Here is a 211,968-nt window from a genome sequence, read left to right on the forward strand (position 1 = left end):
ATTATATATATAGTTAGTCCTAATTGTATATATTTAGGAACATTTGCATTACATTACAGGAGTAGTTGCGTGAAGGGGTATCCGTTGTTTAACAGGTATGATCTCAAAGATGCAGTGCATGAACATTTACACATTACATGAATTTAAGAGATCATGGGTGCAATAAATCCAGACAAGGTGAAGAGCATTTAGTTTTGTAACACTCTATACCCTCCTGGTGGAAGCTTGTCAACAGGGAGCGAGCTGCGTGTTTGTGGAGCAGAGGCTGCCACATGGCCAGGATAGGGGTACAGCACAGCTGGGCTTCAGACAACTAAGCAAGATAGGACACAGAGAGGGGATAAAGCTCCCATGAGCACAAACAAAAACATCTGGAAAAAAAAATGACAACAGCCCAACAATCCACATGAGCAGCCAATGGAGATGGAATAAAAGGGCAAACTGAAAACAAGCCTTTTGGTGTCTTGCTCTGCTGAAGTTCTCAAAAAGAATGTTACTATCGAGTCTTCCATAAAGCCCTGTTTATGAGTGTCACATCCATGCTACTGTGCATTGTTTCACCAAAGAAACAGCAGCTCTTGGGTTATCTACTGCTGTGTGTGCCTTGTTACATTCATCAAAGCCTTCCAGGGATAAGACTCATGAAGATTCATTATAGTCTTCAGCTTAGCTGCCATCACACATTTACATTTATTCATTTATCTGACACTTTTCTCCAAAGCATCTTACAATGTTAAGCTACTTACAAACATTTACCCTTTTTGCACAGGTGGGTAATTTTATTGGAGCAATTTAGGGTAAGTACCTTGCTCAAGGGTACTACAGCTGGAGGTGTGAATCGGACGTGCAACTTTTGGGTCCAAAGGCAGTAGCTCTAACCACCATGTTACCAGCTGTTGCGAACATACACATCTTAATAATACTCTTGATCAAAAACAACTGCTCCTCAACCACTGCAGTGCACTCAGCTTTTCTTACTTGCATCTTGATGGAAACTATGCAAGTACTCAAGAACTCACTACTATGCTATTATTATCCATGCTGATCACAACACAAACGGTCCATCTATCCATCTTCTGAACCCAGAGGATAACAAGACCAGAACATTTGCAAGCAGTAGCAACGAACCTCATTTATCCCACATGTCGATACCCGTCTGACCCAAGTTTGATCTCACACCAAACAGGGGGTCATTCAATCCTGCCCCTACTGTATCATACCTCATCAAGGTTCTTATTGCAAATTCCTCCAGTAAAAATAACCACACTCTATAAATAATTGCAGGTAGCTTACATTTCAGGTTGCTTTGGACCAGAGTGTTATATTTTTATTTCAACTTCTTGTCACATTACTGTGAACCCTTGGTGTTGTAAGGGTTACAAAAAAAACAATGACATTTTAAGGTATTAAAAACAAAAGATCAGCTCATCTTGTCTTCATCTTTAGACTTTATACTCTTTAGATTATATTTAAAACTCGTCTGTATGATTCTCCTTAAAACACCACACTTTTTTTCTACTGCTTTCCACATTTCAGTTAATCTTCCCAGGACAGGAACAGAAATTCACAGCTGTTCAGCTGAATTGCGCTCAGATTCACATGTGAGTCGTTCAGGAATGTTTATACAATATACTGTTAACAAGAAGCATGACCCAGGTGAAGTAACTCGGGAGTGCAATATAAACAAAAATCCGTGACAAAAATGTAAACACGCAATTTGTTGCCCATTTCCACTACAAGTTTTATCTGGTTTTGAAAACGTTAGTTCTGATTACATCTAAAACTAGTCTCACTGTGGATGTTTAACAAAATGGAGGTTGAGAGTTCTTGATGACGGCAAGGCGTGATGGTCGAAGATGGTTCATGCGTATTTAACACATTTCTGAGCTTAACAGTAGTACCAATAAACTTGAACCATATTCATTTCCTCTGCACTGTTGCTGCAGGTCTGTGCTGTTATTCAAATTTGTCTAAGTTCTCAACCAACCTTTAGTATTATGATACTTTAAAAATACTGTAACACTCTAGAGAGAGCTGGGGGAAGTGTGACAAATACCACACGAAGAAATTTTGACACTATCATTACAAAACACAGAGTGAATACAAAGCCAAATAGCTGTGTATGCCTTCTCTCTGGTGGGTCTGGGGTTCGAGTCCCACTTGGGGTGCCTTGCGATTGACTGGCGTCCCGTCCTGGGTGTGTGTGTCCCCTCCCCCTCTGGCCTTGCACCCTGTGTTGCCGGGTTAGGCTCCGGCTCACCGCAACCCCGCTTGGGACAAGAGTTTCAGTCAATGTGTGTGTGTGTGTGTGTCTGTTATCTGTGTATAGCTATAAAAGATGAATTGTCAGAACTGCATTTGTCACAAAAACTGCAAAATTATTTTAGAAAAGGGGAAAACATTGAAAATTAAGATGGTACATTCCAAATAACCCAACCCAAAGGTCGCCCATCGGGGTAGAAGGACACAACAGGACAATTGGCAAGAACCAAAAGACAGTGTCCTTGACTGAATCAATACCTCAGTGACCCAATAAAGCAAAAACTGCATGGGGAAAAAGAAAACGTAAACTGCAATGATGAGTTAACACTGATGATGAATTATGGTCATCATCAAATACAAATCATACATATAGAAAATTCATATTTATATAGGACATGACAAATAGGACAATTGTATAGGAACTGGTCCAGACAGGCCAGAGTAGAAGTCCAGTCTGGGTAGGAGGTGCTTGACTACTGCATCTAAGGCACCACTAAGGTCATCAAGCAAAAGTTCACCAGAATTTACTCTATCAGAGGTTGAGCGAAAAACTATTAAAAACTCTGGTTGTGTGCCATGGCGAGGAGGGAAAGAACACTAAAATATGTCGTGGATCTCTGCAGTTCTGAGGCTCCTACTTCTTCAAGAAGGTTGACCAGAACTTTAAGGGCTGAGGCAGTTTCAGAGTTGGCGTGTAATGTACGTATTCACAGAGTCTCCCAGAGACACAACCTGAGGACATTCCTTCCACTGGCAGGCAGTGTGTGACTTGTACCACAGTCAACAGGGTAAGTCTGTGTTTACACTGCCGAGTGTATATTACATTACAGACAGAATAAAGCACAATTCCTACGAGACAGTTGTGTGAAAGAGTGAGTGAGCAGCTGTTTGAAAGAACAACCAAGCCCTGGAGCCCTGGACTGACTGAGTGAGTAAGTACACTCCTTACTATTTAATAAGATGAGAAATAAGAATCATGGCAGAGGAAGCTATTGGCTTATATTTCGCAATACATTTTTAATTAAAATCCTACAACAAGCATAGAAAAGAGTTGGGCTATTTTGATTTGGTGCCCTAGTTTGTGATCGTACTACAATGAAAAAAGTTTTAATTGGTCAAAGAGTATAGACGCCACCTCTAAAATTCAGTGCTGAACAGTACATGATATACTGTACATAACGATTTTTACGCAAGGTACTCTTACATTTAACACACCAACATGAGTGTGCACTGGCATCACAGCGATCTGTTCGGCTTTTCTGTTGTGCGGACTTTGTATGGTCTCATTATTTTGTCCCAAGTTTGTTCTCGGTGCTCCACTTCACAATTCGGATCTAAATTGTCATTTCGTGTGTGAATCAATGAATGTACATTTACTTATGTAACCTACTATTGTTTATCCATTTATACAGTTGGGTAATTTTTGTATAAATTTAGGATGAGTAGCTCAATCAAGGGTAATAGAGCAAGAGGTGGGATTCGAACCTGTCTTTCAAGTACAGAGTGGCAGCCCTAATTGCTATGCCGCCTGCTGCCCATGTCTCTGCATTTACTGTATGTCTAAAGTTTTATATGTTTTGTATATGTATATGTATTATATATACATATGTCTTATGTATTAATTTCATTTAATCATTAATATTTAACATAATTGTACTGATGCAATGATATTATATGCTTGTAATTGTAAATATTTCTTTATATGGTCATACATATATTTATTTGTATACACCTGGGTGCACACAATTTTGTATATTCTACATGTTGCAAATTCCCCAGTCCCAGTTACACTCAGAGGTGGAGTTGCACCAACGCTCCACTTCTCCTGCATCGGGGGTCAAGCAGTCTCCAGCCTGGGGTTTCCTCGGTAAGTGGCAAGGTAGGTCCCTGGGGCGGCTCTCTCTGAGCAGAATTGCTGACTAGGAGGTGCCGACTCCCCCCACTGAGAATCCCTGGAGCTCCAAGCCCATCGTCTGGTCGGCGTGTGGCACGGCCAGGGTATCAAACCGCAGTCGTAGGACTCACCGTGTGCCACATGCTTTTACCCTGAGAGTCAAGCCTAGCGAGGAGGGAGACAAAAACACAGGTTAAATCCAATACCCTCACGGTGCTCAGAGCCTCTCTGTTGTTATTTAAAGTACAACCAGTGAAGGTGACTGGAAAAGAGCATCGATTCTTCTGTCAGTTGAAAATTGGTGCCCTTACACTTCTCAGAGTATTTGTCAAAATTAATTTTACATTTAAGATTTCTTGAGATATTAGTCACTGTATTGTAAAGTTACAGTAAATAAAACGATGAATGAAATTAAAATAAAACACTCCACTAATTACAGTAAGCATTGAAACACCTGAGAACAGGAGCCTTTGCACAATGTATGTGTTGTAGGTCAAATAATGTGAATATAGTTGCCAGATCAAGTGCTCAGAACAGTAAAATCTTATCACAGCACAACAAGCTCAAATGTGATTTTTTTCATTACATCAAAGGGTGCAAACCCATTTACTGAATATCATAAAAGCTCACTGAAGACGTCAAAAAGAACAGACCAGCTGACTATTACTAATCCATCTTTATATACCTGGAAATGAGCACATACCTTTATAATGTAGAAAAACCCATGGATCATCAGATAACTCACCATAACCACAATTATTAGTCCTGACTAACACTCAGTTGGGAGACACATTATATACTGTTTTTGCTTTGTAATGAAACGTGGGGCTCACTGAACACCAATGGCAGTGTCCAAGCTGGAAAGGGACCCACCAGCTGGATTATGTTGTGTACTATTTCCCTGTATGTTTGTCATGCTCATCATGGCACATATTGCTTCTCCTCCAAGGGTTACAAGCGCAAATGAATTTGAAAGAGCCACTAGCCTCTTTTGTGTAATCCGAATGTAAATGTTTTGGTTAATAAGTCTGCAACTGTCAGTTCCAATCCCAGGGTACACCATTTATTGACACTACTTTTGGAAAGAATGACATACTTTCGTGGTATTCCTTTGGAGATTTACTTCAGTTAGACAAGAACTCCGTCTTGACACATCTTGAATGTTGAGAGGGATTCAGCAGCTGTGAGAAACAGAGGGAGCTCATTTAACCACAACAGAGGTAGAACCAAAGAGCTGGTGGAAAGCACAATCTTAAACGTACCTGAAGTAGTTTGAAGAAGTTGGCCTTGAGTTCAACAGAAATGGAAACGCCTTCATTGGCATCTGAAGATCCACCTTATGCATGATTTTCAGGAAGGCCACACTGTAGGTTTGGATCACAAGCATGTCTTTACTTTTCAGCCAGGTAGGCTCATCAGAGAATCTCTGACTGTATTCTCCAAAATCTTTTATCCCTGACACGTTTCTTTCTTTTACAGAGTTGAGGAAGGCTGAATCCACTCAAAAATGGGGCTCCTTGTGAGGCTCTTTTGTCTTTTATGTTTAGCATGCCTGTCTGCCCACTCCCAAGAATCAGGTAATGTATTTAATGTATGTAAGGTGTGAAAAACATCCTTTAAGTTCATCTTTAACGTTATCATCGTACAGTGCAATTGCTCAAGTGAAAACTGCAGGATTGGACATGGTACAGTGTAAATCCTACAGTTTTCACCTGAGCAATTCCACATTTGGCACAAGGTCATTCATGTGCTAAAGCGTGTTTATTTCACATGAATGACTCAGTGGTACAAAAATGTTTCATACTGTTATTTGTATTCCTCTGTTAAAAATACGGTCGATGGATTCTCTGCCTTTCCCTTGTTATACAATATGAGTTGAAATAATAATCTGAGACAACCAGAAAAGGCCTTCAAAGGTGGAGACAATGGTCAAAAAACTCTATCAGAGTGATGTTACATTTTTTATTGGTTTTATGAACAGCACAGGGACACAGCAACATACTGTTAAAGACAGTACACTGAGAAACTGCAAATCTGTCCACATATAGTATATATAGCGAGGACTCAGGGTCAAAATCTTACAATATATTACAGGTATGATGATGTTGCACTTTCTAATAACTCCCAGAAGGGTAAGCAGACATTCCAGAATTCCTCAGAATTGTCATGCAGGTCAAAAGTCAGGTTTTCAAGTAGAAGAAATTTAACCATTATTTTTAATATTCTAAAGAACATTGTGTTTGTATAAACAGTACTGTGCAAAAGTTTCAGGCACTTGGGTAAAAAAGCTATAAAGTGACAATGCTTCCAAAAATAACACTCTTAATGAATAAACTTCTTACAAAGCTTAGTAACCATCCATCGTCAACAACCACTTGGCACGGCAGACTTGGCTGGGTCCCACCCTCTGGCGGGTCTGGGGTTTGAGCCCTGCTTGGGGTGCCTTGCAATGGACTGGTGTCCCATCCTGGGTGTGTCCCCTTCCTCTCCAGCCTTGCACCCTGTGTTGCCGGGCTAAGCTCTGGTTCGCGGCGACCCCGCTTGCGATAAGTGGTTTCAGACTCTGTGTGTGTGTGTGTGTGTGTGTGTGTGTGTGTGTGTGTGTGTGTGTGTGTGTGTGTGTGTATTTTCCTTCTTTAATGACATACAAAACCCTTACTATAATACTGTAACTTTTTGCAAAAGGAATGCTTGGAAATCTAAAATATGTTCTTTGCCATTGACACTAATGTAGAAGACATTAAGTAACCGTCTAAAACAAATATTTTTGTGACACATCTAAGTGCTTAAGGCTTCTGCACAGTACCGTATGTATATAAATGGAACATTTTATATATACCCCATACAAAAGTACAAATCTAATACGGCATTTTTCCCCACAGGTTGTGGCAAAAAGGCAAAATTTGATCTCATGTTCTTCGTCCATTATTCAAAAGGAAAATTACAACATTTTAAAGATTTCATTAAAAATGTTGTCAGCGATTTTAATTTTGAGGAATTCAACATGAAAATTGGGCTTGCATTCATACCCCCACAGAAAGGTGGTTTCAACCTCGACAATATCAGCAGGGAAGAGATTCTGAGGAAAATAGAGTCAGTGGAGCCCAGAGCAACTGACGCACCCAGCGAGACCCCTTTGCCGGTCTTCCTTCGGAGAGCAGATCAGTACTTTAGAAACAGCAGTGGAGGAAGGCCAGGCGAGAGCGTGCCCCAGATTGCGGTCTTCCTTACTGATTATATTGGAAATCAAACGTATAAGAACTCTGCCATAAACCTTCATCTTGCTGGCATCACGGTGTACACGGTGTATGTCGGAACAGAAGACTCATCACAACTGTTTTACGTAGCCTCTTACCCAAGTGAAGAGACGTCTCTGCAAGTCCGCTCCTACCAGGATCTCAGTTCACTCCCACAAACCCTAAAGGGCAGAATATGCTACAATCTCACTCACAAAGACGAGGACTACTGGAAGCTGAGAAAACTGGTAGAAAAAAGTAAGATTTATTCATGCTTTTTTAGGTGAATAAAAATAATCCCTTGTCAACTTGGTTAGGAAGTAAGAAAGAGGTCAGGCATTTTTTGTTATTTATGTTTTTATCATAAAGGACTGGTTTTCTGCAATGAATCTAAATGCAGCAGACCTTTGATAATATAATGCGGTAAGATGTCATCCTGCTGCATTAGACTACAGAAAACGGAGGGTGAATACATTGTATAGTGTATATAGTTACTACAGAATGATGCAGACTATATCCTAAGCAGCATTAAAGTGAGTGAGTTGTCAGACCACTAAAGCCATGTGTTCATTTGCCACATTTATGAAATTCTTAATCATTCATATCATGGAACGATAGTGATGATGTGGTGCAACGAGTACTGGCACCATTTGGCCCTTCAAACCATTGAAATATGGAATGGACATATGGATATATGAATAATTGGTGGGAGGGTATGAGGATTTGTCTATCCTGTGTTTTATGCACCTACTCGATCAATGAACCTTGGTGCAGCAAGTGGTAGGTAACAAACTGGGTTTGCTTGAGACATTCATGTCTGCAGCTATGTCTCCTTCTCTTAATGTAATGCATAAATTGTACTTTTGCTGAGATGTACGTCGCTTTGGACAAAAGCATCTGCTACATGAATAAATGTAAATGTAAATGGATATATGGATGTAAGCAGAGGGCATCTGATAGCGGTTAGAGCTGTTATTTTTGGGTCTGAAATTTACTACTTTGAATCCCACCTCCAGCTGTCAGACTCCTGAGTAAGGTAGTTACCCTACATCTGTTAATCTGTGTTTACTTTCTCTTTCAGGCTGTTCTAAGCACATGAAAGCAGACATCTACTTCCTGATTGATGGCTCTGAGAGTGTTTCAGATGAAGAATTTAATAAAATAAAAGTATTTGTGAATGACACAGTACAGTTTTTCCCAGTGAGACCCCAGGGTGTCCGCTTTGGAGTTGTGCAGTATGCAAATGAAACTAAATCTGAAATCGTTTTAGGAGAGTACAGCAATAGACGTGACTTAAGATGTCATATTCACTACACTACAAGGATGACAGGTAACACCGATATTGGCAAAGGTCTCAGAGACACTTATACTAGACTTAAATCCATGAAGAGGCCAAACACACCCCAATATCTTGTGGTATTGATGGATTACACAAAGGATGGCAACCACGATGAGAAACAGGGTGTGCCGACAGCGGTCATGGCCGACCTGCAGGAACAGAATGTCATTGTATACGCCATCTCGGATGACATGGACTTCTTGGATGAAATGACAGCTGACCCTGAAGCACAGAAACATTTGAGCAGCTTTGCATTTCTAAAGAATATTGAGCTTCAACTGGCTCAAAACATTTGCAAATCAGCAGGTACGTGCTCAATTAAGGAAGGTTGTTCACTTTTCAGGGGGTGCGGTGGCGCAGTGGGCTTGGCCGGGTCCTGCTCTCTGGTGGGTCTGAGGTTGGAGTCCTTGCTTGGGATGCCTTGCGATGGACTGGCGTCCCGTCCTGAGTGTGTCCCATCCTCCTCCAGCATTTAGGCTCTGGCTTGCTGTGACCCCGCTTGGGATGAGTGGTTTCAGACTCTGTGTGTGCGTGTGTGTGTGTGTGTGTTCAATTTTCTCATTGAGATTTATTGAAAAGCATTGTCTGTAATTTTCAAATGTTATTGATAGGATAGGGTAATACTTTATTGATTGCTGGGAGGAAATTCACACAGCTCAAAGTAGAATAAATAACAGCAAACCACAATAAAAATGGAAAAACTACATTGTAGTATACTTACCATATGACATGTAAAACAGACTCGCAGGATATATAGATTGAAAAAAATTGTAGTCAAGAGCTGTTAATATTGTTGACGTTAGTCAGGAAATGCTGTGTAATGATGAGTGTGATCTGTATCACAGCTGGATTTTTTACCGTTATGCTGTTTTCTCTTTTAGCTTTACAAAGCACTGAAGCTGATGTCATCCTCTTACTGGCCAGCTCGGGCATCTCCTCTTACACATATGACCAGATGAAGAGATTTTTGAAGGCCTTCGTTGACAGCATTGATCCAGAGAAAAGCCGCGTTCGCGTTGGTGTGGTGCAGTATAGCAACACAGTGCGTGAGGAGTTCAGTTTGGCGACAAAGCTAGACAGAAAGGCCTATCACCAGGCGATCGATAACATGAGGGAGATGCAAGGCAGTACTCTTACAGGAAAGGCTTTGCGCTCTGTTCTCAAGCTTTTTCGCACTGCAGCGGGCAACCAAGAGAAGGTCCTTGTGGTGATCGCGGACGAGCCATCCCAGGACTCCTTGTCTCAGCCCATTGTAGACCTGCGTGGTTCCGGGATTGACATTTATGCTGTTAGGACATCAGACACGGACCACAGCCAGCTGAAAGACATAACTGGAACGGATAAAAAAATCTTTTACGTGCACAATAATTTTTCCGATGTAGCGAATGCTTTGAAGGACAAAATTCAGCTGGGTAAGCCAAATATTTATTGAGGTTATTATATCAATTTTACCAATAATCAATCAATACTCTTTCAATGTGTCATTTATGACAAGGCTGGCCTGATCCATTTTCAAATTTCAGTTGACTGAAATCTCTTTTTTTTCCCAGAGTGCTTGAACCAAGATATCGCTGACATCGTATTTGTGGTGGATGTGTCAAGCGGCATTGGGAGTGAGGAGTTCAAGACAATGAAAAACTTTATGATTTCGGTGGTGAACAACTTTGACATCGGGGATGACAATGTGCGCGTCGGGGTCACCTTGTTCGGGGAGAATGTGCTAGAAGCTTTTGGTTTGTCTTCATACGGAGATATTCGTTCACTGGAGGCAGCTATAAGAAACCTGAACCCAAGCGGAATTCGTCGTAATTCAAGGAGCACAAGTAAAGCAATCGAGTTTTCCAAAGGCCTGCTTTCAGACTCCCGAGGGGGTCGCCAGCGAAGCAGTATCCCCCAGTTCCTCATCACAATCGTCCACAAAGACACCTCCGACCGAAACAGGCTGCCAGCTGTGTGCGACAACGTCCGCGCTTCCGGAATCCACACCCTGGCCGTTGGAATAGTTTACCAAAACGTGGAGGACCTCGGAATCATCGGAGGGTCGGACAGCAGATATTTCTCTGTAAATGCATTTCAAAACCTCAAACATGTGTCGAGGAGAGTCACTCAAGCAATCTGCAGCGTGCCATGTAAGATATTCTTCAGAAGGTCCCATCTTCAAAACGCTAATACTCTGACCAGAAAACTGTGCCTCTTACCTAATGTACAAGCGTGGATATTTCTGAAATCGGAAACAATAATTCTACTTACTTCAGGCCAATGTGACATAATTGATTCTTAAACTTGCACACCTGATCAGTTTTACCTCTTTTCTCTATTTACACCTTAGATTCTGTATGGCCGACTTGTACAAAATACAGGTTTGCCTCGTTTTCTTTGATGAGAACAGACATTTCATACAAAGGAGACTTTTCGCTTCAGAATAAAGTTTATTTCAGAAAGGACTGCAGCTCCTCGGAAGTGAATTACACTAGTTAAACGAAGGGAACCTGTATTTGGAATGAATAAACATGAAAAATATAATAAGTAGGGTCAGTGCACACAACACGTCGGCAACAGAAGACGTTCCGTGAAGGCAGACAAAATGGCGCGTGTGTGTGAAGCGCGGGAAAACGCTCTCCTCCGTTTATTGCTTCTCTTTCATTTATTGTATGAGTAGTGTATTTGATGACTTCATATCTTTATTCCTGAATGTTGTAGTGATAAAATAATACACGAATGACTGTATTTCGGGATATGTTTTAAGATGCTGTACGAACATTAGCTAAACACGTCAAAATGCCGTAATAATGGCGGAAACCAACAGTACTGAGGCAGCGTTTTCTTGAACGCCATTTATAATTATAAAAGTTGCCAATTTTTAATGGAAAAAAAAGGTTCCGTTTAAATCGGATTTTTTTAAAAAAAAAAACTTTACGTGTCAAGTTAACACGTTGGACTGCAGATTTAGCGATGTATCTGGAAGGCAATAAGGTCGCAGCGAAAAAAAGCGAAGTACAGCATAACAACATGATGAACCCTGTGTTAGTTATAATGAGTGAATATCATGAGGGAACATTTTTTTTATCTTAGTTCTTTATGGGTATTGAGGGGTGTAATTATTGTGTTTTTGCGCTTTACTGTCTTATGTTTCTTCTTTTTTTTTTTTTTTTTTTTTTCGTTGCAGACTGCAACACGACTCTCGTGGACGTCGTCTTCCTCATCGACGGCTCCGAAAGCATATCTGAGGAAAATTTCGAGCGGGAGAAAAATTTTGTTAAAAGCGTCGTGCAGCACTTAAGCGCTTACGAGAGCGTGCGGGTCGGGTTAGCTCAGTTCAGCTCCGACTGCGTCGTCTATTTCAAACTGCGCTCCTTTTACCCCCGGTCAGAGTTCTACGACGCGATCGGCGGAATCGAGCAGGAATACGCTGGTACGAAGCTACTGAACGCGCTCGTGGTTTCGAGGAGCTTCTTTACTCCAGATCAGAAACGAGACTCGGTCGTTCCGCGCCTCATCGTGATGACCGACGGCATCGACAAACGGGACCCCCAGGCCGCGATCGCACAGGCAGCGAAGGACCTGCGCGATGAGGACGGAGTGGACGTTTTGGTCGTGGCAGTGGGCGACGAAATCAACGCGCTCACTTTGAATCGCATTGCCGGAGATCCGTCCAACGTGATCAGAGTGGCATCGCATGCGGACCTCGGAGAAATTGTGCCGAGGGTGGTGCGAGCGGTGTGCGACAGCCCCCAGTGCAGTGAGTGTCCTGCATCGTGACCTCCTTCGTAAACATCCTGATCCGCACTAAAGTGGTACCTGTGCAAGTACATTTATTTATTTAGCAGATGCTTTTCTCCAAAGCAACTTCCGATGAACTGTATGTAGTGTTGCCAGCCCACACACGCTTATTCACGGTGGTGACTTACACTGCTAGATACACTACTTACACTGGGTCACTCATCCATACATCAGTGGAACACACTCTCTCACTCACACTATGGGGGAACCTGAACAGCATGTCTTTGGACTGTGGGAGGAAACCAGAGCACCCAGAGGAAACCTCCACAGGCACGGGGAGAGCATGCAAACTTCACACAGACTGAGCAGAGATCGAACCCACGTTCTCTTACACCACCCAGGCGCCGTGAGACAGCAGCGCTACTCGCTGTGCCACCATGTGCAATAAGTCTATTTCATTTTTCCTCATGGGCACGGCTAGCTGACTTGTACTAAGTGGTTCCATCGCATACAGAACCTTGCTGCTTCAGTGTTGTATGATGTATGAGTGATTAATATGGATTTATTGTATGTGTTCATTGCTCATCTACACCTTATGTTCACTTCTAAAGATGTAACACCATCGCCCCCTCCTCCATTGCTCCATGAGTGCCTGCTGGACATCGCTGTGGGTGTAGATGTTGGAGGGATGCCAGGCGAGCTTTTGATGCTCTACCACCACCAGCTGAGTGAAAACTTCCTGCCAGCTCTTCGGGAGATTGCCGCTCTCAGGATGACCGGCTGCGGGTCAAACATTTCCGTGCGCTTCGGTTTCCACGTGGCCAATACAGAGCCTCCTTATGAGACTCCGTTCGAGGCCTTGAGCGACGATGTTGTGCAAAGACTGCAGAGGAGCGTGATAGGGCACTCTGCACCTCTAGATGGACAATACCTGCTGTCGTTTCTGGAGATGTTTAGGAAGTACTCTAACAGCACTCACGTGCAGGTAAAAATCTTTCACTCACTGCTTGTCCTGGATAGGGTGACAGAAGTTCAGAGCCTATCCTGGAATGAGAGGGCACAAGGCTCAGGGGTACAACTTGGATGGAACACTAGTCCATGTCAGGGTAGCCACACAGACATGCACACACTCGCTCTCAATAATCAATTTAGATTGATTAAAAACTTCTAAAACTGCTAAAAACTTTTTTTTTTTTTTTTTGTGGTTGATAAACTATATCTTTCCCTTGTTTAATGGGATCCTGTACAAGGAAAGGTGAGAGAGAGGGCTACATATGATGATCAACAGTTGCTATCTGTAAAGAGTGTCAGCTGCATTAACAGTGAAAACCTGATTTTACAAGACAGTTATTAGATTTAGTGCTTGAAATGCTTTTAATTATTTGGCACATGGTAACATGACAAAAACGTTTGATAGATTGTTATTCAATCAAGAATTCATAATTTGTGTAAATAATGATCTTTTTATAATTCTCATAAGGCAAATAGAATATCTGAGGCTCATTGTTCTTCTAATGTGATAAATTAAGGTTCCTGGGTATAACAGTGCTATGTGCTTTGTATAGGCCATACTGATCTTCACAGATGGGCTCGATGCCAGCATGACTGAACTGAAGGCTGCATCTGATTCTCTTAGACAGAACGGTAAAGAGAAATGTTGTCATTTCAGTTAAATTTTTAAGTTCACCTACCGCTGTCTTTTTTACACTAACAGTAAGGGTACTGTGCAAAAGTATTTTGTGTCTTCAGTGAAAAGGAGTTTTTCATGTTTGCTGTTTTACAACACACAGTAGATTAAATTGGGCTTTTTTGACACTGATCAGCAGAAAAATACCTTTATACCAAAAAGAATTGATATTTTTACAAATTAAAGTAATTTTTTACAAAGTAATGGAACATCATGTTGTTTGCACTCTAGTTTCTGACTTAAAGTAGTGAATTCTTACTGCCTTAACACCTTAGACCCAAGGCTGCAAACGTGGTACATTGACAGTGAAAATTTAGCAAATTTTTTTTTAAGTAATATTTTGAGGCAACAATATGAACAAAGTGCTGTTTTATGTTGCTCCACTGTAATTGGCTATATAAAGATATTTACTTTTCAGCCTAAATTTGAGGCAGACTTGAGATGTGGACTGAGTTCAGAAAACGCTGCTAAAATATCATTTGTTGGTAGAGTGGGGAAAAAAAATTGCAAATATTTCATTGCAGAAATATCTACACCTTTTAGATTCCTCAAGAGAATCTGTGATTTGTAGCCTTGCCACCCAGTAATCATGACTGTTTGAACTGTCCTTCAAGAGAACAACCTTAGCTACTGAATCTAGAAATTACACCAACTGTCCATCGATGGCATCATGGTGAAAGATTCTGTGCTTTCAACTAAAATTGCATTGCAGCTCTCAGATATTTTGCAGTGAATTCTATACATTTACCTTTGATGCATTTTGATAAAAAGTGTTTCTGGTTATCATTCTAAAACTGCAACAAATAGACCTATTTCATATTTTTATATTTATATAAATTGTATCCCAGCTCTCAGATATTCTGCAATTAATTCTATACATTTACCTTTTAAACATTTCAATAAATGTATTTCTGGTTATCATTGTAAAACTGCCATAAGTTGACCTAGTATTTCATATTTTCATATTTATATATTTAATTTTGCTTGGATTTTACAAGGAAGGGAAGGAGGTCCTCAAATTCAATTAAGTGAATCTGTGTCTTCTCTACGTAGGAGTGCAGGGTCTCATCACTGTGGCTCTGGAGGGGACGTCCCAGGAAGCCATACAGCAGCTGCACACCATTGAATTTGGTCCGTTTGGGACGGAGGCATGTTGCAAGGCCCAGCTGCTTATCGGGAATACAGCTGCTGGTGAATTACATTCTGCGTTTGTAAGTAATTCTGTAACCGTAACTCAGCTGTTCCATTATATTTTTTCATTACATTGCAATTAATTATTCATCATCTACCTGCGGAACCCACATTTGCAATAATATATAATGTGTTTAACATTATCCAGCACCTTCTCAAAAAAAAAAACAACAGGTATGTTGTTTAGGCAAGAGACACTACGTGACTGCATGGTGAGAGCAGCTGCTCTCAAAATACAGGACAAATGCCTGCACAAAGTTCTGGGAAATGCTGTGTAATGGCCTCAGTTCCACATAATCCTGACTGTTTCCTTCTTAAGTTGAACTTCCTCGGTGTTCCTCTCTGTAAAAGATGAAGCAGGAACAAGGAGAACATTGGTAATTAGTGGCCATCTGTCCATTCAGATCACCTTCTCAGAAGAACTGTGCTGCAGGTGTTGCGTATGTGTCGGCCCACCTGGACCCAAAGGGAGACCTGGAACACGTGGCATGGCGGTACATTTTGAGCCTTATATTTTGTTTGTTTATTTCAGTTTCTTTTATGCCTGTCAGAAGCTTTTTTTGTAGTTGCCAACAAGGTTTTATTGTTTGCCCCCACTTTGGTCCTTCCAGCTGATGTTAACCTTGTCTTTTAAACTCTTATGTGGTTATAATTGAATCACATTTTCAAAATATCTCTGTGTGGGGGAGAGAGAAATTCTGGCCTGCTTGCCCATAAAAACCCCAGCACCCCCTTCCCCCGATCAGAGCATATTTCACTATTGAGAAGAAGCAGTCACACTACATCTGTGTCCTAAGCCGTGCTCACATTGCCACCATCTGTGTCTCACCACAGGGAGACAAAGGACAGAAAGGAGCCCTTGGACACACAGGAGATGATGGCCCAGTGGTATGTCAGTTAGCTTGTTCTTTGGGAAAAATGATTAACATTGTCATATCCTTTACAGTGGCAGATTGCTTTTAATGGAAATTTTCCAGTAAGGCAAATAAGTGGAAGTGGCTAAAAATAGACTTAAGGCACATACTTTTTGCCTTTTATGGCATATATAAACCAGTGTTGTCACTTGTCAGATATGTGTAAGTGAAAATGAGCACTGTTTTCTGGTTCCATGTAGCAGCAATATTGTGATTTGAGGTGGATAAGCAGAGGGAAGTCCAGTGACACTTGTCTCTGCTTCTGTCTCAGGGCAGCCCAGGACATCCTGGAGAGGATGGCATACCAGGCTATAAGGGATGTGATGGACCCAGAGGTCAAAAGGTAAAAAAAAAAAAAAAAAAAATTTTTTTTTTTTCTTTGTGTATTAGTGTGAATTGAGATGTTCCTCTACGACTCAGTAACTTGGGAATTACATAGTTAGTACAGCGGTTGCTACTGCAGGACCTGAGTTTGAATCCCTCCTCCTTGTGTAGTATCCTTCATCAAGGCCCTTACTCTAAATTTATGCAGTAAAAATTACCCAGTTTTGTCAATGGATAAATAGCTGTAAGTAGCTGAATGCTGTAAGTTGCTCTGGTAAAGGCTTCCAGTAAAATAATATACAAGTAAAAGTTATAATGAACTCTGATCATATCGCAGTACTGAACTGCTTGGGGTAAGAATAATTCTTAAGGCCCTCCATCTGTGTAACTTAACTCTGAACCAGCAAATTAAGAAATTGTTTCTGGTAATTAATAACAGAAATAGACAGGTGTGGAAGAGGGTAACAGTAAACCACTTCCTTCTTTACTGGGCTGCTCTGTATTAGACACACACTGCCAAATGTGGCTAATGTCAACTAGGTGTGTGGGAGATATTCAGGACACCTTTAATACCATAGCATCCTCAGGAAGACAAGCTCTTCTGAGCTCGTACAACAGAAAAGTGTCATTGAGGGTCATGTGCTACAGTGGTAAGTTTCAACACAGTACAGTATGGTTCTTATGTAGAGCACATTTATAACCAGAACTCCTGCTGTGTGTACTTGGGTATCTGTAAACAGAGTGGAATGATGCATCATTTATATACAAAGGAATGCCGTTTTGTGTAAAATGCACAAACTGACATGTTAAATATTTGTGTGCTCCACCCTACTGTACAGGGAAGATTTTGTTTTAATGTAAAAGTTCTGTTTTGTGCTCTTTTACAGGGTAACAGAGGTTTCTTGGGAGATAAGGTAAATACTTCAGTGCTCAACATGTACTTTTTGCAAGAATATTTATTGTTTTTATGGTATCTGCAAGTATGAATACAATATGTGGGCTCACGTCAGTATTTTTATTTAAAATAATTCACATTTATACTGTAGATATTCATGTTGGCATCTATTTGTATTCATGCAAAAGAGGTGGTTAAAACATAATCAAAAAGTTTTTATGTAAATATTTTTACTATAAATAGTTTTAAAGGATTTGTTAGACCCTAATTTAAACTTATGGTTTATGATACAGTAGGACTGAATTTTATTCTGTGATTTCTCTGAAATTTGTTTTCCATCATAGCAGCGCTGTCCACAAAAACAATATTTTCTTACATGTCAAGGGCCAAAGTGCGCATAATCAAGCAAATATATTTCAAATATACATGTAGAACATCTGTTCTTGAAATCAGAATGATGACTGGCACATTGATTCTTGAATGGGACATATTAATACTTGCAGAACAACTGTTAGTTGTTTCAGTCCAACAAAAAACTTTTCTCTTAAAATTTGGTGTTTCCTTTGTGATATAAATGGACCACAAAATCATGCCTTTTTTTTTTTTTTTTTAAATTCGCATCCTTCTTTCAGCAACTTAGCAGTAACCCTGTCTGCCATCAGTGTTCTTCAAGGTTGTACACAGAGTAGTAGTATTCCAACAAATGTTTCCCAGAAACTTTGTTTTCCAGTAAGATGTTGGAAAAACAGACTTTTGATGTCTCTCTCTCTTGATCTGGAGCTGGCTTTTGTCTCATTTTTACATTTACATGGAAAATCTGCTAAAACATTTGTTGAATACAAATTCAAAAAGATAACTACATTCTGTGTGTTGGGCTTTTTTTAAGCAACTATTCTTTTGGTTGTTGTGTTGTTGTTTCCTGGAACAACAAAGCCTGATCACCTCTGTATCATCATATGCTGAAAAAGTAAAGGGTTATGCTTTTCCAGGGTGAGAATGGAGCTGATGGATGGGATGGTGTACAAGGTTGGCAGGTATTGGACTCCTCTGTTTGCAACACTAAAACACAAAATGTATCAGAGATATTAATTTTGAATACAGGGATTGATGCTACATTGACATCTCCTTAGGGAGATGATGGAACCCATGGCCCGAAGGGACTGAAAGGTGATCCTGGCAATCAGGTAAATTTCTGTTACATGTAATGGAAAGTTGCTTGGAGGGGAACTAAAATTCCATTTCAGTCTAAAGCACCCAGAATGTCCATACACTCTTGATATTTTGGCTTGAAATTACCTCTCAGTTCACTAGTGAAACTGTGCTTTCCCTGTGTTTTAGGGAGAAAGAGGACCTCAAGGCCCACAGGGGGAGATTGGAAAAAAGGGATTTCCAGGAGACCCAGTAAGTGCAAATACTTATCTTTAAAAGTCTTTTCTTATCCTAAAGGCACTCTTGACCATTCCCAAAAACAAAACTGGCACAGTTTTCTTGGCTTTTGGCGTTAAGTTTAGGAAAGTCTGAAATCTGTGTAGCAAGTGTAATTATTATAGCATAGTTAAGAATATGGTCCCAGAATTGTTTGCGCATTTGTGCATATGTGAGACTCTTGGCTCCAGTGAGGAACTCTGAGTAAAGTGTCACCACCCTCCAGGGCCCACCTGGGTTGGACAACATTAATGAGGGAGAAAAGGGGGACAGAGGCTTCCCTGGACCTGAGGTTAGTAATACTGTTAACACTACAGCTTGCACTGAGCTGTTTGGAAGCTTCTTACATCACATAATATTTATACATTTGGTAGATGCCTTTCTTCAAAACGCACAACTCGGTTTACACAAGTACATCATTGACAGACAGATTTAGATGCAGATGCACAATGATCAAAGCTTGCTTGTTTGATGAAATTATTATACTGATACACATCACTCAATTAGCTGCATATAAAAATGAGAAATATCTACAACAGCTTCCTCAACTGGCTCGAGGGCAAAACCAAGTATTGCACTACGCCATTCATAGTCTAAAATCTAATTCATGCATGATTTTAAAAGGTAGGTAATTTTTTGAGTTTTTTTTTTTTTAAATCTCTCCCAAGGGTGATCCTGGACCAATTGGGTCAGATGGAGAAAATGGTGACCCAGGAAGTAAAGTAAGTCACGCATCTTCCTTGCGGTGTTGCTCTTTAAAATGCAACAGTGATTCTCACCCATTTGTTCACTTAATTTCCTTTTAGGGAAGGAGTGGCCGAAGAGGACACCCTGGATTTCAGGCATGTTGTAATCAAGTGTCCTTTGAGTTAAACAAATCTCGGCAATCAACAAGCTGCTATATAACACTATTACTTCGGTATTACGTCACTCTGTCAGTTCTTCTCCTCAAGCTAAGGAAAAGAAAGTAAATAAAATCAATATGTGTTTCTTGGCCTTCCTTTAGGGTTCTAAAGGAAATGATGGTGCAGGTGGTTTGCCAGGCGAGATTGGACCGAGAGGCATACAGGTTTGTTTAGCTTCCCAGTCATGTCTGGTTCCACCTTTACGGTATGAGACAGCATGAGAATCCAGTGGCACAGTGTTATTCTTTGTTCTTCAGGGCCCTCGTGGATTAGCTGGTGAAAAGGGGAACCCCGGAGAGCCTGGTCACAAAGGTCCACAGGTTCGTGTAAGCTAATGATGCCTGCAGTTTGCCTGTTCACTGTTGCTGTATTTGGAGCAGTTGGTTTAGCCATTTGTCATTACATTTCCATTTTTTTTTTTTTTTTTATTTAGCATATGCTTTTCTCCAAAGCAACTTCCAGTTAACTATGTAGTGTTATCAGCTCACACACCTTATTCACCAAGGTGACTTACACTGCTGGATACACTACTTACAATGAGTCACTCATCCATACATCAGTGGAACATACTGCCTCTATCACTCACACACTATGGGGGAACCTGAACAGCATGTCTTTGCACTGTGGGAGGAAACCCACACAAACATGGGGAGAACATGCAAACTCCACACAGACTGAGCAGGGATCAAACCCACATCCTCTTGTACTACCCGGGAGCTGTGAGACAGCAGCGCTACTCGCTGTGCTACCGTGCCACCCATTAGAAGTATATCTTTCGTATTAAATGATGATATGTGAAAAATAATGTAATGGTTTAATTATTTGTCACTGAACAATCTAAGATTAACAAATGTTTGACCCCTTAAGCTTTGTTTTGTGGCATAAATAAAGGGCTCTCACGGAGATCCAGGCATCCAGGGAATCGGGGGCAGTCCAGGAAGACGAGGTGTAAAGGTGAGGTGGGCATAGCAGTGATAATCTTGTGTACTAATGATGAAATTGTGATATGTGGGATTTAAAATAATGGACAGATACTTTATTCATCGTAAAAGAAGCTGCCATAAGTAACACTCTGTAGCCTGCCAACTGGTCAGAATGATAATGAAAATAATCTACAATACCACTGTGAGCAGTAATTGTATGTACTGATATTTGTCTGCTTAGCAGACATTTTTACCTGAAGAAACCTGTAAAGAAATATCTTACGGCTGCACATATGCTCGCATGTTTAAGTTCAACCATTCTTTTCCTGGATCAGCAACCATCTGGTTGCAAGTGAAGTTCCGTAAACACTACGCCATCTGCTGTTTTTTGTCGCAGTTTTTGCTGTATTTCCCTTAAAATTGTAAAAAATGGAGTTTAAAAAAACTTGACATCTCTTCTGCATTCTTAAGGGTCAGCCTGGAAATACAGGTGACAAAGGACAAAATGGAGAACAAGGATTTAGGGGACCCCCAGTGAGTATGATCTGTCTGTTAACTCTAAATTTACTCATCTGTAGCCATTTTTCATCTTTTGACATCTGTTTGACTTGGACTCTGCACGTCTTTAAAGTCTTAAGTGTTAATGATACACAGAATAGTTATGTAATGGCGTGGGTGTGTGCGAGCAAGTTCACATTGATTAATGCCCGTAGGGTAGCGACGGTTATGAAGCTTATGGACTCCCAGGGCCAAAAGGAATAAAAGTAAGTATTTGGAGACAGCGCATCAGCCTTTCTACAGTCTTCTGTATGCCTCCATTTTCATGTTTTGAAATGGTTTGTACATGTCCTGAAAAGCCTGGAAAGTCGGGAGAAATAAATATAGCAAAATCCAGTACTGAAATACCCTTGAATTAAATTGAAAAAGTTACTTAAAAGCAGTGCTGTGGAGTCGGAAGCAGTTATTGGGTTACTGGAGTCGGTAAAAATGTACCGACTCCAACTAAATGTACCGTATATGCCAGCGTCCAAGTCGATTCAGCGTAACAGTCAACCCCCAAAAATTAGAGGTGAAATATAGATTTAGGCTTATATTTGCTGCATAAGTCGACCCCTAAAATAATGTACTAATTTTGGACAGTACTATGGAGTCGGAGTCAGAAACAATTATTGGGTTCCTGGAGTTGGAGTCAAAGGTTTTGTGTACTGACTCCACAGCTCTGCTTAAGTCATTGAAAATATTATTGTGAGTTTGTATAATCTTTTTATTCCATGATGTAATACACTCTTATAGCAGATTCTGTTTTTTCCCAGTATTGTATTTACATGCCCTCATGTTCTCTGTATAAACATGTAGCGTCACTGACTGAGCATGCGCACAACATAATTCAGATAGCCAGCACTAACAAGTCGTTAGTGTAATAGTCTACTAGACTAACTGTACAATGGTAAGTATCTGCAATGTATTTCTAGAAATGAATACAATGAATTGTGAATATTTTTTTAACTTGGAATTTGAAAACAAGTACCGTGAACAATCTCTGGTTTTCAGCTGTTGTGCATTTTTCTCAGTACAGTTAATGCCCTGACTAACGACAATGTTTCGCCTTGAAAATAGGGTGCCGTGGGCAACAGTGGTCCAGCGGGAATTCAGGTACTTACAACTGTGTGACTGAGTACACTGGTCAGCAGCACTGACTTACAACCCTATATCCTAAACTAGAGCTGTTCCTTGTTCAGGGTGAGCCTGGGGAAAAAGGACCTGACGGAGACAGGGGACCCAAGGGCATTCGTGGGGCACTGGTACTGTTGCATCGGGCATTTGTTTTATAGTTTGATTTTATTTATCTAAGTGCACATGAACACTTCCGCTGAGGGAAAGGCTACAAGGACCTGTATTAACTACTATCCTGTCTGCTGCTGTATTTCTGTAATATCATGTCTCTGAGGGTTCTTTTCACAGGGTCTAATGGGACCAAAGGGTGCAGATGGAGAGCCTGGTGACCCGGGTTATAAAGGGCGCAGGGTAAGAGTTCATTCTAACATGGTATGCTAATACGGAAAGCATAGGAAGTCCATGCAGTGAGACTCCGGAGATGTTGAACTGCTGAAGATACAGCTGGTCAGAGCTGTAGGGTCTACCTTACTGAGGAAAAACTAAGTGAAATTTTTATCTTTGTTTTTCAGGGTCCAAAAGGTGCACGGGGAAGCCAGGAGCACAGCGTATGTATTAGCACCAATGTTCAATATCACAGCTGAGTCTTATCAGGCTCCATCACTCGATTCTCTGTTTTATTTACGTGTAGGACTGTGATCTTTTGGATTTAGTACGCAAGAACTGCGGTAGGTATTTTTTTTTATTACAAATTAACAAAAGTTTGTTTTGTAAGTATTCAGTGATTCTCATGAATAATATTTGCTTTTTTGGTGCTCTTTTGCAGCATGCCAGGGTAAGGCTTCTGTCTGATCTTGTGTCCTAAGGAGCTGATCTACATATATCCTCTGTCATCATAAATGATAGAGTGTTTGACGGGACGTGTTGTTCTACTCTTGTGCTGATCATTCTTGGTTCAGGCTGCCGTGAGTGTCCGCTATATCCACTGGACTTAGTGATCGCCTATGACATGTCAGACGAAGTGCTGAATTTCCAGCTCAACATCATGAAGGACCTTATTGTGAAAATCGTGAATGAAACGCACATCAGCGAGAGCACTTGTCCGACGGGGGCTCGCGTGGCAGTTGTGTCCTTCTCCGGCAGCGCAAAGAGGATCATAGGCTTCACTGACTATCACACAAAGAAGAAGCTGCTGCAGCTAGTGGAGCACAAAGTTGTGTACGAGAGGGGTGGCGGCCCTCGCAACTTGGGCGAAGCCATGAGGTATACCACAAGGCACGTGTTCAAAAGGACCAGAGGCGGAAAGAACATGAAAAAGATGGCCATCTTCCTGACAAGTACGAGAACACGTCGCAGAAGTGACAAGGGGTGACAAAACATACTATATTTAGACCAAATCAGGGGTCATGAAATGTCTGAAGAGTGGTTTGGGAATTTTTGATCTCAAACATTATCCATAGCATATATTCTTTTTTTTTAAATTCTTCTTACGGGGGAGGTTAGACGGTGAAGGGATGACAAAGTTAATGAGAGGTTAAAGTATATAAACAGATAAAGCCAGTGGGTGTATGAGTGAATGAAAGTATGTTATGGTGAAACTGCTTGGAGCCTATAATAAACAGGACTCAATACTGGTGATTCTAATATTACTTGGTCTAAGGATGAATGAAATTCCATTATGTGCTACTGAACTTTTGTTTTCTTGGAAATGCTGTTTTGTTCAAGGAATGTCTATGGGAAGAGGAGACTTTGCAACAATCTCTGCTCTGGAAGAAAATGACGTGTTGTTGACAGCAGCAATGGAGATGCATGCCAATCTCATTACTCCTGTCATCGTTACCACAATCCCACCTGATCCCGAGCTCTTGAATGCTTTCTCAGTAAGCTGAACCCCTCGTGTTTCTGAGCAGAAACATCCTTAATTATTGCTTTGTCTATGGGATGATCTGTATGTAGACAATGAAAACTGAGTGAAAACTTTGAGCAATATGAAACACATCTAAACATGACTGACAAGCACACACTCTGAAATAGTGTTCCACCTCCATCTCCCGAAGAGCCTAATGCTTTCCTTCTCACAGTGAGGGAATGCATGAACATATTCCACAAAGGACTGAAGCTGATGGAAAGTTTGATCCTGCTCTACGAGTTATCCAATGTTTATATGTTGTTTGTTTCTTTAACAATACTTTGTCCCCTTCATATCTACTGAATGCCTAAACATAGGTAAAAAGCAGAGATTACTGTCATGACTGTTGGCTTTGGATATTTTAACTACCAATTTTTTTAATTATATATATTTTTTTTTTTTGGAATTCAAAAAGCACTTTCCCGGGCCACATGAAATCATAAGTGACTTCACCAATGTAGACCAGATATTGGCAAGACTGACAACATGTTTCTTGTGTTATGGTAAGTGTGCAGCAGGAATATTTTTGGGAACAGGAGAATCAAAGTATTAAATTGATAATTTTCACATAGAATTGATTGAAATTATACTCAACAAACTGAGTACAAGAACAAAATTAAAGATACCAAAAACAGATTTACATTTCACTGATGCTTTTTCTCCAAAATGACTTGCAGTATAACTGTCAGCAAATGTTTACCCATTTATACAACTGAGTAATTTCTGTGATAATTTATCGGATGGATCTTAATCAAGGGTACATGAGAGGGATTGAAACCTGCAGCCTCTGAGTAAAAAGGTGGCAGTTCCAAACAACACTACACCATCTAGCCACCCCGAAAGAAAAAAAACATTCCATTATTGTGCTGTTTTTATTTCCATCTGTAGAATACAGGTTTCATTACTGAACTCACTGATTCCCATCTTCTTTTCCAACAGATCCCTGCCATCCAGACCAAAGGTGTGCCTCAACACTGCCTTCCCCTGTGCACCTGGACGCTGATGTCCTCTTCCTCCTGGACAGCTCTCGGGATGTCAGCAAGGCCGAGTACGAACAAGCGCGCCTCTTCCTCTATGGCATGGTGGATCGGTTTGGAACCCGCGGCAGCTCTTCAGCGCCCATAACTGGAGCGAGACTCGCCCTTGTCCAGCAAGGGGCCCACATAGGCAGGGGAGGGGATCCTGTGCACGTGGAGTTTGACTTCCAGTACAGAGGCACAAAGGAGGACATGAAAGAGTACATCAAGCGGTCTATGCACCAGCTCCGAGGAACCTCCGCCTGGGGCCCAGCTCTGGAGTATGTCATGGGAAGCCTGTTTGCTAAGCAGTCCAGGCCTGGAAGCAAAAAGGTCATTTTCAACCTCCTGGCTGGTGCCAGTGACCCCCAGGAGCAGGGATTGCTGAAAAAGGTGGCACTGAAGGCCAAATGCAGTGGATACATCCTCTTCACTTTGGCCTTAGGACCAGAGGTGTCGGACAGCGAGATTGATGCCCTTTCATGCCCCCCAGTCAGCACTCACTCCTGTCAGCTTGACAAGCCAGGTGCTTCTGATGCAGAGTACGCCATACGCTTCGCAGAGACCTTCTTCAGGCTACTGATAAGTAAGTAGTAGTAATTGAGAGAAACCAGCTATCATAAAGGTGATAATCCTGGTTATTTTTGACAGATTTACCAGCCGAACACAGAAATTGAAACATTCAATTTTTCCAAAACACATTACATTTGTTCACGTAGCTGACGCTATTCTCCAAAGTGCCTTACAGTGTTAATCTGCTTACAATTACTTACCCATTTATACACCTGGATATTTTTTCTGCTGAAGCAATGTAGGGTATGTTAAGCCATTAAACATGCACAAGGCTGAGTACATTATGAAGTTATAAGCTTCATCTCCTTCGTGTCATCGTCAGAGACGCCTCTTGGCAATCAATGTGCGAGTCCTCCTGGTGGCTGCGAATGGGTTCAAGCTGAGGAATCAAGGTAACCTTGCAGTACAAGTACAGTATGAGATGTTTGGCTGTTTATTGATCTATTTCTTTTTGATAGTACAATGTTAACATGTTTTCCAAGGATCAGCATCCAGTTGGACAGTCTTCGTGTGCAGGGCGCAGCAGATCTGAAACATCTCAGAGATGAAGCAGTCATCCCTGTCCGAACAAAGCTCGAGTCTCCTGTGGAGAAAATTCAGCTGTCCTTGCTGGACACTTATCAGTCGGACAGCCCTCTCAGAGCGAGCTCAGTTAAGGCTCAGTTAGCTCATCCTCAAGACTATGCTCATCGATCTGGCTTTGATGGTGTAGAGAACATTACCCTAAAAAGAACTGCTGCCGAAACGCTCGACAGTGTCCAGGAGAAACCAGAAAAATATGAGAAGCCGAGAGCTGGTGGGCATTTCTCACAGAGTATTTCAGCTGACGTCAAGGGTAAACTGCTCTCAGGAACTTTAGGTGAGCCTCTCGTTCCTGTCCAGCTCATGCTCCACTTTTTTTATGAGCAAATGAACATCATTCATCATACAACTGTGTTCTTGCCGTTGTTTGGCTCCAGTGCGCTGCCTGCAGAGCAAGGACTACGGTAGAGTATGCAGCGAGTCCCAGGGTGTTCGCTGGTACTTCAACAAGCAGACAAAGCACTGTGCCGTATTCTGGTACCGTGGATGTGGTGGCAACGGGAACCGGTTTGGAAGCCAGGCAGCCTGCCGGCAACACTGCGCAACTCAGGGTGAGTCTAGTGCCTTTTCATCACCCAAGCTCTTTTGTGACAAGTGCACATCTCGAGACGAGACAGCATAATAATGGTAGATTTTAAGCATTAATCAAAACTGCTGCTTACATTGTACACTTGGAAGCATATCTGTCAAATTTTGTCAGTTTTTAAACAGAACCATAATGTTCTCCCGAGGCCAAAAATTATCTTCAAATTTCATTAAATTGGGCATTTACTTCAATAGTTAAGGTTAGTTATGAATATTATAAGGGATATAAAATGGCCCTTCATTAATTACTTTATAATACTGTCTACCTTTTATTCACCTATTAAGTATCATACACTCAAGCAAACACATTTGTATTCATTCAACCTTTAATGCAAAAAGCAAGAGTAAAGACAATAGAAATAAACAGTCCCAACAGGGCCATGATCACTGATATGTGAAAGTAGAAAGCAAGGACTAATGGCTGAGAATGCAGGGGAAGACAAGTGTAGAGTGGTTGTGCTGCTTGGCTGGCACCAGGAGCTTGAAGTCCAAATTCATAAATGAAAAATGTCTCATGAGACAAAGTGGGAGTGTTAAGAAGGTCCTTGCAAAGTCTATTTTAACTGTTCAAGCAAGACTGCACTATGTTGCTAACACTGTGTAATGCTGATTACCTTTTTCCATCTGTGTGATTTGCGTTCCAAGGGGCCCCCTGAATGCTTCCACAACCACTTGTGTTAATTGGACCCCATCGCAGATGATCAGCACAAACAGATCCCATCAGCGTCGGACAGAGTGCTCAACAGGGGGTCAAAAGTCCCCATGGTGTAGAACATATAGCGTGTGTTACAGCTTTGCTGGCCTTCCCGTTTCCATTAAACTGAAGTCGTTTGATTCACATAGTCCCTCTTCTTAGGTATTATTCGTGTAGGAGTTTAGTCAGCAATATTATTTACCCATCCTTGTCCATCACGTTGTTTCCATTTTGATTTAGTCCTGTCTTTTTCAGAATACAGTACCAAGAGACATGTAACATTTTCATTCAACATTAACATTTGTTTAGTGTATAAGTTTTAGCCTTTTGCAACAGTATAACTGGGAAAAGGACTCTACAACAGGTCTACACCTGTGAGATTCATTTGTGGTATTTATTCCACCTTAATTTTCATCCTCGTTACAGGATTTACCCTAAGACATTATGTTCACTGGTTACTAGGTTGGGGTGGTGCATGAGACTATTTCCAAACTTTGACAATACCATCCCTGGAGGCTGTGACGATGAAGCCCTGCGTGGTCTGGAAGGTGGCGATGTCAGTGATGATGTCATGGTGGCCGACGGGCAACGATTCTGGTCCTCGTCGAGGGACATCCTCAGTAGAGCCACTCTTCTGCTTGCTGTGGATCTCCTGCACATAATATTCAGCGTGGATGAAAAGCAGTTTAAGTAGGGGGCTGCCTTTGTTCTTGTGGCTTAGAGAAAAAGAATAGAAATTTAAAAAAAAAAAAAAGATGCCCTAACAGCAGCCCCTGCATCCTTACCTTCCAAAAACCTTAGGCCCCCTCCCTTTTTTTTTTTTACTCAGGTTCAGTAATGGGTAGGTCTGAGGTTTACAGCTTGTGAAGTGATACCAAAAGTCTTTGTCACTATAAGAATGAATCGTGTCCTTCCATATAGTAGGAAAGGCAAAGGGTTACAAGCTGAGTGCCTTTACAACACACAACCTAAAATAGGTATACTGTGGTGCAGGTGCTGTATGATTCAGAAGAGGACAGGTTCAAACCCTACTTCCTGCTCTCATACCCTTGAGCAAGGCTAATTAACATTGTCACTTCGGAGCAAAATATCAAATAAATGCCAGTGAAAGAAAAGCGATGCTATGGCCCCACAGAACCCAACTCACCTGCACGACCTCTGTTCCTTCGATAATCTTGCGATTGTAGAAGACGGATGGGCAGTGAAGGGAGTCGCTAGCACCTCCTGCAACGATGTAGGACCTCTCGGGGTAGGCCAGGTCCCAGAACCTGTGCGATGCCACAGGGAAGCATTCTCAGTACTCTGTACTCACACAAAGGAGCTGAAAATACGGAATACATATTTTCATGATGTGTGTGTGTGTGTGTGTATATATATGTATATGATGGCTTTTTCATTATGATAGTAAACAGTGGACACTTACTGGCAGGTGAGAACCATTCTACTGAAGTCCATTTCACTTTGGCAGTGTTAGCAACATTAACCACACTAAGTGGTTATATGACTTAAAACTTTGCTTGCCTAATTACAATTCAGCTACATATAGAATACAGCTTCTTTTAATGAGAAGAAAGGATTTGAAAAAGTATGAACAAAACCTTAAGACACAATGAGTGCCTGGGTGCTGCCGCTACCTGATTCTCATGTCTGATCCAGCGGTGAGGAGCAGAGGGTTTCCATCTGCGGGGCTGCAGTATATCCCATGGACGCTGTGAGGTGAGGGCTGAGAGGCAGGGAGAGCAACATAACATCAACCACACAAAACAATCCCTGACACACGGTCCTACGTGTACCTTTATTCTCATGGCAGATGCTTTTCTCCCACGCAAGATTAATCCAAGTATAGCACATGCTGCTGCAAGAGCAGCAAAAGACACTTCCTGTTTTGCGGAAATTAGCAAAGGTAGTTAACCCAACTCCATGTAACAGGGTAAACACAGGCTGCCATTCCTGGCCATCCCCCAGCTGTACTCGACCCCCAGTGCCTTTAATGCATGACATGAATATAGATCCACGCAGGACTGAGTGTGAGCATTAAAATGTGTCGATGTACCTGCATTTCCGACAGGGGGGGAGCAGTGCTGGCCCACAGTGTGAACTTCCGGTCTCCGGTCTCCATGTCCCACATTGACACTTCGTTGTTGCCCTGGACAGCTTAATATACCGACAATGATTAAAAAGAAATCATAAACTATGGAAGAGCATGGTAATCCTTTAGCCATGACTATCTGCATTTCATATCCATTCCCTTGCTGCTGTAGGATTCACGCAAGCTGCATCTGTTGTGGTTTCCTGGCTCACAATTCAACTTTTAATCAGTACACATAATGTCTGGAGATTGACTTGGACTTTCGACTTCCTACCAGCGATGACAGACGACTGGTACAGTGGATGCATAAGCAAGCGGCGGATTCGGGCCCGGGCTGGATGGGAGTGGTTGGAGATGGGCAGCTGGAAGCGCATGTCCCAGCATGCCATAGTGCCATTACACGTGCCTGTGGAGGGCAGTGGTGAGGGAAATGATCAGGGTGTCACATATAAGCATTTCCAGAATAGAGGAGTTACACACAATATAAACAAGTGTGAGGAACTGAATTACTTCAGCTGGGAAATTTGAAAGTTTTCCTTCTGCATCTGATAATGTTTATACATGTACCTTGTCAAAATGTCAATTAGTACAGGTGGTCCTTGACTTATGATGGGATTCCGTCCACAATAAGAGGAAGGGCACTCACCCACGCATAGCCAACACTGGTGCATGTCCACAGCGAAGGAGGTAATGAGACCAAGGCGTAGGTCGTGCCGCAGCGTCCAGGCATCGCTGTTGCTGCGCAGGTCCCATCCCACCAGTGAGCCGTTGACGGTGGCATAGGCCAGCACTGACTGTGCCCCCGAGTTGAAGTGGTGCATGTCCACCACACAGCCGTCCTCCTTCAGGTCCAAGAACCTGAGTGGGGACACGACAATCCACCCAAATAAACTTTGCAAAGAAGCTTGTGGTGTGAACTTCTAACCAAACAGATTAGGAGATACAGATGCACACATGCAATTCTCAAGGTATAGTTGATTTGTCCAACACCACCATTTTTGGCAGCGCACATTCAACTAAGAAACCTATTCAAGTCTCGGCTTCAATAAAGTCGGTAAGTAGGGGACACTGTAGTGTATATTCAGGAGAACTCCAGCTGAGCATCAGTATTACAACCTCTAGGACATCTGTGGAGAGAATATCAATGGAAGGAGCTCTGAAGATACATGGTTCCACACCTGGTCTGGGAAGTGTGGACTTTGGGTGATTTGGGTGGTTTGTTGGCCTCCACTGCGAGCAGCTGGATGGATCCATTGTCAGAGGCCACTGCCAAGTAATGCGAGCCCTGGCAGAAGCTCAAGGTCTTCACATGTCCTCCGATGCGTGAATAAGTCAGCACCGATCTGAGAGGAACACAGCACAACACAAACTGTTAAAACTGCTGTCTCTTTACCCCAACTGGCACCACAAAGACACGTGGAGCAGGGAGCTCTGTGAGATCCCCATCTGAAGATCTACTGAAACAAAGTGATTCTAAGAGCCCTGGGAGGTGGCACACCTGGTGGTTGTGGTCTTTCCCTCCATCTTCTGACAGTCCCAGATTTTGATGGTGCCGTCGTTGGAGCACGTGGCAAAAATGGAGTGCTCCTCAGACACACGGATGCGGTTCACAGCAGACTTGTGCTCATGTAGGTGGGCCACAAGCAAGCCCTTCGGATGCCATCCTGCAACAGAGATTTTTTTAAAAATATATGTAGCACGCCTGGGCTGATGGAGAGGGGGGGAGGAGAGTACTCGCCGCACTGGGGACTAATAAGCTCTATTTCAACCCCTGCACCCAACAGCGATTGAAAGAGAAGGAGGCGGAGCAAGAGACGGACGCCCGACTCCTACGCCGTGAGAGCAAAGCACAGACTACCTTACGCAGCCCTGCAAGCCCAACAACACCGGCCCTCTCTGTACCACTTCCCGGTCCCCCCATTCCTCCATTCCCTCCCCCGTAACCCAATCCACTATCTGTGACGACCGTAAATAAAAAGAAACAGGAGCACACACACCAGCGGTCTCCTGCATCCTGTCACACCATCATCACTAACGACCACCCAAATCAGGTTCAAGGACACACCTATTTCACACCTTGACTCCGAGAGGCCAGGCTGTCCTAGTACAGTTAAAACTAAGCTCTACGGTGTGAGGTGGAGTCTCGTGCGTTTCTGAGTGACGCTGTAGTGCTCGCACCTGGTGGCGGCGGGCGGCTCTCCCACTCGGTGCTTTCCATCATCTGCTTGGCCATGCGCTCGGCGGTGCACTGCTCCCGCTTCTGCTGCACGAGCTGCTGCAGCTCCGTCTTGCATGTGGTGAGGCGTCGCTGGTAGGTGGAAGCTCCACCCACAGACTGCACCACGGGCAAGGCTGCCTTCCTGGGCTGCAACGCCGGACCCTCTGTCACCTGCAGAGGGTCAATATGTGGACCATGATTGCTAAGGGGACGGGACAGGACAAGACGGGATGTGAAAACCTATTTAGCCCCAAATTTTGACTTATAAGGCATGAATTTAGAGCTTGCCACTAAAACAAATGCCTACTGATATAAATATAATACAAACCCGCAAGATATTATTATTTCTATATTATGAAATATGGGGCAAACAAGTTAGTAACAGTAATAGTACTAGAAACTAGTGGAACTACGGCATTAGTGTGCTGCGATAAGTTTGGGTACCGTGGGTGGTGGGGGGGCTGCTGTGACATTAGATGGCTCCAGGGACCCAAACATGCTTTTCCACTCCTCATTCATGTTGGAGTCCTGCTTTGTGTGCTTCCTTGCTGAAAATGACCAAAAAAAAAAAAAAAAAGAAAAAAAATCTGAAATGAAAATACTGAAAAGGTTTGTTAGAAAAGAGCAACGCTTCTTTTCCAAAACTGTACTTTAACAGCTAACATACAATGCAAGAAAAAGGCAATGACTTGCTCTGTGTTGTCTAACCACAACCTCAGAATAATGTAGCTCAATACAAACACAGAAAAACAACTGTGCCATCAACTTATATTAGCTCTGAGTCCTAGCCTTTGGTTATAAAGTTTTATTTAAGTAGATAATTTATCTCCAAAGTTCCATTTGTGTGTGTGTAAAGTCATTTATCTGACAGCTGATGGGGAAAAAAGATTTGGAAGCATGAAGAGCCTGGCTTTGGTATTAATACAAATTTCATTTGGACAGAATCATGCCAAAAATAATATGGCGAGTCTCTGATGAAGGGAAGTAAAATTAATTTTCTCAGACGTTATCAGGATGTTTGTGAGCTTCCTATTTCACCTAAAAAGTATTATGTTCTTTCTTCTGACATTCCCATAATCGTAAGTCATGAGAAACACTTGTGAGTCTGAGTCAAGAAGGCACTTTTGGGGTGAATGTGGGGATCACAGCCTACAAAGGACACAAATAACAGTGAGTCGGTCTAATTGCTCTCAGTCCAACAGCTTCCAGCCAACAGATTATAGCACAACTACAGTAAAAGTGTGCCGTTACAGAACCAGTCATGGGAAACCTGTGACCGTGGGAAAACAGCGCTTGGTTAGTTAATTCTCACATAACCCGAGCTCCAAAAACCACTGTAACCTTCCTCTGATCATACTTCCAAAGAAAATATGAAATATTAACCCTATCATCACTGTCTTGCTACAGTGGCTTTTAGGGTTTTTAAGGTTAGTAGCTAGATCCTAAATAATTAATGCTGCATGCACTGACATAAGTTGGGTAAACAAAACATTAAGAGTTGAAGTTTGAGGTCCCTGTAGTCACTGTGAGGTTCTGTAGAGACAGTCTAAGATTTCGTAGAAAGTCAACATAAAGTGCTCTCTGCACTCCACACCTGAGCACTGCGAAAAAAAAAACACAGGTGTTACATTCCGTCCACAGGACATGCGGTCCCTCAGAGCGCAAATGGGACACGCGAGTCGCCTCCCTACACCGTGACTGTACCGCACAGCCAGGTACGAGCCAAGCAAACGCAGCAGACGCATCCCGTACGAGCAGCCAGTCACAGGTGTCAGCACCGAAGGACGCTTTGTTAAAAACACATGCGATAAAACGCTAAAACGGGGTGGGCAGTATACCAGGCACTGAAGTGTCCATGTCTGAAAATAAGCAAAACAAAGAAATTCATGTAACGCCAATGTCGCAGCCCAATTCTTGATCCGCTCTATTAACTGGCCTCGTTGCAGCACCAACGTTTATAGTTATCACACATTTCTTTTTAAACTAGCTGAGAAAAACAATATTGGCAAGTATATTTTTCCAGTTTTGAAATCAAACATAAAATATCTATACTTATTCTTCATTCACTTCATTGTAACAAAGACCACTATTTATTCTAGGTAGAATAAAATCTTCAACATTAAAAATTAAAATAATAAGCAGAGACAAAGCATGATCCATCCGTGCACATCCTCTCTAGTGAAAGCCGCGTGTCCTGCGCCCACCTCTCTTGTCCTCGGACTCGTGCTTGGGCTTGACAAGGTCCACGTGGCGTCCCATGATGCCCAGCGCTGCCAGATCAATGACCCCACTCTGCATGGTGTCACCGAGGTGGCTCTGGTCCACGACGTTGGCCTTGGCCTTGCTGGATTTCAACATGAAGTCCTTCAAGGCCAGAAGCTTGTCTTCCTCAGCCTCTGTCATTCCCTTCCAAGCGCACGAATGTTCGGTTAACACACACTTATCTGCAGAGACACAGCTACAACATTATAAGTTCTTCAGAGAGCCTGTGGACTTCATCTACCATATTTCACCTGTGAGAGCAGCTTCTTCAGCAGCTGAGCGATGGCAGGATCCTCAGGAATGGGGCACTCGGGGATGAGGCCGTTTCGCTTCTTCTGCCGAAGCAGCAGATGCCTGAACAAGCTGCCGATGTCCTTGGAACGCAGGGAGTAGTCAAAGATGGAGCGACTCACCGGCTCCTTCAGCACACTCAGGAGAACGATTTCTTTATCAATCTGCCACAGGAAGGATCTTGTCAGTCACACTACTCTACAAGATGGAATATTTACCTATAATTACTAGTTCAGTTAAGAACAGACATGGAGCATGAGTATTTGATTCATTTTTGAATTACAATGCAAGCGATTGACTTAACGTATTACATAAATTACAGGTATTAAAGCTATGTTGTATAATCAGGTTTTGGTTTATTTTTTCACTAATTTCAAGCATCGCTCGTAGTTAAATAATACATTGAGCTTGGGGTGCCTGGTCTTACCTGTATAATGGGCTGCGTGATGAAGGGCGTGAGGTGAGGCATGAGCTTACAGTAGACATCAGCGATGTTGAGGTGCTCTGCCACCACAGTGATGAAGCCCACGGCACCGTAGCAGATCCACAAGTTTGGGTGGCATAGGAATGGAGCTGGAGATGAAGAGACATAATGCACAGGCTCGTGCTTCATTTTCGTTGACCTCACGCTCCTGTATGTTCTAGAAAACACGTTAATGTCGCACAAACAAGGACCATCCCTCGTGTCCTACTGCCATAACACTAAAGACCGCAGACACATTAAGGGTTGCGCGGGCCCCCACGCCACGGCCACCTCACCGATGTCGCTGACAAACTCGTAGATGTGTGGCTTCTGCAGCAGCCCAAGCTGGCACATGCACGTGAGGGCATTGAGGGCCTTGCAGATGACAAACTCCTCTGCGTCACTCAGGCCCTGCTGCAGCAGGGGCTTCAGGATGGACGAGCTCTGCCAACCCACATAGGCTGCCACCCCTGTAGGGAAACAAGTGGCTCAAGATAGACTTGGGCACGGCAAAAAGAATGAGCATTTCAGGACTCGGGAGGTTATGTTGGATCCAGAGCCGGATTTTGGCGTTTGCGGGTCCAAACCATTTCACATACAAAAACGGGGGTAAATACAAACCGAATTACATCGACTGACAAGACACACTTTAACCTATTCTAACACTACACATTGACACTATACTCGTAGTTTCCCGAACAGCCGCTAGACAGCGTACTATTGTTGATCTGGAGCAACTAGAGCTCTAATATGGATTTTGGGGACATTGTTGCAACTGTACGTTGCTCTGTGAAGGTGAACTGGGTCTGCTTACCCACAATGCTGTCAAAGAAGGCGCCACGGAGGTGCCAGTCATTCTTGTCATTGAGGAAGGTGATCATATGGGAGAGAAGCACGTCGTTGGCCTTCTGCCGGCCAAAGAACACACAGAGGCGGGTGATGCCATTCTCCATTAGCGTCTGTTTGACGATGTTCTCGGGATCACTGAGCAGGGTCACCACTTTCTGTTGCACCATCTCATGCAGCGCCTGCAGCTCTGTGTCAGAGAGCAGAGCAAACACACAATAAACGACAGACATTCGGCGATCAATGCACATTGCTTATTGACGCTGATGCATGGAATTTCGAAGAGCTGTGGAATGCAGTGAGTAGCAATTACCAGAATCATAGTTTTCATTGGGATGCAGGGCTTCCTCAGCATCCTCCCCATTCAGGTCATGTTCCATATTCAGATTGTTCTCCTGGACCAGCTCAAGGAAGCGAAGGGCTGTTTCAGCCAGAAGTGCAATATTCTCTGGCAAAGGCCACAGACATACAAAATGGAGTAGGACATGAAATTCTGCTCATTACATAAATCCATAAAGAAGTGCAGAAATTACAAAAGACCTGTAGTTCACAAGGCACAGCAGATGCTACGAACCTATGCATTACAAATACAGGTAGTGCTCGACTTACAACGACCGTCCCGTCAAGCTTATTACATTATTTTGGTTTATTATTATTAAATGGGTACCGATGCATAATGAATCCATAACAAAGAATTTGCTCTTTCTTTCCATCTCCGTTTCTCTGCCAGGGTGTTTCATTTTCCCCACTCTGACGCTCCCTGTTTCAGGCCAGGGTACCTGCATAAGCCAGTCTGACGATGGTCGCCTCATCCTGGGCCAGATGAGCAATTCCAGGCAGGATGTACTCAGGGTAGATGTTGATGTCGTTGCGGGGCACCTCCTTGACCAGCGCCAGCACTTTAGTGAGTGTGCGCAGGGCCTCAGCTCGCACGCGGGGCACAGAGTCACTGCAGAAATGCAGCAAGTAGGGCGTGATGCGGTCCAACAGCACTTCGACACTAAGCCGCTCTGCCAGATGCAGCACCAGCTCCAGAGCCGCCAACTTGGAGTCGCAGGTGCACAGGGTCTGCAGACACGATGTAATGACAGACACAAGCACGGCCAGCGCGTGCTCCTTGGTAGTGTCTGACTCTGTGGCTCGCGCCGCTTTCTCAGCTTGCTCACCCCCGCACAGATTGTGGAGGATGTTCTCCAGGTCCTTACGCACCACTAGGACTCGTTCGTCGGCTGACTGGAACGTCTCCTTGGCAAACTGGGCCATGTAGGGTTGCAAGAAAGTATAGAAGATGTCTGGGAAGGCCTTTCCCCTCTGCTGCTTCAGATACTCCTCTGCAGTCAGACGCTTCTCTGGCTCACGCTGCACCATCTGGGCCACCTGGGTAGGTTCCCCCCCCGCCCCGACAAATCAGCACAATTATGACACGGAAACAAGAAGATATTTTACTCATTGTTTCTAATTTCTTAAATGTTTAAAGAACCAAAACCTTTGGTCCTGTTTTGCAAATAGAGAAACAACCAAAAGGGACACATGAACTTCTTTTGAAAACAGTTTCCTGGGAATCTGTCTAATTTACATAATCAGCCTTATAAACTGGATAGAATGTAATATCTCGTTAAATAAAATCCATCAGCTAAGAAACAGAATAAATATAAGATCAGAAGTCCTTATTAAAACATTACCAGCTCTCTGACGCTCCTGTCCTCGATTTTCATGAGCACTTGCTCGGTCTGGAAGTGCCCTTTGCGGTAGGCCAGAAGCTGCGAGAGGTCAAAAAGAGGAATCCCCTCTGTGAAGAGCTCTGCTATAACACAACCTGGAAAACAGAAGAACAACACAACACCACAGTAAGACTGCCAACAAAAAGAAGCTGAGGTTCTAGGACTTCCTGCCCTGAGCTGAACCATAACCCAGTGATGAAACTAGACATTTACCTCCTGAAAGAACTGTACATTTTAATGTCCCATTAAGCTCCATTATCCGGTTTGCAGAGTGTCACTAAATCCATGCTGACGAGTAATCTACTGCTGCATGCCTAGGCCTGTTACCCTATGTATATGTATACGTATTAATTTAGTTGATGCTTTTCTCCAAAATGACTTAAAATGTCAAGCAACTTACTATGATTCATCCATTTATACAGCTAAGAAATTTTTACGGTAACAATTGAGGGTAAGTACCTTGACCAAGAGGACTACAGCAGTGGGTGGGATTCAAACCTGGGACCCCTGAGTCCAGAGGCGGTGGCTCTCGTGCATAGAAATGGAACGACAGTGAAAACGGAAGTGGAAAGAAAGCGGAGTACCTGCAGAGAATATGTCCATGGCCTGTTTGAGTTCCCCGCGGGTCCTCTGGCTACTGGAGCTGAGGTCCATGAGAGGTGTGGTCTGGTCACTTTCTGTGGCGAACATGCTCCCGTCCACGAAGCGCTCGGGAGCGATGTAGCACGTCCGTCTCCGCGACGTGTCAAAAAAGTAGTTGAAGTCTGCCGGGTTGTCCTCCGGCAAGTAGGTGGGCTTGAAGCTGGCAAAGTCCGTAAGGAGCACCCAGTTCCAGCTGGTCACCATGATGTTCTCAGTCTTGATGTCGCCGTGTCTCACGCCCGACTTGTGCGCCTGGTCCACGGCGTTCAGGATCTGGAAGGCGATCCACTTCTTTTCGATGTTGTTGAGGAAAGGCCGCGTGCTGATGCGGTCGTACAGGTTGTCCCGCACGAACTGGCGGAAGAGCATGGCAGCCTTCTCCGTGAGCGTGGCCTTCTGGAAGGGCAGACAGTTCTGGCACGAGTGCAGCCTGATCTTGAGCTCCTCCAGCTCTTGCTTGTAGCTGGTCAGAGGCAGAGAGGGGTCCTGGATGGCAAACACTTTGACCACCACGAGTCCCTCTCTGTGCTTCGCCCGAGCCACCTTGAAGAACCTGGTGCTGCCCAGGCTCCTGTCATACTCGTAGTCGTGGATGTCGGAGAAGTAGCTGTCCACGGACAGAATCTGGGACGGAGCGATGCCCGCGAGCTGATTCCCCATCACGGCGCAGCTTCCGTCCAGCTGACTGTCAAATCCAGTGGCAATTTTGAATTTAAAAGGAAAAAAACAGAACCAGAAAATGAGAAACGGCACACGCTGCTCATGACGCACAAGAGCACATCAAAGACAATAGCATCTGACACTGATCTGCATGGGGCAAGCACAAGATGACGTCATTACACCTCAACATTTTTAGTGATGTACAGGACACGACGCGCGCGCACAGTCAGCACTTTGAGGAGAAATCAAAGAGGCCGCACTCTTTTGGAATTATATGCGCAGCACCTGCTACACGAAGTCAGTGTCCGTCGTCGCTGTCGCGCTTCTAGAACTGGCACTGCCACTGACGAGACAGTTCTGACTTCGGCACAGCGAAGGTGCGAAACAACGGGCACAACAAACAGTGAACAGAAAGCACGTGCGTCACGTGACGCCGCCCTGCTGCCGTACCTGCACTGACTGAGGAGCACGACGTTACGCGGCAGCGCTACGCAATGGAAATCTCTGCGCCGCTCTGCGTTTCTTCAGCATTTCGAACACAGACCCCTGAACGCGACTGTGCATTTAAAGCGCCCGAAAAGGACCGCTGTTTTCAAAACAAACGACACCCTCTGGACACTTGGCTAGCTGAACATTCTGCATCATTCAACGCCAAGCTCCTACACTTCCGCCGACCGCAGAATGAGCTGCATTTACTTCCCGAAACTACTGTTGTACTTCCGGGTTAAAAAGAATACACTTCCTGTATCCGGGAGCGCTCGTGTGTTCAGATGTTTTGGAAAGACCAGTTTAGCTTCCTCAGTTATTATAGTTTATTATTTAAAAACGTACTGCTTGGTTTTTTCTGATAAAGAGAATACGGTCTGATCGATCTTGTTATCTTGCACAATTCCATACTCAATACAGTAAATTTTGTAACGAAAGTCTCTATATATTATATATCGCTCATCATGATCATGTTGACACCAAGTTAAGCAGTGGTTGGTCTCCAGTAACTATAGGTGTAAGAACTATTATGTTATGTACGTATATCAAACATTTTGCGTAACATACATTGATATTCACGTTATTCATATGACTCCTTGTTGGGTTTGCATTGTATATATTAATATTTACATACCAAGAGTCTGCACTGTTAATATGGTCACTGATACAGCACTTCTGATGCTCAGAATATCAGTAAAATTTTGCTGGCCAGTCACTGGCAGGCTGCACAGTTCTTTTCCGCTTTGAGTATTTGCTAGAGCACCACGTTTCGCACTGAATCGCAGACCAATGGGCCTGACCCATTTACGTAATTCAGTTCAAATTTCGATACATGCGTGTAAATCCAAAAGTATATATAAAGCTTCTAAACATGATTGCAGATACCTTCTGACTTATAGTCAAATGTAAGTAATATGTGTTTGTAGAAAATCCATGTATCAAATGTGAAGTTATACACAGCAAAACGCTGGAACGACCTCTACTGTTCCTGGTCTGAGTGTGTTTTTAGAAAACAGAAAGGTGAATAAAATACTGTTTTAAAAAATAGATAAACAAACAACCTTGTCTGATCTACTGATTTGTCTGAACTACTGTTACTACACTGACACTGCATATGACAATAAAACCCTCCCCATTTTGGCCACCAGGTGTCACACCCACTGAATGAAAGAGTTCGCAGTATTTTAGCCTTGCCTTGAACCGATGTTAGCACTACGAAAATAATCTCTTGGCGAATAATTATATTTTCAACATCCTGCACAACTTAGCTCCTGTTAAATCACCCTTGGATCAGGTTAGTGATCTGGCCGAAAGTGAGCTCTGACAACAACGAACGAGAAGTCAAAACTGTACTGTCAACCTGTGGCATGCATCTCTGATTGCGTTGCCATTGAAGCGCAATCTGAAAGCTCTCTTAATTTCATGAATAACTAAAATTAAAATGACTCTTCAGCTAATTTTGTGGAAATGTATTGTGCATATTTGCTTTTTCCTATACAGAATGTGAGCTCTAAGTTCTTTCCAGCCAAGTTTTAGCATAAACAACTTCCGATCTGAGGAACGTGTGAAGGCTGAAAGTCGCCACTAATTGGTGTTTTGGGCGTTGCGTCACGACGTAGCTCCTCCTCTTCCGGCGCACGCGGCGTGGTGACCTCACCGGCGAGCGTCCGGCCGAGCAGCTCGTTTGACGGAAGATGCTGAAAAAAAGAGAGCAGCTGGTGAGTTCGTATTAATAGAAGCTTCCTCGTTTTACATGCGGTTTTTCCCCTTCGTTTTAACACGCAGCTTTGTCTTTCTGCGGGTCGCAGTGTTCGGCGAGCCAGTTATTGACAGCAGCCGAAGCCGTTTGCAGGTGCGAGCGGTGCTGTGGACAGAAAGAATACTGAGGGGAAGAGAGAGAGAAGGAGCGCGGCCGCAGCGCGCGCGGCGCTCTTTCCTTTCAGCCCGAGCGCGGAGTCCGTTTTGTGCGCGTCCCGCCGGCACTGTGACTGTGTGTCACACACCGCGAAGCCACCCTCCTCGAAACCCCCACAGCAGAGGTTCGGAGGGGACCTTTGCTTTGCCAACATGCTAAGTGTCCAGCGGCCGTTAGTGTTTACACTTTTTTTTATCCGCCGAGCACACTCACTGCGCCTAGGCTAATGCCGGTCTTTGTTTCATTCAGGGCGCGTGTCATCACGTGTTGTTAGAGCTGCGGGCTTTGAGCTGTCACCGTGCGCGCGCGCGGATGTGGAACGTCGTCACGTGCCTGCTTCTTTGGGCAGGGCAGTGTAAAGCCCCGCTGCGCTGGTGTGCGCAACGTTGTTAGGCCACTCGGTCGCTGCCACACCTCCACATGTCAAGACTGAAACCCCTCAGAGTTCAGTAATCGTTAACTTCTTCCCCAATACAATAGTTTCAGGTGTGGCTTCTAAAGTGGCCAACAGGTGGCGTAGCAGCTAGAGGTCCTCCGACTAAAGACAGGGACTATCTTCGAATCTGACCTCCTGCTGTAGTATCCTTGATGGGGGTTTTATCTTGAACCGAAACAGTAAAAATCACCCTGGTGTGTAAATGGGTAAATCGGTGTATGTAGCTTATCTGGTGAGATGCTTTGGAGGGAAGTATTAGATACATCCGAGAGAGACGTCGTTTTTCAGGTCAGACTGTGACATCCAGTGCTTCATAAGTGTGTGCAGGTTGCTTGAGCTCAGGGGTGTAATAACTGGACAGGTATTAGGGGAAAGAAATATTAGCAAGAACACTAGCAGTGGGAGAAAAAACATCAGATAAATTAATTAAACTAAATTGAACATACCGTCTTCTCAACTGGCGGTCTGTTTAACAGCAGTGTTACTTTTGACATCACGGTCGAAAAAACCTCCGCGTACATATGTGATTCCGCTTCATCACAGCTTGGGATGTATAGAAGTCTAAAATAAAGCTGTCACAGATATGATAGTCTTTAGCACTTACATATACCCATCCATATATCATCAATAACTGTAATGTAATCAAAAATTGTAATTGTAATCAATAACTGTCAGGTGCAGGGAACAGGTGATCTGCTGTGCACTGGGTTTGGGCCACGTTATGCCAGACAGGGTAGCATCATTCAGTAACGCTTACCAGTTATAAACTTCAAGCTACAGTAAAACTAAATCTCACTGAAAATAAAAATGGACAACTCCTATTTGAGGCATTTGACTGGTTCATTACAGTATATAAGCATGTCTGATGTTCGTCTCCTCCTGGCCACTTTCACCTTTTTTTTTTTATTTATTATTAATGCAATGAATAAAAGCTTATACAGACTTCTCTTGATTTATGGGTGGGTAAGTTATTTGAATTTAAAAGAGAATGTTGATGAAAATGAACCAAAAGTGCATCTTTCAACATTCATAACACAGGGTGGCAGCGTGTAATCTTACACTTATGACTCTTGCGCTACAGTATATAACATGGTGGTTAAATTCATAAGTTTTGAAGGTGTAGTAAAAATGTTCCTAAAAGACTACCTGTAAGTCAGTGTTACTCCACATTGGTTTCATGTTTAGGAATGTGAAAGCGAATTTGTGAAAACGTATTTTGTACACCACATTCTTCTAAAGGGGATTTTGTATAATGTGTTGCAGTTTCTGTGGTGTTAAAGGTGTATTGTAAAATCACCGGTGCAGTCGTTCTGCCTGCATGTATTGTTCAAATAGACATATTCGTGATATGGCCACCTTCAACAAACTTGAGCTGCTGCATTAGATTTAAATATAGATATAATTCAGTCTTTACAGTCTGTGCACTGAAAGTGTCAGATCAAACAGCGATAAAGACTCAATAACAAACCAAGTCATTAGATGGTATTTTATGCAGTTCTATAAGTAATAGTATTTCTGAGCTTTAATTAGAAACTTTTGATCCTGTTATTAGAATTAAACTGCCTAATACTGTGCCTTGCTTTTAAGTTCCTTCTGCTTTTAGCAGCAACATCATTGACACCAAGAAATGCTTGTCCAGAAATGTACAGTGCTTAACCTTGTGCCTCTGACTTAGTCCTGGTATTTTTAGTCATTCGCTTGGGAGCAGGTAGTTTTTCTTGATGATTTTTTTTTTTGTTCTGCCCTTAAGCTACGGACGACCTTACAAAAGCAGGATTTTGAAGCAGAATTTCAAACAGCTGATTTCTCATAAGAGCTCAGAAAGTGGCGGTTGGTCTCCCCATTCCTGTAGAACGACTCTGATCATTTCTGCCTTCTGGGGACTGCAATAATAGAACTGAAATCATCTGGAATGTGATTGCATTTTTAATAATAAATATAGATTGCTTTGCAGTATCTATGGCAACCGTAGCAGCCTAGCATCTCCTGTTGCCTTTGTTGGCTGGTTATGAGTGCAACATTCTCTGTCCCAGTGGTAAATCTGATCTAGGAGTGACTTCAGTTTGACATCATAATGCCTCTTCTGCTGTACTGGCAGGCGTGTTCCTTAAATGTATCTCCCCCCCCCGATCCTTTCCCAACCCTTCCGTAATTGGAGCCGTCGGCGGTTAGAAATATTTGTGCTGGTGTCTCTCTTTGTCTCCAAAGGCGTCACCAGTTTCGGGTCTGCTGGGAGTTTTGCTAGATAAATCACAGTGTCGTAGCAGGCGTGTCATTTTCTCGACTGACAAGGAGAATGGCAGGAATTAACGCTGAACATGAGGAAGTTCCGGTGCGTACCATGCTCTGTAAATTTTCTCCATGTCGCAGATTGTCTCATTTCTTTGTCGTTACGGTTCCCCGCTGTCTGGATTCGCCACGTACATGCAGGGTTCTGGTGCCAGAGGCTCAGCTTGGCTCGCTCCTTTTGCCTTGTTCTGCTTTGATAGTGAGCGCTCATCATTCAGACACCTGCAACTTAGTACTGTAGATAAAAGTTCACTCGTAATCATAGTGTCAGTACTTGTGTGCACTTCTGGGACAAATAGCAACCACTTTCAAACCTGTCACTTTGGCGTCTGAAAATTGAAGTGCCTGTTTTAAACTGTTGTTGCTGTTATGAGTACTATGATTTTTTTTTTTTTTTTTTGTTCTGCCTTATGTAAATTTACTTTAGCCCATCCACTCTGCACTAGGAACACAAATATGACCACATATGCACAGGCAAATGAACTGTACAAATTTTACACACACTTCAACCGCTGTATCGACTAGACATCAAAGTCCAGCTTGTTCTCGCATCATTCTGTGCATAATAAGTAGCTCTCAAATTTAATTAGCAGCTGTAGGCTTTTCCCTTTAATGGATTTTCGAAAATGAATGTTACAAACTGGAATTTGGCCAAGGCTTTGATCCCTGATCCTTTGCTTTAACCTTCTTGTATGAGGCGATGAGAACTTCTATTTTTGGTATACTGAAATATTTTGTTTTGGAAAATAAAGGCTCCTAAATATAAACAAACATGCAGTTAATCAATATTGTGTAGAAATAAAATGATCACCGACGTATTTTTCCACGAAGAGTGTGAAAACGGCGGGAGGGGTCCGGGCTGGAACGCAAGAATGGTTCATGATTGAAATAATGCATTGTGTGTAATTATGATAATATGCAGTTTGAGAGATTTTAGTTGGAAATGCTCCGTCAAATAGTGCTTCCATTTCCTTCCTTCTCATTCAGGCCAACAAAAGTGTTGAAAGGCACCTTTTACTGCATTTGAGTTTTTGAACAAGTTGATTTATTGCCCAGATGATGAATTTCATTCTTTGATGTGATTTGTATGAAGAGTTTACCAATAATTGAAGACTAAGTGGTTTTACAGAAATGGTTATTTTAAGCAATTCATACGGGAGCTTTGCTTCATCACTTTGACATGTTCTAGTGTTATTTCTTTGCAGTGGTTCATAAAGCTGTATGCTTGCTCTGAAAGCAAGACCTTGAGAATTCAAATGCATTACTGGATAATGGAAACTTCCGGTAACATAGTAAGGCTAGAGGGATCAGCTTAGCTGCCTCTTGTTCAGCCGTCATGGCTTTTATAATTAAACTTAGATTTTATCAGTGATAAATTGTTTAAATTTACTGTTCAGGTTGTGTGTGTGTGTGTGTGTGTGTGTGTGTGTGTGTGTGTGTGTGTGTACACCGCTTGTTTGGATGGCTGATTGAGCCTTGCAGTGAACAGTAAGGAAAAATCTTGCTTTCATAATGAATATTGTGGTCGTCGACTTACAACAGAGTTCCGTTCTGATGGCGTCATCAAGTCGGTTGTCATAGGTCACCAATCCCCTTGTACTGTATTACATAAATCGCAACAATATATAGGGGCACCTGGTAGCACAGCAGTTAGAGCTGCTGCCTTTGGACAGAAGGTTGCAGCATTGAATCCCACCTCCAGCTGTGGTACCCTTGAGCAAGGTACTTACTCTAAATTGCTCCAGTAAAATTACCCAGCTGTATAAATGATAAAATAATTGTAAGTGCCATTTTGGACAGAAGTGTCAGCTAAATGAATAAATGTAAATAGTTCATATCTATGAATTCTGTATGATAAGGTTTATTTTTTTGCTTATTTCACCCATTATTCATGTTAAAACAATACCAGTATAGACTAATATACAGTACACTTAGATCTTCATTGCAATTGCACTTTTCCTTTCTAAATCTGTTTCATTTCGCTTTTTTCTGCACCGCCGGAACTTATGTGTCGTCATTTAAAAAAAAATGAATGGAAGCATAAAGTGAACATTCTGTAAATAGAACAATGTTTTTATAAAAATAGTAGACTACTATACGGTGTTTCTGTAAAATAGGCAGTCACTGATACACTGACTGGTTGAGGTAGTATGGTACCTTCAGTGTTGTTGTAGATACCGGACAGAGCGGCCAGCGTTGGACGTTATAACCAAATGTCTGAATTTGGAAATAATATAATGAGGTCTGTGGGATGGCCGTCGTAAGTTGCATGTGTCCTAAGTGGGACGCTACCTGTACAGCTTTACAGTAGGCAACTGCACATACAGATGGCAGTGTGAGGTTCTTACTGGCGACACTAGACCTGCACCCTTGTCAGATCTTGTATATTGCACCCTAAGGAGTTCAACTCACCGTTGTACCTTCTGGAAGTCTGCAGGTGTGAAAATGCTGACTGATTTCACACCAGCTCGAAAGATGTGGGCTGGAGCACACAGGGTTGCGTGGGTGCAGTAAGCAGGGAGTGGAGGTGTTTGCCCTTGGCGTAAACCTGTTAAAGGTAGACGGGCGGAGCGTAGTGAGGTGTGACTCTCGTCCTCCCGTGTCTTAGTTTCCATGTGGCGCACGGGAGTGTTTGCTAGGGCTGCTCTAGAGGACCCTTCGTTACGGGTCCTCCGGCAAACTCAGGAACGGAAGTTTTGTTACTCTTTTTTGCTCGTGTTCAGTTGGGATATTATGTGCTGGGTTAAGTGGCAAAATTGGGCAGAGTGATTAAGAAAAAAGTTTGCTGTGTTTAATTAGGAACATTCAGTTCATTGTCTTTAACCTGTCCTCAAAGAACTCTTAATTTTGCAGTTTGTTTCACGCATCTCTCCTCATCGGTCACGTACTGCTGAATCCATTGGCTTTGCATTGTTTTTTGGTACCTTGGCAGTAAACGTGTGCATCTTATGTTGTTGGGTGATTGAAGGAGGAGCAAACAGCACCTGGGGTTGGGGGGTGTCAATTTATTCTTTTCACTTAAACGGATTTGTAAGAGTACTTTACGTACAGCTTTCAGAAGCTGAAAAAAATCAGTACAGGATATTATTTTCCCAACATTGGGAAAAGAAGTCCAAAAATTTCTTTAGCATGGGAGTGACTGTGCTATGCAGAATCCTGCAGTGTTTTGAATGAACACAGTGTTCCACTGAACATTGTCAGTATGATGGGCAGCAAGAACAGAAATTTGGAGAGCTTTTGTTTTTATGAGGTGGCAATATATTCCCTGTACTGAGGTCTTAGGGCTCCTGGATGTATGCGGTCCGCAGCGAAACACGATTATAGCCTGTGCCATTCCCACGAATGTACCGTCAAATCGGAAACTACTGATGTGTTCGGTGCATAAAAGTAGTGTGTGATGGGGCAAAAGTACTCTTACCATTGCCCGCTCAATTCAACCTTTGCCATCCATTTACATTTATTCGTACAGCAGATGTTTTTCTCCAAAGCAACGTACATCTCGGCGAACATCCACGGCTGTTTGTTGCCGCACTCGTTTACGTTAATTTTCCCTGGGTTATGCAGCTAACGTTGGGGGATTTTGGGGTGACGGTTGCACTGCGCAGGTGTATGGGTTTAGGTGTTCGGGTTTCGGGTCTTACGAGAGCAGTGACAGTCATCCTGGATTGCTGTCTGGGCTGTTAGGTGCACACCTGCTGAGCTCTGGATAGGCGTGTGCAGAGGCGGGGAACAAACTACAATGTGGACTGACCTGACCCAGACTGAACTGGTTTGTAGGGGTTCCAGTGTTGTTCAACACCCATGGGTTCATGTCCTGGAACAACAGGACTTGTTTTAAATGTCACTTAAGCTTATTTTCACAGTACTCTTTGATAGTCAGAGCTTCATTTGATAATGCTGTGTTTTTACTGCAGCAGTATTCTACAATTATAGGACCCTATTGTGTAAACAGCAGAACTTGTTCCCGAAAATTGACCCAAAAGGTGAATCTCAACGTAAAGCACAAGTTGTACTTTCTGAGATGTACGTCACTTTGGAGAAAAACATCTGATAAATAAATACATGTAAATTATTAAATGACCATTAATTAGTAGTAATTGAAAAAAAATACACTCTTTATCCCCAAAATGGTCACCCATTTCTTTTTCCAACAAACATGCAAATTTTTGCCTTCAAGTTTCCCCATATTTAAAAGACAATTGAAAACCAAGTCCAGAATATCAGAACTGCTCAGAGCTTCTCTGAATCCAGGCTTTGGAACTACATGTTCAAAATTACTTTTGCGTGGCATATGTCTCCTCCCTTTTTTTTTTTATCCCCTTTCCCTGTTTGCCTTATCATATAACTTTGTTTACAAAGCAGTTTTTATAATTTCTTAGTGTTTCCTTGTTCTGGGCTGCATGGTGGCACGGCAGGTTGTCCAGCTGCCCCACTTCTCCTGGCTCAGGCTATGCAGAGTTGGCATGTTCTCTCTATGCTTTCTTCCCACAGTCAAAAGATCTGTGTTTTAGGTAAACTTTTTACTCTGAATTGCCCAAAATGTGTATATCTCTCTGAATGTGCATGTGATTTCTTTGTGATGGACTGACATGCTGTCAGGGTGTACGCTGCCTCATGCCCTACACTTCTAGGAGGGGCTTCAGACTTGTTAAACTGTACAGTTTCTGTTCTACTTGTAATTCTTAAACTCCAGGGTCCCCATAGTTACCAGCAAAGTGCTCACTTGATATTTACATACATCAGCTCTGAAGTAGGCTTATTGAACCCCCCTCCCAACATTTCCAACCCATCATCAATGATGTATTCTGTAAATTTCACAGATTTATACATTTTTAATTGAAAGGTACTTCAATTTGTGTTATAATTTTAATGTGACCTGCCTTGGTAGTTGTTGTAATGACTGTGATCACTTATAAGCCCTTTTCTCTGTTTGCCAATTCATAAAGTGTCATTAGAGAGAAAGGAAGAGTAAATGAAATTGCTGTCAATCCCACCAATGGACTCCCCATGGTGGGGTTCTCTGTGAGTGACCTGCCGTACTCCGGGTGCCTCAAGTCACGAAAGATCTTATTGCTTCATTCATGATTTTGTTATCTAAACCATCCTTTTACGAAATGTCTCAGTTGTCATATAAATGAAGTCAGGGAGACACAAAAGGTTTTTTTTTCCCCCCTTCTTTTATTTCTGTAATAAAAGTCATTATTTTCCAGGAGGATATTTTACACTGTCTTCCGCCAAGTGGTAACAAGCACCAGCGAGAGAGCAGATGTGTTACCTCACAACGTGTATATGGTGCCTGGCTTTGTGTGATGAACTCTAGGAAAATGGCTATGACAATTTCCTCTATATTCACATGATGTAAATTGTTTAAAAAAAAAAAACATCGAAAAATGACACTTGGAGCAATGCACAATAGCATTATGGATGCTGTGTACAGTTACTCTGGACAGTTGAAGTCTGTGAAGAGTTTTGTTGTCCTTTCGTATATATGGAGAACTGCAGGATTTTCTATGCTGTCCTTCACTTGACCTGGAAAGGCGGTGGGCGGTGAAATCAAAAGAATGGAACATGAACCACTTAAGCACTGGGAAACGGACCCTTCGCAACTGAAGTGCTGTCAATGCAATCGCTCAACCACTAGCTCTTCTCACAAACCAAAGATCTCTTCATTCAATCATAATCAAGACCCTCGAAGATGATGGACATACATATTACGTTGACACTTATTCATTGAGCAGACACCATGTCAACATGGCCATCCTGTACCTTGAGCTGAGTTAGTGTCCTGCATGAATCCCTGATCCACATCATGTTTGGTTTTGTGCAATGAGAGAACTAGGTGATGGGGACATGTGACGGCAGCAGATGTGTGACAGCGGGAGAAGGGAACAGGTGACTTGAGGGATGGAGAGATTATAGCACAGGAAGAAAGTAGGCAGACAGTATGGTGAGTGTCATACAGTAACTCAGATTTAAATGAACTTTAAAGCCCCTGTATACCTGTGTTTATACTGACAAGAGCTTTAGTAGATGTTTGTTTGAAACGTTCAGAAGCGGCAGGGCATACAAGTAATTTTTCCAAGACATCCGTGAAGAAGCAGCTTCTGAAGAGCACCCAGGAAGAAGTGTTCTTCAGTGTGAACAAAACCTTTCAGGTTTAGTGCCCTCAGTTACATTGGCTGTAACTATTCATATCTCTTCTTAGTTATGTTCTTTCACTTTATTCTGGCTGTTTGGGGGAAATATTTGGGCGGCACAGCGAGTAGCGCTGCTGTCTCACAGCACCTGGGTGGTGTAAGAGGATGTGGGTTCAATCCCCACTCAGTCTCTGTGTAGTTTGCATGTTCTCCCCGTGTCTGCGTGGGCTTCCTCCGGGTGCTCTGGTTTCCTCCCACAGTCCAAAGACGTGCTGGTCAGGTTCACCCATAGCGTGTGAGTGAGAGAGAGAGAGAGAGTGTGTTCCACTGGTGTATGGATGAGTGAGTCAGTGTAAGTAGTGTATCAAGCAGTGTAAGTGACCTTTTGGTGAATAAGGCATGTGGCTGATAATACTACATAGAGTTTACTAGAAGTTGCTTTGGAGAAAAGCATCTGCTAAATAAATAAATGTACTTGCACAGGTACCGCTTTAGTGCGGATCAGGATGTTTACGAAGGAAGGTGTGAGGAGAAGCGTCTGCTAAATAATGTAAATAGTATTAATTTGTTTTTCCATTTAACGTTAAATCCTGAAAATTTTAAACTTGATGCAGCACAAGTCTCACAATCCAATATAATTCATGATTGGATTCACAAAGTAGATGTTTCATAAATAAGGTGTTAATGGGTTAATATAAGTTGATAGGAACTACAGGTACTGCTCTTGAACAAGGTACTTGCCCTTAATGACTCCAATTTAAAAAAGTAACCTAGCTGTGTAAATGGGTAACTTATTGTATCATAGTGTGCAAACTTGATGTTTTTTTTTGTTACTTAGGAGAAAAGCATCAGCCGAATGAATAATGATGATGATGAGTGGCTATTTCCAAGTACAAAGCCATGAATGCAGTGCTTTTTTCCTCACTTTTACCTGATATGTAAGTGAATATCTGTGAGAGTAGGTTGTTCCCCATTGCGTAATCTGTCCTTTGATATGCATGTTCCTTCATGTAAACCTTTTGAGATACAAGTTCACACAAAGGATTGTTTTTTTTTTTTTTTTTTGTGCTTACATTAGTGTAGATATTTGCAGGTTCTGCTTGCAGAACTGTCACAGTGCCACTTTAGAAAGGGTATGCTTTGGCTGCGAATGGATGCAAAAAATAAAACCCAGGGACCATCTCTGTGGGGCTGGGGTTCTTGGAGCAGCTTTTTCATAGCCAGCCAGAGGTCAGGAGGGAACAGGTCATTATGATCTAGCAATGAGGGTGTAATCCTACTATTGTTGGGTTAGATCAGCAGAGGAGCAAATAAAATGTACTTAAAATACAGTATGAAATATACTAGAATAAATAGGTATGGCACACAAAGTACTGTCTTGGGTAAGACACGTTATCAACTCGTGCCTTCCTCCCAAACATGTTAACTCATATTTTTTAAAAATATTTTCAAACAAAGCTGGAAATTAAAACAGTTAATTTTCATTCAATTTAGAAGTTGTTTGTTTTCAACTATGTTGTAAATCACTTTGCACCAAATGAATAAATGTTAAAAATCTGATCAGACATGTTTGAGCAAAAGCACCTTTAGGAGTGTTTTTATAACACATGGGCTTTGGTCTAAAGTATATAGTATGTTTAATGTTCTCATGAATTTTATTTTAGTCATTAAAATATTGTGAAGTAGGCTTTTTTATGCACACACATAGACACATTTTCTGAACCGCTTGTCCCATACGGGGTCGCGGGGAACCGGAGCCTACCCGGCAACACAGGGCGTAAGGCCGGAGGGGACACCCAGGACGGGACGCCAGTCCGTCGCAAGGTACCCCAAGCGGGACTCGAACCCCAGACCCCCCGGAGAGCAGGACCCGGTCCAACCCACTGCGCCACCGAGCCCTCTATTTTTTATTAATTATGCAAATAGTGTCCATACAGTTCAAGATTATTTTATATTGTCCTGCATAGCTGTATCAAGTAATAAAATAATGATAGTAAACAGTTGTGCAGCACTTACTGATGTCTATAATTGCCTATAATTCTCTGAGGGAGCACAGGTCAAACTGGCTTCTGTCCCTTTGGCCATGATTGTTTGACTTTTAAAGGGCAATTGTTTGCCCAGCCTGTTAAATTGTGAAACCAAGTGTTTACTCCTGACCTGTGAAGGCTTCCTGAGGCTTTGTTCATGCTCCACCTCGCTGCCCAGGAAGCCCTCAGGTGCTACAAGCTTTTTGGATCTATGTGTAAATATGTGTCTCAGCTGTATAAATGGGTAAATAATTGTAACCTCAACTCAAGCCTTCCTTTCCCCTTTCTTTTTTGTTTTGGCTCAGGGTTCCTCTTCACTAACAAGGCCACCACAGCCCTCACCTCTGTCCCATCTTGTAGTACAACCTGAAACTTACTTATCAGTAAATTTTTTTCCAAACAAAATCTAGTCAAGGCGTTTCAGCCTCAAGTCGCTTGTTCCTTGGAAACGGTCAAAGTCTGTATCCTAGAATTCTCGATAACAACCTGTATCACAGACACACAAGAAACACAATAGTGTTTCGTTTGACACTGTTTGTAATTAGTTTTTCCCCTTTCTTATCGTTTTGCCAAGTTTTTGGTTTCCTTATTCCAGGTGTTCCTCACATTTCTTTATTTCTATACGTTACATTTTTTTCTGCACATCACTGACTCAGTTTTGTGCCAAAATGTGAAGCAACAAGTGTTGTATAGAAATGTTAACATCCTTTTCCAGAAACTAGTTGTTCAGTGCAGGGTCCCAGTAGGTAACCACTCACCAAAAATATGAAGTACTGCTTTACTAGGGTGCAAACAGAATAGGAGCAGAACACACAAACTTTACACTGACAGATGGATTTGACCCCAAGATCCGCACTTGCTGCCCAGGGAATGTAAAACACCACTCCTATCTGCTCCACCAGTTTGCAGCCGAAATGTTACATTTAATTTTTGTCTGTTAAGGCTTACACGTACAGCTCCGACTGCTCTTAAATCAAACCAACATAAACAGTTAACTGATCTCGGCTGTAGATCAGGAACATTGGTACTCAGTGCCTGCAGCTGTTACTCTGCTCTTGGGTGCGAAACGGGAATCCTTTTGAGGGCGCTTGGGCCACGTTTCCTCGTGCTTTGGAGTGGTTTCCAGCGTTCAGGCAACCGTAGCAAAGTCTTGAGGACTCTTCCCAAAGGTGTTTCTGGATTTGTTGCACTTGTGTATGTGGTCCATATAGTCCCAATTTGATTATTGCTCACCCCCACCGTTAAAACACGGGATTTCGTTTTGTTCTCTTTGCATCCTTCACGCAGACCCTCAGTGCCCTTTAGTGAATTTGACCTTCCAGAGTACAGTGTGGCTCATGTATCATGCATATAGGGATGCAGACACAGAGAGAGAGAGAGAGAGAGAGAGAGGTACTTATTCTGATCCATGTCTAAGCTCTTGTCGGTATTCATTAGGGAGAATCCCCTTTGGTCACAAGCCCTCTGCTTGCATATATGAGTTTTTCTTTTGGTTTTTTTTTTTTTTTTTTTAACCAGCTGAGACAGAGCCTAGTCCCATAGAGCCTAGTCCTTGATGCCAATGCAGACAGCGTAGAAGGCTGAAATGCGGGGGCCCGAGTCCCAGTACGGATCAGCTCTGAGGACTGACGGCGAGGGAAGGAACGCATCCACTCGCCGCGCTGATACTACTTCATTTAATGACTCCACATGTCCATATGTGGGCATTAACACATGTAATGTCCCACTGCTGCAGGAGTGCCACTGAAGGTACTTTTCTACAATCATTTTTGTCTATAAATTGATTCCTTGCAACTTCCAGACATAGATAAATCCTTACTTATGTCTGACGTGAATATACTTGTCTAAATCTGTGTACCAAATTACAGGAGTGGGTATTAGCGGTTCTGAATACCAAGGTGCTGTCATGTTGGGTTTTGGCCAGCAGTCCCCCCCCCAATTAAAGAAAGGTACAAAGAAAAGTTGAACTAGGTGAGAATATCGCAAATGTTGCTTGTGCTTTGGACGTTAATTCTTGTCTGTAATACTGTGCTTTTTCGCATTGTTTACAAATGGTTAGAATATATTGTCTTAAGTCTAGATGGTCCCTGTGACTGAAAACATGTAGTTTGCTTTTTTTAATGACTAGACTCTTAAAACCACTGTGGACATGTTGACCACATTTGTCCCTCAGGTTGACATCCAGTTTTGTTCAGAGGTGAACAGTGAAAATGAGCTGGATTAGTGACGCAACACAGCAAGCGAGGAGTCGCTTTACACACGCACACACGCACACGTTGACTGAAACCGCGTGTCCCAAGCGGGGTTGCGGCGAATCGGAGCCTAACCCAGCAACAGAGGGCGCAAGGCTGGCAGGGGACGGGACGCACCCAGGACGGGACGCCAGTCCGTCACAGGGCACCCCAAGCGGGACTCGAACCCCAGGCCCACCAGAGAGCAGGCACAGGCCGAACCCGCTGTGCCACCGCACCCCCTCAGAGTCACTTTAGGAGACCTCAAACAGAAGCATAATCTGTCAAAACGGGAGCTAACATCGTCTTATATGGTTATGTCTTGGGACTTTATGGCATTGTACTTGTGGAGTGGTGTTATATTTCTTGGTGTGGTGTTGATATTCCTTCAGCCACAAGTAACTGCTAACAACTGAGTTCTCAAATTTAGCTTTCTGACGTCAGCTTGCATAGAAACAAACACTGAGTTCTTTGTCTGGAAAATGAGATTATACTGTGTAATCAGAGAATGTCATGTATATCAGTCAGTGAACATAATAAGTATTTAGTACAGCTGTCCCTGTTTGGAAAATGTCAGAATTCAGTGGTACATTTAATAGACTTTGACATGGTGTGATGCCCATGTTCATCTGCCAGTTTTTAAGGTGAATTCAGTCACTGCAGAGCAAACATTTCTTTGCAGAATGAATATTTTAAAGCCTCATTGTGGCCAGTCATTTCATGAAGTTTCTCTCTTTTCTTCTCTTCTCATCTACATGGAAAGAGTGGCCTTTAGTAGGTCTCAGTGTTAGGGACCAGGACTTCACTTCCTTTCTCAAACATGAAGTTCCGTGTCTAATATTGCTTGTGATAAATTGCGGTAAATCAGAAATAACGGTAGCATGTGGACGGTGTTCTTTAACTTTTTTTACGTAATGGGAAGAGGAATTCGGTGAGATTTGCTCTTGTCACTCTCCTCTCGTTGAGGTTAATAATGGGGTTAATTTGAAGCTGTTTTGGCAGGAAAAAAATTGTGTTGTCAGCTGAGAGGAGAGGAAATGGCAACAAATATTGTTTTTCATTTTGCAGGTTTACGACGCTACAGTTTTAATGACTACTGGTGTATTTTTTAACAGAAAATCAATTCAGAATAGATGTATATAAATATATATCATTTGTTAGAAAAACTGACAAGTTCAGCACTTTAGTTTTCCCAAGTTTCCATTTACTGTACCTTTTACCGTTATTGTATATATGTTTTGGCTTCTAATAACATCAATGTGAGTATGACTGTTGCATATGTAAACATGGTGACTGTATTACCAGCTAACTAACCTCTTTCTTGTTATGCATCAGGTGAGTTTACATTCATTTTACTGCTTTTCCTCATTACTTGTATCATTAACTGCTGGCAGAATTGGAAAAACAGAAATACGTTGAAATCTGCTTGGCCTTTCTAAATGACTAAAATCACAGCATTTCATTGTTTTTAAAGTGCCTTTAATTTTATATCACAGGAAATCTAGTGTCTTGTCTTTGGTTCAGAAATTGCACATTTTGGCCCTTTTAACCACTGCACATTCATTGTTATTAAACGTATTTCCAATTCTTTTAAGCTACTTTTGTGCCAGTATCCAGGATTGGCGAACCGTTTTTGTCTGGATTCCTTCTGTGAGTTCGATTCTGAAGGTCCGTATAGTTCTACTTGAGACTTCCATCATCCTCATCATCTTCATTCTTTTCAGTCATTTCATGGCTTGGCCTTCTTCTGGCTGTTCATTATTTTTATGCATCATTCTTTAGAATTACGGTCAGTTTGTTCTGTTGCATTACTTTGAAAACAGTTGCCCTAGTAAATGTGGAAACTTTGAGACATAGCTTTTCAAATACATTGTTGTATTTCAAAAGCAGTCTTTTTAAAGTAGCAGCACTACATTTGTTCACTTCTGCATAATTTCTAGATGAGTTTAAAATGGTGGTGGCTAGTTGCAAATGTTTATTTCATCATTTCTTCACCATTGTGTATTTGGACATGATCAGTTTGAGTATAAGTTGCAGGTGTAATGAAATAGGAGTTAATGAGCTGTGTGTGTGTGTGTCCATTGAATAAATTAAACGTTATTAATCCCAGAGGGGAATTCACTTTGGTTGCAACAGCATACAATGTATAATGTAAATAATACGCATATACAACATACGAATGTACGTAAACACGTAAAGCAGCAAGACAAATAAAAAAGAAAAAAATGAATAAGCTAGCAGGTGAAACCAAGTAGGTCTGACTGAGCATACTTTGGACCATGCTGTGCCATCGCACGTGGACTCATGCTCGCCTTTCTATAGTTTACAAGCGCTGAGTCTGTTTCAGTATAGGAGATGGACAGTCTAACCTGTTAGCTAGTAGTATAAAAACACTCTGTGCCGTGTGTCAAAAAGAGGAACGTATTATGCTTGCATTGTGTGGTACGTTTCAAGTCTAGGTTTTACTGAGAGTGTTATTCTAATGGCGTCACTAAATTTCTACAGAGAGGAGTTCTAAAAAAGTATATACACAGTTTCATGGGTTTCTTCTGTGTTTCTGTGTGCATGTTGTGTTTATCCAGCTTGCCGAGGATCACCCCACCAGTGAAGATGAGACAATGGTTCCAGTGCTAGCATCGAAAAAAGCCAGCGAGCTGCCAGTGAATGAAGTAGCGTATATACTTCAGGTACGTGACGGGGAGCCCATAGACCACCCTGAGGTGAAATAGTGTACACGGTGCTGCTTGGAGTCTGGCTGGTTACCACAACACTGGGCAGATTATCGGGAGTCATTTCCTGTACTTTGAGATGTGGAGCGCATGCATATTTCTATGAAATCAGAAAAGTACGTGAATAGAAAAGACGTTTTACAAACCAGAAGAAGGTTTAATGAAAGCTGAAGCCGGATTTGTGTGGTAAGGTAAGTCTACAATATGTGCAGCCAAAGATTATTTACATACTTAAGTATAGTACATATTTGCAGAATTTTAGTGTGTGTCATCTTAAGCGTTATGCTCTGTTGACGCTTGTGTGTTCCTGTCCAACAGGCAGACCTACAGTATGGCCTGTCCCACAGCGAGGTGACCCGTCGACGTGCCTACCACGGTTGGAACGAGTTTGACATCAGCGAAGATGAGCCGCTCTGGAAGAAGTACATTTCCCAGGTGAGCACAGGTAGCGGAGGTCAGTCTCGTGAACTTGAAACCAAACCAGTTGAGAACTTGTCTGTTACAGTGATGAGTAACCTTTGTATTTTTTCTCACAGTGGTGGCAGATATGATTATCTAACAAAAAATTTAGCTTACGTCATCTTATGCCCTTCAATGTCTTTCGTTTTATTTTTAGCTTAAGATTTTCAGCAGGATCCTGTTACATTCCTGAGAATCCATGGATTTCTAGGGGTTATACAGAAAAGTGATATTTTTGAAGTATGAAAACAAAAGATCAGCTCATCTTGTCTTCATCTTTAATTTTGTTGATGAGGCGTCACAGAATAATCCATGTCTGTACACCAGAGTTTCACTCATTAGTTCTATTTTACTTTTATTTTTCCTGTTTATAGTGAATTGAGATTTTCAACAATATTTGTGCGTTTATTTCACAATTTTAACAGTTTTAATTTTTTTACTTTGTCTCCTTTGATTAGACATCTGAAATCCAGACATATTATGATGATGTGATGTTGAGTTAAAAATGTGATGATATACTGTAAATTGTAAAATGAATTTTTCTCTCTAAAAATCAGGATGTAATAGACTGGCTTTGAAATTCTGTTGAAGACTGGTAGCTTGCTTAATGCTAAGTGACTGAAATAGTTGCAGACGTCACGCATCCCTGGTTTGTGAGAGTGACCCAGTGGTTGGACGCCAGCTGGATGCTACATCCATCCTTCCGAAGTCCCCTTTGTGGAGAGTCACTGCGGCGTGAGATTATAGCTGTGCTGTTTTGAAGTAAAGGCAGTTTGTACTTTTCCGCATCCCGCAACTTGCGGAACACGAGTCTCCGCTGCACAAACAGCATGTGGCTCACAAGTGAAATAACCTGGTAGCAGTAGTGAAAGGACGCCTGGTGGAATAAGTGAAGATGCTGGTTTTGAGCCTCCAGCTGCTCACACACCCCAATGCTGAGCAATAGCTGAAAGGATGCCTGTTTCTCTTCTGGTGTTGCACCACATGCTGTGACAGCGCAGGGTAAGGAGGCTGGAGGGCAGCGTATTCTCTGCATTAGAGCACGTTAAAACTGAACGGCCGGCGGAACTGCAGCGGCCACTTCAGGGCTGCAGTGCTGGAGGATGAAGCTGTCCTCATCCCTCCTGCGGTGCACTGAATGTAGCGCGTTTCACCACATGGGGTGTAATCTGTCTCCTTTTTCAGCCTCTCCTTTCCTCCCCCATCTCCACAGCTGTGCGCAGAGTTGTGGCCGTGTCCCCTTTCATTTTTTCCATTCCTTTCGGGCTTTACGTCACGCATTGCTCAATTTATTTGTGGCATGGGAGGTCCTTTAAGATATAGTCATATAAGACTTATTTTTTACATTCAGAATGGCATAAAGTAACCATTAAGAGTAATTAAATACATTAATTTAGCAGGCAGTTTTTTGCAAGGTACTAAGTTAAATAGAATTTAGCTGATGCCTTGATCCAAGGTAACTTGCAGCGTTAGACACGTTGCACTGAGCTACATAGTCATTCACACCTCTGTACAGCAGACCAGTGAAACACACACTCATTCACTTACCCATAGACTCACTACATGTAATTTGGCGTGTCCAGTCCATGTGAAACATGTGTCTTTGGATTGTGAGAGGTTACCAGAGCCCCAGGACAAAACCCATTGAACGCAGGGAGCATATGCAAACTCCATGCAAATTGAGCAGAGATTGAACCGCACCATTACCACGCATCATCCAGGCTCTCTGAGGCAGCAGCACTGTCTGCTGTTCCGTCAGTGTTTGACTGTTCAGGCTTTCAGAATTTCAATGTGATGAAAATAAGGAAATTTTGGTACACAATTCTGGGCAATTACAGCTCATTGTCACTTGACAGTGCCAGTAAGAAATACGGTGCCTTGTGGCAGAGAGTTCAGGCAATGTTATTGTACAGTAGATGGAGCTGTCTGTTAGAATGACCAAACATCGGGACTCAAACATAATACAATATACTAAGGTCCATGGGACGACCGTCAAGTCAAGATCCACCTGTAATCTGATTGCTTTTTTTTTTCTTTCGTGCATATTTAATGTTTTTTGTTTAACTCGTTGAGATGGTACTGTGCTGCAAGTAATTTTAATATTTATTATTTCACAGTTTGGTTTTTAAAGGGCTGCAGGGAAGAGACGGGTGCAACTGTAACAGAGCTTTAAGCAGGCGGGGAGCCAGCGGTCAGCCAGGTTAATGCTCCTTGTGTCACGTTCCAATGAACTGATCAATATTTGGTACACTTGCAGTTGTCTTTGACAGTCACTTTGTCAGTTAGTCACACTGCAGTTTTTCCCAATTGTAAATGTGTCTGAGAGGTGCTGCTCAGAGGTCACCTTTTAAAAATGCCACACTTAGATATAATATACATTGTGTTCACCACTTTGTTTTTTGACATCATAGTCTTGGAGTATCATGCATAATGATGTAGAGACATGTTTGAGATTTTCCAGAATTTTCTGCATTCAGACTGCTCTGCTATAGCATGTTGGTATTATTTCAGTTGTTCTTTCTGGCATATTTTAAGTTCCTTAACATTTGTTTCCCATTTCTTTAATGCTGTTTTGGTCATTGATCCATGCAAAATTAGTATTTTAGCTTTTACTTCTGAAAGGTGCAGGGACCTTTTCTCCCCTCTGCAGTAAACCATCTTCTGGAGCTGTATGCTGTCTGTGCTACCTCAGCCTCTTCTGTGTTGGTCTTGCTCAAAACCTCACCACAGAAAATTCAACATCTTACATTAATACTTAAGTTTATATTAGAAAGCTCCAGCAATTAAGTTGGCAAGAGGACATAGAAGAAATGGTACTTCTGCCCATTTATTCAGCACAATGAGGACTATTTCTTGGCATAGTCCATTCTATATATATAATCCCTTTATAGGGTATGGCTTTACTTTGTGTTGTGTTTTTTGGAAAAAAGTGAAAAGATGGTGTTCAAAATGTTCCCTCAAGTCTACCTTCACTTGACTTTTCTCAGTAGAGTGTTTTATGATAGATGACAGCTAGAAGTCGAGTTGTCGTTTTTAGCGGTTTGTCACACACCACAGTGGCATGTTTAATCTTTCGGTGAACTCATGAACTGCAGAGCCAGTTTGGTTTTCTTTACATGCTAGAGGGCTTGCTGGCTCTTCCTCACCGATGACAGCACACCTCAGATGTTTCCTTGTTCGCATGGTGGTGGATGCCCTGACTCCTGTTTCCTCGCATCCACAGTTCAAGGACCCCCTCATCATGCTCTTACTGGCCTCTGCTGTCATTAGTGTACTGATGCGCCAGTTTGATGATGCTGTTAGCATCACTGTGGTAAGGACTGCTTTGAGAGCCCATCTTTACATGATTTTATATTGTTCATATTAAAATGTGAATATAATCTCGTAAATGTCTATTGCTTTCCTTTTGTCCCCTGAACAGGCCATTATCATCGTTGTTACAGTTGCCTTTGTTCAGGTAAGTTACATCTTGTTTGGATAGACACTTTAGAAAAAATAGAAACCATAGATATCATTGCAGGATGTAAAGCTCATCTGTGTGAAGAACATTCTCTGACAGGCTCTGTCCAGAGCCAGATAGAGTGCTTTTGTGAAAGTGTTTGCGTAATTATTTATTCGTTAAGCTGTCACTTTTCTCCAAAGTGGCTCACATTGTTCGAACAGTTATGCCGTCACACAGAAGGTCCCCCCCCCCAAACTCTAGAGCAAGTCATGTGCCTGTCATTCAGACCAGGGTCCTTTGAGTACACTAACTACTACATGTTAGACCTCATCTGGATGCTTTGTGTTGACCGTTTCCTCTGCCTAATTCCTCCATTGCCAGGAGTACCGCTCAGAGAAGTCACTGGAGGAATTGGGGAAGCTGGTACCACCTGAATGTCATTGGTGAGTGAAACACTGTAGAGGGAAGGTCATTGGGGCCGATTTGGCACTTGCAAACCTGTTGCTATGGATTTTTGCCAGGGCAGTGTGAGGTCTTTGCTTTTACAGAGTCGGGACACATTGCAGTCTGAGTTTATAACATGTAATTTTCACTTGAAAACTGGACCATGGCTTCTGATGTCTACCTTAAATATGGCCAGAAACCACCTGCTCTTTGAGGTCTTGGATGGGCGTCATTCTGTGGACTTTGGAACGTAGGACTTGTATTGATCAAGGAACAGGTATCATTGTCCACACAACTTCTGTCGCTGTCATCGCATGACTTCTTAAACCAAACAGCATACGAGAGGGACGCCTGGAGCACCTGCTGGCTCGGGAGCTGGTCCCAGGGGACACGGTCTGCCTTTCAGTAGGGGAGCGAGTCCCAGCTGACTTGCGCCTCTTTGAGGTAGGACAGCACCAGTCAACCCGGGAACCTTATTATGGGGAAACTCAAACTGTCTCAGTTACTTCATTGGGTTCTTTAGGGTTTGTATCTGAAATATGAATTGCACCTAAGATATCACTTATAAATTCACAACTGTGATTTTTTTTTTTTTTTGTGCTTCATGAAGAATACTTATCCTCATTACTTTTTAATCCAGCAGCAGTGTTCTATATGGTCCCAGAGTGCTCTCATTTTCCTCATTCTTAAAGATGTCTTTGCAGATCATTGATCTAAATCAAGCTTGCATCCCCCTCTAGAGAGGCTCTCTGTCCCAAAGCTGCACTGCAGTTCCATCCTTTGCAGAACATAACCCAGTACAAATCAGGACCGTACTTTGTGTCGACCTTTTGCCTTTGTCCTTGATAACAGGCGAGTGACCTGTCCGTGGATGAGTCCAGCCTGACAGGAGAGACCACCCCCTGCTCCAAGTCCATAGCCCCCCAGCCTGCAGCTACTAATGGTGACATCACCTCCCGGAGTAATGTGGCTTTCATGGGGACCCTGGTGCGCTGTGGAAAGGCCAAGGTACTTTAGAAAGAAAACAACATAGCACTAATAGTTAAAACTGGTGGACCAGGGTAGTAAGGATATAAACCAAAAATTCAGACAGTCCTTTAAGCTGCGTTGTGCTTTGTTTCATCAAAAAAAATGTAGTGTTATATCAAACATCTCCTTGACAGGGTATTGTGATCGGAACTGGAGAGAATTCTGAATTTGGTGAAGTCTTTAAGATGATGCAAGCTGAGGAGGTGAGTTGGTAGTTATTTCATTTTAAAATCGTCTTTTGTTTCTGTTCATGCTGTTTGCACCTATATCTAAAATTGTTACTGCCTTAGGTTTAGGACAGTGTAACATGTGTTTGAATTATTTCTCTCTCTGTTACTAGGCTCCCAAAACCCCTTTACAGAAAAGCATGGACCTGTTGGGGAAACAGCTTTCTCTTTACTCCTTTGGCATTATAGGTAACTACTTATCTTTATCGGATCCAACAGTTAAGGAACTGTAAGCTGGGCACTGTTCCTCTATGCATTGTGCAATTGAACAAACCTGGATTAATATGTTGTAAAAATGACTTGTTGATGGGTCTTTCAAAATGTGGTGTCTTTTAGGGGTCATCATGCTGGTAGGCTGGCTGCAGGGCAAACACATCCTGGACATGTTCACCATTGGTGTCAGGTATGTGGTGACAGGTTGGCTCTACTGAAATTGAGGTCTTGAAAAGTTCAATTATACGATAATAGTTCAAAGATTTCACGTAGACATTGATATGGAGATATGACTGGGAGCTCCTCAGGTTATTTTAATGACCATGTATGTGTTAACGTACTGCACTAAATTAGCATGCTGCATAGCACCGTACGTTTGAGGCATGAACTTAACCTGAACTAGCTACTTCAGTAAAGGATGCTGTCACTGACTCAAACTACAAGACAAATGTTTATTTACAATAGGGTATTATGATTTTTTTCATGTGATGTGAATATTATCTATTTACATGTCTATATGGTTTAGTTGTAAAAGTTAGTATTGAACATTTTGAACCTGCCCTTTCGGTTGTTAGCTTGGTTTACCGTAATCAAAGGTCTGATTAGTTGACATTGTCGTTGTGACAGGAAGTAGGACCTTTATACAGTAGTTGGTTTTGTTATGGAAGAAACATACTGTCTGCAAGCTTTGCATAGTGAAACACATAGTAGGCAGTGATTAAAATGACTCCTGTGGACCTCAAACAACTGTGTTACCAAGAAATATGTTGAACAGAAAAATAAACCTGTTACATGAAAAAAGGGTGTATGTTTTCAAAAGTCATTATAGAGGTTTTTCATTCTATAGACATTCCTCTTTGATTAAAGCTATAAAAAAAATAAATACGATTCACTTCGGTTAAAAGTATCACTTCAGTTAAGTAATTTGCTGAAGAGGAGATCAGCAAATCCAGCTGACCTCAGTTGGGTTATTTTGCTTAAATAAGGGCAACACTGTTTTATCACTTCGAGTCCTCTGAATACTGTCTTATCTGGGCCCACCCCCAGCCTGGCGGTCGCCGCTATCCCAGAGGGCCTTCCTATCGTGGTGACAGTCACCCTGGCGCTCGGCGTGATGCGGATGGTTAAGAAACGTGCCATCGTGAAGAAGCTGCCAATAGTGGAGACATTGGGTGAGGCTCTTGACGGTTTGATCACTCACTCTGCACGTTGAGCTCTCAGAAACCACCGGTCACTGTATTTGGATGGAAGCAAAAGCTGTTAATGATGCACGTGGAATGCGTTTGGGGTGATTTATTCATGCAAGTACCTTTTTCTTAAATTGAATGACAGAGAAGGTCTATAGACCTTACCTCTAATATTCAAACAACCACATTACATCGCACCTGTGATAAACCCTCTATTTCCACCTATTCCTCTATTACTAATGACAAGCAGCTAATGGATTTTTATTTTTTCATCTTTAAATGCAATCTGCAGATATTCAATGACACAAAATCAATAATACGTAATCATTTGGACACTTTAATGCATTTAGCTGATAAAGGGCTGCAACACATTTACGTTATCTAAGAGCAAGGAAGTGGGAAAGGCTTTTTTTCCCCCCCCCTTTTTTTTTTTTTGAACGCAAAGCGATGCTCCCCCTTTGCTGAGCCACAAAGGGCCATCAAGTCCTCGAGGCCTCATGTACTTTTGTTATGTAGAAAACACGCTTCCTCTCCAAGTTGTTTTAAATGTTTGTGACATAACTTTGTGTCCATTTGTTGTCCTCCACCAGCTGTGTGGCAGGCTGACAACACTTGTGGATCACATCGAGTGCCGCTGGATGGGTCTTTTCACTGTTTTGTCTGCAACTGTCACAGAGTTGTTCAGCCTACGATGAATCTTTCACTGTTTTATCATGAGATAATTTGCAGTTCAGAGATGTAAAGAATCCAAACAGCCAGTGCATGTGGTGTATCATCTCAGGTTTATGCAGTTCTATGTGTTAAATCAGTAACAGGTCACCGATATGCAGTACTTTCTCACCATCTCCTCGAGAAGGTTTCCAACACACTCAGCTGTGGAGTGTGTGCTGTTCTCCTACAGGAGTTCAGCCCAGGTGCCAAAACACCACTTGCAGTCTTCTACAGAGTTGGCTCTAGACGCAAGCTCAATGGTTATTAATTGAAAAAAAATATATTGATTAGTGAAAGTAACATGAGAATTATTTGATTGGAATTGTTTCCACTTGATAGAATACTCTTCTTCCATAAAATATGTACATCATACAATGGGTCATATTATGCAGATTTACTTGGAAAGTATGTTTGTGTATTTAAAAAAAAAAAAAAAGCTGGATCCGTTGCTTCATCAGTATGTTCCTGTTCACACAGGCTGCTGCAATGTTATTTGCTCCGACAAGACGGGAACCTTGACCAAAAATGAGATGACGGTCACTCATCTGTTCACGTCTGATGGGCTCCATGCTGAGGTAAGAGACCAGCTGCTCTGCCTGAACTGGACAAGTGTCCAGTCACTCATGTGAGACAAGAACAGGGTGGTACATCACTTCAACATGGGGAGATGGTACCCATAATGCATTCAGATTGTCTGTTGTCTTAAAAAATAGCCAAAGTACTTTTTATGCATGTAGGAAAAGCAGTCCCAAGTAACTGTTTTCATATTTTAAATAATTTTTTTTTTTTTTTTTGGCCGCAAAAAGGTAAAACCAGTTACTTCTTTCATTGGAAATCCTAAGCAGGGTTTTGGACTGCCCTTGCAGTTTTTCTGTCGATCACACCTGTCTAAAGACCTTGTTTTTAAAAAAAAAAAAAAAAAAATACATCTACATTGAGCATCCTTGCTCCAGCTCAGTTGCATACTTCCTGTAATTGTGTGTGGGACACGTGTGTTTGCTGCAGGTCACAGGTGTTGGCTACAATGGTGCCGGTGAGGTCCTGCTAGATGGGGAGGTGGTCCATGGATATTCCAACTTATCCATTTGTAAAGTGGTTGAGGTGAGGAAGTGTGCATCTGTGTGTGAGACAGACACTGTGTCCATGTGTGCCTTGTTGCATGTCTCTCCTAATGACCCCTCTTCTTTTTTTTTTGTCACTTTAGGCGGGCTGTATCTGCAATGATGCCGTCATCAGGAACAATACCCTTATGGGCCGGCCTACAGAGGGTGCTCTCATTGCTCTAACGATGAAGGTACTGCCTTGGGGTCCTCCCGGGCATGGGCTCTCTTCCTGCTGTAGTGCACAGAGTCCCGCTGTAGTGCACAGAGTCCCACTGTAATGGACCTGGTATCGCCAGTCTTTCTGGAATTCCACCCCGAAGCTAACTTTGGAAGCTGTGTTTCTGTATTGCAGATGGGCCTAGAAGGGGTGCAACAGGAACATGTGCGGAAGGAGGAGCACCCATTCTCCTCGGAGCAGAAGTGGATGGCGGTGCGCTGTGTGCACCACGCTCAGCAGGTGCCTCTAGGATTCCTCATTCCTTTGACTGGCAGCAACAACACCTTTTTGGGACTGGGAGGGGAGGGGGTTGAACTCGTTTGGGTTTTCGTATCTGTTTCACCATTAGCTGCTACTCCTCATCATATTGGAGACAGCGAGATCCTTGTGTTTTCCGTGTTGCCTGTCAGTGATGAGAATATTTACATTGGAGTGACCTTTTTGCCCGTTTGCCCTTTCTTGGGGTAGGACAAGCCTGGGCTCTACTACATGAAAGGGGCCTACGAACAGGTCATCCGCTACTGCAGCACATACAACAGCAAGGGCCTCATGCTGCCTCTGACCAGCCAGCAGAGGGAGCTGTACCAGCAGCAGAAGAGCTACATGGGCACTGCCGGCTTGAGAGGTACTCAGCCCGGCCCGCTAGCTGACCTGTAATATCCAGTATCCGCACTAAAAGCTGTTCAGTCTGAGTTTGACAGTTAACAGTATTTCAGCTCTAAGTGAGCCCGCTCTCATCTGTGGCTTCTGTTGTGTTCACCATCCTATAGTTTTGCAGAAAATAACTGAGGCCAAGTTAAATTGTATAAGATAAGGCCTTGTTTATTTGGTTCTCACTCATTCATGGGAGGAATAATACTTGTCCCCCTAGTTCTGGCCTTTGCATCCGGTGCCGAGATGGGTCATCTCACCTTCCTCGGCATGGTGGGCATCATTGATCCACCCAGGGAGGGGGTGAAGGAGGCTGTAGGCACACTCATCAGCTCTGGTGTAGCTGTCAAGATGATTACAGGCGACTCCCAGGAAACTGCAGTGTCCATCGGTATGTGTTTCTATTCCCTCTTCCCCAATTCACCCTTTAGGCTTCACCTTTTTCACAGTTGAAGCCTGCTTTTGTTTTGGCGTTGTCATGGCAATGTGAGTGCAGTTCCCTAGCTGTATAAGGGTCAATGAGGGCAGGCGGAGCACTCTGTGCCAGCTGTGGAGTGAGTGTATTGGTGCTTCTTTTTGCAGCCAGCCGACTGGGTCTGTACACCAAAGGTTCCCAGGCGCTCTCTGGGGAAGAAGTAGACCAGATGGACATCCAGCAGCTGTCTCTCATTGTGCCAAGGGTACGGAGCAACCTCCTGCTTGAACATCCTCTCACTGCTCTCAGTGTTGTTAATGAGCACTGTCATACTGGCCTAATGCTCCTCTAATCTGCAGTAAATTGGCCCAAAGAGCTCATGCTTACTCCCCTTGGGTCTGTGAAACGGGCAAGAACCACAGACTTGGATGCCCTTTTTTCCCCCCACCTGCTTAAGGGGACATTGGGTCACCTGCTTGTTTGTCTCCTCAGATCGTGGTGTTCTACCGAGCCAGCCCCAGACACAAACTCAAGATCGTCAAGGTGAGCAGTACTCGCCCACTCGCTCCTTCGACGTCCTTCCTCAGCTCCGCATCAGTGTAGCACTAGGAGCTTAATGAGTCCCAGGTCCAGCATAGTTGGACAGGATGGATTTTCAGTGAAATTGGTAAAAAAAAAAAAAAAAAAAACTTGTAACGTAATGTGGCGATTTCTTCCGTTTAGTGGCCTTGAGAAAAAGCGAAACATACTTAAAATGCACTTATCCCTGTTTTCCAGTCCTAATATGTTCCTCCGACTGAATATCAAAAACCTGGGTAATGCTTTTTATGGGGATTCCAATTTGTTTGAATCTCATCCCAGTTTTTCTTTAAAATCACCCTAAGTGATTCCTGATGTCATAAGGAAAAAGCAGTGTAATGCATTAAAATTTTTTTTTTTTTTTTTAACAACCTTGAACATAAATTTTTAAAAATTATTTCAAAAAGTAAGTTTAGTGGTCTGAGGAAGATGAGAGGTGAAAGCAGTGACTTGAGGCAGAAGAGAGGGAGGAGGATGATGATGGAGGGTAACGTTATACAAAGACTATTTTAATATGTGGACAGTTTACTATGCTGGACAGCATGTGGCAGGCTGAATAAACCAAACTCAAGACCAGTTAACAATAAGCGGTATTAATAATCATGGATGGGGTGAATGAAAACCCCGAGATGAGGTGATGTGTCCTAACTTCTGGCAGGCTTTGGGCCCTGTACATCCTACCAGGCAGATAGCAGTTTGCAGTTCAGCAGCTCTAGTTCTCCACAGTGGAATTACTGTGTGGCACGAACCTCTGATACATTCGTTCTATCTCCTGTTGGGGGATAGTCTCTACAGAACACTGGCGCCGTGGTGGCCATGACAGGTGACGGGGTGAACGATGCAGTGGCCCTCAAGGCCGCCGACATCGGCGTGGCCATGGGTCAAACGGGCACCGACGTCTGCAAGGAGGCGGCCGACATGATCTTGGTGGATGATGACTTCAGAACCATCATGTGAGCAGAGCTTGGTGTTGGGTCCAGCGGGATGTATAAATTTCAGGCTGTGTGACAAAAATTCTGCAAGCTTTGTCGTGAGATTGAAAAACCATTGCTAATTTCCCACAGGTGTGCCATAGAAGAAGGAAAAGGAATTTACAATAACATCAAGAATTTTGTCCGATTTCAGCTCAGCACGTAAGTGTTTGTGCTTTTGTGTACGATTCGGGCAGTCCTATGTAGCCTCTGGACTTGAGCACTTATCCACCTCTTTTGCAGGAGTATTGCTGCTTTGACACTGATCTCCTTGGCAACCCTCATGAACTTCCCTAATCCCTTGAATGCCATGCAGATATTGTGGATTAATATCATAATGGATGGACCCCCTGCACAAAGGTGAAGCGCATTCAATAGAATACAAATGGCTTGAAGTGAAACTCCTTTTTTTCTGCTCTAATTTTCCTTGTGCTGTTTGGTCTCTTTAAGCTGTTATAACTTTAACCATTTGTCATCGCCTTAAATCCTGACACCCACCTCTTCTGCAGTCTGGGTGTGGAACCTGTGGACAAGGACGTGATCCGAAAACCTCCGAGGAACGTGAAGGACAGCATCATTACTCGGAGCCTCATCGTAAAGATCCTGGTGCCATCAGTCATCATCGTATGCGGCACACTCTTTGTCTTCTGGAGAGAGGTGTGTGGAATTTGATTGCCATTCTCTTCTTTTCTTTCTGGGAAATCCTGATAAAATATGTGACTCAGTAAATCAAAGCTGTCTCAACTGTTGAGCAACAAGGAGTTTTGAAAAACCCCATAAAGAAAAATATGCCAAGTACCAGAAACACTGTGGGATGTTCTGTATTTTGTATCAATTTATAACTAACTTAATAGCTTTGCTTATTTATTTTTTTATTTATTTATTTTTTTTAAATCTATTGAGACAGTTGCACATAATTGTGTGTATATATGTTTATGTTTCTGGGGGGCTCAGTTTATATGGAGGACAAGGGTCAAGCCAAAATATAAATGACTGTAGACTGCCAAAAGTATTTGGGCCCACTTGACATTAGGTTTTGAAAGATTGTATTTGCAATAAATTTATTTTGAACTTTCCTCCAGCTACGAGACAACGTGATCACCCCTCGAGACACAACCATGACTTTCACCTGCTTCGTTTTCTTCGACATGTTCAACGCCCTCAGCTCCAGGTCACAGGTACTGCTCTTCATGTAAAGAAGCTGCATTTTGTAAGGGCTGCGTGCATGCCTGTATGTGTGAGAAGGCTAACAGCAGTGTTGCTGGGGAGAGGTGGTACATCAAAGAAATCATTATTAAATTGTGAAAGAACATTCCTTCCAACACACCCCCGTTCCCCCTGCAGACCCGCATGGTACACGAAATGGGCCTCTGCAGCAATCGGATGTTCTGCTATGCGGTGCTGGCTTCTATCATGGGTCAGATGCTGGTCATCTACTTCCCCCCACTGCAGATGGTCTTCCAGACAGAGAGTCTTAGCATCTTTGGTGAGTCCTGGTTCCACAGCAACCAGCTTAGGAGGTCCTCATCTCAAAGGGATACTAGTTACGCTTAATTGTATTTATTTATATATACTCTGTCCTGCAGACAAACTCAAAGCGCTTTCACTAAGTTACAGGGAAAAACTGTTGCATATAATGCTGAATTATAGAGGACAAATTGAAGTCAAGTACTACTAAAATAAATGGGATCTAAGCAAGCAAACATGTAAATTAGCATACAATAATAGTCATTAACAATGCGCTTATGATGAAAGTTTCAGCCAGAAACGGAGGAGTGGAAAGCAAAAAAGGTATCTGTCCTCATTCATGTAGCAGTGATATCAGATGTACAGTCACCAAAGTCATCTCAGCTTACTTCTCTGTTCATTGTCAGTGTCTTTGGTGTAATCTGAAGAGAAGGGTTTTGAACTATGTCTAGTTGCCTTTTGTCATCTAAGGTGTGACATTTCATTATAGTATGTGCTTTTTCTTTCAGATCTGCTCTTCTTAATCGCGCTGACATCTTCTGTGTGCGTCGTTTCGGAGGTCATCAAGAAGATCGAGAGGTGGAGGGGCAAAGGGTCAGAGTTAATAGACACCACTGACTCTTTCAACGAAGTATGACGCATGTTGTGTCGGGTTCGAAGGAGTCGGCAGAAGCTGGGCACCTACGGAGTATGGACTGGAACGACGGCGTCACATTTTCTTTCCATTTGTCATTTTACATTTTGGATTTCTTGGACTCAAGGCAGTCGGAGATGAATGGAACCAGTCGCTCTGAGGACCAGTGTGTTGGGAATCGAGACCCCTCTGCAAGTCATTGGTTCACTACTCAAGTCTATGACCCCTTCAGGAGGTCCAGAGGAACACTTTTCTGAAAAGTGCTTGGTTTCTGCCTTTTTTTCTTTGAGTGGCTGATGCAGCTTTTGTGGAACAACGTGGATGTTATCTTGATGCATTCCAGCTCAACTAGCTAGAATAAGTCCCTTATAGTCTAAATATGTCATTTAACTGTATAGGACAACATGTGTGGGGTTCATTTCATGTAATGGTTTTAGGGTGGAGGTGACCACTATCAATATGCTTTGTGGTTAAATCAAATGATTGAGTTTTTTTCCTTTTTTTTCTTTCCTTCCAACCCTCGTTGGGATTTCCACATTAAGCATGAATACAAAATTGAGTTTTTTTTTTTTTTTTTTTTTTTTGCACCACTACTGCTTGCTGCTCCACAGCACTGCGCTATGATGTTCCCAGACCTCAGTATTTTACTATTTACACTCATTAACACGAGTGGGGAAACATTAAGGTAGAAGACAAACTTATCCCAATCTGGTTCCCAGTTGGATTATTTGGTCCGGCCTGTTGTACTGTAACGCCACACTTTGATGTCCTCAGTTACAGTCCTAACCAGTCCTTGACCCAGTCCCACTTGCTCTGGAGTATTGTAGGTCAGGGTCACTCATCCATGCAGAAAGAATAACCACAAGCAGTTTGTGAAGTATATATTAATTTGTACAGCACATGTTTTAGAGTAAATCATTATTTATTTGTCCCAATGTTAGTTTGCACTATTAAGAATAATATCCTACTGTACTACTTGTGTTACTGAGAGCGTTCATTTTGGAAGTTTCCGGAAGCATTTCCTCATTTACCTCATTAATTAACATGATTTCAAGGCCTTACGTCAACAAGCAAAGCAAACTCGGTTTTTCCCTCCAAGAGCAACAGAGGAGCTTCTGCTGGCCTTAAGACTGCAGTTGTAAACAGGCTTTTTTTGTATCTGACAGCTTAGCCTCCACTCGTCTCTTTGCCGTGGCTTTCAAGCCACATGTTCTGCTCCGCTCTCTTCTCCTCCACTCCGCTCTGCTCTGTCCAGGTCTGAGCCGAGGCTGCGCTCAATAGTGCCACGTGGCTTTCCCAGAAAGTAAAAACCGATGATGAGTGACAACAGTGCTTCTCGTTTTGTGTTGGCACAGCTGAAAACGATACTCTGTTGTGACAGTTTGAGAATAACCCTGTACATTAAAGTTTTTGTAAACCTTTTAAACCAAGTGCCTGATTTGTGGAGGGTTGTGGCCTTTATCATTGCTTTGGGTCACGGGTCATGTTGGGGATGAGAAAGGCATGCGTTTCCTGCGAACACACTCAGCAGCAGGAAGCAGCTTGTGTCAGCGGCAGGCTTTCAGAACCCATCCCAGTAGCTGAGAAGGCTGGACTGGTGCAAGCAAATGACCACTTTTGTGAGTGTAAGAGGATGTGATAAAAGCGGTTAAAGCTACTGCCTTTGGATTCAGAGTTTGTACATTTGAGTCCCACCTCTTGTTGTAGAACAATGTACTTACCTTGGATTGGAACTGTGAAAGTTACCCAGTTGTATAAGTAATTGTAAGTTATTTTGGAGAAAACCTGCACATTTACCTGATGCTTAATTAAAAGCCAGGGGACTTTGATTTGCAGCATATCAGATTTAATATTCCATCTTTTTTTCATATGGAAAAATGCCTAATTAAGACAAACCTACGGTGTCATTTTGCATAAATGTGATGCCAAGTTTTAATTTCTGGAGATGCATGGTGTACTGGAATGTCTACAAAAGTTATTCACTGCAGCCTGTAATAACCATATGGGAACTTAGATTAGATACTTTATGTAACTTTACATTATGACTCTGCAATAAGTACCTGGAATCACAGTGACCGTTTATAATCTAAACTTGCAGTTTATCTATATAGGACAACACGTGAGCCAATTTGCTACACAAAAATGAGTTTAACACTGATGATTTGGAACAAACCGAAGAATGTGGAGATGCGGAGATTGAAGTGATAATGTAGGTTATGTGAACAATTTGCACAGATGCTGACAGTTCCCAAACAGTACAATATCAATGATCCGTAGACATACAGAGGGACGTGTCATCTTGGCAGGTAGCCGATGGAGCAAAAAATGGAAATAATGACATGTAATTAGCATTTCCCATCCTGGTTAGACACTGTGATCCTTGGCTCAAGACAAAATGAATTATGAAGAATCGACATTCTATCAATGCGATCGTTCTATCGCCATGAAACAGGATATGTCACAAGGGGACGTGTCATCTGGACCCAACGCGTGCCCACTGTTAACTGGGAAGATGCAAAACTAAAGATATAGCTAAGTCGACACCACTAAAACGAAAACAGCCGTTTGCAGAAGCTGTGGGTCAAAAATGAGCACCAACCGCGACATAAAGTTTCATTGGCCTTTTAAAGACGGCTATGCACACTGAGTAACTCTGAACATATAGTCCAAGTGTGAAGAGCAGAAGCAGTTCTCACTTTTTCTCTAACTTGCTGTAACTTGAGACAAAGTGTAATTCCACATAGCATAAAATCTGTTTTTAACAGGTCAGTATTAGTGTTTTCATTTACCCATTTGAACCACAGTGTCTTGCCATTTGGTGCTGAATGGCACCTGTGTGAAATGTTTAAGCCATAAATGAGACAAATGTGAAATGTCACAGCTGTAGGGAGATGATGGATGAACGGTAGAGACCAGGACATTCCCGTTCAGGGCGAGTTGATGCTAATGTGCCGAGGAAGTGATATTCTGCACAAATCAAGGGTTAGGGTTCTCCAGCTGCGCAGACATGGAAAGTCTTTTGAATGTGCAGGGACAATATGTGTATCCATCCAAATGCCATAACCGCTTTGTCCTGAGCAGGGTTGTGGTGATCCGGACCCTATCCCTGAAGCACTGGATGAAAGGCTGAGGTGAGTACACCCTGGATGGGAGGCCAGTCCACTGCATGGGTGCCATACACACACAGTCATTCACCTGTTTGCACACTAAGGGCAATTTGGAATCACCAGTTCACCTGAACTGCATATCTTTGATTGGTGGGAGGAAACCAGAGCACCTGGAGATAACCCACACAGATAAAGGGAGAACATGAAGGCTCTGCACAGACTGAACAGGGTTCGAATCCACGTCACCTCGTGCCAACAAGGCGCTGTGAGGTCAGTCATATGTGCACAGATAATACATGTAATATGTATATGTTTTTCCAGTTTAACATCTTCAGATTTGTACTTTTCATGTGAAAATTGTATATATGCAAAGATGCAATTCCCCAAATGAGCAATTTATTCATAGCAATATTCACGATACTTTTACTTATGATTGACTAATGAGTCAGGTCAGGATCACTGGGTTACAATCAGGCGTGAGTCATGTCAAGGTGTAAAACCCTTCCCCCAGTCCTGGTTACACTCGGGGATCGAGTTCCATCAGCACCAGTTCTCCTGCGACCTCGGGGGGGGCAAGCAGTCTCAGACTTAACTCGTAACTTAACGGAGAGACCCCGAGGCTGCAAGCGCACCCCTCCTCCCTGCAAATCCGAGCTGGTCTGCATCCCAGCGCAACGTGGGTATCGAACCCGAGTCGTAGGGCTCACCATGCACTAGGCGCTTTTACTGGGTGAGCTGCCCAAGAGGCCCGATAGTCACGTGCACCAGGGAGAAAAAAAAAAAAGACAAAAACATGGGTGTGATCCAATTTTCTCACGGTGCTCAGAGCATCGCAGTGCGTGCTTGTGTGTTTTCTGGATATAGTTGCAAAATATTGTGTCAGTGCCCATTGTGTAGACAGCGAGTGGTACAGCCTTTAGAGTCACCCCTTTTGGGTCTGACGGTTGGAGGTTTGAATCCTATCTGCTCCGGTAGCGCTGAAGACCACAATAAGACTTCCTTCTCAAGTACGTAAGAGTAATATTGTGCGTCGTGGCCATTTTTGTTTTTTACAGAGGTATTGCTTCGTGTTATAATCTTTGTTTTTTTGTCTTCTGCAAAGTGCACAGAAAAGCAAATGTGTTGTGAATGAGGATGGGCCCACTGAAGGTTCTGGGTTTGAATCTCACTGTTGTAGTTGTAGCTTTGATCGTGGAGTTTGCCCTGGTTGGTTGTTTTCCTTCTGTCCCTGCTCAGGAAATACAAACACAAACATGTCAATATGGAAAATACTTTATATTGTGTGTGATGTATGAAATTTATTTTAGCAAAGAAGACTCATTCAACTCATTGTCACAGAACAGTGTTATGTTTTGCATTTTGGTAATAACATTTCAGCAATATTTGATAACACTCATTTGTTGCAGTGGGATTTAGGTCCTGGGCTGTAATCATACTGTGTCTGATGTGTAAAGCAGTTGGAGGAGCCTGTGAACACAGTGAAATACTGCTCTGAAGGAGAGGAACCCCTCCTCTCTGGGACTGGTTCCTTAACCATGTTTCCCAGAGTGACCAACAGTTACTTCAACCACTGACATTTCCCATCATTATTTTATTATAGGTATTTACACCCCCTACCCTCTTCAGTACCATGGGGTTCTAGTTGGGCTTCAAACTTTTTGCGGTGGACTGAACTCCACTTGGACTTGCGAGAGATGACTTGAGAAGAGCACAAAATCCATTCAATGATTTACTTGACACTTTGCTCCAAGGCCACTTACAATGTTACAGTTATTTACCCATTTATACAGCTGGGTAATTTTACTGGAGCCATTCAGGATAAGTACCTTGCTTAAGGGTATTACAGCTAGAGGTAGGGCTCAAACCCATAACCTTGGGGTTCAAAGGCACTAGCTCTCACCACTATACTACCTTCTGCTCTGGTGCAGAGAAGGTGATATTTTACATAAATCAGGAGTTTGTGCACACAGACATGAAAAGTGTGTAATGTGCAACATGTACAGAGCTACTATTTCCTTATGGATAGAGTGTAACCTTTTCCCCATTTGTAGCTGTATTTTGATGTGGAAAGTATATATGGACAGTTGTATACATACATAGAATATATATTTATATATATATATATCTATTTGTCATATGATGTATTACATCTAAATACATTTGTTTGTAGCTGCATGGTACACAATAATAATGTGTTAGCTTATGTGTTTATATATAAATATGTTGTGTGGTTTTATTTGCTTTTAACATGTTATAATTGTATATAAATAATTTGTTCTATGTGTATAGATATACTTAATATATTTAATATTTTTGTCATATTTCAATATGAAAAGTAGATCTCGATATCATGCATTACAGTTAGAGGTGGGGTCACATTCACAGTGTCCGGTAGAGGTGCAAAACCCCCCGAACCTACTATATAATGCAGACCTCGTGCATGAGTTACATTCCGTTTGCTGTTACCTCACAGGAGCCCCACGATTGTTGGGAGGAGGTTTCAGTCTTACATTAGCTATTTAACATTGTGCGAAACCTCCCTCCCAGTCCAGGAGACACTCAGAGATTGAGTTCCGAGCCAATAGCGGAATGATCGCGTTTCGCTCCTTTACCTGTTGAGTCGCCCAAGGGTCACGTGGAGTGGGGAAGGAGGAAAAGACACGGGTCCGATCAGATATCTTCACGGTATTCTAAGCCTCTCCGTTTTTTGTCGAAATTACAAGCAGTGAACATGACTGGAAAAGAGCATCGATTGTTCTGTCTGTTGAAAATTGGTGCCCACGTGCAAAGTGTTTTGTAAATACAGTGTCAAAGTACATTTTGAAAATGGTTGATTTCCTGAGAGGCGCCCGTCTTTGATCCAGAGCACGTGGCCCTCCCACCCTAGTGCCGCACATCTTCTAAGCAAGTTCTGATTTGGTGCTGTACTGTAGGATGCTCAATTTTGACTCTTCTAAGTAGAACCCTGGGAAAAGTGCACATTTGGCTTTGATATGGAAAGCGTGCAACAGTTTCCCTGCCTCCATACTTGGCGCGGACTCCGAGTCAACGGCGAAGAACGAAAGGGTGCCTTCTTCACGGTCCAAGCACACCCTGATCCTGCCGGGGGCCTGCTGGATGGAGCTCAGCTGAGGGTTGTTGTGGCGTCTGTGGCCTTCAAATGCTTGGAGCTTGCGACTGTCCCAGCGCAGCGCCCAGGCAATGCACGAGTCCACCCAGGAAAGGCCCGGACCCTTACAGGTGACCCCTACCTCCCAGCGCCGTGTGCCTGTCAGAGCCACGTCCCAGAAGTGACACCCAGAGACGAAGCCTTGGGAGCAGAGCACCTGCGGGTGCAGCCTGAAGCGCTCGGGGTGGCTGGGACACGGCACTCTCTGCTGTACCCACTCTGCAGACAAGAGATCGCTGGATAAGCTGAGGTTGCAGTGAGCAGTGTTGGGATCCAGGGTCAGCCTGGACCTCTGGAGACTTGAAGGAGCTCGGGCAGTTTGGGTCTTCGATTTCTGAGTCTGCGCCCGACCTTGGCTGTGGCGGTTCAGCAGCAACTCCCGGCTTTGGCTGATACTGTCCCGGATCACCTTGCTCAGCTTTTTCACGAGAACCTGGCTCTCTTTAGCTACCTGGCTGACGAGAGCTCTGTCCAGTTCTCGCTTCTGTACACTGAAGCTCTGAATATGGACATCAGCTTTAAGCAGCTTTTCTAAAGTTATCTGATATGTTCTGATGAACTCCCAGTCTGGTATGCTTCTACTAGCCAGCTCTTGTGCCTCCACAAGGAGACGGTTAGAGGCCTTCTTTTTACTCAGAATCTCTCCAATGCGTGCCTCTAGTCGGGAAAGCTGAAGGTCCTCCTCAGCCGTTATGAAGTCCAGAATGTCACGTTCCTCAGTTATGATTGCTTCCTGGATACTGGCGAAAAGCTCAGATACTTGCTTCTTTAGCCTGGCACGGTCTGCTCTGAGCTGGTCCTGTGCATCCTGGAGCCAACTTTCAGCATCATCCAGCATATTTTGAGACTGCTCCAGCCGTGCAACCTCATCTGCCAGGACAGCCCTTCCACTGACTGCTGCCTTTTCCAGCTGCTGCCAGTTGTGGCTTTGGTGGCTTTCCAAGCACAACCTGCATAAACAAGCTTTATGCTGTCGGCAGAAATACTCCCAGGGCATCTTGTGCTCTGGGCAGCTGGCAACCATGGAAGAAATCTCCTCAAAGTAGTTCTGATTCCCATCAGCTCCTAGTGACAGTTCTTTCTGTTCGCAGTCTGGGCCAAGGGAGGTCTTCCTGGTAGCACGAAAGCAGTCAACGATGTTGGCCAGTTTGAGGTTCTTCTTCAAAGCCGGGCTCCTGGCAAACGTGGCTCGGCACTCGGGACAGCTGCAGTGGTCCTGGCTCTCGCAGAGACGATTCAGACAACAGCGGCAGAGGTTGTGTCCACAAGGCAGCTGCATGGGCTCCCTGTAGATACCAAGGCACACAGGGCACTTGAGCTCAGCTTCCAGGTCAGCAGCAGACATCCTCCAGTAGGGAAGGGACTGACCCAACATACAAGAGCGTGACTGTTATAGTGCTGCTCATCGGGAGTTGCCTTCTGTCTGTCCGAACACTATCAGCTCCTTTTTGTGCTGGTCCCTGCTCGCAAACATATGTAAGCATGCGGTTTAGCAACTACATTGGGCAAGAAGGGTGGTGTCATTTCCTTACATTGTGCGGCTGCTTTTGAGCAAGCCCTTCCTTCTAGAGATAAGCTGCTCTCATTGCTCAATTTTGCAAGCTTTGTGCACTAGGCTTTCTGACAGTTTTTTCTAGGATTCTTCAAATGTGACACGCTACTTGCGCACATTAACAAGCAAAGACAATAGATAGCGTGAGTATTACCGCTTGGTGTAAAGTGTCTGAAGGTTCACAATGGGCACGCAATGGCTCTGAGTTGAGGAAGCTGACAGCTCAATATGACTCATCTCTGCAACACAAATATAGAGACTTACACCCCCTGCTGTAGGCCTGTGCCTGTAGAACAAAGGTGTAGCACATTGAATTGGGAATAAATGCAGCTGTCAAAAAATTGGGAGAGATGTAGCTCTCCATGGGATGGGACAGTTATTGAATGCAGACAGCAGATACCATAGGGCCTTGGTTTGAATTCCCTTTCCTGCTGTAGTCCCCTCGATCGAGGTACTTAAGATGATTTGAAAAATTAGCTAACTGTATAAATGAGTAAATCATTGTAAAGAAAATAGTACAGAAATGTGGCATTTGTCTTAAACATGGAGACTCATTGACGATGGTTAATAATGAAGTTCTAACCAGACTTCTAAACCACAAAGGGTGGAGCGCTCTTATCTTACGTGGGGTCCGTGCAAGTTCTCTTTTTTAGAGAAGAGCTCCTGTGCGCACTGACCTGTGTTCTGCAGTGCCATTCAAACTTTAGCTAATATATAATTACTCGCCTAAAGCGGGTGATATTGAGAAATAGCACAAGGATCAAAATGTTCAGTATTGTGTTTTGCTCTTTATCTGGAAGTTTGGTTTTAGTGTAAATATTTCATATTGCCTTTGAACTGTCAAAACTACAAAAGTATTGAGGAAAGTACAGTATACAATACACAGGCTTTTTAAGGTACCTTATATTTTATTTAAGAAGGTAGTTTATAAACCACCATTTTGTGCTGTTTGATTAAAATGGTTTCACCTTAGGCATAGAGCAAATGTTATGCCCTAAGAAACCGAACAATAAAAAAGTCACAGGATTAGTTGAGAATATAAACAGAAGATAATCTTTTATTAATAATTTTAATGATGGAAAAAAAAAATTGGGGGGCGGGGAGGGTACATTTATTTTACGACACTTACTGGTTTCCAAGGTGCCGAAATTTCCGCCACTTGAACTGAACATGTAAAAACTACAACTCCCAGAAACACCACATTGGCTTTGCAGCACTTCGCGACATTATTTTACGGCTGACGACACTTTAAACTTTTCCTCATGTTATGGTAAGTGGAGGTTCACTGACTGAGGTGCTTTATTTCATTCTAAAATTACTGGCCAGAAATGTCGCCGCATTTATTTACTGAAAGATGCTGGTTAAATAATAACGCAAAATTTTTCTTTACAGCTGATTTCTGCATCGTTTCAGTTGAAATTTAGCGAAAACCTGCTGTGTGTGTCGACGTGTCGCGTCACGCGTAATTCCTAATCCTAACTCTTACGCATAGAAAAATTTAATTACCGTGAAATTTTTTTTTTTTAACTTTACGAGTTTATCCGTCCAGGTTGTTCCTCCAGGTAACAATTTTGTTCAACAGAATGTGTCCTGAAAATATAGAACTTTGGTTGTTTGTAGATTAACTGAAGGCTCCACTGTGTTTGCCTGTGACCCCTGTCTGCACAGGTGAAGGGCCCCATGGAAAACTACCTGAAGGCCCGTACTGTGGAGCAGCCTTGCCCCTGTCCCTTCCCTGATCTGCCCGGCGACACACCCCAGGTCCAGGTCAAGGACGGCAGCAAGATCCGGAACCTCATGGGCTTCGCCGTGGGCCGCATGGAGCCGGATGCGGCTCGACTCATCGTGTTCACGGGGGCCGGGAAGAGCGTGGCCAAAGCGGTGACGTGTGTGGAGATCCTGAAACGGCGTGTACGTGGTCTCCACCAGCACACGCGGCTCCTGTACCGCACGCAGCAGGAGGTATGGGAACCCCGCGAGCCCTCCGCTGGTCTGGACACCCTTACGGTCAACAGGAACGTGCCAGCAATTTGGGTGCTTCTCTCCAAGGACCCTCTGGACTCTAGCCTCCCTGGGTACCAGGCACCTGGCTGCTTTAATGCACTCTGGGCACAGGCTGCCAAAGAGGAGGGTGTGGTGCACAAGCAGGGGCAAAGGAGGAAGAGAGGAGGTGGAGGCGGAGGCAGGGGCAAACCTGGATCCGGCAGACAAACCGAGCCCCAACAAAGTGGTAAAATGCAGAAGCTGAGAGGGGCCGTTCCGAAGTGAGCGGGACATCACCGGGACCGCTGTGATGCTGACCAGGCACCTGTGAACTGGGGAATGTGGCTGAGCAGTGCTCAGGAATTCCGACCTGCCTGCCTATTCTCGTAGTAAATTTTCAAGAAAATGAGATGGAAAACAATGGGGGAAAAAAACGTGAATGTGATCTAACAGTGAAACCGAGGTTTTCGTTACCGGTTTGCTTTGGGACGGCGCTCCAGGGTTATGCTCTGTAAAGGTTTATTTTGAAATCATTTTTTCTCCACAGTTTGGAAAATAAAGATGTCTAAAGTTTAGCCACATTTTGTATTCCTTGGTAGTCTTTAATGTAAAAAGGCTTATTTGTAGTTATGGTAGAAAAGACGTAATTCATCAACTTGGATTTGCCTCCCTTGAACAAACAAACGGCATAAGACTAGTGCAATTAAATAAGATGCAAAGAGCTGCAATGTTCTATGTAGCCTTTGAAAAAGCCACTTTCTAAGAAATTGTGTTGAACTAGTGCCATGTGTTACTGACAACACACTCCAAATGTGCTAAGATGAAAGTGGAATCAGTATCAGCTTTTTGAAGAATGAAAAGGTACATGTCAAAAATTGGATTTAAGGCCATGTATAAGTCTAAAGTAATTTACATTTCTACCCTGACTCCCAACTCCTCATTTTCCTAATAATGCAAAGTTCAGATGGATTTTAGGTTACCTTTGAATTTCAAATGTTTTAGATCACAGAGAAAGGATTTAAACAATCATTTGAAACTGTAGTCTCCAAGCCTTCAGGTAAGTAACATTGTCCAGCATTATCTCTGCATTATACTCGTTTGGTGCTTTGATAAATAATTTAAGGTGTGTTGTGTTCTGAAATATGTCATTGTAGTAGCTGGCACAATTAAATGCTGTCAGTTCCAACACTTTTCTAGTTCAGGACTTATTGCCCTTATTCCTAATAGGTTTATTATGCAATTATATTGTAGGTCTGATTGCTGTATGTTTATATTATTAAAGGTTTGCGGTGGTGTGGGTTTGTAATAACTTGCTAATATTTTTGGTTCCCCCAATACTGCTTCATAACAAGGAGTGCCACCACCATTTGTTACACCTATGCAACAAGTACATTTTACATACATTAAGTGATGCCTTTCTCCAGAGTGACTTATTGTTAAGCAATGTTACAATGGTCCACCCCTTCATACAGAAGGGTAATTTTTACTGTTTCAATTCTGGGTAAGAACTTTCATCAGTGTTGCTATAGTAGGAGGAGAGATTTTAACCTTTTAACACCAGGTGTTCACAGCTATTATTTTTCCATAAATGTATAATAGTTTAAGTACTCTTTACCAGAAATTAAAAGGTTATCCTGTATTTTGGATACTTATGAAAACATAGTGTCACCTACTCAACAGCTATGAAATGAGGAGCAGAAAGGCAATATGAGGATGTAACTTGCAGGTGTGTGAGGCACCTGCAGTCACCGTGGAAATGAGCACACATACCAGCCTGGCGCTTTTAGTGGCGCTCTGCTTCTGCAGCCCTTGCCCAGGTGAGACCCGCTTCCCAGGTGCTGCTTTTTTGTACATGGCTTATGTGTGAATGATCTTGCAAATGACTGCACAAGCTTTTAATCTGAGCATTTTGGACTACAGGGCAACTCTAGAGCCGCTTTTAGGAATCCAGCACATAATGAACCATTTATTGGTCTATGCTGTATCTTATTTTAATAACTTCATATGGTAGAGAACATCCTGGTACACAGTACAGTCTCTCTCTCTGTCACACACACAAATGCTACAGGTAGAATCCAAGTTCAACTGAAACATGCCTTTGGACCATGGCTGGTCACAAGAACACCTGGAGGAAACTTATAGAAACACTTGAGGAACATGTAAATTAGAGAGAGTCAACTAGACTTGAACCCATGTTTCCATCTACATCCTAAGAGCAGTCAGGCATCCACTTTGTTATTCAAGAACAACAGAATAAAGATTAATCCAGACTGTGGAGCACACAGATGTATTAAGCTTGAGATTTTGAACATAAGGGACTTAAGTCTGGATTTAAAGGTGTCCGGAGCATTTCTAATGTTTTGGATCTTATTTTCAGTCTGATGCCTGTGTGAAATGCAGGAATTTTGCATAAGTAGTAGGGGGAAAAAAATGGGCGACCCCTCAGTGGCTCGGGAATGCATCATCTACATTTTCCATTTAAATTGATGGTGAGGACTTCCTTTTACAACAATTTATATAACGAACAGATATTCAACAGTTCTGTGTGAGGAAAGCCTGTCTTTGCATTTTCTCTATATACAGTTTCCGTGAGCCACTTCTGTTTTTCTGCTGTGACAAAATCGTTGATAATTTGGGGTAGACAAAAATTCCAAATTTACTAAATTTATATATAGAATTAGCATGAGGTTAATTTAGTTTGCCTTTACAGTAGTAAGAAATGTCCATTTGGTGGAACTAGACATCTCTCTTTGAACGTTCGCAGAACTGGTCTCAAGCAAGAACACCGGAACAGAGTTTGTGACAGCCTTTCTGGAGAATTTGGCCTACTATTATCCATCTCAACCGAATAATCAGCTCATAATAACTGCTATTCGAAACAACACCCAGGTGACCGTGACCACTCCCGTTAAGAACTTTTCGCTCAGTCTGCAGGAGTGGGATACGCAGTACGTGGCACTGCCACCCTCTCTGGAGCTCCAGCGGTCCAACACATCCTTCAAAACTGTGCACGTGTCCAGCAACCTGCCCATCACGGTGTTATCGGTCAGCACCAAGGCCTGCAGCACCGAGACAAGCGTGGTGTACCCTGTTACGGACCTGGACACGGGGTACTATGTCGCCTGCCCTCCAAACCCAAACGTGGTCCTACCTTTCCATTTTGTCATCGTCAACATAGGACAAAATAACAATGTGATCGTGACCCAGGGTTCAAGCGTGACCACGTGGTCTCTGGAGCCTTTTCAGAACGTTCAGCTGTATTGCACACCCTCTGTGGCAGCAGAAGTGAAAGCTAACAGCCCCGTAGCTGTGCTATTTGGATACAGCTGCGCAGCCATCAGCCAGTGCAACTGCGACCTTGCATTCGAGCAGCTGCCTTCCTCCGGTGACTGGGGCACTAACTTTGTTGTGCCCCAGCTACCTAAAATAAATGTGGTGGACAACTTGTTCCTTCTAGTAAGTTCTAAGGAGCAGCAAAATGTCCTAGCTACTTCTCCAGCATCCTACGGCAACACCGAAACGACGTTGCCCACCGCTGTCACCCTTCTGGGACCCGACTTTCTCATGAACCTCCTTCCAGAGCAGAGGTGGTCCTCCAACTTCCTGCTGCATCCTCTTGAGGGTTTCACCAACTATGCCCTGCTGGTCGCCAAGACAACTGAAGCCGACATGGTGCAGCTTGGCGGGGGGCCTCTGCCGGCATCGGCCGAGTGGGCTCAAGTGGAAGGGACCGAGTTCTCCCAAACAGCATTCCAGCTGGACCCACAGTCTGGGCAGCAGATCATCTGGCATCCCACCTGCAGGATAGCGGTCTATTACTTTGGGATAAGCAACATGCTGAATGCATCTTACGGGACCCCCGCTCTGAGCCTCAGTGACATTCCAGGTATTCTGTGCTCGTTTGTCGTAGCGTTTTTTTACACAGCTGCGTTTGTAACGTTCACAGACTGTTATTTACAGGAAGATGTTACAGCATTAGAGTTTGCAGGTCCACCCAGTGAGGTCAGTATGAACCAGGACAGAAGGCGGCAGCTGCTGTAAGATGCTGGATCTGAACACCCGTTTCTGTCATGCAGAGTCTGTGAAATTTCGCTGTTAGGGGCCAGAAATTGGTGGCTAGCAGTGATATAATAATGATAATTTCAGTGATAATGATAATAGTGGGTTGGACCGGGTCCTGCTCTCCGGTGGGTCTGGGGTTCGAGTCCCGCTTGGGGTGCCTTGCGACGGACTGGCGTCCCGTCCCGGGTGTGTCCCCTCCCCCTCCGGCCTCACGCCCTGATTTGCTGGGTTAGGCTCCGGTTCCCCGCGACCCTGTATGGGACAAGCTGTTCTGAAAATGTGTGTGTGTGATAATAATGCAAATTTGATTGGTCACTGAAATCTTATCCTTTCATTTGTATTCATTTGGTGAGAAGTTTCCTCCGAATGTGTCATCTTGGTGTGAATCTACTTTGTCTACTTACCACTTTATACAAATTTTTTTTTTTTTTTCTTTCAGTTGAGTAATTTAGTATCTTAGGGTAGTTTTTGGTGTGTTTCCATGGATTTGTTTGTGCGCTTACGCGGGTGCGCGCACTCTGTCTGTGTGTTTGTGTCTTGCAGGCTACTTAGTCCCGGTGTGGGACCAGAAGAAGTGGACGGACGCGCTGCAGCACTGCGAGTCCGCCGGCGGTCAGCTGGTGAGCATCAGCTCCCCGGACGTGCAGGCGACGGTGTCGCAAGCGCTCGGCGGCTCCGCGAGGAGCGGCAACGCGTGGATCGGCCTACGTCAGAGCGTGTGCACGGGACGGTGGTACTGGCTCAGCGAAGAGTCCCTGGCCTTCACGCGCTGGGCCGCCGGTGAGCCGAGCCTCCGCTACGAGAACAAGTGCGCCGGAGTGTCTCTGGAGCCGCAGAGGAACTTCACGTGGAGCGCCGAGAACTGTTGCGCTGCCCGGCCTTTCGTCTGCTACGTGTGGGGAACGCAGTACTCCGCCTCGTAGAGGCGTCCGCCGTCGTCCCGGAGGTACACTGTTTCCCACGTGCTCCGTTTACAGGTTGGGCGTGACATTACCGTAAAGTCTCGATATAGCGCACACCCGAAATATCAAGCCTCGCCGTAATAACATATATGCTGTATGATAGCGGGTAGAGCTGCTGGTCGCGGGTTTGAATCTCACCTGAGGCTGTAGAACTCGTGAGCAAAGTACTTAAGTTGCTCCACTAAAATTACCTAGCTGTATAAATGGGTAAATAATTGTAAGTAGCTTAACACTGTGAGAAAAGCGTCCGCTGAATACAGTAAATTATGACGATGTAAACGGAACACAAATGAGCGGGTTTTTACGGTTAGTTTAAAAAACGGTTTTCGTATCTATAACAATTTTTGGACGTTCTTTCGTTTACGCAGATATTTTTCCTTTCTTGTATATTTTTGTCCTCATTTCTGTTACAATAAACGAAAGAAGGCTCACTGTGGTTCTTTGTTTATGAGTCATCATGCTCTAAATATAAACATGTAAGCTGCGTTATTTCTGCCTTTGTCGTCATGTTCACGCGACCAACCGACAGCCCGAAAATAACTTAGAAAAATTTTATCCTGTGTGTGTATAGTGCGCAGACTTTACTGGATTTTTTTTTTCTTTCTTTCTTAAATGTGCATGTTTATGTTAGAAATTTTAGGTTTCTTTCCCTTTGAAACTAGTTTATACTTAGTTTCCAACAATATCACTCTGCTTGCTTTTTAAGTTTTATACACAGTACTGAGCAAAAGTCTTAGGCGCTTGGATGTTTCCCAAAGTATTTGTTTTAGAGGTTATTTAATGTCTTCTACATTAGTGTCAGTGGGAAAGAGCATATTTTAGATTTCCAAGCATTCCTTCTGCAAAAAGTTACAGTATTACAGTAAGGGTTTCGTTAAAGAAAGAAAATACACACACACAGAATCTGAAACCACTTATCGCAAGCGTGGTCGCGGCGAACCGGAGCCTAACCCGGCAACACAGGGCACAAGTTTTGAGGGGGAGGGGACGCACCCAGGACGGGACGCCAGTCCATCGCAAGGCACCCCAAGCGGGACTCGAACCCCAGACCCACCGGAGGGCGGGACCCGGCCCAGCCTGCCACGCCAAGCGGTTGTTGATGATGGATGGTTACTAAAGTTTGTAGGAAGTTTATTAATTAAAAGCATTATTTTTGGAAGCATTCTCGCTTTACAGCTTTTTTCCCCAACCAAGTGCCTAAAACTTTTGTACAGTACTGTACATTTAAATCTTTTTTTAAAGCAACAAAAAGCTGTCCCTTTTTCCCTCTTCCCCAACCTGTCAGTAGTTGACTTCAGCCCCTTCCATGAATCTGTACTTTTTGAATGAAAACCACTGGTTTATTGCATCTGGCACCATACACCATGTATCATCCATATCCTATACAATGTATTTTTTTTTCTCTTTTGCATTGTGTTAGCAAACCCAGAAGTTGTGGGTGACCTGCTGGCCTCAGATTCCCATATACTTTACTTATTTAGTTGATGCTTTTCTGGAGAGCACCTTACAACGCTGAACTACTTCCGCTGATTTGCCAATTTATTCAGCTGGATATTTTTTACTGTATCAGTTCTGGATGAGTTTCTTAATTAGGGATGCTGCAGCAGGAGCAGGGATTCTCACCTTGGTCCTTTGGGTGCAAAGGTGAGGGGGGCTCTAACCACCAGGTATTCTGCTGCTTTAAGAATTGTGTTTAACCGCCTGGTACTTTTCTGGCTGTTCACATATGTGTGTGTCATTTTTTGTTATTTAATTATCCTGTTACTGTTCTCATTATGTACTTCATGCCACTTACTAGCTGTCTCTGTGATTTATGACGTTTTCTTTATGTTATCTGGGGTAACCTGGTGATAAGGGTGTTATACCAAACAAAATACTGTACATTTCAACTATTAGTGTCTATTCTGTATAGTACTACTTGTGTATCTCTGACCAAGGGTGACTGGTGAACCAAAGCCAATGTTTATCTGCAGGTTTTTAGGGAACTGTTGTCTGTTTATTCTTGTAACATGTAATATTTTATTAACTTTTTATTTAAAGCAAACAGTTTTAGATTAAATGCTAAAAATGCCTTATGTAGGTGCTGTGTGCAGTATATTATATAATAGCCAAAATACAGCTATAATTGAAACAAGTGCAAGGTATAGTTGCCTAGTAAAGATATGGTGTTTTATAGCAGTGGAAGTTCCAAACCCCTGTTCAAACAAGGACCGAAAGACTGAATATAGCAGAAACCATGTAGGTGATTCTATATTTAACACCTACGACATGGCAACACAGATGTGTGAGGGAGAGGATTGCGCAAAGAAGATCAGTTGTCATTGGTGCTGGTATGGAGTCATATTTGTTACTGAGTCTTGCAGTTTAGCCAGGAGAGCCCTCCTTCAAACAGCAGCCAGGTGGCCCAGCATAGACAGAGGATCACCTTGGCCCCCAGGGACAGAGAGAGCAGCACCAGCACCCGCTGAGGGCCCAGGTAGAGCTGAGCAGGACTGGGATGCAGTAGATAAAGGGTCGCCTGGTCTTCACCAAGTGGGTTAGAAGCAGTGCACGTGTAGTGCTGCTCAGGTAGGACGTCTTCCAGCAGGCTGCTGGTGTGATGCTGCGCCTCCTGGGGGAGCGGAGAGAGGCGAGAGCTTTCTAGCCGCTCCTCGGTTCTGCTCCACTGCACGTCTGGAAGCGGGGAGCCCCGGACACGGCACACCGCTCTGTATCCAGACTCCCCAGAACTCTCTACCCACACCCCCAGAATTTGTGGAGGAGCTGAAATGGACGGGAAGAACATTCAAACCTGCATGACCTGTCTCTGTGTAGGAGGTGCTGCTTGCGTTTTCACTAAAACCCAGAAAACCATACCTTCCACTCGCAGGCGCAAGCCTCTCTTGTTTTCAAAGCCGCTATGCGCACGGCCTTGCGGCTCCACTCGACAGTAGTAGAGTCCGCTGTCCTGCAGGGCGGTGCTGCTGATTCTCAGTGACAGGTCGTGCTGCCGAGGGTCACCCTCCAGCCGGTAGCGCTGGTCTTGGTGCTGATGAGACTGGCAGTGGTGGCTCTCGTTGTGCACGGTGCACTGGAAGAGCATGGTGGCCCCAGGGCCATGGCCCAGCCTCCACTGCACCAGCATGGAGGAGTGATGACTGTGCTGAGGGTGCGTGAAGGAGCAGGGTAACACGACTGGGTAGTTCTCTATGGCCCGCACCTCCGGGGGCACCTTCACTTGCCACCCCTCATCATGTCCGCCTGGGGGCCATGAAGACAAGCCATAGAGGAACCATGTAGTCCCAAAAGTCAATCATCGCTTTTATTTGCTTTGGCTCGAATAGGAAAAATAGCGTGTAACATCACATGTCCAATTTCCCTCTGCCATCAATACAGTATGGATTAGCAATGATACATAAATGTGATAAAATTGCTTGTCGAAGTAACAGACTTAACCATGTATTCATCCAAAAAAAGCTAAAATTTGGAACCAAAATATTTATTGTTTTTTTTTTTTTTCTCAATTTATATTGTCATTTGAATTAACCTTTGGATTATGTTTGAGACCGAACTTTCTATTCTTGGTTCCTGTCCAAAACTGGGCAGCTCATTGTAATTGTTTATAAAGCGGTTAAAGAACATAGGTGATCACCTCATTGTGTGTTGCAGCCTTTAACCAGATTGATTCCTAGTCATCACAAGCCCTATACAGCAAATGATTCTGTGTGTGTGTGTGTGTGTGTGTGCGTGTGAGAGAAAGAGAGAGCGAGAGAACCCCCGGAACTAGTATTTCGACAGTTTTATATTCTCACTGATTAATTTCCAACAGCCAGATGTGACCGCACACACCATACATGTAAAAACATTAATAAAACACACAAATTCACCGAAACCTGTGATTATTAATTTTGCGTGCAATGCCTCTTACCTGCTGTGTGCAGCAGCAGGAGCAGCAGCGTGTACAGGTGTGTTGAGTCCATGGCGTGCTTCCCGAGCGGAGGGACTCTCGGAATTTACCGTTTCTCCCGTTCCCAAAAGCCACCCCCAGCGGTGCCGTCTGGACGGGCCCCCTGACTCACGAGGACTCAGCGAGCGCGTGACCAGCAGGTTTGTCATGCTTCCCTCTGAAAGTACAAACAGATGCAAACGGGCGAACGCACGTACATTTGTTTACTTATCATTTGGAGCACTTTGCATTCGCTGTCAAAATAATATGGCGATTCCCTGACTCCATCCAGAAAAAGCGAAACGCTCAAAGTCTGCGACAAACAGCGAATTAAAATGTTTTGCCACTTTTAGTCTTTTATTATGAAACGCAGCAGAACTGGATCATAGGATATATTCAATATAATATTCAATATTTTACGTTACTTCTCAAAAATAATGAAAGTAAAGGAAGGAGGCCCACGCCCAGAGTTTGCCGGCGGGAAGGAGAATCGCAGTTCGGTATAAGCAGGAGTATTCAGCTGCACGGCCAGAGATGTACGCAGATTAGTATTAACCGCAGAGTTTACTTTGACGGGACAGCACCTCACAAAGTGCTGGAACTGATGTTTTGTGGGTCCTCAGGTATGAGAGACGAGCGGCATGCTGGCACACACAGAAATACAAGTCTTCTTCTTGTACCCTTTGACTGGATATGATTTTATTGATCCTTATAGCATCTGCCAGAGGTTCAATCATAAGTGTAAATAGTGAAGGAGAAATGGCACAAACTTGCTGAAGGCCTTTTCCTGCAGGAAGAAAATGACACTGTTTACATCATGTTGTGTGTACAACGATTAAGGTGTAAAATTTTAGTTGGGCTAATAAAGGTATTACCCACCTTATATTTTTCCAAGGCAGCCAATAAGAAGCTCAGTTCTGTGCATCTGAGAGCTTTTTCTGCAGGAAGGAAAAGAACTGGGGCTTCGTCTGGATCTCCTCAAGGAGAGGTATGGAGTCACTGTCTGGTGTGCAAAAATGCCAAGGGCTGCTGCTTGAACAAAGGGTTTATTTTCACACAAGCTGCTGTAGTGATTTTTCAGGGACCCCGCTGGTGTGCTGGAACCGGAGGGGGGAGGGGGAAGTGGAAGAACTGAGCCGCCTGGTGGTTTCAGTATACATATAGTGGGGGCTTTGAAGCAGGTGGTTGTTTTTCATTTGGGACCAAATGTTTTCTGTCACAGCGGAGGCACGTGCTGGCATGGGCTGGCTCTTATCGGGACACTTCAGTGCTCAGGGGGACAGGCAGCACCGAGGGCATATCTGCAGGCAGGGCATATCTCTGCAGCTCCGGTCCTGGTCCATAGGAGATAACCTGGCGGGTTGGTGGGGGGTGGGGGGTGCCCCAGGGATCCCCGGCCTGTTGGGTCACCGCATCACTCCTAACTGGGTCTCCACATGGAAATCAGGTACTGGCCAGGATACGGTGAGAGATAGGGTATGCTGTAGTGACAAAATAGCGTTGAGTCATGGATGCGGATATCTCATATTAGTTGGTATTTCACTGCTCTTAGCTGAACCACGCTGAAGGGTATATGAATGTCATAAATACAGAAATCCAGTAACCAAGTGATGTTTTTACATTTTTTTCTGACAGTGTAGGATCCCATAATCTCCCCATAATGCTGGTATTTCACATCACTGCCTTTTACTTGGGAAAAAAAAATGTGTAAAAGGATTTAAAAGTGTAACTTGGGTGGGAGTGAGGGCGTGGTGAAAATGCTTATTATTATTGTTGTTGTTGTTATTAACTTGCATGTAGTTATTCTTACTGTATCTGTACTGTAATCTTGCTGTAGCAGTTCGGGGGATTCGAACCAGAAACCTTCACCCTTGAAAATAGTAGCACCCACCTGCTGCTGATGTCCTCTCGAAACCATATTATATTGGTTCGCTCTAAACATGAAATAAATAACTGTCAAAGTGTATATTGCTGCTTTTTAAAAACTATAATTCCTAAGAGTAATATATATATATGGACCATTCATTCATTCGCTTTTTCCTCGGTGTCAGGAGAGGCACAGAAACGCAACAAGGCGAGGGCGCGGCTGCCCGCAACACACGCGCTCCCGAGCGAAGAGGCACGCGCTGTACGCACGTCAGCGGGAAACGAACCCGCGCGGCGGCGACACCCCCCCTCCCCGACTAGCGTTCTTATAGGGCTCTCGCTCGCAGCCCTCAGTTGTCGCGTTACGTCACGCACGTCACGTCACGGGTCCGCGCTCCGGTTATCTCTGACCGAAGGCGGGGGCGGGTCCGTCTCGCGAAGAGTCACAGATTAATGCGCAGAGTCCCTTCTGAGGAGAAGTCTCGCACAGCCGGTGAAGAGGTAAAATGTTGCTTTTTGTTATTTAAATTTATTTTGAACGCGGTTTGCTGTTTTAATTACAGGCTGAGTATGATTTTAGTGGCTTTGCAGGTGTCGTGTTGTTGTACTGGACACTACCTGCCCGACTTAAATTAATGTAAATGAGTTGCGGTGTGTCGAACACCGTTCGTCACGTGTCCGTCAGCAGAACAACTTGTGGCGTTATGTGAAGACGCTCTTTCAGCCGAATTCATGTGGTTATGAATGGTTTATATTTTCCGCAACACATGTGCTGTGTGTACTATATGTTCAGCGTGCGTTTCACAGGTAAATATAAAAAAATGTTCGTCAGCGACTCGACTGCCGCTGTGACGGAAGGAAGCCCTCGTGCCTCGATGTGCTGACGTTAGACTCATTTACATAGTGTTTTATGGCACACTTTGTAGCAGTTCCATTTTACTGTAGTGTTATGTAAACGGTTCATTGCGGTGCTGCTTTCTGTTTCTCTGTGTGCGCGTGTGTGTGTGCGCGCGCGCGCTGCGTTGAAACAGTGGCCGACATCAGTGCTGCCGCTACCAGTCAACACTGACAGTACATTCACACACGCTGGAGCACCAGCTGCAGGATTCCACCTCTCAGCATCTGTAGGGTTCATCTGCTTCTTGACTGTCTTCGCCAGAGGTGCCTGCAGTGCGAAGTGTCACTCAGCGTTTCCCCCTTTACGGCCGTGGAAACTTCACTGTTTACTGCAGGACTCTGTTTATGAACTCAACACAGGAAAGGTGATGACGGGAGAACTAACTTCAGTCATCAGACTGGTTGTGTACTGTGCACCTAAAGGTCTTTTAGCTCATAAGTCTTTTGTTTTTTGTTTACTGTATATAGTGTACAGGGCACCTGTGCATCAGCTATTTAACTCTGATCACTTGTTTCTGATTGCATCCACTGGCATCCTGTAACCTGTCCCACTCTGCACTGTTCCTGTCGGCCTGGGACACTGTCTCTTTCTGCTGCCTGGTGAGTATGGACGGCAGTATCAGTCTTCTTCCTTGTCGTCTCTCTGCGTCATTTTTTCCTCATAATGCAACTGGTTCATATTCTAACAGGAACAAGGACTGCAGAATGACTTTTTAAGCACACACATTTTTAGTATGGGTACAAGCACAGCCTGGGTAACACTTGCTTCTCGGCTGAAGCTTCAGAAAGTAGTTACACACTGTGTGTGTGTGTGTGTGTGTGTGTGTGTGTGTTAAACAGGACAATTTTATTATAAAGCAAATGCTTGAATACCAGAAAAAAAAAATCTTGCCCATCCTGCGAATAAACACCTTACTGTAGCCTCTAGGCCAAAGGTTCCCAAACCAAGGGTTGCAATTAATTGACTGTCACAGTATGAAGGATTATTGAAATAGCAATTAAAGTAGAACTGTTGTGACTAATATAGCATCCATATGAACTTAATGTAATAATGTCCGAGTCTGTTCGCATCCAATGCTCGTGGGTAAAGCAGTCCAGTGAGGCTATTGTTAAACTGCACTCTTATCTGAATGAAATATTATGGACAGTGCTGTAATTTTAACTTTATCTTGACCTCAATTATCAAATACATTTTTTTAATTTAAATAACATTTAACAAAAATGTTTAACTTTTATGCATTCATAACCATTTCAGATGGGTTTTATCTTTAGAATATGTCAAAAATTTCTGTTGTGTTTTGAATTATTGAAAGGTGTTCTGGAAAACTGATTTTCCATGTATAAGAAATTACTGTAGATTTTTGCATGTGTCCACAGTTCAGTGTGACAGCTATGCTTTCACCTAATCACTGAGGCTAAGATTAAGTTACTACAAACAGTGCATTGCCTGTGTCTTACTTGTCTTTTTGTATATCGTTTGTGACGAATGTTCCTGTAAAGTTGAATAATGATTATTATGTTGGTTTAATTCAGCAAAACTATATGATTAAACCCAGCATCTTAAAATGATTGTTTACTAATGCTGCAAGAAGCAGTTTTCAGGAATCACCAGGGCAGGACAAACTTGTATTTAGGGTCACTGCCAAAACAGTCTGGGCCCACTGATCTATGTGTTAATGCAGAATGTTCATGGGCGTAATGGTCCTCCATGTGGTAGACTGATGCAGCTCTTTGCTTTAGCCATAGTTTCTCCTGACTCTGGAACCCTTGTAGCCCAGTGGTCCCACCCAGCCTCAGACTGGTGCAAATCGGTGCTGGTGGGCTCTTCGGCTGTCCCTGCAGCAGGGCAATAGCTGAAACAGCTGAAAGGCTATTGATTTTCAGTCAGCTGGTGCTCCCAAGGGCCTCTGTAGCTGTTTTATTACGACTCTCATGCTGATTATGAACATAAGCATGAACAACAGAACTGTCTTATACATTTACAGCCTCACTATTTCGCTTCCTTGGCTGTGTTCCAGCGAATACATTGAATCTGTGTAGCATTGTAGAGGGGTTGTAGGAACGCCTTACTGCTTAGAACATCTTGGAATCAGTCACTGTTGTGCAGAGTTTGTGGAAGCAGTCATGTACTGTATTGGTCGATTAGTGCGAGAGATGGGCCAGTGTTTTAAAACCCTCATATTTTTACTTACAGCATAGTAGTTTATTGGGATTGTTTTCTGTTGTATTTGTCAGTTTAAAAAAAAAAAAAAGCAGAATAATAAGAACTCATTATCTTTACATGCCCTAACAGTATGTTTCCAACACTAGGTAAGTAATAACAAAAAGTAATTAGAAGTTTCATGTGAAAAAGTTAATGTGAAAATGAGACTTCTCTACACAGTCACTCACCAACATATTTCTGCTTCGTTTTGTGGATGAGCTCCTGTATGTAAAACTTGAGCACCATCAATAATATTTCATTCAGGTAAGAGTGATACAGGCTCTTCACTGTTCTGACTTACACAAAAGTATTGTACATGAACACATTATCATATGACGCATTTATGGATGCTGCTATTATCCACAAGTATCAACTTGAATATTTCCATGGTCCTTCATATTGTGCCTGTGAAATAATACCCCATGGGTAATCTCTGTATTACAGTAATATTTCCTGAGACCATCTCATGAATCTCAGGCATACCCTCACTTGCGATCATTTGGGCCATGATCATAACTTTGGGAAGTGCCGGCTTTGACATAATCTCTTGGGAAAAACGGCTTGCATATAGCAGCTCATTTAACATTACTGATACTTAGAGTGAAATACTGATGTATGACAGGCATTGTCACAAGGTCACCAAAGTGATGCTGTCCTTACACTGTGATAATTGTATGTGTTGGTCCACCAAGAGTGAATGGAATGGTTCTGCGTGTGGTGCGGTAAAAACAAGAGAAGAGTACATCACTGGCCTAGAATCCCAGTGGGACATCCGTTGCAGCTGTAGTGTTACGCAGGTAAGCACAGAGGCACATGTTGTGTACACCGAGGTGCATGAGGTATGGTTTGAGGCCATGAGGGTGGAGTCTGTGCTGCAGGCCACTGGGGTAAAGAGGTGGAAGATGGTCGGCTTTACGGTGTTATCTGCTCTAAACACCTGCCACCACCACGCCGATCACTTTGACACAACGGGGTGGGGCACGCTGAGAGAGTCTGCCTCCCTTCATTTTCTTTTTTCATGCAGCTGCTCTTTCTCCGACTAAAAACTACCATTAACTCTGTTACACCATTTATGATGTAATCTGTGTATTTTTTTCATATTAATTTACAAACCCACTTAAAGTTCAAATGGTATATTTTCAAGGTACTTTCAGTGCAAATTTCTCATCAGACTACTCCTGGCTGGGCCTAAATTCTTGTTTTCAGGTTTTCTTAACTAGTGTAGATGTACAGACTATACAGTTTGACCACCAGGTGGCGGAAATAACTACCAAAATTGAAATTGCTGACTGTGTACTGTAGTTCATTAGTGTGGCCTGAACCCACCAAAATACACACACACACACACATTTTCTGAACCGTTTGTCCCATACAGGGTCGCGGGGAACCGGAGCCTACTCGGCAACACAGGGCGTAAGGCCAGAGGGGAAGGGGGACACGTAGGACGGGACGCCAGCAAATAAAGGACATCAAATAAATACGTAACACAAGAACTCAGTGGCCAGTGAGAATATGTGTATGAAACAATGGTGAGCTAAAAATCTTATAAAGACAGGGATTAGTATGGTACTTCAGATTCCAAAACAAAGCATGGCTTCAGCAACCACCTGTTTCAGTTGAACACAGTTTGGTGTAAAGAAATTTGCTAGATGCAGATTTTTGCACTGCAACTTGAAGAAGTGCATTGTGGACTAGAGTTTAAATGAAATTAGTAAGAATTTCAGCAGGCAGAAGTATGTCACTGGTATCTGCAGTGATACCAGTTCAGAATTGGAACTGTGTTTGAGTAGGGAGCCAGCATCATGAATAGTTTATTTAGTAATGGTGCATATAAATATTTATACCCCATTCCTTCTGGTCTGTGCACTTGAGATAGAGAGGAAGCTGCAGTGAGTGTACGTACCCGTGTGACCGCGCAGCTTTATGTGGATGTGCTTAGTTTCGGCTATACTTGTCTGGCTTTCGTTGATCCCTGCATTATATACAGTCTGTTCCCTCTCAATGACAGAGTGGTTGATGTGACTTTGTGGGGCTTTACCCCAAAGCTTCACACAGCCTAGATGTAATGCATGATACTGCATTCATACATCTCTTTTGCAGACAGAGCAGCAGCAGCAGCAGCACCACCACCCAAGCTCAGTTCACAACGAGTCTCTATGAGTGCTGTACTGTCTAAGGGATGAACACGGCTGGTTTCACACATGCTCACACATGGGAGTCCTTGTCAGGGCCGAATACACTTTCACTATCGTACATGGAGTGTTTCTTTTCTGGTTTACAAGTTGGAGTCTGACTGTGACATTGAAGTCTCCTGCACAATTCATTGTGCTACTTTTTATAAATTGGATAACAAGTGATGGGCTTCGATATTTTTTTACTAGAAAATATCTTGTTATCATTGTCATGCATAAAAATTTCCTTTTAGTTTTCTTTTAACTTAAGTTGACATATTTTTCTCCCAGGAGCTGAATATATTATTTTTCCCATGGTAATAATAGTAACATGACCCCCAGCAAACAGGAATTCACTTAGCGAGGTGATTTCATGAAGAAATTAGCCTCGTTAGGTGATGGTTGTACGCACTCTCCAGGGATTGACAGGTGTGTACCAGGGTGCGCATTAAATTCACTGCAGTGTTTTGTGGGCACACACTAGGGTCCAGAGAAGTGTACACACACACTGAGCTTCTGGACAGGTTTACACCTTGGCATTCGCAACACATAGAAATACTTGAGACATGTGCGGGTGTTACGATACACTGGCATTGCATCCCCTGTGCACTTGTGCTGTTGCTGAGGGCAAGCTGCAATAATTAGCACACATAGAAAGCAGTGGAGCAAAAGCAGCATTGAAGTTGCAGAGACCTACTAATTAATGACCCGAGAGTCTTAGACAGACCCACCGGCTATGGGGCCCGTTGTCCAGCCCCCTGCTCTTCATTAGCGACAAAATGAGCACACAATGAGCCTTTTTTTCTTTCTAGTTTACCCATCATCAAGAATATACAGCATTAATATACTGTATACAGCTATATATCGACAGTAAGTTTATATATATACATGTAAATGTTTTACTGTAAACTTCCAAATTAAATGTGTATCTCTATATCACGGTAAGCATCTGAATACTCCTTATAATTCTGAGTCCTCTTCAACTGTCACAGACCAGCTTTATGTATCTGGGAATTTTTGTCACCACTGGTCTTAATCACCTGCTAAAGGCCAACTGCTCAAAGAGGTCCTCATAGACGGGTCCTCTTTCAGCTATCTGTTTATTTCAGTATTTTGACAAATTAATGCTGTTAGAATTAATTTTTTTAATCCATAATTTACCCTGTTATTTGTCAACTACATTTTCTAAAATTTACTTGATTTCAAGATTCTTTTGGAATGATAAAAGGCCCAGAGAGAAATTCTGCAGTTTATTTCCAGGCCGAAAGAGGTGCATGGGGTTTCTGTGCTGAATATGAGATTTTACTGTTGGGTGGCCCAAAATAAAGAAATTATTAGTTAGTTCCGGGGTAGCCTGGATTCTCTGTGGGTTAGTATGGCGTTAGCTTTGTGCTGTTAAGATCTCTGCTTTTCATTCAGAATATCTGGGGATCTACACTGGACCTTCATTATTGTCTCCTATTGTCCTTAACTCAGACCTGTCCCGTCTCTTAGACATACTGGGCTACAGAATGTGAGGAAATGGTTCTTTAAGGGGGTGTTGGCTATGTTGTACTTATACAGATCAAACTGTGATAATTTTTAATCAAATACAGTAAGTAATTTTGATTTACCTAAACATACTTATGCAAATACTTTCCATTGCAAGATGTTAGTTAATATGGCAATTTTGGCAGAAAAATCTGAATGGGCGGGACAAAAACAGCTGTGAGTTGATCAATAGCTGGTGAAGCTGAGACAAAGGGAGTAGCGTTGGTGGGGAGGTGCTGGATAGCTCATTGTGTCCTGTTTGAGGGAGCTGGGGACCAGCGGGGGCAAGACACACATAAAGGCCATGTGCTCAGCTGCTACAAAACCCCGCCCACAGTCACAGATGGGGGTCAGGAGGAAGGAGGGGGAAGCCTGCCAGCAGAGAGAGAGTGTGTGTGTGTGTGTGTGTGTGTGTGTGAGAGAGAGAGAAATTGTGTCTCCTGGGACTCTGTGTCTGTTTGGTCTGGTCTTCCTGTTCCACTGAGGATCTGCCTGAACACCTGCTCCCTGGGTTTGAGGGGAAGGGTGGGGTGGAGGCTGGGCCCAGCTAACCCATATGTCCTCGTCACATCCATAGACAAGGTGGAGCTGCTTGTTTTTGTGTTTGCGATTACTGTGAGCCACCAAACTCCCACTGTTTTGAACACGATGATGATGGTGACTTTTCATCCGAGAGGTCTCACCTGCCCTGCCCTGGTTGTCTATTTTTCACATGCTTCTTCACCAAGGTTCAAGAAATACATAGGTTTTTTTTTTTTTTTTTTTTTCTCTTTTCCTCCCCTGCAGCTGAAGAATTTGTCACAGCTGTCTGTTTCTTCCATAATTCACTTGTAAATTTGTAATTTTGCATGCCATTGAGCATTTATTTTATGTATGCTGTATATAATTTTATTCCCCAATATAATAGAGTATATGTGCCATCTCATCATGCACCGCAAGCCAGTCTCATCTTGATGATTATGGAAAATGTGTGATGACACATTAAGTCTTTAGTAACACTGTGTAAATAAACTGTGAAAAGATATAATATTGAGGGTGGGGAAAAAAAATAGAAATACAATTCAAATATGGAATTGTACATAACATTTGTATGCTTTTATTGTCTTATGTAAGCTCATATTTAAGGATGCAGTAGTGATGTCACACTTACTGTATGTTTTTTGCAGTTAAACATGTATGAGGGTGTGAATGAGCGAAACCCTCAGGGCTAGTTGCTGCTCCTACTTGAGGATGATGCAGCAGCACACGGAGGGCGTGTCGGACCGTGTGGCATGTACAGAGGGGGCACCGTGACATGGTGGGGTCTGCTATTGTATTACACTGAACCGTGTCGCCATTAGACTTTCAAATGGCTGCTCTCCGGGGAGCAAGCAAAAAAATAACTCCATTGTGGAAATGAGGGCTACGACATGGCTCGGGAGAGCCCTGTCCAGGCAGGTGGATGAGGTGAGCAAGGTGCAGGTGGTGCTGGAGGTGGGGATGGCAAGAGATTGGTGGATGCCTTCCTCCGGCTTGGGCCGAACGCCTAGAAACAGGGCTGCTGTGCTTAAACTTCCACTCCTCCTGCAGAGCATCTCACGCACTTTGGCTGGAAACTGGTTTCGTGCTTGTTGTGAGGACATTGCATGCTGTTTTTGTGTATTTTTCCCCTATGTATTTTGCCACGCAGGATCTTAATGTGAGAACATGGGAGTGAATCAGGAATATCGGTTAGGATATTTTCAGAAAATTAATATTTTCTTTATTGATGGACCGGCGTATAAATAACTGTGGGAGGTCTTGGTGCCTCATGCATTTTTTTTTTTTTTTTTTTTTTTTTTTTTAAAAAATATATTTTAAGTGACAGTGAGGAAAGTAGTCATAATGCTGGTACACTCATTAAGGCGTTTGAATTAGTCCTACGTAAAAGGTTGTACTGGCCTTTAACGTTCGAACGGTCAAGTTCCAGGCTATTAAATGTTAAGCCAAAGCGAGCTGGTTCATCTTTACCTGCCGCTTTGGCGCTGTTAGTGGGACACCATCCCTCTTTGTTTTGATTGGTCAATGCCCAGCCAGTGCCGCTTTCCCATTGGACCCTTCTTTAAACAAAGTTGTCTCATTGCTTCGCTCACCCCGCCCTTTACGAGAATCTTTAAACACCACTTTAGAAGGCGAAAAAAAAGACACGTGAATGTAACTCTCACTGTTCGGTGTATGAATGGAATATTTGTAGGAAATACCTTTCAAGTGCGGATTTATTTTCTCCCGTTGGGTTTTTTTTTTTTTTTAAGGAAAAGGTAAGATTGACCCGACATTATTTTATGGTAGTCTGTGTTTTGACGCGTGGTCCATAAAGAAGGGTTTTGATTTTTTTTTTTTTCTTTTTTTTTTTTTTATAGATTCGGCGCCATTTTCATACGCGGATCTTTAAAGCGCGACTGTTCACTGACGCACTTGGCTAAGCAAAGCTTGAAAACAAGCGCACATTGTGCTGAAAGAGTTACGAATAATGGTGCGGAAAGGTGATTTATGACGTTTCAGTTGAGTAGCGTTAATTTGCTATTTACTCTCAAGTTACAATTTAAACAAACACCCAGTTGCCATTACGATTAGTATTATTTATTAAAACTAGTTTAAAAATAATTTTATCTCCTAGGCTTTGCAATGCAAATACATAAGTTTTCTGCTTTTTCCTAATCGGACAGATTTAAAAACTAAATGTATGTAGATTTAATTCGAGTCTTAGATTACAAACACCTGCAAACTTGGTAATTTCGTATGTGTTGTGGATCAGAAACAAAACATTGCCAATCAATTGCAGTTTCCTTGCCCAGTCAGTGTCATTCAATTGCGGTAACGGCTCGTTGCGCTAAACATCGGCTTTGTTTACTCCGCCGGCGAGCTCCTCTCTTTTCCCGCACACAGAGTGAGAGTTTTGCGCTGCTCTGCTTCACATTCCCCCCCGTTATTTCCCCGGCGATGATGTATTATGCTCTAGTAACTTTGCTCGGGACGCTCGCTCCGCATATTTCTCCTTGTGTATATATATATATATAAAGCCGACGGACAATCATATGGAGAATGTACTATCATGTTTCTTTTATTTTTATACTAGCGGATCCACTAATTTTATTTTTACATATACATGAGATACAGAGCTTATTAATATAAGCAGCAGAGCGGAACTGATTAATAAAATTATAGGGAATGATTTTACAAATTAACGCTGTAGTTTTAAATATGCTGTTAATAAATGTGCAGTTGAACAGTGTTGATTTTATTCGTAACTTAGTTGTTGTTTACTTATTTAACGTTCGTAAATACCTCCCTACACATAGCATTATATTTTTGCCCTCTTGTAACTTCTTCTTTTGTTGTTGTGCTTAGTGGACCCTGAAAGCCACCTCTTCTGAAACCGTGTTGTGTACATACACACACTAATATTTTGTAGTAGAAGTACAGTCTGCGGCTTTGTGAAATCCAGCAACTTTCAGGTGTTTATTGGTATAGAGAGGGGTGCGAAGATATGTTTAGAAATAGAAGCATAAGTGCATTTCTTCTCTCACTCTCTTCTTCTGTTGTGTCCCCTGCCTTTGGGGACCGCCATGCATCCACCCATCTGTCTCCCCTAGGGAGGCAAGGGTGTGCCCCGGAATGGCACCGGGTCTGATGCACGTCTTCTCTGCTTCGCTTCACTGTGACCTGCAGCACATCTTCCGATTACTTTAAGCATGACACATTTTAATAAATCGCTTGGAGTGTAAGTAGCTTTGGAGAAAAGCTTCAGCTGAATGACTAAATGTGAGACAGTTTTACAGGTATGTACTGTCGCATGTCTTGCATTTCTCATATGAGGTGATGGTTTATCCAGTCTCTGTGATGGGTGATAATGAGGGAGTTCCCTTGGAAAGAGAAAGATGCACACATTCTGAGGTCCTGCTGCGGTTGCTTTGGTTCTCTTGTAGCTCCTCTGAGAGATTAAGTGACCCTTTTGAATGATGTCAAGGGTTCTTGAACCTAGCAGTTTGAGCATACACATAACTCGGGGTGAGTCAAGGTCCTGTATATAATTTTTGCAAAGCTGATAATTGCATATCTCCACCAAAGGTCTTAATGTTTAATTGTAGCAAAAGCTGGCCAAGTATCTACCAAGTGTTAATGTGTGCTATTTGAATGGTTCTGAAAATGGCACATTTCAGTTTTTTCATTTTTCTTGATATGGTCACCATTAAATTCCATGTCCTGTATATATTTTGTTATCCTATATGTGTAACTGACATATAGGGAGAAGAACAATGAAGTTAACTTTGATCATTTCGAACACAAAAACACTGCCAATTTAATTTTGTGTTTTAAAATGAAATATCACAGAAAACAAAATTTCAGTGTCTCATGTATGTTTCAGTCAAATGAGAGCCTTGGTCAGCAATCTGAACACTTTGGCAAGGCAGAAGTGTTATGTGGGAGCATCTCCATACAACATTCAGAGTGCTGTGGTCTGTAGTGGTCTTCAAGCCATTATTATTTTCATTATTGTTTGTACTGTTGATGACTTTGTCCTAGCAAATTAAAGAGATTGGTTTATAAAATTAGTGATTGCAAGGTTGCTTGATGACAATTTGTGTTGTTAATGTACCTCTGAATCAGGTGACATCCATAATTCTTTTAAGATGTCCAAGCAAAACTGCGATCACTGCTTCCAGCAGCAGCAGAAAACCTACAACTACAGACTTCACCAATGTATAACATATTCATTAGAAAGCAGTTTTATTGTGCTATATTAGTTACATGCACAAGTTCTTTAAAAATGTAAGGATGGGACAGTATGAAATGCTGTCATATGGAAAGGTCATTTTAAGTAGGATTTTCTGTTTTTTTTTCTCCTCTTCCCCCCATTATTAATTTTTGTAATTGATTAATTTTTGTATGACCTTTAAGCATCGGCTTGTGGATGAAGCTTCACAGGCAGGTGGGTGTAGCTTGGGAGAGAAGCCAAGATAAGTGGCATAACTGTCCTGCTGTTATGGTGTCTTGTACACACTCCTGCTATGGCCTCAGTGATACAGAGTGAACCTTAATCCTATACGGGGGCGATGAATTTAAAGCCCTGATAATTCTCTAAAATCACTTTTAGCTCTTAGTGATAAGGTGACTTTTGGTGTTCATTCTGATATCGATGCTGTTGTTTTTGTTTTCCTTTGGTGTCTCGTTAGGGGGGGCGCGGTGGTGCAGTGGATTGGACCGGGTCCTGCTCTCCGGGGGGTCTGGGGTTCGAGTCCCGCTTGGGGTGCCTTGCGGCGGACTGGCGTCCCGTCCTGGGTGTGTCCCCCTCCCCCTCTGGCCTTACGCCCTGTGTTACTGGGTAGGCTCTGGTTCCCTACGACCTCGTATGGGACAAGCGGTTCGAAAGTGTGTGTGTGTGTGTGTGTGTGTGGTGTCTCGTTTTGTGGCTGTTCTAATGTGAATTAGCACCTTGTGGTTGTGTAATTGGGATTGCCGGTTCCATCTCCGCCTCCAGCTGTAGTGCCCTTGAGCAAGGTGCTTGCCCTGCAATTGCTCTAGCACCTTCGCCCGGCTGTGTGCCTGGGTACCTGGTTGTGGCCCTGCAAGGGACTGGCGTCCCGTCCAGGATGTGCCCACCCCTTCAGCCTGGCACCCAATGTCTCCAGGATGGGCTCTAGCTCACTGTGACTCTGCTCTGAACAAGCGGTTTTTTAAGTTGGTTGATCGGATATTAAGCGAAGTAAAGAAGTTGGCACCCAAAGATGTTAAAATAAAGGTACACTGTTTTGTATAAGGGGGATGCGGTGGTGCAGTGGGTTGGACCACAGTCCTGCTCTCCGGTGGGTCTGGGGTTCGAGTCTCGCTTGGGGTGCCTTGCGATGGACTGGCGTCCCATCCTGGGTGTGTCCCCTCCCCCTCTGGCCTTACGCCCTGTGTTGCCGGGTAGGCTCCGGTTCCCCGTGACCCCATATGGGATGAGCGGATCTGAAAATGTGTGTGTGTGTGTGTGTGTGTGGTTGGTTGGTTTTGTAATGTAGTTGTGTAATGTTACAGTTGTTCAATAACTCGTGTTCCACAAATATTGGAAAGCACTGAGATACTGGCCATGCGTGCAGTCAGGTTGTGGGTTAACTGTGCAGAGCGCATGACCATCGTGGTATACTGGACTTTGCCAGCAATCGTGACTGGCTCTTGGTTCTGCGGAAATGTTATGGTGAGAATTTGTCTTATTCCTCCCATCCCCGTGACCCTCACAGGAAGGTCCATTTTATATTTTACCTGTCCCATCAATTTTATCTTTTTTTTTTTTTTTTTTTTTTCTCTTTCTAATTTTGGAACATATCAGGAAGGCAGAAATATCTAAATGTCTAAACATCATGTAAATTGGAATCAAAGCGAGGCAATCAGGCCATCATGTCAAAGGGAGCATCAGTGTGTACACATATGCATGCGGGTGTGACTATAATAGTGTGTATATCGCCAAAACTCTTCCCCAGATACACACCTGGCTGTTCAGCAGTAGGTCTCCATCTTGCTGCTCCTGCTATGAATCTGGCTGAAGATGGTGCAGCACAAGGTAAAACCCCAGCGGGCTGCTTTTGTTTCTTGTCGCGACCCAGCAGTCCAACTCTGTGGGGGCCCACCTGAGCTTAAGTTTCATGGATACCAAAGTAATGGACATGTAGAAGAAGGAGAATGCCCTGTACTGAAGGCTGTTGTCCAGTGTGCACCATGTGCTCAGTTTCTGATGGAGGACACAGGGAACAGGACTAGTGATGTTTTATGTCAGGTGTACATAGCTTTTTCTCTGCCGTTCAGAGATCTGCTTTTGGCTGATTCAAAGGATAATGCTGGATTAATTGAAGCTGGGTCATAGTGTGTGTGTGTGTGTGTGTGTGTGTGTGTGTGTGTGTTGCGAGGGCAGTCAGTCGTGAGCCTAGATGTTAGTCACGAATGCTGGTCATTTGACCTGGACCTCCTTCCTTTCTGAACGCCCCATAAACTACCAGATTGTTTTGCTCTAAAGTCTAGGCTGTGGAGTACATTGCTGTTTACTGTTTACTCTCTGCACCAGTGTAATCTCACAACATGACCCATGGCATATGGCATCTGCTGTCCTTCAGAGGCCATGTGGCTGACCACTAATTTCCCCTGCTGTTGTACACTTATCTTTGCCAAGGTAATGTGATGTCTGTGTCGTTAACCTGTGCCAATGCCCAGCTGACCTGATTCTGCTGTAATTAGCAGTTACTGCTATGGTTAATTTAAATTTCATTACAGGGCACATTTATAAGATGATTCAGGTTGAACAGAAACAACTTCACGCAAAACACAGTGTATGTCCATCTCAAAATGTGTCGTCTTAGTATAAAAACAAATATAAGTAGTAGAGGTAATATGCAGTGTTTTGTGTTTTACTGTAAATGCTATTGTTATTTATAATGCCCGCCCTAAAGTATTTACATATTTCAGTTCTATGTTGATCTTGTGATAACTACTGCAGTAGGTTGTCCTGGACTGTCGTCATGCATTTGGTATCCTTTAAACATGTGCTTTTATGCAAACATAAAATTATAACTTACCTGGGATAAAGTCATCAGCATAATAATAATAATAATAATAATAATTAATGTGTTGGTATTGAAAAGAACCAACTTGGCAGAACTAGAGGATTATTTGTGCAAGAACACATATATTTAAAAGGTTATGAAATGAAAAGATCAGGAATGCATTCAATCTCATCTGAATGTCAACATAGCTGAAATTTGTATACAGGAATTAATCCACTTTACACTGACTGTACAAATGCAGATGAACACCCTGCTTGACTGTAATATAATTTTCTGCCTTTTAGGATATATTTCAAAATCTGAACGTCTCATGCTGTGACGTCCACACTTGAAGTAGAAGGTGGTTACCTAAAACCTTTATAGTTTCAGGGTACTGTGGTATGTACTCACTACCTGTGTGTGAGTGACCACATATGTCAATGGGTGCGGTTCACTGGAGAGTCTTTAAAGACAGACTGTTACTGCAATACCTTCCTGTTTCTGTGCCCTCTCCATTCTTACATCTCAGAGTAGATAGGGTATATTAATAGCTTTTTCCACATCTGTGGGCTGTCAGGAAGGCATGCGGTAACAATTGCTGAGTTTCTTTTCCCCAAGCGGATCCCAGGTGCTACTGTATGGTTTAGCAGTGGATTTTACACGTAGTGACTCACACAGCTTGCACTTACAGGTTTGAGCATTTTGTAACTCTATTTTAGGTTAAGTTTTCTACTCGAGAAGTACAGTGGTCATAAATCTATTCGGTTTAGGTCCCATGCCCTGGTCTTTAACCATTCTGTAGTTTACCTATGATGAATTACTGAGTTCCGCTCTCATTTTATCGACCTTGTGCTCTTGATCTTTGAAGTTCCAGGATTTTAGCTGGAGGACCTGTACAACCTGTGAATCTGCCTGTCCCCTTCAATGTGGCCATGAATTAGTTATGGCCGATGCATTTAGATAGTGAGTTTAGTGTGGCAGCTTTCCAGAGACTGCTGGGAAAGAGCACATGTGCAAAGATATAAACTGGAATCGAGCATGTTTTGCAATTAATTAGGTATGTTGCTTTTTTGGTGGGTGAAATGTATGTTGGTAGCTGTACAGACATGGGAGGATGCTTCTGACTGGACTGGTCCCTATCATGGGGAGGACCTGTCATTGGAACAGCTGGCTTATTGGCTCCCAGACTGTCAGAGGTTATGATGATGTGTTAAAGGGCTCTACAGAGAGCTTGTGCATTGCCATGGAGCAACGAAGAGATGGAGAGTTTATTAATCTCTCGTTGTAGAGAGTAGCGGCTGAAATGTGGTCTCTTGTTCATATGCTTCCTCTTGCATCTCTTCCAGCAGATACATGCAGGAGATGTTTGGATGTGTAGCTGGTCCTTATGACTCCACTGAGCTGGAGGTTGAAAGAATCTCTTTACCATTAGTTGACCAGGTCATCATGGTATGATTAGAGGAAAAGACTTGAGTGGTGCTGTTAGTGGAGAGAAGGGTGAACTGAAATGATAGCTGTACCATTCTCCCTTATAGAGCAGGTAGGAAAGAAAAACTAGTCCTGAATACACACAGATCTGCACAGTGCACTTAACTCAAGTGGGTAGACATATATTAATTGTGTATAACATCATGAAATATTGATTTGCCTGAAGCCCTTTTACTTACCCATCCAGCCAGTATATCTCATGTGCTAATGGAAAACCATGTAGAAATGGCTTCCAGAGTGGTACTTGTTTATGAGTCCACCAAGCAATGCTAGGGATAAACAGTGTAGGAAGGTGAGCACTGCTCATACTTCTCCTGAAGCCCTTTTATCCAGCTGCTGGTCTGAAGTGGTGCAGTGGTACGGTGAGTACTCTGTCATTTTCAAATTGTACTGTCATACATTATAGTTGTACTTCAGTGTAGTCAGTGCTGTAGAATGGCACTGGCATGAGTAGAGCTGGAGGGGTAGGCACACTTATATACAGCATGTGCTTTATGCTTATTTTGTGCAAATGTATGGTTGGTGTGAGAAGATGCTAGCCTGTAACTGGTGGAACATACCTACTGTTGTACAGTTTTTGGCAGTACTCCTTTCTAGTTCAGTGTCATTCAGGTACATGTGGACCTAGTCACTTAAATTTGTGGATGTGACAGTATGAAGAGAAGGACTGAGATGTTAATGGTAAATTCCATCAGCCATAAAACACCTAACCAGATAATCTATTGTAAACATATACATGGTGAGCTTTAATGAGATACGGTTCATGGGCACATGAGTGGACGTTGGGCGGCCAGATAAATCAATGACCTGACAGTGCAGTGCATCACAATATTATTTTTTAAATGTATTTTACAGAATTAAAAAAAAAAAAAGCTAAGAAAGTGGAGAAACATTTTTTTAATAAATCACTGTATTTCAGTATTTGAAAGTATTTAAGCGGACAAAACTTGTTAATAAGCCCATATATATTAAAAAAAAAAAAAGGTAAGGAAGTATCATAAATGCTGAACCATCTTTCAAAGTGGCCACATAATCATTTGTAATTTTTCTCTTCAGTGCCTTTTTAAACAATTTCTTAAAATCATTTAATTGACTGTTGATAGTGATTTTCAAGCACTCAAAACATTTTCTTTTTGTAAATGCAGAATTCTTTGCCCCCACCTTTTTTGCTGTACAATATTTAGGATTTCAAGTGGTTTGAGGATGAATTACAGTAGTAAGTACTGGCCAGAGAACACCCTGAATTGTTCTTGTCTCAGATACACTGACTGGGGTTGACTGTGTGCACGCACATCTGAGACACATTATTTTTTTAAGCCTGGATGGTGGAAAGCATGTCATTGAGTTTCTCTTTATCTGATGGCAAGCTTCTGGAATTCCTCTGCTGAAAATGTTTGTTAATCTCTGCCCTACTGTATGATCATTTAATGGAGTAATATAGTAATGAAGGGCTCAGTATGGTGATCCAGTCACCAAACTTAGATAGGCGTTTGGAAAAGGCTCTGAGTTACTTGCAGCTGTACCAGTGGGCAGACTGCAGCTCTGCGCTAAAAATCTGACTTTTAATGTCTTTTCAGAGACGAGGTCAGAGTTTCCTAGGAGAGGATGCAGTGTTTGTATTTGTATGTGACCAGTGGAATCCATCAAGTCATGTCATTGTAATGAAGTGTCTGTAGTTAACATTGTACATTTCAGGTGAGACTTTGCAATGCTGTGCTACTGTAACAGACTGCAGATGCTATATGTAACTACCTCTTATGCTTGCAGTTGTTGCCATGACAACCGAAGTCAGTGTAGCAGGTGAGGCGGACAACCAGCAGAAGGCCAGCCAGCCTGAGCCTGAGCCGGAGCAGCTGGAACGGCCGCCACCTTCAGCCCAGGAGCCTGGGGCCCCCTTGGAGGAGCCAGCCCCGAAGCCCCGCTCTTCCAGTTCGGCAGGCCGTGGCTTCTCACGGCTCTTCTCTTCCTTTCTGAAGCGTCAGTCACAGTGCTCTGAGGGCGAGGCCACTGAGACAGAGAAGGCTGAAAGAAAGGAAGACCAGGTGCAAGAGGACAGACAGAACCTAGAGGAGCCCATCAAGGCCCCCATTGCTGACCCTGAGCCTGAGCTGCGCACGGAGGGAGACACTGCTCACGATCTGCAGTCACTTAGCAGTGCAGATACCCAGGTATGTGTGTAAGTGAGAGAGCAGCTTATGCCTGTGAAACTGCATTCAGCTGGCTGTTACATGTGGAGCACCAATGCGCAGCAGCCCTGGTTTGCACAGGTTTGAATTCAACATTAAATCATCCTGGCACCACACCACATAGTAAATATAAGCTGCACATATGAACAGGGACACATCTTACAAGCATACAATACACATACAGACGACAGAATAATACAGATAAGAAAAGAAAAACAGCAGCCCTTGACCTTTGATGTAGAGATGAATGCAGGGTGTCAACACAGCATAACTGCAGGTGCAGGTTCCATTCCCGGGACTGTCCAGGTGCGCTCACATAAATTAGTTTTATTATCTTTCCTGTGGTTTTTTTTTAAATAATGGCAGTCTCACCAAGCCTATTTTTAGTGTGCTGTTGTGGAATGCATTGAATTATTCATTCAGTAGACTTTTCTTGAAGTCTGCAGTATAAAGCTGAAAATCTCCTGCAGGAAAGCTGTTTAGCCAAGCTTAAGCAATAATAGACCTAGAACATGAATTTTTAGTGTCAAAAATTAGAAAGCAGCTTAAGGTACTGTACTTCAGTGAGGCTCACCAAGATTGCATTGTTCTGGCTTACTGTTACTCACCCACGGTGTGTGTGATCATCCCTGTGCCGCTAGAATTGAGAGCACAGATGCGGAGGTGACAACCTCAGACATGTCTATCCCACTTGCAGCCTGCTCAAGAGGACAGAGTGGGTGCTGACACGGAGAAGGACTTGGAAGAGGAGGGAGATAAAGGAGAGGACAGAAACAAGCAAGAGGAGGACCAGGGCAAGAGGGAGGAAGACAGGGCAAACAAGTTGAAGCCAGAGACAAAAGCCCCAGAGAAGCCCAGGGCGCCCAAAGCCCCACGCCGGTCCCGCATCATGTGGTGCCAAGTCACGCTGCTGGATGACACACTATATGAATGCGAGCTAGACGTAAGAAACGCCTCCGTCGCACCTGGACCTCACCTAGGCATACTGCTCTCAACAGGTTCAGCTTTGCAGTTTATTCCCTAAGATCTGAATCTGTATACCACTTTTGTGTTCTTTAATGTTTATGGGGAATGTTTAGGGCCTGTTGCATGATGGCACAGTGGGTAATGCTGTCTGCGCTGCTTGGGTGTAGGCTCAAATCCAGCTCAGTCTGTAGCTTGCATGTTCTTCCCTTGTTCACGAGGGTTTCCTCCGAGCGCTTCTGTTTCCTCCCGTAGTCCAAAGACGTGTTTCAGGGTCACGGGGTGACTAAATTGCCCATAGTGTATGAATGCGTGAGTGTGTGTGGCTGTGGTTACCCTGTGATGGACTGGCACCCCATCCAGGGTGTACTCTGAGCAGCCTTGTGCCCTGTGCTTGAGGGATAGACTATAGACCACCTGAGTACTGTCTCTGGCTGTTCTTACTGCCTCTGGAGCTGTTTGTTTAAAGGGTCTAATGTTTTTCTTTCTCCCCAATGTTGCAAGGTCCATCACAGCATTATGTGGTACAGTAGCTTCTGCTGCTCCAGCTTTGAATGAGAATTTGTGCTCTCCACTTTGCAGAAACATGCCAAGGGCCAGGAGCTCTTCACCAAGGTCTGTGACCATCTCAACCTACTGGAGAGGGACTACTATGGCCTGGCCATCTGGGAGACACCCAACACAAAGGTAGAATATAGCACCAAGTTGTCATTTTGTCTGGCATGTTTTGGGTGTGTAATTTACAGCTTGGAGTAACCCTAGATAGATTTATTGGAATTTTACATTTTGCCAAGGTGTGTCCAGCTGAAAGTGACTCACCGGAAGCTGCTGTTTTGCAGAATCAGGGATAGACGGAGCTGAATATAAGAACTGGATGTGAGAGCTGTGAATATGAGAGCTCTGTGTACACAGTTATTCACACCTCACAGGGCTTTTGATGGAAGGGTTAAAAACTGCTGAGTCATGAGTTTGTTCATATGGATGAAATGACTGAAACTGGATTGCCTGAGGTGGTAGTTTTGGCGTACTAGTGTGAAACAATGGGCAGAGTAAGGAAGTTGTTGAAGCTTTCTACTTGCCAAGTATTTGTGGAAAGACGTTGTTGTACTTTATCGGTCTGCTGTTGACCACAATATGTATTGTGATCACATATTGAGCTGCAGTTCGGTTGTGCAACAGGCTGGTATTCTCAGCTCTGCAGATTTCTTCTCACCGCAGTGGGGTGTTCAGTGACACATTCTTATTTTACATAGTGGGATTTCTGTCTCCTTTCCTGTTACCCTGCCCAATACTCTCCTCTGCCATTTTCCAGACTTGGCTAGACTTTACCAAGGAGATTCGCAGACAGGTGCAAGGTAAGATCTTCTATTATTTGGGTCTGAATTATCTTTAATTTGTTCTGTAAATAATAACGTGCATTCTTCGAGGCATTTTACCATAAGCCTGCACATTGATATTTCACTACAAACTGTATAAAACTGAATGTTTCATCTCCCCAGGTTCAAAATATGACTTCACCTTCAATGTGAAGTTCTACCCACCTGATCCAGCTCAGCTGACAGAAGACATCACAAGGTAAATCTTCTCTTTGTATTTATGCTCCATGTGTGTACCACATATAAACCAGGCTAAGACCATAGAATTTTAGCAGTCAGTATTTTTGAGAATCTGATGTCAGCTGTTCACTCTACACATGTGCTGTGAAGTCATTTTTTATGCATTTGCTTGTTAATGTACTGAACAATTACTGCTTACTCAGACTCTTCAGGAACATGATACTCAGATTGATCACTCTTCTTAGTTTGTGAGCAGCATAGTCTGACCTGTGGACTGTATTTGTGTGACCAACAGGTACTACCTGTGTCTACAGCTGCGCAAGGACATCCTAAGCGGTAGCCTTCCTTGCTCTTTCGTCACACTGGCCCTGCTGGGCTCCTACGCTGTACAGTCAGAGCTGGGTGACTATGATCAGGACATCCATGGTTCCAGCTATGTGAAGGAGTTGCACTTTGCTCCAAGCCAGACCAAGGAGCTGGAGGAAAAGGTGATGGAGTTACACCACACTTACAGGTAACCACTGGCATGCAGACTGGTCTTACTGACATGCACAAACCAGCAGTGAGCATTTGAGTGGAACTGTTCAAGTTGTTGGTTGTAGTGATGTATTTATGGAAAGTCCATGTCTTCCAATTTGTGTCCTTCCAGATTCATGACTCCAGCCCAGGCAGATATGATGTTCTTGGAGAATGCAAAGAAACTCTCTATGTATGGAGTTGATCTTCACCAAGCCAAAGTAATCAGTCATTTTGAGAAATTAATTCCATATTATTTTACTTTGCAGTGCATTTCTTATTTGAAAAGTTGGAAATGAACTGTATTTAAACAGATTTAGCGAATAGTATCAATCTGCTACAGTCAACAGCAATTGAAACATCAGTGGAATGTAGTACCTTCAAAGGTAGGGTGTGTGCGCCTCCTAGTGGTGGTTTTTTTGTGTGTGAAGAAATTATGTTCAGTCAGTAGCAGATTTCCTGGGGACAATTTGCATTCCAATAAGTTGTGAGAACCTGTATATTGCTGTTGGTCTCCTGGCAACACTGACATGAGTATACATCCACACATAGCTGCTTTATCTCTCCTTGGCTTTTGCATCGCTGGAGTGTAGTGGAATGTTAAGAGAATGAATTGCTTGCCTGTCCCTGCACCAGGATCTAGAGGGTGTGGATATCATGTTGGGAGTTTGCTCCAGTGGGCTGATGGTGTATAAGGACAAGCTGCGGATCAATCGCTTCCCATGGCCCAAGGTGCTCAAGATCTCGTACAAGCGCAGCAGCTTCTTCATCAAAATCCGCCCATCAGAGGTACACCACCTCATTTTGATAGATTGATTGGCTAAGCTGGAATCCTTACCCCCCCCCCCCCCCCATTTACTCCTAATTTGATTTAAAAAAAAATCTGTTTTTAAAAGTATGACATTGAATGTTTTTGACCACCCATTGCAACATACGGCTGAGTTCAGCTTTGTCTCCCTTCTCTGTTCTTCTACAGCAAGAACAATACGAAAGCACCATTGGCTTCAAGCTGCCCAATTACAGAGCTTCCAAGAAGCTGTGGAAAGTGTGTGTGGAGCACCACACCTTCTTCAGGTGGGGGGTCATGAGCCTGCTTGTCTGCACTGTCTGTCCTGCAAGCCTCTCACAGTGTGATCTCCAGGCCAGTTCATTACACCCCCCAACTAGTTATCTGACTAGTTAGAGAAGGAAGGAAGTGAAAAGTATCCTACAGTAAACCTGGTAACTTAAGACTACAACTTCCCCTGTCTAATGATAACAGCAGTTCTTTTCCTAATAATTTTATGTCCACATTACGCATTTTATTCACCATTTATGTCTGTCAGCAAAGTAAACATGCTATACTTCTAACTTAACAAAACCAACCAATGTTAAATGTATTTCTTACTGCTTTTTGCATTTGCAGTCTGAACCAATCACATCTATTATAATTAGCCCAACTAAAATAGCAGATTCAATACAAACTTTTAAAAATAAGCTGTATAAACAGACAACTATTAACTAAATTATTTAAATTATATAAACAGCTTGTGATTTAGAGATCAGAAATTTAAAGGTGACACTGATATATCAAAATATTTGAAAGACTCAATAGCTGTGAGCAATTTTAAAGTTTAATTATGTCACATCACTACACAGTGTTTTCAGTTATTGCTTTTGGAAAGAACACTTATGCTACACATTGTTTTACTTTCTGACAGTATTTCTGTCCATATCTCTGTTTGTAGAGCAGGGATCATCTGTAGTAATAGGATCACGGTTGTAGCCAAAGCAAAACTTTGTGTAAGCACTGTAGTTTAGGCCAAGGGGAGTTTCTGTTGTTGATCAGGTGGGGTCAAAGATGCTGGTGTACTTTGCTGATTCTGCAGTGTAATCATGTCTCTTGCATAGTGCTGTCTGGATAAATTTACCTCTGATTGTCTTTTTCCCACAGGCTGACCTCAGTGGAAGCCACTACTCCCAGGAAATTCCTGGCCTTGGGCTCGAAGTTTCGCTACAGTGGTCGCACTCAGGCACAGACCCGCCAGGCCAGCTCCATGATCGACAGGCCTGCCCCTCATTTCCAGCGTTCGGCCAGCAAGAGGGCATCTCGGAGCCTAGATGGAGGTGGGTGTGTGTCTGTGTGCATGTGAGGGTTTTTTTTCTTTTGGGTCCCCTTCTATGTAGGAAGCCTCGGTGGGGGTGGAGGAGACAGGAACCTACTGTGCATGTTTTTAGTCTTTCTCGAGTTTTTCAATATTCTGTGTTCTTCCTTTAATATGTCCCTGCCCTTTAGCTGGAGGTAAGTCTCACCAGGCCACGTCATTGCATCCTATCCAAGAGAGGACGGAAGAAGATGATTGGTTCTCTTTGGACTCCATCCATTTGCCGCTCACTCCTTTTTTGTCAGGTATCCAGGTGTTCTGCTTTGCAGTGGCCTTTCACTGTGTGCAAAACCAGTCTACTAAATTCTGAAGGAGAAAATGCAAAAAATTCACAACTAACCTCCTTGCGCAGAGCTGCCTACCAAGATTTTTTTCCTCTTACATCTTTTCTTTTGCAGTTACTTCTCAAACCTGTAGCATCTACCTACCACAGCTTGGTTCCTCTATGATTAATCCTTGGCTAATCTATTGGGTTACTATAGCTCAAACTTATACAGCCTGCTCAGGCTGTTGCTTACAAGCGGGTTTTTTTTATTGTATTTTCTACCAACACCAATGCAGTCTTGTCACGTTGCATTCGACATTGTTTTAGCTGGAGATGAGGATAGGCCATTCAGAGACTGTCTTCACAAGTTCACTATTTCACTAGTGGTTTCATTCAGCACTGGTTCATATTGTCTTGAGTTCATGATCTGTGCAAAAAATGTTTTGCCAGCCCACATGTCACAAAACATTCTGTTCTCCATTTTTCTCTACACAGTGTAGTATAAAATTCCATTTTTACTTCTGCTTATGTGATGCTTTAGCAGTATTATTTTTCCTCAATTTGTCGTTTCTAGTTCTGCTTTTGGTTGTTGTCAGATTTCTCTCTTTTGGTGCAGTCATAGCCCATTCCCTCCAAGTGTATGTTTTCTACTACTCATAACAAAAGGCTTTTACCTTATTTTCCTCTTTAAAGCCTGAAATGAAATGGGTTTTTTTCATGGCGTCTTGTTTACGCTGCTTTCTCTAAACAAGGGTACTGAAGGTATAGAAGACTTCAGCCAGTGTATAGAGACTGTAAGACAGTTGAGCTGTTGGATGCCTCTCTATACTATGGAAAGTGCGACAGACACGGGGCTCAGTTAAACAAATTACCCCAACAGAGCTCTCAACACATTTTCCTGGCTATACTTAGCCTGACAGAGACATTTTGTAAATACGGGTGAGACATTTACACTGATTGACAGGTTCACATTTACATGCTTTTTTCCAAAGTGTCTTGGTGTTAATGTTACAGTTATTTACCCATTTATACAGCTGGGTAATTTTACTGGAGCAATTTAGGGCAAGTACCTTGCTCAAGGGTACTACAGTTAGAGGTGGGGATCAAACCTGTGACCTTTGGAGCCAAAGGCAGCAGCTCTAATCACTATGCCACCGACTGTTCCTGTCCCTATAGCCGTTACTGCTGTTATGCCACAGCTTTTTAGAGCCAATTCTCAAGCCCTATGCTGTCTGTCAAATAACCTTAACTTGAGGTATTGAATGGGGAGAATTGCAGGTAAACTAACTTAGTAAGCTGCTTTGGAGAAAAGCATCAGCTAAATGAATAAATGTGTTCCAGAACACACAGATATGTGCATTCCCTCGACAAGTGTTGCAGAGACAGTTGAACAGAGGACTCAGAAATCTCAGAAGACAATGGAGAAAATGACACAACAGGAGGAGGCAATGCTGAAACACAAAATACAGCAGGTTGACACACTGCAGGAGAGGCTGCAACTGAGAAAAAGAGAGGAGGAAGACGATTGGTCTGGTCTGTTGAAATATATCTGTTTGGGACCTGCTACTGTAATTCCAGGTATCAAAATTTGTCCCTATGCTGTGCCTCCCAGATGCAGAAGAAATGGGACTATGTGTGAAACTTACAGCTTCGCTTGCTTCTTAAGCTGACTCACCCAATGAAAATAGACACCTGGATTCTACTTTTAAGATCCATACACATTTCTATCTGAGCTACTAGCTTGTTATAAAAAGTTGTCTGACTTTTTTTTTTTTGTAATGTATGACTGATTCAACATGGTTGACTCTTGCAGGGCTGTACTGCACAGAAACAGTAGTTCCTGCTTCTTTGTTAAGGTTCCTATTCTTTTTGTAAATCATACAATTCCACCGTGTTCCAGAACATTCAGATGAAAGCATTACCTTAACAAGCATAGCAGAGACAGTTCAACAGAAGACTCTGGAATGGGAGACAGTAGAGCAGGAGACATCACAACAACAGAAGGAAGAGTTGTTAGAAGACAAAGTGCAGCAAGTTGAAACACTGCAGGAGAGGTTACAGCTGACAAAAAGAGTGGAGGAGGACGATTGGTTTGTTCTACCGCAATATATCCATCCAGGACCTCCTGTTGTAACTCCAGGTATATGCAGTTTTCCCCACGCTGTGCTCTCCAGACACTGTTGAAATGTGACTGAATGAAAAAACTAACTCCCCTTGCTTCAGGCTGACTCACCCAACACAAGTAGAAGCCCAGATTCCACTTTTAAGAACCGGAGATATGATTTGTATCAGAACTACTGACTTGTTATAAAAATTTGTCTTCAACTTATTTTCCTTCTGCATGCCGCAGCAACATGGCTGGCTCTCGCAATGCTATAGTGGACACAGTAGTGCTTTCTTTTTTTGTCAGAATTTCTGTTTTTTTTGTGTCAGTCGCACCATTCCAGCATATTCCACAAAATCCACATCTAACCATTACCTTGCTACATGTAGTGGAGACAGATGAACAGCAGATTCAGGAATGGGGGATGAAGATGGAGGACATGACACAACAACAGAAGGAAGAGATGTTAGATGACAAGGAGGGGCTGCAACAGCCAAAAAGGGTTGAAGAAGACGATTGGTTTCCTTTGCTGGAATATAACCATTTGGGACCTCCTACTATAGCTCCAGGTATCCTAAAATTTTTCCCCGTGCTCTGCTTTTTTGACGGCATTGAAATGTGACTGCATATGAATCTAACTACCCTTGCTTTTCAAGCTGACTTGCCTAATACAAGCAAAAGTTCAGTGCCCACAAGAGCAACTAATCCAATTTGTTTATATAAACTTGCTGTGTCCTTTCTACTAGAACTGCTACCATACTGTAAAAAGCTGACTACAGTGTGTTTTTTAGACATGGCTGCTGCAAAATGGTGGACACACTCAGCGTACTTTTGGACATTTTTTTTTTTTTTTTCTTTCCCCCCCTTTTTGGTGAAGGTTATTTTTCTTTCTGTTAGTCACGCTATTCCAGCGTGCTTCAGAATATTCATACGTCAGTATTACGACAAGTGTAGTAGAGGCAGGAAGGGGAGATGTTAGAGGACATGACACAACAGCAGAAGGAAGCGATATTAGATGACAAACTGCTGCAGGCTGAAACACTACAGGAGATGCTGGAACTGGCAAAAAAGAGGAGAGATTTGATTGGTTTGTTCTTATGAATTATATTCCTTCAGGACCTCGTATTGTAACTCTACGTATCCAAACTTTTCCCTGCACACCTTTTAATCATGCTTGCCTATAAAATGACATCTTCCTTTACTTCCAAACATCACGTAACCAATATAAGCCAAGAATTCATGGGACCATCTAAACCAGGGGCAGATGTATTCATTCTATCTGGACTACTGTCTTATTACAAGATGCTGTCTCCGGATTTTTTTTAGACATGGCGAGAACCATGCAACATGCTTGACATTTCTTGTGCTTCAATGGAGATGTTAGGTGCCTTCTCTTTTGTCAATTTTTGGTTTGTTTCAGTCATGGCATTCCAGCACCCTCCAGAATATCCAGAAATAAGCATTACCTCAAGAAGTGTAGCACAAACAGCTGAAGATGAGTTTCAAGAATGGGAGATGAAGATAGAGGAGCTGGCACAACAACAAAAGGAAGAGATGTTGGAGGACACTGTGCAGCAGGTTGAAACTGTGCTGGAGAGGCTGCAGCTGACGGAAAGGGTGGAGGAGGATGATTGGTTTGTTCAACTGGAATATATTAGTTCAGGACCGTCTGTTGTAACTCCAGGTATATGCAGGTTTCCTCACACTGTGCTCTCCAGACTCCACTGAAATGTGATGGAATGAAACTAACAACTCCCCTTGCTTTTCAAGCTGACTCACCCAACGCATAGAAAAGTCCAATGTTGACAACTAAACCAGTGCACTTTTATGAATTTGGTGTATCTTCTCAACTAGGACTGCTAACATTTTTTTCTTAGACATGGATGCATCATGGTTGATACAGGTGACACTGTACTGGACAAGTTATTGCCTTCCTTGTTGTCAAGGTATTTTTTTTTTTTTTTTTTTTTTTTTTATTATTATTTCTCAGTCACAGCATTCCAGCATGTTCTAGAGTATCCCGAGGCAGACATTAGCTCTACAAGTTTAGCACAGACATTGGAACAGAAGACCCATGAAAGGGAGGCAATAGTGGAGGAGGTGACACACCAACAAAAGGAAGAGATGTTAGATGACAAACTGCAGTTGGTTGAAATGCTGCAGGAGAGACTGCGACTGGCAAAACGAGAGGAGAAAGATGACTGGTTTATTCTCCTGAAATATATCCATCCTCCACCTGTAACTCCAGGTATACTGTTATCCCCATGCTCTGCTCCACAAATGCCATTTTGACTAGGAAACTAACAGCGCCCCTTGCTTTTCAAGCTGACTTACCCAATACAAAGAAAAGTTGTCCCTCAACAGCAACTAAACCAGTGTGCTTCTGTGAATGGATATAATTTCTACCTGTTTCTTATAAAAAGCTGTCTACAACCTATTCCTGATTAGATGTGATTTCTGCAACATGGTTTGACTTGTAGTGCTGTATTTGGACAGGTTAGTGCCTTCCTCTTTATCAAGGTTCTTTTTGCTCGTCAGCCATGCCATTTCAGCATGTTCCTGAACATCCAGATGTAAGTATTACCTCGAGCAGTGTGACAGAGACAGCCGAACAGAAGACTGAGGAATTGATTACGGTAGAGGAGGCGACATCACAACAACAGATGGAAGAACTGTTAGAGGACAAAGTGCAGCAAGGAGAAACACTCCCGAAGGGGCTGTGGCTGGCAAAAAGAAAGGAGAAAGATGATTGGTTTTTTCTATTCAAATGCACTCGTTCAGAACGCCATTTTGTAATTCCAGGTATTCAAATTTTTCCCCTACACCCTGCTCCTCAGAGACTTGTGAAATGTCTGCACATGAAACTCACCAGATTCACTTGCTTCTCAAGCTCACCTACCCAGTGCAAATTCGGTATCGACAAGTACAACTAAACTAGTGCGCATCTGTGGGTGCGCAACTGGGTGCATACTTTATACCAGGTCCACTATCATATTAAGAGATCCCATCTACCACTGATTTTTCTCCAAGATTGCTACTGCAACCCAAGCTGATATCTGCAGTGCTATACTAGACACATTTTAGTGGCTTTCTCTTTGTCAAGGGTGTCTTTGTTTGTGTCAGTCACACCATTCCACCATGTTCCAGAACATCCAGACGTAAGCATTACGTTGACAAGCATAGCAGAGACAGTTGAACAGAAGACTCCGGAATGGGTGACAATAGAGCAGGAGATATCACAACAACGGAAGGAAGAGCTTTTGGAGGACAAAGTGCAGCAGGTTGAAACCCTGCCGGAAAGGTTGCAACTGGTAAAAAGAGTGGAGGAGGACGATTGGTTTGTTCTACTGGAATATATCTTCCTAGGACCTCCTGTTGTAATTCCAGGTATCCAAACTTTTCCCTACACTCTGCTCCCCCGATGCTGTTGAAATGTGACTATGTGAAAGTCACAGCTTACCTTGCTTCAAGCTGGCTCACCCAATGCAAGCAGAAGCCCAGATTCCACTTTTAAGAACCAAACATATCATTTCTATCAGAACTACTGGCTTATTGTAAGAAGTTGTCTACAACTTATTTTTCTTCTGTATGCTTCAGCCACATGGCTGACACTTAAAATGCTGTATTGGACACGTTAGTGCTTTCTTTTTTGCCAGAGTTTCTTTTTTTAGTGTCAGTCACATCATTCCAGCATGTTCCACAAAATCCAGATGTAATTTCCCTACGTCTGCTCTCTGAACGTTGTTGAAATGTGACTGTGAAACTCACAGCTTCCCTTGCTTCAAGCTGACTCACCTAATGCAAGTAGAAGCCCAGATTCTGCAACAGCAACTAAACCAGTTTGCTTTTAAGATTTGGATTTATTGTTTCTACCTGGAATACTGGTGTGTCTACAACTTATTTTTCTTATACAAGACTGATGCAACATGGTTGACCGTTGCAGGACTGTATTGGATGTTACTGTACTCTTCTCTACTGTTGTTGCCTTCTTCTTTGTTAAAGTGTCATTCTCTGGGTCAGTTACACAATTCCACCATGTTCCAGAATATTCAGGTGTGGATATTATCACATCAAGTGTAGTAGACACAGTTGAACAGAAGACTCAGGAAGAGGTGTCAGCAGTGGAGGAGACAACAAAACAACAGAAGGAAGAGATACTGGAGGAGAAAGTGCAGCAGGCTGAAACGGTGCCAGAGAGGTTGCAACTTGTAAAAAGGGTGGAGGAAGATGATTGGTTTGTTCTACTCGAATATATCCGTTCAGGACCTCCTATTGTAACTCCAGGTATCCAGTTTTCCCCATATAGTGCTCCCCAGATGCCATTGAAATATGACCACATATGAAACTAAAAATTCCCCTTGTTTTTTGTAGCTGAATTACCAAATGCAAAGAAAAGTTCAATATCCTCAACAGCAACTAAATCAACATGCTTTCATGAATTTCATGCATCCTTGTTCTCGTGCTATAAAAGCTGTTGACAGCATATTTTTCTTAGATATGGATGCTGCTTCATCGTTGGCACTTGCAACACTATTGGACATGTTGGTGCCTTCTTTTTTGTCAAGGTTTTTTTTTTTTTTTTGTGTATCAGCAATGCCATACCAGCGTGTTCCAGAATATCCAGCGGTAGAAGTGACCGCTACAGTTGTAGAAGACAAAAAACAGAAGACTCTGGAAGATCTTACAATAGTGGAGACGACACAACAGCAGGAAGAGATATTAGAGGACAAATTACTGCAGGTTGAAACACTCCAGGAGAGGCTGCCACTGGCAAAAAGAGAGGAGGAAGATGATTGGTTTGTTATGCTGGAATATATTACTTCAGGACGTCCTGTTTTAACTCCAGGTACCTCCTATCCATGATGTGCTCCCCATGCTCCCTTGTCTAAATGTGTGCAAAACTCACTTCAACCCAACTCAACTCAAGCAGATTGACCTCAGTGCAACCAAAAGCCATGTTTCTGCAACATCAAATAAACCCATGTGCTTTTCTGAATAGCATTAGTTTTTTTTTCTCAGGTCTTCTAAAATATTACATGTTCTATACATTTTTTTTTTTCTTCTTCTCTCTCATCAAGATGGGAGACACAATGTGGTTGACAGTTGCAGTGCTGTAATGGATACATGTTGGTGCTTTCCTGTTTGTCAGGATTGTTTTTGTTTGTTTGTATCAGTCAAGCCATTCCTGCATGTTCCAGAACATCCAGATGTTAGTGTTCCTCCGGTGAGTGTATTGGAGACGGTCGGAAAGAGGATTCAAAAATCGGTGACAGTCCTGGAGGAGGCAGTACAACCACAGAAGGAAATGTTAGAGGAAGTGTTGCCGCTTTATAAAACACGTTGGGAGAAGCTGCAACCAAAACAGAGGGAAGAAGAAGATGATTGGTTTGTCTTACTGCATCGAATGCCCCCTGTGTTTGCAGTAAAACCTTCAGGTATCCATTCAGCAGTTAATGTCCTCAGACTTCTTCTAAAACAAACTGTAAATCCATTAAAGCTATAAAATCGGTAGGTTCAAGTCCATGATGTTATTCTGGGTTGTCTGTAGGTTTTTCAAGGAACCAGAAGGCCTCTCTAGACGGAGTAGCCATCACTCAGTGGCTATGTTTCCAGGGGCTTATTTGATGTAAAAAAAAAAAAAAAAAAAGCCTTTTCTGTTCTTTGTCCCCACAGCTGTTGTGACCCCGGGGAAGACCTCCCGGCCTGTCAGCGCTCCAGTAATCTCACCTGTAGCCCTGATAGAAGCTGGTCTGCCCACTATGGTTGTCCCATCCCCTGCTGCCATTGCTGTTGCCCCTGATGAAGGCTTCACTCCCATCAGTCTCAAAGCCCGAAAAGAAACCAGGAAAGTGGAGGTGAAGACAGAGGAACAAGTGGCAGAACCTGTTGTGGAGGTTAAGGTATTGTGAAAGTCTGCTGCATGCAACAAGGGGTCTCAAATGTGGTACTGAAATGTCAACAAAGGATAGCTTTGTTAGAGATCACTAGCCATACATGGAAACACATGGCTCTGCACCATAGTGCAAAACAAGCACGTTATAGTGATGCCCAGTGGAGAAGACTAATACAGGCAGTCCTTGTGCTGCAGCACCTGATGCTTAACAGATTCCTGACAAGTGAGGCACATCCAGATTGTCTGAGGTGTATTACTGTCTGTTTCCAGTAATGATCTTTTTTTTAAAGAAAGGAGGAAAATCCCACTAACAGGGACCAGATAATTTATCTTCCATCAGTGCCTTTGTGTGGTTTGGCTGTTGTTTAAAAGTGTGTGTCTGTGTGTACCCATGTCTTCACATATTATCGAAAAGTCCGGTACTTGTGACAGTAGAGTGTATGTAAACAGTCACATCCTTGCCCACTAAGTAGTGAATGGAACCAATAGTTTTTGTTATTAGTACTGTTAAAAAACTGACCCCATTGTTCAAGGCAGTTGACATTATTAGGTTTGTACAATACAAAAGTGCTCATAAGCATACAAGGCAACAATCCATATACGATGAAAATGCTGTTCTGTAGCTACTACAAGATAATCCTAAGACTAGTCACAACTGCCAGGATGAATGCAGCAAAGATGGTACAGAAAAAATGCAGGAAAGCTAATGTCTGTAGCTCTGCAAGGTGTAGTGTGTCTTCATGCAGCAAGGTTTTCGTGCTGCTGTAGATGGCAGCGCAGAGAGAGTGGACGGAAACCCTGGCGGTGATGGCCACCAATGGGGAAAGATGGCCTCAGGTTTGTGAGGCACCCGTACCCCATAGCTGCATGCTTTCCAAGTTAAATTAACAGGAGCTCATATAGCAGAGGCTGTAGTGAGGGGAAACTAACATGTGTACCTTTCTCTCCCCTTCCTGGGGGAATTGGCAGTCGCCTAGGGTGGACATGGAGCAGGTGCAAATGCGCAAGGTTAGAAGTCAGCCCTTACGTACTATAGTTTGCAGCTCTCATACTCCCCTCCCTGTGGTATCTACATGTTCTATTCTCATACCCTTCATATTCATTTAAAAGAGACAGTGAGAAGTTATTTTATTGGTTTTCTTCTGTCTTTTACTTTTGCTGAGTCAATGGGTAGCATCCATGGCAGGGCAGGAAGTGCTTTGCAAGGTCTGCATGTCATGACCGCTGTGGCTTCTTTTTATATGTTGGTGGTACATGGGTTGATTGAAAATTTTTGAGACTAGACCTGCCATTCTGCATCTGAAGGTTCCTTGGGGATGGAGACCTTTTCCTTTACAAAGTACCTTCCCTCATTCGCTGTACATTTTTTACAGCTGCTAAAAACTTCTCTAAAACATGCAGCAGCAAAATTTTTGGTGTCATTTTCAAGGTGGTGACTGTAGCTTTCTTTCAGCAATCAGATGAAAATTTCATCTCACTTGCCACCGCCATCATAAGATTGGGCATGATTACTGAAGAACTAAAGAGAAATCTATTCTTACCGCTGGTGTAGGGTCACGGGGCTTTTCAGTCAACCCTCATGGATTCTTGTCCTGGACATAGGTCTGAATAATACCTATATTCCACCAACTTATTGGGCAGTAGGTGGAATACAGGTACCACAGTAGCTCACAACAGGCTTTAGCGTTTGGGGTCATGAAATCATATTGCAGCCACCAGTCTAAAGGGTAGCAAAATTTTAACTGCAGTGTAGTAATTTTCATGAAAGTAGAGTGCTGTCTCTTTTCACCTCACCAATACCTCCTTCTACCCAACCCACCTGTTCACATTTGCTTGTTTGTTTATTTTTTTTTTTCCTTTTCATATGAGGTTCAACTGTGATCTGAGTTTGTGGTCATGCTGCACGTTGACTGTATTTTTTTGCATTTTTCCTGTAGCATATTTAAATTCCTTTTTTCATTCCACTATCAGTTAGTATTCACTTCAGGTTTGAGTAGTAGCACATTGCAATGCAATATTCAAACCAACTGATTTTCCCCTTTCTGTTTTTTTTTTTCCCCATTTTTCACAGAAAAGAGCTAAGAGAATTGAGGGTGAAACTATCTATATCAGGCATAGCAATTTAATGTTGGAGGTTTGTATCCGTTCTGGTACTGCGATTCACCGGCACTTTCCTTTTGCTCTTTGCCTGTATACTGCTGCATGTTTTGCATGGTATGAATCCTGCCCATTTGTTTTTCTTCTGCAAGCATTGCAAAATTGTTCTGTTTCTTAGACTTGTTGGTAGTGTGGATTTTTCTACTGCTTTGCCTCCATCTGCAGAAAACTTAACAAAGCACAAAACTGGCCCCTATGGCAGTATTACGTTCCAGAAGGTGAATAGTCATATAGTTTATTAGGAAATTTCTGAATTGACATTTCCATAAAATTGCTAAATGTCTGATTTTTGTCTGCCACCACCTCTCCATTCTGCTGTCAATTGTTTGGACAGGCTAATAAATCAAAATAAACAGATTTTGCCAGAGCGAGGGCAGCCTGCACTGACACACAGTCTCCTTTTATCAACTTACTGGAGCTGCCCTTGAGACAAAAGAGCATCCATGGTCCACCTAACCACATGTCCACTGTATTACAATATGAATTCTCCAGAACAGGAGCCATTTCCAGTACCACTTCTGCTAGCAGCATACTGGCAGTCACAGAGTGTGGCTGAATATTGAATTTACTCTCAATTTCTGCCTATCAGAAATGGTAAATGAATATTAAATGCAGCTCATTAAGTAGTGTGGGATGACAAACCGGCATCATTCAGGCATCCTTCTGTCCGTTTAGTTTAATTCTTTCTTTCTGCTAGATTATCTCGTTTATTATAAGGCTCCTGTACAATGCATCTTTTTTTTTTTTGTTTTTGTTTTTGTGTAGTACTGAAAGCCTAAATACATATAAAGAATAGATTTGCAAGCAAAGTCATCTTTGCTTTTTGGGCCAATTTGGGGTACATTGCTGAATTCCTTTTGTTATGTGTGTAATCCTGTTGGAGAACCAGCCTGAGATTGACTCTTTAGGCTGTTGAGAGAGCTCATTCTCAGATGTATCCCAATAGTGACTTTCAGGGAGCAACCGGTATATGTCCCAGGCTCCTGGAGCTAGCCATAAATTGCACTTCATCCCTGCACCGGGATCATATGTAAATGATCTCCCACTTAACCCATACCTGTCACAAGCTACTTACCAACCACGGCAATACTGCTGTTACGTATTTTATGAATGTTGTATTTTCGCACATTACGGTATTGCCATTCTATAAATAACTCTGACATCGTAATGAGAGGGCTTGCTGGAGCTGCAAGGAGCATCTCTTTTTTTCTTACCAAAAAAGCCTGTACCGTAACAACGCTTATCAGTATCTCAGTAAGAATGGAAAAACCAAAGAGGTGTTTTGCTCTGCTCTTCCAACTTTATCATGTTAATGCAGTGCAAAGGAAGAAAATGTGATCTTTTTATTCTTTAGTTTCCTTTCCTGCTTGTTTTTCTGACATAATGTTCACAAAACTAACATGCTTCACTACTTAATGAACTCTCCATCTGTGTTCATCCTGCGTTGCTTTCTTTTCCTCCCTCTTATATACCCTCTTACATCCTCCTGTCCCTCTTGACTCTCCCTCTTTGCTTTCCATCTTTGCCAGGACTTGGACAAGACCCAAGAAGGGATCTTGCGGCACCACGCCAGCATCAGCGAGCTCAAGCGTACCTTCATGGAGGCGGTGCCTGAACCACGGCCCAGCGAATGGGACAAGCGACTGTCCACGCACTCGCCCTTTCGCTCCATCAGCATCAACGGCCAGTTACAGCCTAGTGATGAGGTAAGTCACCTGTCCTGCTGCTCCCGCATGATGCTTCTCACATGTTGGATGGATCCTTAATGTTTAATCCTGTGTAAAAATATTAGCACGTGGCTGCTGGAACTCAGATGTTTCGTGATACATCAGGTGGAAATGTACAATATGGCTTCCTAAGTGTCACGTTGTATGTGTGTGCACTGTGCCAATCACTTTCACTTGGTTTGAAATAAGATTTAGCAGTGATTGCATGATCTTAAGTGTCCCTTCTTTAGACTGAGTTCATGAGCAAGTTCACCCATTACCTCCCTAAAACTCATCTGCACTTGAAGAACATACAACATGTGATTTGTGATGTCCTATGCAAGTCATTGCCACGTGACTGCAAGGTTACAGTGAAGTGAAAATCTTTCGAAAAAGGATCAAGATGCAACATTTTGCTGAAGTGCCCCATCTGTCTTAGAGGAAATTTCTTGATTTCCATTTGTATAAAGACCTTCAGTGTTTTTAACTTAAGTAATGTTTCAGTGTTTTTTTCATATCAAAGTAATGCAGTATGGCAGTACAGCAAATTAGACAGCTGCCTGACACTGTAATGGAAACTTCTTCTAAACAGCTGGAATATTCACTATAAATGGCTTTGGAGAAAAGTGTCTGCCAAATAAGTGAGTGACATGGATGAGTTTGATGTTCATCTGATCACTTGATTTGGTAGTTGGGCATGAAGATTGTGTTACCAGTTGAAGTATCGTAACTCATGTCGAAGGTCAAAATTTGGGGAAGGTGGTGTTTTATATCAAGTGTCAGGTAACCCAAGTAGATGGACTGCTGTAATTAGCTGATCATTTCTCAGCTGGGCTTGAACGTTAGCCGTTTCGGGGTTCTTGGAGTGTTGCACCTATCTGCAACATTTGAAAACTGTCTGAATGCCTGAATTCTTTTACAGTGCTGTGTGTGTGAGAGAGAGAGAGAATATATATATATATGTGTATATATTTATACACACACACACAGTGCATGATATTAGGTTTAGGAGGCAATTACTTTTTCACATAGGGCCAGGTAGGTTTGGACAGCTTTTTTCCCTTAATAAATGAAACAATCATTTAAAAACTGCATTTTGTATTTACTCGGGTTATCTTTGTGTAATATTAAAATTTGTTTGATCTCAATCATTTAAGTGGGACATACGCAAAAAAAAAAAAAAAACGGGAGGGGGCAAGTACTTTTTCGTGTGTGTGTGTGTGTGTGTGATCTCAATCACTTTGGCTATTTTCTGCTGTGTTCATCACAGTTTGTTAGCTTTGTCAATATGCCCAACCATCTGAATCAGAGGGCACAATGGAGTGTAACTTTCTCACCCCCTATGCCACCAGTCAGTGATCACGGTTTACATCCAGTTTGGTGCATCCACATGTGTGCAGATGCCGATTTGCCTTGTGCCTGACAGGTTGCAGAGCAGTGTTATAGGTGTAAATTGAGCAGGGAGAATAAGAAAAAAAAAATGGCTGTAGAAGCAAAGAACACCAAAGCATTTGTAGTCTTGAAATAATTTAAAGAGAGAACTTGACCCATGAGCCTCTGCAATCTTCCACACTTTCTCATCAGCACTGTGAATGACTGGTCTTGCCTTCAGCTCTGTTTCTTGTGGCATGGTTGGCTTGCCATAGGACTGAGGTTGCATGACTTTACTGAAGATGAGCATGATTTTTGTTTACGCCAAGAAAGTTAAAGCAGAACAATGACAAATGACAAGCAGCTGCCACACGAGGATGTACTGACCCCCTCACTCCATGTTGCTTCTTTCTATCTCTGCCTCCTTCTTTTGTCATCTTCATTGTGTTTTTCCTTCTTCTTTTTTTCATTTCTCTTGTAAAAGTTGTGTCCTATAGTTCAATGCCCAAAAACTCCTCCCCCTGCACCTCCATCATCCCCAGCTTCCCCCAGTTTGGGCATGTTGAAAGACTCGTCTCGAGCACCGCAAGCTGACCCTAACCACTTTATTCGCCTCAGCCAGTTACGAGCCCAGTTCTTCCTCTCGTAAAAAGGAAGGAGCCAGCAAAGCATTCAACTGACTGTTAGTGGAAGATTTAGGGACAGCTGCCACCATTGTCCCCTCCTTAAGCTAATGACATCTTTTGTATAAATTATCTTGTAGACAGAATGTAGTTGGTTGTAGTCATTGCTACCCTGAATCTATACTTATGGGTGGGTTCAGTCGAAGGTTATGTGAATATAGAGAAGATTCACTTATATTCCCTGTGAAGGTGGTAATAGGAATATGGTTGATACAAGTATGAATGAAATTGGGTCCGTTTGTTTTTGAAGCAGAGAGTTGCCCCTGCGTAAGTGATAATCATCCTTACATAACCTTTTAGCATGACTTGCAAACAAAAATGTGTACAAAACAAAAAAAAGTGACAAGGGACATGTGTAGTCATTTATGGTCACATGTGTCCAAACTCTGTACTGGGTTGGTAGGCCATGTAATCTGTAAAATGTATAAATGTTAAATGCATTTTTTTTCCCCCCATCTGAACTGATGTTCATATCTAGCATAGTTTGTTCACAGAGTGAGAGACAAAATTCTAGTGGTGAGCAATCAGAAAGCCTACTGCCATACCAGGGACTGCTGGCACTGTCTTACCGGGAGCTGGCATGCTTCTCAGGTGCTATCAAAGATGAGCAGGACAAGTTAGGGTGGTCACAGATCTCACAGCTAAGCAGCTTACAAAATTAGTTTTCAAAAAAGTGCCTTTTTACTTGTGCCAATTTGAATAATTCCATAAAAACTGGAAAGTGACAGCTGCAGCCTGTTAGCAATGTAAAGACGGCAACCCCCAGCCCACCTGGCTATCCGTGAGAGGTGATGGAGCTCCGCAAATCATTAATTCCTAGAGCAATGAAGTTGATGATATTTTTGCATGTGTGGCTCTCTGGTTTATCCAGCAGCAGAGAGCTTAGAGAAGTTTCATTTTTTAGATTGGTCTTAGAAAGACAGAGAAAAGCAACACATGATTCAACCCTCTTACATGACACTCAAACAATTCAGTATTTAAAGAGCAAAATAAGGGATGACTCCCCCCCCCCCCCCCCCCCCCCCTTCTGCATCTTTCCCTTCACCTCTGATCCATGCTGTGTGTCCATTTCCCTCACATCGCTCTGTCTTCCTCAGTCTCCTGTCACAACACACAGCCCAAGGAGCGCCCTGTCTTAGTGCGGGAAGAAGAGCTCATAGGCTCCAAGGTGACCTCATCAAGCAGATGAGAAACTGGGCTCTTGGAGGCACCATCTGCTGTAGCCGATGCGGACCTTTCCTTCAGTCCTACTTCTCCTTGCTGTTCATCCTGCTGTTGCTGCCCAGGCTTTTCCTGTTCTCATCCATACCCAGGTTTTCCAACTGGGTTAAACTTCTGAAGATCCCTTCATAACTTTTGGACTTTGAGAGGGAGCTGAAATTTTGTCTTACTTATAATGTGTCTGCTCCCACTCCTTTTTCTCTCATCGCTTTTCTTTGATTATATGTATCTTCCAGCATACTACACAGTCTTGCCCCATATCCCATACACTCTACTTTCCCCTGAACATAACCCACCAAGAGAGATGATTGACTAGACTGGAACTTATCCAAGTGAAGTGTTTGTTTCGACATACAAAAACAGCTTCACAGCAGGTATTTAGCGGTGAATGATTACCCAACTCTTCTGAACTAAAAGGCAGCTGCTCACAAAATGGATTAACTCGAACAGTCCAAAGGTTGGAAAACCATGTTATTTCTTGATGACCTAATTTTTCTTTTGCATTTTGCACACCCTTAGACAGCACTCAAAGTTCATGTGTGTGTCCCTCAGTCCAGAGGTTCTAGGGTGGTTGTCCAGAGGGAATGGCTGTTCATTAGTGGCAGAACCCTGTGCTTAAACAATTCAGTAAAGGCAGCCCATGTCTTGCATACAGATATAAATGTACGTTATGGGTGCTCCCAAAGTTACATGTTCCGTGTCCTCTTAGAAGCACTTTTCTACAAGGTGTTCACAAAGGACACCATGAATTTACTGCCAAAGAGGCAAGATTGCTCTCAGTGGTTATATGGGTGTTGGCAGAGCAGCAATTTAGTTTGTGCTTTTTCTAGTCAATTTTCCCCTGGGTTATATTGGTATTTCCCAATTTTGTAGCTGTCTTTGGCCTTAAATTTATAATGATTGTGCATAAAGGAATAATAACTTTTCCTAGTTTTGAGAAGAGTTTTTGAAGATGTAATCATATCGATAATTGAAATTTAAGTTTTCCCTGTAGATGGTTATAAATATTTGTTTCTAGGGCCATTTTAGCGTTGCCCAAAATGGATTGTGTAACAGTACCATAGTGGATTGAGGTACGCATCCGAAGATCACGTGCAACCTTGAGAAAGGTGACTGTGACATAGGTATAGTATTAACGTCAGCTTTTCCATTGTTGCTGCTGGGTAAACCCATGTGTAGAAGGAGAGTCCCTGTGTTTATTAGTGATGTTGGGCACATGCACGCTCCTGCACTCAAAACTGCCTGTTAGTGCTGGAATATAGGGACACAAAGAGTGTCATTCACAGATCATGTCCTCCTTTGCCCCTTTCTTTTTGTTTTACTTTCTTTAGTTGTGGTTTTTTGGTTCTTTTTTGTAAAGTGAACTGTTGATACTTTCCTGTCTGATTTGCATATGGCCAGATACACACATTGTCTGAAACCGCTTATCCCAAGCGGGGTTACGGCAAACCGGAGCCTAACCCAGCAACACAGGGCGGAAGGCTGGAGGGAGAGGGGACACACCCAGCACGGGACGCCAGTCCATTGCAAGGCACCCCAAGCGGGACTCGAACCCCAGACCCACCAGAGAGCAGGCACCTGCAAAACCTGCTGCACCACCATGCCCCCCTATGGGCAAATATGTAGTGTTCATTTTTTTTTGTACTTTAACATTTATTATATTGTACTTTAAGTGTCTGTTTTAACTACAGTGTAGGAATATCATTCACAGTATGATACAGAAAAGTTTGTATGTATGTATGTATGTTTGTTTGTTCCCCAGGAATTTGGAATTTTTAACTTGAGCATGTGTGTCTTTCAGTCTTTTGAAGTTCTGCACTTTAGTTGAGAAATACAAGAGTAGAGATGATGGGGTCCAAATCACATCACGCCACATAAAGGCTTCTTCTTGTCATATTTTGTCTCCAGGTTGCTTTCCTCCTTCTCAGCCAATTAAAGCAGTCTTGTCTATCTAATACAGTGCTTGTCATCAAAATGTCTTATTTCAGGTGGTTTCTGTTCTTCTTTTTCTTTGTGCTGTTTCTTCCTTAACTTCCTAAAAGCTGGAAAAGATTGTTTTCAGTTTGAAAGAAGAGGATTCTAACTTGTATGAAAGAGTATTTTAACACTAACTTTAAGGTTCGTTTGGATATTTACCTTTTTCTGCCTAAAAGTTTTCTGGATCTTTTGTACTCAGAATATTATTTAAAATAATTATAATTCTTATTTGAATATCTACCTGGATATCTGGATTGAAATGCAAATTGTCATGATTTGCATAATGCGCATGTAGATGTTGTGGAGCATTGCTGATTGTTGCTCCTGGGTCTTCTCATTATGTTCTGCTTTGCTTGGTCTTTTTTTTTTTTTTTTTTAAACCCTCTGGGGAAAGATTCACCACAGCCCCTACTTTACATCTATCAGCATGGTTATTAAGATAGCACTAACACACTATGTGTACTGTACTAGCATCCCAAAAAATGTAATTTATTCTATGGTAGCGTGTTCTGTCACTGTCTGGGTTTTGTTTAACAAATCTGCTACATGTTTACATTTATTCATTTAGCTGGCACTTTCCTCCAAAGCGATTTGCAATGTTAAGGTTACAATTTTTACAAACTTACAATTATTTACCCATTTATCCAACTGGGTAATTTTACTGGAACAATTTTAGGGTAAGTACCTTGCTTAAGGGTACAGCCGGAGGTGATGACTAAAATTGCAACCTTTGCATCCGAAGGCAGTAGCTCTAACCACTACCAGCTGGCCCAGATGTTAGCGATGTTCAGTGATGTTAACTCACTAAACCTTGGAGGGGCTGTGGCAAGGCAAATTGTAGACTTATTTCCAGTACCCTCTTTGTCAAGTTATCCTCAAAGCTAGTGGTGTACTTCTTTCACACATTGTTATTGATTAAAATTTCCTTTGCCACTTAAACTTGGACCATTTTTGTACTCGCACATAAGTATGTCGTGTTTCTGTTCCCATAGAGTTTCTGCTGTCCCCATACAAGGGATAGTTCACATTGTAGTACACCGAGGACTGATCCTAACCTCAGTAATACCCAGGGGGGGATGATGGACACTTCAGGTCCTAAACAGAAAGTCGTGGGGTCAGGGCACGCGTCAAAAGAAGAGGACAGTCAAGGCAGAGTGGATTGCAGGCCATGTACTCAAGGGGAGCAGACTCCAATGTCCACACACCGGGCTCATGTTCAGAGGTTGCTTTCTGCCGCTGAAGAGGATGGACCTCTGGAAGCAGAACCCACATGTGGTGCTGCTACAGCAGCACCTCCTACCTCCTATTTCAAGAATGAGGGTCTGTACCTCATTCGCTGCTTCCAGGTAGTATTGGCACTCTTCCTGTCAGTAAAAGATCTTGCCTGAGCTCCCCTTAGTAATTCTGGTGGGGGCACCTGCTCATTTGGGCTTTGTGTGATTGGGCCTGCTTTGCATGTCACCTGGGGGCAGGCCTATGCGATTGCGGTGGTGCTGGGGCAGTCTCTTTTAAGCACTGGTTTTTCCGCATCTCCCTCGTGATCCTCTTATGCCAAGAAGGACCTACTTGGTGGGAAGAGCAGATTTTCACAAGGTCACCGGGTTTAAAAGCAATGGGAACAGGTGGGGCCTTCCTGCACCATTTCCATACTGATTTGTTGCATTTGTGGAAATGAACAGGAAATGTATGGTGCCTGTAAAAAGTATTCACCTGCCCTGACTTTTTCATGGTACTTAAACTTACCACATACTAAAACATCTAGTTGCATCATAGCTGATTTAGGTGTGCCATAGTAAACAGGGTGAATACATATATTACTTAGTTTGTGCTTTATATCTGTAATTAATCAAAAATGATTTGTTGAAATTGAATTTCACTTTGACGTTAAAGATCAAAAGGCCTACTTAAACCTCTTGTGATTTAATGTTGTAAAAGAAAACAACGTGAAAAAGTCCAAAAAGGTCTGAGTACTTTTTATAGGGACCGTAGTTAAGGTGATTGGGTTTCTATGACCTGCTGTGACTTGTAAGTGCTGTATGATCAGATTGTGTGTCTCCCTGACAGCCTCCTCTGGTGAAGACACACACAGTCACCATCCCTGATGCCTTCAGCCCTCTTCATGCTGACATCTCCACCAAGGATGTCCCTGTGATCCAGACGGAGACCAAGACCATTACATATGAGTCGCCGCAGGTAAAGATCCTTTGTTCTGGTTTTATGGTGTCGGGCACCATATGTTGTGCTCTCCAGGATAACAGTTCTATGGGTCTCATTTAAAGAAGCTGATGGAGAGTGAGGAGAACAAGGATCCGGAAGTACTGCTCAGTGCTCAGACTATTACCTCGGAGACAGTGAGCACCACTACCACCACCCAGATCACTAAGGTGAGAGCTGTGGAGTGCGCTGTTCTGGTTGGCACATTCCCATCAATGTAGGATTTTAATTTAATGTTTTAAATAACTGTGGTAACTCTCTTTAGTACCCCCTTATGCTCTCACCTTCTCAGATGATGAAAGGAGGAATCTCTGAGACTCGCATTGAGAAAAGGATCATCATCACTGGGGATGCTGAAATTGACCACAACCAGGTATGGTACCCTGCATACATCACCTTGATTGGCCATCATTTTCAGAGTCGTCATGATGAACGAATGAACAAGACTTTATTAATCTCAGAGGTAAAATTTGATTTGCACACAATGTACATCATACACACACACACATTTTCAGAACCGCTTGTCCCATACGGGGTCGCGGGGAACCGGAGCCTACCCGGTAACACAGGGCGTAAGGCCGGAGGGGGAAGGGGACACACCCAGGACTGGACGCCGGTCCGCCGCAAGGCACCCCAAGCGGGACTCGAATCCCAGACCCACCGGAGAGCAGGACCGTGGTCCAACCCACTGCGCCACCGTACCTCCTGTACATCATACATATATACACATAAATTATATATAGTACATACATACTCATACAAAGTAACCAAAATGTAGTATATGATTTTTTTTATTATTTTTAAATTTTTTTTTTTTATATAAAAAAAAAAAAGGGCGGTGGGGCATTCAAACAGATGGTATAATCACAGTAATGTAGGATCTTGGTCACAAAAATGTAGTAATGCAGACAGCAGTTTTGTGAAGCTCAAAAAGTACAGTTTTTTTCTTGGAAGCATTTTTTTCTTAATTTCTGGCAAAGAAAGTATTCGAGGCTGTTTTCACGTTTGTAGCCACAATCCTGTTAACTATTTTTTTTTTTTTTTTGAGAGTTTATAGTACTACAATAAATCATTTTCAGTTTTTCTTCTGCACCAAGTTGTATACTTATCATATTTTAGAAAATGATAAAATATAACAGTTGACTCATGCTGGTAACTAGTGTTCACCCCTTCTGGAAACATTACTGCAGCAGCACAGGGATTGGTGAGAGTAACCACAAAACACAAGGGTGTGAGAGCGGTGGTGTCATGACTGTGACTGTGTTGACCACACACTGTGGCACTGGCCATGCCCCCCATCCCTCTTCCTGCTCCCCAGGCTCTTGCCCAGGCCATAAAGGAGGCAAAGGAGCAACACCCTGACATGTCGGTCACCAAGGTTGTGGTCCACCAGGAGACAGAAATCACCCCAGAGTAAGGCATAGGCGTCAGGGTGAGTGTCCCAATGGGGCCCTGTAGAGCACTGTCCCCTCTATTTAAAAACACTCCACTCATCAGCTTCACTCCCACTTCGTATACACTACCTTGCGCCCTGTGTTGCCGGGTTAGGCTTCAGCTCGCTGTGACCCCGCTCGGAATAAGCGGTTTCAGTCAACGTGTGTGTGTGTTGTTCATTATGGTTATATCTGAGGTTTTTAGAGAACATAACTCACAAATAATTGCAGGATATCTGTATTATATAGCTTTTTTGATTGCAACTTACTGGTAAAAATGACTTTAGTCACACAGCAGCTGGTAGCGTAGTGGTTAGAGCTGCTGCTTTTGGCCCTAAAGGTCACAGGTTCACATCTCACCTCCGGTTGTAGTACCCTTGAGCAAGATGCTTACCCTTATATTGCTCCAGTAAAATTACCGAGCTGTACAAATAGGTAAAAACCTGTACGTAGATAAACATTATAATTCACTTTGGAGAAAAGCTTCAGCTAAATGAATAAACGTAATCACGAACTAACTTTCTGGTCCCACTTTTGTTTGTAAATTGAGGAGCCAGTGCGTGGAGGGGGGGAAAAAAAAAAAAAAAGTACAGTGTTTGTGAGCCATTCTTTCAGGGTAGGCACATGATGTCATGAATGTTTTTGTGCACTCAGTGCTCCTTAAGGCACATTTGCTGTTCTGTATTACCACCACAGACTGTTCTCTTTCAGTGGAAGCCAGAAACCATGGTGGGCTCTACTTCCACCCCATGCTAGCAGACCTGCAGCACTAATAGTTTAATAACTGCCCTCCTGGGAAGTATGTGTAGAGTGAAGGATGGGTTCTGTGTGTCTGTGCTTCTGGGGAAGGGAAAGAGAATTGCCTGGCCAGTGGATCTTTGAACCATGCTCCTCTTCTCTTTTCTGTGCATTCACAGTAACATGCAAATGTGTCATTTACAGCATATTTCAGTGACTGCAGTGATTATAATATTTAAGATTTTGGATCTTTCCTTTTTCACTCGCTGTTGCCTGACAAACATAGGCACATGTAAACAAAATGCGGAGTACTCTCACAGTAATGGCATGATGGCCCACATGTGGCAGTAATTGCAGCTTTGTTTATGCTTGCTGCGGAGGGGGGAGTTGAAAATACAACACCCCGACCAAAACTCGATCTTCCTCCGCTGAGTCTCAGCCACATCTCGACTCTCTCCGTCTCCATTGTTTACACAACGGGAGCCAGGGAGCCTGGCCTGATGTGGCTCCACGCTGCTTCGTGTTAATTCAGCCTGTTCTGCTCTCCTGATTTATCCCCTTTCCTCACAGTGGTTTCTTCTCCTGCAGGGAGGTGGTGCCGGAGCAGCAGGAACGTGAGCAGATGGCTCCCCAGTGCTGCCCTCCACACTTCGTGACCTACCCTAACCCCAGTCTCCAGTCCACATCTCTGCATAGCCCTTAGCGGGGATCATCAGCAGGCACGTTAACTGCTGCCAGCAGCTCTCTGACACAAGTAGAGCCCTAGTACCTCCATGTCTGCCATCTCCCATAATACCCTGCTCGTCCTTTACCTTGGCATGTGGACCAGGTCTCTACGTGTGGAATTGACACGAACTGATCATCACTTTTTGCAGCAAGCAATATATTTTATTTACTGGACATTCAGAAAGTTTGTCAGTAGTTTTAGAGGTAAAAGTCGTCGTCGTCCCCCCCCCCCCCCCCCCCCCCCCCTAAAAATTGGGTCCGGAATGTTGGTATATAACTCAGGTGTTGATTTCATTACTTTGTTGTCTTCTCTTTCAACAGTACAATAATGCTTTTCATCCAGGGATCATGTCCAAACATGTTTTTTTTCTTCCTTTTTAAATTGTTTTAATAATTAATTTTTATATTTATTTTGTTTTATATTTGAAAATTTTATGCTACACAGTTGGTTGGTTTGGTTGATGTTTTAAATACTTAGACTTTATGTTTTGTTGTACCTCTGCATTGTTGTACAGGATTCAGACTATGAACCTTTTAAATAACCATCAGTTTTAGTGAATTAGGTAAATAGTGCAGCTTGTTATCAGGAGTTGCATTCTGAAGTAGCTTCAGGCACTTCCTGAGTTTCACAGGTTCTGCAGCCTTTCTGCCAGAAGAGCACTGCACTTCCAGGGACATTTCTCAGGTTCCCTGAGCTGTACACCTGACACTTACCTTTTGTAAATTCATCTGAATCAACAAAGAGCAGCAGAAGTGTGGAAAGCCTTTTTATATATAATAAAGTACTCAGTTTCAGTTAAAATTGTGGAAATTAAGAACTGTAAGGTAAAAGTGAACTTTTAAAATACTATACTGGAAGCTGAAGATAAATATGGCAGACAAACAGGAAGGATTTTATGTCATGTGTGAATTAAAGCAAAACTTATTATGGTTAAAGATGTTTTCCTAAATTGTACTTTAACAAGTTAGATTAAGAATATTTTTTAAAAATCCTGTACTGTAGATCCTCAGATACTTAGGTAAGCACATACAGTCATTTTACTGTTCCACACCTCTCAGGAATGGATGCCTTAGCTTAAGTCAGATTAATATTTTATATAAGAAAAATATTGTGAGTTTTAAGGACTCATTTCTATAATGAATAAGTGATTTTATATAAATGACAAAAAACAAATGCAATGTATACTCTGTCATTTTGCTTTACTTTGACAGGAATCATTTTCCAGCAAGCAGCACGTACATTTTTTAGTACTTTTTAAAAAAACAGGAAGTGATGTTTCTTATCAGATACTTTGTTGGAATTGCCAGAACAATGGAAATCAGGTTTTCTATATATCTAAAATGCCAGATTATGCACTGAATACTTGAGTAATATGTCTTTATTTTCTTGCACCTACTGGATGATTTTGCCTCCATGTGACCTTATATGTAAATTAGTGGACAAGTCTGTTCTTGAGCTTCATTTTTGTTCATATTTTTTTTAAAAAACAATTGGAGAAATTTTGCTGTATCTAAGGCTGGGTAACTGAACCAAAGCCAAGCATGTGAAATGCCCAGCAGGGTATTAGCTAGCATGGTTTTTGGGAGCAAGCAAATCTGCTGTGACCAGAATGAGCCTCTGTCTCTCGATGTCTTCTTTCTCTCAGGTTCGTTTTTGTCTAAACGACAAAAAACAGAAACATCAGAAACGGGGGAATGTTTTGTTGTGTGTTCATTTGTGCTGCAAAAACTGCGAAAGACTTGTCTGGGGGGGGGACAGCTAGGCCACCTTATTTACTTGTTTACTGGGAAGAATTCTGGAATTTCCTATTTGTTTTATGGCTCCACTCTGGCATATGCTGCCAGCTGTGTTTCATCATTTCTTGTGTTTTTGTCTAAGAGAGAATAACCTTGTTTGATTCTTAGCCAACAGTAAAAGTCTCAAGCGGGAAACAAGACAGAAACTTGGGATCTCATGGGATTCCACTAGAGCCACAATTTACTGCAGGACTGTATTTTCATTGCAGGTTAAAAGGCTAATATGCAAATACCTTTTTGGCAGCTCTGACCAAGTTGATGTGACTGTGAAATTAAGTGTAGGGATATTCAGCAAATAGTCATGTGTTGTGGGTTTTCAGGCCCAACACACATCCATTACACACTGCAGGTCCTTTGTGTTGTAGCTGTAGGAGTTTATACCACGTTTGTCTGATGCTTTTCTTCGGAGCAACTTACAGTGTCAAGGTACTTACCCTGATTTACCCATTCACACAACTGGATATTTTTTACTGGAATAATTCTGGGTAAGTACCACATTTAAAGGTACTGCAGTTGGAGGTGGGATTCAAACCTACAACATCTGAGTCCAAAGGTAGAAGCTCTAACCACTGTGGCACCTTCATAGCAATAATCAATATTCAGTTTGCTAAAATTCTTGTGAATTATACCCACCATGTATGCTCTTTCAGGGAATGTGATTCTTGGAGATGTCCAGAGTTTATGTCACTGAAACAAACCAGTAGGACTATAGTCAGTTGAGGGAAATTGGCTTGTTTGGAACTGGAGATGATATGGGGAGTAACTTCCCCCCCCCAGGGTGACTCTGTGCATGTCCTTCTTTACTATCAAAGTGTCAGCATGTTTCACACTGCATCCTTTCAGATTTTGTAATTTCTTTGTATCTGTAGTACCTGTACCACCATAATTTTATTTTACTTGTTTGACAAACAACTATCATCACATGTCTATTGCTCTTTTTAATGAAACCCTTTTTCTTCCTATTGTCTAAGCTCTGGTAAAAGCAATTTCAGTGCTTTTCGATTTCTTGTAACTTTTATAGTGACCTGTATTCTAAAGCATTCTGACTACACTGCCTTTTATATATTTTTCAACCATCAAACTGAAAAAAATACAATTTGTTTCCCCACCTTCCAGTACTGAAAATGTGTATAGTGTAGATGTATGTTTCTCTTTACTGTTTCCTGTTAAGAAGTAAACTTAGAGGCAAGTTCTGAAGTAGTGGAAATAGTTTGTGAGGAAAAACCTCAGAATGGCTTCTGGTTCCATTCTTTAGCATAAAACTGCAGTGACTCTAGAATAGTAATGAAATGTTATGCGTAGCTGTGGTTCTTGAAATTTAGAATACATTTACTTTGCTTCTTTCTAACGATCTCTTTTTTTAGAAAAAAGGAAAATAAAATTTAAAAGAAGTGTTAATCTTGAGCAATTTTCTTTCCTATCCTTTCCTTTCCTTTCCTGCAAAAGTCAAAAGTGTGTACAGTTGCACTGATTGATAAAAAATAAGGTTTTTTTTTTTTTTTTTTGGCTGAATGGATGCCCTGAATTCAAAAAAGAAATTCAAAATATTGTATCGCCTATTGTTTTTTGTGGAATGAACATGTAAACATTTGACGAAAGAATATACACCGATCAGCCAAAACATTAAAACCATTGAGAAGTAAAGTGAATAACTGATTATCTCATTACAGTGGCACCTTAGGCAGCAAGTGAACTGTCAGTTCTTGAATTTGATGTGTTGGAAGCAGGAAAAATGGGCAAACAAAAAGATCTGATCGACTTTGACCTAAGGCCTAATTGTGAAGGCTAGATGAGTGGGTCAGAGCATCTCCAAAATGACAGGTCTCGTGGGGTGTTCCCAGTATGCAGCGATTAGTACCTACCAAAAGTGGTCCAAGGAAGGACAACCGGTGAACCGGCAACAAGGTCATGGGCACCCAAGGCTCACTGATGTCATCACTGCCATGATGGAAAGGTGTCAGAACATACAGCTTGCTGGGGAGAGGGCTGCATAGCCGCAGACTGGTCAGAGTGCCCATGCTGACCCCCGTCCACCTCCGAAAGCACCTACAATGGGCACGTGAGCTTCAGAACTGGACCATGGAGCAAAGGAAGAAGGTGGCCTGGTCTGATGAATCACTTTTTTAGATCATGTGGATGGCTGTGTGTATCATTTATCTGGGGAAGAGATGGCAACAGGATGCACTATGGCAGGGTGGCAAGCCAGCGGAGGCAGTGTGATACTCTGGGCAATATTCTGCTGGGAAACCTTGGGTCCTGGCATTCATGTGTTTGCTACTTTGACACATACCACCTACCTAAAGATTGTTGCAGACCACATACACCCCTTTATGGCAATGGTATTCCCCGATGGTAGTGGCCCTGCCACACTGCAAAAATTGTTCAGGAATGGTTTGAGGAACATGACAAAGAGCTCAACGTGTTGACTTGGCCTCCAAATTCCTCAGATCTCAATCTGATCGAGCATCTGTGGGATGTGCTGGAAAAACAAATCTGATACATGGAGGGCCCACCTCGCAACTTACACGACTTAAAGGATCTGCTGCTAACGTCTTGGTACCAGATACCACAGGAGAGCTTCAGAGGTTTTGTGGAATCAATGCCTCAACAGGGTTAGAGCTGTTTTGGTGGGACGAGGAGACCTGCACAATATTAGGCAGGTGCTTTTAATGTTTTGGCTGATCGGTGTATTTAATATATTTAATTTAGCAGATGTTTTTCTCCAAAGCAGTAGTGACAGTTCACTAACATCTTTTCAACATGCAGGCTCCGCACAAACTGATCGGGGATCGAACCCACGTCTTCTCACATTGCCCAGGCACTGAGACAAGGCTCCTACTGTAAAACACTGAATCTGTATAACTGGGAAAAGATGGTGCAGTGTTTTATACATTTTTTTTTTTTTTAAGGTGCGACCCTAATTAGTTGCGTTTACTGTCTGAAGTTTTTTGTTGTTTCTGTTATACAGCTGACAGGCTGTCTAATATAACTAGTAAAATACTTTTATTTGCATTAGCTAATCAGTTGTCTCACTGTTCACTCAGTCTATTTATTTGAATAGTCACAAGTGGTATGTGCATTATATGCATTTGTACCTCGTGTTGCAAACTTTTGGAGATTCAACGTTTCCCAATTTGTTTTTCATTGCATTTTATTCAGTGTTCTATTTTCCCCAAAAAAATATGTTCTTGACCAACGTGTCTTTTTGATTTCTGCCATCAGATGGCAGCAAAATGCACTCAACAAAAACTGAAGTGATGCTGGTCTCAAATGGTCAGTGGGCAATTTTCAGTCAGTGCATACAGTGTACATACATGTTTAGTCTGCATATAATACTCCCTGAATGGGTGTTTGGTTCAAGAGTGTAGCTGGGGTTTTGGTGGGTGAACTCTGTCTCAACTGGAAGAGAACTGGCCAGAAATCCCACCCAGGAATATATTCTGTCCTCAGAAATCGTTTGTGTGGAATATTTCCATCACGTTCTCAGGTAAAGCCCCGGTTTCACATCGTTGCAGCAGTTTTTATTTCCCACTTTATCCAGTTTTAACTGGCACATTTTAACTTTTTGCTCCAGTGGCTATTAATTCAGCCTGGGACTCCTAGAATCCTGAAAAAGAGTGTTTTGTGGCAAAAATTACCATACATATTTAATTGTTCTCCTTAGAATGACACCTGCTGGATTTTTATCAATTTTGATTTCTTAAAATCAATATGGCAAAGTGAAAGATCAAGTTAGTGTGCTCCTAGAGTGCACACAAAATTTAAGCAGCTGTCTTTGAACAAGACCACATGGCAAACCCTTAACTGAACAATTTAAATTCTATTTCTGAGGTCTTATTGGTGTAAGAACAGCTGGAGGATCTGCCCACCAGAACCAAGAGTCATCTTCCACCTCTACTAAAGGTAAAATTCCATCTACCCACACCCTTTTTGCAGGAGTCCAGTTTATGAGAGTTCATTTTTATGAGCAATTCTGTAGCCTGCCTTAGATTTATGCGCCTCTTACCTTGTTATATGAAACTCAGGCATTTATTGGACTCAAAAGATGAAAAACTCTAATGAAATGAAGGGCCACTACAGTCCTTTTTAGAACTCTCAACTGTGAAATTCTTCACTGCATCCATACCTGTTGGTATAAGACAAGTTTTGGAGATTGAAGCTCATATATTCTGAACTACTTAAATCATACATGCATAATCGTAAGAAGGAACTGTTTCTGTAATGTTTCCATTTGTAAATTTAACTTGACAAATTCAATTCCAAATTTGGCTTCGTAATTATAAAGTTGAGGCTTGTGATACAGCGTCATGAAAACAAGATAACCAGGTGTTTTATGCTGCTAAATTATGCAACGCTGGTAAGTGCTCCATTAAATAGTATCTTAGTGAACTACTTTCTTAGAATATCCAAAGTAAGCAAATGAAATAAACTGAAAATAACCAGTATTATTTAGCACTGTCATGAAAATACTGGCATAGCCTTTTTTGTGTGTATTTTGCTAAGCTGCATTCCATGCTTCAATTTTCAGTAATCGAGTTATAGGCAGATAAGAGCATCCATTATCATTCCAAGCTTTTGGCAAATGTGTGCAGACAAAGCAATGTGAAATATGTCAGGCTCTGGCAGGGCTAGCTAGGCTCTATAACCACTGAGCATCTGCTAGTTCAGAGAGAAAGATATGACACTGGCTTTTATAATAAACCAATTATGGAATTCTCTGCACCCTGTATTTTCACCAGTTCTTCCACTCATAGAACAGATCTCTCTTGACTTCATGTCAGCCCTTTTCTCACAGTGCTGTAATAGATTTTTTTTTAATACTCATAATGTAATTGATTTAATAGTAATCATTTTATTAATCCTAATTGGAATTCACTCAGGCTGCCACAATGCCACATGTCTCTTTGGGAGGAAACCCACGCAAACATGGGGAGAACATGTAAATTGAAATGCAACACAAGCACCATTTATTCATGAGAATAATACATTGCCCAGCTGAAGCCAACAGCCGTGGTGCCTCTCTCTCTCTAAAAGACTGTACCATAGTACATTTACATTATATTTACATTTTACATTTATTTGCTTAGCAGACGCTTTTCTCCAAAGTGACTTACAATGTATGGATACTGTGTAGTGTCACTAGGTCACACACCTTATTCACCAAGATGCCTTACACTGCTAGATACACTACTGACACTGGGTCACTCACATAGTACCTATAGAATTAATGCACTTCCCTCTTTATTATAAGGTTTCACTGCCATATCCTCCAAAACCCTTTTTTTCAACATTGCAGATGGAATAAAGTATGCAGTACTCTGCTAAACCCCACAAAATTACCTTCCCTGACAGATTACTGCCACTGTATTAAGTAGCTCTTCACTTGATGCACTAACATCCTTCACTGCAGCAGTTGGTGGACTGCCGTGGAAGCAGGAATAGTTCAGAAGTTCCAAGAGGTTCCTATCAAGGGAATAAGTTCCATACTGATAATCAAAGGGAGATAACTGAAGCTGTTTGATCTGCCTATTGGACCATGTGGGGTTGTTGCATTCATTTGCATCATGGATTTCAGAGGCATCATTTATATAACTTAGCTATCATACCATACATTTCTTTAGATCTATGTCACATGTCTGACAAGTCCTTTACAGATTTGTGTGAAATAGACTCCTTGCCAGTATGAAATGGATCAACTTTGAGTGAAAGAACCTAGAGTGACTGACTAGAGTCAAGACACCCTAAAAAAAAGTCTGCTATATATCATTATGGCCATACTGCATTATACAAGAGGTATATAGCTCCCCCAATCTTCCCCAGTCTTATTTTAATAGAAACTAGTCAATCATAAGGTGATGGTGTAGTTCTGATTGATTTGTATATATTCATTTATATTTCAAAAGAGGAGGGGAAGAAAGAAAGACACCTGGACATTAGTCAATAGTCACTAGAAGTTGCTCATTATGGTTTGCTCATCTCCACCCCTTCATTTTTCTTTATTCGTTCTGCGCATTTCATTGTTGTGCGTTTTTTTTTTTTTTTTTTAAAGAACAAGTCTTGTTAAGATGAAAGATAAGGCTGAGAGCTTTTAGAGGTGCCTGCCATGGCTTCACCCACGTTCTCAATGCTTCCTGCAGCAGCTCAAGTCAAACGTGTCTGACGTCATAAACTGACAGCTTGCAGCTCGAAGGACTATGTCCAGCGCTCTTCCAGCTGCTGAGTCGGGGTGGTCTCTGCCGCTCATCATTTCCCAGTGGAAAGTTTAGGGACCACATCTAAAAACAGCTCGATGAACCTTCAGGAACAACAAACAAGAGAGCTGGGACTGAGCAGAACTTTTGCTGACCCTCTAACTCTTGCGTGATAAAAATAATTCCAGTTGGCATTGGCAGCAAGGTCGGATTTAGAAGGCTGCAGAAGTCTCCGTGGGTGGAACAGTGAGCGCTGACAGCAGCAGGGGAACATCTTATCTCACCCCACATTGTGAGCACATCCCAGGCATCGATGCATGCCAAGGAGGAGAAGATTGAGGCTTGTTGGCTTACTATTCTTCCCTTTGTCGGCCATAGCTTGCCTTTGTGTAAAGTGTCATTAGGGATAATGGTGGTGTGCAGAGCGCTGATGCTTGGCCAGATGCCGCCATGCCAGAGCTGCACCATGGGCTGAGTTGAGAAGATGGCTACTGGGCGCCAGGGAATTTCCAGTGCTGTGATAAACATAGTGCAACAACATCATCAAGTTTTTCATGTGCTCTTCACCAGAAGCACCACCTCTAGCTTCCATATCCGTGATGCTCTGGTAAGCCTGGGACAGCCTTGATGACATTTCATGCTCCCGTTGTAGTGACACATCATTCTCAGGATATTGCTCTGGAGCTACCAGTGGACGACAGGGACGCTGTCACATCTAGCACCTTTACCAGCCACGTTGAGCAAACCAAGGAACCTTTAGTCATAAAGACCGGTTATATTCTCCCGCTGAAGACATTGAAATGCCGGAAATGTACTTCCGCTGTGCGAAAGCAGAGTGAAAAGGATTTCCCATTTCTGAATATAAAGCTAATGCCTGGGATTAATTTGTTTCCTAATTCTGATTGAGTGCTTCAGCTAAACACTGCTAAATCTCTCCTGAGCAGTAAATCTGCCCTGTGCGCAAATATAAGCAAAATATGAAATATTTCTCCCTTCAAGTATTCTTGTGCGCTGCAGTAATCGTGTCATTTTAAAGAGACTTTCAGAGTCCTGTCAGGGCAGATCATGTTTTGCTTTTTCTCTGAGAAAGGTCATTGTGGCGAGTTGTTCAATGCTATGAGTTTTCTGTTTTGCAGGTCAATATATAGGAGCTTCATATTCGGTTATTTTCAGGGCTATGGGTTTTTCCTGTTTTATAGGCCAGTTTAAGCCCCCCCCACACCATCTAGTGACCCCATAAATTGGATGACTCTTGATGTTAAAAGCTTTGCCAAGTTTTAGTAGCTCACCCATTAATGGTGGGTGGTTTCACCTACCAGCCTTCATCGGCTGTCTTTGAAATGCAGTCTCTCCTACCACCGTTTCTCTATAATTTAACCAGTCTATAGCACAGGCACCAAATATACTGTGTTTGTTATAGTATAGAGAGGACTGTTTGAGCTTTTTTAATTTTTTTTTTAAAGTTAGCAGCTATTCTTAATGTGCTGTGGACCAGAGTCAACTCAGAATACTGAACAAGACAAACTACCAGCACCTTTCAACTCACCTGTTTTCACTCCTTTCTTTTGTAAGACCACCTGTAGTCCTCCCTCTAAAGCCATAAATTATTTTGTCAGTCATCAATGGCATATCTGAAGCAATGAACTGAAACTTTTCAGGCACAGTTTCCATTAATAAGGGCATTCAGCTTACTTGACACAGTGCTGGCAGATATCTTTAAAGAGAATAAATACCTTGGGAGCTCAGCGTTTTACCTCTTTCTGTTTCATGTTGTCTTGTTTAGGCTTCAGGTCACATTAGTAAGAGGGTATTGTGTAACATAATTATGTAACTGCTTTTGAAATTTATATAACGTAATTGCATATAATTAAATATGAATGATTTTGTGTTGATCACAACTGAAATGTATGAGACAATAACTTTGCTTCCATAATAAATGGATACATTTAGAAAAATAAGTGTTCACTACAAATGATAAACGTTTGTGTTTCTCGTACACTGATGCTCTTTCTCTCTTTTTGCTATATAAATATACCTTCACCAGTCATCTTTCTCAGTCTCCTTATGTCTGTCATATCTGTTCTCCTCTATTTCCTTTCCATCATCTCTGTTCCTCTGTGCGTATCCCTTCCATGGCAAATGTACTTGAGAGTAAATTCCCTTCCCACCCCCTGGTGTTCCTCTTGTCATTTTGGAGGGAAATAAGAAAATACATGTTTTAATGAGAGAGCTGCGTGCGGCTCAAAAGGACACTGATATCCATTTCTTTTTTTGACAGATTTTTTTTTTAATCCCCACCATTTTTTTGACAGATACCTGCAGCATGGTGTTCGGCGGGGACAAGCATGCTTGATGGTGGGTCTGCTGTGCTGGAGAGCCTGAGCACTGGGCCTGATGGATCTCACCATAGTAAGGGTAGTGTGTGGTAAACACAGGTTTTTGTGGGTATGTCAGTGTTATGGGACCCTTTGGGGTAAAGCAAAATTAGATGGATAAATGTCTTTGTATGTCAAGTATATGTTGTTTTTTATATACAGTTAGCCAGCCCAAGCTTTGTTTTAGCCCCAGAAGTACTGACTGACAGTTTGAAGCCCCGATGTGACATCCAGTAGTCATGCGTTGCTGTAAAGTGCCTCGGAAGACAAATGCGCTTTTTTTGTCAGAAATGTCATACGCAGCAGAAATGAACACAGCTGTGATTTGACTTGTGTTTGGTGGCAGGGCATCAGTGGGAGGAGCCAATGCACCCTTTAGTCATTCTTTGCTGGTGTGCATTTTTTGTGTTATTTATTTAGTTATGTATCTAGCCAAAGCCTTTGCCCACCTATGTGCCTTTATTGTGAAGCAACATAAACATGTACGCGAACACGAGCATGTACGCGTTTTTCCCACCCAGTTTAAGCCACTCCTGAGATGAGGGCAACCATCCTGGGAGATGGGAATACAGACTCACACAATCTAATTCTGAAACACATGGTTTGAACCACCCGTTTGTTTTATTTTTATAAGCACTTATAATGGTAATGCTTGTTGGAGTGAACTTACTTTTTCACAGTTTCATTAATATTTACCCTTTATTTTATTAAGGTTTACATTTAATTACTCCTCAAACTTTTCTATTCACCATATGGTATTTGTTTGTCTGACACAGCCTGCTGTAGGGATTGTCTGAGTACCAGCCGGCGTCACGGTGTACACTGGGGGACTAAACCACAGTCTTTGACTCTGAACAGATGTAGTATTTGCTCTGGACCGGGGCTCAGATGTAAGTTAGATCCTATACGCTAGTGGTTCAGTGCTAGTTGGAGCGCTTGCATGCACAGGAATCTGTGTGTGCGTGTGCGTGTGTGTTCCTGTGTGTCAGCCAATGGGTCTAAGCAGTGGGTGATGGGTGGCAGTGAAGAAGCCAAAGGGATGCTGTCACACTCTGTTAGAGTACTGTGCTGCTCCACTCCCACGTGCTGGACCTGACTATGATCTTGTCACTCGCACAGCCAACGGGCCTCCAGCTTGGATCACGTGACCATATGCAGCCGCGTCCTTCCATCTCTAAGGTTATCTGACAGCGCTGTCTTCCGCTCGCAAAAGCCTTGTGTCTTGTCGCCGTGACGCCGGTGTCAGCTTCTCAAGTGCGCACGCAGCTCCTCGTAGTGCTTCCAAGTTTATTTCATACATATTTTCTCCTGGTTTTGCTTTCCAGTTATGAGTCACATTTCTGTGTGCTAACTGCTCCCCACCTGCCAGGAAATAGATGACAGTCGACTGACTTGTTCTTCCATCTTTTCATCATTTTAAATTTGTGGCAGTGTGCAAAACAGCTGTGTTGATGGGAGGGCAAAACATCTCCCAGCGCTGGCAGGATGCCCCGTGTTTCCAAAGGACTCCAAAGGGCCTATAACTCAGTGTTTTTTGGTTCTCCTCCAGTGTACCAAGAGAAAGGGTTAGGATCTTTATTCTGATGTGCCGTGGGTCATTTTGTAAGGGTTAACTGTTCTTGGTCAGGACTGACTCAGTCCTGTCTCTAGAGACAGAGAGCGCTTATCCATCTTTGGTAATAATTTGTCTGACTGTGTTGCTGAGAAGTGTGAAAACACTTGTCAAACGCTCTAAAATACATATATCGTGTGTGTGTGTGTGTGTGTGTGTGTGTGTGTGTGTGTGTGTGGGGAGATCATTAACTGTATGGGGTCATATGTAACGACAGGAAAGGACGTCTGTACAGCCTGACCAGGCTTCTCATTTTGTTGTGTTTTCACCAGCCAAGAAGCGGTTTGGCCTTGTTCCCAAGTTCATAATAACTTTTGTTTTAAAATAAACAGAAGTTTTTTAACTGTGGTATCTATAGTCAATGTTGTGTTTTGCTGCAAAGCTGGTTACACAGTTCCAGTATGCCCGGTTCAGCGGCTGTTTACGTTCCTGTCCTAAGTACTCAAATTCTATCTCTAAATTATTCTTTTTCCTAGTTTTTCCACTTGTCTCCGATAAGGAGCTTGAGCAGTAAGATGTTCACGCCGAGTCACAAACAGTCACAGCAGAGATTGTTGGACATTGATACTCTTGGCCAATGAAAAGGTCATCTTCCCAAAGCACCCTAATAAAATGAGTGGTTATTCATTGCTCAGTCCTGAGGAAGGTCACCTTCCACCATCTCAGCTCCATGGTATGTGGGCACAGTGTGGCCGGTGCTGCAGGATCTCACTAGACGAATGAAGTCGTTTGGGGTGAAATTGAGGTTTGGGAGGGTTAGAGTACAACATAATCTCTGGTTGTGGAGTGCAGTTGTTTCCAGATGTTCCTGCTCATGTTCTTAAGGGTAATGAGGGAGGCTGAAGGGGACTGGTCTGGTCTGCCATCTAGCACACAGTTTAGATCAACGAAGCCTTTGGAGAAGTAATTCAATAACAACACTACGCAATAACACAGTTCAAGAAAGGGCTTCAGGGAGTCATCATTTGGAGAGTAAACATGTTGAATTTTTTTTTTATTCAGGATGTGGGCCAAAAGGAAAGCCCAAGATGGAGATAAACCTGCCACCCTGAGGTCATTCTCTTCGTACTCAGGAACGAAAGCAATGGTCCTACTGTTTGTATTCAGATGGAAATACTGCGTTTGTTTAAAGCAAGAGAAGTTTTGAAGAACCCAGCCCCTGCTAAGTTCTAAATGCTCGCTGGCTGCTTGATGTGATACAGCAGCAGTTTTTCCTTTTTGCGAAGAACGTTAATCTCCTCTCTCCCTGGATTACTCAGCGCAAACCCTTGATGTTGCAGGCAGTAAATTTATATCTTTGCAGCCTTTTTGCACAGTGAAAGTAAAACCCAGTTATTGTCCTCCCAGCAAGAGCAGCAAAGATAGACACAAGTGACCCAGTGAGATAGGCAGTAGAGTAAAAAAGGCAAAGAGGCACTTCAGACCCAAACCAAGGAAACACAGCTGTGAACAAGAGGAGTACAAACAGGAGCCCAACACAAAACCCCCCCGGGTTGCTGTACCGGATGTGGAAGCGCAGCGAACAGATCTCCATCCTAATCCCCCCTCTTCATGGTCCTCAGCTGCTTAGCACTCCAAACCCTGGCATGAATACAGTGAAAGAAGGCATAAATCCCTCTAATAAGTTGCATTTTAAAAAGGGAAGAAACAGCTCAGCTTTCCGGGACAGTCATGTAAGTGCAGTTCCAGCAGTACTACACCACATTATACATGCCAGAATCCATCATTGACCTTCCTCGTCCATTGCCGCCTGCGTACCCGACATGTCTGCCTCGAAGGTCAATCACCGCTTACATCTCAACCTCTCCGAAACAGATCCTTTGCCTCCCAGTTGCCCCATCTTCCTATCGTGAAGTCTATCAAACTGGACTAATCTCTCATTTTGCCTACCTCCTTGGCCAAGAGTCTGGGAGTGATGACTGACTCAAGTGTATCTTTCTCTCAGCACATCGAAGCCACAACCCGGACCTGCAGATACATCCTGCATAACATCCGCAGGATCCGTCCTTACCTCGCTACCGACTCCGCCCAACTACTTGTCCGGGCCATGGTGACATCCCGTCAGGACTACTGCAACTCTCTCCTGTCTGGCCTTCCTGCTACTGCCATCAAACCTCTACAGCTGATACAGAACACTGCTACCCGAGTTGCGTTTGATCTGCCGACGCATTCCCACGTATCTCTTCTACTCGTTTCTCTGCACTGGCTTCCTGTAGCTCCCTGGATCAAATTCAAGACTCTTGTTACAGCCTACAAAACCATGAACGGATCTGCTTCCCGGTTATCTACAAGACCTGATCACTCGCTATACCCTAACCAGACTGCTTCTTCACCTCTGCCTGCCTGGTGGTCCCACATATGGCAGGTCCAAAAGCACAAGAGTTTTCAGTTCTCACTCCAATGTGGTGGAATGACATCCCCCTGCACTCAGAACTGCTGAATGTCTTTCTACATTCAGTAAGGGTCTTAAGGGTCTTCCGGACGCACTTCTCCCCAATCTCTTAAGTGTATGTTAAATGCGTGTTTATGTTCAATAGCTTTACGGTTATAACTGTTGAATAATGGGTAAGTTTTTATGCAGCTACTCATGTGATGTGTATTGGTTCATATGGCGGAAAGTAACAAACTAACTTCACTTTAGAATCACACGTCTGCATCTAAGTCACTTGACCTACATCTCATAGGAAAACATTGCTTTTTTTGTTACTTGACGTGGAGAAAAGCATCTGCTAAATGAATACATGTGCATGTAACTTTGCACCACCATTTTTTTCCACATGCAGGATCTCAGAATTACTCTTGATAAGCATCCATCTATCATTTGATTTATGTTTTAATTTAGTTGCTTATTTCTTGTTTGTTTATGTTTAGGGCTTGTGAGAGGATTGGGAGTCGTCCTGTCTACAATGGGATTATTCACTCGCTTCTGTCTATATGAGTTACTCTGTTTTTGTTTATAAAATTACTAAATGAAATTTAAAAAAGGGTTCATTGTAATTCTCTGATTTAAAAACCCTTTCTAATCTTTGTATATTGGCATAAAATGTTTTTCTGACTATAACTGTCAGATTGTACCCATCTGAAATGTTTATTCATGTTTTGTTCACGTCTCTCATCATCAGTACCCTGTTTTTACCCTCACAGCCCAGTGTTCTGTATCATTTTGTAGGGTTTTAGGCTGGTTTTGTGTTCTTCTTCAATGAAGTTGTTTTCCATGTTCTGCTGTTCTCCAAGGCTTTGAGTCACCACATTTTACAGGCCTATGAGCGAAGCCTCCAAGCTGCCCTTTCGCTTGTTCAGAAACTTCATGCTCTTGACCACTGTGCCACTGACTCCATTAACCTTTCCTTCACGGCGGATCCTGTCTCACCTCCCCGGTGCCCTTTCTCTGGGTTAGGAAAAGATCCGTGTAAATATGCGGCTAGATCTCGCCACCAGCGCCCAGTTTCTTTACGGGCGCGCACACAAAGCAAGACACAACTTTACCTCTCGGTGCTGCTACTCTTACAGAAGTTCCTCATGTTCCCCACCTTCAAGGCTGGGCTTCAGCCCCTGTTGCGCTTCCGGTCATCGGGAGGGATGGGAGGAGCCGGGGGCAGCGGAGGGCACACAGCGAAGAGCGCGCACACACAGCCGTGCTGCTGTCCACTCTGACTCATGTAAAGAGCTGGCCCTCCTTGATAAGGGTGGTGAGGCCAGATTAGTGTGTGTGACACACAGATACAGTCTGACAGCATCCAAAGTTGGGCGCTCCATTTATAAACCAATGATAAAACATAGATCACCTCATGTTGCGTTACACCTTCTTAGTAGCCTCATTCCTGGTCGTTATCGCAAGTTCCGCACTTCTTTTGTGGAGAATCCAAGGCGCTTTCAGAACACTAGCAACGTTATGCTTTGGTGTTGACTAAGGGCTCTGCGAGCAGACGTTTCCGGAATAGAGAACCAAGCGCGGTGTTTATCTGCACCGATTTACGAAGGATCGCTTGCTGGGGTGTCTGAGGAGAGACGTCCTGCACGAGCTCCTGATCTTGGGCTGCCGTTGATATAATGGGGATTCCGATGTGCCGGGGTTTGTCGGCGTCTTTCGTTGCTGTGGACTTCACACTCTTCCTTTTGCACGGAAGACCACGCAGCACAAACTAATCCGTGTCAGAGAATAACCTTAGAGCCCAGTGTGATCCTGCATTTCATCGGGGGGGGGGGGGGGGGGATGGGTGTTGGAACTCGTCTTGGCCTTCCGTTATGTAATCGACACACTTAGAGCGTGCAATGTGTGTGAATTATTTACGTTTACAGCGGTGAGGCTGGAAGCATGACACCTCCGAGAACAGCCATGCTTATTCTTAAGCGTTTCTCCACATTATTACACAAATATTATTCTAGAACGGAGTTTATTCCCTTTAGGAATCTCGGATTTGCTCTCCGAAGCCCCTCTCCTTTCAAAATGATTTTGTTGGCATTTAAAAAGTGCAGTCACTTAAATTGTAGGATTTGTATTTGGGGAAATGCAGAAATGGAATTCCACGTCGTTACTGCTTGCAAGTGACACGTTGTAGCCTAACGTTATGCCAGGGGTATGAAATGGTCATTCCGCAGAGCGCAGCGGGTGCCCCACACACAGGACAGGGGTTCGTACCTAGCTCGCTCGCTCGCTCGCTCACCCACCCCTCCTGATTTCAGCAGAGGTCAGCCGCACACAGATGAACCCCCGTGTTCTTCAAGGCACGCATCAGTACAGGGCTGTGGGCACTTAGGCCCCGGTGGCAGGAGCTGTGTGCGTTAAGCTGACTCGACAAGAGCTGGAGGCATCAGGAAGATTAGAAGGTCACTGCTTGCTGTACACATTACTGCCCTGAGCTGAGCTGTGTCCCTCAGTGTCACGCATTCTCTCCACGGTCACTTACGCGCAGCTCAAACCTTCATCCCCGGTGCGAGATGTGGCCGGGCTGCGGCGGCGCCGTCGAGCGGAGCAACGAAGGGTCGGTTTGCAGGGAATTGCCGCAAAAGTTTTTTGCGCGCTGTTGAGAGGAGTTGAGTCGAGTGGCGTGTGCAAAACGGATCCTCGCGTCCTGTTCGTTACGTGTGTTTCAATTCCCCGTGATTTCTCCACCAATGTTTCATAAGTGGGACTCGAACTAAAGCGCGTGTAGCCTTGGTGTTCGTCGAATGCAGACCACATTACTGATCATGCGGCGAGTGAAATACAGGATAGGGAGACAATGACTTCACCCGGTGTTATTGGAGATCAGGACGGGACATCGGTGGGGGGGGGAGGGGAGGAGAGCGGGGGCCGCGGGTCAGCGTCGGCCCCACTGATCCCTACATGAGCGGACAGGCCTTTCTTTCTCGAGCCCGCAGAACTGCTTAGGCTCTGTAGCTGCATTACCGCAACGACCAAGGAGCTCTGATCGCTTACGTAAGCGTGCGCTAAACCCCAACGAGCACGGAGGCTCGGAAAGAGCGGAAAATGTGCGCCGCGCTGATAAGGCGGCGGCGGCGACGACGACGTGGGCCCTTCGCTTCCCATCTGCGAGGATCAGCGACAGCGGGGGGACTCGCTCAGCAAATGGCGAGGCCTCTAAGTGCGCCCGCATCCTAATCATTTTAAGCGTTTTTACTAGCGGCTAAAGGCACGCGGCACAGTTTCCTTAGAGGGGCCGCCAGGGGCGGAAGGGCGGGAAACGCTGAGCCGTCACCTGCGGCGAGTCCTGCCGAGAGCAAAGTGTGCAGAAATACCCAAAAAGACACAAACGGAAGCTGGCGTGTCTGGAAGAGACGATCGAAGATCGCTACTATGAGGCTTTTTTTGTCTCGGACACATATATGTGCATAATTCGCCCTAAGGAGAGGCGGAAGCGGGAATCGCTCCTGCAATCTCCGCGTGGCCGTGCAACGCTTTGGAAGTTACGCAAGAGCTCTAGCGTGGATGTCGGCTGTGGAGTCGGGATGGAGGAAGGAATGGGGGGTCTCCGAGGCTCATGTGGTTTTTGGGAAAGGAGGACTGGAGGGCAGGGCCATCCAGAGTGCGGCACACGAGAAATTGTGTGAAATTATTCATTTACAGGTGGTCCTCAATTTATGATGGGGCTCCTTTCTGTTAACATCATCACTGAGCAGTCCATCCCCTAATAGTGGAAAGGAAATGTGGTGTAATGTTATGGTCGCAGTACAAACACAGTATATAATGACCAAAGTGCTTTGCTTTTTCCCATTATAAAAATCCACATGTGCACGGCTGCCTAGATCTTTCTGAATCCTTCTAAATACGGGTGCGTGATCATACCTTTGAAATGCTGTACCCTCGAGCCCTTCTCTAAGGTATGTGGAGGTATCTGTGATTTTTTTTCAGCATGCGGTTTCTTTCTCTGTGCTGCTGTTTATTAATAAAAATAAGTACATTAAAAAAAATAAATAAATAAATAAATAGATGGTGGCACTGCGGCACAGCGAGTAGCGCTGCTGTCTCACAGTGCCTGGGTGGTGAGAGGGGGTGTGGGTTCAATCCCTGCTCGGTCCGTGTGGAGTTTGCATGTTCTCCCCCTGTCCGTGTGGGTTTCCTCCGGGTGCTCTGGTTTCCTCCCACACTCCAAAGACATGCTGTTCAGGTTCCCCCACAGTGTGTGAGTGACAGAGAGAGTGTGTTCCACTGATCTAAGTAGTGTATCTAGTAGTGTAAGTAACCGTGGTGAATAAGATGTGTGGGCTGATGACACTACAGAGTTCAGTGGAAGTTGCTTTGCAGAAAAGTGTCTAAGTGAATAAATGTAATTATAAAGGACAGATAAACAGATATACACATTTTTCTATACATAAATGTTTTTCAATTATATATAATGTGTTTTGGAATAAATTCACGTTTTTTAATACTAAAATCACCCATACGTAAAATATGTGTAAGTTTTGTATATAAAACATACGATTTGGGTATAGGATATGATTGTTCTATTTAAAATTACTACACACAAAATATGTAGCAGCTTTTCCAGATCCACTTGTCCAAGATCTCTCCAGCTCATTGACGGTGTAACTGTTCATGCATCATAACTCCATAAGCATCCCCAGATACAACCTTTATTCAGCCATTACTCTGGTATTGTACTTGCTTATTTGAGTGTCTTATAATATAAAAAAAAAAAAAAAAAAAAAAAAGAGGTGGGAGGGTATGGGGATTTGTCTATCCTGTGTTTTATGCACCTACGCGATCGATGAACCTTGGTGCAGCAAGTGGTAGGTAACAAACTGGGTTTGCTTGAGACATTCATGTCTGCAGCTATGTCTCCTTCTCTTAATGTAATGCATAAATTGTACTTTTGCTGAGATGTACGTCGCTTTGGACAAAAGCATCTGCTACATGAATAAATGTAAAATATATTAACACTTCTACACGTATAGTAATATGTGTGTATATTATATAGAACATATATTACACTTCTACATTACAATATGCATATAGTGGGATAAACATTTTTATATATGAAAGTATACAAATGTACTGTCACGAATTTACGCATCTTACAACCGCTCGCGCGCGTTGACTGGAAGCGCTCGTCTCGAGGAGGGTCCTGGTGAACCGGAGCCTAACCCGGCGACACAAGGCGTGGAGCTGGAGAAGACGCGCCAAGGACGGAACGCCGCAGGTGGGACTCGAACCCCCAGACTCGGGGGGGGGGGGGGGGGGAGACAGACCAAACCTACTGCGCCACCGCACTTACGAACGAAATACCCGTTTTTATGTAGATACGTTTATAGTTTACGTGATGAAAATGTGTTTGTCTTGTTTATTTTTTAAAGTGAGCCTCATAGAGGGACTTGGTGGCGCAGTGGGTTTGGCCGGGTTTCGTTCCCTCGTAGGTTTGGGGTTCGAGTCCCGTCACGCACTGGTGTGCTCTTCATCGCCATAAAGGTGCGCTGCGCTGTTGGATGAGGCTCCGTTCGGTGGTAAGAGGTTTATTTATGCACTCCAGGGTTAAATATGGAAAGTTCATATAAAACTTTCTATCCATTTACCTACACTGTCTAGGAGCGTTGGGAGGGATGCACCCAGAGCCGGTCCCCGGTGGCGCAGGGTGGCGCAGGGTGCCCCAGGCGGGGCTCGAACCCCAGACCCGCTGGGGAAGGGAGCCCGACCGAGCCCACTACGCCACCGCTTCCCCCCCCATCCTACACCCCCAAAAAAATACTATTTAACTCTCTAGATAAGGAAATAGTAGCTCTGTGCATGTTCACAAACTCCTGATTTATAGAAAATATCACCCTGTGTGCACGGGAGGAGGCGATAGCATAGTGGTAAAAGCTACTGCCCTCGGACCTTAAAGGTTACAGGTTCAAACCTCACCTCTAGCTGCAGTACCCTTGAGCAAGGTACTGACCCTGAATTGCTCTGGTAAAATTATCCAGCTGCATGAATGGTAAAATATTTGGAGGTAGAGTGAAAGTTTCAAGTAAATTATTAAATTTGACTTATAGTGAAAGGATTTTGTGCTCTTCTCAAGTCATCTCTCGCACGTCCAAGTGGAGTTCAGTCCACCCCAAAAAGTTTGAAGCCCAACTGGAACCCCATGGTACTGAAGAGGGTAGGGGGTGTAAATACCTATAATAAAATAATGATGGGAAATGTCAGTGGTTGAAGTAGCTGTTGGTCAGTCACTCTGGGAAACACGGTTAAGGTACAAGTCCCAGGGAGGAGGGGTTCCTCTCCTTCAGAGCAATAGTTCACTGTGTTCACAGGTTCCTCCAGCTGCTTTACACACACTTACCCATGCATGCGAGCAGATAATTTAACAGGAGCAATTTAGGGTAAGTACATCGCTCAAGGGTACTACAACTGGAAGTGGAATTCAAACCTGTAACCTCCAGGTCCAAAGGCGGCAGCTCTAACCACAGCGGTAGCAGCTGGACGCCGTAGCAGACTTGCTAGGTCTAAAAATGAGTCGAATGTGTCTTTGCTAAAATAAAACGCAGTATTTCATGCATATGACATAATATAAAGTATTTCCCATATTGAAATGTTTGCGTTCATATTTCCTGAGCAGGGACAAAAGGAAAACGACAAACCGGGGCGAACTCCGCGATCAAAGCTACAACTACAACAGTGAGATTCAAACCCAGAACCTTCAGATACCGAGGTAACAATCCGACACACTACACACGTAGCTCTTCTAGACAACACACCTTTAAACAACTGTACACACTGGGCCCATCCTCATTCATAACAATTTGCTTTTCTTTGCTCTTTGCAGAAAAGCACGCACTCAGTCTGAAACCACTTATCCCAAGCGGGGTGGCGGCGGCGGCAAACCGGAGCCTAATCTGGCAGCACAGGGAGCAGGACCGGAGGGGGAGGGGGACACACCCAGGACGGGATGCCGCTCCATCGCGGGGCACCCCAAGCGAGACTCGGGAGTTTTGCACCATAGTAAAAGTTAATGCAAGAATCAAACCCTTTCTAACAGTCCCGGGGCTCCTGTGACACAGAGACGCAGCAACATGCGATTCAACAAAAGTGTCACTGGACACCTGGCTACAGAAAGTATCACAGAACGTCTAAGTATTTTCAAATTAAAAAAAAATTAAGTACTAAAAAAATTATAATACAAATTGTAGCTGACATAATACCGATAGTACTATTGTAAGCACAATAATATAAAAAGGTTTATACTGGATAAATGTACAATTATACATAAGATATTACATAAAAATATCAACTTGTTCAATATATTAAAGATTAAATAAACGAAGAAACAAACCATATCCGCCGTCTGCGTTCTACAGCAGGTTTGGGGGGGGTTTGCACCGCTACCGGACACCGCGACCGTGACCCCACCTCCAACTGTAATGCAATGATCCTAAGTGGTAATCCATAAAGACAACTATGATATACGGCATATTGCCTAGGAATGCAGTGTTTTATTATTAAATGTCATTTTGCATGCACACAATTGTCAATTCAAAACAAAGCTGTCAATGGAAAAAGCCAAAACATAAGTTTTTTTTAATTTTTTTATTTAAAAAAACACCCTTCCTTAAATCCATGCATGCACCAGACATAAAACAACTTTCCAAAGCTGCTTTCTGGCTATTACTTTTGTACACAAAGATATTATTCTCACATCACCCCTCTATGACAAAACAGCGGTAGGAATCGACTGGAGGCAGAAACCCCTTGAAAACCGCGCGTTCGCGTCTGAAACTCTCTGTCGGCGACTTCCGTTTATCCGCCGCTTTTCTCCAAAGCCGCTTGGAATATTTTACCCGTTCGTACGGCTACGCAATTTTACCGCAACAACTGAGGGCAGGTACCCAGATCAAGGACACTACAGCTAGAAGTGAGATTTGAACCAACAACCTTCAGGGCCAAATGCAACAACTCGCTGTCCCCACTATTTTACACCCCTATCTGCCAAACGCATGTATTTTATGTAAACCAAGACAATTTCCCTCTGAAATGTCCCCCAATCCCTATATGTTTGACACTTCAATAAATACTTCTCCATTCATACTCTCTCCAACACACCCACACCCACACTTTGAGCTGCACACCATCCCAACCAACTTCTTTTCTTTCCCACTCAGCTTCTCAAGAACCGGTGGTGCGAACGGTACCGACAAACACGACATTTTCGCTGTGGAGACGCGTCCCGGTGGGACCGAGACGCCGGTGCTACGTGGTTCAACGTGGCGCACGGACCCCACGCGTCAATCAATGACAGGCTGCAGCACAAGGTTTTGGTTTCTTTATTAACAGGAGCATCTCAGGGTTTCATACTGTGGTTTGACCAGCCTCACGCAGCATCCAAGGGTCAGATCAACGTTGACATATTGCTCTGCGTATACTGTGTAAGAGCACAAACTATCACACGCACAACAGCTGGGCAGAATAAACGAAAACAAAGATGTAAACATGGCAGGTGGAGCTTTGCTCCCAGAATGGCTTCTTGAAAAACCATCACTTTTCTCTTGATTAATCTCAGAAAAACATTTTCCATCAACGACGCAGCCGCGTTCCGGAAGACAGACCGTTACCCGGGTGGCCGTCAGGGTTTATCGGTGTCCGCAAGTTTCCGTATAATAACCCAACGCTGCAAATGCTTCAAATAAAAAGTGCAACAAAAAAGTTCTCCGAAGTCCATCTATGTTATGAGACAAAAATATATGTATGTACTGCATATCTTTAAAAACACACACACACACACACACACACACACACCAAGATCCTTACATCATCTGATGACGCTCATGTTGCCCGAGCTGGTTAAAAGTTATCGGAACTCCTGGACTCCCGGTTCCTGCGACATTTGACAGCGAATGAACCATGTAGTTAAAATGTACTCTGTGTACTCCGGTAGATTACATCGCAGCTGAAACTACTGGAACATTTCACTGGGAGACCAAGTTACCATTTGTAGATCCCCATCAGAGGAAGGGAGCGCTGTGTGCCGCACGTCCGCCGAGGGCTGGAGTCACTCGTCCGCACGTCCCTCTTTCTCCTGAAGGTCAAGGCGGTGACGGTTCGGGGGCTTTTCCCATCCGTCGCCTCACGCTACCCAAGATGCCCTGCGCCAGCGCCCTGCTGCAGCTGAGAGTACTGCTCTCCCAGTTTGTCCAGCAGCCTGTCCCGGGAGTCCTCCGTGTCCTCCAGCCTTTGGTACCTCCGGGAACCGCCGAGGTCCAGCCGGGGCCAGCTGCGATGCTTCCGCCGCTGCTCGGCGTCCTCTTCGCCCGGCATCGTCCCTCCGGAGGCCAGACCCACCGCGCTGAGGCACACGTCGGAGCTGAACCCCTTCCGGAGCGGCTCGGGAACCGGAACGGGCCTGTCCGCCGGCTCCGGGGGTCTGCGGGAGGTGGCACCGTGGCGCGACGTCGCCTGGGGCTTGTAGGGTCTAGTCCTGCTGCTAAGGCTGTAGGCGCGCCGAGGGAGGACCGCGGCGCCCCATCCGTCGCCCCCGGCTGCGTCGTTTGACGTATCCATCAAGCAGTTGTTCAGCTTAATGAGGGGCAGAGGCAAGGCGTCCATGCTGGAGACCGCCCGGCGCGCCGCAGGGGGCGAGCCGCCCAGCACGTTCACGTTGACCAGGCTGGAGTTGCACGAGTCCGAGTGGACGGAGCGTAAAGACGCCGCGGGAGAGGAGGTCTCCTGGTGGTGCAGGACCTTTGTGAGCAGGGTGGGCGGCAGGTGGCCGTCCGCAGCCCAGCAGCACCCTCCGAGACTCCTCTGCAGCGGCAGGGACTGCGCATCGGCCGGGTCCTCCAAGCAGCAGATGTTGAGCTCTGTGGACGCGAGGGCGCTGGGCCACCTGGGATGCTGGGTCAGGGTTCCATCCGGAAGGGGCGGCCCGTTGTCGGACGGCGCGGCGCTCACCGCGGCAGCCTGCGCCAGCAGCAGCTGAGTCTCGCGGTCGCGGTTCTCGTACAGCATGGTGTTGGCGCAGATGAAAATGAAGAGCCCGACCCCCATAACGATGGGGCCCAGTAGCTTCATGCGGTCGCTGTGAACAAAGCCCGTGGTGGACAGGATGGAGCGCACCCCCGGGCCCTTCCCGGCTGCCGCGTGAGAGCCGTTGAGCCTCGCGCCGTCCACGGAAGCCTGGCTGAGCCGGTGGGCACGGTAGGGCCAGTATCCGGCCACCGCCACCGCGGTGCCCACCACCACTACCAGAACGCCCAGGATGAGGAACGCCCCCGGCAGGGATCTGATGCGCAGCTTCCCTCGGATCACGCCGTCACCTTTCTTCCTGGTGCGGAAGCTGAAGCGGCGAAGTCGCTGGCAGAAGGGCGAGGGCTGCGCCGTACCCAGGGGCTCCAGGGTCCGCATGCTGCGTCCAGCTCCAGAGAATCCGGTCGCCGTCATGCCTTAACAAGAGGCTGATCGAAGAGAACTCGTCAGGGAGGCAGTCAACGGGTCACCGCCCAAAAACATTAAATATCGCTTACCGTGTAAATGAAAAGCAAGTACCTTGGCTGAGGGTACGGCAGCAGGAGGTGGGATTTGAACCCGCAACCTCCAGGTACAAAGGCAACAGCTCTAACCACTACCCCACCTACTGTCCATTGAAGGCAACTGCAAGGAGAAGTTGAGGAATTGGAGCTCGTACAGGCGAAGCACATGTTCTAAATGTCCTCCACGCATCATTAAAACACATCACATATTTCACTATGAATTACACAGGTTTACTCTGCAATTACGACTTGCATCACTACTCATTTATTGATGGCATGCACATGGAGGTCGTCGGTTCAAATCCCACTTCCTGCAACACTACTCTTGAGTAAGCAGTTCATCCTGAATGACAGAGTAAAAGTTACCCACCAACAGGTAAACAGCTGTAGGCACCTTAACGCTGCGAGTCACTTTGAAGAGAAGCGCAACGAATAAACGTAAGCAAGTGGTATTTTGACACCACGTTTTCCACGTCCCGCGATCGGAGTCGACCGGAACGGGACCGGATCCTCGTCTCCGGGAGCGCGTCACGAACCGTGGAGAAAACGGGAACCTTTCGGCGGAACAAGGGTGCGAGTTCAGGGATTCGTCAGAAGACTAAAGCGCACAAAAATGTTCCGTGCTTCGTTTTATGTGCACGTTGGACACCGAATCGAGCGCGAGAGAAGCACTAGCACATGTGGGCCGCCCCGGAGGGCAAGACTGTAAACAAGGTGCAATGAAATGGAACAGGAACTGCAAACGCAGCATGCGGTCCAGGAGCGGACAAGACACAGGGCCGCCGCGCCCTCCTAGCAGAGCTTCTTGTGTCCAAAGCAGGAGAACAACACGGCCTCTGTGTAACAAAGCACATCATTCCATACAGGGGCGATTCGTACTTTTCCGGCGATATCGCGTCAAGGTAAAGCGTTCGCGTATGAAGCTCAACGTGACCAGTGGCAGACGGACCGAACATTTCACTACATAAAATGCTGTCTCTGACTCACATATACTCTTCTAGAAAATACTGAATCTTTATACTTCTGTGTAAGAAGCTCAAGCACAGTCTATTCCATTAGCAAAGATCAATCTATACCGTATATGGATCGGCAGGCTTTAATCGGGAGGGTTGGGTCAACTCAGGGTTTATCTCGCTGTATTTTTAATTCCTCGTGTGGAAAACACGCACACACAGAGCCCGAAACCGCTTGACCCAAGTGAGGTCACGGCAAGCCGGAACCGAGCCTGGCAACGTAGGGCGCGGGGCTGGAGGGGGAGGGGAAGGGGACCCACCCAGGACGGGACGCCACTCCATTGCAGGGCACCCCAAGCGGGACTCGAGCTCCAGACCCACCAGAGAGCAGGACCCGGCCAAGACCGCTGCACCCCCCTCGCATGGAAAACATCATCTGCATATTTCTGTGGCTAAAATATCATGCAGAGAAGCACTTCCACCAGTGATTTCTTAGTTTCGAAATAAAGATGGAATGAGGGATTTTCCTCCACTTTTTAATCTCTGTGATATTTAGAAAAAGTGTCCTAATAAAGTTGTATCTGAGTTTATTCACTGGGTAGATTCTGTAAAAGTCATGGATACAGCTATAATTTAAAAAAAAAAAAAAAAAAAAAAAAAAAAAAACTTTCAGCATTACTAACTTTGAGCTAAATTAAAATGAAAAACTGGTTTCAAATGGCCGATAAATTCATCGCCTCCGCAGAAATTCAGTTCAGGGCTGACGGTTGACTGGTTTATCCAATAAACATGTGCAACTTCCTACAGTTACTGATCACCAACTCTTAGGAAGAGACCGGATGCAAGATCTAAACACCGTGGAAGTGAATCGAACGAAGACGTTCGCACATTCGTACGGTGGCCGCGTGTGGAAGCAGAAGACAACGCAGCTTAAAATAAACAGCAAAATGTTTGTGTCTTTGAAAAATTTTAATGTTTGTAACACGGAGACCCAGGGTATTTTGGTATGGATCGCATTTGATATAGACAAACATCCTATATATAAAAAAAAGTATAGTAGTTAATAACAGTGGGTCATAAACTACATTTTAACTGCCAGTACAGTTACATAAGAGCTGTTTTTTTATAAGGTCTCCTTGGGTAGATCTTGGCAGCTACATTTGTGATTAGTCGCTATAAACAAATGACATAAACAAGACTGATGCCGGGCAGTTCAGAAAGAACAAATGCCTTTTATGCCACTCAAAGATGAGGGAATTTAAAGTCTTGCCACACAGTGTATACACACACAGACGCCCTTCCACTTGCGCAAAGACAGCGTCCTTCAACCCCTTACGTAAGTCGAAACGTACGTACGTCGGATCCCCCTCCTCCCCCACCATTCCACATAGACTAGCCTAGGCGTTTGCTGCAGATGTGGGTATAAAAAAAATTAAACAATATAATTCTCTAGTAAATGTCAGAAATATTACGTGTCTGTCATATTATTATTGTTGTATTCAGGCCAGCTGTTCCTTGCGCGTGCGGCATCCTTCGCTATTGTATCCACAGTCGATTCGGCTAAAGCTCGTTTCTTTCCGCCATATGAACCGATCATGTTCATCGCACAAGTAGCCGCATAAAACCTCATCAGAATATCCACGATTCCCGATTACCTTCGTAGTATTATTGTTTATTTTAAGAGCCATATAAACATTTACATTACATTAGGAGTAGCCGTGTAAAGGTTTATCTGGCATCATCTCAAAGTTATAGTGCATGAGCATTTGATGATTTATATGTTACATGAACTTCAGAGATCATGGGCGAAGTGAGTCGAAGAGGTGAAATGTTTAGCACCAGGCACTGGGAATAATGAAAAGGGTAAAAAAAAAAAAAAAAAAAACATGGGAAAACGCACCGCACTAAGGAGAGGAGATGCTCACGGCACAAACACACGAGAACTGAAAAGATGCAGCTTCCTGTCTTGTGTGTAACGTATTTCACACGTTCTGCGTAAAATAACCCGTAAATAATGTTTATGCCGGGAATTTTTCTTACATAAATCCGGATGTACGTAAATCAAATGTACGCAAGTAGAGGAGTGTCTACACACGCGCGCACACAGAGCCTTCTTGCATAGTGTTCCACCTTCAAGTTGACTACTTGGTAATGAGAATAGGGCTTAAACAGTACCGAGTTCTTCCTGCGGGTTTTACTACAGTAATTTTCAGTAATTCCCGGAGGCTCCGTCCAGGGTGACGCGTCTCCAAGGCTCCGACACCGGAGACCCGTTATAATCTCGCGGCCTTCACACAAATAATAAATTAATGTCATCTTGTTTAAGGAAAAAAAGTTTAACATCCTATTTCTGCAATCGGCTGAGCGCCGCCGCGTCCAGAGACAGACAGGGCAGCAGGAAAAAAAAAAAAAATTAAAAAAACAGGATTCCTGCGAATGTAATCAGTGCTCTATAAATAAACCCTCACTCAGTGGACTGATTAACATGCGACTGATCGATGACATTTTTCCCCACACGGTATGAACCACACATCCCAATTTATCGATCATAAGTCCAATACATTGATTGTAACCAGCGCTGATACATCATTGGGCCTTTTCTTCTATTTACTCTGTGTGTGTCCACTTACTACGGTAACCTTACTGTATAAGACATTTAACATTTTCAGGCTGCATGAAAATTACAACTAGCTGCACTTGTCTTGTCCCTGCCGCGGGAAAATTGCACAAAATTGAAAATACCGCGTGTTACACGAGCAGCGAGTGGAGTGGAGTAAAAGCACGGACAGTGAGTCGTGTGGGATGGAATTTATTAGCATCGTGTGTACTGTTCGTGCACTTAGACCGAATCCGTGTGCGGGTTTCCCTTTTCACACAACTCGTCCCCGTGAGTGGGAACAACAGGGAACCGGCGATTAAAAACCTCGCGTGTCCCCCCCCCGCAAAGGTCGCCCTCAAGCCGGGGCGTTTAGCTCCGTGTTAAAGCGCACGTGTCACGTGCATGATGATCTCGCGGACCCGTCGCATCGGAGAACTTTTGAGGACTTTGGGGAAAGTGGGGCTTTTCGTGACGAAAAACGGACGACGGACGGACGAGGAGCCAACAGGTCAAAGGAGAGGCGCGTATGTATCCGCGTCGTCCCGGAACCGCGGGGCTGCCTGGTCCGACCCTCCCTGGAGTGGCGGCGCGTCGCACTATTTCCGACGGTTAACTTGGTGGGATCAGCTGAACCGCCTCCGCAAACTTTCCCGTTTTTCACTCACCCGCTTCTTCCATTGCACTGCAGGTTGAGGCTGAGGCTGCAGCAGCCAGGAGGAAGGATCGCCACCCTCCGCGCACACACACACACACACACACCACATATTTCACACGACCCGGGTACGAGCGGCCGTACTTGCCTGCTCCGCTGCGTGTGTCCGATCTGCGCGTCCTCCTGTCCCCTTTGCCATGGAGATCGTGGCATTTCACGCGCTCCTTCCGCTCGCGGGGCAGCGGTACATTGTTGCGCTTGGTGAAGAAACCCGAAAGCGCGATCCAGAGGGGCGTGGACGCTGCGCAGATCCTGCAGCGCCGAACGTGGGCTTCCCACCGGACCCTTTTTCCCGAGGAGGGAAGGGTTCGCACTCGGCGATCCGCGATCCGCCCCGGTCGAGCCGCGAGCTCACAGAGCACGAGGAACGCGGAACCGAGATGAACCGGAGCTTCTCTGCGCTCCCGGACGAGCTAGAGCTTCTTTCTTTCCTCTCCACCCCCGAGGGGCCGTTTTTTTTCTGTCGTTCCGCCCCCCCCCTGTAACCGCACACGTCTCTGCTCCACAGTAACTTGATTTGCAACATCTGCGACCTTAACGATCCCCCTGCAGACGGGAAGCGCGCCGCGCGGCCCCATTTGTGTAGCGCCGGAGCGACGTGACGGTTCCGTGATCTAAACCCCGCATCACTGAGTGTAGCGACAATGAGCGTCGGGGCCACACTAATATTCCTAATCCCCAGCAGTGCCATTTAACTGCAGGGTGGCCCGAAGTCCCCAGATATGCTAAACTTTTTATAAAATGTATTACTTATTATAAATGGTCGGCGTGCCCCCCTCCCCCATCTTTTACCATGTTCTTCTGCACATGTTGCAATGCAACGAAATAAAACATAAAACAAGCGATTAGGAAATGACAAACTCAGGCAGGTGACTTTGTGAGCACTGGGCACCCCAATGCTTTTTTTTTTAAAGACAGCAAAATGTGACTGGTAATATATTTTTGTTCAGAATTTATACATGAGCTAAGCAGCGTAAGGTGATGTTGGGATTGTGTTGTGCGCTCCTCATGCAGGAGGCCTCGCTGTCCATCGGCCCAAACCCACCACCATATGGTCCAAGAACGAACTCGTGCTCGATGCGAAGCCCTCGGCCTGTCCAGTATGTGCTTTACTTCGTTTTGGCACCTGAAAGTGATATCAAGTCTGTGCATTATTTCAGAGGCCCTTAAATTCTACAAAGTCTGCGTTGCATAAAAATATTCCTTCATCAACTCTCACACAACTTCCTCCTCTACCGTTCTGCCAAAATCATTCTGTTTATGTCTCATTTCTGCCTTTCAACTCCCAAACCTGATTTCAAACGACCTCTTGGAAATCTCTTCCAGGATGTCCATCATCTGGCATCACTCACTCCATCTTTCTAAATCTGACACCCTTTACCAGCTGAACCCAGAACCCAGGAGCTGTGAGGCACCAGCGCTACCTGCTGGATCACCATGTTAATGCCAAAGCTAAAAGTTGGACAGATGTGAAATTAAAATATATATATTACTTTATAGCCAGTCCCGGGGATGATCCTGGATGTGGTGTTTTAAAAAAGCTACAAAGTTAAGACATGTCATTTGGAACCATGTTCAATAAAGGTGAGAATGACATTGCTGGGGGTTCAGTATAATTTGCTACCTGGGAAGGATCATCTTGGTTTCTAGGTATGAAATACAGATTTTCCTTTTATAGCAAAGGTGCCTTTTACAAGAATTCAAATGTATGAGTAAATGTAATTTACAATCAACTATTTTCTTCAGGGAGGGTCAGGGGTTTGAGTCCCGCTTGGGGTGCCTTGCGACAGATTGGCGTCCCATCCTGGGTGTGTCCCCTCCTGGGTGTGTCCCCTCCCCCTCCAGCCCTGCGCTGCCAGGTTAGGCTCTGGTTCACCATGACCCCGCTTGGGACAAGGGGTGTCAGACAATGTGTGTGTGTTTCCTTGATATCTATTTTTTTCCCCTACATATGAGTTAGAATAATAAAGGGGAGAGGGAAAAAAAAAAAAAAAAAAAATCCACCTGTAGCCACAATAAAAGATAAGCACTTTTCAGCACAGAGGCGTCGTGGTGCATCACTGTAATTAAAGAGTTTCTGTTGCTAAGATATTGCACAACTTTTCCACAATACTGGACTTGCACAGAGTTGTCACAGACTTTCTGCCAAGGAGGACACAGCTACTGGACACCATATACAGTAACATGACAACCTTCAGCCCAGGACTTCAGACTCGAGCCACATTTGTTCATATTTCTGAAAGTTCCTAAATCAAATGCATATTGACCGTGTGTTCCGCTTCAGCTGCAGTCACGTGGGGGACAGCAGAAACCCTGAAATCAGTAGTGCAGCAGGTATTGCAGCAATGCCACACAGCTATACCTCCCTTTGTTACCAAAGATTTACTGTTAAGATGGGAAATGCTAGTAAGCTCCTCCACTCTTGTGAAATTATGTTGTTTCTGGTAATCATTTAACGGGCATTGAAATAGCGAGTGGGAAGTGGAATGTGCTGATTGCAGAGAAGCAGCTAAAAGCAACGGCTGCAGCACAGTTTGTTAGTGTGAACTGTTGTGTGTGTGTGTGTGTGTGTGTAAGAAAGCTGGGCTACTTGTGTCATCACATATCACATCACTACAAGGTCTACAGGAGAAGATGAAAAAAAATACAGGAGCACACAGGATACAAAAGAATTTAACCAGAAGAGACTAAACTTGGTCTGTTTTAATATTTACATTACTGCATATCATCTACCCCACACTGGCTTTTTCATAACTACCTATGATTTACTGTAATTTCTGTAAAACCACCTTCAGATAAGCATTTGGAATTTTCTCTGTTTGAACTTATCCTTATTATGAACCATTTTTTCCCAGCTGTTTAATAATGCACTGGTATAACTTTACCGAAACAAATACATTATTGCATTTATCTTTGCAAATGGGCAACTGTCATAAAATATATGGGTAAAGAAGACTGGTAAGAACCAACATCCGATCATTCCTTCAAAGACTCCATGTCCTTGAAGTCCGTGTAAATTTTTAGGCCATAGCTGGCGCAAATGCTGGAAAATCTCAGGGTACCTCTGTGAGGCAACCACCTCTTGGCACTAGAATCACTGACCCTCAGGTTACCAGTTACTGTACTTTACCACAGCACTACCTACTCCCAACTTCAAAACACACAGTCCGAAGCCGCTTGTCCTAAGCTGGGTGGCGGCAAACCGGAGCGTAACCCGGCAACACAGGGCGCAAGGGTGGAGGGGACGCACCCCAGATGGAACGCCAGTCCATTGCAAGGCACCCCAAGCAGGACTCGAACTCCAGACTCGCCAGAGAGCAGGACCCGGCCAAACCCGCTGTGCCACCGTGCCCCCCTCAACTTCACTTGTGAAAATAACACAATGCTGGTATTTGCAATAGCAATAGCACGCGAGGGCATGCGCTACCATCCCCAGATAACTAGCACTCCTTACAGAAAAATGTCCAGAGAGGGGCTTCAATGCCCACTTGGGCAGCGTAAACCACGGTGCTCCAGTCCAGACAGCCGGTGCTCACCTGGAAGTCGTCTTTCACGGATGACTGCCGGTTCCACTACAAGGTTTAAGTGTATCGGAGGAACAGAGGCCAGGGCCTTGGCAGTCAGTCTGCTGGGCACAGCGGGATTCGGCATCATCAGCTGCGCCGTCGTCACACTGCTTAATGAACTACAGGGTAGAGGGAAGGAGAAAATATCAAGCTGACTGTAAAATAATGTGCTGGCCTTCAGCCAACCAGCAGTCGGGACAGCAGGACATCATCTGAAAGCTTTGTGCCAAGAAAAGTTTTTGAATCAGCACCACCGGTAAAACAGTGCCAATAAACCTCTTTATGCATGCAAAAGCATTGGCTCAGTATTCATGGTACAGCAAGTACAGTAAATCAGACTTAAATCCAGACTGGTAAAACAATGAAATGCTGTAAATTAGAAGAAAAAAAAAAGTTATACCCAAGTGGTGCTCAAATGCTCTGCGGCATGTAAACAGAGTAGAACAAGGAACACACCATTTGGAGTGGGGATTTCCGCATGTTTATTCTCATTCATATCCACACGCATGACCAACTTAAATACAAAAAACTGTCAACTTTTAAAGTGACATCACCATCACAAATCATCAGTTATCAAAGACTGTTTAAATAAATGCATAAATACTTTGAACAGAAAAGTCTGTTCATGTACACATTCAAACTCAATTCAGTTGAGGTCAAAGAGGTATCATCGCATAACACTGACGAGGATCTCCATTAAAAATTCATCACAAATCCTATACAAGCTGCTGGAATTTACAAAATAATAAATTAAGATAATTTCAATTAACCCACCTTGTTTTATCTCAGACAATTATTTTTAAACATATTTTAGTACTTCCTTTAAAAGGCCAAAAACCTTTGCGTAAAATATAGTGAAACGTTTGACAACTAAAACACCAGTTTTAAGTCTTCCCTTTGTAGAACTTTCCTGTACAACAGGTTCTGTCAACATTATTTACACTAGACACTGAGTAATACCATGCAAGAAAGCTATGGATAAAAAAGATTGATACATTTGCATATTTTACATTAAAAAAAAAAAACAATTTTTCTACATTAATTTGTACAAAGGCATGTGAGTTTTCAAGTTGCCTATACCAGCTGACTGCTAAATGCCAAGTTATGAAGCAAAGAAATTAAATTTCCATGCACGTAGCCCTTACAATGCCATATGTGTACAAACTGAAAGTATACCAACAGAGAAAGAATGAATCCCATTTAAAGTATAACCCAAATAAACCCTGGTTTCCAGTAAGATTTTCTCACCCTCTTGTGGCAATATATGGAACTGCAGGGTGTTCACCTCTAACTTCACTGCCAGAGACCACCTTGTGTACCAATAAATGTGCCAAAGCCTCCCTCTTCAACGGTGAAAAATCATTTTCTGCCGTCATTTAAAAGCCACCTATCTGCTCAAGTGAGGGGGGGGATACAAGCAGAATTTGTTCTCATGCCATTTAACAGGCTACATCTGATATTTTTTCCAGTAAAAGCTGATTTAATACACTCATAAAATTAACCATGTCTGCTGGGAGTTATGTAACATCACTACTGACTGGTACCCAGCTCCAAGTTTTAAGCAGTTACATTTTCACATCTTATGTGTGCGCCTCAGCCAAATTCTCCCACAGACTTGTTTGACTCCAGCTACAGCATTATTTTCACGTTTAAGAATCCATCGAAATGTCAACCTTATATCAGTGCTAAAAACCTGTTTTCCTCTGCGTTTTTGGCCAAATGGTACCACTGGGAAGACTGGCAGCGTAGCTGAAATGCAGAGCTGTGGAAGACGGCCACCACTCACTCTTCATCTGCACTCTTGAACATGAGAATGGAGTTGTATATCTTGAGCGCAGGGCCCAGCTTAATGCTGAGGATCTTGACGATGTCTGCCTGAGTGAGGAGGAGGAAAGCCTCGCCGTCTATCTGCTGTGGAGAAACAGCAGGAGAGTTACACCTTTAGTGCAACAATCACTTCAGCTGTTCCACATAGAAAGGAGTAAATGCACCAGAAGATAGCTAGAATACAGTTTAACTGCACTTCACACTGACAAATTTGTAAGATAGGGCAAACAGTACCACAGCGAGCAGGGAAATCCACTTAGTCATGATTTACAACCAAATTTAGATTTTTACAATATTGAAAAGCATACCCAACAAATATCCTAGTTACTGTAACTTGAATCAAAATTACAATAGCTCCAAAACAATGTGGCCATCAGCAGCAAATGTCAACTTTTCCAGACTTCAGCATTTCTTTGCCCAGGAACAAAAATGTAGTTGACCAGTTGACCAAACTACTGATGTGTTAACCTCTGAAATTAAAAGTTGTGTTCAGTCACTGCCAGCTCTTCTCCAAGGATGAGCATTCAAAAGTTTTAGAACTTGATTTTACCTCATTCCTGAAAACAGTTGCGTGATCCTTGCAGCCCGGCAGACCTCGGACAAAACTTGCCACCTGATTGGATAGAGAGAAAGCGACAACCCTGGCATGCCATTTCATTCTCAACTTCATGGCGTACACATCACAACCTGCATTAAAATTGCACCAACAGAATGGCTGAGCAGTTTTTTTTGTGTCTGTTCATGCGTGTTACGAACTTTTACATGTGGTCTCCTCAGTACTCATATCTCAATCAGGACACGTCACGCATGCCCAGCATGGGCTTAAACACATGCGTTTCTTTTCATTCATTTATTTATTTAGCTGGTGCTCCTTTGTCCAAGACAACTTCTAAAGTGTGTGTGCGTGCGTGCGAGCATTCTAAAGGTTTATGCACTAAGTTACGTATACTAACTTACCCATTAATACAGCTGGGCAATTCTCACTAGAGGAACCCAGGGTCAAACACCTTGATCAAGGACACTACAGCAGGAGTGTGGAATAAAACCTTACAACTACCAACTGACATCTGACCACTGCACCACCTGCTGCCTTCTGCACCTTCATGAATCAGTGTGGCTCTGCCATCTGGCTGATCGCCTTGGGTGCTTCACTAGTGTTTCTGTGTATGTGTTTGAGTTGGAGAACTCACCTCCTCTGTACTCCACTTGGCCACCCTCTTGGCAGTGAGGCCCAGCACCTCAGGCAGCAGTTTGCAATGCTTCTCCCAGCACATCTGAATGCGCTGCGTGGGGCTGGAGGAGCAGGACGGAGCAAAAACCGACTCGTGCAGTGCCTGCTGCAGGCTTATTGGGCCATCTGCAAAGAGATTTTATACAGATTTACTGTAACAGGCACAGCCTGCTGCAGGCTTACTATACAGATTTTATTAATGTGAAACGGAGTCAAACGTGTATGCTGAGTGTTACTTTATAAGATGTTTAAAAAAAAAAAAAAAAAAAAAGAAATAACTGCTGAAACTCCACCTCTGCATTAATCCAGTGACCTCAAAATGTCAATTATATTTTGTGGGAATAAACATACAAAATACTGGAACTGTAAAAAGTTGTCCAAAATAATTGTTGCCAAACATTTGCACCAGTTATGCCAAGTAAACTAGTACTGCAAAATTCTGCATTCACACCATGTATTGTATCAGACAGCCCTGTTACAGGGTCATACAAGGACAGTAATGATGGAAAGACAAGCAGGCATATTTTTCAGCAAGATAGTAAGATTTAAGATAAAGTTACTGTACATCACATAAACGATACTGCATATGAGAAAGTCTGAAAGACCAGTTCGAACGGCTGTACTGCTAACACAAACACTGCAATGACCTCATGACTGCTTTCAAAATTTTTAGAAAAAAATTGAAACTATCATCATGTAGAATCACAGTTTGAAATAGGGTGTGAAACTTACACAGACATACATGTAAAAAATCAAGTTTTCAATAACAACTACAAAAACAAGTCCTGCATTTCAGACAAAGCAAAATGTCATGCAAACGCACTGCTGCCTCTACTCCAGCACGAGGGCTGGAGAAAACCAACCTTTTCCGTCTCCAACCTCCTGCTTGACGAAGTGCAGCTTCAGACACTTGGGAAGGGCTCCAGACCTGCAAGAGAACATGGAACAAGAACACACCAGCTCAACTTCACCTCTTTTCCAAATAACAGTACCCAGACAGCTTGAGGAACAAAAATGACCAACAATGTATGTTTCTGCACTCCAGACAATAACAGCCTTGTAGAGCAGAACAGTCCCATGGCATCTGGGCACCTTCACAGCTCTACAGATGGAATCCACAGTCTGATTATAGTTGTGTTGTGTCCCAAGGGACAATAAAATACCACATACAAACAAATATTTAAAATACAGCTTGGGGCAATTCTGGAAGGTCTAAGCCTTTTCCCTAGCAGCATTATACTGCTATCGGAATAATCCTCACCTTTCAGTGTGAGAAGTAGTAAGGACTGTGGACCACACTGGACTCACAAAAACCTGCAGTGTTTTCAAACTTATATTTTGACTAACCACTAGACAACACCATCTCATGTTCAAAAAATGCTTTGTAAAGAAAGCAACATGCACTGTGCCAGCACAAAAAAGGTAAAAAGATGCACAAGAGCACTGACAAAAGCAACACATCTTGAGTGTGAAGGCATACATTTGTTCCTTCCTGTATATTCCTGAACCTTAAAAAGGTTGTTTTTTTTTTTTTTTTGACTAGCCATGACATTAAATATTAACTGTCAAGCAATATGCCTTGGTCTGTAACAACTTACAAAAGGTGTCCATTTTCTGTTGAGTAAATGTTGTAAGTATATAAAGAAATATTATCTAAGCATGAAGTTTGAGATGATTTACGATTATTAGAGAATTAATGCACAAGGCTGGACTAGACCTTGTCATGGTCCCAAAAGGGAGAGACTGTTACATTCTGTGTCACGTTCTATATTGAGGGTTTGACAGTGAAGCCATATCTACTTCAACACACAACATACTTTCTGGGCCTTGTGCCATTATGGCTGTGCTCCCCCATGCTGCCTGGACACTCCTCTCCACAGGGCAAGGGCTCCGAAAGGCTTTGAGCGCTGCTGCGACCAGAGCGCTCTCCCTCACCACTCCATGACTTCCTGCCCGTGCTGAGGAGAGAATCAGATGCTACTGTTAGCAAGGCAAAAATACATCAGTGGGTATATAAAAAAAATTACTGTCTGTATAAAAACAAAACAGTGTACATGAAGAAGCTGGTTTCAACCATGAGAACTGAATTTTTGTATGACAAGGAAAACAAATAGACCATTAAAATAATTAAACAGAATTCACTTTGCTTAACTACAACAATAATTGATGCAGGAAAAAACAAGCAGCTAAAAGCCAAATGAAAAACAGCAGCGATCCTCAAATATTATGCAATGTTTTTTGATAATCATTAATACATCTCCACTTTTAATTCTGTAACACTGAGCAGTTGCATTTCTGAGGCATCGGCTTACAACCAAAGAGCATCATGTGAGGATCTTGGTGGCCTTAGTGTAAGTCTATGACGTATGATCGGGAGTCTGACTGCTTATGATTGCACTGTGGTGGTCTGGCAGCCCATCCAAGATTTACCCTGAGTAGCCTTGCTCCCTGTGCTTCTGAAACACTGCAACCCTCACTTGCACAAGCGGCTAAGGAAAGTCAGTGAGTGAGCGAGATACTGTAGCTGGCCACTTGAGGAGCTGTTTAAGTCATTTGTACTAGCAAAAAACAGACGAACCACGCTTCACTAATCATGTGCCTGTCTAAAGTTGTTTTTTGTGAAACACTTTGGTTTACCATGAATTGTACATCACTATGGAGAGTCAGCTGAATGAATAAATGAAAATGTAATAAAACTGTCCAGGGAGCAGAGTTTAAAACATACCTAGACAGCTGATTCTAACAACGCATTAAATAAATCTGTATTTACACAGCTCAAATGCATCACCATTCTATTCTTAAAAATAATTCATACTGGGAGTCATGGGTTATATAAACTTTTGGACCACAACTGGTGCCTACTGTGGCCAGTCTTCTCCTCGCTTACATCAGAACATTATGTAACAAACTATGCTCAGCAGCATCTCAGCCCAGTACACACCGACCTGGACTGGGGCGAGTCATCTGGTCCTTCCGGCAGCTCAGGGGTGGTAGAAGTGGGTGTTGGAGGTTCTGATCGCTTTCCCCGATGGGGCCCTGCCTGCACCATGGGTCGCTCTCCACTCAGGCGGTCTGGAATCAGGCCTTCCTTGTTCAGATTCATCTCTGAGTACGGACAGCTAACAGCCCTGGAAGCACAAGATGCTCTCGTAAAGCCATGATGCACGTTACAGAGTAGTAGTATCCCCATTTCCACCGATTCCTCTGTTTCTAAAGGTCAGTAACTAAAAGCATTACTTGAACTCTAACTTCTGTTACACACACATCTCATTCTGTTAAATTATTACACCGGTACCGCAGCAGTTACAGCTGCTGCTTTCCAGACCTCTCAGGTTGTGTACGTTTTTGTTTGTATTTTGGCTCACTTATGTAGTATGTATGGAAATGGGAAGCAAGTATTATTTTTATAGAAGGGGGGGGGGGAACCCAACAACCCCACAGGGTTCAGGGAAGGGAGGTATCACTTACGTGTAGTGTGTCCCATAGCGGGGCCCCCGAATGTGGCCCACTCCATTGCACCCTGCTGTGGGACAGCCCTGTCCCAGGAGCATCGAGGCATCCGTTGAACCTGAAGTAAAGGAATGCATTCTTTTAGACATTGGCTCTGAGATACAGGGAAGACTGGAAGATTCTAAAGCACGTTATCACAGGATTTTAAACTTTGATCACTTGAAAAAATATCCGTCAGTAACGTGTGCGATATTTACATTTATTCATTTAGCGGATGCTTTTCTCCAAAGCAACTTACAATGTTAAGATAATTGTTAGCTTGTAATAATTGTTATTTACCCATTTATACAGCTGGATAGGGTAAGCACCTTGCTCAAGGGTATTACAGCTGGAGGTGGGAATTGAACCCACAACCTTAGGATCCAAAGACCACAGCTCTAACCACTATGCTACCAGCTGCCCACATCTGTGCAATATACACACAGATGTATCTACAGAGCAGACAACTAGATATTCATGCAGAGGCCAAGATGTTTAACCATGTTTATGCCACTATGGGTAACAGTGGATGGCTTCAAACACTGTATACTGACATCAGGAACTCAGAACAGGCATACTGAAACTGTTAAGTACTGTAGTATAGCAGTTTGTAAATTGGAAAAAGTTTTTTTCTCCTATCAGACCACATTTCTGAGAAAAAGTTGGTTTGCACCTATTGGCACCAGTAAAAGAGCTACCAACAGTTGGAGCACAGTGTACAGGTAAGGAAACATTTTATCATGTGCTATAGTCGAGAATGTTAGAGGAAAGAATTTGCAAAGAATCCACTGAAAAAGAGTAATGAGCCTCAGGCCACCCAAAAAAAACAACATAAGGTTAAAAAACAGGTTCTTAAAAAGAGCATTAACAATGAACAGGAGGTATAAAAGTTGGTGAAACAGCACGCTTCCATACCATGTGGGGTCTGGAGAGGGTGACCGGTCTTCTGACACCAGCCCATTGGGTGAATATCTGGGCTGTCCACTTCCACCCAGTAATCATACTCTTTACTCCAACCATCAAAGTGGATCTTGGAAAAGAAGGAAAAAGCCTATGTACTCATACTCCACTAGTCCTGCAGTGCAAAACCCACCCAAATACCATTTCATGCTTAAGACATTTAAAAAATGTCTTATTTATTCTTCAGTAAGACATGATAAAATGTAAACGCTTAAGAAGCACGCATTTTAAGACCTTGTGACTTCTACTTCCTTGTATATTATCACACTAATGTTACATAAATTGGGACTTAAACATGCACAGTAAGAAAGAATTCAGAAGAGAAATTTAAGTTCAAGATAGACGATTTGGTGATGTTAGTCACAACACAAATTAAACATCCCCCTCAGCATGTGGTGTGGCACCTCCAGCACATTTGAAATATTTCATAACTGTGTGACCGCTCAAATATTTCTATGAATTGATTGACCAGTGATCTGGCAGATTCATCAAACACTACAATGAATATACAAACCATAGGGCAAAGCATGTACCTTAACCCGATGGTCATCTGTATCTGCAACAGTGGCCACACGGATCAGCATGGGATTCCTCTTGTCCACAGCCTCCAGCTTCATGCCCACTTGGAACCCATGAAGAGGTCTCTGAAACAGCATGCCATGATTCCATCACACTCATTCCTTACTTATCAACAGTATCCTTACAATTCTAGTGCTAAAATATTTACCATTTTGAGCTGTGTTCCTCAATAATTGCTTCAAGACCCTCACTCATGTTGCTCTGACACTAACCTGTTTGAATGCCCGGGCAGGGGCTGCCTGTGAACCAGTTTCCTCCAGGTACTTTTCCCAGGAAAAGCTCTTTGGATGTTTGTATTCTAAGGAGACAAGACAATGTCAGTTCACTGCTGTACTGCTACTGTTTGCCATGGTAATGTAGATCATTCAAGATGTTATTCAGACACTCAAACTGACTTAAATGCAGAATATGCCTATGATATGTGGAGAACCCAAAAAAACCCAAAACATTTAACACAACAACAAACCATAAAAAAAATTAATTAGGGATTCACATCCCAGCTCTAGTTCTAAGAGGTGCTTTACTCTAAATTTCCAGCTTAAGCCTGTTTTCAGCATTATCTTTGCAAATGTCAATTAAAAATGATTGTTAGCTTGGGGGGGGGGGGGGGGGGGAGTGAACAAAATTACATCCCACACTTAGGCCCTATAACAGAGCTGTTCTGTCTACAACACACTGTTCTTGACCATCTATGGAACACTACTTCAACAGCTACATGGGTCAGAGCAGCTTCAGAGGTGATGAAATAAATGAGTTTATGTTCCAGGAACAAACCACTTCATTAATTTTATGTGTTGTACTACGTTTTCCTTATGATATTAGCCATCATTTAGGGATAATACTTTTTTTATATTTGATATCAGGAATGAATCAAGACCAGTTATAAAAGGGGATAAGTGTACTTAATTTTGCTTAGGAATCAGTAACAATAAAAAGGTTATTAGGTATTGATATTAAAGACTAGAAATATTTCCAAACCTTAATAATTACATAATTTGTATTATGTATTGCATTACACAAAAAATAACATTTAAATAAAGGACTGGCCATTAACCCTTCTCCTCACCCCCTAACTGAATTATACTTCAGTGCTAATCTGCACTGACCTCAACAGTTGACCGTTTTCAGGTCAAAGCGTGTTCAAGAAACATTTCTTCTCAGCTACATGCCTTATACACATCATGCACATGTAAGTTTGTGAAAGCAAACAAAAAAAAAAAAAAACACTAAAACTGTATACACCCCCAATTTGTATTTTGTTCTTTGACTGAAACTATATAACTGTCTGTTTAAAAAAAGAAGATGATACGCCATCAACGCATTGCCTTCAATGACAAGACAAGTGACCTCAAACCTACCAGCTGGTGTGGTAAGGGTGAATTCTGCCTCTTCACAATACCCCACTGGGTGAATATAGGGGCTACTGGCATCACACCTTCATAAAATTAGGGAAAAAGGTAATCAAGAACAGTTGCACTAATGTATGGACAAAACTAAAGAAACATCCTCAGAGTTTTCAGTAAACCCCAACACCAACCAGAGAAGCACCTTGGTGACAAGACAAACACTGGAGAATGTAGAACCAAAATCCAATGATGAACTAATGGCAGATCATGAGCTGCCAAGCGACTGTTTTAAATTAATTGCCGCAAGTCCAAAAAAAGAAAAAAAAAGGTGGAGTTGGTAACATTTAACAGAAATTTTAAGCAGTATAAACAACTGTGAAAGGAAATATCAACACACTGCACAGAAAACAAGTGACAATGTATGACTCACAGTAATTTTTGTGGTTTATACTTTTGTCAATGGTGCCAGAATAATGACCATGCCATTACTGGAAAATATTCAGTAATGCTCACTTTAAAAACCATTCTCTCGGTACAAATTCATTAATGATCTATGACTACACCTGAAAATGATTTTGAAAAAATTTAGTTTTTTAAAATTCCTTTTTCAATTATGGTGTTTATTTTTTAATGTGTAATGAGGTGTTCCAACTATTTTATGCTAAATAATATACACCGATCAGCCACAACATTAAAACCACTGACAGGTAAAGTGAATAACTGATTAGCTTGGTACAATGGCACCTGTCAAGGGGTGGGATAGATTAGACAGTAAGTAAACTGTCAGTTCTTGAATTTGATGTGTTGGAAGCAGGAAAAATGGGCAAACGTAAAGATCTCAGCAACTCTGACAAGGGCCAAATTGTGAAGGCTAGATGAGTGGGTAAGAGGATCTCCAAAACGGCAGGTCTTTTGGGGTGTTCCCAGTATGCAGTGATTAGTACCTACCAAAAGTGGTCCAATGAAGGACAACCGGTGGAACCGGCAACAGGGTCATGGGCACCCAAGGCTCGCCCACCCGGTCTGACCCCACAGAACAGCTACTGTGGCACAAATTGCTGAAAACCTTAATGCTGACTGCCATGATAGAAAGGTGTCAGAACACACAGCTTGCTGCGTAGCCGCAGACTGGTCAGAGTGCCCATGCTGACCCCCGTCCACCTCCGAAAGCGCCTACAATGGGCACGTGAGCTTCAGAACTGGACCATGGAGCAATGGAAAAAGGTGGCCCGGTCTGATGAATCACTTTTTTTTCTTTCCTTTTAAGGTCACGCGGATGGCCAGGTGCGTCGTTAACCTGGGGAAGAAATGGCAGCAGGATACACTACGGGAAGTAAGCGATCCAGCGGAGGCAGCGTGCTGCTCTGGGAAATGTTCTTCTGGGAAACCTTGAGTCCTGGCATTCATGTGTTTGCTGCTTTGACACGTACCGCCTACCTAAAGATTGTTGCAGACCACACACACCCCTTTATGGCAATGGTATTCCCCGATGGTAGTGGCCCTGCCACACTGCAAAAATTGTTCAGGAATGGTTTGAGGAACATGACAAAGAGCTCAACGTGTTGACTTGGCCTCCAAATTCCTCATATCTCAATCCGATCAAGCATCTGTAGGATGTGCTGGAAAAACAAGTCTGATACATGGAGGGCCCACCTCGCAACTTACAGGACTTAAAGGATCTGCTGCTAACGTCTTGGTGCCAGATACCACAGGAAAGCTTCAGAGGTCTTGTGGAGTCCAACAGGTAAGAGCTGTTTTGATGGAACATTAGGCAGGTGGTTTTAATGTTTTGGCTAATCGATGTATACTGCAGTGCCTTAAGTGTTTAATTAAGAGGTACCAAATAGAATGAGGCTTATCCCTCTGTCATATAAAAAATAAGTCCTACTAGGCTGTACCTTGCACTGTCGTCAGGATAGTCTGTAGACCATCACAAAACTATGTGATGCAACTAGACAGTTGTCAAAAAGGGAACAAGTAAGTTAAACCTTAAAGCTATTTTTAAATTCATTATATCTGTCTTATTTTTAAATGGCCTGTGAAGAAACAGACATGCAATTATAGAGTATCAAGCTTTTCATGTTCGTTACATATTGTTTGATTCAATCGACAAAATAAGTTAAGACTTCTGATCCCAACTTTGTCGAGAACTCAACTTTGTCAACTTCCTAGATTGAATCTTTTAGGTCAATTAAAGCTGAAAACACATCATGCTACTGTAATAAAAACTGACAGCCCAATAAGATACTGGTAAAAAGAGTTTTACAAAGTAACATTTTCCTAACCATGGTTCACAAATGGCCTGCAACACTCACATCAGCACCTACCAGTAATCATAGGAGTCGTCCCAGTTGTCAAAGTGGATGAGGAGGCGGTTGTCAACAACGGCAGTAATGGTAGCCACACAGATCAGAGAGGGATTCTTCCTGTCCACTGCTTCTAGCTTCATTCCCGGCCGGAATCCAGAGGGCGTCACTGACTAAAGAGTCGATTAGGTCATTAGTCTACAGAAAAACTCGGAATTCCATAAGCCAGCACCAACAATGCCTCTGATACAGAAACATTGTAGGGCTTTTATTACACTTTGACATGATGCCTACCAACAACGATTATCCCAATAAGGCAACATCATATCACAAAGAGGCTTACTTTATCACTTGTATCTGTTATTACTATGTCTCTTGATCCTTTGTTCAGTGCTGTGTCACTATGTGAAAACACTGCTTTAAAACAAACTAAAATCAAAGAGGCTGGTTTAGTCCTGTCAATGTTCAGTGCAAGAACTAAAAGCCTTGTGAGGTCCTCCAAATGACCCCATGACCAAACTTGCCACAGACCACCAGGTAAGAGCAGTGCTGACTGGATTTACATAGCAGCTGCTCTTAAAGCAGGCCTTTGAAAACATTTTAGCACCCAGCATAACCAAGACCAAACATGAGGGAGAGGGAAAATCACCTGTCTGACAAGTTTGGTTCCCCACATCCTACAATGGTTTCTCTGTTTCTTCCCTTCAAGGAAGATTTTATTGCTATTTCAAATGGAAACACTTTGTATCTGAAGCTGTGAGGGGCCCTGGTTGGCGCTCCACTCTTGTTCTCACCGTGTTCAGACTCTTGAAAAGGTGCTTTGGGGCAATCTGGCCTCGGCAGTTCTTCACATAGGTGCTCCAGTTGAACTCCCCCTCTTTGCAGCCTGCACCAGCAAAATATTGTTTTTATATGAATGATATTTTGCAATCCCATCTGTACCACAGCATTTCACCTAAAGGACTAACTTCAAAATTTAACTATAGACAGCAAACAACACCGCACTTCCAACATCTGATGTCCTTTTACCTTTAGGGAGTAGCAGCTTATGCCCATTCTTTTCGCACCAGCCTGCTGGTTTCACATCCCAGGAATCTGCATTTACCCAGAAGTCATAGCACTCAGGGTAGCCATCAAAATGCAGACGTATCCTGTATCCCTGGACCTGAACATAAATAGGAATGTAAAAAAATCAAAAGCAGCAGCAGTCTGTCAAGAACAGAACCTCAACAAGCTACCTGTCATTACTGCATTACAGAGCAGTATAACAAGAAAATGCAGAAAATTCAAGGGGAAGAATGAATGGAGGGACTTCATGTCATATTTTGAGTGCTGCTTTTTATAATTGCACCACTGCAATATAACACCATTTGAATTTGCAAAAAGACATTTCAGTCCCACCCCCTTTAAGGACTATTTAGAAGGTGCATACAGGCAATTGCATTCTGACAACTTTTTAGAACACAGTAGCCAAAAATGTACCAGAGACTACACTTAGAACCAATATAACAGTTCACATTTCAACAGTCCAAAAACCACGACAAGCTGTAACCGATAATCTGATTAAGAATGTGCACATTTATTTTTAAATCTAAATGGATCTATCAAAAGGGGGGTGCGGTGGCGCAGCGGGCTTGGCCAGGTCCTGCTCTCTGGTGGATCTGGAGTTGAGTCCTGCTTGGGATGCCTTGCCATGGACTGGCGTCCTGTCCTGGGTGGGTCCCCTCCCCATCCAGCCTTGTGCCCTGTGTTAGGCTCCGGTTTGCTGGGACCCCACTTGGGACAAGCGGTTTCAGACAGTGTGTGTGGATCCATCCATCAAGGTAAAAGGTGGCAAAATGTACAACTACTACTGCTACTGCAAGTAATATAAGTGGAATATTATGAGAAGGAAAATGAGCTTCAATGAGATAATAAAAATGGTGAAATTAAGTGAAACTGGTTCAGACTCGCCGTAAACCAGGTAGTCAACTGCAACAAGTCATTTACTGGACCAAAAAAATACATCACTGACAACTTCACAGCTTCATATCTTTCTAGTATTTACTACAGTTATTTCTGTGTAAGTACTTTTCTCTTTTTGGTTTCATTCACCGGAGTGATGTCCAATATCTCAGAACTCACCTCAGCTACAGTAAGCACACAGAACAGGGATGGGTGGCAGGGGTCTAGGCCCTCTAGTTTCATCCCCACCTTAAAGCCGTTACGACTCTGCGGGATTGACTGGTGCTGGGGGGAAACAAAAAAGCATAAGTGAGTTCCTTCTCTTCATACACCACTTGCCAGCTGAGCCTACATATCCAACAAGGGGAAAGGTAAACCACTGCGCACACAATGTAGGACTCTGCACACTATGAAGGGCTGAAGAAGTAAACGGAAAGGTGATCATCCACTACCGAGAACTGCGGAGGTCAGTAAACAAAGCAACACCCTTAAAATCAGCTTTAAGGCATCTGATTAGTAAACTTTCTACTGTCTGCTTGCTTGCATATATATATATATATATATATATATATATATCTTACAGTGGTACAGCCAAAGCAGCAAAACTAACTCTTTTCTATGCATTTGCACTCCCCTTGAAAACAGTAAGAATTTACTGACCTCCTTAAAAAGTTTGGCAGGGGCAGCAATCGCTCTTTCCTCTTCCAGGTAAGCTGCCCAGCTCCAGGCTTTCTTTTTCGCAGGTGGGGCAGTTACTGCAGATAAAAAGGACATTTAACAAAATCACTAGAATCCCTAAACATAAGTATGTCAGTAAGCAAATCCCACCTGTTTGGATCAATCTGGAATAGTCAGAACTTATGGACTATACTGCCAAACATTTTCAAGTGCTATAGAGACAGTTATGCACCATTGCCCATATTTTCAGAGTAATTCCAGATTATGCTAATAATTTTCCTCAAAACATATTCCACCTACCCAGCCTTGCCAGTTTGGCAGCTCGTCTTCCTTTACAAGCCTTGAGTTTTTCCTGCAACAAGAGAAATATCAATCTGCCTGAAAATTTTTCTAATCTTATATGGAGTGTTGAATCTGGCACACGCACACTGTGCATAATGTAATCTATCCAGTTAATTCTAGAACTCCACTCGTAGCCAAACAAAAGAAAAACTTTTCTTTTTTGTGTAAAAAAAAAAAAAGTTTCGGGAATATTGCGTTTAGCTGGAATACTGACAGCAGTAGGTCAACAAAGGCTCTGCCAAAGACTCACAATCAAAAATCTGATGTGTGGTTACAGAGGTCTAACTGGCAGCTAAATTCCCAGAAAAGAGCCAACCAGAACACATGAAACTTGTATATGAATATTTTCCACGTTCTTCTGAGAATTAGAGGGTGTCCCTGACTTGCAAAAGTATTTCAGCATCAGGGCAAAGAGACAGACCCCACAGTCAATCTGCACAAATGGAACCTGTTAAAGCAGAAGATTCAACGTACATTATCATGTTGAGATAAACTGCGGACCAAAGTAAAGGTTCATTACATTACAAAGGTTCAATACATATATATAGCATGTACAAAGGACTTGCAATCCTGTGATCCACATCTCAACCCATGAGTTTCCTGTAGCTACAGGTGTCAAGTACAACCAACAGTCTGGTTATGGCCTGCTTGGTGGTTAAAGAATCTTCACCATGATATGTACAGAACCTGGAGACAGCTGGTAGCACAGTGGTTAGAGCTGCTGCCTTTGGACCCCAAGTTCTCAGGTATGAATCTCACTTCTGGCTGTAGTACCCTTGAGCAAGGTACTAACCCTAAAATTGCTACAGTAGAAATTACCCAGCTGTAACATTGTAAGTCACTCTGGAGAAAAGGGTCAGCTAAATTAATAAATTTAAATGTAACATGACCTGTCCCTACACTCCAACAAGAGGGCTATGCTTCTCCACCACAGTGATACTACTCAAAGGGGGTCTAAAACCTCTTTGCCCCCAGTGTGGAAGCATAAACTCCCCCATTCTCACAAAACTGCCAAATCCCTGTCAACATTCAAAAAGGGTTTTAAAACATCAGCGGTAAAAGCAAGAAAGCAATATTTTAGTTACTGTGCACTTCTATCCAAGTCCTCTGTGTGCTGAGAAATTTGCTTCTGTTTACTGATAAAATCATCTGCTAAATGCATAAACGAAAGATGAGTTTCTATAATTGTGGAAAATTCTATATACCTCTCCCCAAAATACAAATGAATTGATCTAGATGAAGGCAGTCATTGGTGTTATTGCAACTCAAGAACTGTAACTAATCATCTCTATTACCACTGGTTTTTAACATATCTGGGCTGCAAAACATGAATTCCAAAGAAGTCTGTTTTACTTTTAAGGAAGAATCAAGCAAAACTAGTCCTGTGGTTGCTGTACTGAAATCACTTGAATTAGCCAGTTTCTGCCCAAGTAAGAACATTTCCCTCACAAAAACTTGTGTGTAGAATTGATCAAAATCCGTCAAGGCCTCCTAACACGTTGGAGTGGACAGTGACCGAGAGGACACCAAAGTGCCTCACCTCCTCCTCTTCTGGGTTTTCTTCATCCTCGTCTCCTGAATCCATGTACATTTTCCTTTTCCTTCTTATGCGTTTTCCTAACCTGTCGCCCTCCACTGCGGGAACCACTGTCGGCCCAACCTTGTCTCTCGTCTCAACTGGGATCGACCTGCGAAAAGTACAACATAGTAAAAACATGTACTCACAACAATAACTGCATAGTACCTTGCCAAGAGTGATATCATTTCACCAACGTAACATCTCGCATCCTGATCTTAACGCCTTTTTTTTTTTTTTTTTTTTTAACCGTTAATCCAGATAGGATCACAATCTGATTCTGTAAATCAGAACATACCACTGGAATCATGAGGTGTACCTGCTAGGAGATGGATGGGCGGAGACTGGGCCACAGAACTTGGCCTGAAGGAAACTCTCCTGGGAGCCAGAGACCCCGCAGGACCCACAGCTAGCCACCTCTACACTGGGGGCCTCTTCTAAGGCCACAGGACTCTGGGTCTGTTCTGCAGCCTGGGGAGCTACTGGAAGGATGGGGAAGTATTGACATGAAAGCAAAACACGGCTTAATAAATCACAACTGTCTAACATCAAACACTGAATAGACAAATTTAATTTTAGCCATACGCCCAGTTAGAGACTGAGCTCTTTTCAAAAATTTTACCTTCAGGTTCCACTGGGATTGCTGGGTCAGCATCTAGGTTTTCAGGTGGAGGGGTTGGACTGTGGGATGGGGAGGGGTCGTGAGGTTGAGTATCTGCAACATCCTCACCCTGCTGCTTTGCATACAAATCCAGGTCCGTCACCATCTCTAACGTCCCAAACTCAGTCATCTTGAACTGAGAACAGCAGGAGGTACGATCAGAAAAGTGTGTGCGCTCATATCCTCTGCAAAACCACAAGCACATGCAAGCATGTACTCGCTCACACACATGCAAACATGTCAACCCTGGTACCTGTACTAAATCAATACCTACCTTTATGTCACTCCCAGGGAGTGTAGCAATCCCATCTTTCCAGTCAAGAGCACTCATCATATCAAAGTCTCCCCCTGCGGCAGGGGCATCGGTGGGCGGAGTGTCTGTCATTTTCCTGAATCTCCTTTTTACCTGTGGACAAAAATCACACCAGTATTAGCAGTTACATGCAGCCCTGAACATGCTTATCAAATTATTAATAAAAAAATTTTCAAATATTTATCCTCAAATTCTGCAACACAAGAGTCAGTGCTTCAAACAGCACACGGTGAATGCACAACGGTCTGGTAAATTTGCTCAATAATGTATACAAATGTGTTTTGGATGAAAAGTAAGATATTTTTCCAAGAGTATATTTGGTCAAGCTAAATGGTGTAGGGGTACGGTGGCACAGCGGGTTGGACCGGGTCCTTCTTTCCGGTGGGTCTGGGGTTCGAGTCCCGCTTGGGGTGCCTTGCGACGGACTGGCGTCCCGTCCTGGGTGTGTCCCCTCCCCCTCTGGCCTTACGCCCCGTATTGCCGGGTAGGCTCTGGTTCCCCGCGACCCTGTCTGGGGCAAGCGGTTCTGAAAGTGTGTGTGTGTGTGTAAATGGTTTGCATACTAACAAACTGGAAGTTTGGCAAACTCTTACAGAAAGCCATTAATTACTCGACAAAGAACAGGTTCGCGTTATCACAAAACCACAGAATGATTTAACGCTAACTGTAGGTCTGAAAATCAAAAACAACAGGGTTAGGAAAATTATACATGGAAAAAAACAATACAGGAAAGTGACCCTTTACTCTATACCCTAATTACGTATTTTCACTGATAAAATTGATTAAATTATGCTAATAATGAATGAAGCTGCTCTTACTCATTCCTTGTAACTGACAGCGGACAACGGAACTGCTCTACTCAGATTAGTGAGTAAAACGTTTGATTACTACGACGTTTTCTGTTGAAGAACTTTTATATTTTTCAACACTTTTACTCTCCAGATCTTAAAAATTGACCTTTTCACTGTAAGGTGGGAGTTAATCTGCACTTTCACTGGTCAGCCAAATTAGTAAGAAATGGGTTCCAGTAATCTGAAGGTTTCAGGTTCGAATCCCACCTCCTGCTGCAACAAGGCACTCGGCCTGAACTGAAACAGTAAAAAAAAATAAATAAATAAATAAATAAAAATTCCCAGCTGTACCAACGGGTAATTCAATGTTTGTTTGTGAAGTGTAAAGTGTACAAAAACGACACAAAGTCAATCCCAGAAATTCCTAATATGTAATTAAGAGAACTCATTATTATTAAGAAATTAATTGTGAACGAGAAGATTTCTGCTGACAAAATACCTGCCAAAAGTTTTACCGAGAGCCGAGACTCCAACGTGAAATACACCCGGGCTCCACAAGGGGGCGCCTGCTGCGTTCGAATTACGGCGAAGTGCTTTATTCGGGAACAAAAACATTTAATATTTCATACTGAGAAGCGGAGTAGCGACGGACGAAGGTCAAAACAATGAGACGTGGGCTGCGTCTCGCGTACTGAGAGCGGCGAACGCCTCGAAAACACGTGGAAAAACAAATTAAAACAACAAGACTCGCTTTCGCGTATTTTTGCGCTATTTCCCTCAAAGCGCCGCTCGGCCGCGCACGGACAACTCAAACCCGAGGACGAGTTTAAAATCCATCAACTCGGCGTGTTTTGTGTGCCGGAGCCGCGCGCAAAACTTTTATCTTTAACGTTAACGCTGGCATTGCGTCCACGGCCTGACGCGGACTTCAAAATTCTCGTGGACCTTTCGTCCGCGAGCCGGCGAATAAATGCGAGGCTGAAAGCGCAACGCGCGAGCGACGAAACGAGTTTTGTGCCGCTTTGAGGAGTGTTTGCCCGCGAAAGGCTCTTATTATCAATGAAGTGAGACGCATCAGCGCCCATTATTAGAGCTCCTCACGAACAAAATGGCGGAGGGGAGGAAGAGGCCCCCCCCAACACCTTCAAACTATCGCAAATCATGACCGCACGCGCCCGCGGCACGCGCGCCACCGCCGTTGGGGCGCGAAACAAGCTGAACACGGTCAATGCCACGTTCTTTCGCCTTTTTCCCGCGCGAGCCGCTTTTTCGAGGCACTTTCCCTGTCAGAGAATGCGGGCGCGCTAGTAGCGTTAGCTCGTTAGCATCGCCGCGGCGCTCACTCTCCCCCTCCTCTGCTCTGTCACACACACTGTACGTATCTACACACACACCAGCAGCTATCTGCAACTCGCCGCAAACCTCACGCAACAAACTTTTCCACCTAGGGCAAAATGTTCGCCTGCGTTTTCTTCGCCACAGTTTCTGTAAGAACAAGCGGCGCGGCTCCGACCTACATCGGCAAGTAGAATCGCTTTGCTTTTAATTTCTTCTATGCAAAAAACTTGCCCTGCTGGTTTAAAATATTTACTGCTTCGCCTTGGGTCGCGCCGCATAAAACTCGGCGCAGTTTGCAAAACGAACACGGCGCAGCTCCTGGAGCTCGTTATTCCCGGCGTCAGATACGAACACAAGATAAATTTTTTTTTTATTAGAAATGTGTGCAACTCACCTCGTCTCTCGGAACTCTTATTAGGCACTGGACGGCGCGTGGGGCGCGCATGCGCATTGCGCCACCTCCCTGCCAACTTCGGCTCCGGACAAACTTGAGACCAACTATTGATGCGTCTAAAACCGGAATTTACTTCGCTTTTTCACATTCTTCGCTGCTTGAAGCTCGGGGAAAGTATTATAAAAAGGCAAACAGATCCCCCCCGATTGTATCAGTCAGAAAAGCTGTCAAACGTACGTTACTCGTGACGCAGTGAAATTTTTGCGGAGAGACGCGTCCGCGGGTGCGGAGCGCGCGCTGCCCGCTCGCCCTGGGCTCCGCTGGAGAGCGAAGCCGCGATCGCCCGCAAACACGCACCGCGCGATGGATGCGAAACGAATGTACCTGCTTTCAGTTATCTTTCATCATTGAGAAAAATGCGCAGGAAGAAGAACGACGCATCCTCCCAGCACGCGCACTTTATTTGCCTTCAACCGAAAGAGACTTCTCAAACCACATTAATTTACTATTTCATGAATGATCGATCATTCCAGATCTGTGATGGCGATCGAATCAGTTTTTGTAAACATGTGCCCTGACTGATTTCGATCAGAAAACGAACGTTTCCAGAAACACGCGTAACGCAAAACGTTGATCATCATTCATATTTAGTTACGCGAATATCTAAGTGGTGCGTCGATGTGGACGATCACAGCTGAGCTCCCGGAGCAACAACGTCTCCAGGTTTATACTAGTCTACACGCATAAACATTCGGGCTAGCTCATGTATGTTTGCATTACATTCTAAATGTTCACTTCGTTTCCGAGTTCTGCAGGCCATTTCAAGAGGGCCTTTTTATTGTTTTTATGAAATATTTGTCATGGTTTTGTGTTGGATTATAACACAGCAGTAACTACTAGCTATAAGATGCACTTGTGTGACGGTTATGCACAAACCAATGGAAAATCAGTTACATACAACATTATTTAGAAAAATTATATGTAGTGAGAGAGGGATTGCACAAGGAATAACAAATATCGGACAGCCGTCGTGGTCTTGCTGCATACTTCTAAGGCCTGTTGGTATTTCAGACTGCCATGTTATAAGAGAATAAACTGCTCACACTGTTAGAAAGAGTAAACACACAGCACTCAATACTTTCACCTTTATTCATTTAGCTAACGCTTCCCTCAAGTATCTTATGTAGTTACGGCTACTTACGGTGATTTACCCATCTATACAGCAGGGTGATTTATTCTGGAGCCTTACATTCCTTCATTAACTCTTGGAACCAGAAGTTTGTGTGTAACTTGAGTTGTTCGTAATTCCGAAACACTTTTACCACCAGGTCACAATTTAGAGTAAGTGCCTTGATCAAGGGTACTAGAGCAGGACATTCAAACCCGATTCCTTTGAGCAAAAAGCTTTATTTTCTATCAAGCTTTCCTTCTGTACATGTAGAGAAATGCCATGGGTCATTTAGTTAAAGTTTGCATAACACTGGAGCTATACACATGACAGCTTAGTGAAAGAAAGGCATATTTAGCCTGTTGCTGTTTAGGGTTAGGCATATCGTATTGAATATACACACAGCAGGCACTTTATTAGGTACCCATGCAGTTCACCTCTCACAGTTGGTGAGTCACGTGATTAGGACTGAGTTTATAAAGCATCCAGACAAGATCAAAACATGCAGTTAGTGTTCAAATAAATGTTAGAATGAACAAAACGTGTGATTTTGAACAGGACCTCCTAAACCTCTCCTGCTATATGTACCTAGTGGACTGTGAATGGAGCTAGCTCTCAAAGGTGTTTTTCCAAGGGTTGTTTCCAAAATATACATCATGATTATATTGCGAAACATTTTAACACTTTGTGAGTGTGTATATGTGGCAAAAAAAATTATAGGGAAGATACTTTGGAAAAAAGTGCATTCAGAAGTACAGCCAGCTAGAGATCTTTATTTCAACAAATGTACATGTGCAACAATCTGCTAGGATAGAGTGCAGTTTACATTTATTCACTTAGCAGATGCTTTTCTCCAAAGCAAATTACAATGGATACTATGATACTATGTAGTGTTAGCAGCCCACACACCTTATTCACCAAGGTGACTTACATGGCTAGATACACTGCATTGCTCACTCATCCATACATCAGTGAAGCACACTCTCTCTGTGTCACTCACTATGGGGGAATCTGAACACCATGTCTTTGGACTGTGAGAGGAAACCAGAGCACCTGGTGGAAACCCACACAGACACAGGGAGAACATGCAAACTCCACACAGACCATGAAGGTTCAAACCCATGTTCTTTCACACTACGTAGGTGCTGTGAGACAGCAGCGCTACTCGCTGTGCCACCATGTCACCCAGTTGTTAGAGCTGCTAGCTTTGGACCCAAAAACTGTGGGTTCAAATCTCACCTTTGGTTGTAATACCCCTGAGTAAGATACTTATACTAAATAGCTCCAGTAAAATTATCCAGCTGCACAAATGGGTAAATAATTGTAGGTAGATTAACATAGTAAGTTGCTTTGCAGAAATGCACCAGCTAAATAAGTAAATTTAATGTGCTTGGTAGCATCTGAGAGCTTCATAAAACTTCTGATGCGCAGAACACTTTTCACTGATTTCATAAACCAAAATACCTCTTGCAATGCAAATCTGAAAAGCTCACTGAGAATGCCATGCACGTTTGACCTTGCACTGCCAAATTATTTTCCAGTTTTTGTTTTATTTTCGTATTAGTCATGTTTGTAATAGAAATTTAAAGTGGCTGTACATGTTGTTTTATGATCTTGTGCCTTAATTTCCGAAATAAGATGCCAGATTTACTAACCCTGAAGAAATGAACGTTCTGCTCGTACAGTATATTTACAGTGTATGGGCAGTCCGAGAACACACATACACACCTCTTCCCCACCCCTTTCCGTCATCCAGCCAATAGGAGTAAACGCTTTCGCAGGTTGGCGTGACAGACACGCCTTATCCCCGCCCCCTTTGCTAAAGCAGCCAATGAAACCTGGCGCTCTCGAAGGCTGGAGCGCTGGCTGAAGTGCTTTGTCAAGTACTACATTAATCAAGGGCTAAAAATACCAGTATAGTAAAGATTGACAGGAATTCTTAGAAAATATATTCTTATACGTGTTCCAGCCAGTTATGTCTGATACGTTCAATTTTAACGAAGCCGATAACTACATTGAATAAGACACATTTCCTTTATAATTTATGTCTGTTGTGTTTCCGTCTTTGGAACATCAGAGGGCGACAAAATATTTGATGTTATTATTAGTAATAAAACAGAAGCTGAGTATTAGGGAGGACGCGGATACCGCTCGCAGTTGCCGCAGCTTAAATGGCATTCAAAGGCAAGGTAGCGGACACAAAGGTAAGGGCTGTGGAGATGCAGCTCCGTCAATTTCCACCATAGGAAGCCGCAATAGCTCTCCAGGTCAAGGAACTGTTAAGGGATGATCGGAGTATAAAAGCATAACCAACAACACATTAGCTTTCCGCTATAATCATGATCTCTCAGTTGGGCGCCTATCGAAAAGTAACGATCTGCTAGCGTGTATTGCGCAAAGAAGCAGGTGAGGTGTTATTTTGTTACCTGAGGGCTGTATTTGCGATTAATAACTGCGCAACGAAGAAAAATAGCCGAGAAATCAGGGGCAAATCTGAAATCACAGCTTGTTCTTTTGCAATGGGAATAATCCTAATATGTTAGATTCCGATTTTTTATTTGAGCGATATGCGCAAGGGGAGATGAGCGTGTAACCAGTCAGAAATGGGTTATTTAACCCTTCGCGGTGTGTTTCCTTTGTAGACAATCCTGCTGCATCTGCTCCTGTGTTTGGTCATTTTCTACACGCTGTACTACATGATCGGCAGTGTCTGTTTCGGCGCATTCAGGTAAGAAGCGCGCCTTTCCATAGGAGTTCATTATTATACGTGATTTTACCGTTTTGTAAGGCAGCATTCCCATGCGTTTATGTGGTGAGACTGGTTTTATTTTACGCGCTGTGTCAATACTCGGATCGCTGCGTAACTCGAGACTCCGTTGTTGTATTTTCGTTGCATTCGCTCATCAACAGTTGGGAGCAAAGTCTGTTTGTAACTGGAGTTGTTCGTAAATGAAAATCAGTGTCACCGCCAGGTCGCAAACAGTAAAAACTCAAGTACACAGGCATCCCTCGAGCTAGATTCTTTAAAAACCTCAGATAAAGCTTTCGTGGATTTACAGTTTGCTTTAAGACCTTTATTTATTTATTTATTTATTTATTTATTCCATTTGCATCAATGGCTTGTCCAGTGCAGGGACCTTGTGTTCTCTATGTTCTCTAACACAGGACATGAGGCAGGCACATAAAATTAATGTCTTAATTTAAAATGACTGGAAATACAAAAAAGAATTCTCACAAACCCATACTTAGCGCTCATTGTGGATCCCATAATCATGCGCAGTGCTCATCAGCATCCGGTCACTTTCACTTTGCTTTAATATCTATATGATGAATGAAAGTACAATAACAGAGATGTAAATCAGTTTAGGTTCTGAAAAAGATTTGGACACAGTTATGTAAAAATAAGATACCAGACTTGTAACATTTTTATTAACGTTGAAAGTGTCACTGCAATGCAACTGGTAGCATAATGTTTAGAATTGCTGCCTTTAGATACAAAGGTTGCAGGTTCAAATCTTCTCCTTCAACTGCAGTCACCTTGGTCAAGGTACTGAACTGTTCAGTTTAAGATTATTCACCTCTATAAATTACTGAATAACAAAGAAATATCCATCTGCATAAACAGTCCTAAGTTGCTTGGAGAAAAGTGTTTGCTGAATGAATAAATGTAAATGACTGAAATAAGAATATATAGTTTCCATAGACTCCTGTTCAATACCAGTTTTTGACTGATTCATCCCATGAATTTGTAAATATTGACATCTTTTTATTGATAACCAGCATTTAGGAACACCAGGCACAAGCTGTAAACACTATGGAAGTGATTTGAAGTAATCGGATCCCACATTCCTATTTTGTGTGTGTGTATTTTATTGACACCATATCCTCAAAAATCTTGTTTCATCTGTATGATACAACTGGTATAAAACCTGAAAAAGGTCAATAAGTTTAGGAACAACATGGTAATTAATTTGTCTTAACAGGTTGGACAATTTTGATGGACTCATTCCATTTGACTTCAAGATTGAGCTCACAGAGTCTAACTCTAAATATTTAGGTAATGTACTACGCGCACACACACACACACAGAGAGACAGAGCCGCCATTAGGCCTCACTGTTGTTTTATGTGTCACAGTGAACCTGCTCTCCATGGAGCTCACCTTCTTCAGCAGTGGGCTGCTGTTTGCAGCAGTCGTGAAGAGATGGGTGTGGGATTATGCCCTCACAGTCACCGTCTTCCATGTGCTCCTCACCTCTATAGGTAAAATATGCCACACCTCCTTCATGCCGACCTACACGGTTGCACGCACAATGCCCAAAAGACCTCTTATAGCAGCAGGGTTTCCAGGTGCCCTGTAGCTGTGTCAGTGTGATGGTATGTTGCTTTCACAAGTTGAAAGTGCAGTGATTTGAGGGATTTCAGTTTTTTCCCTACTTTCTGTCACCCTGACAGTCTCAACCAATCACACTACTTGATCACAGTTACTATAAATCATGTATGATGTAGTGCTGTAGAGTCAAAATTTCTTAATTTATTTATAAAAAGCTTTTCTTTAAAGTGTCGTACAGTGTTAAGCTACTTACGTTGATTTCCCCATAATTACAGCAATTTTCCTCTTTCTTTCAGTCATGCAGGAGTTTCCCCTGGTTTGGCAATGGTGGCTTGCCTTGGGTAGGTCACCCACACCCACACCCATTACAGTTTGAAATCTTCCTGACTCTCAGAAACCTCCAACTAATACAGTTGATCCTAAAGCACCTATCAGTCCAATAGTTAGACGTATAAAGCTGCTTTTATTAAATTAATTAAAATTTTTTTCTAAATATCTTTCAATATTTGTATTTAAATACAAATGGAGTGGGCAGCAAAACTGCCTTACTCACATTAAAGACCAAAACATTCAATATCTATGAAGTTTTTTGCTGAAGCAATTTTTATATTTTTAAAAATTTAACTCTTTAGAGCTTAAAACTTCATCTTTCTCACCGTAACATTGGAATTAACCTCCACTTACTTCTACTGCTCCTGTTTATTATACTATTTATTCTACTACTTATTTTCTTTTTCATTCTGCAGTGCCTTATATTTTGTATTTGTGTGTTGCATCACTGCTTGGGGAGTTGCAAAAATAGAATTTTTTTCTACTTGTAAGTAAGACAAAAAAGGTGAACTGAAGCTTGACCACTGTAATGGGAACATTTTAAACATCTTAGTGTCGTTTTGCATTTCAAATTCCAGTGTCCACCATTATGTTTACAGAATGTAAATCAACTCATCTTGGCAGTTATGGAGGTTGTTTTGGGTGTGAAATAATAGTATGTATTAAGCTAAATTTCAAAATGTATTTTGACTCAAATATTTCTAGACATTGTATTTAACATGGATAAGTGCTAGAAGTGTTCCAGATAATTGTTGCTCTTATTTTTCACTTGAAGGTAGTGGCTTGTTCCTCATGATCTGCAATGGTCAGCTGATTGCTTACTTTGCATGCCAGAGCGAGCCAAAGTACCCCACAATCCACGGCTGCTGACCTCCTGGGGTTACACGAAGATGTGTGAGAAGAGCTTTACCTTCATGGCTGGAAGATGTGCTGCAGCTCTAAAGTGTTTTACAGGATTTTATGTGTCTAACAGGTCTCCTCCTTGAATCCACTGCTAGCAGCGTAATAGGTCATGGTGATATCCCACCTGGATAACTGCAACTCCTTTCAGTCTGTCTTCTCCATCAAGCCTCTCCAGCTAATACAGAATACTGCAGTATGAGATCTGTTTGACTTGCCAAAGCAGTACAATGTATCTCCCCTCCTTGTCTCTCTCCACTGGCTTCATCTGGTTGCCCATCAATACTTGTAGAACTTGATCACTTGCTGCGCTCCAGTCTGACTTCTATCCTCCTCCTACCTCTGGCCACTTGGTGGTCCCCTGCACAAGAAGTTCAAAATCAAAAGCATGAAGGTTCTCGATTCTGGATGTAATGTGGTGGAATGAGCTCCCTCTGTCCTTCAGAGCTGCTGAATCGCTCTCAGCATCGAAGAAGAGTCTCCAAAAACATCTATTTTGGACCCACTTCTCTCCTCATCTCCTGTCTGCTTAATAAACTTGCACTACATAATCTGTTAACAAAATCAGTTCTATCAATTGTATATACAGCTTTTTGTGTAATTTATGCTGGCAAACACGGTGGTTTTGGACTACGTGACTGTACTTTGTGAATCACGTGTCTGCATCTGTCTCTCTCCGTTTGCCTGCAAAATGCACTTTTGTTTACTTTGAGTTGTACATTGCTTTGGACAAATGAATAAATGTAAATGTAACTGTGATGTGCTTACTCTTGGTGTCTCTAAACTGGATCCAAAACCGAGTTGTTTGTTGATAACCTACAGCCCTTCGCTTTCGCTTCTGCTTTGCCTTGGGGATATGTTCATGGGGAAGGTTTGAAACCGGTAACCGGTGACATGCAGGATGGGAATGGCGGTGCTCTGGTCAGTAACCTAAAGACCCTTAAGCTGCATTATTCAGTAGTTTTAAGTAGACCTCTTGTTGTAATAACTTACCCAGTCTGTGTGTGCTACACTGGGTTTTGCCAGTAACTACTGAATTAAATGACACCTGTTGGTCAAACGATAAACGGTCACGACTCAGAAAGATTCAAACGCTCCAGGTCCACCAAGCTCCATCAGCGCACGTGAACCCAAATTACTGACCACCCCCTACAAAAGGGGTGATGGGGGTACCATCCGGTTGCAGGTTATTAATAGGCATTATACTGCCTTGCCTGCGTTCACTAAATGACCCTTGTTTGCGCCTGTTCTCCGTGCATTTCTGTTCACCTGTGCACTCCGCTTGTTAACTTGGACTGCCTACTTTTATTTAGACTCCGCCTTTCAATTCCAACTTTTTTGGTTCCTGTCTGGGCGTTAGAGTAAAACACATCCATGTTTGTGTCACGTACGGATGTTACATAAGCATACAGTGATGTCAGCTAAGTAATAGTTAATACATTTTTGCACGCTGCGCTCTGGGTTCGGAGAGGCGAAGGAGGACGCAGATGCAGCGTTCATGACGACTGTTTATTGGAACACCGGCAGACAAAGAAATAATGCGTTCAGTCCAAGGACCCCTTTTCCTCAAGGACCTGCACCTCAAGCCAGCTCTCCCAGCCTGCTTAGCGCCCCTCAGGCTTTCTCCCTTTTTTCCTGACAGTCACCCCCTTATATTTTATATTCCCCACAAGCCCCCCAGTGGTTGAACACTTAATTCCAATTTTCCCACGATACAACTATTTACAATAGACATATTTTCCTGCTCAAACTCACGGCAACGCAGGTCCTTACAATATAATACCTATCAGACTGTGATATTTATTTTGTATATACAGCTTGTATGTAATGGCATACAACAATAAAAGACAGAAATGAGAAACGTATTGTAACGACCCGCGTTACTGGGGAGTTTCACGTTTGAGCAGGAAAATGGGTTTATTGTAAATAGCTGGGGATTGTGGGTAAAATGCGAATTAAGTGTTCAACCGCTGTGCGGACTCACGGGGAATATCAGGGGTAAGTGCCTGTTGGTGAGTGTGAGGAAAGCAGAAAAGCCTAGGAGATTCAAGGGAGGCTGGGAAGTTTGGTTTTGAGGTGCAGGTCTATGAGGAAAAGTGACAAAGTACGTAAAGAGTAACTGAAAGGAAACTATAGTGATATAACTAGTCAAGAATATAATTTTGGAAGAAGTAATCATGCTCCAACTATTTCCTCATAAACTGTTGTAGTGGATTCACGCTTAATGCTGACTGTATAATAAAAGTGGGTAAATTTGTCTGAAAGAGAACTTCATTGTACGTCATGAGAATATTTGCGGTAGTCATTCAGATAGAACGTAGCCTGAATTGGGGAAGTACAGCTCGGAGTGTACAGCTGTACTCAAGAGGAAATGCTTGTGAATGACTGGGACACATAGCGGCACACCCTCTTTTATTTTTAACTTTCAGTTTCACTTCATGAGATCTACAGCTATGCACTACAGTGCTGTGTGGGCAGGAGGGAACCAGAGTTTTTTTGTACATTTTGTCTTGAGGAGATACGTGTAGAAGGTGGAAAGGATGGAGGAAGGTTTCCCCTTCGTGTACCCGGTGTCTGACTTCTTGATGACCTTTTTTGGACTCGTCCTGTTCGCTGTCGATGTGATCCTTGATGTACAGCTGGTGGTGTCTTTTTATGAGGAGAAGGCCTTCGTCTGGATGGGGGTGGTCGTGTTCCTGCTTCTGGTCTCCTCGGGGATCGTTCAGCTCTTCAGCTGCCTGTGGTATTACGCTGACAGCCAGATGCTGGAGAGCGTCGCTGAAAACTGCATGAGGAAGCGGCACATTCTGGTTCTTACTCATCTTCTGCATTTGGCAGTGCCTCTCAGGTGTGTAACGATCAGACTCTTGGGCTTTGTTTTAAATTACAGTTTTTTCCTGTTTGCCAAGTTTATAATGGGCAACAAAATTATGTACATTTCTGAATTTATCAGTCAATTGTTATGATACATCTAACCCACCAAATCGTAAACGTACTCTATGCAGTTCAGTGCATTTGATCACATTTTATGTCAGTTCAAAAGTTTTATTAACATGTGAATGTAAACAACAATAATCTGTAAAGTACAAAACTGCTGAATTTGTAGGTACTTGTTGCAATGAAAGAGATTGCTTAGAAAGAAGAAAATATGAAACGCTTTGGGTACGAAGGCCACCTACTACCTTTTTCCTGAAATTATGCTATTGTGTGTTTTGTGTGTGCGGGGAAAAATAAGCACGAGAGTTCCAATGATGATTGCGGACTCCTGCTGTGAACCCTAGGTATGTCAGCCTACTGGATATCTCGTGCCGTAACTTCCGGAGCAAAAACCCCTACTTGGAAGGTGTAGCTGTTTACCTGAACCATGACCTCAGTATGCTGCGGCTCTTTGAGACTTTCTCTGAGAGCGCTCCCCAACTGGTGCTCATGATCGTCATCTACATTCAGAAGCACGAGCTGAGCCTTCTCACATGTAAGTGACTGTGTTCAGCTTCATTTCTGTTATGTGTTTAAAAGAATCACACACACAATGTGCAGAATCCCTTGTCCCGGCAAACCAGAACCCAGCCCAGCAACACAGGGCGCAAGGCTGGAGGGGACACACCCTGGATGGGGCACCAATCTGCTGCAGGGCACCCCAAGCAGGACTTGAACCCCAGACCTGCCACACAACAACCCCTGGCCAATCCTGCTGCACCACCCTGCCCTCCTGAAATACAGGAACGATGTACTAAATTTCCGATGATATCACACACACACAAACAAACACACAAATGGTCTGAAGCCGCTTGTCCCAAGCGGGGTTATGGCGAACAAGAGCCTAACCCGGCAACACAGGGCGTAAGGCTGGAGGAGGAGGACGGAATGCCAGTCCATCGCAAGGCACCCCAAGCAGGACTCGAACCCCAGACCCACCAGAGAGCAGGTCCTGGCCAAGCCCGCTGCGCCACCACACCCCCCCCCAGCTGATATGTTACTGACATATAATTTCTGCAGATATTTAATTTTTATGAAAATACTACACATAGTTTATAGTTATTACATTTTAAGAGATCTTCACATCATTTGACAGAAAGAATGGGCAAAGCTCCAAAGTGAACCTAATGACCCTCTATCATTAAAGGGGAAACCCCACTTTTAAAAAATGTACATTTATAATATATTTTAAATATACATTATTTATTTATACAACCACAAACTGCAACAATTTCTCAAAGAAAGAAAAAGCAGCTCAGAAACAATAAATTGATGTCGAACCAGTTATTGAAATAGGTAAGTCCTGTCATCGGTGTGGCTGATGTATCAGAACCAATACATACCAGGAGAGCTTCCCTCAGTTTATGAAAGACATCAAGCTTTGAATGCAGCAGACAAGATAAATAAAAAATTGGATCCATGTCCACCTTGACTGTCAAAATTTCCAGTGTGTCTTGGGTGACTCCCCACTATACCTCTGCAGCCGGACACAGGACCACAGATAGTGAGTCAGAGGGTCTACGTAGAGCACAGAAGAGAGGAATTTCCTTTGAATTTACCCTGATGGGTGGGAGATGCAAGTGTCCAAAACAGCTTTTTGCTATCTTACCGACCAAAATTATCTTCATTTCAGGTCTGAAGGCACTGTGTTCAGCAGGAGCCATCGCCTTCAGTGTGGCTATGTACCACCGCTCCATGCGCTCCTTCTTGCCAGCCAAGGAGAAACAGGGTTTTGGCTCCTCTGTCGTCTACTTTGTATGGAACCTGCTGCTGATTGGGCCTCGTGTGGTGGCCCTGGCTCTCTTTGCCTGCGTCTTGCCTTGTCACACTGCGGTCCACTTTGTGAGTCTGTGGCTTCCACTGGTTCTCTGGGCCTGGATGCAGGGCACTGACTTAATGGACAACCTGGCTGGTGAGTGGCTCTTCCGGGCCGCCATTGGCCTCATCTGGTACTTCAGCTGGTTTAATGTGGCTAAGGGAGGCAGTCTCTGGCGGAGCATTATCTACCATTCTTTTACCATGGTGGACGTGGGCTTCCTCCTGGGACTGTGGTGGTACTGGCAGGAAGAACAGAGGGAGCCCCATGTGATCTGCAGCACAGTCCTCTCATGCTACATCTTGGGATTGGTACTCAAAGTCATTTATTACAAATGGTTCCACCCCAGGAAGCCTGTGCTGCGCACCACACTTGATATACTTGAGTTTTCAGAAGATGAGGTGGATTTTCGCTCATTGCCACTGACTCCAGATGTTGGGGCAACACCTTCTGTGGAGGCAGGAAGAGTTGTGCCCATCATGGTCAACAAGAGGATGAGGAACCTGGCTGTGAACTTCTACTCCCCTTCTGCAGAACCGGAGAGGGGAGGTGCCCCTTTAACCTGAGTGACAAATTTTCTTCAAAAAAAAAAAAAAAAAGTTACAGGAGCATTTGAAGACCTTCTCCAATGTTCTAAAAACCTACCTCCATCATTCCCCTTATTATTTACTTGTGAGAGTAGACTGTGTATCATTCTTAGGAGTAAGCTGAGAAAGAATAATTCATCTGAGTAACTGTGTAGCACAGGAGTAAAAGGTATTCTATTAATAAATAGTAATTTATGGAGCCATTCCCAAGAAGCTGCTACCACACAAGCCCTGGCCCCTTAAGGTCTGGGATAGGTTTAGGGCTAGGATTTGGGATAGAGTTGGGGATGGGGTTATGTGTCTGATGAACCTTTACAGTACCATGTTTTCACAAACCATACATAGCAGTAAAAAGGGTATATTCAGAAAATATGTATTCTGTAACCGGAACGCTGAACGCCACATCTTGAACATTCAGAAGTACTGTTTGTCTTATAATGGGAGGGTGTCAGGAACAGCACAATGGACCTGCAATGCAATACAGGAGGATGAAGCTGAAACTGGAGAGGAACTTGAGCAGCCAAGTCAGTCCAAGACTTGGTGGCAATTCGTACTTTTTTGCCTAACTTTGGGTGAAAAATAAATAAGGAACCCGTGTTGTTGATTGCAGAGCAGACAAACTAAAACAAGTTCCATGCAGATGTGGTCTTCTAACATACAGTGCTGCTTGAAAATATATGAACCCCTTGTGTACCTTGGTTCTACCATAATATTATTTACTCAGGACCAGTATTTCTCGTCTAACGTAACAGGTGTGTCATTACTAATTCCATATCTTGGTTTAGAGGAAATCACACATCAAGTGGAAAAACGTAAGTAGTGAAGGTGAAAAAATAAGTGAACCATAAGTTGCGTAGGTTAAACCAAGTAGGTAAGTAGAATCGGGTGTGTAAATCATAATCATTCATTTTGTTTTTTTTTATATATGAGAATAATGACCTATAAGGTTCGCATATTGTACTTTCAAGCAGCACTGCACTGTCCATAGGTGTTCTCCATGCAAAATTGTTCTTGGCCTTGAATTAGGCTTCATCCGTGCTGGGAAACTGGTCCATGGTGTTCGCAAATCCCACCGGGTGCTATTAAGCGTATAATCCTCAGAAATTATAATCTAAAATGAGGTACTGTTAAATATCACTACCGAACCACTTTCAGCATTCAGATATTAATTTTGCTTTCTATGCATTTTCAATCTGAATATCACTTCTATTGGCAGCTGCCTGAAGGATGTGAACCAGCAACATGGTGGTATCAGTCACATAAGCTATGAATTTGAAACTCCTGTGTCTAAAACTCTGTTTTTGATGCACTTTATTTTGAATTGATTCTTGGCCCGGAGAAAAGCGCCTGACAAACGAATAAATGTCAGTGTGGAATGATAGCATGTAACTGCAGTTGGGTCAGAAACATTTATGACTCAGTGCTGAGTTGTGATGCAGAGTTATAGATGTGTCATCACAGGTGGTATCATACAGAACGTTAGGCATTGTTGTTCCTGCAAGAAAAAATTCAAGTGTCAAAGTGTTATTTTTTATTACCATGGTTTCATAGCTGATATAGATTTAATGATAGATCTCTTCCACTGTCATGTCCTGATATTCCTTGTTGATACCTTGTAAGTCATGAACGCATTATGTGTGTTTGTATGCTTCAAATGAAGCCTACTTTTATTATTTCAGTTTGGCAGATTCATTTCTCTAAAGCAGCTTCCGAATTCTGTTACACATACACGTTATGTGTACGACAGCTTAGTGTATAGGAGTCCATAAGTCCATGAGGCAATAGCCCATGGTAAAAAATTACACTGGGAAAACATTGCAGTCTACCAACATTAAGGATTTCAAGTGATAAACTAGCCTGGACATTATAGCAGGCTGCACCTGTGCAGTTATTGTACTAAAAGCCATTTTTTCCATTGAACACTCTGTGTCCGATATCCTTGAATAATAATAAACCTGTTCACTACATTTTTTTTACAGCGGTATACATGTATGCTTGTGAGATGGAGGAGGTCATGAGTGGAGCAAAGGTTCATGACAAGATTTTCCTAAAATAAAAAAACTGAAACCACCAACAAGGGGAAGTGCTTTTTAAATGTTGAAAAGTTATCAAGGGGCAAAAGTAATGTAGTAATGGGCAGCGGGCTTGCCTTTAATAATCATTTCAATCGCACACACTTTGTAAGAGGGTTTCCCTCACTGAGTTGTTGCGTATCGGGGTTTGAGGTGATCTGAAAGCCACAGAGAGACTGTTCCTTTTAAATACCTGCCGCTGGTTGGAGTATCACAGTAAAGGTAGCTGGCGATGTTATATTACTTTTACATTTACATTTACATTCATAGGAGGGTGTGGCGCAGCAGGTTTGACCGGGTCCTGCTCTCGGGTGGGTCTGGGGTTCGAGTCCTGCTTGGGGTGCCTTGCAATGGACTGGCATCCTGTCCTGGGTGCGTCCCCTCCCCATCCAGCCTTACACCCAGTGTTGCCGGGTTAGGCTCCAGCTCCCCGCGACCCCCATACGAGATGAGCAGTTTCAGATGATGATTTACATTTATTCATTTTATCAGTGTTCTTCATATCTACTCAGTAATTTCAGCCATATTCCATTTTCTGTTTTCAAAGTTAATGCATTAAACCATTTAACCTAATTCAGCCTGCAAATATTGCTACCAGAACAAAATCAAATTGAATTGTTGGATGCATGGAGACATAATCTATAATGTGTAATGAGGTATCTGCTTTAACAAAACAGACGTGCCGCAAGCAGAAGCTTTTCTGCTGGCACCTATGAGGTCATGGTCAACTTTTGGCTCTATTCTATTATTTGACGTTTCCATAGACCACTGATCCATTGGTAATTTAAAAACAAACTCCTTGGGAAACTGCCCTTGAAAAAAAAAAAATGGCAACAACAAGCCAGTGAATATTGCACATTATTTTGTGCACTTTTTATTTAATCTCTTAATGCTGCAGCTAATCTGCCCTTAGTTTGTGCATATGTGAGTGCACCGTGTTTTACACCCTAGACTGACCGCACTGATTTTGGACCACTGCAGCCTCGTAATGGGTAAGCAGTTTCTGAAAGATAAAATAAAACTATTGATGAAATCCCACCATTTGGTTTCTGCTATTTGGATCAATTTAATGTGAAAATCTCATGAATATTCTGACCTGCATGCACAAACAATAGTGGTCTGTTACTGCTAACTCTTTCCCAGAGTGTTTCAAATACAATATGCAGTGGGAAAACTCATGAAATAAGTGATATACAGCAAGTGAATCTATTGTTTGCTGATCTTAAGTTAATTTTTTTACTAATTGCTCATACACCCATTATGAGTCAGAAGTTTGAGTACACCTGTCTCGATCTAGACTTGCTTGAGCCAAAAAAACCCAGAAGCTGGATGTGCGAGGAGTGGATATCGGTCGATGGTGATGGATTGATGAGTTAGAATTCCAAATACCAGCATCCAGTCACTGAAAATTTGTAGGAAAGAAAGGTGAGAGAGCGCAAGTCCATAAATTCTGCTCAACTCGTTCTCACGGTCAAACATGAAGGGGACTACTTTGTCAGAACTGTCATTGCATCAGAATGGATATTAGTTGGATGGAGGAAAATGAAGAACTTGGTCTTATGACTTGGATGTAAAATTTAATCAATTATTAATTTTAATTATCATTGGAAATCACTGCAAAATCATATACATTTTTGTGAACAGCTGAATGTCATTCTGATTTGCACCTGTACCAGAGTATGTAACTCTGGTATTTTCTATTAAATCAACATAGTTACTTCCTCAAAAGTTGATATTGGACCAAAAGACACTGAGTTATATGACAAAGTCACAGTGCCCTTCCGAAAAGGTTTAGACAAAGACACTGATAAATTGACACCAACCTTTATTATTTTCATTACAGAGCCTATTAAAATGTTAATTGTACTAGTTATGACAAGCAGTACAGTTTTCAGTTTTTTTAAAATATATATGAATGTGTGTACCATATATTTCGTGTAACATTTGAATAAATATTCAAGACAGTGCTGTAAAAAGGATTAACTTCCAAATATGGAAGAAAATGTCACACCTCAAACTGTATCTCTTGGTTTTCCATTCATACAGAAGGAGAGGTGAGGATGTAATATGAGGAAATAACTCTGAAAAGTTTCAAAGGCAACCTGCACCATGTACTTTTGTTCCATTGGCAAGACCCAAGAATGACTGCACAGAATCACTCTATAATGACTACTAATTGAAAACAATGGTCAAAAAAAGTGACAGCCTCCCTTCTGTAAGCTACCTTCATTAGTTGGGGATTCTTGGACTTTTCAGTTTCTATGTATGAATCCATATGCTATAACTGTACATTAGTGTGAAGAATAGATCTGAACACAAGACTGAGACACAGTGCATTTCAGTCACTATATTCCATGTATATTGAGCATGCTTCAAGATGTGAAGTAGAGATTCTGGCCTTCTGGTCTTAGTAAAGGCAGAAGACTCCTTGTGTACCTGATGTCATTTGCAAATGCAAAATGACTTACATTTACGTGACGCTTTTCTCCAAAGCGACTTACAGTGTAAAGCTACTTACAGTAATTTACCCATTTATACAGCTGGGTAATATTTTACTGTATGCATTCAGGATAAGTACATTAATCAAGGATACTACAGCAGGAGGTGGGCTCCAAACCTTGATTCAAAGCTACTAATTACAGAAGTATTGCACCAGGAGGTGTAAAGTAGAAAATCCTAGCAGCCCAGGCGACTGCACGACCCCCAAAAAAAAAAAAAAAAAAAAAAAAAACCCCATAACCATGCTGTTGTCAAGCCTGCTTACTTACATGGTCTGAACTATAATGTAGATCACATAGAATAGCTATTCCCCAAAATTAATGCAAGATTAGCTGAGATTTGCACATTGCATGGCTTCAATAGCAAATTTAGCACTAAAATATTTATCTTATTACAGAAATGCTGCTGCTAGAAAAGTAGAAGTGCTAATGGACACCTGCTCCCTCCTGTGCCTATTCACTAGTGTCATGTGGTCATTAAGAAAAATATATCATTCAGATCATTTATAGCCACACAAAAACTGTATGCACAACACAGCGACGGGCAGTGATGTTTACACTCGTGGTTTGGTGCTGCTGGAAGGCCAAGAAAAATGCTTGAGAGTGACGGACGACAGACTGCCATGAGGTAAATTGACCACTTGGGGCGCTGTTGCGTATTTATAATACAGGTGAGGCCTCCTAGGTGGTTCCCAAAAACCTCCTGTGTGCAGTCCAGGAAATATACTAGTAAAGGAGGATTTCCCCCCCCCCCCCTTGCTTTGATCTTCAAACTGGGGACTTTCTAAAGGTGGTACGCCCTCAACCTGGAGGGATGATGCTGCCGACTGTTTAAACCAGTAAACGCAATTGTCCGTCTTGAACTCCTCAGCAGCATTAGCAACTAGACAATCGTCAAATTATTTTCAGGCATCCATCAAATGTAGGGTGACTAAGCATAGCAGACATCATTTCACTCATAAAAATCAGTTTACTCTCAAAGCGGTCTGCTGGTCTCGCTTTCCACCAAGACTTTATCGATCACAAGAAAGCAGTCTTACAAAGCACACATATATACGTATACAGTCATGCACCACTTGACGGTGTTTCGCTTAACGAAAGACTGCACATATGACGGTGGTCCCATAAGATAACAGCTGAAAAATTCTTTGACTAGCGATGTTGTAGCACAATGTAACGTTGTAGAACAAAGTGTTACGTGTTCGTGGTGGTGCTAATGTAAACAAACCTACTGTGCTGCCAGCCATATAAAAGTATAGCACAGAATTATGTACAGTACATAACACTTCATTAACACCTGTGTTAGTTCATGTATTTACTATACTTATTTTAGAATGGACTCTTTCCACTTTAAAAAAGTTTACTGTGAAACAGTATGCTGCGTTATGCCGGCAGTAGTGTCAAATCTCGTGGTTACCACCTCTCAAGTGCATCGAGGCTATATACCAGCTAGGTTTGTATAAGTATACCCTATGATTGAGGCTATACCATCTAGGTTTCTAGACAATGACAAAACTGCCAAACAATGCATTTCTCAGGATGTGTCCTTGTTAAGCAACTCATGTCTGTATATGACATGTATAACAATCAATAAGAAACCTGAAAACGTTCAGATTTGTCAAGGCATCGCACCCTAAATTTTGTGCAAAAAGTCCCACCCCCATTTTCCACACGGAAGGAATGGTCCACCCAGTTTCCATCTGAGACAGGGGCAGTTTCCAAACAACTGTCAGCATTGGCAGGAAGGACCGTGTCCACCCAACCTCCATCGCATTCTCCACCCCACTTCCAACATCCGAATCCCCGTCCAAGCTCCAGCTGATGGAAAGCAAGCAGTCTCCGAGAAGAACAAGAGGTTTGACACAAGAGTTCAAACCATTAACATACCAGAACGTTCACATCTGGCATGCCCGAGAGCAGCCAAATCTGTTGGCCACAGGTGTTTAACATAATGGCAGAAAGTCCTCTTCCACAGAGGACTCAGTACACATCTAGGAAAGGCAAAAAACCTTTCAGTGCTCTCACTGGCACCCGAACACCCCAGCAACCCCCTAGAGGGTTCGTTTCCGGTTCAGGTGTTGCCCTCCTTTCGAAGACGCCCTCCCCATCTTCCTCCATTAGAAAGGTAATGGTGGACGAGAAGGTGAAAGGAGATCAGGAACAGGAACAGCAACATGAGGAGAGCGCTTGTCTTCACAGGAAGGCATGCTCCACAGGGGGTGCGTAGGAGAATCCAGGAAAGGCACCAGCTGCTTCGCATACACTGCTGGTCATGAGCAGGCAGTCAGGGTTGCCAACAGAGCCTGACACGGGCAGGTGTGTGAACTCCGGGTCAAAGTGGCACAGGTCAGTGGGTCCCGTCTGCAAAGGTAAGATAAGCAAAGGCATGCGTTGTACAAATTCTGAAAAACAGAAACTCGGCGTCTTGACTGATGCGATGATGATGCACATAGCACTGTTTATCCACTGTAGCTTTTTAAGTGAAGATACAACTCACCACAGTGGGCACAAATGGGGGTGAAATCTTTTTGGCTACAAGGTCATCCCAGTTAATAGGTGAAAAAAAAGCATGCGCCTTGATCTCCATCTGCAGGAAACAGGAAGATGGGACTGTAAGCCATGTGCCATGAGCAACAATGCAGTTACATGTACAGACTGCAGTGTGTGTGTGTGTGTACACTTGTCATACATGCAAGTACATTCATCATGTGATATTGCTCTCCAAAGTGACTTGCAACATTAAGTGGCTTTGTACAATTGGGTCACTTGTACTGCAGCAATTCAGGGTAAGTGTCCTGATCAAGGGCCAGACGTGTCAAGTGTGCGTGCACGCAGAACAGGGCAAGGGCCACACTTACAAAGTCATCCTGCGCACCAAGCCTCTGGGTGCGATCCTTCTGGAGCAGGCCCTCCAGCAGCGCCCGTCCAGCGTTGGACACATTGGGCTTCAACACCAGCGGCTTGTGAAGGATGTTGTTGTACATCTCTGCTGTGTTGCGACTGTAGAAGGGGGGCTATAATGACAGCAGAGAGAGGAGGAAAAAACCTTCAGTGACAATCCACCCTGCGGGCCTCGTACAAGGTTAATTAACACAACTTTTGCACGTACAGGCATCCCTTGATTTGTGAACTTTATCCAAATTCTAGTACAATAGCTCTTGATAGCCAATTTTCAGCTTATGAAAAAAACTTCAAAACATGTCCTAGAAAATGTGGAAGTGCAGTACTGTAGTTGGAATGTCTGCATCTAGAGCCATCTATTGGCATTAGAAATGAGTTGCTTTACGAGAGTGGAGCATTATGGGAAATGTCTGTCAGCCATATTGGTTGTGTTTTTAATTGTGTAATCGTGGAGACAGCAGAGCAATTAGCAGGAACCTTTAGCAGATTGTCCATACATGACGTGAAAAAACATTTTAGCACCACTGTGCAGTTTTAGAAAGTTGCTCACAATAACCACAACATGTTCAATGGATCCCTGCTTGGTTTACTGCTCATCCTGTGGAGACTTGACCAATTAGAAGTGGGAATTGCTGCATTACTCCACTTGCACTCATTCAGCTTTTCTGTAGCTGTTATGTACTGTACACTTAAATGCTCACCAAAAAAAACAATAGTAAATACAAAGGGAATCAATGAAAATGATACAAAGGAACTGATAGGACAAAGTCAAAACACCCTTCACAAAAGGATGTGAAGAAGTCAAAATAATTTCTGCAAGAACCCAACTTGTGACAGGAAGGGTGCAACCATGTCCAGAATGTCATGTGCTTTTACTTCCTTTGGAGGGCAAGTGCTTTTAGAACTCTTCAACATGAAATGGGTCACTGTTTTTTTTAAAACATTGTCAGTAAATTTAATGCACTCCATCAGTTTATCCAGCCAATTTAGCCAACAAGGAACTTCAGTTTACACTCACCAGGCCATATAGCATCTCGTACAGCACCGAACCCATGCACCACCAATCCACCGTGTGGTCATAGGGCTGTTTCTGCAGCACCTCTGGTGCTAGGTACTCAGGGGTCCCACAGAAGGTGGAGGTTGTCCCGTTGGGCGCCAGCCCCTCCTTGCACAGGCCAAAATCAGTCAGGACGATGTGGCCCTCAGAGTCCAGCAGAATGTTCTCTGGCTTGAGGTCCCTGTAGATAATGTGCAGCGAATGCAGGTAGCCCAAGGCGCTGGCCATCTCCGCAATGTAGAAGCGAGCCCGTGGCTCCAGAAACACTCTCTCGCGTTGGAGGTGGTAGAAGAGCTGCAGAGCGGGAGAGTCATGTGGGAGCATTAGCGACAGTCCACCCTCCTGTTCTGACTCAACGTCCGAAGCGTTCGCCTCCCACTCCTCAAGCCTGGGTGTGACTGCCATTAGTCATCCCATCACACCAGCTGTCCTTCTACACTTTAGCGCCACTGCATCTCACTTGTGAGTGGACTATTTTGTCGTTTGCCCTGCAGATATCATCAAGTTCAGAGACAAAAGCCAGACAACGTCCAGTTTGTCCCGAGCAGCCCTAATCCGAGTTACATCACAACCCCCCAGGCATCGCCACCCCTGCACCTCTACACCCATGCCCCACCCAGTCTCACCTCCCCTCCGTTGACATAGTCCAGCACAAAGTAGAGCTTGTCTGTAGTCTGGAAGGAGTAGTGCAGGCCCACCAGGAAAGGGTGCTGGAGGTTCTTGAGCAGCACGCTGCGCTCAGCCATGATGTGCTTTTGCTGGAAGGGAAGAAGCAGCTTATTCTAGCACCTTCTGCTACAGGTATGACAACTACTCAACTGAAAGTTTTGCTAAATTCCCTCCAGAAGTCAAATAATTATTAACTACCGATTTTGGAATTAACAGAAATTTGATGAGATCACAAAAGGAAAATCTGAATGCTTGCAAATCAACCTGTTCAGGTGCATATGACAGAGTGCATGCAGAGCCTCACTCTAGGTTAGGACTGTTCAGCACTTGGAAGGGTGGGAAAGAGGAAAAAAGTTTTACCTCTTTCTTCTTGAGAATGATCTTCTTCTGAAGCACCTTCACAGCATAGTATTTGGCGTTTTCCTTGTGTCGTGCCAGCAGAACCTTTGCAGAAGAAGGGTGTGTGTCATTGTACAGCCCTTGCCTCATTCCCCATGTTCATTTTTGGCATCTCCATTTGACCCTCATCTGGAGATTCCCTTACCTTTCCAAAGCTTCCTTTCCCAATGATTTTCAGGTAGTCAAAATCTGACGGCTTGACCCTGCATTTCCATGAAAACAAGGAAGGAAGGCGCTTTAACTGATTGCTCAAGTAAGGGATTCATGTCAATGTGTCACAAGAGAACATTATCAACACTTACTGAGTCTCCTCTCCCAGGGAGCTTCGGGGGGAAGTTGAGCACAGCTGCAGGACAAAGATTGAGGAGGAGGAGGAAAATGCTGTGATAATACTGCTGGTTACAGAACTGTAACCAAGAAGCTTTTCTGCGCACTGCGAGTCTCCGATACATACCGAAGCGATCCCCTCCTCGGGCTCCTCGTTCTGGTTCTCATCGATCTTCAGGAACACCCGGACATCTGATCTGAAAAGACAGCCAGCGCACAATTTGCTGTAGTGTATTCT

General features: G+C 43.2%; 12 protein-coding genes across 24 annotated transcripts in view; 6 read left to right on the top strand and 6 right to left on the bottom strand.

Annotated features, from left to right (window-relative positions):
- Positions 1-4,023: 4,023 nt before the first annotated feature.
- LOC108937331 (collagen alpha-6(VI) chain-like) lies at positions 4,024-27,806 on the top strand. The gene is made up of 38 exons (XM_029254141.1): positions 4,024-4,129; positions 7,039-7,650; positions 8,474-9,037; positions 9,613-10,143; positions 10,282-10,860; positions 11,898-12,470; positions 13,063-13,436; positions 14,017-14,095; positions 15,192-15,349; positions 15,734-15,823; positions 16,164-16,217; positions 16,515-16,586; positions 17,455-17,481; positions 18,452-18,496; positions 18,593-18,646; positions 18,801-18,863; positions 19,114-19,179; positions 19,556-19,609; positions 19,694-19,729; positions 19,894-19,956; positions 20,050-20,112; positions 20,684-20,746; positions 21,187-21,249; positions 21,429-21,479; positions 22,333-22,368; positions 22,455-22,517; positions 22,678-22,740; positions 22,902-22,937; positions 23,021-23,057; positions 23,156-23,164; positions 23,289-23,666; positions 24,055-24,209; positions 24,654-24,741; positions 25,178-25,840; positions 26,150-26,219; positions 26,310-26,686; positions 26,787-26,960; positions 27,640-27,806. The coding sequence occupies exons 1-38, from the start codon at positions 4,024-4,026 to the stop codon at positions 27,648-27,650; spliced, it is 6,600 nt and encodes a 2,199-aa protein (XP_029109974.1). The 3' UTR covers positions 27,651-27,806.
- A 341-nt stretch (positions 27,807-28,147) lies between these two features.
- pik3r4 (phosphoinositide-3-kinase, regulatory subunit 4) lies at positions 28,148-39,561 on the bottom strand. 2 transcript variants are annotated; one of them, XM_029254482.1, is made up of 20 exons: positions 39,331-39,561; positions 38,163-38,905; positions 37,540-37,673; positions 36,637-37,234; positions 36,171-36,305; positions 35,826-36,047; positions 35,308-35,481; positions 34,976-35,121; positions 34,509-34,712; positions 34,200-34,401; positions 32,440-32,543; positions 31,956-32,166; positions 31,276-31,441; positions 30,956-31,120; positions 30,424-30,635; positions 30,052-30,183; positions 29,742-29,842; positions 29,323-29,411; positions 28,836-28,956; positions 28,148-28,340 (listed from the first exon to the last, which is right to left on the bottom strand). In XM_029254482.1, exons 2-20 carry the CDS (start codon positions 38,878-38,880, stop codon positions 28,170-28,172), a joined length of 4,005 nt encoding a protein of 1,334 aa, XP_029110315.1. In that variant the 5' UTR covers positions 38,881-38,905; positions 39,331-39,561; the 3' UTR covers positions 28,148-28,169. The 2 variants fall into 2 exon arrangements, with proteins under 2 accessions (XP_029110315.1, XP_029110316.1); XM_029254483.1 differs by lacking the exon at positions 39,331-39,561 and adding an exon at positions 39,166-39,276.
- A 1,400-nt stretch (positions 39,562-40,961) lies between these two features.
- atp2c1 (ATPase secretory pathway Ca2+ transporting 1) lies at positions 40,962-72,303 on the top strand. 4 transcript variants are annotated; one of them, XM_018757220.2, is made up of 28 exons: positions 53,699-53,919; positions 55,997-56,069; positions 56,984-57,088; positions 57,449-57,565; positions 60,813-60,902; positions 61,011-61,046; positions 61,413-61,474; positions 61,811-61,919; positions 62,328-62,483; positions 62,639-62,707; positions 62,845-62,920; positions 63,068-63,134; positions 63,992-64,116; positions 65,320-65,417; positions 65,848-65,943; positions 66,047-66,136; positions 66,298-66,402; positions 66,631-66,787; positions 67,034-67,204; positions 67,396-67,493; positions 67,721-67,771; positions 68,594-68,760; positions 68,872-68,940; positions 69,022-69,138; positions 69,288-69,435; positions 69,861-69,956; positions 70,123-70,264; positions 70,755-72,303. In XM_018757220.2, exons 3-28 carry the CDS (start codon positions 57,020-57,022, stop codon positions 70,880-70,882), a joined length of 2,709 nt encoding a protein of 902 aa, XP_018612736.1. In that variant the 5' UTR covers positions 53,699-53,919; positions 55,997-56,069; positions 56,984-57,019; the 3' UTR covers positions 70,883-72,303. The 4 variants fall into 4 exon arrangements, with proteins under 4 accessions (XP_018612734.1, XP_018612733.1, XP_018612736.1 ...); XM_018757218.2 differs by lacking the exons at positions 53,699-53,919; positions 55,997-56,069 and adding an exon at positions 40,962-41,084; XM_018757217.2 differs by lacking the exons at positions 53,699-53,919; positions 55,997-56,069 and adding an exon at positions 43,892-44,049.
- Positions 72,304-76,886: 4,583 nt separating this feature from the next.
- On the bottom strand, positions 76,887-78,500 carry LOC108937222 (E3 ubiquitin-protein ligase TRIM7-like). The gene has a single exon (XM_018757017.2). The coding sequence runs from the start codon at positions 78,498-78,500 to the stop codon at positions 76,887-76,889; it is 1,614 nt and encodes a 537-aa protein (XP_018612533.1).
- A 1,431-nt stretch (positions 78,501-79,931) lies between these two features.
- rpp25l (ribonuclease P/MRP 25 subunit-like) lies at positions 79,932-81,642 on the top strand. Of its 2 annotated transcripts, none has more exons than XM_018757102.1 (2): positions 79,932-79,977; positions 80,376-81,642. In XM_018757102.1, exons 1-2 carry the CDS (start codon positions 79,975-79,977, stop codon positions 80,973-80,975), a joined length of 603 nt encoding a protein of 200 aa, XP_018612618.1. In that variant the 5' UTR covers positions 79,932-79,974; the 3' UTR covers positions 80,976-81,642. The 2 variants fall into 2 exon arrangements, with proteins under 2 accessions (XP_018612618.1, XP_018612619.1); XM_018757103.2 differs by lacking the exon at positions 79,932-79,977 and adding an exon at positions 79,994-80,269.
- Positions 81,643-88,061: 6,419 nt separating this feature from the next.
- On the bottom strand, positions 88,062-89,673 carry LOC108937221 (sialic acid-binding Ig-like lectin 15). Its single transcript, XM_018757016.2, has 3 exons — positions 89,622-89,673; positions 88,571-88,954; positions 88,062-88,477 (listed from the first exon to the last, which is right to left on the bottom strand). The coding sequence occupies exons 1-3, from the start codon at positions 89,671-89,673 to the stop codon at positions 88,062-88,064; spliced, it is 852 nt and encodes a 283-aa protein (XP_018612532.1).
- A 3,153-nt stretch (positions 89,674-92,826) lies between these two features.
- epb41b (erythrocyte membrane protein band 4.1b) lies at positions 92,827-137,408 on the top strand. 2 transcript variants are annotated; one of them, XM_029254013.1, is made up of 33 exons: positions 92,827-93,002; positions 109,094-109,494; positions 110,210-110,455; positions 111,058-111,162; positions 111,788-111,830; positions 111,975-112,050; positions 112,327-112,545; positions 112,681-112,768; positions 113,184-113,336; positions 113,524-113,621; positions 114,481-114,653; positions 114,823-114,936; positions 116,298-116,534; positions 116,857-117,096; positions 117,450-117,629; positions 118,481-118,744; positions 119,051-119,308; positions 119,599-119,862; positions 120,208-120,447; positions 121,105-121,344; positions 121,652-121,906; positions 122,235-122,495; positions 122,734-122,960; positions 123,722-123,790; positions 123,923-123,961; positions 125,025-125,087; positions 126,640-126,816; positions 133,061-133,414; positions 134,133-134,261; positions 134,348-134,452; positions 134,575-134,655; positions 135,601-135,714; positions 137,042-137,408. In XM_029254013.1, the coding sequence occupies exons 2-32, from the start codon at positions 109,102-109,104 to the stop codon at positions 135,697-135,699; spliced, it is 5,490 nt and encodes a 1,829-aa protein (XP_029109846.1). In that variant the 5' UTR covers positions 92,827-93,002; positions 109,094-109,101; the 3' UTR covers positions 135,700-135,714; positions 137,042-137,408. The 2 variants fall into 2 exon arrangements, with proteins under 2 accessions (XP_029109846.1, XP_018612732.2); XM_018757216.2 differs by lacking the exons at positions 92,827-93,002; positions 114,823-114,936; positions 116,298-116,534; ... (8 more) ...; positions 122,235-122,495; positions 133,061-133,414 and adding an exon at positions 100,438-100,582.
- Positions 137,409-159,764: 22,356 nt separating this feature from the next.
- On the bottom strand, positions 159,765-166,768 carry LOC108937220 (transmembrane protein 200A-like). 3 transcript variants are annotated; one of them, XR_003797846.1, is made up of 3 exons: positions 166,446-166,768; positions 160,554-162,018; positions 159,765-160,442 (listed from the first exon to the last, which is right to left on the bottom strand). XR_003797846.1 is itself a non-coding variant. In XM_029253861.1 (2 exons), exon 2 carries the CDS (start codon positions 162,002-162,004, stop codon positions 160,697-160,699), a length of 1,308 nt encoding a protein of 435 aa, XP_029109694.1. In that variant the 5' UTR covers positions 162,005-162,018; positions 166,446-166,768; the 3' UTR covers positions 159,765-160,696. The 3 variants fall into 3 exon arrangements, 2 of the variants coding, with proteins under 2 accessions (XP_029109694.1, XP_029109695.1); XM_029253861.1 differs by having other exon boundaries at positions 159,765-162,018; XM_029253862.1 differs by lacking the exon at positions 166,446-166,768 and adding an exon at positions 166,311-166,431 and having other exon boundaries at positions 159,765-162,018.
- A 362-nt stretch (positions 166,769-167,130) lies between these two features.
- On the bottom strand, positions 167,131-189,893 carry l3mbtl1b (L3MBTL histone methyl-lysine binding protein 1b). Of its 5 annotated transcripts, none has more exons than XM_018757423.1 (24): positions 189,699-189,893; positions 187,137-187,268; positions 186,824-186,998; positions 186,521-186,680; positions 186,166-186,313; positions 184,584-184,635; positions 184,266-184,360; positions 183,786-183,890; positions 182,691-182,826; positions 182,456-182,547; positions 181,683-181,834; positions 179,368-179,444; positions 178,222-178,307; positions 177,964-178,074; positions 177,386-177,500; positions 176,450-176,549; positions 175,927-176,109; positions 174,799-174,939; positions 173,845-173,909; positions 172,941-173,107; positions 172,301-172,363; positions 171,710-171,834; positions 169,894-170,042; positions 167,131-167,483 (listed from the first exon to the last, which is right to left on the bottom strand). In XM_018757423.1, the coding sequence occupies exons 1-24, from the start codon at positions 189,753-189,755 to the stop codon at positions 167,467-167,469; spliced, it is 2,703 nt and encodes a 900-aa protein (XP_018612939.1). In that variant the 5' UTR covers positions 189,756-189,893; the 3' UTR covers positions 167,131-167,466. The 5 variants fall into 5 exon arrangements, with proteins under 5 accessions (XP_018612939.1, XP_018612938.1, XP_018612942.1 ...); XM_018757422.1 differs by having other exon boundaries at positions 186,521-186,683; XM_018757426.2 differs by lacking the exon at positions 189,699-189,893 and adding an exon at positions 189,361-189,668 and having other exon boundaries at positions 167,132-167,483; positions 186,521-186,683.
- Positions 189,894-192,783: 2,890 nt separating this feature from the next.
- On the top strand, positions 192,784-196,828 carry LOC108937304 (transmembrane protein 244-like). Its single transcript, XM_018757130.2, has 6 exons — positions 192,784-193,070; positions 193,509-193,594; positions 194,850-194,923; positions 195,003-195,128; positions 195,495-195,539; positions 196,304-196,828. The coding sequence occupies exons 1-6, from the start codon at positions 193,038-193,040 to the stop codon at positions 196,396-196,398; spliced, it is 459 nt and encodes a 152-aa protein (XP_018612646.1). The 5' UTR covers positions 192,784-193,037; the 3' UTR covers positions 196,399-196,828.
- Positions 196,829-198,882: 2,054 nt separating this feature from the next.
- LOC108937219 (XK-related protein 8-like) lies at positions 198,883-201,786 on the top strand. Its single transcript, XM_018757014.2, has 3 exons — positions 198,883-199,276; positions 199,710-199,900; positions 201,038-201,786. The coding sequence occupies exons 1-3, from the start codon at positions 198,969-198,971 to the stop codon at positions 201,784-201,786; spliced, it is 1,248 nt and encodes a 415-aa protein (XP_018612530.1). The 5' UTR covers positions 198,883-198,968.
- Positions 201,787-205,450: 3,664 nt separating this feature from the next.
- sgk2b (serum/glucocorticoid regulated kinase 2b) overlaps positions 205,451-211,968 on the bottom strand; it is an 8,792-nt gene continuing 2,274 nt past the window's right edge. Inside the window, exons 3-11 of the mRNA XM_018757414.2 lie at positions 211,858-211,927; positions 211,706-211,749; positions 211,549-211,606; positions 211,365-211,448; positions 210,962-211,093; positions 210,297-210,629; positions 209,236-209,391; positions 208,875-208,964; positions 205,451-208,738 (exon numbers count right to left, since the gene is read on the bottom strand). Of these exons, the coding sequence (XP_018612930.2) occupies positions 208,571-208,738; positions 208,875-208,964; positions 209,236-209,391; positions 210,297-210,629; positions 210,962-211,093; positions 211,365-211,448; positions 211,549-211,606; positions 211,706-211,749; positions 211,858-211,927 (1,135 nt within the window). The 3' untranslated portion in view covers positions 205,451-208,570. The remainder of the gene's footprint in view (positions 208,739-208,874; positions 208,965-209,235; positions 209,392-210,296; positions 210,630-210,961; positions 211,094-211,364; positions 211,449-211,548; positions 211,607-211,705; positions 211,750-211,857; positions 211,928-211,968) is intronic.

The sequence above is a fragment of the Scleropages formosus genome, chromosome 8 (genome assembly GCF_900964775.1).
Source record: "Scleropages formosus chromosome 8, fSclFor1.1, whole genome shotgun sequence".
Taxonomy (NCBI): Eukaryota; Metazoa; Chordata; class Actinopteri; order Osteoglossiformes; family Osteoglossidae; genus Scleropages; species Scleropages formosus.

What these genes read in the sequence shown, in the direction of transcription:
- LOC108937220 (XM_029253861.1), bottom strand. Translation starts at nt 162,004, where the DNA reads ATGACGGCGACCGGATTCTCTGGAGCTGGACGCAGCATGCGGACCCTG.
- LOC108937304 (XM_018757130.2), top strand. Translation starts at nt 193,038, where the DNA reads ATGGCATTCAAAGGCAAGGTAGCGGACACAAAG. An exon ending in GTCTGTTTCGGCGCATTCAG is followed by an intron (nt 193,595 to 194,849) that starts GTAAGAAGCGCG and finishes TTGTCTTAACAG; the next exon opens with GTTGGACAATTTTGATGGAC. An exon ending in TGTGCTCCTCACCTCTATAG is followed by an intron (nt 195,129 to 195,494) that starts GTAAAATATGCC and finishes TCTTTCTTTCAG; the next exon opens with TCATGCAGGAGTTTCCCCTG.
- LOC108937222 (XM_018757017.2), bottom strand. Translation starts at nt 78,500, where the DNA reads ATGTCTGCTGCTGACCTGGAAGCTGAGCTCAAGTGCCCTGTGTGCCTT.
- l3mbtl1b (XM_018757422.1), bottom strand. Translation starts at nt 189,755, where the DNA reads ATGCGCATGCGCGCCCCACGCGCCGTCCAGTGCCTAATAAGAGTTCCG. An exon ending in AAAACCCAGAAGAGGAGGAG is followed by an intron (nt 184,636 to 186,165) that starts GTGAGGCACTTT and finishes CTCTTGTTGCAG; the next exon opens with GAAAAACTCAAGGCTTGTAA. An exon ending in CAGATGACCATCGGGTTAAG is followed by an intron (nt 177,501 to 177,963) that starts GTACATGCTTTG and finishes TTCTTTTCCAAG; the next exon opens with ATCCACTTTGATGGTTGGAG.
- epb41b (XM_029254013.1), top strand. Translation starts at nt 109,102, where the DNA reads ATGACAACCGAAGTCAGTGTAGCAGGTGAGGCGGACAACCAGCAGAAG. An exon ending in TATATGAATGCGAGCTAGAC is followed by an intron (nt 110,456 to 111,057) that starts GTAAGAAACGCC and finishes TCCACTTTGCAG; the next exon opens with AAACATGCCAAGGGCCAGGA. An exon ending in ACCGTCTGTTGTAACTCCAG is followed by an intron (nt 118,745 to 119,050) that starts GTATATGCAGGT and finishes ATTATTTCTCAG; the next exon opens with TCACAGCATTCCAGCATGTT.
- LOC108937221 (XM_018757016.2), bottom strand. Translation starts at nt 89,673, where the DNA reads ATGGACTCAACACACCTGTACACGCTGCTGCTCCTGCTGCTGCACACA. An exon ending in CCTGCTGCTGCACACAGCAG is followed by an intron (nt 88,955 to 89,621) that starts GTAAGAGGCATT and finishes CATGGCCCCCAG; the next exon opens with GCGGACATGATGAGGGGTGG. An exon ending in CTTGCGCCTGCGAGTGGAAG is followed by an intron (nt 88,478 to 88,570) that starts GTATGGTTTTCT and finishes CGTCCATTTCAG; the next exon opens with CTCCTCCACAAATTCTGGGG.
- LOC108937219 (XM_018757014.2), top strand. Translation starts at nt 198,969, where the DNA reads ATGGAGGAAGGTTTCCCCTTCGTGTACCCGGTGTCTGACTTCTTGATG. An exon ending in CATTTGGCAGTGCCTCTCAG is followed by an intron (nt 199,277 to 199,709) that starts GTGTGTAACGAT and finishes TGTGAACCCTAG; the next exon opens with GTATGTCAGCCTACTGGATA. An exon ending in CGAGCTGAGCCTTCTCACAT is followed by an intron (nt 199,901 to 201,037) that starts GTAAGTGACTGT and finishes TCTTCATTTCAG; the next exon opens with GTCTGAAGGCACTGTGTTCA.
- LOC108937331 (XM_029254141.1), top strand. Translation starts at nt 4,024, where the DNA reads ATGTTGCAAATTCCCCAGTCCCAGTTACACTCAGAGGTGGAGTTGCAC. An exon ending in GTGCGACAGCCCCCAGTGCA is followed by an intron (nt 12,471 to 13,062) that starts GTGAGTGTCCTG and finishes TCACTTCTAAAG; the next exon opens with ATGTAACACCATCGCCCCCT. An exon ending in AAGGATTTAGGGGACCCCCA is followed by an intron (nt 21,250 to 21,428) that starts GTGAGTATGATC and finishes TAATGCCCGTAG; the next exon opens with GGTAGCGACGGTTATGAAGC.
- pik3r4 (XM_029254482.1), bottom strand. Translation starts at nt 38,880, where the DNA reads ATGGGGAATCAGCTCGCGGGCATCGCTCCGTCCCAGATTCTGTCCGTG. An exon ending in TCACGCAGCCCATTATACAG is followed by an intron (nt 34,713 to 34,975) that starts GTAAGACCAGGC and finishes TTCCTGTGGCAG; the next exon opens with ATTGATAAAGAAATCGTTCT. An exon ending in CAGCCCCCCCACCACCCACG is followed by an intron (nt 32,167 to 32,439) that starts GTACCCAAACTT and finishes GACCCTCTGCAG; the next exon opens with GTGACAGAGGGTCCGGCGTT.
- atp2c1 (XM_018757217.2), top strand. Translation starts at nt 44,014, where the DNA reads ATGGCAGGAATTAACGCTGAACATGAGGAAGTTCCG. An exon ending in ATGCTGTTAGCATCACTGTG is followed by an intron (nt 60,903 to 61,010) that starts GTAAGGACTGCT and finishes TCCCCTGAACAG; the next exon opens with GCCATTATCATCGTTGTTAC. An exon ending in AGAGAGTCTTAGCATCTTTG is followed by an intron (nt 70,265 to 70,754) that starts GTGAGTCCTGGT and finishes TTTTTCTTTCAG; the next exon opens with ATCTGCTCTTCTTAATCGCG.